The 228343-nt window shown below is 33.4% G+C and overlaps 13 protein-coding genes and 2 non-coding genes across 21 annotated transcripts; 9 read left to right on the top strand and 6 right to left on the bottom strand.

The window, feature by feature from the left end:
- Positions 1 to 26501: 26501 nt before the first annotated feature.
- Positions 26502 to 38464, top strand: LOC116772381 (myc proto-oncogene protein). 2 transcript variants are annotated; one of them, XM_032664551.2, is made up of 3 exons: positions 26502 to 26824; positions 28246 to 28897; positions 35094 to 38464. In XM_032664551.2, exons 2-3 carry the CDS (start codon positions 28354 to 28356, stop codon positions 35636 to 35638), a joined length of 1089 nt encoding a protein of 362 aa, XP_032520442.1. In that variant the 5' UTR covers positions 26502 to 26824; positions 28246 to 28353; the 3' UTR covers positions 35639 to 38464. The 2 variants fall into 2 exon arrangements, with proteins under 2 accessions (XP_032520442.1, XP_061378198.1); XM_061522214.1 differs by lacking the exon at positions 26502 to 26824 and adding an exon at positions 27982 to 28158.
- A 576-nt stretch (positions 38465 to 39040) lies between these two features.
- Positions 39041 to 130031, top strand: LOC116772334 (tRNA dimethylallyltransferase). The gene is made up of 7 exons (XM_032664485.2): positions 39041 to 39228; positions 78441 to 78578; positions 79860 to 80272; positions 116032 to 116155; positions 126935 to 127050; positions 129211 to 129421; positions 129644 to 130031. Exons 1-7 carry the CDS (start codon positions 39091 to 39093, stop codon positions 129956 to 129958), a joined length of 1455 nt encoding a protein of 484 aa, XP_032520376.2. The 5' UTR covers positions 39041 to 39090; the 3' UTR covers positions 129959 to 130031.
- On the top strand, positions 90519 to 90592 carry Trnat-agu (transfer RNA threonine (anticodon AGU)). The gene has a single exon. It is a non-coding gene; the product is annotated as a tRNA-Thr (tRNA).
- LOC116772335 (dimethyladenosine transferase 1, mitochondrial) lies at positions 130019 to 131090 on the bottom strand. Its single transcript, XM_032664487.2, has one exon. It carries the CDS (start codon positions 131088 to 131090, stop codon positions 130071 to 130073), a length of 1020 nt encoding a protein of 339 aa, XP_032520378.2. The 3' UTR covers positions 130019 to 130070.
- LOC116772336 (cytochrome c oxidase assembly factor 3, mitochondrial) lies at positions 131090 to 131344 on the bottom strand. The gene has a single exon (XM_032664488.2). It carries the CDS (start codon positions 131342 to 131344, stop codon positions 131090 to 131092), a length of 255 nt encoding a protein of 84 aa, XP_032520379.1.
- Positions 131345 to 132517: 1173 nt separating this feature from the next.
- Positions 132518 to 145581, top strand: LOC116772510 (F-box only protein 32). 2 transcript variants are annotated; one of them, XM_032664728.2, is made up of 9 exons: positions 132518 to 132713; positions 132855 to 132902; positions 140476 to 140560; positions 140945 to 141134; positions 141651 to 141832; positions 142794 to 142886; positions 143239 to 143396; positions 143585 to 143693; positions 143809 to 145581. In XM_032664728.2, the coding sequence occupies exons 1-9, from the start codon at positions 132613 to 132615 to the stop codon at positions 143902 to 143904; spliced, it is 1062 nt and encodes a 353-aa protein (XP_032520619.1). In that variant the 5' UTR covers positions 132518 to 132612; the 3' UTR covers positions 143905 to 145581. The 2 variants fall into 2 exon arrangements, with proteins under 2 accessions (XP_032520619.1, XP_032520620.1); XM_032664729.2 differs by lacking the exon at positions 132855 to 132902.
- Positions 145582 to 147370: 1789 nt separating this feature from the next.
- LOC116772493 (integrin-linked protein kinase) lies at positions 147371 to 154672 on the bottom strand. Its single transcript, XM_061522206.1, has 8 exons — positions 154406 to 154672; positions 153260 to 153425; positions 152559 to 152743; positions 151457 to 151626; positions 150974 to 151119; positions 150073 to 150294; positions 149506 to 149694; positions 147371 to 148446 (listed from the first exon to the last, which is right to left on the bottom strand). Exons 1-8 carry the CDS (start codon positions 154492 to 154494, stop codon positions 148258 to 148260), a joined length of 1356 nt encoding a protein of 451 aa, XP_061378190.1. The 5' UTR covers positions 154495 to 154672; the 3' UTR covers positions 147371 to 148257.
- Positions 154673 to 155031: 359 nt separating this feature from the next.
- LOC116772692 (U1 small nuclear ribonucleoprotein A) lies at positions 155032 to 156576 on the bottom strand. The gene is made up of 4 exons (XM_032664957.2): positions 156357 to 156576; positions 155959 to 156197; positions 155435 to 155700; positions 155032 to 155301 (listed from the first exon to the last, which is right to left on the bottom strand). Exons 1-4 carry the CDS (start codon positions 156358 to 156360, stop codon positions 155142 to 155144), a joined length of 669 nt encoding a protein of 222 aa, XP_032520848.1. The 5' UTR covers positions 156361 to 156576; the 3' UTR covers positions 155032 to 155141.
- Positions 156577 to 156779: 203 nt separating this feature from the next.
- On the top strand, positions 156780 to 162424 carry LOC116772520 (mini-chromosome maintenance complex-binding protein). Of its 2 annotated transcripts, XM_032664737.2 has the most exons (10): positions 156780 to 157052; positions 157139 to 157321; positions 157401 to 157754; positions 157944 to 158181; positions 159987 to 160104; positions 160261 to 160440; positions 160771 to 161014; positions 161350 to 161514; positions 161964 to 162213; positions 162300 to 162424. In XM_032664737.2, the coding sequence occupies exons 1-9, from the start codon at positions 156948 to 156950 to the stop codon at positions 162165 to 162167; spliced, it is 1791 nt and encodes a 596-aa protein (XP_032520628.2). In that variant the 5' UTR covers positions 156780 to 156947; the 3' UTR covers positions 162168 to 162213; positions 162300 to 162424. The 2 variants fall into 2 exon arrangements, with proteins under 2 accessions (XP_032520628.2, XP_061378338.1); XM_061522354.1 differs by having other exon boundaries at positions 161964 to 162424.
- Positions 162425 to 163267: 843 nt separating this feature from the next.
- On the top strand, positions 163268 to 164671 carry LOC116772537 (GEL complex subunit OPTI). Its single transcript, XM_032664758.2, has 4 exons — positions 163268 to 163475; positions 163550 to 163653; positions 163748 to 163877; positions 164037 to 164671. Exons 1-4 carry the CDS (start codon positions 163374 to 163376, stop codon positions 164085 to 164087), a joined length of 387 nt encoding a protein of 128 aa, XP_032520649.1. The 5' UTR covers positions 163268 to 163373; the 3' UTR covers positions 164088 to 164671.
- Positions 164672 to 164808: 137 nt separating this feature from the next.
- Positions 164809 to 167637, bottom strand: LOC116772536 (tRNA N6-adenosine threonylcarbamoyltransferase). The gene is made up of 6 exons (XM_032664757.2): positions 167406 to 167637; positions 166791 to 167012; positions 166134 to 166284; positions 165703 to 165809; positions 165441 to 165607; positions 164809 to 165141 (listed from the first exon to the last, which is right to left on the bottom strand). The coding sequence occupies exons 1-6, from the start codon at positions 167518 to 167520 to the stop codon at positions 164899 to 164901; spliced, it is 1005 nt and encodes a 334-aa protein (XP_032520648.2). The 5' UTR covers positions 167521 to 167637; the 3' UTR covers positions 164809 to 164898.
- A 328-nt stretch (positions 167638 to 167965) lies between these two features.
- On the top strand, positions 167966 to 171649 carry LOC116772459 (lipid droplet-regulating VLDL assembly factor AUP1-like). Of its 2 annotated transcripts, none has more exons than XM_032664659.2 (8): positions 167966 to 168178; positions 168260 to 168426; positions 168564 to 168676; positions 168947 to 169020; positions 169168 to 169301; positions 169648 to 169841; positions 170002 to 170146; positions 170618 to 171649. In XM_032664659.2, exons 1-8 carry the CDS (start codon positions 168141 to 168143, stop codon positions 170881 to 170883), a joined length of 1131 nt encoding a protein of 376 aa, XP_032520550.2. In that variant the 5' UTR covers positions 167966 to 168140; the 3' UTR covers positions 170884 to 171649. The 2 variants fall into 2 exon arrangements, with proteins under 2 accessions (XP_032520550.2, XP_061378284.1); XM_061522300.1 differs by having other exon boundaries at positions 167978 to 168178; positions 169180 to 169301.
- A 59-nt stretch (positions 171650 to 171708) lies between these two features.
- Positions 171709 to 218747, bottom strand: LOC116772458 (pre-mRNA-splicing factor ATP-dependent RNA helicase PRP16). 2 transcript variants are annotated; one of them, XM_032664658.2, is made up of 21 exons: positions 218265 to 218747; positions 217700 to 218005; positions 216993 to 217193; positions 216421 to 216515; positions 216024 to 216226; positions 215727 to 215825; positions 215523 to 215652; positions 215158 to 215247; positions 214743 to 214880; positions 214311 to 214463; positions 213547 to 213740; positions 180257 to 180436; positions 175808 to 175891; positions 175547 to 175697; positions 175353 to 175450; positions 174873 to 175100; positions 173832 to 174003; positions 173489 to 173630; positions 173138 to 173298; positions 172628 to 172868; positions 171709 to 172489 (listed from the first exon to the last, which is right to left on the bottom strand). In XM_032664658.2, exons 1-21 carry the CDS (start codon positions 218594 to 218596, stop codon positions 172303 to 172305), a joined length of 3585 nt encoding a protein of 1194 aa, XP_032520549.2. In that variant the 5' UTR covers positions 218597 to 218747; the 3' UTR covers positions 171709 to 172302. The 2 variants fall into 2 exon arrangements, with proteins under 2 accessions (XP_032520549.2, XP_061378283.1); XM_061522299.1 differs by lacking the exons at positions 213547 to 213740; positions 214311 to 214463; positions 214743 to 214880; ... (6 more) ...; positions 217700 to 218005; positions 218265 to 218747 and adding an exon at positions 212971 to 213458.
- On the top strand, positions 174600 to 174671 carry Trnap-ugg (transfer RNA proline (anticodon UGG)). The gene has a single exon. It is a non-coding gene; the product is annotated as a tRNA-Pro (tRNA).
- On the top strand, positions 206530 to 210455 carry LOC116772460 (uncharacterized). 2 transcript variants are annotated; one of them, XM_032664661.2, is made up of 5 exons: positions 206531 to 207054; positions 207355 to 207530; positions 208116 to 208223; positions 208645 to 208737; positions 209630 to 210455. In XM_032664661.2, the coding sequence occupies exons 1-4, from the start codon at positions 206718 to 206720 to the stop codon at positions 208687 to 208689; spliced, it is 666 nt and encodes a 221-aa protein (XP_032520552.1). In that variant the 5' UTR covers positions 206531 to 206717; the 3' UTR covers positions 208690 to 208737; positions 209630 to 210455. The 2 variants fall into 2 exon arrangements, with proteins under 2 accessions (XP_032520551.1, XP_032520552.1); XM_032664660.2 differs by lacking the exon at positions 208645 to 208737 and having other exon boundaries at positions 206530 to 207054.
- Positions 218748 to 228343: the final 9596 nt, after the last annotated feature.

Below are 228343 nucleotides of genomic sequence, written 5' to 3'. Positions count from 1 at the left end.
CGGCGATATTATAACGATCACCTGCCTTCAGCTCGCTGATCCAATTAATAATAATATGTGGAGCAAAAAGATCGCGACTCCTTGCGATTTTCGGTCCAAGTCGGACCAAATTCCTGCGCGGGCACAGGTTCGTTGAACTGTGAAACTGGTTCATAAAAGACCCTTCGCAGGGTTGACAGTTTTCTTGGAATTATTTTGATTATAAAATAATCAACTCTGTGACAGATCGTTTGAGGAATTGCAGCACCGTTTTGGAAACGTTCAATATTATAAGCTTTTACTTTGTTAAAATTAAAGTATCGTTTATATATATTACACTAGCAACTCAAGTATCTCGTCGGAAAATCTAGAATTTATTAATGTTTGCAAGTCTTTGACTTCATATAAGCGTTAGACGCTTGTTCACACTCGGTTTTATGTTAATGCAACCGTCAAAAACTCACGAGTATCAATTATGCAAGTATTATTGTATCTGGCGACTGCGGCGGTAGGTAGGAACAGTTAATAAATAATATTTTCTCGGAAAATTCACCAATACCATAAGATGATGGACGATCGGATCGCCCGCAGCGCCTCATTTGAACTGGAGCGCATGTTTTAATTTTTTACCAGCAACTTATCGCCGCCTCGGACCGTTTGAACAAAAATATCCAACCATGGAAGTGACCCGGGACAGTCGACTTGTCACTATACTACTTACCAATGAAACTTCATTCATATAGAATTCTTTTATATAATTTATGAACTAAAATCTTCATGATTTATTTTTATTTAATCATCCAACCATACGACGGTTGGTTGGACGACAAAATTAAACTTTAACTCTCAGAAGGAATAAGTAAACAAATTTCAAATACGTGACTGTAATTTTCTTACTACGAAGTTTCAAAGGCCTTATTTATAGTCGCGGGTAAAGTCAGGTGAGAGAACTGATCGATCCATTCCAGTTGCTTTGGATCTACGTCAGGTTGGACGCAAAATTTTTGTGAGAACGTAATTGCACCGCGGCCTGCACTTAAATTTTTCGCGTATAAGTTTCTTAAATAATAAGTAGGTAGGAACTGGTTCATCGGTAGATTTTATCAGATATTTCGCCGTACACTTGTTTAACCTTATATTATTTTAAATACGCCTCGCTCGTTTTATTAATGTTTTAATACACAGTTAACGCTCGATGGATCGATAAATTCGAACTGATTCCAATATGGCGATGTACGACAGTTGTCAAAAGCTAATATCATATATGAATAATTTTTACGTTTTCAAAATATTAATAATTCTGATGTTAGGGTTATTAGATATTTTTTATATGTATATAATAGGACTTGAAATATCTTTCATAAATAATTCTCAACTTCCCATATAAATACTCAATAATTCATATATAAAACCTCCTTAAATGTTTTTAAAAATAATATTCCGATAGTTTTTTGTTAAATTACAAGCTAACCGTCGTCCTAATTGCGGACTGTCAAGCATATGAACTTTCGTGAGCGCGCCAATTTATTATGAGTCGATTGAGTAATTTGGACATCAGTTTGGACATCAGTTTCAGTTTCATATACATATTTAAATTTGGTTAATGCATTAAATTGGTTAATGTAAGTGTTGTACAATTGACGCCTGTATCTCTTCTTATTTCTGTCGGAGGTTGAAAGGCAGAGTGGTTCGTATAATCATATTTATTTCTCCAAACCAACCAATTGTAGATTAAATATGAGATTATTAGTTGATATTTTTGGATGTTTATTGTCGATCTTAGTATTTAATAATATAGCAATTTTCATGTGACACTATTCACTTCCCTTTTTGAATCCAAGCTTTGAATTCTGAATTTTAATCGATTTATCAATACAATAGTTTTTGTCAACATTCTTAGGTCCCGTACAGGACTATATACGACCGGGCGGCAATCCTTAACAATTACGTGTAATAAAATTTTACAATCACTATTATCATTTCAACGAACACCAAATTCGGTGCCGTGTGGACATTACGTCATCGTTCTAAATTTAAAAATTGCGCCAAAAAGCATACGCCACAATTATATGTTTATTTTTGATTTTGCACTAAATGTACGAAATATGTTTAAGCTATTAGACCAAAAATGTGTTTGTAAGTAAATGTTATAAATTAAATAATTTATTGACAGATCGATGTGTGATGTGATTATTCCATTAATACACAGATAATAAATATATATATATGTCGATTGAAACGTCAAACGTGTCACGCGAGGATTGACCTAACATTGATTTTGACAGATTCAATAAGCAAATTTTGTTTTTGCCTCACATAGCTACTTTTTATCGACCGTCATCGTAATGTTCATGATCTAATGACGTTGACAGATTATCTTGAGTTTGAAGCGAAGCGTGACTCATATTACACGATCTATTCGACAGACGGACACGTCTCGCGTGTGTCTTATGTCAGTGGTGTAAAGATGAATTTCGTTTGAGAGGAATGTAAGTTCATTATCTAGAATGTACCAAGCCACTTTACTGAAAGCTTCAGGTGCGTTGCGCCCGTTGAAAGTTCCGGGTCAAGATACGCTGGGTGTAGATGTGAGTGATAATTTGCGCCCATCCCTAAATCGGTCGTTGCGTCTAATCATGTTGGTTTTGTTTTATGAACGGTCATGGACCGTTAAATGTTGGTAATAGCGGGGGCCTGGGAGAGCGTTACACTTTACTAAATACGTCACATCATCCAATACACAACATATATGTAAAGCCGGATCTCATCTATTTGCTTCTGATCGTTGCTTTGATAACATGTCATTGTAGATATCACTTGTTTTCAATATTAATGTGTAACTAATGGTTACAGTGGGTCTTTATTTTTCTATTATTACATAATGTTAATAAAATATTGGCTACCCTAAAAAATATTGGTAAGGTTTCAGACATAATCTAGTAGATCTAAAACAATCTAGGGCGTAGTTCAATTGACGGCGGATGATTGATGCCTCTCGCTTCCGCGGTCGGGAAACGAGCAAAATGAGGGACGGAAAAATTTGTACGAAACCCAAACTGTGCTATTCATTTCTTGGCTTTAATCTCCTAATTGTTTTGTTACTCCAACCAACCTACATTATCCTAAACCGAGTCTTTAAGCAGTGTAACACGAACTTGCTCTAAAATAGAACCCTTCTTCATAGAAAATTACGCTTTCTTCTCCTAATGTCTGAAATAAAAATGTTTTCCTATGACGACAGTTAAATCACATTAGAAGTCAAATTCGATCCGATCGTAAACAGCTCAGCTAACCTGCTTACGTTATTTATAAGATACAGTAAGTTGTATATGACAGACGATATTATAATAGCCAATACATAATACCGGTTTTCGGTAATAAATCGTGGAGTTATAATAGTCATTGTTATGTTAATATCTGTTGTTCGACTTGACTCTGATGATAGCTATGGATTCTTACTCATACTAATGGTCCAAGTCGACAAACAAACTTACGTATTGTTGGCCTTTTATATGTTCTCTATCACCATTAAGAGCTCTTCATACATTTTATATTGAAACTTTAACATAAAAATACTTATTGTATCAGATTTGAATCTATCATAGTCTGCAAAACTGCGGTCGGTTAATGTGAGTTAAATTAAAGTTTAAATCAAAATTAAATTATATTGTATGTAATGAGAAATTCATTGACAAAAGCGAGATTCGAGCCTGTGTCTTCCGGCGTATGGTGTCACTTACCAGTTAAGCCATCGTGAGATTTAAATAGTTGAAACACGAATACACTCATACTTCTATGTCAAAAATATAAATATAGTAATATTATTTATAAAATTTGTGTTTTATATATAAGGATAGAGGGATTTTGACTTCCAAGTTATTTATAGACATACGGCACCTATAATTATCTAACCATTGACTTTCTACAGTGGAGTCAAAGAACTGGCGGGAAAAAAATTGGCATTGGTTCGATTCTGCCTTATGGTGTATTATAAAAGAGAGATATATTTCTAGATGATTTTTCATTTTAAGACACGTCGATAAATATACATAGAGCTATATGTATACATAAATAATTATTTTCAATATATTGTTAATAGTATACAGATATAATAGTTGTGACATCCTAACCGATTATGAAAAAGAGGTAAAGAATAGAATAGTTATAGAATACACCTAATCTCTGCGGAACCCGATTTCTTTAGTTAAAATATAATTAGTATCATAGGAAAATCAATGTTATAATATTTTCATTTATGTTCATTACAATACGATTTCTGTCTGTGACAAAAAATATTACAATAAATTTTCTTACGAGGGTGCGAGCAGACAGACGGTCAGACAACTTCATAATAACTGGTTTACGGCTGAAGCGAGGGGCGTTACGGATGACTTGATTCGCGAATCTTTACTGAACCTATTATACGGTGTATCAGTAAGATGACTTCCCGTATAATAATACACCGATTTCGTATAGTATGATGAGCTAGAAAAAACACTATTTTAATTGAAAATATGATTTATTTAAAGCAGTTGACAGTCAGTTAAACAAAAATAGCAATTGTAAAAGCTTCACAGTTGTAATTTATAATTATTATCATTTATCCCACTTTGATATAGGTAGAGAGAGGAGCTTGGACGGAGGTGAGCGCTTAACGCGCGTTAGATAGGGCCCCTTAAACCTACACCTGGGTCGTAAGTCCCAGGCACTGTTGAAGCTCCTCTCCGTGCAACGATGGACCCGGCACCCGCACGGTGAATCCATTGAATGCTAAGAGGTTTCGTCTCATCATGCTTTACGCAATAATAGAAAATCTGGAGTGTTATTATAAATATTCTTATACATATGAATATAATTAGTTTGACAGTAATTTCCGTGGCAATTGAAAACATTGACAGCACGGAGTGAACTCGAGTCAGTTTTATATAAAACATAGCAATGGAAGTTCACACCAACCAATAAACAATTTGTAATCACAAGGTCTCCGTTATCAGGGGGAAATATAGCAATTTTTGGTAGCTATTTTTGAAACTTTAATTATTAATTAAATTACAAAGATAAAATCATCCAATTATCGTGAATATTGCGTTATAGTAACTGTTACTATGTTTAATGTTCTAGTTATTTATTTACATAAGAGTTTATTGTCTAAACAGTTATTGTATATTCTAGAAAGTTTATTGCCCGACCAAAGGGACCTAAATACCCAAATATTGTGAGCAGTTTCGATGGGTATTTTATTAACAGATTCGATTGCCAACACGCTACGTTTCTCCGTGAACGATTAATTCACACTTCGCATTGTAATTGTATTTTTGGGTGTGAAAGATTTAGATGGGTCAAGATCATAACAGAGACTTTCACTATTTTATACTACGATGTGGGTAACTCGAGAATTTTAGCTGACTTAAATAACATTTAAATATTTACACATGTTTAAATATTCTAAATTTTATATTAGATTAATTTTATAAGTAAACGTGGTGTGAGTGAAACATATTATATTAAGTCAGAATCCCCCGCGAGAGCCGCTAAACTGCCAACTGCATTAAGTCGTAGCGCGAATGCAAAACGCCATTCATTATATTGTGGCAGACGTTTTTTACTTTCAAGTGCTCAATGAGAAACGAAACAACATCCTGTCTTTGTAGCGACAGCATAATAACTACATAATAATTGTTACATCACATCTATCAATGCTGTGAACTTTACTTTTGTGATTGATTTATGACTTCTTCTTATTATAAATTTTAAAACGAAATCTGGACTAATGCAATTTCTTAAAAATAATTATTGATTTCTTAATTTGAATAGTAATTTAATGTTCAAGTGTCTTTTCAATTAAATAATAACGAATATGCATTGTTACATGTAAAGTTTGCTATCTCTACACGATCTGTGGGAAACTGCGCAGGCGTCACCGCTAATTTAGCGCAAATATGCATGTGCGTTTGTCCTTTGTTTTTTTTTTCGGGTCGCTCGTTTGTATTTTTATGTCTTTTTTCAAGCGTTTGCTTTTCGGTGGTGCAAGTGAAGCGCACGTGGTACAATGCTTTTTATTGCGATTACACTTCCTTCCCCCGCAAGTCTTACTACTGTATCATAATATTAATGTGAGCTTATTTGAAATGTATTCAAATCGTGTTCATATACATCTGACTTTATTTTTTCTACATTTAGCACTGACTATGGCAAATCGTTGACAAGAAAAATATTTATATTGTTTTTAATTAAAATCCTACTTCAGAGTTTAATTCGCATTAAATGCTCTAAAGATTTTCTTAATATATGTGAACGTTAAGCTTAGGCCACAGCACAATAAATTTGGAAACAAGCTGTATGTTGGTCTGTCAATTACCGCTGAATCCCTTACGAGGTTAACCAGGCAGAAGACGTTAATGCTTTAGGTAAACAATCATATTATAGCAACGTACTTACCTTGTGGAAAATTTATATTACTTGGAATAAGCATGAATCGACTCGCAGACTCCTAGCTCATATATAATCTTAATAAGGAAAAAAAATGACAAAGGATTTATAAGAGTACCTTGTTAGAGAGGTCTATGAAACAGTAGTAGGTTACGCTATTGTATTTTTGAGTAGTTTTTTTAATTACAATATTCTTAACGTCTATTTTTTTATCGTTCATAATATTAGCGCCGAGTTTTCTGAACTATTTTCTTCCTTACGCTCTTATAAAACACCTCTACAGTGTATTGGGTTTCCTATAGCTAATACAGGAATGTCTGAATTTTATACTTATCTGATATCTTATCACCAACAACAAAATCCCTTATTTTAAAGAACATAGGATTTTGTATAAAAAATGTTATCAAAAAAAATATCATTGTAAAAATTTCAAAAAAGAGAACACATTCAATAATATTCGTAATATTTCTTCCGTAATTTTTAAAATATTTTTTTATAGCCAAATATATTGTTAATGTTAATATAGTTTCAGCGGATGTTGAATGAAACAGACATGACCTACAGAAACCTTATACATTAAAGATAATGTGACAATTTACTCAAATTCACTTGAGATAAGTTTCAACGAAATAATCACTTTATCAGTTAATAAATTATGTTGGCAGCACGTGACCCGGCGACGCTTTTTATTATTTCAGTTATATCTCGCAAATGACTAATAAGTTTAATATATATATATTTTTTATAAAACATAGTAATTTTTATAATATGAATGTTATTTAGTTCAAATATGTTGTCTGTCTGTCTGCTTTTAATTTATGGATAAGCTGTGAGTTTAACGTGCTGAAAAATAAATACATATATACGTTATTATTAAACAACCGAATTAAATAATCGAATAAAAAAAAAACTATGTTTTTCATATATTTCGTTTCTAAATCTCTGAAGTTTTCCTTTTAACAAACTATCAACTAGTAGGACACTGATCTATCTTCTTTAAGATAAGTTTCGTCGACACCGACGTTTATCAATAATTCACGAACGCGTATAATTTTTGGCGCCAATATTTATCTTGATTAAGAACGCATGATATTTAAAAGGATTTGAATATCTGTGTTTTAGGTCTCAAACAATCATAAAGTTGGTGTAATCGGAGATTGGCGCTGTATTAAGCGCGATTAGCTGATTTTTAACACGATATTTATAATACATCACTTGCGAAGGTGACGAGTAAGGAAGTATATTTTGTTATCAGCTGTCGCAGCGATGTAAGTCAGATGATAAATACACTTTACCATATATATATATATGGTAGAATTTTTGTTTCATTTGTAAAGACTTATTTATTTCTACTAAAGTTTTGGTTCTTCAAGGAAAATTTAAGGATATAATTGGTTACACTGAGATACATTTACATTAAGCGTTGGCTAGTTCTTACAAATATAGAATGTTTGAATTTTCTTCCTCTTTTGTAATCACTGCTCATTACAAACCTTTTTTATTTTCTTAGTGTACATTTTAACTGGTTATCTTCACGATGATCTACTTTATCGCAGTCAGTTTAATCGTAATTTATCGAGATAAATATAAGATAAAATTATAATTATAATTTCATATACTAGCTTCTTATCATTCAAATTTAAAAGTCTTAAGTTTCGATCGAAATTATGGACTCACGTGTTAGTCGATTTGATAGTTTTTACTTTATAATGTTCTCAGGAGGCAGCTAGTCTCATAATATTTTCACAATATATTACACGTATGATTCAATTTTCTTCGTAGGCTTCTTTATTATTTTATATATAATTGTTCTGCTTATAACGTATTGGCATCATACAATGTAAGACGGGATGTACGATGTAATTACAAACGCTTCGCTCTCAACTCACCTGCCTATGAAGAATTCAAATATAAAATAATACCATTTGTGGATAGTAATTATTTTTGTTAGTCAGTTTTTTCTTGATAACAATTAAGTTAAAATAAAGATACTCTTACAAGAAAACATATAATAGTTATCCACAGTGTGGAAAGTGAAACAAGATTCTGAATATAAATGTAGAATGTGGAATTGAATTTTTTTATTGATTTCCAACAATGATAGAGATTCTCAATTGCGCCAATACTTAAAGTCTGTACTCCTAAAGTTTTAGTCAATAATTTAATCTGTAGAAAAACGCCTTTTTAATAAACAGTCAGGGTTATAGTTTCATCGCTTCAGTGCATCTCGGGGGGAGCTGAACGCCCCCGCTGTCAAAGTTAGTTCGCATTGATATTTAATGAAATTCTTTTAAGACGTTTATTTGACCCGGCGATTTAAAACAACTAACTGGCCACCCTTCTCAAAATTATTCGATAAAATGCGATCTTTTATAGAAAATTAAATTTTCTTCCATTCACGGGTCGAAGCGAGGTAATTCCTCGAGATTTTGCTTTTATTTTAAGTTGTATGTATGAGTGAGTGTGAGAGGCGCCTTGATGTGTCCTGATAGTGTATCAAGTAACAGTATACGCCTTATATATTCGATGTTCCTTATCAAGTTATCTTATCACAACGTGATTAACCCACTTTACAATGTGTGTATAAAACATTTGTTTTGAAATGTTTATTTGTTAAAGCATCACTCAGAACGGTTGGCTGTGTAAACTTGCTGTATTTCCTGTACACCGAAATTATGCAATATTTAACACTTTTCACTTGCTTAATTATTTTATATTAAATTTTTAGATTTTTTTTTACATTCCGATCCTTTAACGAAGTCATGATCTCGACTAGACAATTCTATTTCTTATTATATTAAGATCACGTATTACACATTATAACATTATATAATACATTTTACTCTAATAAATTACCCTAAAATTGTGCTTGCTATGAACGGTGGATAACCGTATCAGAAGGAGCTCCTAGCAACGTAAACGTGACCTATATTTGGTGATGATCATTCAATATGACCGTTCAGGATATTCAAAGCGATAATTTAGATTACACGTCGCTGGGCTTATTGTAACATTCTTTCGTTATCAGCGAGCGACTGGCGCCTTGTTCTCGTAGTAACACGTGTGCTATGATATATCAAACAAGGCGGTTTCTCGGATCTGACACAGGCTTTCAAATTGAATGAGGTCTATATGTATTGGATATGTATTGGGGACTTGTAGCCCGATATACGTGCTATAAGAGAATTTTATAAAAGTAATAACTTTATTATGAATTTCAGCTCTAGACCTAACATTAAGAATGTACTGATTGCAATTTTTTATTTCATTTCAACATAGCTTTGAAGTGATTTAAATATTAAGAAAATTACATCTGATAGTTTAAATACATTTCTTATCATTAATTCCTCCACACGGCCAACGCTCGTTATCACAATATACATAATATCATTATACGTTTTGGGTGTTTATATCAACTATTTATCTTAAAATGTGACTGCTACTTCCTTTGTGTGAAGTTTCTCGTATTTTTTTAAGTTTTATACCGTGAACTCGATATTTTCTTGTAGCAATGTGTATGGGATGTCAGCACTGAGATGCTGTCACTACGATACATAGATCTAAACTGTTTAAAAATAAAAATAAAAAACTAAAGTTCTCTAATACGTCTCAAAGCCCCAATTTTGTTTCATCCGAGATAAGAGTTTTGCTTGGCTTTAGATACTTCCTACTCGTCTACTCCCCATTAATCCGCCCGTCTCTATATGAAAGTATTAAAAAAATTATAGGCTAAAGTATAAATGGCTCCAAACTTCGCCTTACGTAACGGCAATCGTGAACGTGACAATTAATATAAAATCTTTATCCATATGGCGCCACAATAGCGTTTGCTGAAAGTGATATTACCAAAATAAAAATATTATTATCCTTATCATTATTAATATTTTGATATTTTATAACTTATCTTCATTCAAGGTTGTATATGTTAAAAATTAATATTTTTTTTTATAACACATGTTCTAGTAATTGTTCATGACTCGGTGGCGTTGGTCGATAAAGATGGCGGGAAGGGGATAAATTAATTGCAAATAAATGACTCGCTTAAATTACCTTCATAATATTTTTTAAATTATAATGGGATACAATTTTTCAAGAAAATAATGTAACGTCAATGTTTTTTTTCATCAATATATTCTAGTCCTATACGTAATCTTGATCCTTCTTAGGGCATTATGCCATATAGTATATACCATGTCTTTTGTAAACATTATAGATTCTAAGTGAATTTTTTCAAGAGAATTTTATCGCCATGATCTATTTAAGGTGTATCTAATTTCCCTGTAGTGTGGATAAAATCACTTCTATATATAAACACTCACAAATTTCTGTGAAAATATGATATCTGTATTTGTTCTGATAAAGATATGCATTTCACGAAAACATAAGCTCCACACATACTTTAAGTACTAAATTCCTAAAAGGACATTAATACTGAAATAGCTTACTTGTTAATAAACACTCTAAAAATTATGACATCAAGAAAAGTTTATAGGTGTCGGAGAATGACATCCCTTAGTTATTTCAAACCTTTTTCTGTAACGATAAAACGAAACAAGTATACTGGATAAAGTATTACTTGAAGATTGTTTGAGATAATATGATCACTTATAAAATAACGGACCTTAATTAAATCAGCAAACTCTAGAACAGAAACAGCTTAATCCAACAAATACTTTTTCAGCAACCATGATCACGTTTGCTGAAAAGTAACCGAAACGTGATGTACTACGTAAAACGTAAAGCGTATTGGTTTATTTATTATTTAAATGCCTAACGCAAGTCTTAGATCTCATTATCAGAGTTTAATTCACAAGAGAATATCAACCGGAAATTTTTTCAAGATATTTTTGATAGTCGTGATATACTACGTAGATTTTTACAAAGTTTTTCGGGAGTGAGTTTAAAACTAATAAGATGGAAACAAAACAAAATAAAAATAACATAATCGCTTTAGCTTTATAACATTGGAAAGTCCAAAAAAATACGGAAGAATCAATAATCCTATTGCTTTGGGGTTGAACGAAACACTCTCACGAAAACAAGAAGATTCATCTCAGTAGTTTATGTTGCACATGTGTTATTTTCGATTCATGAATCAAAGCGTAGACAGAATGCAATGCATTGAAAGGCTCGTAAAAATAAAAAAAACCGTCGTTTCCGGACGCTAAACAAATTTTGCGACAGCTACGTGATTTGAATTTTGAGTGTCTCGTGTGGACCATCGTTAGTACAAATTAAGCACTGAGACCGGCGGGGTGCGAACATTATATACATTTCCGTTCGGGCTCTCGGCGAAGTATATTTAAATTATATAATATAAATCTTATGTAACGTACATACCGTTCTATAGCTCATAACGTAACGTATTCACAGACTTACAATAAATATGTTTCTGATGTGTAATACATCCATAACACTAAACAAAATGGCGACGTTAGAAGCGATGTGTAGCGCATGTTATACCGAGAACAATACGCGATAAAATATTCATCAGAGATGTACGGATTTCCTCCGATCCTAGCGAGCGACGCGTCTGTTTACCAATTAGGATAAAAGATAACATTACAGAACAACCCGTCAAGAAACACATCGCGAATACTTTCACAAATGTTCACGTTTTTCTAAGTACATTACCACTTATTATTTGACGAGCAACAAAAATAAATAAAATTCATTGAATATATACAAAAAGTATGTATTTGTTGTATACTACATATCTAAACCAAAATGTATACAAGTACATAATAATACGGAGATTTTATATAAATGATTAATGTTAGGAGACAAAATTAAAAAGAATTTTATTGAGATTGTAGCTTTCCTTCGTTAAAGATGTCGCTCTGTCATTTGGCACAACAGAGCGTAACACAACAAGAGCTTGTCGCTTAAGGTAGTTTTAAAATTAGTTTTTAAATAATAAACATGACAAGCTACAATGTGTCCAGTATATTACCAGTCGGACACAAAATGGCGGCCGTAATAAAGGTATGCGCATATTCCTTTTACGGCTGGTTTCCGTTGCGCCTGCGTCGATTGTTTTCTTGCGACTCAATTATAAGCTTTTAAAGTTTAACAACTATTTTAAAATATCATTCCACTTGACAACAGTTCAGCTTTATCTCAGTTACTTGCAGATTACATTTAAGGACGTAGATTTGAAAAGAAAATATAGCTGGAAAACTGATTTAGCCGCTAAATATATATATATATATATATATATACATATATATATTTATTAATTATCCGCACCTTTATGTATTATCCTTATAGAACTTAACAAACACTTTTCGATTGATATTTAGCTCGTTTATTAAATTGATTCCCACAGTTTGTTGAACTCGCTATTCTGCATGCTAGTGCAAGCTTACTCCCGTCACACTTGAAATTCACTTGTAATATTTTTTTTACAATCCTTTGAAAGTAAATATATAACTTTTAAAATATTAATTTATACGGAGCTCCTTATTTATTTAGAAAATTTTCATAAATTTGTTAAAACACAATGTCTCCACAGACTAAACAAATATAGAAAATAAAAAGAATTACGAACGAAACTTTTGTTTATGGAACAAAATCTGAAGTCGTAAAATGTCGTCCCGTAATCGTGGGAAGTTCTTGATTAATATGTCATCGTTATTTCTGTTACAAATATTTATATTGTATACAAAATAACAATTCTGAACGGCCCGACTAAATTTACAGCCATAAAGAGGATGCGATTAAAATTTTTATTAATGTTTATGTGAAATTATATGCACAATTTAGACGGATGTCGCTAGCTACATACAATCTACATCATGCGTGTGCAAGAGGCTAATGACAGGGTGAGGCTCAGGACAGAGAGGTCAAGCATGGTGGTGCTGATGATTCTTTCTTCTACTATAAATGATATTTCCATAACTCATAATGAATAGACCCGTTTTATGCTGTATATAATTTCGTAATTTGTACAGCTTGCAGTAAATACAAACTGTTAAATTTGCGTGTTATATAATTTGCCATTATGTGCGAACATTTGCGTCACCGCTGACCTTAAAAAGTCCACGTTGAGCAAATAGAACTGTTTGTAATTGTTATTAATCATTATTTAAACAATAATCATCGCCGTCAAAATTATATATATTGTTCTTACAAAATTTTGTCACTATTTTTATATTCCATTACATTCCAATATATAAATATTAATGAGAATGAATGTAGATGGATCTTTGTGTCCGCAAACCGAACAATGAATAGTAACTTAGCTAATGAAACATAAATAATTATTATAAATAAATTTAATGGACACGTAATAAAATATCATTCAAAGAAATAATGTTTATTAATAACTTATTTAATTCCCACAGCTATTTCTCCAGACTTCCATGAGAAACAATCGGAGAACATTTTCGTTAGCGCACTGTACACTACCAATAGCATGCACAAAGAACTCTATTAAGGCGCTTACAAAATGGCTGGAAAATTAATATTACTCTCTCTTTTGTTACTTTTCCTTTTTTTGTTGTCGTTGAAGTCCTAAGTCTTTGAACACTCGGACAGGACAGATTTATTTTTATTGTATTGTTCTACGATCTCTTTGATTATTGTCTATCCAGTAGCGGTGGTCTTCTTCCTCAGTCTTTTCTTGGGAATGAATTAATCCGAGTCTTTGTTTTTACATAAGTAAGTATCCTTTCATACCTCTAGGACATGAACCACGAACAGCAACCATTACAACAAACAATGCGTACATTTGAAAGTGAAATAAAAGCTATGAACGTTTAGAGCAGCCCTTAGCTCGAATCTTTGTTACGAACGTAAATCATTATATTAATGTGGACAAAAACAATAGTTTTGTGAGATTCTCATGGCTGGATCCCACGGCCTCCATGTAAATTGGTGACATACTCTATCATTGCTTAATAGGTTAGGGTCAAAGTTGTCGAGAGGTGTTATCCTGCGGTGTGAAGTGGAAAAACGTTCCTTGATGACGATTTCACGTGTCCCGTAGCAATTTTGTTGACAACACTGCGCCCGCGCACTCAATTACACACTCGCGAAACACTTCTGATAGCAATCACCGCCCAAACGATTAAGGAGAGACGATTTCTTTTGTCCGCTTAAATAACTATATTTATCCAACATTTCATGACTTTCCCTTTGAGGTTTTGAAAAACCATGTTCAAAGAGTGAAAAGGTTTCAATTGAATTATCATGAAACATCATATTTTTGGTCATTTGTTACTTGAGTACATTTCAATGTTATTAATAACAATGTTAAAGTTTAAGTACTCTCAATGATAATACATAATACTAGTGTAGAAACTAGAATGATTGCTATAGCAATCACAGTTACCTGTCAACAGCGATTCGATGAAACAGTTAATGATTTCGTCAAGCTGTCCAAGGCCCTGGGGTGCTAACGTGCTGCTCAAACAAACGTAACAGAGCCCCGGCCGGAGGCCGTCACTGGGGTACACGTAGTGACACCGTGAAACTACTGAAGTTCTCTTTAAGTTTTATGAAATATATTGAAACAACGTTACGGAGAACGTGTGATACAATTTATTATTATATTTGTGAAGTAAGGCGACGCCGTCGGTTCGTCAAACGTCACAAGATGAACTTATCAGCATACATTTCGCTATAGTTACGTGCCCGGAATCGTTTTCATTGTTCAAGCGTCCCGCTTTGAAGATTGTTATGACGTAATTATTATATGTAGAGGTACCGTCGTCTTTGATGGAATAGGGTTGACAGTTTACAAAGAAATTTCAATATATCATTAATATTAAATAAGTTTCATGGTTCATGTACTGTACTGTTCACTTATAGGAAATTTTACGGTGGTAAAATGAGTAAAATGCTAAGCTACTTGCTTTAAAAACCATTTATTAAAATACAGAAATATTTAACCTTTATTTATACAGTGTGCCGCTCTAAAGAACCGTAAATGTACAGTCGTGAGTCGGGGGAAAGTAGTAGACGGGAACCTCGTTCTATCTTTTTTACATTATTTTTACATTACATTAAAATTATATAATGTATAATAATGTTGGGTGAGCCGCGACAGTCAGCCCTAGAACAGGAAGGTGTATCAAAATGTCGGTAGCGTCTGGGCGTCGTCTGCTGCGCGTCTTATGCGAGTCGCATCACATCCGGCGAGTGTCAACAAACTAAGGAATCGATTGAGGATCTGGATGAAGGTTCTAGAACTCATCAGGAAAGGAAGCATGTCTGGACCGCCACTCGGCCACCAGTTGGTGAGGCATGCGTGCTAGCGTGATGACCAAAGCAAAATTGATACCTGAATGTTGAGAATGATTCATAGAAGTTAATGGAAGATTTACGTCATAAGAAAACTGTTACAATAGTTAAAAATTCATTAAAAAAGTCTTTCATGAGCATCCTTCAAGTTTAAAGATTTCTAGGACTTTAAGGTGGCTAAAAATATTTTAGATATATTTATCGGATCTTGTTCAGTTGAGTGTCCTACACTTCCATCTCATCTTCCTGTGATCACGGTCACCACAAAGTTATCGTAACGCCGTCTAAAAAATAAAATGTAATAATTTTTATTCTATACAATACGGTATATTCTTATAACTTTGATACGTCAATGACCTGAAGTTATTTCTAAAATAAAACGTCACTCCTATCTAAGAACCTTAGTAAGAATATCCAACTGTTCAAACTAAGTACGAGTATCAAACACATCACATGAAGTCATTAAGTCCTTTGTTAGAAAATGTAGTTTTTATGACAGCCTTGGATTAATGTTACTGGTGCACGTGTCGATCTTTATTTACTTTGACTGTTCTGTAATAGAAACCTTTTGTAAGTACTCCGTCACCTGAATTCCTTTTTTATTTATTCTACCACTATTTAATAATTTTTTCAACTATACTTTAATTTAGTATTCGGTTATTTTCGTTTACGATACTATTGTAAGCAGTATCTTGTTCCAATACCAACAACAACCGGACTCGCCCGATCGCTCTTTGCTTTGCCAGATCTTATATCATTAAGGTGAAAATTCAGGAAGACATGATCCTGACTGACTGACTGATTCTGACTGACTGAAGACAGAGGACTGTTAACGTGTTCACTTTACTTTCAGGTCGTCGCTAGAGATTCAAGACAATTGTCACCCTTCTATCAATCAATAATGAGTATTCTGTTAGTTAAGCATAGTATGATTATATGTTCTGGTAATTAAAAAATTGAGAGACTTGTAACTAAAAGTTAAGGTTATGAATGAACTTAGGTATAATAGACAATCTGTTAACACACACCATGACTTACGTATGAACAGTATTGTAGTGATGAAATTGTTATTATATACGAGACGATGAACTCTGTAATAATAGCAAAAGTTTATGTTACAACACGAAAGAAGTGAAAACGCAACAATATTTCTATTTGACAAACATAATTGATGGAATCTGCTGATATTATTATATATTTTGCAACAACAAAGCCTATTGTTTAAAGATTTCTTAACGCGTAATATGATATACACTTGATATTGTATTTTTATTAAAAACAATCATTTAAAAAATGCATTAGTCTCGTTCGTGTGTTGTAATTGAGTACAGAAAACCTATATAACATACTAACTCTTCTTATATATTTAAATATTTATCATTGGTAATAAGAAGCCACATAATATTATTAATTTCTGTATCATTATATATAAAGAATATAATAAACAGGCGGTATGCTCAGTGGCATTGAAAGCTCAGTGGCCAGATGCGCCCGCGCACGCGATGCGCTCATATCGCAAAGTCAGGACGCCCTTTACAATAGTAATTTATATTGCTTTGATAACACTTTTTGCCATCGAACCTTTAATAACAAAAAACGTTATAGTAATTAATTGAGTTTATAATAGGAGCCGGCATCTAGAACTGTCGGTAATAATGCGAAGGACGTCCGACTTTCATATCTCTCAGTTCATTAAACGACTATTTTGTTATTTATAATAAAGTATTATCCGGATATAATATAAAAGTTTTCAGTCCACGGCTGCCCGGCTACTTCCTTGTAATATTACATATGTTATTATACTAATATTTTCTAATGTTTACAAAAACAGTCATTAATGTATAATAACAATTAGCATAATTGTTTTTACAGTAACAAATATTATAGTTTTCATAGTAATAGAATTAATTTTTAACGCCCCATTTCACACAGGAACAAGCGTGCATTGCACAATTAGTTTCAGACACAACAATGCCGGCATCATATTGTAAGACACATGCAGCGGAGATTTTCCACTACAGCTTTTACATCTCAGCGATACATTGCTGGGAATGATTGGGATATTGGAAATGGGAGTCAATGAAAACGACAATGTAGCTTCTTATATACGTTCTGGATGTTTGTTGTGTTTCGTACGTATTCAGTCAATGAGACATTATGGCCTAGTTGGCACACGGCGCCCGCGACGCGGATACTAACGACACCACGACGGAGAACAGAAATAAGGTTTAAATATTTCTATAACATTCTCTCATTTGCATGCGGGTTTTTTTCTCCACTGTTGCCATGCGACAGTTCCATAGGAACGAGTTTAAATATATTATACAATCATAAAATTAGTGGACGATCTCTCCAAGATCTGTTTAATATATACAACGACACAAGAGATATAGAAACTATGACATATATATCATAATACTGTTGATATGCTGATCAAACACATCGCACTTCACACGATCCGCAACAGTTTTCCAATTAAACTGCGGAACCCTGAAAACTTGCAACAACAGTCCTTCGGGCTCGAGCACAAGTTTAGGAGATAACTGGGAATGAGATAAAGTTAGACGTACGTTTGTACACGGAACAATACGAAAGGTCATATCGTCTGCGGCTCGCTAATACTCCTTACTCAGTAAGCAATTCGTTCCATATTCGCATGGCAATAATTAATTTCCCCCGACAATAACAGCGCTCAATAAACTGCATGATGAATCCCTAATGTTGAATTTTCATTTGCAAAATTATAAGTAATGAGCTGCACTAAACTACATAGTTTTACTCCGCCTGTTATTGCTTACGACCGCTTCGAACGTTCCATTTAAATATAGTTACAATAATGTATTGAAATAACTTAGAAATTAACATTCGAATACTTTATGAACACTGCCATGTACGTCCAGTTACACAAAACTAATTTATCAGACGTATAAACAGTAACGGAATGTCTTAAATATATATTACTGGGATCAAAAAAGTTAAGATAACTTTCTATCCTGAAATCTAACTGAATAATGGAAGTTTGACAAACCGAATTATATGTCGGAACCTTTAGTTCTTTGGAGATTCTCCCTTTGAATTTTAAATTCGTTTACGATGGGGTTCGTGATGCCCCTATCGATCGCAGCAGATGGGGGGCCGGAATACATCACAGAATTATGAAATCCAAACTGAGATATTACACTAGCCGACTGTCGCAGATAAGTGAGGCGAAACATTGACGCGACCCTTTACAGTCCACAACAACATATTTAATTACTGGTCTCCGTTGCCGATAAAGAGAGATCTTGTTATTTGGCGAGATCCTGTACATTCGGGCCTCATATGAAAAAACTACAATACGTTGCATAATATGTAACAATTACAGTATTCGATACACTGAGTGGACAAACGTTACAAAATCAATTAGAGAATTATTTGAGGAAATCCATAATGAACGACCCAGTTTACTTCGCTCGAGACAACTGTGGCAACATTTATATTATATCGCTGCGTGCCCCGACCCATACTCTGTTTGTACATACGAACGCACTTACCTAATATGTTGGTTATGGTATTGAAGTGGAACGAATCTCTAACGTATAATTATATCGTATGTTTACAAACAAATTGTTTCAAGTCCAGATAACAAAAGCATCTAACGTCCTATCTCTAACGTTCACGAGCACTTGAACGGTTTTCTTGCCTTTCGTTATGAACTGGGTCATTAATATCAATAAATTTAAATTCTTGAACAAGAACAAGTAGGAAACAATTAGAGCTTCGATTCGGCTGTAAGTGTGCACAAGTGTCACATATACGATGTTTCTTGCTGCAATACGTTATTGATAATACTGTTAACATAATGAAGTTATAAATATTTGACATTTACGAAGAAAAGATAACTTAATAATAGCGACATTATTAACGGTAACATTAAAAAGTAGTAAAAGTTATACAGAACAGCTCCCTTTGAACCACGCCTCGGTCATTTTCTCCGACGAAAGTTGTCAAGACCGGTGTGAATGGAAGTTGGATGTTGTATTAAATTGTCAGTTCCACAGACGGACGGGCCGTACGAATGTCGTATATATAATTATCCATCTTCAGGTCATCAATACAGCGCGGCTGTAACACCTCCATACAGCCCATGTTATAAATTACCTTGCCTCAGATGTGCATTCTTATACGACCTTAAAACGTCATTGAAATCCGTCACACTATCGTAATAAATGATACGAAAACTGTCACATGAAATATATATGTCAAAATCGTATTGAAAATCCCCTGCATTTCGATAATAAGAGATATAAAGATTTCAAGATATTATATAAAGGATTTAGGTGCGGCGATATGTTTCCTTGAATAACGCTATGTGACACGTAACTCGGTCCATACATTTTAACCCAATTACCTATAAATTATTAGCATTATAAATTTTTTATCGTATCGTAGATATGTTATCTTGTGTCTTAAGTTCATTTCGAATTAGGCCGGCCTGTTGTGTGTCTTGAACGTTTATAAATTTTACTGTTTATTTTATTGAATATACATGATTTAAAACCAGGAACTACATAGCCATTACAAATATGTCGAGGAATAATAACTTACTCCACTTCATATAGAACCAACAATCGTATAATAATAACACTACCGATTATTACATTATACTGTGAGAATATTTTGTTTACCACTAGCCTGTGCCGGCGGTTTCATTTGTGTAAATTGTTCGATTTTCAGCAGTACGTATAGTTTATTTTCACTCTGTCTTCTTGATTATCACATTGAACACTGTTAGTTGCTGTATATTATTGCGTGCTGTTATTAACGATAAGACAACATATGTTTTTAAGGGATTCGTTCTTTGAAAAAGATTTTAAATCTCTTCCAAAATCTTTTGTTCCTAAAACCATTTTGATCTTCACAAACAGAAAGACGGGTAAACGTAATTTTTATGTAAATTTGCTTGCTAGCTGGTATTACATAATACGCGACATGCATCTGAAGAAACTAGTGAATTTTATATCCACGTAAAGCAGTATTAGTTTATTATGAAAATACTAAAAGTTAATAAAATTTATTGCATATTTATTTATAATTCGTAACATATTATATATTTTACATACCTTATCTATCAACTGTAAAATTATACTATGGATTGTAAAATTTTTGGTGCATTTAGAAGCTTGGTATCTTAATTTCTTGTATGTTCTAATCATCCATTTAGTGAATGTGTTGTTATCATGATTTATTTCCAAGAAATATACTGAAAATAAAATTATGTACGAAGCCAATAAACATCGCAACATTTCTCTCCGCAGAGTTAACCTTTCCATGATTCATCAGTAAATTCATAAGGAGTAACAGAACTGCGGTACAACCAAATGCTATGTCCAACATTGTGTAGTATCTGTTAACATTGAGTTAGTTAAGTCTTACTCGTGTGTATTCTGACATGGTACTTTACGGTCCGTAGTGATGGTATGAATGAACTCTTTATCGGTCCACTAACCATTGAGTAGCGTTTGTTCAGGCGATAGGTAACTGATAAATCTGAACGGCCACTCCCCCCGTTTCCGGCTTCTTCAAATATTGTAACGTGTTATCGACACGGCTCTAGCGACAGTTTCAGCTATCCCCGCTTAATGTTAACCGCTGTTTTATTTCATGAAGGGAAAGTGCATACGGCGCATACTTCATGTCCTGGATCCATACAAAAGCGCTTGGATCGAGATCCGTGTCAAGCGTTATCTTTTTTCTTAATTTCTATTAGACTGGATAAGTTAAAAACATAATGTGACAAGTAAGGACTTTAAAAAATCCGATTTACAACCGGATGGAGTACTCTTATTATTTTAAGAAATCCGTATGAATTACAATCACGTAGATCGATTTATTTATCTTCAATATTAATTGAGTAGCGCTCTGTGATAAGAAATATTTCTCAATAACTTTCGACGATACATGTTGACGACTTCCATGAAATATTTGTTTTCTGATAAACATTTAAAAATTTGTTTTTTTAGATGACGTCAACGTTTCCTTTAATATACAAAGCGTCGAAGGCATAAACTTTTATATTATTTGGTTCATAAAGTATACTAAGATCTATTAGAGACATTTTTATCGTTCGGTTGGATGATTTAGATTACTATTACCTGGATAACATGTAACTTGATTTTGTATTTGATTGTTTTTTTGTTGGTGTGTGATAGTTATTAACGATCTGTGTTGTAATAGAAACGTAACAAATGAACCAAATCACATTAATATTTTAGATTACTATTGACCTTTGCTATGTTTTTTATAAATAAAAACGATTTATTTCTCAAATCATTTCAATATCTTATTGTAACAAACAAACGCGAGCTTATAATAACGGTATGTAGTAATATAACAACAAACACCGTGATCGTGTGTGTATGCCCGTGACGCCAGAATGCCGAAACTGTCGATAAGGGCGGACGATAGGAAGTTTGTCAGATAATACGACGCATGAAGGTCGCGGAGTGACTCGCACAGCTTCCTGGGACGACCCTGGATTGTGTTACATAATCTAGCTGAGGCTCCGATGAACGGAATGAAATTAAGCTTTATGAGTTGGTTGCTATGAACAAATTAAAAAAGAACTTTAACTTTAATGTATACAATCCCTAAAAGTACGAAACATCTCCACGGTGGTAAATAAGTAACTATTATATAGAAGGATCTTTAATGTACAGGATTTCGCTTATCACGCCATAAGTCTTTTTTCTCCGAACATCTATCTATTTGAAAGTTAAATTTCATCGAAATGGAAACAACAGAGTAATTTTCATATTTAATATTAGCACGTTTTGTTGTACGTATCATGTGCCAAGATAATCTTTGTTTGTTAAAAACGAGTTTTTGGAAGTTCCGTAACTGTTCCTGTTGTAAACTAATCTATTCATATTATATTTAAACAACGCGATACTTTTCTAAGAATGAAACAATGGAAATATTGTAAAGATAATGTTATTATTTCTAAGGGTGTTTCAAAGTTTGCTTCAATAGCGGCATTTAGGGCGAATTCCTATCTCAATACAATAAAGTATTTTAAAAATCGTAACTGACAATTCGCGGAAGATTTTTCGAAAGTCATAAAATTAAATCGCAAAACATTTTTTATAACAACAATAAAATAACTTAAAGATCATTAAATTGTAAAAAGTTTTATTCTGTTCTTTTGTTTTGAAATCGAAGAAAAAGAGGTAAAGATTTAGTTTACAACACATCGTGTAGATGTATGGTGTACGGTGAGAGATATAACAGACACTATGAGATTTTATTATATTATAGTATTCTACGTCAATAATTATCTAAGAAACCAAACCTGCCTTCCTCGTAACACGAGTATAATCCTTGTAATTAAATAAGACTAAGCTTAATCAAATCTCTGTATTAAAACCGCCTAATTTCTTGTTAGTTACAACCTGAAGCTATGTGTGTCTAATATAAAATATATATACATATATTATTGTTGCTAACGTAACCGAAATGCAGGTGCCAGGGATCGAAATCCGAGGTATGGTACGCCAACAAAGGACATGTCTATTGGCAATTGAATACTAAGAAAATTAGATATATACTGGAAGGCGTGGGAATACGTGCAAGGTGCTACAAATAGAGTTAGTAAGGAGTTAATAACACACGCCGGGTAACGAGCGATGGGACTGCAGGAGTATTGTAGTGCAGAAGTTATCGCGTACGAACGGAACACGGCTCACAAATACATTGGAATAATTTGGGGTTAGTTGGAGTAGGGTAAGTTTTTAGATAAACGCCAACATAACGGTATAGTTTTACATCGGAACAAGTAAATGAAATAGCGGAAGGGGTTATCCTAGATAATAATAGCGGGTTGAAAGTTGAGTTCATGTAAATTTTTTAAGGGGTGACAAAAAACGGATTACTGACTTTCTAACGCATAACGAGGATAATCCCTATAGTGTACTGACAAATTGGCAGCCGCCACCCCTCGCCTTGGACTGTATTTAAAAATATTAAGCAATGTTTATTTTACTTTATAGAATTTTATGAGAAATAGATAACGGGCTAGGAAGACGGACAAACTCACACATAAATCCAAAGAGACTCTTCGAAAATATAGAAACTGAACTAAGGGAGCCACTTATTTTATTTAAATTTAATTAGTTTTAACTTTTCTTTCTATTTGGTTACATTAAAATATGACCCTATTGTATATATCTAAACTATGAGGCGATTAGTTCCTAATAGATTTCAATGTAATTAAACGAGTCTTCAACAACAAATGTAATGTTTAGTTTGGTAAAACGTATCATTCATCATCATAATAGGTGTATCCAAATATATATCGCTCGTGCAAATTAGAATTAATTAGATTCGGTCATCAAATCTTTATTCTGGTCGTAACATCATATTATTCAAATACGTGCCGAATAAAAGATACAGAGACTGTCACGTTTAAAATTAATAAAATATTTAAAGCAATTATAATGTTATAATATATAATAAAACGTCTTATTTGTGAGACGATGTCCCTAGTTGTAGTTGGATTGACTGGTTCAGCGTCGCTTTACATGACAATAACTTAACAATAATGACTGTTGGAGATCCTTATTGTGACGGAGTAAGGTTGGAAGTCCTAAGCAGAACGCCGAAGCTCATTGTCTGCGAGCTCTAGTTACCGATGGAAGTGTTCTTCACTTCCTGTATATCTATTTTTTTGTGCGGGAAGAGGGTCGAATGAATGTGAAATTAATTGAAGGGCACTTTCACTGAAAGGGCTACGGTAACCGGCCCTTGATCTAATTTTTCTCCGACCGGTAATGGCGGCTCGCAGCCTCTCAACAGTTCTATCCCTTTCAAGTTTTTCGCAGTACACTTCTTCACCGCCGCTAATAGGATTTCATGTTGGAATTAAATAGTTTATGAAGTGTCACATCTTATAATGACATATATCTGTAAAGATTCTCCATTAATGTGATGTCGACACCGTCCTCGACTCACGGTCACCCAGCCGATATTATTAGTTTTTAATTTATTATAATTGAATACAGAATTCAGAATGTGTCGTCTGATAAAATCAACATTACGATATCATTTTAGACCAGTTTTTTAATATTTACGTAATTTTGTAACTTTTGCGTTAAGAAATCTGATCGACGACCCCCATGATGAATTTTTCAAAAATCGTATAAATTATTTCTTTATCTGTAGGTTGTCTTTTTTTTTTTAAAAAAAAAAATCTGCACAAACTAGGTACGTCTATAGCTGCTCAAGGAATATATCTTACTTTGTAGTTAGTATTATTTTAAAATACTATTATTAATAACAAGGAAAACTATAGCTACAAGATATAAGCTACTAGTCACTCAGTACACCGGCGCCAATAAACACTCATTATCATTATAGGTATATGTTTATACAGTGTTGGCGCTTGACGTGTTAACAGTGTTACCATTAATATGAAAGTTTAATATTTGTGACGATTAAACGGAAACTCTTGGTACGGCTGAGCAGATATGGATAAGATTTTAAAAACAATAAAATACCAGGGGAAAATAATTTTCGTATTGTTTAAAATACATATATATTTCACAGTGGTTATTAAAAATAATCACTGAAGTGTCTGTTCTAAATATAAATTTAGGAACAATATTGCGAGGTCTGTTAATTAGTATTATAATTAATGTTCTATTACTTGCCGTCTTAAATGCATAGTATAATATAAAATAATTATAATAAATATTTAATATCGTGTATGAAAAACATCACAAATTCATAATAGTTAGTTTTTCTGTTTCCGTCTTTTTTTAGTCTGTGTATTCAGGAGTGGACGTGCTTTTTTATTTTTGCAGCTCTGCAAGGAATGCAACCCGCGTTCATTGACCCCTATGGCGGGAAAGTATGGAGCACATAGCTTAAAATACAACCGACAATTTAGGGGAGACTTTTTTAAGTTTTTAAAATTATACATATTACATGTTTTTTAAGGTTTAATATAATGAATGGATGAATTCGACACTTCATTTAATTTCTAATTCAGCTGAAGGACTTAACTTTTATATTAATATTATCTACGGATTATTCAAAGATATTTCGTTACAGAATTAAGAGGATAATATAAATACGAAAATATGTTATATTTATTATTCAGTTATCATTATCTTTAACCAGGGTGTAAATTCTTCAGTTCGGTACTTTGGTATTTGTCGAGAGCGTTAAACACATTAAGCCTAATTGTTTGCAGACTTAGTCAAAGACAAATAATATAAAGGCAGCACTTCATCAGAACGGGCAGGTATTTCTGCTTCGCGCCATAAGCTGTCGTCTTAGGAATGCCGACTGACTGGCTATGATACCTAAAAAACGAAACGACGCACACCCGCTCTCTATGAGAGCCGGCGGCGGAGTGACTGAGTGAGCCCAGTGAGTCCATGCTACACCGTCGGCTAGTAGCCGGTACTCGGTACTCGGAAGCTACCTAGTACCCACCCACCGAGACCTCATCCACACTCAGTACGCTGACTACGAACTTCACACGCTATACGACCTCTTCTAAGATATTCTTCCTCGTACACCCTAATACCGGCGAAATGCCGAACAGTTTCATTCTCTGAAATAACTCTCCGAGGCTTCATATTTCTGAACATAGAGTGTGCCACGATGTCTTGTAGATTACAACTTACAAGTAATAATCTATACGCCGCGTATTTTCAGATATTCGTGAATGGCATCAAATTAGCCGGTCGGCTAGGGGAGTGGGCCGTACGGGGGGTGCGGGGTTCTAGTGTCAGAGCGGGAGGGGGTGGCGGCGGTGAGGAGGGGCGGAGGGGGCTGTACGCCGCATCAGCGCCGTCGCCGACCGGTCACCGAAGCGCTCTAGTCGCTACTCGCTCGCTAACTCGCGCGTCGCAAAGTAGTCGTGTTCACGGCGCCACACGAATAGCACGCGCGGCTCTTTTTAGAACCGGCCGGCACCCGAATAATGTTTCAGTGTTTAACAAGCTCAATCGGAGATCTCGGTCGAAGTACCGTATTTAATTTACACTGTATAACCAACCGCATATTCTCAGTGAGTGTTACGCAGTGTGTAAGAAAAAAACTTTGTCGAAGATACTGAAGAATTTTGTGTAAAATTGTGTAACTCGCCGGCAGAGACCGGTTAGCGTTTTGCACAAACTTTTCGGTGAGTGATATTACGATGTGTACTATAATCTTGAATGTTATGATGCACAGGACATGTTTTAGGATTGTATATTACTATTCCAACTATCGAATGAGTAAATACGGGTAGATACTTACACAGATATTCGTTCGTTCAAGACTGGCGGGGCGTTGCCGGCTGCGAACCGCGGCTTGGTAGACATTTCTGCGAATTGCCGGCATCCAAAATTTTAACAATATGTCCAAGTCCTTTATTTATTACTTTGGGTATTATTTAAATATTATTTTTAACGTTTCAGTTTGAGTGGGTACTTTTTAAGTAAATCTGTTAATGTTGTTGTATTTAAAAACTTATTATTATTATATTACATAATATTATGATTAGTTTTTCTTACCTGCTTTTTATTTCATAAGCGATTTGTTAGGTTGTGAAATGCTAAGTTGACTTCAGGATGGAATAGACGATTAGTTTAAGGTTTCAGAATAATTTTCAATGCTGATAATTACTTTTAATTGATATTAAAACGATTTCGTATTTAATATTCGACACATTTTTTTTACCGCGAAATCGTGAAAAAGTCTATTTTAAAATACTCGTATCAGCATTAACTTAAAGCGTAGTTTTAAATTAAATCATAGACATTAACACATTTTTTTTAATTATGAGTAACTTTACAATTTCGAAAAGATAAGTGTTTTAAAGATTTTTTTTCGTAAGCATATAAAAAAATTGAAAATAAATATGATGGATCTTTGTAAAATTGATAATTATGTCAATTATCTGGACGGGTCGCATACAATGTTGTTATAAATGTTAGTAATACAAGATATTATTTCACTATGTATGTATACACTTATATAATCTACTATAATAAATATTTATAACACTGCATCACTCGAGGAAAATACAAAATAGCGGAAAAACTTTACGTATTTGTTTATTAGTAAACACAAGTTTCGCGCCATTTGTCTGCATGTAAACAAAAGTATTATTCTTCCACTTTCTACCTGGCCTTTGAAAGCCTCCGTAATTTTGCTGAATATTGGAGTGCTTAGCGTCTCAGGTAAAATTTAAAAAAAAATCTGTCGGGACAATGACTAATAGTATGAACTGGGATAGGCCTCAAGGCCGATGTACTGTTTAAAATAGTTGGTATTTACATCCAGACTTCAGTATACTTTCGGGCTTCATACGATGCGGGTCGCTTGTAACGGTCACTAGGAGTATACTGCCGCAATACTTGTTTATAGATACGACGGTCAACACTAGTGTTTATATTTACGACAATATTTTATAAATATTTTTTTAAATTCTTACTTTAACATAGTACTTACTCTGGAGTTGTGCAATATTAGGTAGAGATATTTAGTATGAAGTTTTAGTTATAGTGTCTGAATTTTAATGAAGTCCTTATATTAACATTATTTTTCTTTTTGTTGCAGACGGTGTGCGTGGATACATCGCGCGCATCGTCCTTGTGATAAGAGGGCCCTGTGATATCGACGCGTTCGTCTTAGCTTTAACACTAGTTAGGTATTAGTTATACAAAAATGTCGCCCCCAATAGACGCCCACATACTGCATTTGGACGCTTGGGAGAATCTGGACCAAGAGTCCATGGAATTGACACACACTTCGGAATTCTGGACCCAGGTCCAGTACGAAACGGACAGGCTCGATCTGATACCGCCGTCTGACCTCAGCAACCTACTGACGGACAGCGAGAGCGACTGGCGGATAACTGAGACGCCGGAGGAACCCCACAAAGATAACATCGTGCACCACGACTGTATGTGGGCCGGTTCCTGTATAGACTCCGTACACCCCAGCAACACATTCGTCAAGTCGGAACTGATATCGCCATCGCCGGGCCAGAGTCTCCTGCGCCGGGACCAGTCCCCGCCGCGACCGGACACACCGCCCTCACTGGACGGCGACGAGCCCCCGCAGTTCCGGCACGCGGTGGACGTGGCCGGCACCGCCCTGAGGCTGCTGAGGGACTCCGCCGCCGTCGCAGCGGATCACTCCTACACCCTCGCGCGACAGCACTTCGATTGCCTCGGGGTTCAAACCCCTTCCGACTCCTGTGAATCAGGTTAGTAGATTACTCACCATCAGATTTATATAATAACAAAATATATTTGAAATATTGCCGTCGGTACAATAATCTAACGGAATGTGTAAATTATCTCCGCTTGAGTTTTACTACGAAGCGAGCTGACCACTATTCTACTATGTAGTCGTTATATTTAAATATCCAATAGTAAACCTATTTGTGAAGTTCGCCGTGAGCAAACACGCGAGTCCTCGAGTCGGCACTCGACATTTTATTTTAAATAATCATAAACTCGTCGAAGAGCAACGAATAATGTTTGTCAAGTTACACAAATAATACGAGAGATACTAAGTTCATAAATGAGTTTTGGGACTTATGGACGGGGTTTTAAAGAATACGACAAGATGGTAGCCGGGACGCTGACAGGACGCAGGCGTGCGGACGAGAGCGCGGGAAACTGCGTATCGACCGCCGACCCTCCCCCTCGCCCGCGCCCTGGCCCTCCACCTCCCCCGACCCTTTTCCATCGTCTAGACGCACTCGCTTCCGGCACCTTCGCCTTCGACCTTGAACGACAACCTTCCTTAATGTCAAGCCTCATCCTGAAACTGCCTCATGTAATTACTGCGAATCCCGGGGCTCTAGCCAGTTATCGGGACGGTCTCCCGGGGAGTCCAGAGGTCGCTGGGACGTCCTGACATTGAACACCCCGGGCTCGGTTAAGGTTAACATCCTCGCGTCCCGACCTCCGATAAAAATGAAGAACGCACTCCCGAAAGTTTCGAGTGGGGGGATAGAAAATGATGGATCATAACGACAGCTCGCCGAGGGATGGCTTCGATGGAACGTTCAAATAAAACCGAAAGGTTGCTCACGCTCGGCCGCATAGAAATAGAAGAATTAGTTTTCATTCGATATCACGAGTACATTAGATAAGAAATTCGATATTCCCACACCGGAACTTTAAGGGTCTCCTCGAAGTGACGTCAGCACGAGTGCTTTATTGTACATGCGAGACTATCACTATTACGAGTAATGCCGTGTATTTATATTGAGAGACGACATCACGGAGTTCGAACGATCGACAACCAGCTCGGCTCATTCGTAGTACTGTAAAGCTTGTAATTAATTAAGTTTATAGAGGATAGCATTCCTGGCGTGTCGGACGTCGTCTAGTCCGTTATTTGTAAAGAATGCAACGGAATGAAATGGAATCTCATTGAAGCGGTGAGCCGGCAGACCGGTTCTCGCTCACGACAACCCGGTACAGTGATCCACCGACCCCAGCAACCAGCAACCAGCAACCGAGCAACCGGACAACCGGAAAACTAACCGACCCAGCCGCGTCGACGCCCTCATATAGTGTACCGTAATTGATAGAACTACATCATTTTAATATTATCATAAAAAAAGACATCGATTATTGGCGCTCTCGGAAATATAAATATGGGGGTTTACTTCAGAGGAGGCGACTTGATTATTTAAATACGTAGTTGGTTATTTAGGAAAAGCGAAGTTTTGGTCATCTTTTGATAACTGTCGGTTTGATGCACACATGCCATGAAATGTTTATAAAAATGTATGACGGAGACATCGTTTGAAGTTATAACCTAATAAACCCAGCGATAAGCGCACGGCGCTAGGTGCTTTTGACCCGCAGTTATTATCTTGATAGATAGCGTGTCGCCGGCCGGCATCTAGGATATTTAAATTCTGTCTCTATTTAGATCGTTTAAGTAGGGCGACTCTGACTGAGTCGTGAGTGTATTGTGAGTTCCTTTAAGGCGATTCAGACCGAAAGATCCGGTTTTAGAGCCCTTGGCGGAATCGATGGGTCGGGCGCGTTGCTAATGATAGCGATATATAATAAAAATTTGTCATTCTATCAACAAAATCATCTTAAGCCGTCAACGTTGCCAGCTAACTGTGGGGCTGTCATAAATGAAGGATTTTATAAATTTGCAATGCGTGTTTAATGCCCTTGGACGCGTAGTTAAAGCAATTTGAACGGTTACATTAGGTATTTCTAGCGACCTAAATATTGTATTAGGTACTTGTCGTACGCAGTCACAGTCACCGAGAGCCGGCACTTTCATGTGTACATATGGCATTCATTAAGATAACATTACAAATTGCATTATAAGTCACACCGGCGAGTAAGTACATACCTATCTCGTATGGGAATAAATTATTGGGAGAAGGATTGTTCGATGAAATATTTAATTCGCCAGATTCCCTATGTATGTATAAAGTGGATGCGACCTTAAATTTATCACTGTATATTTGGAATTATCGCGTGGCAGATAAAGTTTCGCGTTCGAGATGACTGAAATACTAGGTCAGTATGCGATCGTAGACATTGCTTGTAGGAGGTTATAGAGTACGTCCGCGTGAAACGTACTAGCTGTGTATATATGTATTGATTGAAATAACTTAAAGTATAAAGTTGCGGGGGAACACACGATCGTATTAAAAATCAAACATTTGGTCACAGTCGTAGCAAAGCGTCGCCTTATTGGCCTCCGAACGGCCTTCACGATCAACTATCAATGGCGATAACAATATTGCAACGTGTCACACTAACATAAATTTGTATTGTCTTATCACGAAAAAGGTCTTAAGTATTCTCACGTCTGATAACACGCCACGGCAACTAGATAACCGCATTCACCTTGATCTCACCGATTTAAGATTCTTTTTAATGAATAAAATTAATTTAATATTTATACGTCTGTTAATTTTCCATACGTTCGTCCTCTGTAACACGAACTTTTGGACTGGTTTTTAAAAACGTTGAATAATTAATAGGATATTTTTTTACACTGTTTGTTCTATGGTAAATTTCGATTATAGTTAAGAAATATATAAATTTATTGAATAATTTGTAATAGGCGTGGTTCGCACTTACCTACAACGAGCAACTGGTTTAGACGAACCGGAAACAATAATACGACGAGACGAGATCGCTAGTTTAACAACATATGACATTTAGATAGGTCAATGCTAAGCTATTGTATTATAATTTATTTAACTTGGCCACAACTAATTAATACGATCGATTATTAAACGGATTCGACATCACAAACAGCACACCCTTACATTGTTTCGATGAAAACGTATGAACAGATATTTAAACCAGCTATTATCGGACGTGGGTCCGTCGTGAAGGCGGAATATTTTTCGAGGCACATACGTCCGTGAACTTCCGCGCCGGCTCCCAAGGTCGCGTCTATCCAATCGATCCGCCATAAATTACCACCGCCTATTACAGCAGGCACCCGGTCTCGAGTGCTCACAACAATCATGACCGAGTTTTCTATATTACGTAATGCGCCAGAAATATCAACCCGCATGTAGGCCGATACACTGTTCACTAGCGCTAATATGGGCGGAACCGGCGTTAAGGCCCTCGGATCCACGCCGATCGCCAAATAAAGAAGACGATTACTACAAAGATTCGTGCTATGTATGTCGTTTAATGAACGTATTCTCTAGAAAATAATGAAACTTTATAAAAGATGGTAAGTAACGGTCGAAGAAGTGGCACGGACTCTGCATAGTATAATTAGTATCGATCATACAATTGTTATAGCAGGTACATATACAGGCTGAGTCTGTGTTACATAGTCCGTCGATCGTTGCGATAACCGTTCGATTGACTGTGCCGTGAAAGATACGGAGGACAGACGAGGTATTTATCAAGTTCTCATCGTGTCTATTGTCAGTAGACATCCCTCACGGAAACGTTACGAAATATTTAAGTCTCGTTGTCAGTCGGTAATAAAGTTAGAAAGAATTCTAAAAATCGCCGAGTCATTTCCTCGCAACTCTCGGCAGAGTCCATTAAGCTGAGCTGTGTGCAGCTCTCGGATATATATATTTTTTTATGAATTCATCGGCGATATCAAACAACCTGTATAGGATGGCGTGAGCTGCGAGCGCGTCACGATATTTTTTAATTATCGCTCTCAAATGCCAGTGAACTTGGCCTCGGATCGTGGCCAACGGAGCGTGTGGCCTCCGACTTAACAGGTCACACCTGACGACATCACCGCGCACGCCTGCCGTTCAGGATAGCATCGCGACTACCCCTTATGGTATAAGGAGGGGTACACCATCGACCGCCGTAAACATTGTTAACTTTGAGTTATAAATCACTGCGTCATTATTTATTTGTTTCTCTTAAATTTGATACTTGTGGCACGTTTAAAAGCTTAATTACTTGTATAACGACAGGGAAATATTTAACTTTTCAGCAAATTTCGGTGATCAGAGACTTATCCAAACATTATTGTCAAGCTTTCGAGAAATAACGTCATTGATTAAGTTAACATCTATAGCAGGCTATGTCTGTAGTGTCTGGTTGTAAAATAAGCGTTTAATTGAGAGTCTATGAGTCATTGTGTTTCTCACGGTGATACAGACGCTGACTAGAAATTGTGATTAATCATATCGAGTGGGAGAACTCGTCGGAGACATTCAGCTATTGTGCATATCAAATTGTATTTATATAAAGATATATGTATTTATAGTTAGTGATGTGAAAGGTACGTACGTTGAATTCGCTAAATCTTTGACGAGGTGAAGAAAATTGAAACGGCGGTGGATCAGAGATGCGAGTCAAGCTATGTCGATTTATAATAGATATGCAGTAGACCGGAGACTGAGCGCACAATGAGGGGCGTATCGCTTACACGCAGTCTTGAAACAATACTCTCACATGTCCGTTAATCGCGTCGGCGCCACAGAATGAGAAAATAGTCACGTGAAAATCGACCCCCCCCCCCTCTCGCAATGGATCTTCCTCGCCTACATTTAGACGTCATGTGAGCCGTGTTTGACGACAGGCGCCTATAAGCAGGACGGAATTAGATCGACGCGCCACCGACATATATGTTCGAGAAACTATGCGGAAATCAAATAAAAGATTGCGTTGGTGTGAAAATTTATAGTAATTTCGACATATGCGTTTTTTCTTACTGCGTAGTTGAAAATTACGCGGACGTCCCTGAGTCTCGGCCGAGGCAGATTTGTAATCGAACAGCTGCCCACTCGACTTTTGTATATTTAGGATGTAGCCAGGTATGAAGACCGACCAATTTGTAATACTTCGCAAACTATGCCATCTCTGTCGGCCGACATCAAAACCAGCGCCGGACATTATTATTTGATAATAGCGCATTTCCAAACGATAGATATAGCGATATAGGAAACCTCCCAAAGAATAGTTTACACTGAACATGATTCCCTGAACTGCTTACCAATCATCCGTTCATAGAATTACGATGTCTTTTTTATGCCGCACTCGACAGTTTTCTGCATTACTATCATTGCAAAACTATGGAATTCAGGCCAAGTTTCCTTCAATATAGAGTTATACCTCCAATACTATTTATGATAAATATGCGCCGAGTGTTCGAAGCGTTATTGCCTAAGTGTTAAAAATTAAATGGCATTTTAAACATTCATTTATAGATAACAATATTTATTTTTTTCCTGCTCATTTGGGAGTTCTAGTCCAATGGCTTCTACTCTAGAAAAAGCAGGTATATTATATCAGGAGGACGCCCGTGTTGAGGCTGAAACTGTTGACGCCATCAACTCCGTACGTCTACCACATTAACAAAAACTATTACCCTTTGCCGAATGGTCGCTGTGTTATTATTAGAGCGATCTAAATATACGTCATCGGCGTCGCTAATATGGCTCGTTAGGAACGTGTCCACCGGTTGATATCCGGACGTCCATTGAGTGTGGACGCTGCGGCAGAAACCGCGCACGCGCTCTAGTTTTGGCGCGAATAACCGTGACGTCAGGCGTCTGGATCGATGTCGATAGACGCTGCGGTAGTACGACGACGGGGTCGACGCCCTCCCCCCTTCCCCCTCATACCCCCACCCTCTCACCCACCGCCCCCCGACTACTGCAATCGCATCCCACCACGGGTACACGAGGTCCGTTCGTCCCGCACACCTCCACGACTATACCTCCTATAGACAATCACCCGCTCTTTATGGTGATGTAAACGTAATGAACGCCATGAATGAAAATATGTTAGGAATGCAACGATTTATGCGGGCTCTATTAAAAAAATATTATTTTAATTATGCCTCGGTATCGTCGCGTAAATGGCTTCGAGGAATGCTTATTTTATTGATATATTTTTACGAGTCTTACACCAGTCCTATTGTTGTTTCTGTAACGAGTATGCTAAACGTTTTCTCCATTGTTGCAGAGGAGGAAATTGATGTGGTATCGTTGGGGACATCCCAGCAGCCGCTGGCCTCAACGTCGCCCGTGAGAGTCGACTCGCTGCCCCGAGCACCTTCCGTTCAGGAGCGTCACCACATACAGCGCACTGTGGAGAACGTTATAACGAGACCCCCAGCCAGGAAACGGCTGGTGCCACCTACCAGCATACCCACGGCCTCCGTGCCAAGGCGGAGGAGAGGTCCCGGCAGACGGGGGCGCTCCAACACAGACACGGACTCGGAGGCCGAGTCTCCGGAGATCGAACGCAGATCCATACACAATGATATGGAACGGTTGAGACGCATCGGCCTAAAGAACCTCTTCGACGAGCTCAAGAAGCAAATACCCGCAACCAGAGATAAGGAGCGAGCGCCGAAGGTCGTGATACTGCGGGAGGCGGCGGCCCTGTGCCGCAAGCTGCGAGAGGAGGACCTCGAGCGGGAGTACCTTAAAAAACAACAGAATAAATTGATGACCAAACTGAAAAAAATGCGTACGATGCTCGCGGCACGATACCGGCCGTATTGAGCGGCCCGTCGGACGTCGTGGTAAAGGTTATTGTAAGAGAGGCAGAGACTTTCGCGTCACACCGGACTCGGCACACGAGTCGTAGGAGCCGCGAATCATTTCCGGATCCATCCATCATCAACGGCCACGAGGACGCCGTCTCTAATCGACATGTCTTCGTGGCTTAGTTCATTGCGAGCGAAGTCTTCACTAACGTGTCATTAAAATATTGTTAAAGTACTATTTGTATCAGCTTTTACGGCTTACTCTGCTTCTCTGGGAATGCGCGCTGCTGCAGCCGCGGCGTGACCTGCGAGTTTGTTATGCTCAAACGACGTTCGCAGTGCCAAAGTGAGCCATAAAGCTGTCGTTCATGAACATAGGTCTTCAGTAAAATAATCTTAAATAGCTACAGACTGCTTAATGAACTCAGTAGACTGGTTTTACCTCTAAAAATATTTTTTAAATTTATCAAATAATTTAAAATTGACATTATCAGGTCGGTCGAATCGAATGACATTGTTTAATTAGTATTGGACGAGAAGATGTTTTTTACTGGACACAGCCCGTGCTATGTACATACAGACATGTAGAGTGACGGTAGTCTTGAATTTATTAAGTTAGGCTGGCGGATGTGTATTGCTGGCTTTACAGAGAGTTCTTGAGGCGCTGGCCATTATATATGTTTTAGGCCCGGTTCGGAGGAGTTTTGTTCGTCCCGCGTCGCGGCGCGGGGTAGTGATATCTATATTGTTTTAACTTGATATTATAATTGTACACTTAGATAAGTTCGCTTACGGTTTTTGTAGTGTTTTTTTTTTTGTTATTTTGTAAATTTTAACACTTTTAATGTTTATATATATTTCGACGCGCAATTAACTCCCGAGTCAAAGTGTCAGTGTAATATTTTGAATTTTTGGTCATGTTCAGCTAATTACTTTCGTATGCACCCATATAAATGCATTTTATAACACTTATCTAATAATATTACATGATATGATATGATATGATATGATTATTTTATAAAAGCGACTGATTTTTTTCGTATGATTCTGGTGATAAGAAAATTATTAGTACGCGCGATAAAGTTAAAAAAAATGCACTATCATGAATGTAAATGTATCATAGTTATTGTTTTGCTTTAGGGTTACACAGATTTTAATTTCAACCATCCTAAGTTAAATAGATATAGAATTGTTTGTTTTCGTTTATAGAGCTGAGATCGGTTCAGATCCTCCAGTGAAAATAATCTCAGTGACTAGCGTTAGATCACACTCGTTAACACAACAGACTGTGTTTTTTGATAACAACATCAGGACCTACGACCACAGATCGCCTGTTATTTGGGCTTTAACTTAAAAAATAACCACGAAATAGTTCCTCATAGTACCTACTAATAGAAAATTTTGCATTTTCTTTTATTATTATATTAATATTTTATTGCAGTAAGTTAGTGATGTACTCGCGATAGTTACGATAGAATTTTGAATAATATTAAGCCTGGCCGGAAGTCCTCACGGGGTATACATAGTTTTTACATATAACGGCGCCGTTTTTACTTTTCTCGTCAGGCTCACTGAAGGTTGATGTTTTATCAAGACATGGTCAGCAGAATTGTAAGTTTGAAGGCTTTAATTGTGTGCGGAATGTGCCTTGCTATGTACATATACCATATATAGATAATATAGGTTTATACTCGAATTAGTTGCAAGAAATATTTTTTTGTGAGAAATATTATCTTAGGTATATAGCATTGTTCTTATAAGTAGTGGTGCACGACGAGGTTAGAGGTATCGTGTTAAAGATTCGCAGTTTATCTTCCACTAGACGTAAAGTGTACATAATAGGGACTAGATCATAGTTATATGGCAACTTTTTTATAAACTAGTTTTTTTTCTTGTGTTTAATTTTTTTTTTCATAACTGGAGAGTTACGAATTCTCGAATGTTGTACCTGCATTTAATTTTTTTTGTTAAACTTGACATAAATAATAAAGATAATAATATTGATTTAGTCAAAGAGCAACATTGGCTTCATACGGTGTTCTGATGGAAAAAAATAGTTTTTACATAAAAGTCAGTAAGTTAATGGTTTATTGGTAAGAAATGACAGCTTTATATTGGATAGACAGATCGAGGTAATAAAGGCAAAAAGCAATGCACTTTATTTGTGACAAGGCACATTTCCACCACTGCCAAATGGAAAATATGAATAGAGAATTTTTTTACATAGCAACTTGGTTTGTATATTATATAAATAAGGTTGGGATGAATAAGTCATGTTATAGATTAATTTTTATTACTTTTTCTTTGCATAGTATCCGTTTGTAAGAAATAACATCTAACCGTCGTTCGGGCTGGGGGTCGTTCGATGTAATTTTTTTAATATAATATCGATGTATCGATATGACGGGAGTTGATGGGAGGCCCGTCACTCGAGCGACGGTTGCGTGTACGCCGCTACAGAGAATGCAGGATGCAAAATAGATTCCGCCTAACATTAATGTTGCACTTTGCAATCTTTGAAGCGGCGTTTAAAATTACGATAACATGTGCACTTACCACTGAGGTTTTTTTTGGATACTATTATTATGAGGAGAAAAGTTTTTGGTTTTTGTTCCTTAATTATGTGTATCGAAAACATTAAGATTATCAATAAATATGAAAATAAAGTATGAAGTCGGACTCTGCAGTGCTCGGAAACGGATTTAGATTGTGACTTTTATACTTTTGGTATATAACTTGGGAGGAGGCGACATTCGCTTCGGATTCTGTGATTTATTTGTACCTGTGTGGTACTCGTGGGATTCTGTTTTCCTCGCTCTGCTTAGTCCGGCTGGAAAAAATATATTATGATTTTCATTTTGATACCTTGCCCCCACCTTTAAATCCCTTATAATTATTTTTTATAATACGATCTTGTTACATATTAATAAGTATCCAGTGAGATACTAACGAAATTCGATATTTTATTAAGTAATTGAAATTGAGTAAAATACAATAAAATTGAATATAATCTAAGTTCGCAAAAGTTTCATTTTAATTACTTTCACTGTCTGAAATATTCTCTATATTTAAGATTGAGCTAATCTTGGTCTAATATAGTCTATAGAGCGATACGTATATTTAAATGAAAGTAGGTTAATCGTAGATTTCGTCTAAATATAAACAACACGTAGAAGTCTATCTTTACCGACGACGTAATACAAAACAATAAATTTACTCCGAGATCACTAACAAACAATTGAAAGTTAAAATTACTTTTATTACAAGAGTGCTCAGAATATATTACAATTACTATTTAACAAGAGCCAGCAAAACAAATAGATGCCACATGCAGGTCCACGTGAAACCCTATCATAAACACATCTGTGACGAACGACCTTTACTAAAAATGGAACGCGTTGCAGCATGAAGCTGTCAAAACAAACGTGAAGTTAGTTTAGGTGTGAAGTGCGTGCGTGTGTTTCTGTGATGGCTCTAAGATCTGTGATTTCTTCTAAAATTCCTATGGTGGTAATCCTAGGAGCCACCGGAACAGGCAAAACTAAGTTAGGTGTGGAGTTGGCTCAGAGATTTGGAACAGAAATAATAAGTGCCGACTCGATGCAGGCAAGTTGGACATAACCTCAAAGACACTTTGTTTTTGTAACATTGCGATAGCTCTGTGCTTATTTGTTGTTAAAGATTTTGAATTGCAACACATTTATAGTATAAAATGATTTAAAACTACTAAATTTGTCTAGAAAACTCATAGTTTAACCTTATATTTACCTTTACTAAATCTTAACCTCTTTCTCACCTGTTACTTCTATTTAGACCAGAACCTCAAAGTCAAAACTTTAGTAATGCTGCGACAATGAATAAAAAGAGAATCAATTTTATGATTTGAAATGAATAAGTGAAGTCAATATTTATAATTATTATTTGAATTGATAAACAGATCCATACCGTCCCACAGGAAAATATACATTTTATTCAAATAGTTAAATCTTACATACTCTCAACTTTTGACATCCTACAGTTTTATTATTTTCATTTTCTCCATAAGTTGTTTTTGTATAAAAAGTTTCATTCACTCAAACTTGTAGTTTTTTGGCAACAAACCCACTTAAAATCCATCTATAGTATACACTTAAAAGGTTTTACTTTAAAAAATAAATATTTTTAATTATTAAAGTCAGTGTACCTATTAAGCTCACTTTTGCATCACTGTGATGAAATAAACATCTAATACCACTCTGTAGTGAGTACTTGTGCAATACTTTGCAACATTCCAATGCATAACATTGTGCCCACTTTTGCTCTATCTGTTAGATTCATATCATTTGATAATACCTTGCACAGATAATACAATAGTAAGCGAGCGGTCATTCATTTGAAAATACTTATAAATGTTGATGTTCCCATTAACCTTTAATAAGTTGAGTAATTCTTGAGTTATTAAATCATTAATTCAATTAATTTCATATATTCTTCTATATTGGTAAATTATTTTAATGTCTGGGCGTATGATTTTACATGATGTATTTGTTTTGCACTTAATATAAACAATAAGACAGACAAACTAGCTGGTGAGGACATGTCACAATACAGTTTTAATTTTTAAAAATTCAATCAAAAGGAGAGTGGACTATCGAAATTTAAATTATATGAATCACTTTTTGGCGGAGAGAAAAAATACTTCAGGTTAAAAGATTTTTTTAATTGTATCTTTAGATATGGTTTTCTATGTGTATGTTAAGATTCCAGATTTGCTAATTTCATTAAATTTTTTTGTGCTTGTGATATGCTTAAACTTAATGTATATATAAATTTATTTTTTTTACCTTAAGACCGTGTGATGTTTTCATACTGGACATTCACTCAGTTCGAGAAGTCATATATTTTTTAATATATCAGTTCTATAAATGTAACATAATATTTAATTTTTTTGAGAGAGATTTCCATAGAACCTTTTTTTTTGGAATTGCCTAAATGTGCCATATGAATATAAAATTGGTTTTTCTAAGTTCACTATCAAGGTTGTCAGAGGGTTTTGCATTTTCTCTCAATATTCTGTTTCTCAACTTCAAAATAATCATATAAATGAACGTAATTTTGACGTCTATGTATAAAACACTGGATTTTTTTGAAATTTTTATTACTCTGTTGTGCCCCAGATCTCGTTTTTTAGAAGTTAATTAAAGCATTATTGAGATATTCTCAGTTCCATTATACTAATTTCAATATTAACAAAATAGACTCGTATAACGTTATGTAATGACAACTATGGTGTTTTTCGAAGTCAACTTTTCCTTAGCAATACATATATCTGATATAATTCCTAAGTGAACATTTTAATGCGGCCGTTCCAAACAGACAAAGTAGTCATATCTTACACCAAACAAATTATAGTATCATGCTCTAAAACGACGCTATTTTCCCCCCGAATTCCGCTGCAGAACTCATTAAGTCGTATTTTTACGATTTTCACTTTTATTCGCCGCACTCGTACTCGCATCTGCATTTCTTTTTTTTAATCCCAAAAACAAATGATGCAACATTAAGACCGTATCTCTTCGGTTTAAATTCATTCACAGACTTTGTGTCCGCCGCCTCCGAAATAATTTCAACCTGTTATTTGGACAGGATTACATTAAGAATTAAGTCGTACGTAGTCGTTAATTGGAATGTTAATTTTATTAAATATTTATATTTTATTATTATGGTGAAAGTTTTCATCATATCCCGGGAATCGGGATACAGTCCGTATCAGTCTGTTGACTGATGTTTCTCGTGTTCGAGTTTGTCTACATGTTATATAACGCGAGACGTCAGACGCCGCTCCACTCGCCGGCTCGGGCTAGCCTTCGACGGGTCTCTGTCGTCACAGAACAAGAAAACGCCACAGATAAAACACATCTCACTCCATAGCGTCTATACAATAACTTCATTTAATATAATTATATTTAGACTTCCCAATAAGAATAATACATAATAATCACTCTGAAGAAAAACCTTGGTGTTTTTGCTTTTTTCTTAAAATTCTTAAATAATTACACGTTATTTAATATTGTTATGTCATATTTTTTTATATACTTTATCCAAACCTATAACGTATTTATATTCTCATATATGTTGAGTCGTAAATTTTTATGAATCCTTATAAGTAATAATATTTGGGTTAACAGTTTTCTATATCGTATATCAGTCGTAACCCGCGTCTTGTCTTGGATGGCTCCGGACGAGATCGTCGTTGACTCGACTGTCAACCTTGTATTCATAGACGCGGAAACATTAAAACAGAATTGGTTAGAAATTATCTGATCGTTTTGCATGTATGGTATAATTTGGGCAAGTGGCAAGTCTTGTTTGCATTCCGAACTGAGTTCGTCGCCTCGTTCAAGGCCCCGCCAACCCGTCGTGCCTCTACCGAGTTGACTGTACTCTGACTCCAAGGTTGCGAGCTCTGTCTCCATACTTTTTGTTCACAGTTCCTTATTCACGTTCCCTAAATCCGTCTCGCTGGTTGGAACTCGTGCTCCACCTCCTCATCTCGGCGAATCCTCGCTCGTCACACTCGAGAGTCATATGATGTAACAACTATTTATATGGAGATTTTTCTGTTAAAGTCTATAAGAATTTTCGTAATATTGCCATAACGGGTTTGGACGACTGTTGCGTGTTCTACGCAGGCATATATTTTAATTTACTTTAAATATTAATTAATTTATAAAATCGGTGCGACGATTCAACTTCAAATTATTAACATTATTTTAAAGGTAAATAAGAGATATAATTTAAAAAAAAATACGAAATCCAGTAAACGTTATCCGAAATGCGAAATATTACAAAACCGATGTTGGATATTTCAATTTCAATAATTCACTGAGTCCTTAATATTTATATTATTAAATGAAACATTTTGAATGAAAATTTACCAATGAAATGGACGACGACAACTACACTAACAATGAAGTCGTAAAACGTCTTCAGAAACTAACGAAGTTGTGGCTTTAATTAATATTATTATTGATGAAGACGCCACTTCTGAGAAGAAACGGAGATTTTCCTCAACGGAAAATGATTTTGATATAATATATTATTTATATTAACGTATTACATGAGAATTGTAATAACAGAGTATGTTCTAGATTTATATTTTTTTTGCTATTTCACTAAACGAGAATTCCCCACTACTTAAAAGCCCAAAATTTAGTTGCGTTAAATTGAACTAATGTATAAAATAAATTCATACAAAGTCATAAAATATAGAATAATTGCAAAATAAATGTTTGTAATCTGTTAAATGAATCTAGTGTCTGTTATAATCTGTGACGCATACATTTGACTGATGATGTCATATCCACAACGGCCGGTGTCAGCTAGCTAGTGATGTATAACAAACGTTTTACTCGATTTGCAGATCACTTCATCGTATATACTAATTGATTATCAATTACACTAATTTTGGCCGCATTCAATTCTCGTCAGTACCTCATTAAAACTGCTGTTGTGACGACTCAATACAAACAAACTCGAGCCTTATAATTCGTAATTAATTTGATCGGGAAGCTATCGAAGCGCTTCAGATGTCCATAACTGGATTGGTCCATGATTCATAGTTTGTCACAAAAACAGGTGTTCGTGATATTGATTTTCATTTAAGCTATCGATGCGCTGTCCGCGATCGCGATATCTAACTAATTTAGTTAGAACATAACGTTTGAATTAATCACCATTATAATATACTTCATTAAAACATCTATATACATTAATTCAAATGAAAACTGGTTTGCTGATTTGATAAAATAGGTTTTTTTTTTGTCAATCAGGACACGACATCATTGTTTCAAACGTCAAATGGTTATTTAACACAAACTTTTTAACAAATTTATTAAGATAACTTCGTTCTGTCAAAAGTTAAGAGCGAAAATTAAATAAATGTAACATTTTTCGAGAGATCACCTTATTTATATACCAACAATAACAAAAATAAGTTAAAATTTTTATTAACTGCAATACTTTATAAACTTGACGATACTCATTTTAATGCTTCTTGGTATACAATATTTTTGTTTGGTTATTTGGCGCGTAAATAAATAATGCCAATGGTTTTGCCGTAGCGGGAGCAGGCGACACAAAACTGTCCATGAGAAAAACAAGGTTTTTCCAGACTAATGCCGCAAATACTCGAACACTGATCTGTCATTTACCTATGGTCGTTGCGAAATCAAACCGTAGAAATAGCTGTCGTTTACGTTGCGTTCTCACTACAATACCTAACGTTTTTTTCATGTTAAAATAATATTCAAACAGTCTAAACCTGAATGTAAATTCCATAGGAGCGCATTTTTTGTATATGTTGACAATTTAAGTCAATCGTTTGACAGCAAATTAAAAAAAAAATATTGTTTTAACGATTATCAGCGCAATGTTTTATACTTTTTTTAGCATGAAAGCCTTCCGTGGGCCTTAAGGAATATACAAAAAAATTTTTGCTGTATTGGTGGAGCCATTTTCAAGTTATGAGTTTAGTAACGTCCACTATTATTTATTTTTTATTAATATCATCACTAGTACTCTCGTGTAGGTTTCTGTTTGTTAAATATTATGAATGTGTAATATCTAGTTGAAAATTCATTAACGCTACATATTTAAGAACAATTTTTTAAAAAGACGTTTTTGTATTTGGATTTTAAAAGTAAAAATTTTTTTTGTCATACTCCTCTCGTCTCCCTCACATATTATCCCAAAAACTAGGATGCACACCAAAACCCAGATATATTTTTGGGTGTCCGCCATATTGGATTTAGTATCGACTGACTTAACTGTCAACTGTCATTCAAATCAATAGGAATATTTTCAACAGGCCAGTTCATAACTGTTCGAGAATTAATTGGCACCATTGAACCGGCGGAACAAAGTAAGACAAGTTAAAAGCCGGTTAAAATGTCACATTAGAGATAGTCTCAAGTCACATGATCTTAATGTTACATGGTTCAGACTTCAGACAAACGAGTGGTCGGTGCTAATTATACTCGCACGCGCCACGACCCACAGGTTACTGACACAACTCTAGTGCCAGATCTAGAGAAAAAAACTAACTTTTTCTCTATTAATTTTTTTTAAATATAACATGCTATTATCTCTCAGTGTGTATTGTTTTTGTTACCTTTTGGGTTAAAAATTAAATGTTTGTTAATTTGTTTGTGAAGGTCCCCTGTTTCATAATAAAACAAAGTTACTACTCACTATTATAAATGTATTTCTTTTAATTTAATTATTACTAAATTACATTTATCTTGTCAATAGCAAACATCTATCGCAAAAAAATACACATTGAGCGATTTACACGTATGTTCTAAATCTACGAGCGAACTTGAATGGTATGAAACTGTAGAAGGTGTTGAAACTTCTAACTTCTATTCCTCTGTTAAGTGACTCAATGGTCCGATGTCGTAGCGATTAACACGTTTTCGATCGTGTTTAATTGCCCTTCGAAATAAATTGAATAAATTGGACACGGTACCTCAATATACAACAGACAAACGAACCTAGTGGTTAAAAAAAAATATTTATCATTACATAGAATATTTCCAACAATATGATCGTAGATCCGACCAAGCTTTTACTGAGACCAGGGCACGAGCAAACAAAGGGTTACTTTGACTGTATTGAGTTCCCTTCATCCCCTGGTGTAGAAGAAAAGTCGACAAACAGTAACAAAATATAGCGATCGGTTGATTTTAACCTATAAAGTTGAAATACTAACCAATAATACTTAACTTCTAGATTTACATTTCTCCCCTGGATGTTCTTTTGTAGTAAAAACATCTATATAGGATGTATCTGACTCTAAACGATATTCCTCTACCAGGAAGTCCAAGTGCAAAAAAATAGTAACGCAAAAAGTAGTTCTCTAAAAAATATCCTAGTGTATCATTTAAAACACATTCTGCCCCTCGGGTTTGTGTACGTGAATCATAATTAATTAAGATGCAAGTTGATTGCTCCGGCTATGTTACTGGTCCCGATGGTATCTCACCTCCTATCAAATACTATATCATAGTTCATCCTCTGAATTTACTCGGCAATAAAAATTAATGGTGCGCAGTTTTAATTCATAAATTACGAAAGTGATAATTACGATGTAAGTTAATTACTGCTGAGGTTGTTTATTTGCTATTAAAATTCTAGTTCATGGGGTGGAAGTGCGGGTAATGAGACCTTAATTCAAAAACTATTATATTGCGGAGGATAAGAAAGTTCAGGAGGAGTGTTTTTTTATTTTAATAGTTATACGAGCGCAACCGCATGGGATTGCTGACGATGTTTCGGTGTAAATAATATTTAATTAAATAAGAATTAGAACGTTTCTTAACCATATAACGTAACAGAAACCCCGGCCTCGGCAGGTCGCTGGCATGTCTAGCTTGTGACGTCACACATCTAACACTAATCTAAAGGTTGACACTCGTAGATGCTCCATCCTTTTTATTTTGAAAAAAGACATATTCTACATTGCTTATGTTTATCGTATTTTGATTTAGTTCACTGAAGTTTAATTTTAAATTTCTTAAAATAATATTGGGCGTTCTTTTTTTATTTATTTTATTGGTCTCATAACAGAGCGCATTTTGATTAGACAGTATATGCAAATATATGATCTTGGTTTTATAATTTAAATTTACGACCGCGAATACGATGGATAGAGAAATACCTAGGGGCTAGGGTTGTCTCTTAATTTTACTTTCAAATATTTTTTAGTTAAAACTGGATTAAAATCAGATTGGTGGTGATTTTCGGCCAACCGTATTTAAGAAAACAAAATAGCGAAAACCCTGCAAATTCAGAATCTATTCGAATAGGATGACGCTAAATGGAATTTCACAATGTACATGCTAATAAGAGGAGCTGTGTCATAGACAAAGTCTAGCGGAGATTATTAACTTAAGGTGCAGTTGGTCTCACCGTACTATGTTATTGCAAAAGATGTAATGTTTATAACTAACGCAGAATCAGTATTAATGTTTTAAGTACAAATTTTAAATTTAGAAGTACGCATCATTAAAGAGTTTTTTTTTTTTTTTACTACAAAATGTCGTCAGTGTATTGTATAAAGGAATGGGTTCTAGGTTTCTTTGTATCCCTTATTCATTTACATCATCTACGTACAATTTATAAATTCTATTAAACCTTTTCATTTTGTTATAAATTTTTTTTTATTTGTTATATTTTTCTCTCGATATTCTTAATAACCGGATTAATTCGCGTACACACGTTCATGTTTAACGTATCGATTCATTGTTTCTTGTATATTGTACAGGCAGTGAAATGAACTGAGTCTTAACTTTGTAGGCTGACCACGCGTGCGACAAAGAATTTGGTGCGCAATTATGTTAATTTGACCGCGACAACGATTATATTGTTAATTAGTGTTCTACATTATTTGTATGGAGTCGAATAACACGTGAACATTAAACATTATTTAATTTTTATTTTTTATGGTCGCTGTTTATCAGATACATCTTAAATGCATGTAATCTGGTATGGCGTTTTATGGTATTTAACTGTAATATACATTAATATTTCTATATTGTATTGTTGTAAAATAACTGAGGAGAATAATTATACTAAAATCAATTTTCACAGTGGCGTAATATATTTTTAATATTTTATAGTATAAAAGTTGAAGGGTATTTAAAAAAAAAATCAACTAGCAAGGAAATAAAATTCGTCTGATCTCTTAATTTACAACAATAGGGAACTCCCTCCCTGTTTAACTAAACAATATATTGAATAAATATTTCGATGTAAGATATTTCTGTAAATAATTTTAAAATTTTTAATTCCAATTACAAATATATAATATAATGCATTTATGTAATATTTATTAGATATTATTAGTAAACTTTTCATTTTTATTTATTATAATATTTCTGAACGTATTATTTGTTCAGTAAAATTGGGTAATTTAATTATAAAGCCTGCGACGTTGCAAAGAAAATCAAAATTAAATAACATTTTTTATTTACCCCTAATCTGTCATGGCGGGGGTGCACCTGATGCTATGGGACTAACAAAATCCACTATAACAGTTATGGGATTGCACTATAAACTATAATGTCGCTGGGGTTGATATTACACCATATTGCCCTTAGACTTTATTGCGTTTGTTCAAATGTTTGGATAAATATTTGCTATTGGCCTGTTCTAACAAGATTGTGGTCTATATGGGTTTGTTTTTCGTGACAATATAACATTTGGACATCAAAGTAATTGTCATTATTATAAATTGAAGGCGATTAGAAATGGCAAACTTAAAGAAATAGTTGCTTATAGCCTTAAATTGTGAAAGATAAAATGAAAATTATTTCATTTTTTTATTTTTTATCTCAACTCTAACGCTTTTAACTGGTAAAAGACGGTTAAATTCAACAGAAACGGACATATTTACTAATTCAAATGTCCCCCTTTATGTCATCTTCGTGTCTGAAGCCCAACTTGACAAATATTTGTTATAAACAGCAAAATTCATACACTATTAAAAATAATATTACAAAGAACGTCTTGGCGACCTGCTATACACATCCAGTGAATTCCAGTAGCTTCGACCAAGTCGTGGATGCTCATTGTCTTGTACATCACAATCTGCAGAGGATCATAGAGTATAAAGAATCTCACTTAAATAGAGTGAACAAAGCTGGCGTAAAACGTAGTTAAGAAACGAATGAGAATCTAAACGGATAACTGCTGACAAAATCAGGTCGAAAGCGGGCGTGTCGTGGGCGCAGGAGACAGTGGGCAGCGTTCACGCTTCGAGACTTCGTACCCGCCGCTCTATGTATATCTTAAAATCTTTATGACATGTAACCATTAAATCTTCCAATAATAAATATCTGATAGTCATATATTATGTATTCTAATAAGATTTTTCATCTTTAAGCTCCGGCCTAAGTTTTGGTAAGTAATATTTTCTCCTAATACCCTGTCACTAGAACAAACACGGTGAACCTTTAACTGATAAAATAGTGTTATTTATTTAATTTCTACAATAATTTTCCTAGCATCCATCAGTTTCCGCTTTCAGCGATCGAACGGTAAGACAAAGCGGTTCGGTGGACGGCCTATACACGAGCGTTAGAAAGTGAATCTTTAACCCGCCATTGTGATCTGACCTGGCCTTGCTAGGTCAGGCATGGCACTTTTTAGATTCCCGTTTATATTATGTATTACGCGAAGTACCATATTATATAAATTAAACTTGGTAAATCTAACAATAGTTTTATCTTTCGAAATTACGAATATATGAGCCAAATAGAGGTCATCTTTTAAAGATAGGTTAAATAGTGCTTCTCTTCACACTTACGCACCGGAAGTCCTTCTTTTCCATAATTTGTCATATGTGTTTTAGTCTGCATAATATTATTTAATCTAATTTAGAAGAGATGGATCAAACCATAACCTTATATCTATGATTGCCGATTGCCCATGTGATAGAGTGATAAGTACAGTATTGTGATTAAAATTTAATGCACCTTCAAATGCATGTCTTCATTAGCAAATATGAAATTTATCTCACCAACCTTTAGGATAATATTTAATAATAACATTTTTCTAAATACCTGTGCCAATGAATCAAAGTAATCTAATGTTATAAGCCAATCAATAATTTCAAATGTGAATATCGATCGCTCCGCGGATAGTTTTCCACAAAAGTGTCAAAATACTTCCGCGAGGCTAAAATAAAGCCGTGACGCAGAAACGTGCCGAAGTTTGCATACTAGATGTGGAACACTGTCGCTAGCTACAGTGACGTAGCCTTAGGTTACGGCAACGACCCGCCAAGGCCAATATGTCCGTTTACGAGGCTATTACAAGTTTTATGAATTTGGCATGACGCTTACAATTTGAAGGTTGCTCGGATCCTGCGGTGCCATCAGGCTAGCTGATTTAAACATCTTTTGGCGTTCTATTCAGAAACTAGTTTGTCACCTGTTCCTTAATGAGTCGCGGTCTGTTGTCCTGTCTTAATTGTTTAACAGATCCTGTATCGAGATCCTTCACATAAACGGTTGAGAGCTTATCGATATTAATTTAAATGTGTCCAAACGTTTATAAATCTATATGAATGATGTATAATCAGAAGATATCATCATTCGTGGATGATTTTGTCATGACAATATGTCTGTATGTCGTTTCCCTCGGCGGCCTCATCGGCTCAGCAGAGCCTGTGCTATTTCGAGCGTTGGCCTACATCTGTACGGAAATAATCTGTTTATATGTTCAGGTGGAGGTAATCACACAACCAAACGTGTTTCATAGTTGCCAGGCACGAGAACCGAAACAATTAATATACATATATCGATTTGTAATAATGTCAATTTTATAATCAAATATTTAAAATCCTGATATTGTTATCAAATTTTCTTATGTTAATACAAACATGAAATTGGTTGTACCTTCTGGCATCCTACGTGCCATTTCATGTCCGGATGTGAAGTGCCCTTACCATAGAAAGGGTCCCATACCAATGATAATACTCGAACAACCCCATTAATTTTCCCCTGAAATAAAAAATTATGGCTGGGGCTGTTGTAGTCTCAGCACTATTTTCAATCGTATCACCGGTTTTTAGGGTTTAAAATATGTTTACATTATGAGCCATGGAGCACCGGTTTATCGGTTAGGTGCATATTAAAGAGTTTGAATGGGAAGGGCTGTTTAGATTATTCAGCACGTTTAAAACATTGATTAGTTTTATGTTCTATCGATAGATGACGGCTCTAGTAAAAACAATTAAATGATTAAGTAGTTCTTAAACTCAACTCAATGTATCATCTACGGTTTATTAATTATGATTATTAACGTCACTTAATCTTTTTAATATATATGTATATAAATATATATATATTGTTTTTCCACATCCCTAAGCTATTGTGTCGTTGATCACTGCCCACGCCGTAAAGCCTACTTGTGACAATGGCGCCAAATCGAATTAGTGTCAAATAGACTGAGGATAATGTGATTACAATCGAAATTTTTGAAAAGTTTTTCGTCTTCGAGTCAGTAGAGCTTCACGTTTTGTTTTATTATAATAATGTCTGTTGTGCCGAATCCATTAACAAAGTCTTCAGTCTGCCTCGATACCCTCGTAGTTTGAGGAAGTCGTGTTTTAGTTATAATTCCATATACATATTCATTTAACATTATGACACATTAAATAATGGAAAAATTTTATTTGATAGTGGGTCACGCCGGATTTGACTTTGTCGTAAATTAGCATACCATTAACTTTGATTCATTCGGACTCTCGCAATGTTTGTTACTTCAAATCGGATCGTAAGTTTTTAACTTGTCCATATTAAATCGTCGATGATATTATTATTTGATTTTGCTATACTATTATATTTAGAATCAAAGGAAACCGAATCAATTATACATAACACGGCCTCGTATACCCACGTGATGTTATTGCGCACTAGTCCGTGAAGTTTGGTCGTCCATATTGGTGATAAGATTTTCCACCGCGTCCGCGCCTTACCCGCGCCTTACTCGCGTCGACACACAGGCCTTACGTAAATCGCAAATTTAAACATCGACGTTTAAATTTACAGTATATCTGTTTTACATCTACATATAAGATACTGTCTGGTGGCATATTGAGGTGCGATTACAGTATGTTTTGTGTTGTATAACAATTAATATTTTGTATACTTGTTAATGTACGTTATACAAATAATGTTTATATTCTATTTAAGTATATTTTGTGTCGTTCGTAATGTTGTTATCAATTCATAATAGTATGGAGTCGTTTAAAATATGCGATTTTATTATTAGACAGAATTTCCTAAAGAATTATTCAAAGCTGTTACAAATAGCTCCTAAACATTGCATAAAAACCAGTGACGCAAGTGTTTGATAACGAACAACACAATTTACGTTATTGTGTTTGTGAACTTGATCTTGTACAGAATTCTTGCAACTAAGATTTGTTGAAGGTACAAAAACATGAATAAAGAGATACTTTCAAGGCTTCTACGGCGACACATTACTTGATATAATGTATGTACTATTATAATATGAAGTGATGACATCTAACAATAAGAGCGATCCAATTTTTCGCATCACCTCGGACGCTGACATCGGTAATGACGTTAAAATTAAATAAACATCTAAACAAACGGATCCCCTTTATTTGATTGGTCTTAAAGTGCATATTCTAATGTACAAACATCGTTTACAATAGTACAGCTGAGGGTCGAGGAGATAAGCCCGTGGTTCATTGTCAAAAAAACTCTGCGGTCGCTCCGGCAAACATTTACCGCCTTTTAAAAAACGTTTGATGTCTTCCTCCCCTTAATCTTAATTTAAAGTCATTGCTACCCCCTCAATTGTTCCCTCCAACCGACTCTTCTCATTTTCATTCTTTTCATTCCATTAAAAATAAAAAATAAATCAGAAACTTAATTCATCAATCACAAACAGCTCCTGCGTCGTTCCAAATCCAAATATCTGTCAGATTTATATTTTAAAAAGTTATTAAAACTATCAGGGCACAAAGTTTTATTCCTCATTATATTTTATCATAAAACTCATCTCATAAACTTCCACTTTATCGGACATTGTTAAAATTCCGCCTTCGACCGTCGCACGGAATCAACATTTCTCCATACAGCTATGCATATTGTTATAATGTGTCGAAACATTATCAGTTCATTGAGAATGTAAGGGAATCGTGCAGGCCGCTGTCTGAATCGAAATGTGTTGCCATGTGGTTTGCTCTGACTGCGATTAGAATGTCGACAACGCTTGACATTCGGTTTTCTTCGAATGATAACTAACATTCCAACGTCAAGTCATAGCACGGTGACATAATATAGCGACATACCAACCACCGTAGACACGAGCCCTGCCTGAGATGTTGCTTTCACTTGATCTCTTAATAATTATCATTGGGATAGATTTTATAACAGAATTTTAAGAAATTCGCCGTCAACAGATTCACTGTAAATTTGCGTATGTTTTTTTTTAAATTATCAAATATTTTGGAGAAACTTAATACGATTCACCGCAATCTACCGTCGTGAAATTGACTATTGGTGAAACGAGTTAGGGTTGTCAAGGGAGCTAATTGATAAAGGATTCTGTTATAATCCATTTAAATTCTTTGTTTTAATTCACATGAAGCCTTTTCACAGAGATTTTTAAGAAATAGATACAATGATCTAAAATACACGTGCAATGTTTTAGTAGTGATAAGCATTCTAAAAGTTTGCTGCGCTATCTTTTCCATTTAAATTCGGGCTTTCAGTATCTATAAAGATCTAAAGAAACAATAGAGTCGCAACGAGGAAAAGTAATTTTAGATTGGATTGCGATTCTAATTAATTATGTCAAAAAAAAACGGTTGAAATGAAACCGAACAGCGAAGACATTTACCGATCTTAAATTAATATTAAAATAAAGGAAAAAAGAATGCTCTACTTAGACGAAGGTAGTCTGTGAATAGCGTTGTCCTAATGTCATAGGCAACAAATGAATGAGAATATAATGTGCTACAAATTCGGAGTTCGAAAGCCTACCGTGGCATGGTGGCTATCGACTCCTTGAGGATGTTTGAGACGGAGACTATTCACCAAGAGACGGCGATTCCGAGAAACGTTCATAAAATTCGGCAATCGTGACGCGTACTTCGTATATATTACACTCGAGGTATGCTTACACGTACCATTCATTTTGATCATATTTTTTCATATTGTTATATTCTATCGAATTGAATTTCATATAAATGCTTTTAGATATACACGCCCGTGTATGTGTATGGCGCGCTGTAGGTGCAATGATTGGATTTAAAAAGATTAGATATACTCCTTTATAAAACTTGTTGTATACAACGATTTTATGTTTTTATGCCAATTCTTTCGGTCTGTTGCGTCTCTAAAGGCATTATATTTTTTTAAATAGTGAATATAAAATATAAATGTTTGATCCTCTTTGATTTATATGTATAATTGTATATAAAGTTAACGATAATCTAGCTAGTAATGTGGCTAGATTCATTCGAGGTAGGTGAATGCTCTACTCGGGTTGAAGGCCAAACATTTTTGCTGGACGTTTTTTATTTGTTAGTGCCCACTTGTTATTCGTACAATGGGCGACACGTAATGAACGGTGGCCGAAGTTCTTAGTCCATTCACATAGAGATCACATTATGTAAGGTATAGTTATTGACAATCTCGTCCGTTGTACTTGATAGGTTTTCGACCTGCCAAAAAAATATATAAAGGCTAACTGCGTCTTAAATGTTGGCAACGAAATGTAACATCGGAACGACGTGTGTGGAGACTTAACGTTAGGAGATTTTTCTTTACGGAACTTGTGGTTTCTTATAAACGAATGTTGCTTTTTCACTTAATGTACTTGCTCGTCTTCTATTACGATCAGTATATAATTAAATTATTTATAATTTATATATATTACGTCTGAAACGAGTCACATACTAACACAAGCGAGGTATCTTCTTGACGAGATCCATGAATATGTATAGCTAGCTAGGTGTGGAATACATCCGTGAGTGTGAAAACAGCCATAAACAGTCAAAGTATAAAAATTTTACTGGCATTATCTCTCATGTTTCATTGCTTAGTTTTGTAAGAACCTTAAAGTTTTACGGAAGGAATCAATTTATTTATAAAAAGCCACGGCGCTACTTTGAATGTAGTTATTATAAACACGGTTTACAATATTTTAAGCGATACTTGTGTTTTATATAAAAAATAGATAAGTAAATTTCGAATGGAATGTTTTGTTTAACTGAGGATATATCGCAAAAATTTGAAAAAAAAATCAAAACACCATTGCTGTTACGAACTGTGACGTGGAATCTCGACTCCCAACTCGTTTCACAAAATTTAGTATCAATGAAAATTGAAATATAATGAATGTATTTGCCTGTGACTTAGTATGCTATGTGAATACACTGTGGACGGTACATAACAGAGGACTGTTTTTGTATCACGAATAACAATTAGACATCGATTTAAATAAAATTATTCTTAATACGAGTAGAACTACTACGTGTGCTCTTATATACTCGTATACTTTACAATAATGTAGTACACATTTGAACCGCCTCCTTCGAAATAATGCGGACGAAGTGAAAAATGAATTGAAGATCTTAGAAATACCTGATTAATCTCAAATGTTTATAGCCAGCGATGCAAAAAACATATATCCTGTTGAAATCATCAATATTTTCGAAGTTGTCCTACTAGGGAAGCGCTGTGAGGAGCAAAACACCATCGAACTGATGGGCTTAATTCACATGGAAGTCTATCTCGGGGATATAAAGCCTATTATGCATTGACTATCACATTAGCTTAGGATTAGAAAACGCTACCATACAAGGCCTGACATAATCACGAGTCGTGTGAATTAGGCCTAATTGTAATCGATCAAGACGGTTAATATGGTTTTGGCGCCAGCCTTATACAGATTACGATTCCTTATAAAAATTGCTTGATTAACATCCTTACCAGTCATTGAATCTATTACACCTTTTAATTTGTTTAAACATATCGTGAATTAAATTCTTATGTTCTATAGACAGTAGTTTTATATATGAGTATATAAGAGGGCGCCTTTCTCAGTCACGATTAGTCGATGTGAATCTTTGCTGTACAGTGTATGTACTCTGTATATAGTGCTAATGTCCTTACCTCGGAAGCGTCTGCTAGCAGCGAGATGTTTAAATGTAATTAAAGTAAATAAACATACTCGTATTATTGTATCCTGAATATTGCAAGGGATCAATTTATTTATTCAACCTCTCTCAAGGCCTTTTTAATACTGCGTGTATTATGTTCTATGGATAATACAAGTTATAGTACAACCATTGTAGAATGGACAATTAAATTGGATTTTCAAGCTGTCTTAGGAATTGAAGCCCTCGATGTGCAAGTCTTTGCGGCCACGTTGTAACCACTGGACTATATTCATCAAATATTTTTAATTCGAGTACAAGTCTGTATATTTTTATATGACTATTGCATTTGTTTATATATAATTATAATTTAAATAACAGTCATTTTAATACATTTGTTGTTTTGAATAAAGCGAAGCCAATAATATGTTAACAAAGAATTTTCAATTTAAAAAAAATCTAGGGAGGCTTTTATAGTGTTGATGTTGATGATTAAACACGATGTGTTGATGTAAGAACCAAAAAAAAATTTCGTTAAAAATAAATTCCTAATAGTTCTTAAACTTTTTCAGACGAGGATTTTCTTTGTCTGACTAGAACATAAACTGCGTTATTAAAATTAGAATATATATTAAATAAAGGACTGTCTTTCGCTTTCGTATCTCTATATATTATTTCGTTATATATATCAACCAATATAAGTTACACTTACTTCTAATAATCTTATTAATAGCTTCATAAATTAATATTTGACGATTAATAAATAATTGAATAGTAATAAATAGTTCAATGTGTTTCTCACGTAATATTAACAAAGAGTTTGATTTAAAGACATCGAGTAATATCAGTACCACATATCAGTATGACGACGACCTGAACTTTCATTACTACCACAACTAAGGATCTAGATCCTTCGTTCCTTACAAGTCAACCAATAAAACCACGGCAGTGATTTGATAATTACCAAGAACATTCCCGAAATAGATTCGACGAAGATCTCGTCTATGAAACTTGTATTACAATGACAAAAAAATATCTCATAGTGTTACTGTACTCTCGTCAACTTAAATTACCGTTTTCTGACAGCACTTACGAATTAACGTAAGCAATGAGAAGCAATCGAAGAATTCTTTGAATTAATTGGAATATTATGTGTGAATAATAAACGAACTCTTCAAAGTACCGTTGCGTAAATAAAAACACCGATTTAATACGAGTTTTAAACGCATTGTAATATAATAATGATATGAATGTAAATATGTTGCTATCTTTATAAGGTGAGGTAGATGGCATATTCGCAGCGACGGACGGACGTCGAGTTTGAAGTTTTTTTTTATATGTAGGTATATTTTTTCAATCTATTTTGGCTGTGCTCTGTGATTTAACAATTAGAAGTGAAGCGATGATGACTGTTAAAGCAAATACCAGATTAAGGAATCGGAAGTAATAACTCACTGAACTTATATTGTCGGTCGTTAAAGTGTCTGACTTTATTACAATAAGTCATAATAATGAAGCAATGTTATATATGTCTATAGGACAATAATTTCAATGTTACGAGATAGTTAAAGATGTTATATTTAACATAGTAATTAAAAATCTACCAAAGGTTACATCTGAATACATTTGTCAGGGCCCAAGTCGAAGGGCAGGGTATGTTCACTGCTTCCTGTCACAATTGGACATCCTGCTGACGTCACCCAGACTCCGTGAATGAACTCCTGAATGGCCCGTCTTCTAGAGGATGTCGGTCTGTTGACCTTAGCTTTTATGATTATTTATTAGATGTGTCACTCGGGAATCGGATTCCTCAGTACGATAGCCGTCATTAGTACGTCGATTTGCCGATACCAATGCCCGATTTAATTAAATGCTTTAGAATTTTAATATTCATAGACAGTTCTGTGTTTTTTGTGTGAATTCTTTCTGAAGCAGCCTTATATAAGTGTAGATTTCGCCATATAAATACTATCATACAGACACCTACATGTTATATTGCATGATATCCGAAGAACAGCTGGTATATATCAAAATTCTTGGGGTCAAAACTTTGCTGTCTAATTGAAACCGGTAGACGAACAGCAATAAATCGTGCCGTTTTTGGGACCATGCACTTTTTCTGGACATGCAATTATCGACCTTGATACATTATAAGTTAAGTGTAATTTGCTGTAACTGATCTCCCTGGACTTGCACAGCTCGCATCGCACACAGAGGTAACGAAAAGCATTAAATTTCCATACAATAGTTTTCTTATTTATATAACTGAGTAAGTTGTGCGGAGATGTTTATTAAATGTATGTTATTTGTTAATACTTAAAATATCCAAGCGATAACTGTCCACATTTACTCGATTACAACGACTTCGATGGATGGCCTTTACATTTTCTATGATTATTAAAATCTATTTAGTTGTAAACTGTAATTGTCATCAGTTATAACAAATTCCTAAACCACCTTTAACAAAACAGCTGCTAGTCACAGCATATGCGAACATACATACATATAAACATGCACATACATGCACCCCAGTGTTCAGCTGTTATCCTTATATGTCGCAGCATGTTAATATATTGTATGGGATAGTGATGAATATAATACAAAAAGTATAAACTTCGCCATTTTTAGATAAAAATGTCTAATAAATCGTTATATTAAAAATTTAAGAACGTTCAAAATACGACAACTAGTTTGAGAGGAATGCGTCGACGAACATACGTAAATGTAAACATTAACGTAATATAATTACGTATTTTCATATTTTTTTCTCTATTTGTATGGAATTTTTTGTATATTAAATGGTATAACCTACGCAATTGATAAATTTATACTCTTTATTTATTGTTACTTCAATATAAATGTTATTATATTATGCTGTGTTTTTATATTGTATCTCGTGTGATGTAATTGCTCTGTGCTATTAGTTGAGGAGTTGCCATCTCTCGGAGAAAAGTTTTAGAAGAAAATAAAGTTTCCCCTCAACTGTACTTGATACCGTCTGATTGTTAAAAGTCACAATAATATATTAATGAGATACACAAAACTATTAAATTATTAACGATAAATATCACAAATTTATTTATAACGAAGCCTTGATTTTGGTTTACGGATATTTTGTACGTTATTCCGTAATGTAAGAGACAGGTGAACAATTCGGAGGAGACAGATTAAGACGAATTAATGATGCTGTGACCATCAGGCCCGCGAATAACCGGATAGTAATATAATAATTATATATATATATATTTATTGTGACTGTTATTTATAAGGGATGGGACGCGTGTTAATATTTTTAAAGTGTAAGATACTACAACAATATTATAGTCATTGAACGGTACTATAAGGAAACGTACTGGTTTAACTAATTCAATTACCACCTGCATTTTGTCACTGCATATCTAAAACAACGTGTGCAAGTAACGGACACACACACACACACGTACACGAATGATGTTAACTTTAACTCTTCGATGACTTCATTATATACAAAAAACTATTCGTCTCTGCTATTGTTTGAAATAATCTATAAATTTTATATAAATTAATATTTTTTTGTCCAACACTATAAATTAATATCTATTAATAATAATACATGTTATGATAGTAAAATTTATTCTATTTACTACTAAAAACGTTTCATTGTAAGTAGGCGTTCAGTCCGTAAACACCTGAGGACATGCGATCACTAATTATCCGAGATGCCGCTCGGTCATCGACTCCGCCTTGGCATTGCTTCCAATTACGTCATGTGTCAAAAGGGTGACGTTATGCATTCGTGATATTATGCGATGTTTACAGACTACCTTATTGTCATATATATATTATATATATTTTACAAGCGGACATATGATGCAATTATGACATGTACATTATATATTTTTATATGCAATTATAATTATACACTTTGATATTCTTGCATAACGCCGACCGATGCCAGAATTATGTACTATAATTACCACATTGATTTTCTATAATAGCTATTTGTTTGAAGACTATGATTGAAGTTATTTTATTTATTAAACGAGGTTCCGTGACCGCGAAAACTTTTCCTGGACGACATTTTAATTAATGTTCATCACGGTATAGAAATATTTCTGCGAAACATAATTTTCATTGAAAATAAACCAGTATGCTTACTATGAGGTTGCATCGTCACACTAGACACGTTGCGTTTACCGTTCGTTATTACTATATCTTATTGTGTCGTTATACCATATGTGGGAAGATTTATGAATGAGAAAGTGTTAACGCTACGTATATAGTATTACAATACAAACTGGTAGTAAGCATAGAGTAGTGAAGTTAGTTTCTTTGTATGGAACGGTCCCGACTTAAGTCTTGATCGTGACAAACAGTTGTACGTTGAATACTATAATTGTTCCTCTCCGCCCGCTGAAAGCAAACTCGTGAAGAAACCGACATGCCCTAGAAGAAATTCTAAATGTAACCCACTGACCCGCATTCAAGTGGCTTAGTGGGTAATGGCTACATTTCATACAAATGTTTCTGTGAACTAAAAAATATATCAGAGCATTTGCATTCGAGTTATACATATTAGGAACAAGATTGACGAACATTGTATATGTATATTTATATATTATTAAACGTTTAATATGTAATAAAAAAAATGATTTGTACTAATTTGTTTAAAAATAATTGATACTTATTATTTAGTATGTTAATTGCCAACTAATTTAATTAATAATATTAAGTATACAGATATTTTTTTATCATATATTATTTTTATTAATATGTTTTGTACGTATTTTATATATTTTTTTCCATTAAGATTACATTAAAAAATCACGTATTTATTTTATGTATGTCATACGCATTAAGTTTTTTGTATGTTAAGATATAATTATGATATTTTTTTTATTTATATTTTTATAAAATATTTTACTGGAACCAAATGATTTTAATAAAACTCTGTCTGTGAAAGTTATCTGTTTTTATTATAAATATTTCGAATTCTTCAAACCGCCGGCCTCGCCTGTATACTTCTTAAGGTTCCTCGTGTTTTCGTCGAGCCGAAAATTTGCATTCGTTAATATTTTTATATATATTTAATATTAATGCAATTTGTCGAAAATAATAAAAAAATTAATAATTTATGTATAGACGATCATTATTTATTTTATATTTATGTGTCTGTGGTATTAAAATAAGTATATAAAAGCTCGCATTATGTAAATATCGCAGTTTTTGTAATTTTTACGAGTTTAGTAAACCGATATTGATTCAGACATCTATTATATTATTATAGATCGCTTCGAAACGCAATCAAATGTTTGTACACTTAATATATATACATACCAGTTGTTGCCTTCGACTTCGTCAGTGTTAATTTCGGAATTGGACTCAGAGAGAAGTGTAAAAAGTCTTAAAAATAATTACGGCAATAAATTGACAGCGACATCTATCGTCTGCGACACAGGACTTTTTAATACCGTTCTTATTATGAGTGCATTGAGCGACTATTTAAACTGTCACCTTGTGCTTCGGTTCGTGCCTCGCCTCGCGACTCGTACGCGAATGTAAATCCCGAGTGAAAGTACTGCAAGGTATTCAGAGAAAAAATTAAAGACCATGATTTCATTTGACAATTAAACTACGACTCTGTAAAGTTTAATCAGAATTCGTTTAGTAGTTTCAAAAATAAAAAAACAGCAAACGTTTATATTGCCGAAGAGTTGCGCACCTACAATATTACTAGATTATAATAATGCATAGGTACATACAGAAGATATATTGAGGATATACGATAACATAGAAAACATTTAAGACAAAAACTGATTCCGTTTTACCTTATCTTCTGAATGGCCATCTGCAGTATGACATCAACAGTTGGACTAACCGCTAGGTTATCAAGCATTTTTTTACGATAACAAAGAACAACTTGCATATTAATTAATTTTGGCAATCGATTAAGGAAAAAAATGCTACAACGACCGAGAGAATAAACTCGAGCGAGGGTGTCACACGGGCGCGGGGTTCCGTATGGATTAATTTATTAAAAATATTACATTCTATGTTTTGTTGAACGTTTGTAATTTAAGTAACCTGTGATACGTAGTAGCATCATTCGTTATAATTAAACTAATAACAATAATAATTTAAAATTGCTAAACGACTTTGTAATAAAATATACATTTTGGGGGGTAGTGTTACATTTCACGTTGGATGTCCTGTATCGACTGCATTACGTATTAGAACCATGTGAAGTGTGGACACAAAGCTCGGTTTATCTAACCTTTAATGTCGACGGTACCCAACATAATGAGAACATCGGTACAAGTTGCCAACCGGATCCGATCTTGCTTCAACACAGGTCACTTGATCACAGAGGCGTTACAGTATTATAATAATATTAACAGCATACGATAAAGATATTGTAAAAAGTCTTAAGACGATACATTAAGTGTCCCACTGAGATAATTTTGTTGGAAATTTACACTGGAATCTTTGTCATGTGACTTTAATACAGAAACGACTGACAAATATTTGTAACCTGATTTACGTTTGAGAATTATGCTTCAATAAATTCCAATACAAAGTCTTTAGATATGTAAGTTGAGTAGGTTAATATTGGCTGTGATTTTTTTTCCATATTCTTAAAAATGTCGTCATTATTGTCCTGATTATGTTCTAGTCTAGATTCATTGTTTCATACATAATACAGACCGTTATCTGTATGAAAGCGAATCCCTTCAATCATCCGACACGACTTAACCGGTCAATACGTTTGTTAATTACCGCTTCCCTCTCTATCAGATAACACCATATCACGAATACTCTAATGTAGTGTTTAAAAGTTATTTGCAACGAAATCCACTAGATAACTGCAGACGATAAGAAACTTGTGACGTTTTAATAATTTTATAATTGATATGTACGTGAAGTTGACTAACAAAAACTAAGTGCAAAACTAATTCGTCACTACCCTCATTTACATTTATGTCAGGAATATATATGAAGGAAATATTGTTAATTTATGTTTTTAACATTAAAAGCAATGTTGAACTCATATTTAAATTAAAACTATTATTACGAAATATAACGCGAAAACTTCATCGATACGAGCAGGATCCAACCTGTAACCTCTGGAACATGGCAAGAAATTTTCATAGTATATTTTCTAATAAAAGCTAGAGTCGAGACTTTAATTCGATAAGCAGTTTATGATAGGAGCGCAGAGTAACAGAGTAGGGTAAGGATCAATTTAGAAAGTCCAAGATACGGATATATTAAAGTCTTATTCGGCAAGACGAGAATGCTAAATATAAGATCCATGCAGTGAGTTTAGAGATGCAGATCGAATGGTTAGATATAAGGGATTTTTCCATCACATTAGTTAGATTATTAGATGGCGCACTTTAATTTATGATTTGTTGCCCCCATTGCTAAAATTTTATCTCAATGCGTTCCAAAAGACTCTCCCACATAAGTGTAATTTAGTAAAGGGGGCAAAGGTACCAAAAAAACTTGCTATATCTGTGGAAAGCAGTTGAAACTGGTAAGCATTTGCTGGTGGGATGTAAGGCACTTCTGGATACCGGTCAATACTCGCGTCGTCACGATAGGATTCAGGAAATCATACGTGAAGCGGTTAGTCTTTCGTTAGCCAGAGCGCAAAGGGAAATAACCACAAACGAGCGATTAGTAGGTTTTGTGAGAGAAGGCACTAGGGCTAAAAAATCAAACGTTAAGTCTTACTCTATCCTTAAAACGGCTTGGGATTGGACTATAATGATGGATACGTATAAGAAACAATACAAAATCCCAAAGGATATTTGTACGGCGGCCTCCAGACCAAAAATATTTATGTATTCGCGAATTTTAAAGCGCTTTGTCATAATAGGACTTACGGTTCCTTGGGAAACCATTATCCCCGAAGATTTTACCATCAAGGTCAATAAATATTACGAGCTCACTAACAAACACACTAGTAATAGGTTCGTCGTGGTTGGTAGAAATGGGAGCGAGAGGTATAACGGCTAAATCTCTCTACAACCTACTAAAAGACTTGGACCTGTCCAGAACTAATATCCATTCATTCTTGGAACGTTTTCGAAGGCACCGCTAGTAGCTAGTAGTTCTTTTCAAATTTGGTTAGGTAGAGAGAGGAGCTTGGACGGTGGAGGCGAGCGTTTATCGCGTGTTAGATAGGGCCCCTTAAACCTACACCTGGGTCGCAAGTCTGTTGAGGGTCCTCTCCTTGCAACGCGATGGACCCGGCACCCGCACGGTAAATCCATTGAATGCTAAGAGGTTTCGTTTCTTTCATAAAGATTTTATAAAAGCGTAATATGTATAAAGTTACAGTCAAAATTCAGTTATATATAGATATTAATCATGTGTCACGAAAATAGTTGAACATTTAAATGACATTAAAACTGAACGAGAATGATCACTTGTCGGGGAATCCGGAAATAGTTTCATAGCTTGTTAGTATGTTGTAGTTGTGTATGGAGATAAAATTATCCCTCTTTGTTGCTTTTGTTCTGCTAATGGTCAATAGATATTACAAGTCTTAATCTGTCTAGGATCGGAGTAGCAAGAAGTCAAAAATATAATAACAATTTAAGCTTCACTTGGATCGATTGTTTTAGACGTAATATATTAAATATATCGTGTGAACTTCGGTCCTTGGAACCTCATCGTCCGGTTAACGAGATGTAATTATTGAAGTGTGACGCATCCCGCGCCAGCATCACGTCAGCGTGTCATATCACCGGCGCTACAATGGGTTACATCACAGTAAATAGACTTTAGTTTAATGCGTTCATTCGTTAATTTTAACTGAATCGCTTACAACTTTAACCGGCGCGGCGTTCCAAATAATAAAACGGTAGGAGGTCGTGGGTGTCGTGTCGGATCCGGACCGGATAGGCTTGTTAGTTGTGATTATGTTCATTGGACGAATGCAATACTATCACTAATACTATTAAGATCATTTTGATATTTCTATCAAACAAACTTTCCAGTCTGTGCTCTCGCAACTTGTTTCAGTGAATTATAATAAATTATAAACTCAGTATCTGAATCCAATTTCTCGTATTCCGATGAGAAATTCTCTATCAGAAGACCGAAATCGCGACGAAGGATCACATTTATAACACAACAAACGTAGGGCGAGAGTCCCGCGTGGGCTGGTACTTTGCGCAAACACAATACATCCCACGAAATATAAACTAATAAAGAGATTGACCCCTTTCATACTGGGTGATCGTTTAATTGAATGGAATTACATGAAGTAAATTTACTTGAACATGAATGCTATTACTTAATATAGTTTCAAATGTCACTAACCAAATGGCCCCCGCTAGCCGTCCGTGTGTTGGTATGCAGGGTGAATGCTGAGCTCTCCTCGCTCTTACCAATAACTAGTTTTTATCAATAATCGCCAAGTGATGGATCGATGGCACATACCGCATTCCTGTATTATATAGCTATAATTGATGTACAGTTAATTTTTGTAACTTGTAACCATTGTACGGTGTTTGTGGGACGTTTGACGATGTTGCTATTATACCTAATGGAATGTTGAGGAACATTCGTGGTATGAAATTAAACCTAATGCTCACGTTCATAATTTATGCGTTGTATGTCACAGAACGAATGCATTCAACGTACAATTAAATATATAACTTAAGATATTTATCCGTTAAGCAAAATTTATCGATAATTGTCCATATTAGCATATTAAAAACAATAGGGGAAGGCCGGTTCTACGAACGTCACGCTCGTATGCTAATACATAATTTACATTGACGTTAGGATGCTATGTTGAGACCTTATATACTTTACCTTATGTGCTATATATACACGAGGTGCCGGTTATAATGTTCCGGTTAAAATGTGACCTTAAAACAGTCGCAATATCACCTGACATGTTTACATCAGCGCTGAGTTCGTCAACCTGTAACGCGATCACTGTAATCCAATGTGCCGAAATCTCATTATTATAAGTTTCATTAACTAACTCTGTATAATAATATAGTCGAAGGTAGGCGTGATATCGAGGAATAAAATACTCGCCGTTTATATGTGGTGGTTAAATAAACTTTGGACTTAACGTAGAAAAAATAATAGGTACATTGTTGCCTCATATGTTGAATGTTTGAAGAGAACTTTTAATTTTATACATAAATATATATTTTTTTTATTTAAAGATCTGAGCTTTCGTCATTTCGTGCGGTTGACATGCATTATGCCATTGAAAATCTATACAAGCGTTTACTTCAAAAGGTCCTACAAATTTTTTCAGATTAAATTTTTTAGTGACTGAGTTTAAAATCAAAAAACCTAATTTCTACTTTAAGGACTCCCGGATTTCGTCAAACCCAGTACCACGCCAAGGACTCATGGGTGAAAAACACACATTTGGAACTGTCTGTTTAATTAAAATTAACTGATTATAATCAATGCCCTGAACATACTTAAGCGACCCATCACGTTGCATTAACTTGGTAGATACAAAATATTTCTCATATCCTCGGTAATTCGATTAATTCCGCGATCTTCAATCAAGTGTTCCGATCTCTTGGATACGTTACATTAAGTATATAATTTACACGCGCTTATATTAATTTAATTTTCCAATAATCTTCTCCGACGTTCAAATAACCACAAATATTCTCAAATGTCCTGAACCGTGGCATCATCGTAACGCGCGAGCTCGGCTACATTGTGTGTAGTTTATTCTTAAAATTTGCTTACATACAGCCTGATTTAGTCTGATGTCCGCTGATACCCGCTGATACCCGCCTGGCAGCCCAGGACGGCATTAGTAGCCGATGGCAGTTACAAGCTTGTTTATTTGACAGCATTTTAGTGGACGCCGCGTTATCTTAATGCGGCCGTAATACTAATGCCCTCTTGAGAGTTCCTTCATATAAAATTTTGTAATAATCAAAAGCAAAATTATATATTTTTGAATAAGTATCGAAATTTGATAAGGTATTTTTAATGTTTTTAATTAATTAGAAATATATTTCGGTGTCATATATCTTATATATGTCGAAGGTTTTGTCTGTTCACGTTTCGTTTCCTTTGTAATGTTAAAATAGGAGAGTATAATGAATCAAGATCTATTCAGTAGCGGATATATAATGACATGTTATCCGTCTGTCTGAGTCTGCGCTTCAGACCTCACATGGCGCTCCCTCAGGCTCGCGGTACTATGATTGCAGACGCTCGTCATAATGAAATTGTTCAGTTATCGCAATATTCTCATGACATTACCATCTTAGAGCTATAGTGCATCCTACATATCCAACATACTAGAAAGTTAAACAGAAAACTAATCATAATTAATAATATCACAAATAAAGCTTACATTTTTTCCGTTCTTCTTAACATATTTTCAAAAGTTTGTTATTTAAGTGTATTAGCCAACCGTTCGTTATTTCAGTATCGCACGCCATTAAAACTAATCGATACCAGAATGAGAATAGATCCCGTGTGCTAAAAACTCGTTCCGTAGAGATGTTCTCATGCTAATTAGAACATTAAATTTCCCATCATTACCCACTTGATCGTGTAACTGTGCGTTCGTCGGAAAAACGTCGGTGTACAGTAAGCGGAGCAAGAAAAATATATATAGCTAGCAAACAATTAAAACTCTTCGAATTTTTGATATAAATAAGTAATCTTTATTGTATTATTTTTAATGGAGTTCATTAATTTTTATATGCCGTACGGTAACACACGTGAGAAAATAGTAATTATGCCAGTAACCAAATATGTATCTGCAAAATGTATGTTGGAAACGACAGTTTTATTCTAGAATGTTTGTAAAAAGACCTCGAACTTACATTACAATGTTGCAGCGTGAAAGGCTTGAAATATTACGAATTAAAAAATAATAATAATTTCATATAACATTTATATTAACACAAAATTTTATAAATACAAATCGAAAACATCGAATTCCAAAATGCCGCCTCAACATTAAATTCCGTTCGCAAAATTCAAAACACTGTCACGATTGCATTTGAAATAACGATACTAGCGGTTGACTCACCGGCGTCGAATGCGCTACGTTTTCCCGCGTAAAGTCCTTATTCGCAAGTTTATGTTTGCATCTGCTGTTTATAAATCGGACTCTATTACTGAGGCTTAGGATATAGTTTCGTGATACAATCTGGAACTAGATGAAAAGCCACTTGTAGTCTGTATAAATAGTGCAACAGCTCGTTCCGCGAACCGGCTGCGTTCATTTTCCTCTTCGTAGGAATGTGACTTGACGTCACTGCTAACCTACCTATTTAAACACACCCGTCTTCCGTTACGAACCCTAAAGGTCGTGCTACGTTTCAATTTGTCGTGTTATCATCTCGTGGATAACCGGTGGAATTGAAATGTAATGACGCTGTTTAAAATTAACGTACCACCAGCCGGCCTCTTTAAACGGTCGGTTTGGTTCGAGTGTCTGCAGGATAACGGTACTGTTTTGAGCGTTGATAGGGAACGTTCTTATCTTATTTGCATTATATTTGTCGAGAATGAGCTATTTCATTGTTGTACCTAGAATTCACTCAAGGTGTGTAATTAAGTATTCCACGATACTAAGCCTTTAACGTAAGCGTCGTACGTAGAACTCATCTGTGATGTTATTTATATTAATAGTATGTCACAATGGGAATGTTTGAAGTCGTCGGTTGTTCATAATTTAAAAATAGAAAACAATATTTCTTAGTTGCGTAGAAAGCGATTCATTTATTGACAGCCGGCATTCTGTTGAACAATGTATGTGAAATGACAGAACGGGATTTTAGAAAATGACCAAATCATTTGTGCTGTAAGTGAGTGTCGTAAGACAACAACTGGCCAATAATTAGCCGGCATATCGGAGACAATTAGTTTTGAAACACGCCGTTCGTTATTCGAGCGAGTCTCGTCCATCCATTGTCGCATGCGACTTATGTCGACCGCTTCTAAAACAGTAATCTCGTCACACGGAATATATTTTCTCATTTTATACATCCGTTACGAAATGCATTATTCTTTTATGTTCTTTGTGCTATTTTAATGCAGACTATATTTTCGGATGTAGCTCGCGTATTTCGGTCTGCGCTTTGGATAATTTAAACCGACGTTTCTATTACGAAGACGTAAAATATGAAAGGATAAATGAGTTGTGTTTACGTGTGAAAATGTTACAAGGAAGGTTGGGAATTGTTTACAGATAAATTGATCTTTTAATCTCAATATAAGAATTATTTTATATATTTCAATTTATTTGAATAAGATGGCTGTAATGATTGAATAAATATATTATATTACGTAACGTTACAATCAGACTGAAGCTGGATACAGTTAGTGGGTCATTTTAAAAAATTGACTTCTTAAAGATCTAGTTACTTAAAAAAAATATGTTGTCTGCACTCCTACCACGGGTTTTATAGTCGAACTAAGTTTTAAGTTTCTAACACATATCCACATGATAGTATCAGCGTAGGTATATCATTGAAAACCTGGTCACTATCCGGATGTCGTTCATCTGTCACAACTTGTGATAAGAGTTTAGTTAACTGTTGTCTGTGTATAATACTTTTTAAAAATCCTATAATTATTTTTTATAGTATTACTAATAAATTTTTGACGAAACAAAACATGGTAATGGAAAACCTCTAAATATTATGTATTTTATTTTCTTTCCTATTATATTAGTGTAAGGTTCAAATTCGTTTATAGTGTAGAGTGTTATTAAAAAAAAAAACTTGAATTCATTTCTATTTCATCAAGCTTTTAGGTAATATTAAAAAATCCAAATGTACCATTAAAAATGGTCAAAATTATTTGCGTGTTACTATGAATGTATTGTTAAAGTAAATAAAAACTAATTACTTTTATATCTGCTTACTTCTTCGTCATATATAAACTGATATGACGTCCTCTGAGAAGCAAAGTTGTAAAAGTAATAATACAAATCTATTCGCAAAATCGTATAGATTTGTGTTAAAACTTATCCGGAATTAATAAGTAACTAAAAAAATAAATGTATAACGTGTTATATTTAATATTTAAGGTTTAAGTTTCTTTGGGTTAAATCATAGACTTTACTTCAACGGCAGTAAATTAATTATTTTGTTCGTTTTATCGTAATCGTAAAATACCAAGTTTAATTTTATTAAATATATCGTAAGATTCAAACGCATGGCTAATCGAATGTTCCGAAATAACTGACGTCGGAGGGCATAGTGCGGGTATAATATGAATTGTTACCATCAAAACCTGTTCAGCAATCGCGAAATGTGTGGGAACACGGAGCCGCGATAAAATAAACCATAAACAAAAGAATGCCATTTGCTTTCATTCATCGGATAGACGAGACTCCGTCATTCGGTACGCCTATACTTTATATTTCTCCTGATAGACCGCTTATTGATGCCATAAAATGCATGGAATTCAATTCGTTAGAAAACTATCGAACAAACATATTATTATGTATAATATATCCGGATCGCTCTGTTGTACATATGGGAGGTATTTAATAGATGCATATATGTATGTGTTTACTCGTGTTATAAACTCACAGAGACAGCATGAAATGATTTTCTTATTAAACATAACACTTCAAAGCGCATTTGTTATTACGCTGTAACGTTTAAGCGGGAGCGTACCTTTTTCTGTGAAGTATTTGTGTTTGCACATTCTGTGCATTTGTTAAAATGCACAAAAATGCGCGGGCGCATGAAATTATCAAGACAAGTGAGTCCGGTCATTCAACTCACGTTGTGTAATAACTTGTTACCTAAGCTGCTTTTTTTTCTCTTATCAATCTGAAACATCCTTATAAGGAAATCAGTATTTGTTTGTTATCTTTGAAGCTTTTCAGAATGTTATGAATTTTAATGAGACTGGCACGTTCTCTATTCTGATAGAAATATTAATTTATAAAATTATATAATATTTTGATAATAATATACAGTGTTAAGTAAGACGTAAAAATCATTGGTTTTTCCGGACGTAATCGTGCCAGTGTTACAGGAAGACTGCGGTCAATATCGACAAGCCTTCATGGTTTACATTTTGACTGATTACAGACCAATTACTCTTAATTAACGATGTGATCCATGTTTTTAAAATATTTTAATATTTATTTTGTAATAAATTATCCTGTTGTTACAAAATTCTGTTATATCGAGAGTATTTAAAGGATATGTTGTGTTCCTACTGCCGATGAAAATATCGTAATTAAGTGTTCTATTAAATTTATGTATTTTTATAGTATGCGAGCGTTTATTAAAACATTATATCATATTCTCACTGGTTATTACCCTTTGCGTTACCTGTAAATTCGGTCTTTGGCTAAGAATCGATCTCTTTTACTGTATGAGAAATCTGATGGGATATTTTCTGATATGATAATGAATATCCATAAAAATCAAGCAGTCTTCAAAGTTATCAAGTCTTTCAAAATGCAGAAAATTATTACAGGTTCATTACTTTGCTTCACTCTGCGATCACTGTCGCAAAATTTTATCACAATTATTGTAATTCGTAGGAGCCATTAAATATTATTTTATTAACATAAAAATGCCAGTATTATATTATGCGCTTAGCAAGCATTGTTTCACAACAGCGAAGCCTCCGCCCCTTGCTCGCCGGAACCCTACACCCAGCGTCATGTTTTGCTTCCTCAGCGAATTCCTCCATCGTCACAATTTTTACTTCGATCAATTTATATTCGCATCATATATACAACCAATCGATAAACAACTTTAGTTTTATTTCCATAAAGTTGATTTTATTTTATTTTTTTAAATAGACTTGTGGTATTAACTAAAGTTATACAAACATTTTGCTTAAATACTTAGTAATAGAATATTTTTTACTTCTTTTGCATGATACAGTAAAATAGCTTTGAAATGAACCCCGACATATTATTTAAACGGTCAATAAATAAATAATCAAATATATATATTCTATCTATAACGATATCGAAACTAATTCTGTCTGTTCGTTCACGTCAACCGCTAAACCTTGAGAGAATCTTAACGAAGGACGTTACTTACTTTTTGCTGTGATTACATAACATCCTTATAAAAACAGTTTAATATTTTGTATATTTTCCAAATATTTAACGATCACATCACACATGAGTACTGTATGCTTAGTCAAATTTGCATCGTCAAACTACTTACCAAAAGTTTGCCGTCTCTCTTTCAATTCAAAACATAGGTTACGTTAAAACTAATTAGCGAAGACAAATTGAAAACTGCTAACGCTCCGTATGCCGTGTCCCGATGAACTTGGAATAAGAGCGTACTGAATAATTTTATCAATCGTTTATTGGAAATAAAAATATCATACTATTTTAAGTATCTGGAAATTACGGAAACGACAGTGAATAAAAATAGCATTACAGTTAAAATTAATATTCTTAGTTAATCCGCATTCCGATTACAGGAAAAGTGAATTCTTTGAATTGTTCGCTCGTTGGAGTCTTAATGAATACGGAAAACCCCGGAAAATATCAACTCGCAGATAAATTAATATATAATATCATTATTATAATAATGTCATTTAGAAGCTCATTTTATCTTTCTGTTTCTTATCTCGAAGATTATTTAATAAAACATACTTTCAAACGTCGCACACGAGGTTAGTTATTTGATGTAACTACAGTACTGGCAGTAGAGACCCAACTCGCAGGCCGTTCAGTAATAACTACTTTAGCTTCAGACTCCGCATCACATCTAGCTGCCCTTGGCTGGTTCGTTGAATTATCCATCGTGGAAGGTGTGTCTTCCAAGAAACTAACTTCAAATATTAAATGTATATATGTTTAATTAATATTTACGTATTGCAAACTAAGAATACCATATTGATTTTGTTGATATTTTTTATTTTAGTGGAAAAATACGGGTATTTTCACTGAGAACAAATTTTTGAAGAAGATCTGATATTTTTTTTAATTTGACATAACATACGTCACTTAACACACTTCTTCTAATTTCACCCTCAATAATGAAATCCAAAATAAATAATAAAAAAACCTGAACTCCCACAATTTATCATTCGATAACAAAAGGCACAAGAGCGGATTCCGTCTGGAGGTCAGTGGAACTGGTTCGCGGTCCTTTATCCCTGACCTACCGTGAGTTATGGGGCCCCCACGGTTTCCGTGGTAATATATGGTTGCCGTTGTTATTCGCGCTTAAAAATATTTCTGTTTTGTCATCGAATCCTTCGAACAGAACCGTAGTATGACACGCGAGAGAAACTCACGGACGAATCTCGACTAGTCTCATGGGAATTCCGTTTTTTTTTACTAATTTAAGGACCTTGACATTTGCTATAAGTGTGTAGAATCTTGGGTAATCTGCATATGAAGATTGGTGTTCTTCATGGAGCGACACACATCCGTGTAATATTATCGTATATAAATAACAGGCACGTCGCACTTGTATCACGGTCTATGTAAAACGTGTGATTGTACTAAGTTTTTATTCCCATCGAGATAACGTCAGACATATTCGTCAGACGATAGTGTGATTCTCATAGCGGAGCAGAATCGAGCCAGCAGGAAGGTTGCGGTTCACTATCGGTTATACTTCCGACCGATAATTTAACCGTTTCACTAATTGCTCGGCCAATTACAATATACGGTTATTTTTTTGTGGAACAATGGAATTGAATGTTTTGCGTCATTATTAAACAACATAGTTGCTAATTGTAATTACATAGGTTACCCTTCAGTCCGGCGGGAGGGGAAGCGATAATGAGCTTTACGGGGACGGATTTAGAGCACAGTGCGGACGAACAGGAACGATTTCGATGAAGTTCAAACGGAATTATTGCACTGAATAAGTATGTTGGAAGTGTTTATGTTGTTTGTAGAAATCATAGCAAAAAATTGGAGCTCGGTCCTCATGTATGTACGTCAGGTGAGGTTTCTGAGTTTCGTCAACTCCGTGACTCTGTATAGATAAATTAATCTTAAGATGTTTGTAACATTATTTACTATGGAAATTTCTGTTTAAAACTACCCGTCTAAATATCGTTTCCATAATACATATATTATGATTATGCACAAGAAGTCCAAAGTTTGTTTACTGTTGTTTTTTTTTATTAATACATATTTAATGTCAAAAGCAGCTACAATGAGATGTAAAAAATGTTCGAGGTTTCGGAGACAATGATGTGGTACTTCACGAAGTTTTCAATAAACATAACTCATAAGTATAACTGTAGCATCAGGCGGTGGGCGTTCGTTTACGTCGATGACGTCGTTGGCCTACGTTTGCAATTTCTATCCACAGCCTACACACACAGAGAGAGCGGGGGCGGGAAGTGGAGCGTTTTAAATTAATCCGCCTCCGCTTCTGACAAGAGCCTTATCGTCTTATGATTAATGTGTAGGATTCAGTGCTCAGATATCTATATTGAATCAGACATCTATAGTTATCGCGTCAATCATAATAAATATATTACATAATATGTAATGAAACCGAGGCATATGGCTGGATTAACCAAAAAGTTTGAGCCCAATGTTGAACTAGAGTGAAGTACAGTGGCTACTCTCATTTAGATGGTTTATCTTCAGTAGGTATGCTCGCGACGTCGACGTGATTATGTAATAAATATTTAATTATATCAGTGAGTACTCTGATAGATTGAATAAAACCGCCCCGAGCTCTCAGTTGTGTTGAGAACGAAGTCGATGGATGGATTTAAAATATTTTATGCTATTTTGTTAACGAACGGTTCGCGATCGTCCGCCGCCTCGGGTTTCGAGACCGGAAATCGTTAAATTGCTGTTATTGTATTCCAGGAATTTGAAAAAAAAAATATGTTCCCTCGGCATTTATATTGAAAGACAAATTATTTCATAACATCGCCGGATTTATTAGTGCTCAATATTTTAAGGTTAGATGTTTAGTTTATATTAAACTGTGAGATATTTGGTCGCCGTTGTTAGAGGGCTTATTGCCATCTCATCGTGTAACATAATAGCTCTGTCTCCGAATGTGAGAATCGTTCAGAGTAGTTTTAGTGAATGACGCTATCACTGGAACCGAACCGGTCTTTAAGATTCGATAACAATTCTATAGTAGACTCGATTACAATGTTACACGAAAATAGACCTTAAACAGTTAAAATAGAGCGCTCTTAAGTTATAGCATACAATTGATACGTAGATACAACATGTATTTTATTACGCGGCGCGTTGTTATAGTATAAATTAAATGGGGGCGATAACTGGATGGCCTTGGCAGATATCTGTTATCTGCGAAATTTTAAACAAAAGGTATGGTCTCACTGTTGGCGGTCTATACGTAATTATGGTCTGACAATGGTGCTTTTAGTTTGAACCCATAATGAAATTAATTGTGTTTTTATGAAATGTTATTTTATTTATTTGTTATCTTAATGGCGAAATGTTTCTATAATCGTTTATCTCTAAAGTTCTTGTAATTTTTAAAACATAATAAAGTGAACTTTAAATTCATATTAGTAATATTTTTATTTTTAGTCAATCATTAACTGTGCTATTCTACGATTCCTTTTGAAAATAATATAAAATTAAAATCTACGATGTTCATTTGAAAGTGGATGAGACAACATCTTACTACACTCGTAAAGATAACAAAGTATTTATGGGCACAGGTCGAATTAAAAATCCTAAATTTTTACAATAGTTCTAATATGAAAATCATTTAAAATTATGAATTACAAAATAAATTCTGTAAAAACGTGACAAAATGTTATAATATGACGTAAAATAAATATTCCGCAAGCCGCTCCTTGACCCGCTGTCACTCGACTGCAACCTTATCTCATAGCAACAGATTTTCCGCTTACAATCATCAAAATGCGTACAATATTTTAACAAGACTGTCGAAAAATTTACACGTGATTGCAGGTTATCAATAGTTATTAAATATCACAAGAAAATTTTCAGTAAACGCGTATATACATAGTTATATAATCATTTTAAATATACAAACTTAGTAAGAATTGGTGTAATTACTGGTTCAACGTTAACTTTATTACAAGGGCCCGATGAAATATTTGTATTTCACAATACCGGGTGAATGTAGTCGAAGGTCAAGGCGGTGAGATACAAAGGGTAATTATTAGGTCAGTGGGAATGTTACCGAACATCCTTGAAGTATTTTAACCACCCATTCGCTCGTTTTCTGCCTCTGTGTTTGATCACCTTACTGTTTAGGCTCTAGATACCTGCTCCCAATCCGCTCAGCTTCACTCACGTTCATTGATTACTATTTAAATGTTACTCAATGTAGCGTTTTATTTCGTCATCCACTATTGAAATTTCATATAAAGCTAAGTTTTAAATATTATTTTAATACCTCGTAAGTCGTGAGGTGTAAATATACTTCGCTCAGAGTTATCATTGTTTTTTTAATTTAGATCAGATTAAACATACATTTGTATAATGTTGTCACTTGTCCCAATTTATAATTAAGAATTAAAAGCGAAATGATCATATGTTTACGAAGTGATCGATATCAGCTTATAAAAAAGCCGTCTCCTCTCACAAAAAACACACGGTCAGAGGTCAAGCGAGATGGTTGTTAGTTTCAATCGACCGAAATAAATATCGGTCGGCTTCGAGGAACAATATGAGCGAATGTCGTCTTTTTAATTTGTCAGTTTATAGATAAAATGCGTATCTTTTATGGGAGCAAAGTTCAGTTTAAAACGTCCGTCGGTCCTACCTCAATAGGTCCTCAATAACATTTAGGGGTGAAGTTTTTGCGCAACACAATATCAACGGAAAGATAGTTTTTGTTATAAACTAATTTATATAGTTTGAATTTTAAATGGGACTGTTTCTAGACATACACGTGTCGCACACGTACACGGAGTCGTCCACCGAAAGTAAATAATCGTTTCATCGATTACATTTATAAAATTAAATAATGATTTAACACACTTTAATATTCATTTGATTAATTATTATCAATTGATAAGAAAATTTAATGAATCGAAACCTTAAACAAAACAAGATCCCATCTAATCAATTAATCATAATACTTTATATCTATGTAATGTGAATTAGTTTATATGTTGTTATTATAAACGTAATACTAAATTGTATGTTAATATTGTACGATCCATAGCGAATTCTGGACCCCTGGCCTCACCACCGTACTGTCAATTGATATTCTAATTGCTTACAATGTAATTGTAATGATCAAAGGTGAAGTTATTGCACAACGTTTTATAAATGAAATATAAAATCATATATATATGTACAAGGTGAGGCAACGCTCGTGTACCTGAGCTGTAGTACTATTGAATACAGTCACAATCTCAGTGAGAGCTCTTCATTCATAAACTCTGAAATTCAAATATAAATAAGAATTGTATATTTCTGATTTAAATTAAAAAAAATAAATTCACTTATTATTATCATTAATAGCGTCTCTAGTGATATATTCTTATATTAATGTATAAACAATAAATCGCCAGGATCGCCATGTTGGCAAACACAATAAAAACGTGTATTTTTAATGGATATCCAAATATTCCGTTATCAATATTGAATAGTTTGGCCGGAACCTGTTCGCGACGGATCAAGGATTCTAGAACAGAGAATTGGATTGAATTCATTTAGCAATTCGGGCTTTGTGACGGACTCTCAGAATGTCACTTCGTCTTACTTTATTACATATCAATATTGAGTGATGTATCCATATATACATTCAATGTTTACGTCCCTGCAAATATTACTGACACCAAAGCTGGTATGGTATGGTCATAGTTGAATAAGATTTCGTATAGCAAATATAGAACGAAAAACTCATCGAATCGAGCTGGCTTCGAACCCGCAACCTCCTGTGAAGTTACTTTTAGTTTCATCGTTTTTTGTTTGAATCGTCGTTAGTCATATAACATTTTCCTTTCATGATACAATCGCTTATAACATCGGTTCAGTCGTACAAGGTGACACATTTGTTCTTCTCACTCGGAAGACTACTTCTTGTCACTTTTGACCCTAGATATTGTATCGCAACCTTTTTTTTTAAATTATTGAGTTCATTTACGTAAGTGATAAAGTTTTTTTTTTGCGAACCCAATCGACCGTATACAATGTTATAAAATTAGGCAATGCATCGATTTATTTCATTTTAATACGAATTGATTACGTAAAAAATGATATAATGGAATCGTTCAAGGATTGATCTTTGCAATATTATTTAAGATCTGTAAATATTTATTATGTAGGTAAAAGAAAATTTAAACAAACGTAAGGAAAATCACCGTGCATCGTGAACGAAGCGTATCAGGCACGTCTACAAATCTAGGACGAACATGTCCTAGATGTTCTCCAACCCTGAACAGATCTTCGTTAACCCAAATACATATTCGTTTGAAAAACGTCGTATTATCAATGGATCGATTGGAGGGAGACTGAAGCGTGCCTTCCAACATTCATCTTAATTGTCCAACACCGTACACACTTCAAAGGTCTAAATATTAATCCCTTCAGCCGATGAATATTTAAACTATGACGTCATTCAATCATAACCCCTTTCCCCTCTCCCCCTCCTCTCCTTACATACATTTCATACATTTTAAACCGATTAACATAATTATTGTAACAATCGTTTCAATAAAATCAAATTTTAACTAAGCGAATCTGTAAACGTATTGAACGTACGTGAGTAATTTGCATGTTAAAAAACTACAAACAGACGCCAGTTGACCGATACGCTAAAGTAAAATATATTTTTTTCTATTTGTTCTACATATATTTGTTAGTTGAAATGTTAATTCAAACGTATCATTTAAAATAGATGTTTGACAAAGATTTTAGTATGCGGCAGCTAAAAATAGAGTGCGTAACTTTAAATCGGATAATATCCACACGCTGACAGAAAAGATTTTATGAATAATAGCGTTCGTATTTTTGATACTTAACGATAAAATCCCTTGAAATATGTCTTAGAACAGATACATGTGACGCTTACAATAATTTTGAATTTAAGTCATAGTGCGATGTAGCAATCTTCTGAGAGACATTCGGTCTAATATTAAAGTCATTCAAAAACAAAAATAATTTGAATATACATACGAAAAATTAACCTCACCTATTCTTTTAAATTTCTAATTTCTTGTTTGTTATATTATTTCTATTACTCTACAGATATACAAAGGACTGGATATAGTGACCGCCAAGGCGTCTCCTCAAGAACGGGAGCTGGTCAAACATCATCTGCTGGACATTCTGGAACCGCACCAGAACTTCACGGTGGTGGACTTTAGAAACCGAGCCCTTAGTATTGTATCCTTTCATAAAATATCATAAGAAATAGCTGCTTAAAAAAGCTGTAATACTACGCAACCTTGTATACCCACGACGTTATTACCGCTGAAGCATTGAAAGAGATAAGTCATTCATTAGTATTAACTACGCATGACTCAATATCACAGTGCTACTGCCTAATATAAAACAATCGCTTATCGTATTTGAATAAGCGTTTCCGCGACCAATATAAAGTATAACGTGTTAAGTCACAAACGCCAGCAATCCAAATATAAAGGACGCTCCGCTCTCAAAGTGTTTAGGGGAGCTTTGATATTAATGCGAGGTAAGGACAGACAAAGTTGATAAAGAAGTTACATAAGACGAGGAAAGTCACGAGCGGGCTGGCGTTAATTTGTCAAACACGATTCGGTCTTTAGAATGTTTATTCAGCAGTACAGAAATACATCTCCAACGGAATGCGACACAGTCCCCTCGATAGAATTAATGCTACAGATATAAATTATAAAATACTTGTATATATGATTCTTTACACAAATGGCTGCGACAAAAGAACGGAAAATTTATGAAGCGGTTACTCAACCCGACCGTGTTTGGTGACGTCTTAAAAAAATATGCTTCACAGCATGTCTTATAACACGCAGTTAGTCCTTGTTCCTTGCACTGAAACACTCAGATTGGCGTAGAAAGTTATTTGCACTTGGGTGTAGAAGTGGTCCTCATTTAGGTGCATTAGTGTGATGTCGGTGACTCTGAATATTAAAATTATAATTATCACTAGTTTTATGAACACAAACTAGAATTATGATGTTTTTTTGTACATCAAAGTTTTTTATGCATTGTCTTGAATTTGAAGATTTTAATTGAAACCGTCCACGTTTGGACGTCTTTATCTACATTCATGTAAATTTAATTTGATACAAATGTAAATGGTGCATTGAACTCGGATTTTTTTTACCATTCTAGAACACCGAAGTAGACACAGAAAAAATATATACGTTTTGATTGCATTAATTCTGTTTTTGATGAAAAGAATTCCTCGCTTAATATTTTCGAATTTAAAATCTCAAAGTCAAACTAGTCGGTGATAATTTATAGAGATTCGATTATTTAACATAATGAAGCTAGGCGTCCGAGAGCGATGTGATCTTCGGTTTATAATGAAGGACATAAACTATAAACTAATTAAGCCTCGTTACTGAACCGCCACAAACATGCGGACGCCTCTTAACATATTTTTTATAGAAAGGGATACGTTCTCGTTACACAAATCCGACAGAACCTTAACTTGTATAACAGATAGGTAATTTAACCGAACAAGGTAAAATACCCATAGTTGTAGGAGGTACGAACTACTATATAGAATCCATCGTGTATAATATATTGGTCGAAGACATGAACGATCCGGAGGCGTTGCTGTGGGATAAAAGTAAAAGGAAAAGAAACTTCGCGGAGGACTTTGATGAAATGCCAATAAAAAAAGCTGCGCTTGATCCGAGCGACGGTGCTGGAGACAGTTTAGTACCAGAATCTGATGGGGAAGCCAATTCGGATGTGAAGACGAATAGCAATAGTATTGAAGTCAGTAAATTAAAAGAAGATGTCGACAATGAGAGGAAGTTCACTAATGAAGAGATTCATGAAAGATTAAAAGCCGTCGATCCGGTGATGGCTTCCAGGTTGCATCCGAATAATAGACGCAAAGTGTTAAGGTAAGCTGTACTTAAAACTATGTTTTTACTTCAATTCATATTAATATATTATTAAAAAATCGGTTAACTAAATAATCTTAATGAATGAAAAAAAATTTGCGTGAAACCAATTTCTTAACCAGTCTCCCGTGGGATTGCTATACCGAGAAAATCCCTTCGTAGTCGAAAAGTACCCTGGATGCTAAAACGATAACCATCAGAACGGTCCAAGTATCTAAATGTTGTGAAAGCGACAGAAACTACATACAAATTAATAATCACAAAATTCCCGTGAAGAGTTCCATGAATGACGACGAAATGATATGATGATACCATGATACCAGTTCATAGAGAGCTTCTCATACAAACTAAACTTTGTTCGTGAATAAAACGTGCCCGTTTCGATTTCTGTATCCCAGGAATCAGTTTCGGCGACGTGTTACGTAATGTTCTCAGCGAGCCCTCCATTTCCTGTTCACGTGTATGAGAAAATGTTTTATCATCACTCGGATATTTATTTGATAAAGTTTGATAAACTTCACTTAGCTTCATTTATCACGACACGGATCTCTGTCAGCGAACTGAATAAATACAGAGCGATTCCTTGAACTTGATGTGTAGGTGCAATACATGTCTACGTATACATATGTAAAGAGACAGAGCGATCGGCGAATCAATCGAGTAAAAGCCATAGGTCATAGTGCCGAATTACAGAAACTTTTAATACAATAAATTGTTCCGTAACGTAGTAACTTGTTCGACTGATTTACATAAACATCAAATTTGAAGGTCGTGTGACACGATGACATAAAACCGGCGACCAGTCACCGTGAGCCGCGTCTTTGGACGGCTGTTCGGTGTTAATGCTCGTGTAAGGCAATAAGGACGGTGGCGGCGGATCAAGTCGGGCTGGTCTAGGCACTTCCGCGGGTCGCCGACCGAAGCCAAGGATTTCGTAGTTGTCAGTGTGCGCCAACCTTGGCTTTACTATCGGACGGTAGGGTGACCCTCGTTCATATTTTATAAGGAATCGACCGTGTCTTAGAACGTCACCGAGCTTGGAACTTCATGTTGGAAATTCAGTTCGGAGCTTAGAAATTCAAAACCCAGTATTCTTTACGATATAAATAAAATAATAAATGTACATCGATTTCATATAAGTATCTTTATTGATCATATCTAGAACAGTTTTAATAACAATTTACACAATAATTATAAAATTATTATTTCCATTAAAAACTAATAAAACATAATATATATTTTTTTCTCGCATTTAATACATTAGACTGTGAAGACCGAGTCTCATTAATGACCACGCAACGGATGGTCACCATACATTATCGCTAACGCGGCCCCTTCGATAAACCCCGAATTATTTATCGTACTATTATAACTCAAACACAAATAAAACTTGTGTGTGTGTGTGTCTGTGTGCGTCTGTTTCCGTGTGTGAGTATACATCGTCAGCGAGTTTTCCGTAGGATTATTATAACTTGTTTGCAAAATAACTTACTTCTGTAAGAAGTCTACGATTTCGTCTCAGTGATATTCGAGTCTGCTTTTTTTTATAGTATTTAATATAAAATTTTGGAAATATTTAACATTAATTTAGGATAATTGTATGAGATTATAACTTTATCAGATGCCGGTAACTGAAATTTTAATTTGTTTTTTTAATAACAATTTATTTATTCAATGAAATAACCATTAATAATAATTATATGAAACAAGCATAATATGTTTATAGTATGTTTAATGTTATTTATGCACTTGTAGTTGTAGCAAGTGATAATTATTCGTGTGATAAGAAAATTTAATTTCAGTTTTGATTCACGTTTATTATGGATATAATACGAAACATTACACCATTTTTATGTACATTCGTTGTTGTGTACGCGAGCGGAGTGTTCCGTGGCCATTACCATACGAACATCATAATAAATAGCTAGTTAGCAGCCGTGGTGTTAGCGGATAAGGATAACACTACGCGTTCCATCAAATCAATCGCCTAGATTTCAAGAATAACTGGAATTACTATACTTCGTATTTTATTAACTGTCCATTATAATAAATTGTTTGATGGAACCGGTTCGATGTTTAAATGTTTCGCTTTAGTTTCTAGAATTGTGTTAAAAATCATAATCGCTTCCCGAATATAATCTATGATAGCAGATATTTTATATAAGATTTTTTTTCCATCCATAGCATATATGACGTGGCCATTATGTAATATTTATTTATATGGTAACAATACCCCTTGAACATTAATGGTATGTGTAATAAAATCTCCATTCGTATTTTTTTCTTATATCAACAGTTCTTATTTATATAAGCAATGAATAAATTATTTCACTACACCGCGTCTGTTACTGGGCTGGATATTGGCGAATGGTTGACACATGTTTTGTTGGACGTTGGCCCATCACGACATAAATTTATATTACTTTTTTATTTCGCACTTATCTATATTCACTATATAGAAAACAGAAAAAAAACCTTTTTTTTTTAAATAAATATAACTGATTCTAAAAGCAATGACGAGTTTGAAATATTGGTTATGCTATTGGTCGAATCGTGGGCCAAACGTTGGGCCAACCTGTTTCCCAAAATCTGAACTGACAAAGCTTGTTATTAAGTCACGGAGTCTGTTTCATCCCGCAGATTGTGAGATCTGGGTCAAGGACGCGGATGATGGCACTCTACATACAAAGGATATTTCATTATGACGATGGTTTTTATGAAGAACGAGTCGCTGTGTGTGTTAGTGTGTCCTAGTATGGGTTTAATACGAATCCGTACATTGAATTATTATTTAAGTACAAGTAAAGTTAAGCTAGGTTTTGGTTTTTTTTTCAAAATCATCTCACCGTGTAACATGTTATATATTATATAAGTTTCAGTATATTTCCCCGTTCGTTCGTTTTCATAGTATGTATTTATATATAATGTTAGTAATATTTTATTATTATTATTACATTATTGAATATCCAATACCCTTACCATGATTTCAAATTGGGTAAGAAACAGATAGTGTATAGTATAACATTCATGAATCCTCGTATATTATAATCTCAAAAAAGTCACATGAGTAATACTGCAAACCGTCTGTGTTCCGTTCGAGGATGAGAAATCGTGGTAAGGTACTGTACATGAAAGCGAGCCAAGAGCTGAACACTCCAAAAACACGAACGACCGTCACAAGGAGGCTTTTGATGTTTTGTAAGAAATCGTCAGGGGGAGCATTATCTCGGCCGCGTGACGTCATGCTCGGTTCATATTAAAATATTAAGAATTCACACTTCCCATATAGACGCCATCACTTATATCATGTATTAGTGAGGTTTCCGACGGCCGAGGCTCCTTTGAGCAGTCTCTGGGCCACTCGGGTTTAATATCATTCCTATCTGTAAGTCATCTCTGTGAAACTTGTCTTGTAGTCCGTATAACATAGTTACCGTCTCTTTCGCGCCTGACTCATAAATACGAAGCCGGAAACATCCCACAAACTTGTAAATTTGGGCAATTTCAAGTTCTCTTCAAAGGAATAATTAATTATCTGTAGTATTTTTTATTAATGAACCAATTTACATACCGACAGGGCGTCCTCCTCGCGGTATGATAATATTATTTTGGATACAACTTATCAATTGGAACAGAAAACTACGAGTTATATATTTTATATAACTTTATATATGTAAATACGTTCATTAAAGATTTGCATTATGGATATTTAGCTTTTCCATGAAAGTAGAAATATAGATTGGAAAGAGATACAAAACGTAGATGAGTCTTATTATTACCTGTTCTAAGCTCAACGTACTGCTAAATGTAAAATCTTATTTTTTTTATTTACAACTTCTATATATCACTGTTTAAACTTTAATAAAATAGACAAAGCTATCGAATGGTATCTTTAATTGGATGACAATCAATATTTAATAAAATATCAATAAAACAAAAATCTATATATATTTTTTCGGTCATTTTATTTAATTCGTTTTCCGTCTCAAACGATAGGGTAATAACAATAGACGACACGCATGCGACACGCATGCGACACGTCACCCCGACGACAGATCGTTTTATCGAATATGCTAAACAGTTTGAGAGCATAGACGATAAGAAATGAAAATAAATATTGAATAATGGCTCCCTCCCTTAGTAAATATGGTAAGCTGGAAGCAAATACTCGTCCGGCAAATAAAATCGAGACTATTGTTTTGATGGCGCGTATTTGATAGACGAAACATTAATTCTTATTGACTCACACATTGATAAAATTTTTCCTTAAAATATAAATGACCGTTAGATATATTAATTTTTTTTTATATTCTGAATCAAATAATGCTGCTTAAATTATTGTCGCTATATCTGGACTATAGTGGAAACAATGTATACGGTTTTTACTATACATATGATACGCATGTAAAAGTAAAACAGAAATAGCTTTAACACAAACGTAACGAAGCATAACACAGGAAATCTCATAGGAAGGTAGTTTGTAGATCGAATTTAATAGTAACCATAGACAATACAAATGAGGTACGAAAAATATGTTCCACAAATATTTAAAACATCATCAGATTCATTAGATATCATTATAATAATTAATTAGAAATTAATACATAATGTTCTGCGGAGAACTTCCTTCACTGAGAATTGGTAAAATAATTAAACATCATCCAACGATCTAAACTTACTGGATTAAATCTGCAAAGGTGACCTATAAAACAAAAATATTACAATCACGATATCTTTGTCGCACTAACAAAAAAAACTACGTAATTTTTTACAAACATACTGTTCTACAAAAGTCATTTGACTTTGGCATAATGTTGAAAACCATTTCAAATACAATAGAAAAACAAATCTTATATTCAACGAACATAACTCAGAAGCGTCGTCCGTGATATCATTAAATAATATAACGTAATAATAAACTTATTATATGCGATATGTACGTGTGTGTTGCATTTCGTAAGACGAGTGCATCGTACTTATAAAAACACGTCTCGTAAACAATGAGACTCCGAGGCGAGTTGGTTGACGCTTGTCATAGTGGAGGGTGCGTAAGCGCACTGACGCCTCGCCTGACGTCACTTCCACCATTCATACGACCCATTCATAACACCGGCGACTACAGTACAAACAAATAGACGCTCTGATGTGTGTATAATACGGTCGTATTCACATCGCGTTGGTTTCGCAATCAATTAACCTTTTTTCATATGAGAGAATCTTGAATAGTAATCGTGTAAATGGATACATCGTGTCCCTTGTAAGTCGCTGGATAAGTTTGTTAAAATTATTTTCGTATTTTGATAAATTATTGCTCTCACGTGATACGCATGCCATTATATTATATTGACTTTTAACCTGGATAAACGTGAATCGGAGGCCTTGATGGTTTAAATCAAATCATTTAGTATTAAATAATCAAAAACACTTCCTTTTGGAACAATTGTAACACATAAAGAAATAATCTTATTCAAAACAGTGTTCCTATAAGGAGACATGAAGCAATATTAAGTCTCCGCGTGTATCAAAATGGCGCCTAATTCAATATTATTTCGCAAGTGACAAGTCACATTGACCTTGCCGCCACTCACCGATATTCGGGTGTGATAAAGCGGTCAGGGGGTCACCGCAGATTAGCCTGACATAGATAGCGGTCGGGATTCTGTATAATTGGGACAAATTATATGGAAACAAACCGTATAACAAAATAACCAAAGGCATATAGAGAACGTTGTGATCGTGAAGCGCTTTAAGCGTATTAAATCGCTTTTATGCATACAGGATACAGAATTATAAACGTGGTTTTCCTTAGCTATTGTTCAAAGTTTATCTTCGTTCGCAAACAACTGAAATTATCGCTTTATCTTAACACTAAGAGCTATTCGATGTTCCCCTGAACGAGTATTCGTTTCGAGTCTCGACTAACATGTGATGCTGGGTTTTATATTTATTTTCAAGCCCCCAACACTAGGCTCAGCGTTCGGGTTCGTCCGACTGCTAGTCGAATTTTAATTCCGATATAAAAGATATCATTGTCTTGAACAGTTCTAGTCTGCGTTGTAGGATGCGTTTCTGAAATAAATAGAACCGTTATTTCACAGTTTAATACTGGTTGATTTCCACGGCGCCGCTTGAAAACTGATATATTATTACACTCGAACATAAACTACCGCATACGAATTCTCAGTGTCTGTAAATAACAGTTCCCATATACATACATACGATATGTTAAGTAATTGCTTTACAGTTATTTTGTATGAAATGCCTCCGAATATCTGTACATCAAATTAATTTAATCCAGGTAAGCGACGGCGATAGAAATAAACAAAATCTACATATTATTGTTCAGCGTTTTTTCCGAAACCAGTTTACAGATTTTCTTGTGTTACATTTTTGAGTTACGCGTAGTCTGATAAATTAAATTTTCCGTTAATCTTAAATATTTAAAACTGCTTAAAATATGAAGGAGTAGGTACTTATAAGTTCCCGCCGTTTTAATGTAAATGACTCGGCACGGAGTGTCCGATAGCTCTCGCAGATAATAACCGACTTAAAACATATTTTGGACATTCAAGAATAACATAACCTATTAATATCACTGATTTCATATTGTTAAAATATAATTTTTATTAGTTGAAAATTTCGAAATTTGAGCCAAGTAAGTGTAATTTGCGGGAAATATTAGTGCACTTCTTTAATTTAAAGAAATCTGTTTCTGAGGGGCATAGATTGCTTATGGAGAGGATGGTAAGCGAAACAAGTACTGGGGCTCTCTATCGATCACAATTGCTGAGATTGAGCCGAGCTCTGAAGGAAAAACGCCCTCAATAGTATTCTAGACATGAAAAAATTATTCTCCTGCATGACAATGCTCGTCCACATGTTGCGGCTGCCGTGAAAAAGTATTTGGAAACGCTTGATTGGGAAGTGCTATCCCACCCGCCCTATTCACCAGACATTGCACCGTCCGATTATCACCTGTTCCGGTTCATGGCACAGGCTGTCGGCGCAGCGGTTCACATCTTATGAGGATACCAAAAATTGGGCTGATTCGTGGATAGCCCCAAAAGACAAGGGTTCTTCAGACGTGGGATTTGAATGCTGCCTGAGAGGTGGGAAAACGTGGTTGCAAGTCATTGGCGATATTTTAAATAAATATATATTACCGTTCTTCTGTAATAAGTATTTAATTTTTGATAAAAAAACCGGCGGAAACTTACTTCTACTCCTAATAGTATTATTATTAACTATAAAATAATATAACAGAATGTTTTAATTGTCTAAATTCCGCTAACGCTAGTAATATTAGTTCTTCGCAATTTGCTAACGATTTCAGCATAACTTCGTCCTGAGAAATGACACTGCATACTATCTTATTTTATTCTAAGGGAGATTTGTTCTATAAAAGACTGAACACACGATAACGATTAAAAAACACACAGATTACAGTCAATTATTATAACATGTGTTTGAAACGAATTAGCCTCATTATTTATAATATTAAATACATATTGTTAGCTTTAAAACTGTTGCTATGTGAACGATGGCCGATAAGTTTGTAATAATAGCTCTTAACGCGTTCCAAATAAGTTATATAATCGTATAAGATATATATGTATGTTTTATTGTAACAGGTGGCGATAATTGTAGGAAATATATACATACATGGTTTTTTTAATACATTGTGTCATAAAATATACTTCAGCGTATATTTTTTTGTACGGACTATATTAATATTTGCTGTATTTTACTGTGTCGTGTAAATAATTGTCTTTTCATATAACAGTTTCATATTGTATTAATGTTTTTATTCTGTCTTCATGAATTCACTCTGAATGTTTTAATACATATAATTTTTTTAGTGCGTCCGTGTAGCGTGCTGAGACGTGCAGACGGATAGGTAATACTGTCTCATGATTCTGATAATATGCATATTTTCTATACCGACATTAGGAATTCTAAAAATGTGACACGGGTTATAAATAACAGTAGTACAATTAAAAGTTACGACTTGCGATCTAAGCGCCGCGCCTAGCTGCTAGATTGATGTATAAATGATAATAAAATTAATATTTCTTAATGTTATTTTAATAAAAATAGAAAATAATATTTTATTATATATTTAATTGTAAAATAATTCAAAAAGCTATTGGCTGAATACCTTAAGGATAATTTTATATGTTTTCTATGACATAACTATTTGATAAAAGTCATATAATCTGTGATGTAGCTATATATAAGTAGAGCTCGGTCTTGAGACAGACAGACATTTTTCTATTATATTATATGAAACGTAACTCAGTTCCGCTCTTGACAATAAGCAAATATTATATCGCGACTTATGTTATAGTACGAACGTTAAAACGTGATATTTATAATATGACCAGTTACAGTTCGCACACGTTGGAATTTCAAGTTAAATATTCTCTTCAAAAATGTCATGTTCTTTAATGTCTATGTGCTATCTTCGTCGCACTAAACACCTATAGTTTAAATGTATTCCATTCACAAAACCCCGCATATTATCGTGAGGGCGAAGATTTATGTATGAGGAACGTTATTAAAATTTATTACAAGTCAAAATTACTGAAGACACTCGTACTGGCTTCATGTAAACTTGGAATGCGGGCTCTGTGTGCACATACCGTTATAATTTTCACAAAAGATATTTTAGATGTTCCTAGCAATGCTACATCATCGTAAAATGACATAAACAACAAGCATTCAAATCATAACAAGGGATTGTCTTATGAACTGAATATATGAATATAATTTATTGTATACATTAAAATATACTATGTCGAAGGCTGCGTTAAAGCTTCACGTATCCGTCCGTCACACGTACGTAATTAATGTAACATGTTAATATACCATTGTTTGATCGTTTGTCGTAAATCGTGAAACAGGACGATTAGACGAGCGGCGTGTTCCCACGACACCCGGAGTAGGGACAGCATACACGCTATATTGTGGTATTATAGAAAATACAAGAATCGAAATATATGAGTCGTCCGCTTATATGCATTAATACATTATTGAATACATTAATAAACGGGAAGACGTTTGCTTTTGACGTTTCACGGGTGAGTGTTATTTAGAGCGCATATTATGATACGTAGATACATTTTGCGTTTAATTTTTTATTACAACGAGATTGTGAAATAAATACGTTCCCAAAGAAGTAGCCCGATATTATATATTTTTATGATCTGATGTGACCCCTTCATATATTTTTATTGAGACTTAATCGATATATCAGCAATGGACTCAACTTGCAAACTAATGTGTAGCTCATTCAAAGTAATATAATTTTTTTTTATTCATTAATCGTTTAATTTAATAATTCATAAAAAAAACATTAATGAATGAAAAAATGTATTTATACTTTTTTCTATGAATTATACATTAGCCTGCTGGCTCTACCTAATAATATTTACGTTCTAGTCAGTAACTAATACATCGGCTCGTCTCCTCGTGTCTCCACCTGATTGTTAACAACCTGATTCTCATTCAGCCGTCGTCACCCGTGACGATTACGAAAGCCTTCATTGAGGTTCATGTGTTATTATTTAAAAAAAATATTCCGCTGTCTGTCTGTCCGGATGGTGCTTTAATTTGGCATTAGATAACTTGGCGTATGTATTCAAAATCTATATTATCTTTTCATGATCTTTTGTCTACACTACTCGAGGACTGCTAAAAAATTTAAAACAATCAAATGTTTCAAAATTATTCAATCATTAGTACCGTGTTCGAGTTTACCAAAACTATTATGATAAAATATAGTTATTTGAAAGTTAATAACTGTGTGATACATTATTGCAATTTCCCCTAAATTATAAGACTGAAGTCGAAAGTGTGTGAAATTCGGTCAATATTACAAAAAACATTTACGATATAATTGTTCAAACATGTTTATTTTATTGCAAGAATTTAGGAAGAACCTGAAAAATATAAAAATCCAAGTTTGTGTTTTATTAGAAAAAAAATAATAATAAATTGTGTCGTTAAAATGTATGATTTATTTTACTTAAATTCTACGTTATAATATTATACATTAGGTAAAGTACTTTTGTATCGCTATTGAATAACTTTCGATTATTGATATTCTAATCTACGTTTATAGGAATATTTACTGTATATAGTATATATAAACCTGTTATATCATATGTATGTTACTAGGTCACAATTACTATGATAAGACATTGAGCCGTCACGTGAGTTGCGTTGTTTCGTTCGCTGCAGCACCGGCGCCGTGGCTTAGTTGGTTAAAGCGCCTGTCTAGTAAACAGGAGATCGCGAGTTCGAATCTCGCCGGGGCCTACAGTTGACTGTCATTTTTACTCTTACCACATTATGTATGGTTTCATTTTTTTTTATCGTTCCGGAAAATTTATTTTATTGACTATATAGAAATTGAAATTAGAGAATATTTTAGCATGTCTCAGCATTAAATGTGACAGTACCTATTTTTATAGGCATGTTGTATTGGTATATTGAAAGGTATAAGGTATAAGTATAGAGGTCGGTACTGTATATAATAACTGCCGGAGGCTGTGTAGGAGCCTGCCAATACAATTACATGCATAAAAAGCTTTGTTTCAAACTTCAATGGCTCGTCGATCACTGGTTAAGGATGCTAAGGTTTCTCAAAAGGTTATCAATAAACTCCAAAGGTTAAGCAATTCACTCAGTCGCAGTTAACTGTGGATTTGGTTTTCACATCAATCGACAAATATTGACTGAGCTGTTAACTAAACATGTCTGTTTGGATGTTTGAAAATCATAACTTATTTTGGTTTAAACTGATTACATAATTAAAAAATATATATAATTTTAAGATCAAATATGACGTCTTGTTTATGAGATTAAATTATATGTAGTTTTTTTTTTGTTAATATTGGACCTAAAACACTAACACCAGACTTAATAAAATTAATTTAAAAAAAAGTCCAACATCTTATTAATGGTTATCGTATATCCGTGGTAATATTCACGTAGCAATTTCTTAAAAGAAATCTTTTATAACGAGAAAAGAAACAAATATTAAATATCAGTGGTGCAACGGGAAAATCCCAAAAAATGTGACATTCCTCTCACGAAAGGCCTTAAATTGCTTCCTGTATTGAGAGACATTTCGATAAATAAGTTATTTATACAAACGTACATGTCTATATTACGACCTCAACCTGAACCTGCTCTTGTGTCGTGGAAATTTTTGACCACTTAAAAAAACCTTAAATAAATAATAACTGGTCAAGTTTAAAGAGCCGAATATATTTCTTAAAGTTATCCGCGTGACAGGAAAATGTGCGTAGCTCAAATATAATTTCTTGATGTTTTAGAAAAAATAACTTTATTGTTTTAATGTTATGACACATGTTATATCGATTCAGTGGAATTATTTTTACGGTTTCCGCATATATTATTTGGGTCTACGTGAAATTTTATTGACAATGATTGTAAGAAAAAAAATGTTTTTCGTTACCTTATGAAGAACGCGACGGAATCGTTTTGCTTCTGCAATGAATTCCCAAAATAAGAAGAGCCTAGATATCATTTCCTTATAGAACCTCTTTGAGGAGTTTCTAACACTAACAATGACTAGTTTCCGATACATACTTGTTTGTTTTACATTACATGTCACATTTAACTTCTGCTAGAGGTTGTTGATTCTCGGGTTGACACTCGGATGGATTAAGCAGACAGCAGTTCAGCTTCGAGATGGTCTCCATAATTAAAAGTGCTTAGTCTTAAGTGTTTATAAAAAAAAACAGGAGTTGAGGTTAGCTAACTAGTTAAAATGATAATTGAAATAAAACTAATATTTTCCGATTTAGTGTTCAGATACTTTACAGCAACCGTGATTACGTGCAGACGAGATGAGATTAGATTCTTAGATTAGACGAAAATCTTAGACTTCATTATGTATTATAATTTTTTTCGCAAATATTTTTTTTATTTGAATGTTATATATACAAATACATAAATATAGAGACATCTCAATAATTCTCTTATGTAAATATGCGAAGAATAAACATAACTTTACCCGTGCTATGAATTACAGACAAACATTTTGCTTATCAAATATCGAATTAAAATAAATAAGACAATATAATTATTCTGTTTATATAGATTGTAGAGCGGATCAACGATGGTCCTAATTAAATTTGAAAACGTATTCAAATTTTGTTAGTGTCAAGGAACCCCACGTTTTGTGGTAAATTTAACGTAAAACAGTTTATAAACATTTTAATATAATCTGTGAATAGAATCTAAAGCTCGCGTCTATGAGCACGAAATATCAAGGGCCGCTACTTACAGGCCGTGATTATTAACATAATTATTGTAATTCAGCCTAGTGTTATGCGCCGAGGGAGAGTTTTTATATTCTTCACACACGGTTGGTATTTATATGAATTTTAATGGACCGGATGTTGCTGTTTAATAATCAGAGCTTTATGTATACAGACTTGGGTATCATGAAGTTTTGTAAACAACGAGTTATAATATTAAAATATCTCTGTCTTCTTTAGATGCAAGTCACGTCACGCCATCCAATTAAACATAAAACAATAAATGCACTAATTGTATTTAAATTTGATTTAATCGTGTAATTATGGAATTGTTCTGTTTGCTTTAATTTCTTTTGATAGACAGGCCCGAAACGCGCCATTCACTTCCGACACCTAATTATACAACACACAATTGGCGACTGGTGATCATCGGCTGTTGACCACTAATTAACTTAAATTAACTATCGATTGATATTTTTTACTCGAGGAAAACTTATGAAAACTTCTATATTATAACTGAAACTGTCGCCTCTCGAATGTAAGCAGCTACACCGGGATTCACAACCTCTTTCGGGTTAGCAACTAAGCTAAGTAATAATTTGCAGTAAACACAAAAAAATATATATAATTCGCTCAAAATTAGTTCGTAAATCCCTCTTTGTGTTTATGTATATTCATAAAACATCCTGGATCTTTATTACCACATTTAATCTGATAAGTATATTTTTGCTTTCGGTAAACTTTAATAGCATCAATAAAAGACATCACACGACTTCCTTGACAGGGCAGGCGGCCGTGACAGGGTACCAATAAAGCAACAGGTTAGCTAATACCACCTAAGATTACTCAGTCGGTATATCTGATCGCCAGGGCAACGAGCGTGACTTTACCGATGCCCAAGACGTGAGAATCAACCAATTATGAGCCCTAATTTAATAATACGTGGTCATACAGCGGAAATATCTCGGAAGGTTGGTTTCATTCTCACTATTTGGTGCTGATCGTTTTAATCTGCTAAACATCAACTCACCTTATTCTTATTCCTCATAAGGTCTCGTTTACAACATCCACAGCATGTATGTATGTGTATGGAAAGCTTACATTTTATTACACACTGCTTTTCCTGCTGTTAGCAAGCGATGTCATAATTTACGAGTTGTCGCCGGGTAATGAGATCTCGGCCGTTAAATGGTGGCCAGTTGATGAAATTATTATAGACTTTATAATGTATGTAATCATTTATATTAAATGAGCCGTCCTTGAATCGGTTATCATATTTATAATTTAATTACTGTCTACAATAATTATGGTACCTAAAATTAATCTTACTAACCTATATTTATCGTTCGAAAATACTTCCTAGGATCTAGATGCCTTTCCGATCATGTGTGCTGTAATTTAATTGAAGTCTCAGACAAACATAATGCAGTATATATTAATTACGTTTTTGAATGTTAAATAGTATAGTATAATCGTCTGTAGTGATCTAGCAGCTAGAACCTTGGTATTGATGATTCTCAAGGCGATCTTCGTTTAAATTAATATTTGTATAGTCAGTACTACCTCACTGTTACGAGAGAATGGATGAATTTTATATAAACGGTTTACCTTTGAAAGTTAAAAACTATGTATGGCTAAAAGTTAAATACTCTATGAAACACAAAGTCGAGGAGAAACTCAAACTTTTATATGCTGATATTAATTATTGCTAGACTTGTTCCGTAAAACTTTTAATGATTAACTAAATAATAGTCATTTTTTATGTTAAATTGATACTGAAGTATTTTAAAATTTTGTCAAAAATGGCTGGAATCTAATTTGATACTTCGATTCGCCTCGTTTAAAACGACATTGTTTTGTATCCAACAACACAATCACAAAAGAACAGGGGCAGAGACATTCGCTCCTAAGACTGTAGTGTCCGTCTGACCGTTGTAAATATACGTGGGAGGTAGTCTTCAAAACAATTCCAATATAAACACGGGGTATAAGGAGGAAACACTGTAAAAACTATTTGTTATGACGTACCTGACCTACAAGGCGATGTGAATTATTGTTATCTTTTCGTCTTCCTAGACTCGTATTTATTTGACATGGATCTCGGAGCAATAAACGCACGATTTACAACTACCGACATGCCTCCGCAGTGTTGCCAGTTGCCACTATACTATTTCTTTTCCGTTACATCACTGAATGTTATTTTGGTATCAAGATGATTTCTCTGTTATATGACATTTGTAACACGATATAAGCTTCATATTTACATATATTCTTGCTAAATAATCCGTGGACTCGCCTTCAAACATCTCAATAATAATAATATTTTATTGTTGGAATTACGCAATATTTCTCTCCATAAAATTCAATCCACCAAATAATATTAACCCTGAATTTTGCAAATGGTTTTTTAGAATAAAAATTTCATTACACATCCTCAACTTTTTTCACGCGTCTATCGCATGTCGCCTTACAGCCACCCGATAGCATAAAAGTAAATTGTAATATTATAGAATTTATATTCTTACTCGTTCATTGATTCGTTTCCCATTTTTATCATTATTTTGTAACATACATATATATTAATTATTATAATAAAATATATAATTGGTTATACTGTCTACTATTATATTGCTCTCATTATTCCCATACTTTTGTTACATGTTGATGATTTAAAACACAATTTTTATAGATAAAAAATTAAATTATGATCCGAAAAACTTTACCTTTTGTCACTTTTATATATATCTCACTTATTAGTATGAAAAAAATACATGGATCACAAAAATAATAATTTAAATTAAATCACCAAATTTTTATGTACCTTGTTAAAAATGTACGTAAATATTATGTATAGCTTACTCGTAATTTCATAAAACGTAACTTTATATAAACGAAATATTTAATAATTAGTGGCTATTGCATTCAAACAAATCTATGATGAAATAGTTCCGCCCCACGCGTAAGCCGTCGCAAATATAAACCACATACGCGTTATAAAGTTGCGTTTCCAACATAATTAATATAATTCCTGACTAGATTCGTAAATTAATTTCACAGTCGTATCTGAATGTGTTAAAAAGCCAAAATCCGTAATTGAAGACGGAACAGAGAGCTCTTGTTACTTGGCCCCGATCCATGGGACTAACTGCGTACTCGGCGTCCGTTGATTTAAGTGAAAAGTGCAGATTTTTTTTGTCACTATTAAATTTGGAGAAACATTTTTTTGAAATTGAGCTCTTTGCTATTTTTAAAGAAAGTGCACCTTAAGTTGTAATATATTAGATAAGGAAAATTAATGTGTACACGTCGCTTTGCTGGTCACGAATATTCTACTTAAATATAACGTATTCCTTCCAGAGGATGAATATATTTTGAGTGATTATCAGCAAAATTAGGTGTCCTTATGAATATATGTATAAACATATATAATAAATATTTAAATAGAATACATACTACGTCAATGCAATACGAATGTCTAAAATCATTTGACATATAAAATGTTATAGTTGAACATAATAAAATGGTTGTCAGCACCAACATATAAGATAATCAAACAGATATACTGCCGACTCACTATGAAATTAACGGAAAAAAAATTGGCAACGAATATAGGTCGAACTTGGGTGGACGTCATGTTTTTGGGTACTGCATACAAAACGGATTAGTGAAAGTCACCGGTTCGATTCCTGTTCGTAATTTTTTATTCAATATCCATTTAAATTTCAAAAGCATGGTCCACGTGTCTATAGAATAATAGAAAAATATTTAATTCAGTCCCGAGCCGCGACCTCTTTTCAATTCTATACAAGGTTGGCAACAATTGATAAGGATTTCGAAAGAAGTTTCATATTGCTACCTGAGCTGATTTCCTAAGTAAGTGTCTCCAAGCTTTGGAGACATCAAGTTGTCGCCGACATGACCCGACAGCTTAGAAGATGGAGTGGCGGCGTTAACACATATTACATATATAAGACTTCTAACGTTATATACACATACAGACTTATTTAAAAAAAAAAAGTTTTTACTTTAGACCATTAATATATTTTTATAAGCACACATACTAAAAAACTATTGGAAATTTAGGACATCTTAAATTAAGAAAACATTAGAGTAATCGTAAAATAAAATTTGGGATTGAAATAAAAATTCAGAGGGACCTTCCCAAAAACGATTAACTTTACAAGAGTATGTCTAATTGATAATTTAATTCATATTTTATACGGAACCTTGATTCTGTATACCTTATCAGAGTTATCTTTGTTCCGCGTCTACTAGTTCAAGGGCAGACTGAAACATTATTTCATGGCCGCTGTAATTTCGCAATGTGGGCGTATACGTGATAATATTTATTTAAAACGCAAATGTAAATCTGGATAATATCTGGGTGAGCCGTTCGCTTTATTATAAACTATAAAGAATACGAGGACATTATGACAAAGGACCCATTACAAGGACATTTGTTTTATTATATTGACGTGCTTCTAAGAGTCTGGTGTACGATTTATAGTTTTAGAACGACATGGTCGAAGTATGAGGTGTTGAGATATCAAACAATAATGACATGGTTCGACTGTTGTATCCGTATTAGTAACACGGTTATGTTGATGAAGGGAACAGGGAAAACATTTTAATAGTAATTCAAAACATTTTAATAGTAACATTTAATTGGGTTAAGAATGATAAGAATTTCCGGCGTTGCGACGGCCTGCCCGCCTAGCAACAGTGACGTCACCAGCCCCACTCGTTTTTCGGCCTCCCTAGTCCATTGACTTGACCTTAAGACCGCCATTCGCAAGGAAACGTCATTAGAATACATTAGTTTTTCGCCTTTTATAGTCTTCACGGCCGATGTTCTCGAGGAAGTTTTGTTATTCCGTTAGTTTATATATATTTTTTAATATATATTTCTGGTGATTGCCTTTGTCGGAGCCTGGCGTCCATCTGCTACCGTACTATAAAGCTAATGTTGCGTATTAATAACTTCCGTCATTATTCTCCCTACATATACATATACATCTAGATTGGTAGGTTTAATGTATCTTGTATTAATGAGCAAGTAAATCCGTCTGTAACCGCTTGTTCATATCAAAGGCTTCGCTACAATAGTACAATATGTAAATATGGCCCTACGCGCCAAGAATGGTATATTGTGAGATCAGAGGCACAAGGACAACTTTTCAAATAGTGACTACTAAATAGATGTCACGGGATTCGATTCCTGGATGACGAAATAGTTTCGCTATAATGCCAAATGCTGATGGAATTTTAATATATTTGACTTTGTTCAGCGCGTGCAAAATTTTGAAATCTATCTTGGAATATTAATAGCACATTATGTTATGTAAAATTTTGATTACGTTCAAAAGAGGCGCCGGTGGGACTTGCGATGGTCGACGAATACTATTGAATTGAGACCATGAAGTCCTATTGCTGGGAAACAAACGGTTCAATCTGAAATGAGGCGTAAGAAGTTTTTTTAGAGACACCTAGTGCCGACACAGCATTCATTTTAGAAGCCGCTTTTTCCTGAAAGTGAAACATATTATTTTGGACAAGGTATTACATTCAATAAAAAAACCTATGTAGAAAAATACGTACAAAATTAAATAATCGGAGTAAATAGCGATTTGTATCTTTTTAAAACTGAACTACATGTGATATTCACCTGAACTTAGGTAAATAATTTTTAATGTATGAGAAATTATATATATTGCATAATTGTCTGTTTATCTACAAAAAATTTAAAAGATTCAACTGGACCGAGAGCGTGTAATCAGTTCATTCATAAATTCAAAGATGTTACCTTTATTCTTACGGCAATATTATAGTCTGACGTGCGGAATTTATAAAACTGATTTTAAGTATTTTTATGGTCATTTAGTATACATATGATATTAGCTCATTTACGTGGTACTCTGATATTGTTTTTTCTCATATTAAAGTAGTATCAGAAATTTTTTTCCCTATAGTAACAAATAAAGAATAAACTGATTTATTTTCCAAAAAAATTAAATTAATATTATATAAAATATAGTGAAAATGTTACCAGGAAGACATTGGAAACGTTCAGACGCAAATGACTGCTGATTTATTGAAATTATGCGTCCGTGGAAACGTGACATTCGATGTATTTTTACACACAACCTACACTGTGTCTCTCATCTACGAGATACTTATATTGATTTACTATACCATAGTATACTATACTTTACTGTGAGACATATATTATAAGGGTCTTATGTCATGAAGACGATAAAACAGGTTTATATAAATTTCCTGTTTACAAAAAATAATATATATATATAACAAAGTCATATTATACCGTGGATTTTAATCTAAACATTTATCCTTGTAATTTGACTACAGCGCATTAACATGTGGTCAAAATATTTTCATTTCCTCGAGGAACATCCTGGGAACGGATTATTAAATTTAATTAGAGTTAATATTCGTTAAGAATGAAGTTAAAAAAAAACACCAGCCGAGTATAACAGCGAGTGCTGGAAAACCGTTGTAGTGAAAATTTTACAGCTATAGAACATTAAACTTATATTCGTTAGTTATTGAGGGTATTTTCAGTAACTGTCGCTCCCGATGATTTGTCAACAATCCTCTCCATATTCACGTTTGTTAAATTCATACAATTTTTATTTCTTTATTGTAAGTTGTTAAAAAAAATATTTGAAAATAAATATATATTTGCATTTATTTTTATTATTCATTGTATTTTATAATATATTTAAAGTGTTTTTTTCTATTGATAATTAAATACGTCAATTAGTCTAGGGATCGCGCTAAATTCAAATATACCTTGTATCATTAAAGTTTTTGTGATATATGAGAATAAAAAACGATTTGGAATATAGTCAAGAATGAAATATAAAATAAAACACACTCAAGGGAACTATTATTTTGTAGCAGCAAAAACTGATAGAGGTATCGTATTTAAATAAGGTAGCTACCGAATTGGAAGAACGAAAACGTAAATTTTTGTCATAAATTAAAATTTATATATACGTTTTCCAAAGCAATAAGATGTTGTAATGAAACAGAACGTTCGTAGCAGAAGACACGTGACTTCAGCTGACCGTGTTGTTCATTGAAAAAAGTAATTCTTTATATATCAATACGCATTAAAAACATTAAAACTTTCCGCTGTGATATAACAACAGGGAAATACATTATATTCCTTCAGTCTATAAAATCTTACGTACATTTTTTTTCTATAATAAACCATTAATATTTCATGTTCTTGAATAAACATAATTAAATAACGTAATATGAAAATGAGATATTCATAGAATTTTATGCAAATTCGTTCATTAAAAATCGTCCAATGCATTAGAACTATTATTTTGGGGCTGAGTGTATGGCATCGAAGATAGAAATATTTTAGTACAATTTTTAAACCAGGCGAAGCTCTTGTAAAATATGATGCGACGTCTGTATTCTAGATTGTTGAGTCACCTAGATCAGGCACTAAGTCTGTGATGGATTTTTTATATTTATCTTGTTCGCGTTTAGCACATGTGACTCGGAGAAATTTATTGCATTTTCAAAGAAACATAGAAGCGGACTCGGTTACTTCTGACAAATTATGTGGTTGACATTACATTTGGGAGGTTGATCATAAAATAATTTAATACATTTTGCAATTCGTGTTTTGATTAATAAAAACTGAATAAAACTGACTGACTCTTGAAAGCGTCATACCTTTTAAATATATCAAAATTGTCTATTTAGACTTTAGTAGTACGAAAGTGGGTAGTTATGGTTTGAAAACTCCAATTCTGAACATTTGTTTATGGCACATGGTATAGTGTTTGCGAAGACAAAACTAAAACTAAAGGGATGAATATCTAACACGGCCTCTTTTAAGAAGAATAAGATGTTTACAGAGATTTAGAACAACCGTATTAAACGATCCGATCAACTGTAGAGCATTTCGAAGATAAAAAGCCTTAAACTTAATAAGATTAATGAGATATTCAGCAAAAACTAAAATTTTATACTTAACTTTATTTTAATCGCCTTCATTTTTTTAAAATACTTTTACGCATTCTTATCTCTTAAGTCAATATTGTGATTGTTTTGTTCTAAAAATATATTTATTACATTGCCCCAAATTTTTTTCGTCCCTCCTTTGCATGTCGCAACACGTCTGTACTCTCTAGCTATTATCCTAACATTTATATTTATCACGTATTCCGCTCTCTGTTCGCAATTTACTAGAAAAACTATAGTTGAATATCTTGTCTTCTATCTGTTTTCTAGTGTAATTATCATTTTCTAATTATGAAATTTTTAATTACACGACACGACTTTCAGTTGGGATATAAAATAGCATTACATGATCGTCACGTAAAAAGATATCACATTTTTTCATAATTTACAATGTCCTGTTTGAATATAACAATTTTAACGTTAGTTAATGGCATGAACAGCCTTCTACGATATTAATATTACCAGCAACGTTACTCCAATATACAAATGAATATCAAATGTTTATGTAAATGTTTTATTAGAAATTTATTGGAATGAATTTCGTGTCGTTATAAATCGTAAATTCTTTAATTTCATTTTAATTATTTACTTAATTTGAAAAACAGTATGTGCGAATGATACTTAAAAAAATTTATAATTCTAAAAATGTATAATTTTGTTATTGAACCTGACTGATTGCGTGTGATCGTATGCTTTGCAGAGCAGGTAACGTGTTTTTTAAATATATCATGTTAGATCAACGATTGAACTATTATATCATACAATAAAAATATCTTTAAATAAAAAATCTGGACCTATCACAAGTGTAAGTGTTACACAAGGCGGGCAGTGCTCCAAGCTATCATTTTATTTTAGACTCCAATAATCCTATGATTGCTCGATAAGACCAGCCCTCCTCTGGGACGAGAGCGACTTAAATTATAACTTCATTAATGAACACTAGAGGTCGCTCACACTATCGATAGAAAACGACAAATTTAATGCTAAATATATTATTAATATACTTTTCATTATTATATGTATTATATTACAACAATTTATAATGTTTATTATGATAGAAATTCTATTTTTTTGCTATCAATCCATACAAAGTTAGGTTAGTTTGTCAGTTTCAGAAGTTTCTTAAAACTTTTAATAATATTTAAGTACTACAATAATATTAGCAGAGTAATAAAAGTAATATTTACTTTTAGAAAGTATATAATTTTTTTTAATTTGGAAGATTCATATAATCTATAGCAATGATATATTAATGAAATGGTATATCATTCAGTGGTAAATACGCCTTATCCCAGTGAATGAGGCTCGAGGAATTTCCCCACGCAATGACATGACTTAAATAGAATGGCGGGCGCCGGAATTGTAACGATTAGAGCGTTAGTCACCACTCCAAATTAATACTATGCGGTAACAGACGACAGACATTTTATAATAATTAATTGTAAACTTGAATTTAAACTATTATTAATTTGGTTAGTAACATCATACGTTATATCTATTTCATTGATATAATTAAATATTTTTTTTAATTGCATATTTCCGTTGGCTTCGTTTATAATCACGCTGTATAATATAATTAGTCTCAATAGAATATATTGTTTATTTCTCACTTGCTAAGAAATTGCTACAATAAAGTTAATTGATACACATTTCACTCCAATTTTTATTGGGTTTGTATAAGGGATGTGTTCTTCACGGTCGTATATTTTATAATACTGAAAAAAAAAAATCTTACTAATGAATTATCGTTTTGTTCTGTTTTGAATATGTTTTTATAACCACGTCTCCCTGTAATTAATGTGAAGTATTTTTTTTAACCAACTTTGATAAAAAATTGTCATTTCAATGTGTCACTCGTAGACGCGGCCACAGTCGTTAAAATATTGTTATTCGTTTCCTTTCAAATGAGTACAATTTTTAATTTATTCAGACACTACTTAACATCATATAGAAATTTGTGCAAAAATTCAGAACGATTAACACTAGTCAGAGCATTGACGTTTAAGAACTCTTAGTTTGGGGCTGTTTGGGGTTCGTAACCAGCAGTAATTACTCACTGTGAGTGTTCTCCAGAGAACTAACGAACAGTTCAACCGTCCCCGTGTTCATAACACGTGTGACACAAGAAACTCGTATAATAGATTTCTCGTAAATTCAAATTCAAAGTAATCAAATAATAATATCATCCCTAACGATCTCCAAGTCTCGGAATATTTGCAATTTTAATAGTAAATGTGTTTAACACATTCGTTTGTTATATGTCTAATAAACATCTATTTCATGGCGTCCGTATTGTCTCACAGGATACTTATTATTGTCCCTTACTCCGCTTATGAACTACAATTATTTTTTTTACACTATACATGTACGATAAGTTAATTTTCTAAGCATTATACGTTCACTTTTAAGAAAACTTTGACTAAATCTATGTCTTTCAATTACTCACGCACAAAAATTACTATACTATTCCAAATACGATGCCATCAAGACATTTTTTTTTTTAATTTTTTTCTTTAAACATTCCCAAACAATAGACATTCCGTTTAGACACTCACGGAAACAGCTGCTATTTTATAATTCATTTTATATATTTAAAAACTGCGCAATAATTTAACAGATTTTATTGTCTCATAAAGATCACACTGACCTATCCACCGAAAGATACTGATATCGTTCTGTTGCTGAGCGCTATAATTAGTTTCCTTGTCATAAAAACACACCTGCGATTGAGACGAATAAAAACTACTAATTGATAGTAACGAAGTAGTCCCGTGAGGCTATTTGTCTATGATCCATATATTTTAATTGATAGACTATTTGTTTATAATTGTCGTGCGACAAATCTGTCTGTAGTCGACTGTCTTGTCTGTCGTCTACGCGACACTAATTCCGTCTTAAGACCGCGCCCACGTTTGCGTCACACCTAATCGCGTCGTTTGGCGACATGTGTTACTCCACGATACAATAACTTGAGTAGGAATTTTCTTTTTATTTTCCCTTTCTATGAAGCTCAGGTATCGTTTAAGCTTTTATAGTATCCTGTTTGTTTTACGCGATGGGAACATCATTGATTTCACATTGATCAATAACTTAACCGATTTCGTAATAAGCTAATTTGTTATTTTAATTCTACCCGTCCAGCTTTTTCAATGTCATCTTGGAAAAGGCTACATTAATTATGAAATGTTTTTCTGCTCCACTTAAATGTACATTTTAGTGTACAAGTAGTATTTCTTAGGGCACCGATCGGCTGAAATTAGCCGACTTTGATGAAACAGGTTATGTATTCGCAATTATATTTCTTAAGTCGCAATATTTTTAATCTATTGGTGAAGTTATCTCTCTAGAGTCATTTGACATCACATAACAGAGTTTTCGTCGCAGCTAAAGATAACATTACTTTATTATAAATTTTTTTCTATGATATTATTTCGTTGTTAATTAATATAATAAATGTATACTGGACATAATAGGTTCGTCCAAATTCATAAACTATAAAACGAAAAGAATCGCCTCAAACAACATTACAAAAATTCTTTATTTCACTCTAACATGTGGAAAACTGAAGGTTCGATTCAGTGTGAGTATTGTGTTATAAAAAATACGTATTATTTTTGTGCATAACATTGTTTGTTATATTAAGTTATGTGAGATACGTAATTGTACCTTTATAGTTAATTTTCTTGAATTGATAACGCGCCCTTGAAATCATTCGACATAGTCATAGAGGGATCACTAACAAAAGCCAGGGTATAAAACATATGAAATAGTATGTGCACCGTTGGACGTCGACCTCGTTATAAATTCCGCTCACACTCCGCAATATCGCTGTACCCTAAGGTCTTGTCCGCGGCCCCCTAATCTGAGACCCTTGAATTAAAGTTATTTTCGCGACATGTCGGGCTATTAAATACTAAACAATGTTATATTAACATATATAAAGAATGTTATGACGAACATTTTGATTTGTAACTTGATATCTATGTTATGGTTTTGGTTTTGCTAATAAAAAGTATAGTATTCAAAATAATCATATACTAACACAACTATAAAACATAAAAATTATTTTGGAATGTCCACAAATCTACGTTGTATTAATTGAAGAAGATTCACCGCTTGTCTCGTGGCCGCACAAACGATGAATTGATGTGAAATAAATCAGCCCTCTGGTGACACGTCCTGAATATTACAATAACTATTTCTTTCACTGAAAAATTGTCGAACATTTCGTTATTAAGATGTTTGTAAGCGACGCTTAAGACCCACAAAGCCATGATATATAGTAATCTGTCGTAAAGCTTGTAAGTTAACTTTATTTGCTACATCGATTTAACATAAATACGATTTACAATTTTAACGTAAGTAACATATACCGTTTTATTTGACGAGCGTTCGATTCCGATTCATACACTGTGTAAGCTGCTTTTGTATTGTGATATAAAAGATCGTGTTTTTACTCGTCGCTCGTGTTAAGGTATATCAAATGAAAAATAAATTTCATTGAAAATAATTTACAACAAACAAGTCATCGAAAGATTCAAAGCCAGTAGAAAAATGGCGCGTGTTAACGAAGTAATTAAAGTTTACATTATAAGTACTCGTTGAATTAATGTAAATAATACGCCGACAACAAAGAGTCTAGTTGTTTCAAATGATTTGAGGAAGAACAGGTGGGTTCGGTGACCGTCTGCGATTCCCTTGATAGTGTGTTGATGAAATTTCATTCTACCTCCACTGCGAATACAGTTAATAATCACTCGTTGACCCCATCGCCGGCTAAATTGACTTAAATCATACTTAGTATCGCGATAATTTTGCGAGTGTTTATTTCATGTAATAATGGTACACGGGGGTTTCGGTTTTAAAGCATTTTGCTTTAATATTGTTTATAAGATCGTATTACACGATTTTATATCTGAACACGTTCATATAATAATTACAGTTGGTCGAATTTAAACACTGTACTAATACTGTTTGAAATACGTTTATTAATATTTACATTTGATTAATACGTTTTATATCGTTTAAGATCTGTCACATAGAGTTTTACAGACGCAATAAGCTCGTAGACAGCAACTTGTCAAGAAAGGGTGACATTTCCCTCATCTTGGACGATTCTTCACGAGCTGAACTCGATCCAATATCCAAGAATACGATTTGTTATATGAAAGCAAATGTCCTCTCAATATCTCCGTCTCGCTAGTTGTCCGATGACATTCATTTCAATCGACTCTATATAAACTGACTTCTGACGCTGTGCGAGCGAGAGTGCGCCCGTACTGGATAGCCCAAAGAATAACCTATTCATACACTAGATAAAAATTATACCAGCGTTGAATGGGAATGCATCAATACGAATAAACACCAGTAGTAATGACAAAGCCGTTCGGATATCAAATATAATTTATAGCTATTAATAAAATAAATATTTCTTAAACAACAAGCCTTCCTTAACAGGACAAGTATTAAAATCTATATCGCAAATAGTTTGGTGAGTATGCTTCATCGGTGGGATGCAGATTATTACTGCTCGCGGCGAATTTAATACAGATCCCATGTCTGTATAATTATTCTTTGCAAAGGGCGTAGATCGCTCCCAGACGAGGGCGGCACAAAGGGCACGACCTCGTACGGCGATTGTATTGAAAGAACATCGGGACCTGTGAATATATTACGAAAAAAGTTATACATCCGACATATACTTTTATTTCATTTCAACAACATTTAATAATTATCGCTGTAATTGGACAATTACGAAAAAATATATTTGAGTTCTTGCCATTTTTTAATTTTTTTCTTGACCGTTTTATTAATTATTAATTAATGCCTCGGTTAGTGAATTATCTGTCTATTAATGAATCTTCGTAGTCGGTATTTTTAACGAGTATTGATAAGACCATATCTTTTATACATATGTATAACCAACTTACATATGTATTGTGATATATTTAAAATTGTCATTGTTTTTATTTTAACACGGAACTTATACAAAAATATATGATTCTTTATTCTCAAATCGTTTTGCATACTCTTTACAACCATTTCTATTATATTTGAATGTCTGTATGCGAATAAATTTTGTAACATGTATTAATTAAATAAAGTAAAAATTATTAAAACGAATGAAATAAATATCAAACGTTGTATATTGAAGGTGCGATGGTCAAAATGGAGACGCCGTGAGGTCTGTCTATCGGTACGTTTGAAACGACTTTTGTTACAACTCTCGGTATTAATTACCGATTTTATGTTTCATTGTGAATCTCCTTTCCCGCGGGTTTCGTTTACACATCGTACACTTCAGACAAGACTGTCGCGTATCACCTCTGTCCGGGTAACACCGTCACATTCAGCTTGTTGATGCATTGTATCGGAAACACGTATTATATTGATTTTAATATTCTGCTAAAGCGATGTGAACGATATTCGCTTTCATCCAGAAAAAGCGATTCCCCTCGAACAAGCAACATCGGAACAGGATTTGGCCTGTCGTAACGCATACGTGTTATTAAATATACATACACACAGACGGCTGAATATTCATGTGATTGTTGTTCCTTTGTCTGAAGTGTGAGTCGTTCTGTCTTATTGCGTTACATTTATATCACACGCACTACGACTAACCGGTGTGACGAATTTTCAATCATTGGTAATATCCGTTTTAATGAATGAAAAAATTATAATCTATATGATGTGCTAACGCGTCCCTGATACAAACACGATTCACTCAACAAACATCGATGTCTTACATGTTCAAGTTTGAATTATAGAACACATTCGTGAAACACATTAATTTTCCTATCAACGAACACGTCTTAAATAAAACGCTTGTTATACGCGTAATATATGTGTGTATTTATATTATTTGTGAGGCAATATTAAAAACCATAGAATATTTCCTACCCCCCCCCCCCACCCCTTCCACCCTCAATACGTTCCATACTTTATATTGTACGAATTCCAGCGAACCACTGATATTTATAATTTCACGACAATTCACAAAGCTGAACTATTAAAATTCACTTAGAAAAAAAAAAAAAACATCACGAATGACATTTAAATCGGCCGTAGCTGTTTGTTGTAGACGTAATTGTTTTCAATTATAACATTCAGGTGATTAATTAATAAATTACGTTCTTTTTATGAAGAATAATTAGATTAATAAGAATTTCAAACCTAACTCAAAACTAACACTCGGAATGTTATGTTCATAACACGAACGTAACTTTGTTGTTTGCGTTTATTTCGTTAAATTTGATTTGATTTAAGGTAGTTTTAAATTTTTAAATTTTATTTCTATTTACTTTAATATTTGGTCGCTCTATGAGAGTTCTTTATTTATTTTTGGACATTTTCATTCAGCATTTTAATCATGATTTTTGTTTTAAGTATAAACCCAAACCAAGCTGACGATTGATTCTTTCAATAACAATATATAATTTGGAACAGGACACGTATTTAAAACAATGATTGTTACACTTTGATCGGTCTCTTGGCACAATTCTCATATATTTAATATCAAGTGTAATAAAGAGTTTTATATATATATTATTTGAATATTCCTCGCAGATCCTCCCCCTCTCAAGACACTGCTCTGTCAACTCTTCAACCTGTGGTTACATCTGTTGCACGACATATGGCGTCTTTTTTTTTAACTCTACGATTTGTTTGTTCTCTTTCTCCTTATCTCCTGTAGATCTGTACATCATGTCATCCCTGTCCCTCTATGCCGCGGTTTTCCTTCAGTTGAATTGCATGCGGGCCGAGTGAAAGGCCCCGCGTCATAGATCATAATTTTTTATGCGGCATTTAACATTTCTATTTAATTTCTATGAGATTATGTTTTAATTGCTCGATAAATTTATTGTAAGATTTATTAAAGGATAAATATGTCGGTCAGTTATAAAAGCAGACGGGATGTTAAGCGTCCGAAACGAAAATCACAGACGAAGACGCCGGCCGGGACCGCAGTAGGAGTGTTGTTTATTTAATATGTCATTTGTAAGTCGATTGTTGTAGCATTCCCGGCTTTTCCCACCGGTCTTTATAAAAAGAGCGTAACCTATAAATCATGTCGACACACGCCCACTTCCCCATTGCTATGTATGATTGATTGCTTTAAAACGGCCGCGTAAAGTAATAAGATGTTTAACTTAAACGCTTACGTCAAACTGGCTCGTGGAGTAACGAGTTTATTAGCTACAAAGTCAACTGTGAGATCATCTATGGGATTGTGTTGTGCATGGCGTTCGGATCGTATAGCAACCTTTGTTATGTGATACCATCGCAGTTATACCGCTGTTTGTGTTGTATATGAAAAATAATTACACATTACTCGGAAGCTTCATATCATTACGGTGTGGATGCACTTAATATAGAATACAATATCAATTGAAACACTTTGGTTGCACGGGTTGTGGATATTCTGTTGGTTGCCAAGCTCGTAACTGGAATCAACACAACAAAGTATCTTTATGTTAGTCGTTATAAAATTAATCAACTGTAACAAAAGAACAAAAACTTCTAGACGACGAGCTTCAGATACAAATGTTTAAGTTTAAATAAACTACTAACCGTTATAATATATTAAGAATAACATAATAATAATAACGGCTTCGAACGTTGTCACTGTAAGCGTTCGTCGCTGTGAGATTGTTGACGTTTGATGAAATTGTTTGTTTGTTGTTGAATCATTATATATACTGAGGTAATTCATTGAAGAAAATAATGACGGCTGGTTCGGAATGTTGCGTAAGAGTCGTATAGTTAACGTTTGACAGGCTCTCGCTTTATTGAAGTTTGATTTCTTTAATTTCCTACATCATCAGGTTTTGATAACAAAGATCGTGAAGGCAATTTAAAGTCTCCTGAGCGGTTATTACTTTTTATTTTAAGCTAATCTTAATTATCTGTACAAATAACAACATTTGGTACTGCAGCACATATAACGAGACTATGAGCCTATCACATAACGTAATATTTAGCTAATTTAAGTGTACATAGACATGGAAAGTGTTCGAAGTAGACAATTGCAATTTTTATAAAATACAAGAAATTTTATTTGAGGTTTTAACGAAATGATATCGCCATGAAGTATAACTTTTAACCGTTAACAGAATAAGGTTATATAATATTATAATGATTTTGCATTAGCGAAGTTAACTCTGCTGGAATACAATTGACAAATAAATATTCATAACCATTAATGCTATGGAGAATAAACCATCAACTCACCTCACTAAATAAACAACATGCAAATCTTTTACTATGAGAAAAGTCAATACGAATGCGAGACAGAATGAAAGAATTTTATCATCCGTAGGACTAACTATAATCGTGTAAACCCGTAGAATCTAGTTCTACTAGACCAGTGGTGATCAATTTATTTTTTATACGTACCGTTCTGTAAAATACCCAAATTCGCATACTTACTTACCCTTACCCCTCCGGGTACCAATGATTGGGAACCCCTGTACCCGACAGATGAATCAGACCAAAACAAATGGTTTCGAAGTAGTTGGAAGGCTAAGCTTATAATGCAAATGAACATTATAGTAAGGAAATGAAAAATGAAAAAAAAGGACTTTATTAATTTGAAGTTAAAGGTTTTTTTTAAACAAAAGATCTGATTATACATACACACTAATGAACAAAAGCACTTACTATACTTTTATAAATTAGTTCAGTTATTAGGCCTCTCCAATCTTTAGCCAGACTTATTTAATAACCTTTATTCATTTTGCATATTACGAAGGCCTCTCGAGGAAGTTTGTATTCTATATATAATGTTTATGGCCCTCATGAGCGTCCAAATTACCATACGAAGTGTACGTCGCGAGGTACTGTGGAGAGCCCAAGGCTACTACCTCCGTACTAAACTGAGTATAAACCCGCGCTTCACTATACATTTATAATATTACCAATGTTCAGGAAATCGCGGGTATAATATAGCTTTAAAATATGTCAAAAATTTAGAAATCTAACCAAAGAAATTAATTAAAAATATAGAACAGGTCATATTGTTAATGCTAAGCAGCGTCTCACAGTGACTCGGTCCCAGTCAATCCACGGCTATGTATAACGACTCGATCCAGACACGGAATTAGCAAATTGAATGGGTATTTGTGATGTGATTATAACTTTATTAATGAGAGACCCATTCAGCGATGTAATTGTGTTAATTAGGGAGAGGCCGGCCGTGGGGTCCACTCATTATTTTAGAGTTTTGTCACCAATCTATACGTCTGTGCACATTGTACTTTTAACCTGATACGGTTTAATATTTATATTCGTTATAGAATAAATAAAATTTTAAAGAAAAATATTTGTATCCGAAACATCATCTGCTATCGAACAACAGCTTTCATTAGATAAAGCCGCATAACATGAATAAACATAATTACTTGAGATCGTAGGTATATTGTATGGGCCGTATTAAAATCGTCCGAGAGGAGCGAATGGCGTGCCGTTGTTCAATGGACTCGTGTATTATAAACGGAAGCACATGTGGCGACGTGGTGTGTGACAGCGCGCAGGTGGCCGCCACACTCTCTATCATGCGATAGGATTAGTCGGTCTGTTGGTCTGTCATTTCGGTAGAATGACCTATTTGGTGACGAGTTTACCGATTCCCTCGTAAAATACCTTCGCTGAGAATGAAACTGATATTGTAGTTATTAATGTGCTTGTCACTTATACACAATACGAGTTGGGTTGCCCGCGTTCTGTACATGGTTTCCCCTCATAATTTCTCAATGTGACGTGCAAAGTAGGTTAATAATATTCGAAGATTTGTTATCAGCAATTGACTGACGAAGAGGACTTACGAGAATGATACAAAAGCCTTTTGTAGCTTTAAACTAACTGACTTAAATTTTTCATTAAATTATAAGTTTTTTTTGCCTGTTTATATAATTATATACGCGTAGTCCTTATAAAAATTAGGGGTACTAATGAATTTAGTTTCTTTTAGTAGATAGCAACACGTATAATAAAAGTAAAACCTAAAAGGTCCTCTATTTATTCGATGTAATTATGACTACATATGAAGATTGAAAAATTCACACCTAACAACTTCGTGTTTAGTTTCTCGTCGCGAACTTCTAATAAGACTAGACTTCTAACTTACAACGATTTGGACCAACTCAAAGTCTATACAAAAGATAACAAGTACTTTCCTTAGTAATTTTGATTTAAATTCTAGCCGTATTTTTTACGAAATACTCGAGTAACTTGCCGTATGTAAGGAGCATTACAAATGCATATAAAATTACGCTTTTTACCGGAGAGTGCAGCGTTTTAAGAGGTTTATAATGTTGAAATATATTTTGTGAGTATAATATATTAAAGATATTGATATTATCACTTCAATTAAGATTTCTCGTATCAATCTATTAATTTTAATTTGGTAATATAGGATGTGGTGGAGCTGTTGAGTGTTACAGCTAAATTAATTCGCCCGAAACCGAGATAGCTATGATCCCTCTACACGAACATGGCAACCAAAACAAGATTGGCGAAACAGACTGACATATCCTAAATATAATAATATAGATAATCGAGCGGGCAAAATAACCGTAAAACATTCAAATACCTTTCCGGTCATTAGCGATGACATGAGCGGACGGGCGTAAAATCGATGCTGTAGTACAGGGTACAGCGCTGGTTACAATATATCGCTATCACAGAAAAACAAGTCCTATTCCAAATGTAATAAACGTTGAAGTGATATACGGACATATCTGTTGCATGATGTGTTTGTTTGTGCATCACTGTATAGAAAACAATACGTTTCAACTTTATAGGTTCGATATAAATTTAGTACATCACAATCGGAACTGTTTGTAATCGATTCAACAATCGATTCGTACCACGATTCGAATTGGTTTTTGTCCGACTCGATGCGATTTTTGCTTCGCTCTTAATAAACTGTCATTTTCAAAGTCTGTTAGCGATGAAGACATAAAGTGATTTTTTTTATGTTTAAATATTTTATGAAGTTGGTAACGTGAGTAAAAGTCATGTAATTTTTCTAATTATGAAGAAGTGTTCGTCGTTGTTTCATCCATTAGTTGTTTTGCTCTCTATAACTCCTAAACGTCTTGAACTGTCTTTACTTTTGCTGCTCAATACATTGTTGAAAAAATTTCATCAAATTCCCAAAATTAAGAATTATTAGTAATATCATTTCTTATAATATTAAATTCACTTCATAAGGACTATTTCAAATATGAACGTGAAACCTTCATTCTGTTGTATATATTAAATAAGATATGTCTAAATAATTTAATGATAAGAAATATTGTTTTAAATAATAATACGAACTATGAAAAAGCCCACCAAAACCAGTAACCATTTCTCATTACATACAAAACCGTCTTAAAAAATAAATAAAGAAACAATAAAGCTATCATTAACTTTAACAAGAGGTCAAAGGTCCCGTACGCTAGAAGCCAACAGTACTGTGTACATACGGAACCCCTCCACCTGCAGTAGGTGACACTGACGAATCATTAATTATCCCCCACCAAGACTTGACAACTCGTCACGAGACAGATCTCTCTTGGAAGTCGGATTTAAAACTGACTTTTAAAAGTCACTGTAATCTCGAACCTATCCCAACGAGATAAGGGTCACCTGTGAATTAATAGATTATAATATATGATTGCCACATCCAACCTATGATATATTTTTTTCAAGCATCACGGTAGGCCGATGTCGATGACCGCTCTTAAAGTTTTTGTTAAACTTAATGTGCGTTGTTCTGTAATTTTCAATAAGTACATATGTTTTTGTTTCATTATTAAAATGTAATCCTATAGGTTGTAAATGTAACGATAGATAAGTATTGAAATTAATCGAGCGCTAAAGTGTTATTTGAGTTTAATGTGGGAACAAATACTTGCCTCAGTAATCATATATAATTGGTTGTTTGTGTATATTTTTTCATTCTTCAACAGAATCACTTTGGAAAAACGTTAATGCGTTTAGATTCGTGGACCATCTTCTGATGACTTAGTCACGTAATTAGTCACTTACTGACAAATCGTGTACTGAGAGCTTGTCAGCATTCCTTTACTTTATGTAATTTAAAAGGAGCCAAGTCCCCTAAGAGATGAATCGTATGGAGTCTATAAAAAGGGATCGACGATAGGAACCTGCTAAGATTTTTTAGTTTTTACACGTCCCAGCTAAGTCTGACAAATTCAAAACAGGTACAAAACTATGGTGGCAGCAAATTGACGCCGATCGAACCATTGTCAACTTAATATCCTCTTGATAAGAGTGAAAGTGGCGGTGTTGAAAAAAAATAACATTGGTACATTCTTGGGCGTAAAAGGACCGTGCGCCCTTTCTTATTGACTTACAATTAATTTACCTTGAAATAGAAATTTGACCGTAAACGAATCCGAGCACCGTTCGTAACACAACAAATTCAAAGTTTTTCAAACCGATGATTTGATATGAGCACGCCTTCTGAGACCAAACCAGCAAAGCTTTCGTCTTAATTGTTTCACATGGACCGATGACATTGTTGGTAAAAACTAAATTGGTATTACAATTATACCCTTTTTGTCCCGAGTGCCTGTGATAGGAACACATGTCCCGGTCATTGATTAGTGCCGGAAACCGTCCATTAGACGGCGAATTCCTGCGACAATTGTATTGTGTCGCGTGATAACGGCCGCATTGCTAATTAATAAGATACATATACAATATGTTCGCGAGTTTAACTTGCTGAAGTCAGAAACGTCGAGTTCGAGTGAAACAGAATGTAAGTATTTCATGGCTTCACACGTCTCAATGGCGTCATTAAATTTCATTTTAAACCCCAACATGTCAGGCAAAGCGAAAGATAAACTTTTGTATAAGTAAATCAGTTAACTTAATAAACAAATACATGTGTTCAGAAGTTTGTAGACGTATTGTTACCATCAAGTTAGTTTAAATGGGGGCCATTAAGAGTTCTCAGAAGAGCAGTTGAAATTGCATTAATTTCCTTGGAACATTTCTGCTGTCGACAAATAATGAACTCGGTGACGTAACAAAGGGTAGCGCGGACGTTGTTATTATCAATTGACAAACTGAAATCTGAGAGAGAAATAATGCCGGATGGAGTTTATTGAAAATTTAACGGAAATCAATTTCATTTTATTCAAATAAATTTGTATATTTTTCTTTTGGAATCAAACTTGACAGACAAACGGTCGAGAATATATATTGCCGTAATCGAAGACTAATATTAATATGGGAATTCGTAGACCGAAACTTAGTCTGATATTTTATGCTATTTTTTTAAGAGCGTGATGTAAGTCGGGTTCAGTGACCTGAACCTGTTGCTTGTTTTTTTTATCACGTCTGAGTTTGGACACTCGTCTATTAAGCACTCAGTTTTTATTGCAACCTCTTAGTTATTGCCTATTGATTTATTGTCGCGCTAGCATGAAAAAGTATAAGTCAATGTATGTTCTGCTTCCGAATACAAGATCATATTCAGGAATTTTGAAAGGAATTTAATTGTTACATAATTTGTGTGTTTGTAAAACACTATATATTTCCTCTATCAGAGATCTCACAACTAACTAACGTACTCGTATATAGGTACAGGTAAGTGACCAAAGCATAGATCACCCTACTAAGCTATAGAACTTTAGAAATAAAATATTATAGCTATTACTCTTTTTCCATGTAAATCCCTATCACTTAAAACCACTACTTTGAAATAACAATTTAGTATTACAAACCAGAGACAACATGTTAATTTCGGGTTACACTCTTTCAAAACCATTCGTCTGTTTTTCTTATTCAGTTCTGAGAGGATTACACATAAATAATTTTTTTAGATAAGATATTGTAATAACTAGAAAAGACTCGCACTGAGTAGTCTAAACTATGCCGTATTAGTTGTGTCCCGCCCAATGGATAATGAATCGTATCGTGTTGTGATAAAATCAAAATTTCAATGACATATTATAATTTATTCCCCGTCTGCGGCGTTCTGTACAATAGCGAAAGATTTTGTAAAACATTGCCGCTCCTGAGCTTAATTCAAGTGCACTTTTACGACTTTTAAAGTGCCCATTACATGGGTAGGACCACGAATTTTAAGTCCGTCGCGAATAGATACACTTATAGCTACGACATATTCATTATTTCACCCCAAAAAAGTTTACCAAAAATGCATTTAAAGAGCCCAGGATTCACATAAATCCAAGTCACCCGGAGTATCGTAATTCTTTATAACGCGATATATATATATATATATATATTATATTATATATATATATATTCGTCTATAGACAAGCTAGGTAGTGCTTGACTTTTATTTTCCATGTAATGGTAGTTTCAAATAAATTCTTCGGTGCACTATCCCAGAATGGGTATAGATACTAATAAGTCTGCTTTTCCGTCGACAAAAATCGATTTTATATAATCTGATAACTTGATGCTGTCTATCTACAGATCAATAGAGGTATGGTTGAAGACAGGAAGACGTCATAGCGACATCCTAGAAGAACAGAAGACGAGTGAAGGAAGACTGAGAAGACCAGGGTCTACTATTGTACTGTGGCTGAAGTGTGACCAGGTTAGCGTCTTATCACTCTACATCTTTTCTGTCCGCTAGACCTGACCACAAGTTTTCTTTTCTAATATTTTTACTGTAAATTATTTAAAAAATCTCGTTAATTCTTTTTCCGGTAGTACTTACAATAGTTCAAACATTTTTAATTATTTAATTAAAACACAGTCAACTCTCCTTGTTTATATTAATAGATGCAATTTAATAGGCATAATAGAAATACCATTACACGTATTACCATATTAAAATGTGCATGTTCGGTCATTAGCTCCACTATTTACTTCTTGCATCTAGGTGTGTAAAAAACGTAAACAACGGGGTCACCTGCGCGCCGAGATTGGCAGGTGGTGCGCATGCGCATCTGCACTACGTTACGCATAAAAATACACTCTTTCACTATAAAAATAAAGTTCAATTCAGTCCGCGTACACGTCAGCAAAGGGTTGGGTTTTTTATTGCACATGCTAGTTTATTTTGACGTGAATCGTAGGGACCACCTCGGACGGTGTGTTGACCGACGATAGCGGAATTTACACGATGTGCTGATAATAAAGAGCGTGTTGAGTATTCGCATAGACAAAGTTTTCCAACATCTGTTTAGTAATTATCAATTTAAAACTTGACTCGATAAATTTGTTTATTTTTTTCAATTATCTTGTTTTTATTACAATTTTGTTGCTTATTCAAAGCGATTTCCATAAATTTGAGATAATATTACGTTTGCACTTTTGTTCATAGACTCGACGAGAGATCCATTAAAACTATATTTGTCTCGTGATATTCGTTCGCATATTTCTATTCAATAACGTGTATGACCGAAATTGAACATGAATCAAATTTTAAACAATGTTCTAGTATAATTTTCAATTAAAATGTATTATGGTTTTATAATGAGTCTGCGTCTTGTTCCAAGTAAGTACTACAACTCGTAGGCGGTCCCTGGACGCAACTGTAATATTCAATTAATATTGGCTGTTCATGAAAGTACTCGTAAGTCGTAGTACGAGTTGGTGTCATCAAACTGAACACTTGTAGTATCCAGGTTATCCTCTCATAAATCTTCGTAAATTATATTAAAGACTCAGATTAATTGAAGACAAACTTTAAAACTATAAGTGTTGGCTATGAAGATGCAAACTAGTTCTAAGGTAAACTTTTTCAATTATTATGGACTGTTATTTATCATGACTGTATTATAGCAAGATATTGTATCGCGCTCTAAATCCATTTAGGCTTAAACTCGGAGGAATAAAAAAAACGTTACAGATAGACAACTTTCATTTCATTTCTATGCTAAGAAAATTGTATTATTTAACCGATTTCAATATATAAATACTTGTAATTAAGGTATAGAATCGTTTAGCGATAATATAACAAAACCCTAATCTTAGTTAGTATTAAAATGTACATAAAAAAACCTATATTCCGATCATCGAGCAGGTGATGTGATAGATCGATGCTATGATAACCGAGTAATTTACTATGTGAAACATAACTTACACTCATTATTATAATTAATTTTACATAAAGTATGTAATTACCATATTCTTTTGCATGTTAAAAAATATATTTGAAGCTTATTCTGATTCTACGTTTTTTTTAAATTAGATTAGAATATTTTTTTGTTATCGCCGCTTTGTAAGGTGTTCATTAAAAATAATATTGCCAGTTAAAAAAACTGCTAGAATTTCTTGATATGTATCCTAGTGAACATCTGACAGCCTCCTGATAGCGTGTGCTGTAAATTAAGGATAATTATTATAGTAATTTAGAAAATCGGTAAAACCTTTTTAAGAGGCACGCGAGCATACACCTGTTGCAGACACTACACATACAGAACGTTCATTTTATAATTTTAATATAATTATTTATTAATGAATCTTTATGAAAATAATATTACACATCCTGTATCACGGATATGTCAACACCATTGATATATGTTGGAAATGACATAATAATCTAAACTTTCATTCGACACCAGATGAAGCCTTCGTTATTTAATGTTCAAAGTTAATAATCTTTTAATCCCCCCATTGAGAAGTTTAAAGACACTCTCATTAAATATATATTATTATAGATGATGCTAATTAAAAATTTAATTCGTTAAATTTAACGATCGCCCTGTATTTACAACACCTGCCTTTATTTCTATCTTCGTCCGTCATGATACGAGCATTACGATAGGTCATGCATACTCGTATGTAAGTACCTGGGTCTTGATATATATGTATAAGTTTGTTTTTTTCATTAAACTGAATGTACTGGAAGTATAAGAATTGGCTATTCTTTTATCTGAGAGTGAAATCATATAGAAAAGTATCGAAACTAAAATACATCAGGATTTTTTAAATTGATTGATATAGGTACTTCAGTGATTAATAAATATTACTGTCTGCCTGCATTTTCAAAACAACTTACTTTAATTCTGTTAATATTTTTCATTTCTTACAAATTTCGTTTTAATAATCGTAAATAATATTGTATGACAATAATGTTTCAAAAGTTGAAAAGTTATAAAAATCAATATTCAAATCTCTCAGCTTTTAGCTTGAATGTAGCGATGTCAAAGCTTTTATGCCTCTTTATTTGTCATAACAATTTGTGAAAGTTTTCCCTTCAAACATTCAAGCATGATTCAGAATTATATCAGAGTCATGAAATCAAACGATAGTTTCTAAATATGTATATAAAACCAGGGTATAATTAATTTTCATTTCTATTTATATTAAATAAAGTACGGGACTCACACAATACAGAACAGAATTATTGACATAGCTTCCAAGCCATCAGTTGCTCGTCTCGTCACACCATCATTAGGAATATTGACCGAAATCATTCTAAGTAGAGAAATTACCTTATAAATAACGCGTCATTTTCTCTTCACTATATGTAATTATGTATAACTAGTGTTTGAAGGGAAATGTTTTAGTATCTTGTATGTTCATTGCAGGTTTGTCAACATTTTTGTTTAGAATCTTAGATCTCAATTCTATAGAGTATAGCAGAAAATTTCAACTGATCGTTTTGCAATTTTGTGGGTATATTTAATTAACGTGACAATTCAAGTTCAGACGTATGACGTCATCCGGGATCCGATATGGCGGAAGAATTCTTCTTCATCGTCGCAAGAGTCTTTGCAGACTCGTCGTGGTCATCACGTATCAGGGACCCGCTTCACAAACCGCCGCCATTCCTCTCTGATTTCTGCCTTTTTGGCACATTGGTGCAAGTGAACGTCCGCAGCCGCTCTGATCTGATCAGTCCATCTCTTCGGTGTCCTTCCTCGTGGTCTGGTGTACTCTATTTGCCCCTGTACTACCAAGTGATCAATATTCCAGATTCCTATCTTTTGGGTAATTCGTAGTTTCATTGATCTTCCATTAGCAGTGTTTCTTCGGGCGCCTGGTTACCGACACCCTCATCACCGGTAGCACATTTCAAACCATACATCCCGGACCCAGAATAGCGCCTGCGCGGGTCACATGGGCATTTTTGTTTCCTTGATTCCGTGTACATGATGACTTTCTTGGGAAGATAGTTGCAGTGTATTCCCCTTGCCTTCTGCGCCAGCACTTTTGGGGCTATTTAGACCCCAAGGCTTGCTGTAGCCTCTTTCAGCCAGTTTCCCGGCTGGGCTTGTTACTATTATAATTATAAAATGACATTTCGATCGTAATACAATCATTGACATTTAAAAATAAACCTAATCTCGAACCCAGAGAACAAAATTATAGAGTAAAATAAATAAATAACTTTATTTCAAAAACAAGTCTGCGGAATCTAGACGGTATGATTAAAATTACTCTTGCAGAAGAAAATAAACATATCCACTAACTATTGTACAAGACTTAATGTTACAAGCACTCACACTATAACGCTTTGTGGGTATTAATACACACAATAATCGGAATATCTATTATGACTCTGTTCAGACCAGTGTTGTCAAAATTTATCGTGTTTAAATGGACTTGGTTACACGTGAAAGGAAATAAAATTTTGTAGCATCTGTATTTGTTATTCGTTTAATATATTTTACAAAGATATTTTCTGTATTACGCCTCTATATAGTGATCATATACCCTACTCCGTTCGCTTGATCCATATACAATAGTAATGTAGATTGTCAGTCGTATGTACCAGGTGTTTTTCTATCTATTCTCAATGAATTCCCTCGGTAAATATTCAACGCTGTGAATAGTTGAAATACCAATGTTGTAAAGAAAGGCTGTTTGTTTGTCAAACGTTTTTCAAATGTATAAATATCATGGTGTTCCTTGTCCTTGTTCCGTTACAAGACGTAAGCGAGGGCGTTTTAATTATTACTTCATTGATTTGGTTAAATCGTGATTTGTTTTTTTGAATTTATTGTGTTGAGGCAAAGGCTTGCATAAAAAATGAAATAAATTACATTATGTTTAACTTATATTTATAACAAACTCTTTATAGTAAACGACATGTACAATATATGCTGGGAATCGAGGGACCCAATCCTGCTCGTCGCCATAATTTATATCTTGTCATGCAGTGTACTTATTTCTTCGTTCAAGGACTTCTGATGTTAACGATATTCTAAGTACTTAAGCAAACACTACATTATACTTGAGAACTTGAGAAAAATTTTTTAACTTCAAATAACTTTCACAAAAAAAAAACAATCTACTATTGCAAATAGTTACCTACTAAAGTTGTAAATCTTACTATATGTGCTCCACATAATTTCTTGTCGTTACGCTACGTACGAAAGTAAAGTCAGAAGATTTTATTACAACGCGAGTTCTTATGTTTTAAACCGGCCCCCTCGGACGGTAGCGGGTAGCGGGTGAGGTGGCAGCGCCGCTCGTTTCACACCGGCCAAATTGTATAAGCCCATTTGCATAACCATTAAGGAGCATTGTTTATTTGGTTAAAATGACCCGACCGGTGGTTAGTATGTTTATTTTTTTTACGTGACCTATAGAGTTCGGTTTGATTTTATTTTCGTGTTGATTACTCCTTTGTTTTTGTTTGTTTATTAGCAGTGATGTGTCGGCGTTTTTTATTGTATTTGTTCGTTTGTAAAAAGCTGGGTTGGATTCAGCAACTAAAGTTATGTTATTTTCATTATGTTGAAATCCGTCGAATTCTATCGTACTACACTAAGTAACGTTTCAAATATTCCCTTAGTCAGGCTACTTTTTTTATTTAAGCACTATTTAACTAAACAAAAAAGCGACTTAACGAAAGACCATTGAACCTCGAAAATATTAAGCGTAAGAGATCAAGACATCAAAATGTGGGGTCATGTCGAGACTTGGGTAAATCATTTGAAGCTATTAATCACGACGCCGTTTGTAGTCGATTAGATCGTAAACTATTTATATTATAAAAGCGCTTTTTAAATATACATATATTATGTGAACTCAAAAATATACAAAGAATAAAATAATCATACCACAAATTACTTTATTAATAATCTGTAGTAATAATAAAAATTTACAATAAATAAAAAAACGGTGAATAGTATAGTGAAACGTGAGTTCGAAACGACTCCCACGACCTGTGCCAAGATATCACAAAAACTAAATAATTTTCTACGTACCGTCGTGTGCAAGCAATTAAAAGAAGTTTTGATGTTATTAAAATAAGTCGATGTGAGCAATCCGATAATTGAGAAAAAAACTACGAATAAGAAAAACTTTACTCTCTTTCAAGAAGGTTCAATAAAAAAAATACATTAATTTATAAATTCATACATATTATTAAGTTTAATAAACGTAATAACGTATAATTATTATTTAACCAAAACATCGTTTAAACTTACACAAGTAGGTAACGCCTTGTAATTACGCACAATAAATGTTTCCCATTTTACCATAATAATTAAACAGAGTTATTATTTCAACAATGCTTAGAAACCATAACTAAAATTATTATTTTTTTATGTGAGTGGTGGCAAACGAGCAGACGGCCTTCTTTATAGGCAGTAGTCACCGTAGACCATCGACATCCGCAACATCTCTGTTGCGGATGCAATGCCAACATTAGTCGTTGAGGTACGGGTGGGAATGAGGAAATGGCAGGAAAGGCTGGGAACAGGGAAAGGGCAACCGACTCTCTCACTCATCGGACGAAACGCAGTCATGAATGACTACTTCACGCTGATCTTCTGTGAGAGGGTGGAACTTCCCCGGTCGAGCCGATTTTGTTTGATGCCAACGCCTTCGGTTTTTGGCGCGAACTCGTGACGTTGCTTGTCTGTTTTTTTTTTTCAATCGTGATATTGAAAAAAATCAAAACAGTTCTGCCCATTGATAGTTGTTAATTGTTTTATGTTATAAAAAGTAATGGATCATGTCTCGGTGTGAGTTTGCTACGTGAGAATTGTATCTGAGTGATTGTTATTTGACCTTAATATTTATATTTAAATTCAATCGTGGAATTACAATTCATATAAGACACCGATGTTAGAAGAAATAATATAATATAATAAGTAATTAATTATTATTATTAGAGGCACGGATTAATCAGATCGTAACTTAAAATTCGAAAATCTGTTGTACTGTTAGTGGTTTAAACATGTTTGTTGATATTCCAATCAAATAATTTTATTTAAAACTCAGTATTATCATTAACGTGGTTATATAACACGTTTTTATAAAACGAGATGTTGAAATATAAGAAGACGTACATAACATAAATAAGCATTTAATTGTTTCTGGTTTTCCCTAACCGGTACATTAAAATAACCAAACGCCAATAGGTCACGAGGGAATATGGAAAAATATTATACATGTACATTATATGTATATATATTTTTTTGGTAATTAAAAAAACCAGTTTCTATATATAATTCCGTCTATGAATGAAATCATTGGTCATTTTACATTTGTTATGAGTTACACAGAAATTATTTTTGTAATATATGTATATCTGTAGAAAAAGATTGTGTTACAAAATAAATTGCGACGGAACAAAACTCGTAAGTATATAACACACGGAGAACGATATATTTATTTAAAAATTAAATATGTACTTTTAATATTGGCTTTCGATCGTTATTAATATTAAACAAGTGCTTAGTATTATGTATGTATCGTATTCTTCAGGTTTGTAGTAAATCTGAGTACAGAAATTCATTGGAAACGAACGAGTACTTGTAGCGTTTCAACTATGAGTAACAGCTTAAATCAGCGATTTTCATATGTTCAATAAATCGAGTATAAAAAATCAAAGGAAGACATCAGATGCTTTTACTTTTTCACATAAATATATATTGTATAAGTCGGAACGTTAGGTGTCAAGGCCGGTCAGCGAAGCCAGCAGCGGACAGTCGATTTATGACCGCGGCCGAGGACACAGCACGCTTTATACTTATAGATACGAGACAGGAAGCGACTCGCACGACGCGCCAAATTTAAATAACAAATATAATACCTATCATTATATAATATTGTTTGATCATATCTAATAAAATATCGCCAGTATTTTAAGTCAAAACTGTTTCTTTCATCTTAGAAATGAACGAGGATTGGTTTGGACGCAGTTAATTAAAGATGTCGCATTCGAAAACATAGAACGTCTTAGAAATGTTTTTCGTTACTTTCTTTTCTGTTACGAAACGATTGTGTAAAGTTTAGAGTGCATGTATCACTGCTGGCTGATGGCTGGAGACCCGACGCTACTTTGACAGCAGTTTGAAAATAGAACTAGTGGCCTCCATTAGAAAAAGACCGTTAAGTCGTTGACTCTGACTAAGAAATAAATATTTTTTGTTACGCTATGTATTTGAATTGATTTTATTTGTAGTATATATTTTTTTTAATTTAAATTTTTAGCAGACGTGAAATGAGACGCCCTTTATAGAGTAAACGCATTATAACGTTTTCGAGAGGCCTCAGGGTGTGTATGTCTATTGCCTAAGGCTGTTCAATTATACTAAAACGTTCTGCAGTCCTTTGAATAGGATCTGGGCTCGCTTGCAGTACTTTTGTCATTACGTAAACTGTTCTATTATTGCATTTTATGCCTTATCTCTTTAAACATAAGAAGTACAGACATACGTTTATTTCCAGATAACGTAAAGTTAAACTTCGCTCCTATTTTGTTCCATTCTATTTTCGTATTAGATTGATTAATAAAGTAAACTCAGTCTCTATGGCTGACGTTTATTTAAATTCAATTTGAATGCTTGGAATTCTTCGGTACGAGCTTATTACTAAGTACACAACCATAAACAATTATCGTTATGCTCACATGGAATAACGTCTACATTCATTCAGATCGATGATAATTTTTTTTACTAATTTACATATTATAATATTATTTAAACCTCGAATACAAGTCTTAATGAATGAGTACACCAACAGAGGATTGTTTTAAAAATTCCTAAACCGAAGTCAAGGTCGGACAAATCGTACGGTCCGAATTTTTTTAAGTTTCAGCTCGTATGTCGGGCGTTTAAAGCGATTTATAAAGCGTGACAGAATATATACGAGCACAGACTAAATATCAATTAAAAACGTCGGCGCACACGTAGGGTGCATTAAGACACGCCAGCGACGGCCGGACATTAAGTTTTCTGTTTTATTGACTGAATTTCGATCCTCGTGACATTAGTCTTAATGTAGGTGAATCTTTTATAACGTATATTTTTTATTGAGATGTAACTCGCCCGTACCGCTCTGATCAATAAAAACACGGAGATGATTATTAAATTTTATGGTATTATTATTGCTTTTTTTTTCATTCCCGTCTCGGATCTCATTTAGCATTTACGAACAACGATTCGCTTTAGCTCTTCGCTTGATATTTCCGTGCGCTATATTATATCTATAATTATTCTAGTCAGACCTTATGGGCCCATCCTGATGAAATCGGCCATTGATGTAACTTATCGCGAAAAGTAGTCAGTAGTTTAGTGGGCAACAAAAGTTTTATTACATTAACGTATTTGGCTATCACATTCGCCATTGGCAATGATTGCGATCTAGCCTTCGTGAAGATACGTGGCGCAGTACTCAGTGCCCGTATATTATTGGGACACAAACTATACTTAAATGGAACAGATCATAAAGATAATTAAATATTTTGCATAACCAACGTCAGTGGACACGTAATAAGACAATGTCGAATAGGAAACACTACCCCCTGAACTAGTTTGTATTATCAAACTAAGCGTCGCTAGTTTAATGATTTTCATTCATAAGTCTTCACATTTTACTAAGGATATCCTAAACTTTCGAAACTACCCTCGTATTCAAGCGCGTGTTGTTATCTAGTTACGTTTTCAATATTAAAACTATAACTTATACGATAATTTGAAATTCATTTGTCTGTAAACCTAATGATTAATACAAACATTTCAGCTAACTTGTATGAAGGCTGTATCTATAAATGTCGAAGATAATGCGAGGAAGCTATAATAATAATTACTGTACAAGTTTATGATGAACTGTGTTATTGGAAGGTTAGGTTGCTCCATACAAAATATAAAGAGGATTTAATATACGTAAAGAGTTATGAAGTCGGTCGTGTTGTACAAAAAGTCAAGAAAGTAGTATTGAAAAACCCATACAAATAGTGCAGTGACGAAGCGTTTTAGATTCAATAGAGATTAATGACTAGATAATAATTGAGTCCGAATCTAGAATTTTAATCAGTCTAGAGTTTAATGATCCTGACTGAGACAATTCCATGAGTTTTTGTATGCACTTCGAGTACAGTGACGTCAAGTTCATTGCCGAAACAACGCGCTCTTTAAATATTAATTGATATCTACAACATATTTATATAAAGGATAAACATATATATAACGTACATACATCACATTTTTAACAATGATTCCATATAAATTATATGTATGAGATACATGTTTGGAAAAACTGACATATAACTACAATTTTATATTTTAAATAGTTCATGCTAGCTATCATCTTTGATACGGGATTTAAAACCTATACGTTTCGTAGGATTGGTAACAAAAAAGTAAGGAATATTTAAATAAAAATAGGCTCTTATTTATATATCAATGTTAAAGACACTTTATATTATTTAACGTTTAATGTACATAGCAATAAATCGCTACGATTACACCGGCCACGACTTCATATGACAGCAGTGTTACACGCGTTACTTGACGACTGAAACCGTGGGCGATTTAAAATATATTTACTTGTGACCCGCGGGGTTTCATTGTCGATGAAACTTTGATGGAGAGATTCCCGACTATCACATGAAAAATAATTCATATGCAATGTTACACGCGAAATTATCATGATAGTTTGGGATTAAGATATACGAATTACTGATTACTTTGCTTTGAAATATTTACATTTCAAAATAAAAATATTGTATCTCAAGTATAATATATACATAAAATACAACAATAAAACCATAGAATATACATTCGGATGTAATAATTCCAACATTTTCCGACGTGGTCATCAAGTCACGACACGGACGTTCACAACAGATATACAAAGAAATCAATGGAAATATTATAAATACTTATATTTTTAACTTCATTAAAGGGAAATAACTAGCGGAATCTGTTCTATGAATCATTTGTCTCATCAGATACTGAAAGAATGAACACCAACGTGTTTCAATGATTTCTTCAAATATCTTAATTAATTTGAATCTTTTGTTTATAAGATTTTTTTAATAACAACAGTTATTCTATAACGACAGGATTCCGATATCCGAGATTGGCTTTTATATTGGCTGTTATTTTAATTTCCTGTCCTATGATAACCTAGCATATATTCTTTTATTTCCTTATTCACGATACATATTATTGTTTTGCAGGAAATTCACGACGTTCGTTTGAACTCCAGAGTCGACTCCATGCTAAAGGATGGCTTGATAGATGAACTGCTCGACTTCCACGACAGGCACAACAAACAGAGAATCAAAGATGGCAAGTGAGTGCTACGGATAATAAGACAGACAAACTCCGTGAACACAAAATATTCAATATTATGTTTTTATTACATTCAATGTATCGCAAACGAAGAGTAGAATTTCGAATTTAGTGTTACCTTATCTTAATAAATATAACTTTTTAATTTAAACTATATTCAGTACCTAATTAATTTACGCTTAATATTTATAAAATAATAATGCAACCGACAAAACAAAATGGCGTCCCGGACTGTTGGATTGTTGGCGGGCAACGGCCGCGTCACTACTCACTGACAGATGCTATAGAGTTGCGACGCTCATGTTACTTGTCTATTGACGGAAGAATAGGTGTCTTTGGTACTTTCATTATTTTTTAATATTGAAAAAATCTATTATTATTACATTGCATAATACTTCGTAAGTTTCTTTGTTTAATAAACAAATAACAGCATAAGATTAGCCTGAAAAAACTTCATGTTTCGAAGTATAAAAATTTCAATCAATTTCATTGGATAAAACTGTTTTTTTTTTTTAATAGAAATATATATAATTTCATCAAGTATCAAGACTATAGATCGGATATCAGTAAACAAGCCAGTAGCAACCGCAGACCGCTCTAGCAATGACATCGCTGGTAAAAACTTAAAATTTAAAGTCACCTGGATGTGACATTAAATAGTAAATCATTCTTAAATCACCAATAGAACAAAAATAAAGTAAATACGGTATCTGTATCAGGATAAGTGGAAAAATGTAATGACGTATTGATAGTGTGGAATGTAAAATGGTCTTAATTAATATGTGATTAAAAATAGTCTTTTATGATAAAGAAGATCACGTAAAATATTAAATTTATAATCTAATTTATAAAGAATGCTTCAATCTCAATTAATATACTAATAATGTGTATATTTAATTTCAGTGGACATGTTTGTTATAATGAGTCCCATCCAGTAAATGTATTGATATTTGTACGCCTTCCCTATTCCCTCTCGAGCGATTTGTCCATTAAAGCAAGATCCCCGTGTTTACTTTCCATTCCTTGACCCCGATGAGAGTATTAGAGCTCACCGTATTAGTGCTCACAGAAGCCCTAACTACGAACAGACCGGGAAATAAACCAGTTTCCACACAACGGCTGGATGGTGCGAGCTCATCTTAAACTTGTCTTCAATCATTTTATGGCTGGCATCATACACACTAAAAACTTTAATCTGAGTCAAGTTATTTTAAATACGGTTCGTTTATCGTTGTATCAATATTTGTATTTTTTCATACGACGGTCCCAGGTTCAACTCACGATACCTCCTACGACCTGCCTTCTTCTTATTTAATATGAATATCCTGATATGATGAAAATATTTTTACTATGTTCATTTCATAACGGAAATATTTGAAGTCAGCTGTTCAATGACATCGGGTCAATTTAATTACATAACAATAAATGAAGTACATGGGCAGAGACATGCTGATGGAGGGGTATATGTCAACTACATAAACAAACTACACTCGATATAAGGCGTTTTGTGAGCCAACCCATCACATACATATAGTGAACAAAAACTACGGTTTTTAAGGAGTTGGTGTTGCCATCATATACGTTAAATTATATTTTGTTAATACCCTGCTTATGCAACAGCTACTTGACAGTAGTAAAATCGAGTAGTTCAATCGATATTTTTTTAATCATTACGAAATATTTCTTTTTTTAATAAGATACAAAATTATCTGACGTCACGCACACACAGTACAGTTCCTTTCTTATGTCGAACGTAATTAGTAGTCTAGATGTTTTATTAATTACAATAAAAAACTGAATCTGAAAAAAAAAACACTCGGATATAAAACCGTCAATTACGGCAAAGTTGTAGTTCCTAACGTTAAAACGGAAAAAAGCGAAGTAAAGTATCCGATTAGGTGGAAACGCTAATAAACAGTCATTTAAAAAGCGGTTTTAGCGAAACGTTAAGGAAACTCATAAAAGTAGTATTTTTTTTTTAATTTTCTTTCGACTTTTACTTATTAAACTTAATAACAGATCATTCAAGTACATAAACTATATCAATGGAAAAGTCTGAATTTATTTAAATTATATTTTATCTATTGATTGAAACTATATATAGTTTTAATGTTATAAATTTTCGATAATATCATGTTAGATATGTATGTCTTATTTTTAGACCACCAGATTATACGAAAGGCGTCTTTCAGACACTAGGCCTTAAAGAGTTTCACGAGTATCTCATGTTGCCCCCGGAGAAAAAAGAACAGGAAGAAGGAAAGAAACTTCTAGAAGTTAGCATAGACAATATGAAAATGGGAACTAGAAGATACGCGAGGAGACAAAACAAGATGGTGAAAGGAAGATTTCTAGAACATCCTAATAGAGAGGTAATATAATATTCATTTAAATATGATCTTCAATTTTGCAATTAAATCCTTTCAATTTCGATAAAATTATATTAATATAAAATTATTGACCACGCCATCTTTAGACCAATACTAGCATATCGAAGATTCTCTTCTAACGCCATCTATTATCGGATAGCAGTCAAAATCATTTAATAATATGCAATCATAAAAAAGAGATGTCTCTAATCATAATATTTTTAGGTTCCACCAATTTTCACACTAGACACAACAGACCTTAGTAAATGGGATGATGAAGTTAAAAACAAGGCAATAGTCATAATAGAAAGCTTCATCAATGGTTCTCCGTGTGAGTATAAATCATTGACATCAAGTACTCCTGAAGATATAAAAAAATTAAATCGACATTCATCCAACTATTGCGAAATTTGTGAAAGACTTATTATAGGAGACAAGGAATTCGCAATACACTTAAATTCGAACAGACACAAAAAAGTATTGAAAATCAAGAATAGCTTAATGGTGAATACTCAAAAGGCGAAAACTGTGAGTGAATAACGTTTGATAGAAGTGACAGTAAAGAGTAAGGAAAGTCATATGCAAAATAATAAAACATAATAAACTAAACAAATCTTTTTTATTTTAGCTACTATTTACAACTATATATATCCTATGGTGTTGTTGCCTCTCCTGCAGATTTAATTTTCTTGGCCGCTCTATAGTCGTAGTTTTCAAATTCAGGATATTTTGTAATAATTTCTTTGTATGCTTCACAGAGTCTACCAAATTCCCCGTTAGCAATTTGAAACGGTCTCGTTACTGGATCTATTTCTGCCATTTTATACATTGTCAAAGCCATTTCCTCTCTTACTTCTTCAGGAAACAGGGTTTGTGCTCCACGGATTGAATACTTCTGCCTCATAGAAAATATTTGACGGACTACTTTCTCAATAAGTTTGAATGGTAACTTGATTATGGGTTGCTTGAGAGGCGTTAATGTGACTACTCCCACATCTACTTCTGGTTTAGGGAGGAAAGCCGACCCCGGTATATCAAACTTATAGTTCACAATGCACCAGTTCTGTGTCATAACTGATAATCGACACCTTTGTTTCTCAGTAATGCGGGCGGCCATCCTTTCTGCAACCTCTTTTTGAAATGTTAAAGTCATTCTTGTACGACCAAAAGCCCAAGGCCCATCTTTCTTTGAAATCATTTCTAACCATCTTATCATCAATATAGTTGATACACTGAATGGTAAGTTACCGATCAGATTCACTGGTGGAGGTGGATCAGTCCACTCACACTTGACATCTTTAGGAATAAAGTGTGCAATATCAGTTTTCAAAATATCTCCTGTTATTATATCAACATCAACTACATCTTTGCATGCATCTGCTAACAGTTCCAATGACGGAGTGAAACGGGGATCTTTCTCTATTAGAATTAATTTTCTAGGTCCTTGTTTAACAATAGATCGAGTGATGCCTCCAGGACCAGGGCCCACTTCGCAGACAACATGGTTTTCGATATGACCAGCAGCACGGACTATTTTATCTAATAATCGTGGTTCCATCAAAAAATTCTGAGAGAGTTCTCTGAGAGCTCGAAGTTTATATAATTTAATAACATCTTTAATACTAGGCAGAGGTGGCAACCTAACTTGAAAAGCTTTTTTAACTGCAGCCATTATTGTTGCACCTTAGCTGGTTCTTCGAAGTCGTCGAGGAACGTTTCCTGCTTCACCGCGAGGATGGAATACATATAAATACCAAACACTCCGGCACCAATACCCAAACCCGTCAATCTATTTCTTCGAGTAATTCTTTGTAGTTTTTCAACACGTTCGCGATTCTTTTGTTCAATTATTTTTATATAATCTAGCTCTGCCTGCTTAAGAACTGGATCTTGTTTTCCAGCCTTAATATTTGGTGAATCTCCCATTACGAAGATACTAAACACTTCTAACCTCAAACAACAAGGAACGATTTACGATATAGATAACAATGAAAGAAGCACAGATTAAACATTAATTATAAAATCAATAACATTCAATGCAGCACAGTATCAGAATATAGAATATAGAGTGCAAATGTAGAGTAAAAACTGTCACAGAATAAAAAAAGATTTCAATACAGTTTTTTGGCAAACCATAGTGAGTGAATGGAAGTGAATGATGTTAAACTGTGCTTTTAAACACAAACTTTTGAATTTGGTCAAATAAAATAAATTTCAAACTTTGTGTCTATTATTTTAATTATTACCGACCAACAATGTGTAAAATTATAAATTTAAGGTATAAGATATTATATCTTTTGAGTTATTTAATTAATAAAGTAGTCATTCCTTATTAATTGAATATATAAAAAGTTTTAATCAAGTTTTTGAGTCGGTGTATATAAAACAGAGGGAACTGTGCTTTAATAAGAATAAAATCAATTAATCACTCTTCTACTTAAAAAATTAAGGATCTAAGGAATAGTCGTTTTCTTTTACATCTTATTACAAACTGTAATCTCATCTTGTCCCTTCAGATAACTTCCCCCGTATATGCTACGGATACGACAACGGGATGTATATATAAATAAATATCCCGTTCCTGACCAATTTAAATTTATATTTTAGGAAAACAAGTCTAGAATATCCGACCGATTATCTTTCTTAGGCAAGATTAGACCTACATAATTATGATTGTAGTTGTATTTTTTTTTGTATTTCCTGCCTGTTTTCCGTATGTATAATATTTTAAGACAAAGATGAAATTTTTTTAATTATTTCCGGTTAACTAAAATCGGTCATGCTGACTTATGGTGATTTATTTCACTTTTTGTAATAATAAAGCTTGTGTTTTAATTTTACATTATAATTATTTTTTTTCATTAAATTAAATGTCTTACAATATTTACGAATTGTAGCTTATTACAACAATCTTTATAACTCTCAAGGCAGTAAGTAATACTTAAAAAAATATCTAATATTTATTACACATTATTCAATGTAAATATAAACACAGCAAAAACAGCTGTTTGTGACGTTTCAGTGCATAACAAAACGAGCCATGCGCAGCAGTCGTCCCTTTCTAAACAAAAGCTCTCTTTCTAGCCTGTTACTTTTTGATATTCTTCGCAAACGCCAATTCCCGTCTCGCGTCGTATGCAATCGGTCGTACAGCTGTTCCTTTGTGGTGTCGTAAGTTGTGATTTGTGATTACAATGCCTTTTATATCAAAGGACTGGCGTTCCCCCGGCGAGGTGTGGGTTAAGACTCAGGAAGGCTGGGAAAAGAAGAAAGTCCTCGAGTGCACGGCCCAGAGGTGAGCGTTTGCAGAACAGAACTATCCTTTGTTCACATTTCACCTTACAACGCCAATCATGAACTATCCCCGTAATAACTAACGTAATACGCTTTATTTTTATTACTGAATGCATCAGCTTGTTTATATTTTGTATTGCAGATATGCAGCTATCTCTAACTATAGTAACAAAGATAATCAGCAAAATTGGTGAGTGTTTGTTTTTAAGCGTGTTATCTAACTACTAAGAATCAGCTGTTTGTGTTATTTTGTTATTGATTTATAGACGCGCAGTTCCGCTTCATGTATTGATATAAAATGGAAATAGACCAACGCAATATTAAATAACTTTCTGTAATAATATACCGACAATACGTACTGTTTAAAAGCATGAATTTATATAAAAATAACATTAAATATTATATACACCCTGAGAAATCAATCCAAGTTAAAATCCTATTCAATACAATTTATATAAGTTTACATAGGTATATAGAATACATATGTATTATAATAATTATTTACATTGATTTAATAATGAATGTTTGGAATAAAATTAATTTCAATCAGCCCTAGAATGTAGGCCACTCTGAATAGATTTCTATTCATTCCTCGGAAAATCTTAATCACAAAACATCTCTCGGCTTAGATTTGTTTATTACTTTTGAAACAATGAGGACGTAACAGAACTTTGATATTTTAAACTGTCTTAGTTATTATTTAATTCCTGCTTATTGCTACTCCTTTATGATCCATATAGTCCATGAAAAAAGAGCAAGTAGCCTAATCTTTGAGCCAAGAATCGTTTGGGATCGGAAGAAAAATCTTGGTTAATACTAGTTAAATATTTATATTAAAAAAATATATATATCTGACTAATTATGATCTCTGGCTATTTATATAAAAATACCGTATTTTATTTGTACACAGTTATTTAATTTGTGTTCTAATGACATTCTAACCTCACTAAATATAAAGAAACATTAGCTTAACATTATAAATCTTTACAACTTAGGTGTATTTTTTAATTTACTTTAAGATTCAAGGTCCTAAATTGATATAAATTGCACTTTTAGAACCCACGACACCATATCGGATGATATCTTAATTACGATCATATATTAACGTTTTTAAATTATCGATTCCGTTCGAAAACCGGTAATTATATACTTAAAGGGAAAAAAGGTTCGAGTCGAAAGATCATTTTTATTTTTAAACGTTTATTTAAGTGTCCCCTTCGTATGACAGGAATAGAAATATAAATATATTTAAAGAGCTGCATTATTAATAGGGTGAAATAGTACAGCGCTTTAATGCTGAAGATTTTATATTAATTTCATTAAAACATGTTAGAAAATGATTTTAAATAGTTTCCCTCGTCAATTGAGATGATAGAAAGTTTCTAAGGTATAATTTTCCGTGTGGTCGGTGGAAATTTAATAGCCGGTATTAAAAGTAATATGTATCATTGCATCACTTTCTATAACTTACAGAGAGGAATTTAATTACATAATAGATGAAACGTCTTATTTACCAAATAATTATTACCTAAATTAAATTATTTACATTGATATTTTTTAATCTGTGGCTTCGTATGTCAAAAATATATATTTTTTAAATATAATTCAGGAGTTGATTTTGACAAACAGCCCTGAATACCAATTTATTTTTATGGCATCAATTATCTAAGCTATAGTCCACACCCACCCTGGAATTGACTGCGCCCTCGCCAAAGGTTAACCTTATTTAACGGTTTGTTTGAACATAAAAGGCTTTTATGCACGTTACTTTGACATGAGGATCATTTACATTAAGTTGGTAGAACTTACATTTGAATATATTTTAATTTTGCGCTTGAGGTTAAGGGTTATATTAATAAATATTTAATAATTTAACATCAATGAATAAGTTACAGACGCTTCGTTATATTTTCAACATATAATAATTAATTTTGTTTCCGTAAAATGTTAACTCAAGTAAAAACACCATTAGTGTATATTATATGAATGAGCAAAAAATATCAATAAATTTTTAAATCAATTAAATAGTATGAATAGGCAAAAAACAGTTACTTAATGAACGCTATACTGAGTGATTTTTACGCGCTCTCGGAACTGGTATAATAAATAATTATCCAATTTCAGGTAAGGCTAGACATTTAAAGGACTCATGGATGCATTTCCGTTTCCCACAGAAAATACTTGAATTTCCTACCTCAATTTTACCGAGCACCGGTTAGTTACGGACTGAGTGGCTACTTTTTTAATTAATATTAATCCGAACGAGTTTTTCCAACTTTATAGTTTTTTTTTATTACTAGATAATGTTATTTACTTTATACAGTTTAATAAAATCTCTTTTTTATTCTCTTTATTTACCAAAAAATAAAAGTTTCCATTTAAACTTATTTCGTTAAAATGTTAACATCAAATATTTATATTATAAATAAAGCAGTCTTAGTTTCTCTCAAACAAATTTATTTCTTATATTAAAAATTGAAATTCAAATCATTGGTAATAATGAATTAAAAATATCATGAAAACGTATGAATTTTTTTGTTTACAGAACCATAGAATTTATTAATAAATAGTTTAAAAAATATCTCAAGCTTTTCTCGAAGTAAATAATAAAAAACTTCATAAGTTGTTTAATAGCCTTTTAATAATTAATAAAATCGTAATTATCTGCCGCTATCGTAATTGTTTCGGTTTTTTCATTCTGTGTCCCAGTAAACTAGTTTTAAATGGGTCAAGGTTGGTAAGATAGGGGCAAGGGAAGGAAACGTAGGTATTGCGTATTGCGGAAACTTGTTATTGATTGACAACATTTAAAATATATTTCTATGTATCCATAGACAATCACTGTTTTTATACAATAATAAAAAGGCAGTCAAGATTATAATTCTTCCAATAAATGAAAACGTTGACTTCGGCAGAATATTCCACGATTTCAGTGCGAATGAAGCCGTAGCATTAAAAAAATATATATATAAAGATGTCATAAAATTTTTGGCAATATTATAAAAATATCCGATATAAATATAAAATTATAAAGTACTTCGTTCAAACTAGCGTTCAAACGCTTCTGAATACGACTGAGTTGAAAGTAAAAGCGAAGGAAAGCGAAAGTGCGGAGTCATACAACACTAAGCATGGCTAAACTGAGATTACGGATAAATTTAACGTTAATCATATTGCAATAACGTAACAGTCATTCTTGCAATGATCGTGTCCATTGTATTCGCAGTTTTATATAATAAAGTATAATTCGAATCATAGTGTTGTAAAAACCGTGCAATTCGAAAGTAATAAAGAAATTTTGACTAATCTTAATCCATTATCCAATTAGCGATGAAAAACAATAGAAGTGCGTGATTCCATCATAATTATTGTCTTTAAGGTTCGTTTCCACTGAAACATAGTTTATAAGCGAATATTAGTCGTGAGTAATTCAATTCGCCACCGCTACGCTTCTGAAATTAGCGATTTGAAGTTAACTTTATATTAGCTTCGTATCTCGCTTCACTCTTTTAATGTAACCGCGCCTTTATTGCAGTTAAGTATGAACGAATTAAGATTATCTTTTGTGGTATTTTTATTAGTCAACAAGTATGAGATTATTTTTAAATAAAAAAAAATTAATATTCATTATTAACTCGACTTTTTTTATGGAATGTTTGTCTTTGTCGTTCTTGTAGTTTAGAAACGTTTGACTTTTGATTTATAGATTACTTTATATTTATAAGTAATTTAAATAAAACTTCTGTCTTTGTTCAAAACCAAAAAAAGTTAAGAAAGGATTGAAATAATATTTAAACTACGTAGTAGGATAACTGTTTATTACATTGTATGTTACTTTCCAAATTTCTTAAAAGCATTGTTTTTCATTAAAAATAATATTGATCTTATTTTATTATGGTAAAATGTATGTCATAGTGAGTCGATCCATATTTTATTGAGTTTTAAAGTAGGTATATGACAGTATGTAATCAAATATTATAGAGGCGTAATCTATTCCTTGTCTATAAATGGTAGAAAAAGACCTTTCACTAACTCACTTATAAAATATGCATAATTGTCTTATTTTTTATTTTATTTTATTGTAAGATAATAAGTTTGTATGTTTACTACCTTTGTAAGAATTAATAGATGAGTAGAGGCTGTAAAAGTACCTTTAATAAATCTATACAGGTTTAACGTACACATTACATGAATTAATTTTCATAATCTATTATTATAGGACGCGTTCTCCTAAACCTCGAAGGTACCAATGATATTAAGATATGTATATATCATGCCCTGTGTGATGATGGTAGTGATTTGGATTCCCTTGTAACATACATGACAAAGAATTTAATTAAAAAATGTCTATGTCCAGGATAATTACGCAGAAAATGAAAAATTCTTGCTCAGAATTTTATTTACCACCGTAACTAAAGTCAAAAGTATCTTTGACACCTGACTGACAGACAAGTGACAGAAAGCGAGAATTTATTATTTATAGATTTTTTATTTTTAATCTATGCTATGGCTTCGTCCACAACGAATTTCTTAAAAGGTTTAATTTATCTTAAATTTTCTTACATAGTTGTTTAATAATATTAAGGTGTAGTGTAACTGGCAAATTCATATTCTTAATGGACCGAGAACTTTAAGAAGTTCTATATTTGATGTAAATGGTTCAGAAGAAAGTCTCCTTGAAATGTCGTTATTAATTCTAAAACGGGAATAAGTAGGGATGTGGTCGATGGCCGAGCATTGGCAGAGAGCCAGGGTGATTCAGACGACTTGTTCAGGGAACTGCTCCAAATTCAAATTATTATGCAATAAAGCTAAAGTAAACAAAAGGAGGTCTTACAAGTGTTTACAAATAATATTTTTACAAGAGGTTTCGCTACACTAACACATTACATATGATGTGTTTATAGTTCTATATCGCCGAAAATTATGTTAGTTATTTACATAACCTTACATTAATTACTGTCATAGAAATATTTTCATATATACCAAATCTGATATTTCATAATCCTATTACGATCACAAAAGTTAGGTACTGTTAGATATTTTTAAGGAGAAAATACGAACCAAGAAAGTTGTTAAAAGTTTTCAAAAACCTTTGAACTTAATTGGTTCCAAAGAGTGACTTGAATCCTAAATTAATTAATTACAGGCTTACCGCTTTAACTCGTAATTAAAGACCTCCAGAGTCCAGAGCTTTAAATATAAACTACTGAACCGTTACGTTACATTGAAAATACAAACATTTTTTCAATACAAAATCTCATATTATCTAAATATAATATATTAAAATAATATTTGATATTAATCGAATAAAAAGAGGAAAAACTCATGTCTTGATTATTACTAAAATTATATTTAAACCAAATTAGATCACGAATTCTTAACGATTTTAATGTGTTGCAATGAATTAAGATAAAATGTATTAAAACACTGGGACATACCACAATCTGTATACAAAAAAAAAATCTCATATAATCTATACCAGGTCATATGTAATCTACACCCAAACGGAAGTATTCATGAATGAAATAAATTAAAAACTTAAAACACTTAGCCCTCGTTATTTCTTGAAGCTATCCTTCCAACAATCTATACTTCTGGTTTATAGCTTCAATCGAGTTTACCGAGACTTTTCCGTTACTACTATCCATTCATAATTGGAATATATAAATCAATGATACATATGTCATGAGTATAAACGGTTACATAATATGCATCAGTTAGCATTGGCATTGAGACGTCACATTGATACGCCCTCGTACTAACACCCAATGCAATTTTAATAAAACATTAAACGAAATTGCAGTCACTTTTATAAGTGTCTTGTCTATGGCCGCGTCGGTTACTTCATTCGTTCAATCGATTCATTCGCAAAAATGAAATTATTTAACCAAAATAAATGTTGGTAATTTAAAATATAGATAGTCTTGTGCATTTTTTTTAACTATTTACGTCAAACCATAACAAAAACTATTCAATTAAACTTGAATATTATTTTAACATATTATTATGGTGCTACCAACACATTCCCGGTCCCGGGGAAAATGTAAATGGAATCGCTCAAATGAAATTTAATAACAGTATTTAAATGATTTTTAGTTAAAATGCAATTAATATATTAAATAACTTTCAAGATAATTTATGTTTTTCAATACGAATATATTGTTAATTTAATAACGTAACTCATAAATGCGTTTTGCGTACGTATGAGCTTGCCATGTACGGTACTTTCATGGTTTTCTTGTGGATACACAAAAACATTGAGGTAGGTAATGGTAAGGTAAGTCTTGACACCGTTGTAGAAATTGAAACTTATCAATATTAGCAAATGTGGATGTACCAAAGTTGGTCGCGTCTGGGGGTAATTAAGTTACATGTTTAAATCCGATAAAAATCTTTTCCCCGGGTCTGAATGTATATGAACGGTAATTAATAAGATATTCGTGCAAACAAGACGTGTTTTATATAACGGCAACCTAACTCATCAAAGTCCAATTGACTGGTAACAAAAACACTTAGCTAACTATATGAAATCTGTTATTACTTATATCGGATCTAATAAACACTGAAACGCAGTTTACATTCTATATAAATATATTTTATATTCTATATAAACAGTCGTTTGAATTGAGTCAGGAATCAATCTTTTATAATGAGAATTTCCCACGTTGTGAGCATAGATTGGTCTTTAGACTACCAATTTTACGTTCGTCTTCCTTGTGAACTGCGACTTTTTTTTATCTAACTATATTATTCAAAACATTCTTAAAGATACTAATGATAGTGCGAGACAGTATTATATGATTTGCGTACACAGTTCATGTAATATTGGTCTTGTTGGAAAGGTTATTGACATCTGAAGATGTTTCGAGCGGATCCAACGGGCAGTAGATTATATCATTTTGATGAGTCAAGTAACTGGTGTAAATTTATTTAAAAAGTATTAAAGTATAAGTATTAACCTCTTTTTGTTCCAAATACCGCGACAAATGTTACTCTATGTTTCATTCTGATTGTCTAAGCTATATTACTGTAAAATGTCATGAAAATCTACTGTGTAGTTTTTGTGTGTAAGAGCTACAGACATTCATACATTCTCGCCAAGTTTTGCATTTATAAAATCGATAGGAATATGTAAAGTAATTTATAAAACAGTCTTAAAATGACAAAATATATTTACGGTTCTATAGTTGTTTTCTTTCTTAAAAAAGTATATATCTTTTTTACATGAATGTATACATTAATAATAATATCAATATCGTTTCATTACAATAATAAAGGTATAATAGTTCTCAAACTTAAATATTCTTATAAATCACGCGATCTTTATAAAATTTGACTTCTTTTTAAAACTTTTAAAATTAAGACTATATCAAACAGTGCATATAATAGATGATTTAAAACACATATATCTTATATGTTATTTAATCTCCTGCATTCGTACATTCGTGAACAGAAATATCTGACCTGAATCGAGACTCGCAAGCAGACAAATGCAATATATCAAGCACAATAAAACATGGACCGGACTTCAATGCAGTAGACATAGAAATTATAACTCATCTTATGATTGACAAGATATTTCATTACATTTTCAGACGGTCATAATGCAAGTATCCATATATTTTTTTAGTTAGCATTACTTTTTAATGCACCAATATTACTCACTGAACTCATAACACAAGTTATAAGTGAACTTGAAATAATTTTCTAAGTAATTTTTTTTATATTAAATGAATAATAAATATATGTTAAAATTCCAGGAACAGTGAAGATGGAGAGAATAAAACTGATGAGGTGGCCCGTGTTCCACCGCACTGTCACATAACGATAAAATGTACTAGAGAGGTAAGGGAATGTATGATATATACTTATACACGACACGACAACAAAGCATCCAACGAAAAAAAAATTAAAATTAGTACATATATCCATAGTACAAGTTTACATCATCACACTACACGAAGCGTTTCTCGTTTCTCATTAAATAAACTACGTCAATATTATAATATAACTTGTTAACGTTCGGTGTGTAGTGTGTAGCTGTGTGTCAATAGACTAGCTCGCTGAATACTACGAGATATTAAGATCAACATTAATTTCAACCTGATAAAATTATTTCCTGGAATCCATTTCCGAAGTTATTCATGGAATGATTTCACAACACTATCCAGAACAAAACATTTACAACCGAATCGACTTTAAGAGAGTTGCGATGTTTGTTTGTTACAGATCGCTGGTTTCAACGGTCTGTCAGAGGCTGTGCGTAGATTAGACTTCTCGTCGGCCGTGCGTGACGTCAGGCGATTCAACTATATCTGCGCACTCCTGGAACTGCTGCTGGGTGGCCAGAAGTTGACCAATTTGCCAGGAGCAGCCCAGAAATTGTTACTGTCGATGCTAGAACAGCTCGCTGTCCAAGGTCCGTGAAATTTACTTTTATTCCTAATTACTTTAGCATTATAATAGTTACTATATAGTATTAAGCGTAGTCTGAAACAGTTCTTTTCTATTTTTAAATCGACATAAGAATTAAATCGAACGATTTGTTGGTTTACGAAGAAATCAAAATATCCGAGGTTGATATTCTAGAATACATGAAATTAAAACTCCATAGAGTGAATTCAGTTTCATAGTAAATTAATATATTTAGCAAAAGGACTATTTGTGTACAAAATACATTAATATATTACTCCGATATAAATGTTACACAACTGTTGTCGGTCTCGCTCAGTGAGTAGTGTGGAAAATAATATCACAATATGTATTGCATGTAATGTTTCGAATATTAAAGCAATTTTGAGCTTTTACTAGAAGAAAAATTATAAAGAAAATGTAAAAAAAGTTATCATAGACACGAACAGGACTCGAACCAACTTCCAGAACATGTATAGACGAGCAATTGTAGCACAAGTTGCTATTATCTTGCCTCCCCCAGTGGCGCGGTCGAAGCAGAACCTTAACGCGCTGCGAGCGCTCCTGACGGCGCTGGCAGCGCTAAGGGAGGCTGAGCGGAGAGCTTGTTGGGGCAGACCGCTGGGTTCCCGCGCGCTGTGGGGTCACCACAGACACGCCATCGACCGTATCTACCACATCGCTGACGGCATTGCCATACAAGAGGTGATTTTAGAGTCCTATATATGTCGCTTTAGACTAACAGCTTACCGTCAGATGATTGGCTGCAAAATTTAAAACAATTAAATGGTATACAATATTTAGTTTATTGTTCCACATAATTATTCTATCCCCCTTTTTATAACTGAAAGTTTGTACGAAGGTAATATTGTATTGAGTGAGCTAAAGAAATCTTACGATATGTATATACATTAGGTTTGAATGGACCTAACACGTTGTTGGATGCACACGATACAGTTAATTAATGATTTACTGTTATACATAATAACTCACATATGAATTAAAACAGTCTCAATGGTAAAATAACTGATTAGTTGAGAAAAAGGTACCTACTGTATAGCAAAAATAATGAAAATGAGCACAACTACTTACTCTGTAGGTAAATGATTTCAAGGTCGCGTGACTTGTACATATACACTATGAACAATATAGGTATTATGTTCACATACAATGCATAATGCGGTGCAAAATATAAGTTACCGTACTTCATAGTGATACGAACGTAAAGCTTGGTTGCTATATAAATTTCAACCTTTTACAAAAACATTTCCTTGTTGGAAAACTCAGACAGAATTCTTCTGGCTGAGTTAAGGAAAGACCTAACACTAGAAACTCTGACGTCACAGCGGTTTCTTCAATATTATATATTATTATACATTATTCCACATCTTCTTTGTCAAATCAAACTTCTTTTTAAAATTTAATTAATTCGTTCTTTATAACAAGTCCTCTCTTTATAACAACTTTAAGGGTGAGTTTGAGTTATCATCCCATCTTCATTGTCTAAGTACTTAAAATACACCTAAAACATTTAAACTTCAACATATATACCTAACAATTTTTTTTAATTTTCTGTTTGTCATAAATTTTGTTGCTCAATATTATTAATATGCTATTTATACTAAACTGCTTTATCAAAGAAAATGTAATGATTATTTTCTATCAGCCGGGACCAGAAGTAGTTCCTAAGCTTCACGATTTGCCGGAGGAGTGCATCCGGGAGATATTGTTGAGAATATCTGATCACAGGGACTTAGAGGTGAGTACAACAACTGTTACATACAAGAGTCGCTAATTTTTATGCAATAAAAAACCGAAAATGAATAAAATTGCCCAAAAACATATTTTTTGTATCGATTACTTTTGATTTTTAAATACAGCTCCACATTTTTAAGGAATACAGTGAAAACTTACATAGGTCCCTTTACGAACAAGAGAGAATATTCTCATCACAAAACGTGGCTATCTCAAGAGTAAAATTAGGTTTGGTATACATCCTACCATACATAAAGTCACAATTGGTTATTGACTTACTCACAGCTTTTCTAGTCTAATGAAGATCTAAATTCTGTATGGGCCGTTAATTTATAACTCTTATTAAACTACCAAAGGCTGCATCATCAGCGTGGCCAGTGATGGCCTCGCTCTGTTCCGAACAGCAGTTATGGCGGGAGCTCGTCAACTTCCACTTCACCCAACAACAGATCGACTCGCTCAATAAGGACGAAAAGAATATCGACTGGAACAAAGTCTTTCATCAGCTCCGAAAGTAAGAAACCAACGTTGTAAATTATTGAACAAAAGATTCATGTCAAGAAAATAAGCTTGGAAAAATTAAAGATCTATAGTTTGAAGTAGAGGATTGTTGATAACTGCCTCTTTTGAAAAAGAATTAAGAATTATCCAACAAGAAGCTACTATGATCTCTTGACATGACTGTATTATGAAATGTTTTAGGTTGTATGGACTGAGAGAAGACGCCCAGTACGCAGAGACATTGTCTCTATGCAGACACTGCAAGTGTCTGTTTTGGCGGTCCTTGGGACATCCTTGTATTGCCGACCAGGTAAGACACCAACTGCAGAATTACAACAAAACAATTACAAAAATCTATTTAAAAAAAATTATATTAAAAAAAATACTTCCTAAGCTTCATGTTAATTGATTATGTTATTTTGTAGTGCCCTGAATACCGCGAACGTGTCCGCGAGGCCGGCGGACCTCTCCCCCCACACCCGGTGCCTCCAGCGGCATTCCTCAAGTTTTTCTCTCTATAATTAAATTTAAAAAAAAATCATCTTAATCCTGAACGGTCAGATCAGGACATTTCTGAACGCAACGCTGACTGACGCAACCGTTATAAATTGTTTGAGAAATGACAATTTTATTTTTCAAAACTTCTTATCTTAAGTTTTTGATAAAATTATAAGTACAGTTCACATAATGTTGATGCTATTTATAACTTCTGCTGCCATTTTCGGTAGATGACATACATTAATCAGTTTTCTGATTTTGTATTCTTTCTACTTAACATTTCTAACTTAGCAGCTTATTTTAGCTTTAATTGTTTAAGTGGAAACTTTTTTAGAAGAAGAAATCATATATGAATAGTTGATCTCATTTAAAAACCTAAAAAAAAGGATAAAAAATAATAAAATAGAGTAACCGAACTCCATTTTAAAAAATATTTTTACAAACTGCTTAATATGAATTTAGTCAAAAGTACCGCATCAGTATTTTAAAATTATGGAAAATCTACATAATAGTGTTGGTAACTAATATAAATGTTCATTGTCATCTTTGTTAATGTTTTAACTGCAAAATGCCCTCCTTTATATTTAACTTGAAGGACGGTCACTTAAACAACACCCATATCACAAGCAAGTTTAAAAAAAAAACAATATTTTTCAAAATTATATGAATTAGCATAAAATACAAATTGTATATAAAATACATTCAAATTGGATATATGTTGTTATAATGTATTAAAATCTAACAAAGTGTATATATCCCATTATTTAAGAAAAAGTATGTTACTCTTCTTGTTACAACTGTGCTTTTTTATTTATTTCTTGTAGCGGCTTGTATCTGCTGTCACTATTATGCTAGATTAAGGAGTACTGACAATGTTTGACCTATTTTATCGTATTAATAATATATTAATTACAATTTTATTTTCGGTCGGGAAATGGGCAATATATATGATTGATTTTGATTAAGACTTATAAATTATATGTGTGAAAAAAATTATTGTCCTTATTAGCCACTTAGTTATTAAATGGTACTAAGTTATGTCGAACTAAAACATCTTTCGTCCACTATACTATTGCTTCACTCGAGTCTGGAATGTTCTATGAAGAACATATATTTCTATACTGTCGTAAAATACAATATAATATTTTTGTATAATGTAAAACGTAAGCTGCCTGTTCAAATCGGCCCTAAACCTAAGATAAGCCACATCTAGTGTAAGTTATTAGTATACATACATTGTTATTGACTTCCAAATTTATTCGAGTAGATGTTATGTGATACTTAATTGTAACGTTAATGTTACTACTTTGCACTCCTGATATGTTATCGAAAACTGAACCTATCTGCTGCTATTTTAGCTTTTAAGAATTATTAAAACTCAAATTGAAATTAAAAAACAAAGGATATAGATAACAATGTTTTGAGTTTTGATTTCGATAGATTCAATAAGTTATTTTTTGTCTGTGGAAATGACATATTATAATACTTGTGTTGTTTCTCTTATATTCATAAAAATGCTTATTCTAACATAATTACTTTCTCTGATGAGAGACTATAGTGTCCTTAAATGTGTGACTTAGTAACCGGTTTGTAGATTGTAAGATTTTTTTTTTATTTAGTAATTTTTATTTATTCTGTGATGTGCTAAGGATATTTTCTTTGAATTCAATGATTCTTCAAAATAAAATTATTTTAGTGAATACAGTTTTACTTTATCCTAATAGGTTTAAATATTCATTTGTGTTTGACTAAAGTTCAGTTTTAAAGAATTGTTGGAAAAATAGGAATCATATAGTTTGCTTGAGATGAGTTCATAAATTATAATTATTAAACTAAAGATATTTTCAATAAATACAAACATATTTATGTTTTATAATTAGTAATAATTGACCTAGATGAATACTTTCTTTCTGGGACTTATTTATTTTGTAAAAATTTGTACGAACTCTGGACGATTCAATAATATAGAATTATCTTCCAGTTCTAACAAGACTAGCAAACTAATTTCATATTGTAAAAAAACCTCATTAACAAAATCACAAATATAAAATAATTTGATCAAAATATAGTTAAGTTAAAGTCTGCCATCAGTGTCTATTAACACTAAGTGTTACATTTTATATATTTTTATTATGAATTCTAAAAGCAAATTTAAACTTTTATCTCCTATGTTTATAGATATAATTTCCTAAACTTTACATGGAGACTTTCTTAAAAAAACAAAAATATAAACAATTTGTAGATCTAGATAGAACAGGGTTGAATATCTTCTGAAATTAACAAAAAATAAACTTATTTGACCATACATTTATTTATTATATGATAATACAAAACATAAACATCTTGTATAAATACATTAGAGGGCAGAATATAATATCTGATTATCATCGCAATATTTCTACTTCTCTGTTGTGTAAGCATCAACCGAGTTCATTTTTAACTTTATCACAATGTCGCACGAGATCTTTGAGTTTGTACACGAGGTCCTGTAACTGCTGGGTGCCACAAGTAAAGCGAACGTCTTTGCCATCGGTCTTCAACACAACTGTGTATAATAAGTTATCGGAACCAACGCCTGGCGTGTTTGTCATTACTTCTAATTTCCACTCGACATCCGAGATTTTGGGTAGAAAGTTACTGCTCGCATAGTTTGGTTCCATACCCAGTATTTTAAAATTGAATATATTTCTATAAAAATTAAATTATATATCGATTTAATGACCGTTCGAATTTTAGTGTAAACACTAAGTTTCCACACGTGAACAAATTATACGGCGAAATGAAGAATTGTAAACATTAGAAGTTATTTCTTTTTTATTATATTACGACTTCATCCGAGTTTATTAGTGTTTCCCAGTGAGGATAAAATCTAAAACCGTAAATGTCAAACGTGCCAAGTGCCAATGTCAAAATATGTAACGCTATATGACAAAAACATCAGTTCTGTAACTAAATATGAAACTTGACATTGGAGAATTATATAAATTTATAAGTTTAGATATAATTTTTTTTAACCATTACATTTTTTCGTTGCGAAGTGAAAGAGTTTTGTATGTGTATAATTTAGTTCTTGTATTTATTCATTTACTTAAGGCTGTAACGCAAGCGTATGTAATGTCTTTTATCATTAAAGCAACATAATTATCTAAGTGACAATACATAACACAAAGATTCTGTATATGATTTGAGTATATTTGTTTTGCAGAAATTCAGCATGTTGTTATTGGTCTTTGTTGAACATTTTAATAGTTTGCCAATTTTTTACCTAATTAACTAAATAGTTTAAAATAATTTTTACGAAGAGAAATTTTGGTCTTCCATAAGTATCATCAAGAACACATCACATTGCTGTGGTTCTTTAACTCTGTTAACCGGATAGTCTTGGAAATCTTAATAACATAATCATATCATAATTATTGCAAGTTTTTAGTAACAAATTGTTGAAACTAATAAAAATTAAAAAATGGCAGAAATAAAATAAAACACTGATTTATATTGTTACTTCATTACATTAATATTTTTTTGTTACATCATTACCATAAAAATATAACATTTTAATACAACTTTTAGTATATAAAATTCATTTGTAAAGACACTTAGGCACCTATTTAAATAATGTAAGGCACAACAGATGAGGACAAAGCTTTCATGTTGTTATTAGCTACAAGTACACTAATGTTACACTTTACAAGCTTTCCTTATACAATAAACATACATACAATGGATTGATTTTTAGATTAATTTTGTCCCTAAATAATATTTATTTGAATTATCATATACATAAGTCTGGTGGAAAATATATTGCAACACAAACAACCCGATAGGTGATTGGAGATTCATAGTACAATGTAACATTTATTTAATATAGAGAAACATTATTTATATTTTAGGGAGAAATATATATATTCTTTAATTAATATAAAATTTAATAAATTAGTTTTTCAAAATAAACTTATGAATTAAATTAATACAAGTCTAAATAAATGAAAATCTTCAAAAATACAACCTATTTCTAACAACATGGAGTGGCAGTAACTAAGCTTGTGTTTTGTGATTGTTTCCGTACAACTATCACTTTATTCCCTTCAAACTTATGCTCATTTCCTTTTTTTACAACATTTAAAAACTAAAATATTTGGTGGCAGGGTTTGAAGGGGTAATGGCACTGTCAACATTTTTTAACATTGAAGATAGTTTTAATATTTTATTGTCATATATATTTATGTTCTACAACAAAGAGAAAATTCAGGACAGCATCACTGAGATAAGAATTCTTTGTTATTACTTCATTGTTACAAAAAGTGATGGATACATTTGGATTTTAATATTCATATGTTAGCTAAAAGTACTTCACCGTCGTCATTTGATAAGATTTATCAGCGTTTCATCTTTTCTAGTATGGGAAGTATCATTTCGAAGGAGGGTCGTTTCCCAGGGTCCTCGTTCATGCAGATTTTGATGAGTTTGGAGATGTGAGGTGAGACGCCAGGGGGTATTGTAATTCTGAGCCCTTCCAGCGCTATCTTCATACCGCATTCCATTGGTGAGAGATCGGCGAATGGAATCTGGAATGAAAAGATCTCTTTTTATATTGTTAGAAATATTTTACATTGTCCCGACATTGGTTTGAAATTTTTTGTGTGCAAACTTTGATAACAAACTTTGTTAGCTGACATTTCCTCCTAATTAATATATAATATAAATTATAGATATATTTTATTATATATCCTTAAACAACTCCCATGTCTTTAAGATGTCGGTGTTACGATGGAAGGCAGCAGATTAAGTTGTCCCTTGAAATTTGGTCAATAGGATAATTTGTTTCAGTATGTGATTTAAATGTTATCTAGTGTAAATTCAACATGTGCTGGGTTTTTAAATTACCATTGTTTGTTTTTCTGTAACTGTACCAATTTACATTCTTAAATTTTATTTAAATATATACCAATATTTTAGCCACACTTGTAATCTCTGATACTAATTTATTAATATTCATATCATGTAAGTATTTCATACTGCTGGGAAATAAAACTGTCAACATTTTATACTTATATTGGCAGACATAACACAGGACGTAATGTAAAAAATTGAATGGAGCGAATAATTTTATCATGTGATCATGTGTGAGTTATATTGTGAGTCCCGACCGCCCACATATCATAAGAGATGGGCAGCACTAGTGTAAGCACTATATTAACACATAAATCGTTGAACAGAAACAAAATTATTCATTTTTATTCCAAATCCGATAAGTGAGCAAGGTTTGATCGTATTGAGACACAAAAATAACAGGAAACTAAATCTAAGTGTAGATATTTAGTCAACAAAATGAAAAAGGTTTTCAAAACTATATGCCTGTAATAACAGGCATACGTATCTTCATAGATGACAAGAAAAATCCTTGAGATACGCGTTGCTTAATTCATCTTTTTGCTAGTTCCGAAAATAATACACTTCAGGCTTCAAGTCTATTAATAATTTTGATCGACTATGAATTTTTTAAATCTAATATAGATACGTGTTGAAAAGAATTCGGTTTTGTTTTCTAGTATATTGTATAGTATACTAGATAATTTACAAATTAATTGTCACGTCTTTCAACCGCGTCACAAGTACCGCCGTACCTCTCTGGTGGCCAGTTCCCACAGTAACACGGCGAAGCTCCACATATCCGCTGCCTCCCAGTTTCTCTTGCTGCTAGGCTTCGTGAGCGCCTCCGGAGACATCCAAGCCGGTTGATAAACACGCGCGCGCTCTTGGAACGAAAACTTCGCGTCCGCCATATTGATGCGAGCTGTCAAGTCCTCATCGATCTGTCAATAGATTGTTGTAATTATTAATTATAAATAATGTTCTTATCCATGTCTTTGTACGGATGAAGGCCATATTATAATAAAATAAAAAAAAAATCATATCAACTTAAATGTCAAAAACCTTTGCAATTGTTTTTATGTTTAAAAATTAGAAGTATAACATATTTTAAGTTGTATTTTTTTATATCAGTTAACTAGCGTCATATATATAATACTGTAACTCACTCTAAGCTAAGTAAGGTGTGTAATACATTTTATTATATTTTATATATGAAACATTGGAAGGACAAACATTGAGTATCATAACCATCAGAAATTATTCGTAGCAATTTATATAAGTTACTTACACTTAACTCATTAATTAACTCAGTGACTCACCATTATATGTCTGCTGTTTAGATGGTACTGTGGTAGTACTCTGTCTCTTTGGAGCGAGTGTAAGTACGCCATGCCGGCGGCCACGTCCCGAGCCAGTCTGACCGCAGCCCCCGCGTCCACGAGCACTCGCCCCCCGCCGTCGTGCAACAGGGCGTGTAGAGAACCCCACGACATGTACTGAGAGATCACCACCAAAGATGGCGGTGACACGCAACAACCCACCTACAATTATAACAGTATACACCATGTACAAGAAAGCCTGGATGCATATCAAGTATGTATGTACTGCAAGCAAACAGAACAATTATCAGATAGCAAGTAGATGCACTTCTTCTTGGTCTTAATGATATTAATATCAACAAACATTTTTTAGGTTTCCGTGGTACCACAACTTATTAAAAAAATATTGAAAAAATCATGTGAAACTGGAAAGATAATAAAAGAATTCAACCACAAATAACAACACAGGGAAAAACGATATAGGGAGAAATCATTTTAAAGACGCAATGAACTCAGAATGCCAATAATCACAAAACTAACATTGGCCAAGAAACCAGATATATGATGGAAGAATAAATAAAGATTGATGAACAGCACACGGCTGCCGAAGATGAAGAGAACAACGAGGCGAGTGGGAATAATAATAAGGAATGCTAAGAAAATATATATATATTATTGAGGCCACACACAGAATTTTGCTAACATAAAGTATGATTGGATAGAAAAGGAAAACATTGCCAGGCCAATAAGGGCGTTAGGCAGGACGGAGCGAATAATATAAAGGCTACTTATTACAAACGTGTTTCAACATAGAATGGAGTAAAATTCCCAACAAAAACTCAAAGGAGCCGGAAGAGGTCAATGTCAAAGGACTTCCGGTTCGATTAAATTTTAAACTTACCACAGGCAGTATATTTGGATGTGAAAATATTCTCAACTTGGGGAATTCCTCGTTAAAATCTCTCTGTATTCTCGGTGTACACTCCCTAACTGCTATTATCTTGGCAACTATGTCATTCTTCTGCCATCTGCCGCGCCATGTCTCACCTGAAATTTTGATAAAATTACTATCAGTTGAATGTCATCTTTGGAATGGAAATTAAATGTTACAATATATATAGTACAATAATATTGTTTGTAGTAATTAAACTCCAAATCAGAGACGAAACCTCTGAGCATTCAATGGATTCATCGTGAGGGTGCCGGGTCCATCCTTGCAGGGAGAGGAGCTTCAACAGTGCCTGGGACTTGTGACCCAGGTGTTTAAGGGGCCGCTATCTAACGCGCGTTAAACGCTCACCTCGACCGCCCAAGCTCAATAATAATTGGAATAAAATCTCGAACGCAGTGCTTGGGAATTTTTTTCACATATATAATACGTTACCAGACGGTGTAACAGCGATCCTTGTATGTAGCGCAAGTTCACTGATGTTGATCCCCTTGTGTCTGGAGAGGGTTGCGTCACGGCTCCTCGTCTTGAGGCCGAGCCATGAGCGATCTATGAATTGGATCTTCTTCAAATCTTGCCCTTGATTCACCGCCAGCTCGTGGAGTCTAATATGGAAGATGATTAAAAGACTGAGTGTCATGAATGATATACAAATTAAAGATATGGAATGAAAGATTCATCAATGTGAGGATTTGCTCCTCCAGCTCCTGAATGTCTCTTCCGAGTTGCATCCTCAATTAATGATTTGTCATTTTATATTTTAGGTTATGGGGTTTAAAAAAAACAATGTGACAGATCGATAGATGGTATATACATACGTTTTATGAGAAAACTCTTTTTATTTTACTGTTTTCGTAATAATTCAAAAGTTATTTCTTATTAAAAATTATTTTTTCTTTCCAGTACCGAAGACATGCTGACAGCACCCGAACAATTCCCGATCACGAGTGACTTCATAATGTTAGTTTTCACTCATCGAGGTTGATAAGGAAGGAAAAAGTACAATGAGTACGGTTATTAAAGAGCTATAACATTATGACGTCACAAGTATGGTGACCCATTATGGCGTGTCTATAGACACGTGATATTTATTTAAATGTAAACATTATTTAATTGTTTCTAATTAATTTTTCATTATTGATGTGAAACTACTTATGCGACTTCCAACAAGGTTGGACATTAACAATTAACAAGGTTACACATTTTACCCTCCTTGTAATAAAGAGAGACAGAGATAGAGGGAACTAAATTACGATATTATTAATAATGGAATGCTAAAATATATAAAACAAACATTTATATTTTTTCAAAAACCTAATTGCACAAAAGAGTTACATATTATTAGTTTTATTTCATCTTCCAAGTTTTAAGGCCTGGTACACACCAGCATGATAACATAAGCGGGAAATTAGGAAGTAGAAACAAAGGTTACATTCTGTGCTGATAATAGGCTGAGTTCCCAAACAACACACAGGCCAGCATCACACAACCAAGTAACAATGACTTTACAAACTGATTTATATTAACTTGGACTAACCGTTGTACAAGTTGACCTCTTGTTTTATCCAAGGGTGTATCTCCATCCTTGTTGGCAAGTGAAACCAGTGCTCCAGATAGTACCAAGTCTTCGGCGATGGCACTGTAACCCCAGAAACACGCATAGTGCAGCGGAGAATTACCATGCTCATTGGTGAAGTTCACATCCACTCGGTTCTGGAGGAGCTGAAAAATAACAAAATATATGTTACCATTACTTGAATATTGGTGAATTTACTAATAATATTATTAAAATAACGTTTTTGCAATAAAAAAAAATTATTACTTTTTATCTAACAAGACATTTAGAACAATATAAAGTATAAACAAAAGACGTAATGAAGATATCAAAAAAATAAATTACCAACTGCCACTATATTGGAAAAGGATAAATAACTCACAAAGAGAAAATACTTACAATGTAATTTAATGTCTAAGGGATATTTTATTTAAATAATAACAATATCTGCTACATAAGCCAATTAATTACAAATATGATTTAAGGAATAATTAATCTTCTACAAATTATTGAGACACAATTAATCATTGATTTTAGTTGGTAGAGTCTTAAGTTGAACTGAATCTCAGACCTTATATATCTTTCACATTGAACGAGAAACATTTTAATATTTTTTCTGATATTATGGATGCTATGTTATATAAGTATTATTTAATTCTTCTGTTCCTGGTATAATAACTCACCAGCTGCACTATAGGTCTGTGACCGTGTGCCGCTGACAAATGTAATGGTGTGTCATCTCCCATATTAGTCACATTGATCCTAGCTCCTCTCTTGATCAACATCTCCACAATCTTCAAATGACCTTCCTTGCACGCCCAATGTAGAGGACTGAATCCATGATCATCTCTGAATTTATGTAATATTTTAGACTCTAATAAATAGTAACATTTAAACAATAAATTACTATTGTGTTGTTCTTACTGGAACACAGTATATATTTAAAACTTCAATTTTATTAAAATGATTTCAGTTTCCAAAAATATAGTTGTTGTTAAATAAAATATAAAATAATATAATAACTAGTTATATAAAACTTAAAAAAAAAAACTACATAATTCACTCACAATATGAATTACCTACAAAACAACAATAAAATCTATTTCTTCTGGACGGATAGAAATATTGATTACTTTATATGAGCCCATGTTGTTTTTTGATAATATAATAATAATAATAATATATAAATAATAATTGTTTTTTTTCCTTATATTACACATTGTTGCCTATTCCAGATGAGACTATGCAAACATACACTCCAACAAATTTTAAACAAGTTTTTATAATTTTGTAATTCATTTAAAGTGGCATTAAAACATTTATTGTACATTATACAATTTTCTTTATTCAATGCAATGTTTTACATTTACATTTTTTTAGTGCATACACAAATTTTTATTGCTGTTACATATATAAAATAACTGTCTGTTCTAAGTAAATGTCATGTATATTAATCTAATATATCCATATAGAAAATTACATGAAATAGATTCTGCTATGGAAGTCATAAGAGATACTGAATGTGCAATAACTTTTTTTAAAAAGATGTCTAGACACAAATAAAAGACTATGTAGCATGAATAATGTACATGCTTGATGTTGTAGGCATATATAAATTATAATACTTTAAGTTAAGTTTACTTAAAATCCCCAAGAATTTTGCTTAATAAAACCATGACTAATAACGTCTGTTTTGCTCTCATTCTGACATAATTTCATAGGCCTTGGTTATTGTGGGCGATATACTTAGATCAGATGCCATTTATGGCAGTAAGGGCTAACATATGGCTAACGTAAATATATTTTGTAGAACAAAATGTACATCTTACCCTTGATTCATATCATGTTCAGTATCATCTAACCAGACTCTCACTTGTAATGCATTTCCTTCTCTGCACCATTGAAATATATCTTCCATGATTTACGATTTCACTTCTTTCAGATTACAACTTAAATAACAGTATTCAAATATGTTTTATATACTTAACGAATTACAAATATCGTATAATAAAGCATTTAAAAAAGGTTAAAACAAAATAAAACAGAAATTAAGATAGAACTCGGTTCTTGGTAATTGACTTTGACAGTTTCGCAATCTCCAAAAATAAAGTATTATCCCACTGTTTTAAGATGAAAAGATGTCTCGCTGACTCTTTTTAACCAAATAAGATATGTATGTTGTTGTCTTGTTTTAACCAAAATGTTTCATAGTGATGTCATATGAAAAAATAATTTTGCGTAAGGTTGCCAGTTTCATTATTAAAAATCATGAAAGTACAAAATCGATTAATTACGATTTATGGCAATATTAATTATTCTTATTTCAAAAATTAAAAATTATATAAGGTAGTTGTTGAAATATGTCAAACGGTGTAATGAAGAATAACTTGCATTTTTATATGAAGTTGTCTCGAATTCTAGATACAGGATACGTATCAGAAAGAAATGAAAAACCTTTTGAAAACTTAAGGCTAATCACAGCCGGAGAGCTGTTTAGGCGTAGTGCAATGCTCAAAACAGTTCTCAATAAACTTAAATCTTTATTTATAAAGAAGTAACTTAAAACTATTTCTTTGCGAATGATATTTTCATAGCATGAGTGGGAGTGATCTTGAAGCCTTGGAGGGCTTCTTTAGCAGCCGCTGATTGCATTTCATTAGCAAACTCCACAAAGGCGATATCATGTCTGTTTGGCACCAGTCGAACTTCCTTAAAACCAGGGAACCTAAAATTCATTTGATTAGATTAATACTTCAATATTATTAAATATTTATATTACAAAATAAAGTTTTGATTGAATTACTTGAACAAATAAGTAATTTATATGGATATTAATGGTAAATTGATAGTATACTTACTGGTTAAACAACATAGATAACATCATTTCTGATGTTTCATCAGGAAGATTAGTAAGGAACAGTATTTGGTTTGGTGGCTGTTCAGCGTTAACATTGTTAAGAACACTTGGTTGTCCAAATCCAGGCACATTTGGTCTATTGGGATCTTTGTTCTTTTTCTTCTTCTCGTCGGAACCTTTTGGCAGTTTTGGTCTTTTAGGTCGTTCTTGGAAGGTTCCCTTCATCTTTGCTATAACATCACTATCAGTTTTACAATACTGTATTCTCTATAATAAAAGATAAAGTCATTATTAATTAAATGTTGATGATTTCGTTAAAAATAGAATACACTTTTACTCAGAAGAGAGTGCCTTTAGCTTTTATAAATGTTATATAAGGATTTAAAATATTAAAATATATATTAATAGCAAAGTTAACTTAGATACTATACTGTTATTTCCACACATTTTTAATCACAATGTTATAAATATCACACAGTTGCTACTTTCAATAATCTAAATAAACAGATTATTAAAATTATTTACCATAGGTTTGTCATAAAATGGGAATCCTTGCATACTCCTCAAAGCGACGGTTGCACTGGATATTTCTTTGAATATAACAAATGCTTGACCCCTCATCTTGAGTGTTTTCAGTGCAACGATTTCTAAAATCTGCCCAAATTGAGAAAATATAGCATAGAGGGACTTTTTAAGTTCCTCCTTCTTAATTTTTTCATTGAGATTGTTTATATATATTGTGTGGTTCGGCCGTATGTCCATAGCTGTAAATTTGAGTATTGAGGTTATGACAGACTTAATGATAAAACAAGATATAGCAAGCGTATACAATATGAGGTATTTCATGTGTTTATTTTAATTAAAATATAAAGTTTCCCAAACAGCGAAAGCGGTAATTTTATTACTAGATGTTAAATACTTACTCATTTTCAGATGATGGCACAATTATCAACTATTCACTATTCCGTATTCAGGGTAGGGCACGTAACAGGTACGTAGGTAAGTTGCAGATTCTGTGTCAGAACGTCGTAAATACTAAATAGTAATTAAAACCGCCTAAGTATTATCTTTACGTTGTAGTTTATTTTCGCCTAAACTGCTATTTGCCGTATAGACTGGGTTTAGCGTACACCAACGTTAAATGTTGCTAGTTATAATAATTAAAATAACATCAAAAACTTGTTGTATCAATAAAATTAATAATGATACCAAACTTCATCATAAACAAAAAATATTTGTAATTAAAGAAAGTATATTTTCAAACCCTTCACAAAATTTTTCTTAATGGTATTTTGATATGGTATCTTTCCTAAATTGTATTGACAATTAAGTTTTGACAATAAACCTTCATTTATAACATTGAATAATTGTGGTTTCGCGCGCTATTTTCATAAATAATTATACTAAATAAATAAAAACATTTAAGGGACACACTCTGCTTTCTCAATAGTTTTCTTATCGATGAATAATTTTTAATTTAGGTTTCATTGTTTCCACTTTTTTTAACAATAATAATGCATAATTTCTGCCAAGATTTTGAAACTGTTACTCCTGAGCTGTGGATGGCAAATGAGGAGTCATGGAAAGAAAAACTTTTAAAACTACCAAATTGGAATAAGGTAAAAGGATAATGAAATCCACCTACAAGAATTCTGGCTTGTTATAAACCTTTATCAGATTTTCTGACCTCTGCTTAACCTTTTAGATTCCATTGGTAAATTCAAATGCATCCCATAACTTATCAGACGGTAAGTTAGTCCGTTTCCGCGGAATGGTACAAGACATGCATAACACAGAATTCTATTTTGAGCACTTTGAAGTTCTAAATACAGTTACCAATGAGATAAAAATTAAAACTGGAAAATATACAGACACCGCACACATACAGGTAGTATTACACATTACAAGAACCAATTATAGTTTATAATCCAGACATGATTAGATTTAAACTTTAAAACTCTTATTAGGAAAATGAGAGAATAAACTACACAGAAAATCTTAAGAGTGGACAACGTCAGACCATGGTGATAATATCACTCCCCGGTTATAATGAATGGGCTCAGAAGCTTGAGGATGAGCAGAATCATCTTAAACATCTAGAGGATCAACCAAACACCTCCAGACGATTAGAGCCCACTAAACTTAAGAGAACCTACGACGAGACTGAAGAGAGTTCAGAAGTGATGGAAGTAGAAAATGAAGGGTCCAGTAAAGAAAGAAGGACCAAGGAGGATTTAAGTGAACCTTCTAATGTTGTATCCCGAGAGCATCTTCTAAATTTTCCTTTGCCTGATGTAGCCAGCAAATCCTGTATTGTGAAAGTGAGAGTATATTTTGTTGTAATTTTAATTATAAAACAAATTTTATATAAATATTATCAATGTTTGAGATGTTGGTTACAATATGATAAAAAAAATTATTCATATTAATTGTACTTATGAAATGGAATATGTTTTTTGACCCATCGCTTGTAAATTTATAATCAATGTGTTCCATTCCTCTTTCTAAAGATTTATGATGAAAACGACAATCTCAAGCTGAATGACATGATAGAGGTGATTGGGTTCCTGTCCGTGGATCCGGCTTTGTCTGGAGAGTTCCAAGAGAAGAATTCTTTGGAACCCGTTAGTGAGACCGAAGTGGAGATTATAACTCACAACCCTCCGCCCAGCTTAGTGCCGCGGTTACATGCTGTGTTTGTTAAAAAGCTGGAACATTGCAACCCATTAGTGAAGGAAGTCGATCAAGGTATAACTTAGTGTTTGTATTAATATCAATGACTTTATTTCTGACTTGATTTGGTAGTAATCACAGTTAAGTTATGTTCTGTTAAACTTTAATACATTCAAACAATTTCTTGCTCATGTCTTCAAAAACGATTTTTCAGGACAAAATTGTTGGTATGGGTTTATTAAACCTTTCTTTAAGAAATTAAATGAAACTAATATTTTTCGGATGAAATACGCGGATTTTTATTTTTAAAAAAACTACATAATCCCGACGTTTCGGTTACTTTGCAGCAACCGTGATCACGGGCAGACGAGGTGTGAATGTCTGTCAGTTGGTCCTTGTTATTTATCATCTACCGCCATCGATTTCTTAATTTTCTGGCGTACCGCTCTGGATGCCGGCAGAATGCGCTCACGGTGTCTTGAGGTCCTGCGGTGTGGTTACGGACATGGGATTTTATATTCTTAAGAACGGGGTCCCAGGTGTTTGATAGATTCCAGCCATCTTCTCTATTGAAATTGGGGTGTTTTTTAATTTCAATAGCCTCGCGGATTAACCCCGGTATATAATTGTCTTCACGAGCGAGGATTTGAGGTTTATCAAACTGAATGTAGTGGCCTAGTTTGTCCATTGTGTGTTCACACACTGCTGACTTCGACGCGCGCCTGTTTTTGATATCTGAGATGTGTTCTTTAACCCTTGTACCGATGCTCCTCTTTGTCTGTCCAATGTATGACAAGCCACAGTCACAATCGAGTTTGTACTGGAGTTTGACCTGGATAGGGTGGTGGTGTGGGTTACCAGTTAGCTACCGTTGGCAAACCTTTGTTACAGAGAGCCAAACACCTTTGTGATGCTGACCACTTAGAGGCCGAGCTGCAGCATGTAAAACATGCTCTCACCATCAACAACCTGCCCGTGCCCCGCCAGCATCGCAAGAACCACTTGAAGCCACCCACAGTTGAACGACAACCTGAGCTACTACCATATGTGAAGGGAGTTACTGACAGAATAGGCAACATTTTGAAGAAGGTTTCCATCAAAACTATTTACAAACCACATAAGAAAGTGAGCCAATTCTTGAGACCAATCAAGAGTAACATTCCTTTGCAACAAGTGGGTGTATACAAACTCGACTGTGACTGTGGCTTGTCATACATTGGACAGACGAAGAGGAGCATCGGTACTAGGGTTAAAGAACACATCTCAGACATCAAAAACAGGCGCGCGTCGAAGTCAGCAGTGTGTGAACACACAATGGACAAACCAGGCCACTACATTCAGTTTGATAAACCTCAAATCCTCGCTCGTGAAGACAATTATATACCGGGGTTAATCCGCGAGGCTATTGAAATTAAAAAACACCCCAATTTCAATAGAGAAGATGGCTGGAATCTATCAAACACCTGGGACCCCGTTCTTAAGAATATAAAATCCCATGTCCGTAACCACACCGCAGGACCTCGCGACACCGTGAGCGCATTCTGCCGGCATCCAGAGCGGTACGCCAGAAAATTAAGAAATCGATTGCGGTAGGTGATACATAACAAGGACCAACTGACAGACATTCACACCTCGTCTGCCCGTGATCACGGTTGCTGCAAAGTAACCGAAACGTCGGGATTATGTAGTTTTTTAAAAAATAAAAATCCGCGTAGTTCATCCGAAAAATATTAGTTTCAATTAAATGAATAAAACTCGCGAAAGTCTTAGATCTCTTTAAGAAATTAGTTTAACAATTTGGTTTATGAAGAAATGACAAATATAATAATGGCTTTATAATATTAATGTTATGTTTGATTTTTTTTTTTTTTTGGTTTCAGTGAAAATTCTCAATGAAGCAAACATAGCTCGTGAACATTTACTGAAAGCTCTCACGGAACTATTACTCGGTGATCAGCTGGCTGCCGAGTATCTTATTTGTCACTTGATATCAAGTGTGTAAGTATCAGATACAAGGTACAAGAGCGTTATGAAAAAAGTTTTCTTTTAGTTCTTATAACATGATAAGAGATACATGACATTTGTTTTGAACAACACTTAGACTGATATTGTTCCCAAGAGATTCAGAAAATAATTTTCTAAATTCATTTCCAGCTATCTCCGTCAGGACACCATAACCCTGGGCCAGTTCTGTCTGAACATATCCAACCTGCCGACCCAGAAATATCCAAACTATGCCAAACAGCTGTATGACATCATCAAACAGTTTGTCACTAAGAGCTACTACCTCCCGCTCACTGTGGACAATATGAACACCATGGCATTACTACCAAAGTTAGTGAAATTAATACTTATTTGCTTTAAATATTACCCTTCATATAGAGAACAGCTTACAGCTTAGTACATATGTCACACACTCGTTAACTTTAAGCCCAGGTAAAAGTATTGAATGTCCTATCTCTTTTACTGTCACATAAATTAGGTAACTTCAAATTCTTTTTTGTTTTTTTTCTATAGTTATATTTGTTTGTCCGTGACACTGCTCGTACTGTTTAAAATAATTTCGATATCCCGCAAGGTTTGTCAGTTCCAAAAATATTACTAGATACTTCATCCTAGTCGACGTAATTTTTTCTTTCCAAATAAAACGTGTACAAATCACAGGAAAGATTACGAGTGCAACCGACTGACCAGTGGAATCCTTCAGCTGAGTAAGGACACTCACCTGGTGCTCGACGAGACGCAGATGCAGCAAGGGAGACTGGACGCCGCGGGGGTCGGCAACATCACGGCGCTCGGCAGTTTGATCAAAACGCAAAAAGTCGAATATGACTTCAAATACTATAAAATGGAGTTCGATTCTGACATATCGGTGCTCATTCTGTCGGAGGGGAAGTCGTTACTGCCGGTGAGTCGCCGGACACGTCGGCACTTTTATACTATATTTACACTCTCGCCGTGTGCTGAGTCTCGGGTCACAGCTCGCAGCTCGCTTTTTATTTTAATGTCAAAGATTTATAAATTTTCCTCTGAATTAAAATAAAAATTGTCAGCATGAATTATTTTGAAACGTAATCTCAATATGATATTAAAATCGTATTGAGTAATGGCTGCTTGTAGCTCGCTCAGTATTTAATTAAATTATATAAAATATAACAAAAAATACAAAAAAAATACTTACTGAGTATTAAAAAATCTCAAAACTAAAGGAAACATCAGTAATAAAGCGCTGTTCGCTTGTAGAGTGACTATCATATATCACTCCGCCCGGAGAAGTCATCTCTGGAGATATTTGAAGCCATCGTGGAAGCGGCCACTTACTACTTGAAGGAAGACATCATGGCCACCATCAGGACATACATCACCAGTTTGAAGCTCGTCAAGTACTCTATAAGTGAGGACTTACAGGTAGCATATTTTTATTTACGAAGATATCATTATTTATATTGTATTGGTATTCTAGTATAATATTTTAGTAATAAAAATTTTGTTAAACTCATCCCAGAAGCTGATCTCGATTCATTAACTTATTATTTTCATAAACAATAAGGCCTACGAATATTATAAATACGAAAGTTTGTGAGCATACGATTTGTGTGCCTGCATCTGAAATATACTGAATTGATTTTAATGAAACTTTCAAATAATATAGTTTAGGAATTAGAATAACATTCTGGTAGGATTGCATATGAAGATATGACAATTGTATGTATTATGAAGATACATATCATAACGAAGACATTAGATGTAGCTGACGGTTGCCCGATTAACACGTAACTGATTTCTGATAACAAGACAAACTAAACAAGTGTTGTTTGGAAGTCACAACGTAATATTATTGTTCCCAACGATAACAGTTCGTGGAAGAAGATTTCATAGAGATGAGAAACGAAAGCGAAGATCCCGTGACGGCTGACGACCTTCACCGGCTGCTGGTGCTGGCCAGGCTTGTGAGTCTGTCGCGAGGACACGACACGCTCACCGAGGACTGCTGGCGCATCACCAAGACCATGGAGAACGACAGGCTGGCCCGCCTCAAGAGCAGACCGCCCACTTTGTAACACACTAGTATACGAAGGATCTGTATTGATTAAGTAGAATTAAATTGTACGTAATATATTTCTAATCGTATAAAGAAGCTAATCATTTTAGCCTGGAAATCGATGCTGGATTCATTTTTCATTTTGTTTAAGAACATTGAAGTGGCAACACTGGCTGACGTCTTGTCTCTAGGCTGAATTCCGGAGCGTCATTGCGTAATTTATATTTTGTGATAGATTTTTTAAAAATAAAATTAGCGTTTTTCTATTTAATTTTACATGTTGTTTTATTTCAATGTGCACCAAATTTTTTAGGTCGATTTATTTTTGTTTTATTAAAATTTATGCCACCTGAATTAATATGATGATGTATAATCACTTGTAGTTTTCGGATCGTCATCAAAAAAATTGATATATCTTGTGTCGTTAAGCGACTCCAAAACAAGACAAGTCGAAAAAATTATGTTAGTTTCTGTAACGTCTCGGAACTTTGCTGCTTACAAAATAGCAAAAATTGAAGTTGAATATACATAAATAGAAAATTAAACGATTCTCCATTAACAGCGAGGCTTAGCAATAGATGCATCACTTAAACAGGATAACTGTCTTGTTATATTAATTAGTCTTTTTCCTACCCGCTGTGAGTCTTCTACGCATAGAAATGTACAATACTTATTTCAATCTAGGTATTCAATACCCAGTCATTAAATCATAAATATAAAATTTTTATTGACTTGTTATGTACGAAACATCTAGCAATCAAAATATTTCTATAATACCCGAAAATCAATTAAGGGAAAAAAGTACCTTAGTATTTATAAAAAATATAAGAATTATTTATAGAGCATTTAGAATATTGTGTTTATTAATTTATGATTAAAGACCTAAAATTAAATAATTCCTGTAACGCATATTTCATAAAATCGAATGACTTCGAATATAATTTGAAATAAATGACTTATATAAAATATAAAGAATATTTACTTTTGAAATTTATTACATATATATAAATCATTTAATTTTGAAAACTATTTACTGAGAGTAAGAATAGTAGTCGGAAAACTTAAGACCATGATCAGTATCCTGTATTATCTGTTCAATATTCAGACTTCACTGACTTATTGACAGTGACGTGTAAGATTCTACAATATTCGGCTAATGGTTGTTTATTGATTGCAGTTTTAAATAAATTTTTATTAAATCAAGACAGAAACATAAGTTTTAATTATGACGACTAAAAACAGATCACTTGATGGTTCTAATAAAACTAAAACAAGCGAGTCGATTTGGAAGAAAGCATTATCCTCAGACAGTGAATGGCCAGACAAGGTTAGTTAAAATGTAATCACGAGACCGTTTTAATTTAATCAGTTAACTGTGAAACTAAATATTTTATTTTGTAGGACGAATTTTTGGATGTTATCTATTGGATGCGACAAGCGTTAGGCATAATATTAGGTCTGTGCTGGGGCATTCTGCCTTTGAAAGGACTTTTCGGTCTATTGCTGTAAGATTATAATTTATTTAAATCTTATTTTCTATGATATTGTCAATTATTCACGCAAAGTGATGAAACTAATTAATTTTCCATGTTCTTTTAGCTTTGTGGTTTTGAATGCTGCTGTTATTTACATCTACGTCAGCAACTTTCATAATGTTGATGAAGAGGAGTTTGGAGGAATGTGGGAAATAACCAAAGAGGGCTTTATGACCTCATTCGCTGGCTTCCTGGTAGATAGTTTGTTTCACTTATCAATACTTATTATATTAACTTTAAAATATGACTGAGATGTAACATGAAAGATTTAATGACATTAAGTTTATTTTGATTTAAATTTATTAAATGAATATTTAAGGTACATAAAATAAATAAAATTCTTTAATTTCTAGGTGACCTGGACTATAATGTATACCGGTTTACATGGAAATAGCAGCTTATGAAAAAAAAAATTTGCAGTAGAGCAATATAATTAAGATATTTACAGAGTTTAGTACAAAAACATGATGTACTCAAATGTTGATTTTCAATTGTACTATATCAGAAACACGCAATAATATGAAAATAGTTATAATAAAATATAATAATACACATCGGTTAATTTATTAATAATATAATTTTAGTTGACTTTTGTATGTTTGTTTAAAAAAATAATAATGCCGCTAAGAATTACTGGTTATTGTCTGATGTAATGCCAATGTTTTATTGTGAGATCATTTTGGAGTGTGAACAATGGCTTATTTTAGTTTTTCGGTATTGAAAGGTTGTGTTCGTTTATGTAAACAAACAAATATTTATTTTTTTCCTATTCAATGAACACATTATCTGCGTAGATTTATTATCTACTGTACATTTTAAGTGAATAATTAATTGTTAAGTTTTACATTGTCTTAATATGGGATATGTACATTTTATTTCATCACCATTGCTGTAGTGTTTCGTAATTTTTGTAAACGTACCTCCGGCATGATCGGACCCTGTACTTGTGAGTTTATTTTGAACAAATATTATAATGGTTGTTTTATTATGAAGTATATTTTATTTTTTGATAATTTATTGTCTTATATTAGATAAAGCCTTATGAAACAATTCATTTATTATAGGAACTCCTATCTAAGTATGAGTTCAGGTAACGGTTGCAAGTGTTATATTTAAAGTCATTAAAATGATGGCTATATTATATTCACATACCATTTTATGTTAGTTAAAAAACCCTTATGGGTTATTACTTAAGTATTATTACTTATAACATAATCAATCATCTCTCCAGGTCACTAAGACGTCATCAGTTCTATATCTCTGTGTTATGGTGGTGTCTTTGAATTCCATCCTGGCTCCGCTGCTGAATGCCAGTGATCCGGCGTACGCTATCATCACACCGTTGTCAATACAAAATCTTTCATCCGTAGCAAATATTTTTGCTTGTCTCTCTTTACACATAACTTCCATCATATCTTGAAGTCTTTGATTGCATCCCACTCCACCGACAAGAAGAACCTGAATTAAGGAACATTAATTTCTTGGTTATGATTATTTTCAAATATTCTACAGTACACTACTACTACACACTTATAAATAATAGATTATTTAAATATTTACCTAATGTTTATAATTTATTATGTGGTTTGTGGATTAAAATAAGTCTCATTACAAAAAGACTTAGTTAATGTTTCTTATATGAGAAGCTAGTATTTTGACTTAAATGAAATAACGAATTACATGCAAGTTAGTAGCAATGTCTTATGTTTCTGATGCTTCTGTGTCTTCAAAGTAATCAAATAAAACCAAACCATCACCTCTTCAGATCCACAGTGAGCCATCGCCCTCTCGGTTATTTCCACCAACATTGCGAATACAGTTTCTTGTAATGAGTAGCAAAGATCTTCGGGGGTGTATTCTTTTAACAAATCATCGATCTTATCCTCCATGTATGAAAGTATACCAGAGAAACTAACATCCATGCCTTGAATTCGAAAAATTACATGACAAAGTATACTGTAGTAAATATATACTAGTTAGTATACAGAGTAAATATCTCAATTGCATAATTTTTGATACCTTTCACACAGTATGGAAGGTGTAAGTATTTCTTTCCTTTCTTTGCTAGTTGTTCAATATTGTATCCAGGGCTCGGTGCGTTTGATAGTTTCAATACTCTAGCAAACCTGAGGTGCAAATTAAACATTGTTACAATTAACTAAAGTGGATCTTTTTTCGTTCTCAAGAACAACAAACAAAAAAGCTGAAATTTGAATACAATGGACATATAACTTATTGTTACGTGAATTGTACAATTTAATAGACTGATTACAAGAATTTTTTCTTATTGCAGAATTGTCCCGAGTTATAACTGCTCGGAATACAAAATTAAAATTCTTTAACTAGTTATCATGGCACAAATATAAAATTCACACATAAATTACAAGAAAGGGAATTGAGGCTCTTCAAAATGTTCTACATTTGATTACTAAATATAACACAGTAATTACCGATCTAAACAGTTTCCAACGGCTATATCAATAGTTTCACCAAATATCCTGTACCTCTGTCTTGAGTACGCTATGATTTGTGTGTTGCCTCCACTCACATATAAAACAGCAGGGTTGTGTGCTTTTGTTATCAGACGACCCATTTCTATATCTGATTTATAATAAGAAAATAATTGTATAGTGAATAGTCCCTTTATAGTATAGAATAGTGATGTGAATGTGGAGGGCACATATCCCTCCTTATCTTAGGCCGAAGTAGACCTACGAAAAGATGGATGGTTTGACTGAAGGATGACATAAGTAAGAAAGGGGTGACCCTTGAGATAATGGCTAAAAGGCGAGAATGGAAGAGAACATATTGTGCTGAACACACATACAGTGGAACCAGAGCAGGGAAAAGAAGAGAGTGAATAGTCCCAATGTCTTAACCGAAATTTAAGTTTCATAAAAAAATCATAACAAGTTAATTTAGAATGGCATCCAGAAACTTATGCAAGTACAAATAAAACAAAACAACTATGCAAAAGTATTTCATTTTTTTACATTTCAAGAGATGTTTTTGTTACTTTGCAAGTAACTGTGATCACACAAAGTAGATCTAAATAACAGATATATTTATAGCAATGCATATTACTAGATTAATGAAGAAAAGGATACGGCCTATGCAATGATTAACTCCAAGAATGGGTTTCTTCCACAGTTTAGCACAAGTTCTCGCAACTACAGCACAGACCATCAGTGGCGCACCCATACCTGGCCCCTTCGTGTAACAGACCACATCTATATCATCGGGAGTTATTCCGGAAGCTTCCAAAGCTTCTTTAAGTACTACATGAATATTTTCCTGATGATGTTCAGCTGTTTCCCTTGGTAGAAATCCTGCAATTAAGTTGTAAAGTAGAAATAACGAATGAAAAATAACAATATTAAGTGTAATATCGAAAGTTGAGATTTATGTCTTCTTTTAAAGTTTAAAGAAATATACTACTGATTAAAGTTATTGTTGTTGTTGACTAATTGACGCCAGGCTTTAATAACGGTTTTTAATAAATAAACTCAAAATGAAATTTCGGTTATCCTATTAATAGATATAAGAATTGAAACACATTAGCGATATTTTCGCGCTATTGATGGATAAGCATTATACGCCTGTTGTATATAATTTCCTTTCCGAAAATTCTTGATATTAAAGTTCCGTTGATAATATAGTTTAAATTAAAATATCCTTTAATTAATTGGATGAAATATTTCGTAGTTGTAACATAATTTCACCTTCTCCAGGCGGTGTAATGTAGGTTCGTCTCACGTTGGCAAGTATTTCACCATCTCTTACTATCCCTATTCCCAATTTATTGGCACTGCCTTCAAACCCTATGGCTACGACCATATTTAAATATGTGTAGAAAAATTTAATATAAGTTAATGTATTTTACAATTTAATAACCCTCCGTCCACACTCTTCGTTTCTGTTTTCAAAACATTGGTGAAAAATTGACACTTGTCAAATCAGAAGTTCTATATAAATTACTTCTCATTAAATTAAAATTGAAGGTCAAATTAATAACCACTTTTTAAAATATTATAAAAACACATTTACATAAGAAAATGAAAAAAAATTAAATTAATTTTGGATCTTTCTTTTTTGCTGTAATAAAACCTAATAAATTTGTAATTTGTCCTAGTAAATATAAAAAATTGGAATCTATAGAAGTCTTTTAATCATTAAACATTTTAAAATTTGAATATATGATTGAATATTAAATGAATGTTTACATTTGAAATCTACGTGACTTGTCACACAAAATCAAATACTTGACAATCTTGCAACACGAGTCTGTGACTGAAGGATAGATATAATTATCGTACTTTCATACTTTGTAATCTGTATTTGGTGTCGTATCAGTTTAATTCATAATATTTCATATTTTTCAAGAAAATTCTAAATAGATTAATCATTTATAAACATCTGCTTATGTAATTTATCAATATTTTAATATAAATAAGACCATGGCGTTAACAGTTGACAAACTTACTAATGATGAAAGGTATTATAAAATATTTTAATGGTTTTAGAGAAAGTGACTGGTGTAAGTTGTTTTTCAACTATATTTTTATACGTTTTGCAGGTTTAACGGTGACAATGTTCTTCAATTCTTATTATATTTACCACTCGGTGTGTTGCTTATGTGCATTAGAATAGTTTTGGCTTTAGTACTATGGATTGCATCGATTATAATGCACGATAAACCAGGAGCTAGACATGTTCTATCTACTCTAGCTTGTTGGACTTTTGGTTAGTGAAAATTCATAGACTCATTAAGTATATACATTCATCTGAAATTATTCAACGAATTCCAAGTTAAATGAGACAGAATCTGGTCAAAATAATTATAAACTTAAATAATTGGGAATGTGTTGATTTAATTTTAGGTGTTTATGTAAAAGTGAAAGGAGTCCGAGATCAGCGCTGTAGTATTCTGGTATCAAACTATGTATCCTGTATGGATTCATTGGCAGCAACACACAAGCTCGGATCAATAAGTGTTAGTATAAAAGTGTTATTTGAATTAAATTATAATAAAATTTTAATTAATTTAATATAAACAATGTTCATTAGTTTGCAATGTTTTAAAATAGTCTTTTAGTGTATGTACAACTAAATATGAGTTAAAAACCTATAAATAGTTTTAAATGAAATCTGTAACCTTCAATACAGCCTTGTGAAGTCAATAATGAACCATGACCTACACAAATGTCAAGTCGGTTGTCACAAAATCATACAATTAAAAATAAATTAGCATAAATGTTTTCAGCTAAGAAAATGGAAGGTGCCTCCATTTTTTGCATCCGCCTTGGGAATTAAAAGTGCTTCACAATTTGTAAGGAAGTAAGTGGTCAAGTTAAAACACATTAGATTGTCAGTAATTAATGTATATACGTGAATACAATATTTAATGTGGAATCATACTTCCATATTTAATTTGTCCCTTGACTATATTCATAACAGTACTGTTGTTGTATGTCTTACTTGTAGGCAGCATTTCAGTGAAACTCCGAGCAAGCCGGTTCTGCTTCAACCGGAAGGAGGGCCGACAAATAGCAGAGGCCTGCTGAAGTTCACAGACTGGCCGTTCCCTATAGGCAATAAAGTGCAACCTGTTGCCATTAGTAAGTTGAATACAATATTCCTTTACTTTAAAAATAATAAATCAAGTTTAGTAATACAGAAGATGTTTGCAAGTCCATATTTTAATAAAACCTTTTTTCGGGATTTACGGCTTTTTTTCTGTTGCACATTTTAGCTGATGTTACAACTGCTGTGTACTAAGCATGATCACAGCCTGATAAGATGAAACATTCTTTCTATTTGTTCCTGAAGAAGATTTAGATTCCAATATTTTAATAGATTAAACTGTGTTTTTTTATTGAAACCGCTACACAGTGAATGTTTTGTTACCTTGACCGCCAACACGACCAAGATAGACTATGTTACTAGTTTATAATTACCATTCAGGTGTGGAACGACCCTTCACTAATGTCACAGTTCACCGAGCTGTAGACAAAGCTGCCGTTTTTCCGTGGAGGGATGCGCTATGGTTTCTAATGACCCCATGTTCAGTATACACCATTCAGTTACTGCCATGCTTGGAGAGAACCGATGATGGTTTCGTGGATAACATTAGGACGACAATTGCTGAAGCTCTGAAGGTGATTTTGTTCAATAGTTATTTGACAACACTTTCATTAGTTGTAGAAGCTTTAACAAAATATATATTGTCAGTTATATATTGTTAGCTGCTGTCATTATGACAGTGATATTACAATCTAAGTTAAAAACTAATAATATTTTTTTACTTATAATATTCAGATAGAGGCAACAGAGTATACTTGGCAGCAACTCTGTGCTCGTAGAGGTCGTGTGACCCGTGTGACGTCACGTCCGCCTCCGGAAGCAGCCCGTGTTAAGGAAGTACTGCCAGCAGTGCCGCTTAGAGATATTATCAGGGAGCTTGGTGAGACATATATATATAACTAATTTTCGTCAATGAGTGATGTGTACTCAATATAATAGATATGTTAATCAATCGTTAGCGACATCTATCGTGTTTGAGACGCGGCAACAGGTACCGTACAATATACAGAGACAATGTGATCTCTTGCAGACTCCAAGGTATGATGGGGTCAATTATACTCTCATGCTAAACTACATTGTTGGAAAGTTTTGTTAAAAAATATCAGTATATTTTCCTTCAAAGAGCTATAAACATGGTCACAGACTATAGTATCTATAATATAGACTGAGTCCCGCCATTAATGTATATGTCATTATAAGTATTCATCCTTAATATTTAATGATTGAGAAATTTCACGAAAACGTATTTTTTTTTTCCGTCCTTATATAGGCATTACAAGTAGGAAAAATATTTATACTTTACCGATTTTAGAACATACCATTGAGAACTAAATTAAAATTTATTCTGCAGAGAAAACGAGAAGTGTGGATGTCACGATCACAAACTTCCTCGAAGGTCTCGTGCCTTACACTCCTGAAGCAGAGCCCGTCGTCGAACCTCAACCCAGCACGTCACAAGCACCAGCGAAGTATGTAACGCCGGCACCTACAGGAGTGTTCCCCAAGTCGGCGAAAGAGAGGCAAATGAGCTTCCAAGAAAGGAAAGCCCAGATGATAGCGGAGGCCAGGAACCGGTACATAGAGAAACACGGCCTGAACATCGCCATGAACTGTTGATACCCGGCTGCGACCCTCGCGCGAACACGTTTGTGGTGGACCAGGGTGCAGTGTTTGTGTGAAACTGTTTCTGTTTTGCGATGTTTGTGATGAATGGGTGAAGAATATATTTTTATAGCGGCCGCGTCCAGTAACCGGACTGTACAGGAATCGTTACAGTCGTGTCGTCACTGGACGTGTATTTTTTGTGAAATGTTATTTTTGCTAATCATTGTGGTACCAATTTCCAAATCAGTAACTTAGTCTAAGGCACCACGGACCCGCTTCGTCGTTGAACCACATCATAAGTAATTTCTTATCAGTAATTTAGATTTCTTTTTAGTTTACTATTTGAGGAGCCCAGTGTATGTTGGTATTGATTGAATTGGGCTTTGCAGAGATTTTTGTTTAGTGTTAAACTTATTTTCTTTAGTCATTAGATCTCATTTGTAGCAAATTTAATTAAACATCAAGGACATACGAAGGACACGGGCTTCAACGAAACAGCCTCAGCTAAACGTAACTGATAATAACATGAAAGTTAATGCGTGTAGTGTGATCGGATAATGTTTGTGGATAGTTCCAATGAAAAGCCAAATTTATAGAATACTAGTGTACAGTGTGTCCGCGCCGGCGGCACCGGGGCTGCGTGTAGTAGAGGTCAAACAAATTATTCCACTTGGTGATCAAACCTGTATTGTTCCGCTCCTTGCATCTCCTGCCTTTGGCTTCCACACTTGTTTAGGTTAAAATTAAATATAATAAATAAAATATTTGTTTCCAAAAATACTTATTTTATTTTTTTCAATCCATGTTGGGAACGAGGACTGGGAAATATAAAAAAGCTCTTAATCATTATTTAATCTGAAAATACTTCATCACCGATTACAAGTTAGTACCTTATTGATTTATCCGTAAAACATAGCTATCATCATCACACAGGCAGGTTTAGTCTTAGTTGTGTAACACGAGGGCCGGTCTCCTATTTACAATTCATAAATCGCACATGTGAGTATCAACGTAGGATTATGAGTGAAAAACTGGAAATTCTGCGTATTCTTTGGTACGCGAAATTATAAAAAGTTAACTGCGCCTAATTTCGAAAAACTGACACGAGGGTCTCTTGACTTATAAACAATGAATATGGTAATGTATTTGGCCTGATGATGCACTGGAAGTAGTTTTCGTCTCAAGAACATCGTTTATGTGGTTTGTGTGTGGATTTTACCATCAGTCCCATGGTTCTTAAGCTTGTTGATGTGAGCAACCTCAAGGAGACAATCGTATAGTTTCGAGCTTTTGTAACAAGGTATATTAATGTTAATGAACTACGGCCAACAAAGTTGACCAGGTCTAACCCTGTGGGCCGCCATGTTGGGCGCGTCACGTAGATGTCTATTCTTACGTTGGTTCCGGTGCTGTGTTATGACTACAACATGTCTACAAGCCGAGCGTATGCGGCGTCCGTCGCGGCGTGTTCAGGCCGGGCGTGGCCACTTCCTGTTTCACGGGAACCTCTTGATCCCTCTTCTTTTTCTCTTCTGCCATCTTCTGTTCCGCCATCTTCATCTCTTCTTCCATCCTCTGCAGATGGACCGCGGCTTCCTTGCGTTTGTCGCGATTGGACCTTGTACGTTTAAATTACAGTTAGGATTAAGATTTAGTGAGAACAAGTAATGCAACTATTATTTGCACGTGACCTTTGCTACATTTCAACTATAGTTTGATCCGTACAAAGCGTCTCTATAAACTATAAAGTACTCACTTGCCAGTTTCTTTAACCGAGAAGAACATGGGTCCCAACTCGGCGAGCCAGCGGCCGTCGACGGCGGTGACGCAGTGCATGTACTCCCGCGAGGTCATCATCAGCTCGTGGTACACCACGTAGTCCGGCGCGCTGCCCGCTCCGAACAGGGCGCTGGTAGGGTGCAGGTGACACGGCATACCCGTCCGACAGTTCACATACTCGCCGATGCCTTTCAGACGAGCGGCTTGTTGGAAGTACGCTGGGACACACGATATTATAAGGAAGGTTTCATATTGAGCCGTGTCGAGGTAATCCGGGAATTGAAATAGAGAACCTATAACAGACAGGCGTCCGAGCGGAGGCATGATAGATTAATTGGGAAAGCAATCGGAACGCGGTATTCTGAAGATCGCAGGTTCGAGTCGATTTTTTAAAATTGTCCATTTAAATTTTAAATGAAATATAATAAATCTTATACCTACCTGATATATATTAAACGCATCTCCCTCACACACAGCATTGGTTTACCTGAGCAGATACATTTCCGTACAGTGTCCCAGTCCGTGCCGCACGACAGCAGCGGCAGTCTCTGCTGCGTGAGGATGTCTCTCAGCTGCTGGCGGACCTCGCGGACCTTCCGCATCGCCTTCGCGTGGACGAAGTGTTCCGTACACCACGCGCTCGAATAACTTGGGGGAGGGGGAAATATTGAATATATTAACACAAATAGTCCCAGTTCGTTTCATCATTGCTTCTGTTATCTCGGCTTTTTGATTCATCCTCGTAAAGAATCGAAATTTAATTTAACGGAACTGAGAAAATAAAGAGTTTAAATTTAATGTTATAAGGTCAACGGCGACTGTTAGAGTGAGTAGTTACTTGTTGGATTTCCACTGGTTATATAAGTGGAGTAAGGTGAGGTGGTCCGATTCCGCCACTTGGAACTTCTCCTTGGCCGTGTCGGCGTCCTCCTCCCGACCCTGGGGCCTGTAGAACACGGACGGCACCGACAGCATCGACACTGACAACAACAGACAAACGGACGCTAGATACAACCTGCTTGATGTGTTACTACACCATGTAAGAGACGAATCTACCTTAGATCTTATCATGAAGTTGAAAATCATAATTTCAAACGGAAATGTTCACGTCGGAAGATTATTTCATGTTCAATATAATTTATTATAATCCGTTAAGTAACGTAAATCATTTGTGCTGTCACCTATGATGAGCATCTCAGCGCTGCAACCCATCTCAGCGGAGACTATGAGCATGTGACATTGCGGGGGGTCCAGGGGGAACTCCGCCATCTGTCTCCCGAGAGGCGTCAGGGCTCCCGTGCCGTCCAGCGCTCCCAGGATCCACAGTTGGTACATCGAGTTCAGGATTGTGTCCTGGACGACGGAATGTGAACACGGGATTTGAACGAAAAGTGTTTACAAGCGACGACTAAAGCTACGGTTAGTGAACCAGCTTATACGACACGGATCAATTCAAATTTCGCGTTATTTGAGGAGAAATGTTCAGTGATTATATAGAAATTAATGTTATTAAATATACGTAGAATGCTGTTTAAAGATTATGAAGCAAAATGTAAAGTTACATTCAAGTTAGAATTATCTTACAAATATTCTGTACGGCTTTACTCCTAACATTAAAATGACTACAACTAATTAACATACAGAACAATATTTTTCATTGTAAGGTAACAATGTGCGGTAACAATGAAATACGTCGAAATAACATTCGATTTAAGATTGAAGCACAAAAAATATGTATTTTAATTTTAACTTATAGCTGGTTATATTAAGTTGTAACGAGTGACTCCATGTGTTGTGGACACACTCAACAAACGGATTATACTCGTTCCACTTATTTGAACGGTTCTCATATTAATATTTAAACAAACAAATGTTGCATAATAAAATGTGTTTATCGAAATGTTATATTTCATATTTACACATCAGTCAATTCAAGCCTTCACTCGAGCGGCTCGTTGGTCTAGGGGTATGATTCTCGCTTTGGGTGCGAGAGGTCCCGGGTTCAAATCCCGGACGAGCCCAGATTCGATTTTTATTACTTCAATTTATTTTTTAAATGTTTTATATTAATTATCATTACAGAAGGTGAATAAATTACTGAAAACGATTATTAAAAATATTCTCATTTTTAATAAGAATAAAAAAGATAGTATTCATGTGATGATTACATGATGAGATCATTTTCCATACGATATTCTTTGGGAGTTAAGCCAGTACGTCACCTGCGGCGGCGGGTCCATGAAGTGGAAGGCGAGCAGGTCGTCGACCCCCAGCGACTTGAGCAGCAGCACGGTGTTGGCGAGGTTGGTGCGCTGGATCTCAGGCACGGTAGCCGGCAGCAGCTCCTGGCTGAACTGCCGCTCCGTGTACAGGCAGAACGCCCGCCCGGGACCGGTACGACCCGCTCGACCTGCGCGCTGGCGAGCGTTCGCCTGGCTCACCGGGTAGATCTGACGGAGTTTGAGAGTTTGAAACATCCTATAGAACTTTATTATATATTATATGAATGACATCCTCATTTGTTTTTGAGTTTTTTATCCTGGACCAACTTAGATCAGGCCAAGTTTTTGCCCAAAACATTAAATTGCAACAAAAATTGCATGAAAGGACGAATGACATGTTGTGTGAAGATATAGAGTTTAGAATATATACAGAAAGCTTTACGTATGTTTAGTGTATGATATATACTCCGTATTACTGACCTGTAGGGCGTCCATGCCTATCCGTGGATTGTAGACCTTCAGTTTACAATAACCACAGTCGATCACGTACATGATGCCATCCACAGTCAGAGACGTCTCTGGAGGAAAAATGTTTCACAAATACAACAAATATGAACACTTCAAATAGCAAACTCAGTCATTTTCCAAATACATCTTAAAGAATAAACGCTCACCAGCTATATTGGTAGCCACGATGCATTTCCTTTGCCCTGGAGGAGCACGCTGGAATATCTTCGCTTGCAGGTCAGCTGGAAGTTGAGAATATATCGGCAGTACGGTGAGTGGCGGCGCGTTATCCAGATCACCCAAACGTTCTGTTAGGACCTGGAACATTGTGATTCTTGAATATAACCACTGAGTGAGGAGTCATAGAATTGTTTATTCTTATTCTGGTAAGTTACTTTTGGGACGTTATGAGCTATAGAATGTCATACCTCGCAAGTGACTTCAATGTCTTCTTGACCTGGCATGAAAATCAAGATGTCTCCTTCATCCGGTTGTAAATGGATTTGTAGCGCCTGCGGAATAATTATTACTTATGACATTACTTTGTTGCTTCGGTCACTTGACTCAGGGGCACTCGACTTTATTAGAAATTAATTATTATTCCAGCATTACCCTGAAGTAAAGCGAGTAACATTCAGACATAAGGGGAATTGTTATGAAATGTATGCTTAGTAAATATTTGTGGAATGTGTAGTATTATCATGACAAATTACCCCGTTAGTGCTATAATCTAGAGTACAATGTAAAGTTTAGTCTCCACGGTGTATTAACGCAATAATCTCTATGTATGTCAAATATTTAACAGACAGTTTCAATATAAATCGTTTGACGTCAGTTCTGATAATGTGACAGAATAGTGTTTGTCGAATAGAAATGTTTGTATTAACCATAAACCAAAACTAATGTGGATTGCAATTTTTTACTTCATACAAAACAGTAGTCAGATATTGAGCTGAACGGAAGTGATACTACAGTTTGATCTAAACCAAAAGGTTCAGCGATCAATAAACTAAACAAGTCTGGTATATATTATTGATCAACTACGAAATTGACCAAATCTTATTAGTGTAACTCAAAACTTAGGCTCAAATTATAGCATATGACCAGTCATTAGCATTTCATTGTATGTTGCAAGTGTCTGTAGCGATAGTTGATACAGAAAAACAAGTTGCCTGTCTATATTAATGAGGCATAAGACAAAGAAATATTTAAATATTTTAGTTAGAAACCGTTTGAAAATAAACGAATACTATATTTATAATATATCAATGAGACGACACCTCTCAGCATTGCATGGATTCACCGTGCGGGTGCCGGGTTCACTGCGTTGCACGGAGAGGAGCTTCAACAGTGCCTGGGACTTGCGACCTAGGTGTAGGTTTAAGGGGAACCTATCTAACGCGCGTTAAACGCTCACATCCACTGTCCAAGATCGTCTCTCTAACTAAAAAAATTTGAAACGAACCTACTAGGGCTGCCTTCGACGCATGTAGCAAGAATAAATTGATGTTAGTTCTTGGCAGGCCCAAATCTTTTAGCAGGCTGTAGAGAGATTTGGCTGTTATACCCTCTCTCGCTCCTACTTCTACCGCGTAAAAATTTACAACGAACCAATTCTTAGTGAGTTCGCAAGTGAGCTCGTTAAATATAAATATATTAAATATATTAAGACCAATGCCATCAAGGTCAAGAAATATGTTGACCTTGATGGCATTGGTCTTTGGGGATGTCGTTTTCCCAAAGTACCGTGAGCTCTATTATCACAACGCGCTTTAAAAATCGTGAATAGAAAAATATGTCCGGTCTGGAGGCCGTCGCAGAAATATCCTCTGGGATCTTACATTGCTTCTCATACGTATCCATCATTATAGTCCAATCCGCTTTAATGATAGAGTAAATCTTGACGTTTGATTTTGTAGCCCTTGTGCCTTCTCTCACAAAACTCAAAATCCATTGATAACTGGTTTGTGGTTATTTATTTTTGCGCTCTTGCTACCGAAAGATTAACCGCTTTATGTATGATTTCTAAAACCCTATTATATATTGATAAGACAGACAGGGGTTAGGAACAATTTACATACATCTATCATTATAAACAGATCACTGATCCTGAATACGATTGGGAAAACAAATTGGGATTTAGTCTCGAATTTTATTTGACAAAAGAAACTTTTCTCGCACATTGACCCCAGAGAAGGATCAACACTGGCGGGTGCAATGACCTTTATAAATTTTGTTAACCTTTCATTGTCGATATAGACACAATCTACTCCAGTAACCTTTAACATGATGGACATCTTCATAGGAGGAGTAGCTGCTTACATAGACTTTGTTTATAGTGTTTTACAGCGATTACTAAGTATAAGTAGGTTTTAATTTTATAATTCCGATAATTATTAATGAACTTAAATTAGTTTGTTTCGTAAAGTCTGATAAGGGTCCTATTTAAAATTTAATATAAATAAATTTTATTTTAATATTCACATAATAAATAATTAATTTTTAGTAATAACTGTGTGTTTCTAGAGAAGTCGATAGTTTTTTCATTTAAACTTATTAATAACAGGCGCGAGGTGCGATTATTACAAAAATTATCGAAGCCAGGTAAGTTTCCAGTCCGCTCCATCCTTGAGAGCGAGTTACGTTACAAAAAAGAAACGATTTGTTTTAATTGTTTACATTAACAACGTTATTAATTTATTCATGTATGCATATGAATACAAAAATTTATCCGATAGTTAGCTAGGGCTGCACATCGTTACGTACCTAAGATACACTCGTGTTCATTAATCCAGTTTATAAACACCAGTTACAATAAAGTAACGCTGGGTGACATCATAACATTGTAATGCCTCGTTTTACTGTCCTTGATAAAAACAAGTGCACACGGACGTATCGACACTTCAAAATTATGTTTAATAGAATAAATGATTACATTTAAATATACATTTAGACAAAGTCAATTATATTTTAATATTGTGAACAGCTAAGCGCGTCGGTTTCGTTGTATTTTAAGCTGTCAAAATACTCATTCGTCCGAAGTATAGCGGCAGATATTTGTATCACATGTCACGTTGCGGATCCAGCAAGCGAGCGCCTAGAAAATTCTTTGGGGCCTTCGATCTGCTGTGTATTCTTAACTATTTATATGAACGAATATGAATAGAAGCTATTCGTTTATATGTTATCACTTATCTAGTATCAATGAGTTCGCTTTAAGTTGTAGGTTATGCTCAGCAAAAGATAGCGGGTTTACAAATTCAGGTCTCTATTTGAGCGGGGCCTGTAGAAGAATAATAAATATGTTATTCTTGCTGCATGGCTTATGTGGTATTATATGCATAGAATATTGTGAGTATAGGTAACGAGTAACCCGTTAGTACTAGTTTATTTGAGTGCACAGTCACACTAACTACGTACAGTGTTCATTTTTTTTGGTTAATATAACAAAGTTGATACTATCATGTCTGGACCTTTATGAATGAGAAAATGTCTGCCTTCGGTTCGACAGTGCAAACTCGTTATAAGGATAACGGTTTAAGAATGTTGGAATATAAGTGTTTATGTCGATGGCCAATGTACACTCGGACTAAGGACACAATTCAAATTTAAAGGACTACTTAGATAATTGGTCGAGTTACCAGAAAACCAGCTATCGAAGACATTATTTTTAATGTAACGTGTGTTTCATACAGCAGAAGTATAGTTAGCTACATTTAGACATCCATTAGTCGATCGATTCAATGTGTATAACCTGGGCGGGATATTAATCAACATAATGGACTAACCTGCTTTGGACTCAAAACAATAGGAAACCTGATAAATGTTAAAAATTGTATGAGATTGTATTACAACTGAAAACATATTGATTGGGAGATTTAAATAATTTAAATATCAATGGTTTTTTAAAATATTCAAAGGTTTTAATTCCCTATTGGGAAATATGAAAGTAAATTCTTGTATAAAATGTGAATCGGCGCTGTGTCAGTTCGTCGACCTCGGCTAGACTTGCAAATGCAGATAGTCATTTCCAAGCAATTACCGACTTTACTGTTATAGAAATAGACGAGTATATTAACTTAACAGATATAAGCTGTCCCATTATAGGTTTAGATTTAATTGCTCTTATATTTAGACAAAAACGCTCTCAGATGTTATTTGCCTTGGTTGGGATATATGATATCACACAGCTATCACACCACACCCATAGAGAGCCTTATTAGATTTATTGACCGCTCCTCGTATTTTACAAAACTTCAACTCGCTTTCCTAAATAATTGAACGTTGGAAAAGTATCGGTTTTCTAATATTATGAAATTTTATTCGTTAATATATAATAACAAAATCGAGACCGGAATAATTATTGAATTAAATAATCTAACCATTTAACGCTATTTTTTAAAATAGATTGTTATTCTGTTTTATAATTAATATAATGGAATTAGTTCGCCAAAAGGCATAAAAATATATAGACTTTAAAAATTATAACATATAATAAAAATTGTAACTTAAATTGAAAATCGAATTGCAAATTGGACACTGAAGAAAACTATTCAGCAGTTGTAGAAGGGTTTCACATACCTCTTCCGCTAGATAAGGATCATTATTTATGACCACACATGCATACGCACGCACACGCACACGCACACGAACACACACATAAATTACTGTAAAGATTATCGATTACGTAAATCGATTCGAATGATATAAAACATGATGGATTAAACTTAAGCCACAGTAACAAGATAGATAGATAGCTAGATAGATAGATTTATATAAGGCGTTAACTTCAGTTTAGAAAAGATAATAAAATGTAAGCTATTTGTTTTCACAGAAAAAGGAACGTTATTATAATACTGTTAGATGTAGTGACTCGCCTGTTTGACAGCACCGTCGACGTAGTCCTCGCAGACGTTCTTGGAGAAGAAAGTCTCGACGGGGAAGGTCCTCCCGGGGATGGTGAAGGTTGGCACGTTGCCGAAGAACGTGGAGAACTTGCTGGAGTCCATTGTCGCTGAGGTCACGATCAGCTTTAGATCCGAACGACGGGCTACCACCTGATGAAAAATGATCAGAATATTTTAGTCATAATAAAATACCAGCTATTTTGAGTCACTTTACGAAACAGACAAAGATCGATCTTATAAATAACGTAACACATTAAATAAACAAAGGTACATATTTAGTAAATAACGATTTTTATAGAAAGGGATTTCCACTTGCTACAGGTTTCATACATAGCATTAATAGATGTTGATCATAGTCTTCCAATATTTGTCTTAACATCAGTCATATTTGAACGATCCCAAATAATGTTGTTATCGAGAAAATTCCATGAAATAAAATGTGCGTTGTTGTGTGTGATGAGACTGCTATTGGGCCTGCTCAGTTTTACGAGCCGATTGGCTTAATACAATTTGCAACAATCTGTCGGATTAGAATGAGCTTTTGATTGGATTTCTCGGTTAAGGTTTTGCCACAATTGGATATTTATTTCACAGACGTTAAGGGAAATCTTTTAGCCCAAAAAAGACATTTACTAAAAGTCATAGTTGTTTTATCTTATGTCCGGACAATAAAAGTAAAAAGTGAGTTCGGTAGTGAACAATCTAAACTTTAGAAATAACACTTAAATTAGACAGCCTTTTAAGAAGTCAGACAATGGTATTTTTTAAAGTGGTGTTAATAAAAATCGTTTTTACCTTGTCCCGTGTTTTTTACATTTTACTTATTTCATTATCCTTGAAAAGTAATCGCTTCCGCATGAACAAATTTTTTCACTTCGATTGAAAATTAAAAACTATTTTTAGCAAGCTGAACTAAGATATCGTTGATCGGTCTTTTAAACGTTTTATGACACTTACATTTTTTATGACAGTGGTGTTATCTGAATGAAAAACTTAATATAACGGCAACAATTCCAAAGAACTTCGTGGCTAACAGCTTCAAGTAAAAATCAGCAAAATTGACTTCATAGACAGCAGAGGAACGGAGTTCAACACACATATAACATATACGAGGGACATTATTGTATTTTGACATGAGAAAACTTCAAAAGCAATATAATATAATACTATCTGTGAGTTGTGAGTGAGTGAAAGCTTGTAGAGATCGATGGATGAATGAAAGTTATGAATGATGTTGCTCTTTCATGTAAAAGCTACTTTACATATTTTTATGAAATTTTATTGTTATTATGGTTAGGCAGAGTGAGAGAGGACATTAGCGCGCGTTAAATAGGAGTCCCCTAAACCTACACCTGGGTCGTAAGTCCCAGGCGCTTTTTAAGCTCCTCTCCCTGCAACGCGATGGCCCCGGCACCCGCACGGTGAATCCATTGAATGCTGAGCTATTCATATCTTGTAGCTTAGACAGCAGAATCAGGTATAGCTTACAATTTATAAAAGGTTTCTATGTATTTCTCGTAAGGTCATTTCATAAGTCGCGTGAAACATTCCGTAGATGTCGCTTACGATTGCTATTCATTGTTTAAATTGGTTTCAAATATTTGTCTCTGAACCCAATTAATTCCGAATGCTACGTGGACGAATCCCTGGACAAAAACTAACAAACAAATCATGAAATAATAACGTTTTTTCAGCGGCATCAAATCAAATTAATACGAGAAGTAGGGCGCCCCTCACTCGTCACTCTACCAGTATTGTTCCAACAATTAAAACAGTTTTAATGTTCAACGTTGATTGAGTTTGCTGATATGTTACGAAAAACACGTTAACATACTTCATATTTTGAGATTTATATAAATATAACTGTTTGTTTGTTTGAGTTCATTGAAATATTTTGGGAATATGATGCTTATCCATCGGTTGCGTATTTTTATTTCCTGAAACCCTTATCTCATACTCGTCTTTTATCAAGTCGTTTGTGTATATGTATATATACATATAAATATATATCCTATATTCAATTATTACACATAAATACTAAACATTTACCACGTAATTTCACTGTAATGTGATATATTTTATCTAGACCAAGCCAGCTATATCGATAGTAATCCATCCGTACAAGTCACGCTACATTGTTCACAGCGAATTAAAATTGATGGTACAGAAAATTGGGTCACATTTTTCACGGCAATTTATTCTGATGTGTTCGTGTTATCGGAGTCTCCATGGGATTCAGGTTAACGAGCTTTGGTCTTTTGAAGTGATTGGTGGAACTTTTAAAGTACAGTTTGATAGTTATTGTTTAATCACAGCCTCATTAATATATTGAGTGTGTATCAGTTACAACTAATGACTTGCATTTAACTATAGTCTATGTAAAAAAAAAATAATAATAATAAATATTTTGTAAGTGTAAGTCAGTCAGTACGGGGATTATGATGTAATGAAGTTTATTTTAGGTTCAGCATCAATTTTATAATAATATGAAGTTCGAGATAGTAACGTGTGACGGACTAGTGTTATATTAAACAAAAATTTCGAATCGAGTAGCAGTTGGATCAGAAATAAATAATAAAACATCTATTGTTCAATTATATTTGGAGTTAGAATTCAGGATCGTCTAAGTCAGATACAGCAGATTAAATCATAAACAGTCTGTCTAGAGTCTAGAATCTAGACAAAGAAGAATATAGAGTTATTTTTTATTAAAATAATTAATAATTCTAATCAGTAATGTGTCACGTTGTGTACTTTAATACGAAGATATGTATTTTTAAACTTCTCTATAATGTCTACATCGCAGTGAGCTCTAAACACATATATCACGATGTGTGGGCGATCTTATACAGACTAAGTCAATATATTAAGTGTGGACACACCTCGCAGTCTATTAATGGCAGTCGAGCCCACGGACAATAGAATTAAAAATACTAGTACTATACATTTACACTAAGATATAAGGAGACAATGTATATTATTATAATAAGAGCGTCTTGTAAATTATTAACGACAGTTCAAACAATCCATTGTATTCAATTTATATTTTCTTGTTAAATCAATTACATCAGTACTCCTTCTATAAATATAAATATGCAAAAGTACTATTATAATTATTTGTTTAAAATTCAAAGTTTTCGATCGAAATCTATAGAAGTCTTTGGAATATTTTAATCGTACGAATGTTTGGAATAGTATAGATAAAATTAGAATGGGTTTCTATTAAAAAGAATTGATAAGAGAAATTTGAGATATAATGAATTGTTTTTAGTAGAATGGAAGAAAAAAAGCGAATTTTGCTTTGGACTCGACATTTATCCGTATGGTTTATAGTAATCATTAATTATCATTTATTATACATTATATATATATTATCAGTTATTGTAATAATTCAGGTCACTAGATGGTATAAGGGTTCACTAATCACGCTAGCATTTGCACTTCGATGAAACCTTTAAAGTAGAAAATTCTATGCCATTATATGTTCGCTCTCAGTATCTTGTAATTTTTATCGTTTTCAAAATTTTAAGACTTACATCATATTACTAATACATTATATTAATATTATAACTTATAAGTAAAAACTTTCTTCTTATTTTATTTTAATTTTTTGTTATCCTAAGCTGCGCTGAAAATAATACAATGTATAGAAAAAGCGATAATAAGTATCTCAAAAGTATTAAGAACAAAGGCAAAATAACTTCGGTACAGAATGATTAACTATAAAAAGAAAAATTGAGGATTATGTGAGCTAAGCTACTGTAATACAAAGTAATATAATAAAAGTTAATATAAATAAGAGTAACAATCTCCTGTAACACTACGGAATACTTGGAGTTTATTTACATAATTTTTAATATTGTTTTTATAACTTGTATTATTTACGGATACAAATAAATACATTTAAATAAAAATAAAAAAATATAAATTGTAATCAACAAAATGCCGATATAGACAAGGTTGCTAAGTGATATTTCGATTAATATTTTCAAATTATATTGAAAATTTGTGTAATGATCTGAAAAAGGTTGTTCCATTTCATCCCGGTCGTGACGTGTTCGATTGTTGAGCAAGGCTGTTGATTATCAAACTTTATAACCTTGACCTATTAAGAGGACAAAATGACGTGGAGAACGACCTCCAAAACTCAAACGGGTCAATAGCCCGCAGCCAATAGACGTGGAAAATAAAATGCGTCATAAATCCATACGTTGAATGGTATGTGTAACGAACAGTTAATGGTCTGAATGTGAGCTAAGATGGCATTACATTAGAGATCCCATTATATTAATATAACCTTGTTGACTACTTTGAATGGACAGGCGGGCTACACGAAGGCCGACGCTATATTGTAAGTGGAACAGAAAAACATCGAGAGAGAAAGTAGAAAAATATTAAGGGACATAAAAACTATGACATTGAAATATGTTAATGACTTATGAATATTTAAATAAATTAAGAAGATTTTGACCCACATGTAAGTGTTATCCAAATCACTGGTAATATGTTTTTTCCTTTGTGCCTTTTGATTTGGTTATTCCAGTTGATTTCAATCTTCCTGTTTCGGACCTCTTGGAAGATTCCAATGGGAAATATGTATTACAGTTATATTTTATACTGCCTTTATTATATTATCATCACGATGGCTTTTGTTAGCAAGAAAACTGTCCTTACGGATTGATTTTATTGACGATTTTAAGCAAACATTTCTTTGAATTTTCACGATATCAGAAACACAATATATCTCATAGAAATCCAATTTGTTATCCATTGTATAAATCCAATTACTATTTTTACATATCATGTCCGCTGATAAAGATCTGAAAGAGAGTCAGAGTTTGCTTCGGGATAATACAGATTTATATATAGCAAATATTTAAAATTATTTATATAAAAAAGGGGTTGTGACTTATACACATACAACTTATTTATTGACAAGTGGCTGATTTGTAAACTTTGTCATATGTTAATATTTGTATATTAAGAATTAACATAAGAGTTTAAGTATTATTTTGTATACATTTTCAGGTAACATTATATATTATCTGGTTTAAATATAATATTTACAAATTACTTATACGGTACAAAGCCATGATATGAATATAAGCCTAAAGCCACCCACTGAATAGAATTTCAAATGAGCCGGTGATTCAGTTGAGGTGCAGACAAAAAAGGAAGCGTCGGGCGCTCTGTTGGCGTCTCTGACTCACTGACTGAGTGCATACAACAGAACAGCTTCGATGAGGATAAAGAAATAAGATCATTATAACATTAAAGTTAAATAAAATTATTAAAAATCCTCTTCATGGTTTCTTTTAAGCAACTAAAATGTGAATTAGTTTAAAAAACTAATGATAATGAATCATCAATATATTAAATGTAGTATTTTTTCAGAGTTACCTCAGGGCAATACTATTTATTTCACATCTATGTACAATTAACAATGTTTTTCTGACGTCACATATGTTAACGTAATTTCTTGGAGATTTCATGTTTACTTTATCAGTAAGAAAGAAATGTTCAGATAATTTAGAGATAATGACAATTCACTTTGATATATCCTACTAATATTATAAGTGTGGATGTATGGGTGTTTGTGTAACTTATCCGTAAATCTCATGCCGTTTCCTTGGGGACCGCGGCATAAAAACTGTATTGTGTATGGAGTCACGTGACAAAAACTACAGAACTCACTGCCGGTCGGTTATTACATCTTTAGTTTTAGCATGCTTTACAGGTGTTTCTCTGAGCCAAAACACGATCCTTGTGGAAGTCCACGCGGACGAAATCGCAAAACTAGTCCATAACTAGTCCATGACAAAACTAGTCCATATAATCGATCAGTAGGAAATATTTTCACTGTTTATAAAAGAGAACTAAAGTTATACATGAAAAAGAGGTTAGAAGATATAATAAAATTAAAATGGAAACTACGAACATATACTATTAGGGAAGAGAAAAGTTTAATATAAGAGAAGTCCTCTTAGAAGTTATTCTGTTGCTATCTTGAACGTAATAAAATTCTTATGAGTCTTAGATACTTTATATAGATGCAGTCTAGACTCAGCGGTGATTGTGAGCGCAATACAATATAGAAGACAGTCGTTGCATTAACACAGACCATATTTAGAGCGATTCTGTATACTCCAATAGTACTTAAGCTTTAGAAAGTGGTGGGTTTCTGAATCTCGAGTGCTTGTGAAGCGGAAGTATGTTTGTCATCAAATGCGGTTAGAGATTTAAATTATCTTGAAAATCTATACCTATATTGTATCTCAGATATACCGTATATCAGTAATATCACATAACAACATTATACACAGATAAACCGCTAATAGCTTCGTTGTTAACATAATATTATAAACATGTATGCAGACGAAGTTGAGGACAGACTGGAAAACATAGGAAGAACCTTGTATGCGTATGAAAAATATATTTTTTTCTTCATATCATATGAGTCACTTAACGTACGACGTATCGAGGTCGTCGCGACGTGAATGGTATCTTATATTTCATCTTTAGATTAGTTCGTCTGATACTATTTGTTGCTACTGTATTAGGAATGTCGTCCGTGACTTAGCTCCACTTATAATCAATTTTTTTCTATGACAACTCATAATATGAAAAACAATTAAACTACTTGCACCCTGATAACTATATAACATTTAGTATGTTTTAACTAGATAAAAGAAATTGTTAAATCATATCTATAAAGTATAAAGATATATCTTTTATGATGTTTATCCCATTTTGAACGAATTTTTGATTACCACAACTGCCTCAAAAGCCGTAAAGTGAATAGTGATGTCATCTAACACACTATATTTTAAAAAACATAAATATCCCGTCAACGACACGTTATACCGTCCCATCCAACTAGTGTACAGATCCAATAAGAGTAAAGACGTGTACTATGTGAGGCTTGGAACGTTGCAATCAACCCCGCGTGTTGTACACAGATAGCCGATACATAGAACATTGGAATTGACAATCCGATATTTATTCTACTTTTTAAAGAAAGTCATCACTATAAATATTTCCTTACTATATTACAAATAATATATATCAACTTTATTAGACCACAATTATTGTCAATTATATATATATATATTTAAAAACATTCGGTATGTGAATAATGCTGTCTGATTGGTTTCCTATCCATTAAATCCTCTTCTGACATTCTTGCTTATAAGAAACGCATATAAAAACATATATGTACATTAATGTATGTTTATAGTATTCCGTTCTAGTATCATGATAACTCTCGTCTAGGAACTACTGACCTAAAATGATATAGTACTATTGTACATAAATTTAACACAACAAAATAACATTATGTGAAATGTCGTAAATAAATTACGTTAGTTATCTGTCTACCTACATACAGATATACATGTATAAATAGTGAGTATATCACAGATAAAACAAACAAACAAACACAAAGGTAAGGTCGAATTTTCTTTCCTTAGTTATTTCAAAAGTATCATAAATTTTCCGTCATTTTTTTTAAAAAAGGAATTCATAGACAATTTATAAATATTCTGTTATTTCTTTAAAACTTTGCTAGTTTTGTTGAATATACTTTAGTATGGACAAAGAAAACTTATCAAATTGGTATATAATTATGAATTATTATATTAGACCAATCAAGTCACCTTTCACATTTATCATATAACCAAATGCATCTCACAAAACTATTTAAAATTCTTTTAAATCTTAACTAATGTTTCAAATTGAATATGAACTTCAGGAAACTATATAATACACATATTTATGTATTTGTTATATAGGAAATAAGGTAATATAAGCTCAGGAGTCGTCTGCGTGGCGCCTTTTAGCTTCACCGATCCTGTACAGTACACATGACATATCCTGTTGTATACATAGACAAACAAACAAATATTTTTCACAAACGAGATGATTGCTAGCAATGAAACATTACTAAATATTTTTAAAAACTCTTCTCCTATTTTAGGAACTGTGAGTATAATTACTTCCGAGCGTCATTAGTTTATCGGGAATTAATTTACGTCAACAACTCCACGGATTACGTTCAAGTGGGAATGTTTTAGAATAGCAAGCAAGATTAACATGTGAAGAATGAGTGCAACTACTTCCTACGTGAGTGTTGTGATAGTTATTATGATTTTATAGAATAATTATATTGAATATAATGATGGAATAATGGAACTTGATAAACACGTTGTACAATAGGAATTCCTTTGAGATTATATGACGAAAACATAATATAAAAATAACTGCGAGAGATAGTACGTGTACTGTATAAAACATCGAAACGGTGTGTGTAAGATGATTAATAAATAGCTGACATATATATGAATTAAATATACGTATCTTAGTATGTATATATATTAATATTAATCTTTTTCTTAGATCACACATATTCCATACTTATCTATAATAAATATTTTGTGGTTCTTTCGTTTTACCTTGACAAAGTTTTTAACTCGTTTAACTACAGATTAAGGAAGACAAAGATGATTTTCAGAACATATAGTTAATAAACCATAAATCATTGATCCTGACCCTAAGCCTCTTATAATTTAACTTCCACAATAAGATTATTGATCCAAAATTAATATGAACCGGAATTCCCTAATGTTTATATAATGTACTCGTATCTTACATTCTTGGCTGGCAGAAGTAATTAAAACTTCAAAACATTGGCATCTAATGATAATCTGCGTTCCAATAAAACACACTCATTAATTTTTGTGTTTACAATTCAGAAATAAATTAACATTGTTATGTGTAACATACAGACACACACACATGATACATCAACTGACTCAACTTTGTAATATTGTTTTGACAACAAATATGTCTTTTGGTTGTTTAGTTGATAATTTTTTTTTAGTTTGTGACGACGTATCTTCTTGTCATTTAAAACATTGTTAATTTTTTTTGATATGTTAAATTCATATAGATATTTGTAAATGTAAATAATAATATTTTGAATGAAACATAATGTATATATAAAATATCTTGAAATATAAAAAAAATGAGACAGCTGTGACAGAAAACACTTAAACAATGAATATTGAGGGCTTTACATTAGTAGGTCTTGAAAATTGTTATACACATTGTTATTATACCCGCGGGGCAGACGGCGCAGCAGACTGTTTTGTTTTGGTAAATGGAGCGTGCTTTATTTATACGGTGCCTCTCCTACATAATGATATAAATGTACATAAACATATCGCTCGGACGGCTGGCTCCGAGTGCGAGCCTAATGTATTTATGTCCCTTTATGTTGAAGATAATAACGGGAGCTGTTCATTAAAGCAAACATTTAACAATACTCACTATGATTCCAATACGTTATTTAGAAGTATTATTACCTATGATCGGCTCTTCACATCTCAATCCATTTAGTAAGTATTACAGTGTATATCTTCTTGAGTCATTACGGTTTTCTCAACTTTTACTTTTTCCTTTTGATAATCAACATCAAAAGTATCATTCAAGTTTGTTAAAGTTAACTTTCAGTTAGACTAATTATATCTAATTATATTGTTCTTAGAATCAAACAATTCAACACTACGCGAGTAAGTGACTTAAAATTGGTACTTAGATTATTGAATATTGATCGAAAATTATGAATGTCAATTATCAGCGTTATACTATGTAATATAATAATCAATCTGTCGTTTTGTTGACAGACTGTGTTAGAAGGGTTTTAGAAGTTAAAAATGTTATCTATGCTATAATATATGTCAGCGCTCTTTATTCGGTAGTTTTAATGTTCAATGTATATCTATCCATATATGACCTGTGAGGTTGACCAGTGACCGGTGTGTTGACTTATATGGACAGCGTTCTTTACGTTAGCTGGCCACGGATAGTAAGATCTGGAAGATACCAGCTCAAACTGTACAGATCATAACAATACAGAGCATTAAACTCAAGTGTCACATGTATTTTACAGTAATTCTTAGAAAATACAGAATATTTTTTTATATGTTAAATATAACTAGCACCGTCTGTATTTCGCGTTCGTTCTCAGCTTATTGAAAACAATCAGTATTAGAAACATTCGTGGCTGCCAATTCTTAAATATTATGGATCTAAGCCAAACCAACTCGACCGTACTGCGACTGTCATTTGAAATTATTGACAAGCTACATATCTTATTTAACACTTACAAGGAATCAAAGTTTTTGAGTTTAAATTACAAACATAATGCTATACTCATATAACAAAAGCGAGTTCTTTAATTTTTCCCATTTACGCATTTATTCATTAAAAATTTACTTATTTATCTGACGAATGTCACTGCCATGTACAAACACATATTAATTAACATATTTCTGAACTAGCCTTAATATTATTAAAGTGTCACCTCTCCGAACAACACGTTCAATACATTCCCTTTCTAGAATGTTGTTTTTGACACGTACGAGTATACAGTCCACACGATACTGTAATACACACAACTCAGTTGACTGACAGCTCACAATCATTGTATATTATAACATAAAAAACAAAAGGCTGTTAAAAATGTAAATAAAACTAATTTCTATTTTTAAACACCGTCTGCTTAAGCAAATAGTACATTGATTATAAATATGCTGAGAAAATGTTTTCCATTCAAAATCACTTATAAAGATGAATATATTTCTTGGTCTACATCGCTCAGAGCGATGAGGACCAAAAAATTAAGGAACAAAAAACGTGAAAAAAAATTTTTAAATAAGTATTTATTTACAATAAAACGCAAGGTTAATGTACGTGTATAATGGATATATTATGTTGATATTCAAGGAGCGTAAGTATGCAAAGTGAATTAATCTTGGCAATTATCCACGGGTCCGGGCTACTTGGCGGCTGATGATAAATATAAATTTTTCTTTAGGATATACAACCTGTCTAAGACATACATATTTTTTAACGAAATACTGTAAAGCTTGTGATACATACATAATTTTTTATCACGTTATTACGCTTATTACTCAATTTTGTTAAAAAGCTTGTGAATTGAAGCTATTACATTTAAACTAGACTAGACTTAATATTCAGAAAAGATAATTCGAAAGGCCTAAAAAAAGGCTTTGCAATTGCAAAGAAAAGATGGATGACATAATATATTGCGCCAGCAAAGGCTAGGATCGGTTGAGCAAAACCAATATAAGCGGACGTTTAGCGAATATAAACATAATAAGTTACTGAATGGCTCGCTTGAGACCATTAAACATTAAAAATACCGATAGATCGAGGCAACTGCTTTTGTGTGACGTATTAGTTCCTGATAACTGAACATATATTTTGTTTCAATTAATATTTAGAACGTTATATAATAAGTGTTTCACGTATTTTATAGAGAACTCGATCGCCTGGATTCTGCGAACTGTTGATCTTAAAAAGGCATTAATAATTATTCCTATCAGTTGCAACCTTACACAACTTGTTTACTTTAACTGATATGATATTTATTAATAAGATGTAATATAATTGCAGTGTTACCTCTCATATTTTTTTATCATCAAGTAATTTGAGGACGGAATAACCTTTGGAAATAAAGTAAAAATATTTACTCAACCGATAGCGTAAGGCTGCATTCATATTATCCGATTTTAATATTCTTAAATAAAGTATTAAGAAGATCCCATAATAGAATAATTATATCTTAAATGTCACAATAACTAGGTATTATATGCTTAGTCTAAGTTTGCATCGTCACACTACGTTAATACCTTACGTTAATACTGTAATGTGCGAACATTTATGAATGAAAAACTATTAAAAGCGTGACGACGCAATACTTATACTAAGCGCATTGGCCTCCAATTTGACAAGGTGTAGTGTAGTGTATACCGAGCCTTTAACTTGTATACGAGATAACTCAATATTAATATGACATGAGGTCAATGACTTGTCAATTCATTAATTGGTTATGAGTCAAATTCTTATGTCAACAGTATGAGGAAGCCATTACAACGAAATGGCCTGATAATAATATTAATTGTAAATTACGTTTGTAATGATTTTAGGCCAATTATATTTTTCATTAAATTCGTGAAACTAAGTAACAAATAATTGTATACTAACGTGAATGTGGTAGAAAAAATATTTATTTAAGGTTATGAAAAGTTTAATACTTTCATTTAGAATTTAGATCATAATACTTTTTTACAGGGTTTCGTTAACAATAGTCTGCCTTAAATTTATATATCAACACATGTCGTCTATCTGGACTATACTACATGAGGGTTCGGCTTCTGCAGGCAGCTGTACTTCTATCCTATCTATATTAAACTTAACATTCTCCTTTCTGTCTTATCACGAACACATTTCATGACTTAAAGGAAGAACTTTTAGTACCACATGTATCACAGTTTAGAGTGTTGTTTATTTTCATCAGGCACTCGAAGCTGGTAGAGAGAGAGAGGAGATTGGACGGTGAATAGAAAGAGTTACTTATAATATGTAGTTAGTAATAATATTTTCAGAGAATAAAGCATTTTGTCAAGTATATTTGATTAAGAATGCAGAGACTTGATTATTATTTGAAGTGTTCAAATATTTTATTCATTTACGTCAATCGAAGCGTATCATATGAGATGACGAATTTAAATTATGATAAAACTCACGATAAAATCAATAAAGAGAGCAACTAGAACCTGTGAATTATTATAATATTAAATACATAGAATAAATCTTCGTAATACACACATTAATAAACATATCCCACCCGATACAGCTAAGATTAAACTTTCTAAGAGAACCAGTTGCTTTTGGTTATCGGTACTTAGTTCTGAGTTCCGTACGCCCTTGATACAAAGTGAAATTAGATATCTGATAATGTGAACATAGTTGACTGTTATCATTGTTAAGTTCGTTCACTTATAGTTGACAGAAGAAAGAAAATACATTTGAAACGAGGAACCCACTTTCGTTCTTCTTTCACAAGGATTTATATATATTTAAAAAAGCACATAACTTGTACTAATGCTATTGGATCAATTCAATTACTGTTTACACTTGTACATTTCCCTTAACTATAAAACGTTTCTACTAAGAATTTTAAAATAAATATAATTTTATTTCTTTGCATAACTGCAGTTTGGATTACATTGAGATTAAAAAAATATTGCATATTATACACAGTGAATTCAAAAAGAGAATCTGAAAGTTAGTATATTCTATATCATGAGTATTAAAATTGTTATATATTATATACTAATGAAGTTAAACATCTTAATATTCATACGATAAAGACGTCTCGACTGTATTCTTACAGCGAGCAATAGTTGTGCTAGAGAACCAAGTGTTGAAATAACACGTCATATATGAGAGTTTGTTTTACATTTATGATATTTTCAGCGTGAATATTAGTAACGAAATTTCGTTTCTCTTATGTCCAAACCAAAATATGCTTTACATAAATCATAATAAAATACATAATGCTTTAATGTGTTAATATATTTCAATCATTTCAATTGCAGATGACATAAAATGACATAAATTCAACTTGTATCTGATGACGTTCGTATTTACATCTCGGAAATGCGATCTCTTGTTTATGTACATCACTGTACGTGATGCTAATTAATAATAACGTTATATTTATATACCATAACACATCCTATTGCTATCCAGTTAAGTATTATAGTCGTGTGTAATATTTACTATAGAATGAGAACCGTTGAAATCGAGATGCTATCAGGAGCGACCCCACAGTGTCGTTTCTATAAATAGAAGTGAATCGAGAGTTACACAAACACACTCACGTTAAAATACTTTAATGCGTTGCGACAAATGAAACACTACACACTCTAGCTACATTGATATTATAAAATTGGATTTCTCATAGACAAATACATTTTCTAAATGACTATTTGAGGAATACTTTACTTTGAAACTTGAAGCCACTCAGCCACGTTGTAGGAAAAACCAGTAAAATTTCTGACATTAATATATTATATAATGGAACCTGTATTCATATTAACTGTTAATATGTGAGATCAAGCCATGCGTGTAAATAAAGAAATGTCACCAGTTTAAGACATAAAACAACATAACTTCATACAGGACAACAAAATTTCATGTTTATATTTCTCGTTTATGTTCAGTATGAATTTTCGTACAAATTGCAGCGCAATTTTTAGAGTGCTCTTCGGATGCTGAGTTAGTACCGGCGATATAAAAACAAGTCAACCCGCTCGCCGGTGAAACTTAAAGTAGGTTACAGCATTACTTCAGGCTGCTGCATTTCTAGTGCTTTACTGTTTCAAAGGTTCTGAGTTTTCAAAATTCATTTCGCTTGTTAAAATTAAGTTCGCTTCGGATGTCCTAATTCTAAAATGAAGTAACGAATTCGAGTTTAAATTTAACATTAAAATTATAAACTAATTATAAGTAACATTTTTCTTTTCATCCGGAAGTAATTCGAAATGTGATTGGAAGATTAAAAAATTACACAATAATATATTAAATAAATATTGAAATGTTCGGTCTGTCCCGATTTGCTGACGTGGAAGATCTTTGGACTATTATTAGAAAAATAAAATGCTAATATCATATAGGTGCATGAAACCGGAACACTCAGTTGGCACGCTACCGGCGACTGCACCTGAGGTCGCGGGTTCATAAAATGTTTTTGTACACACATTTAATTAACATTTTAAGAGACACTACACCTGGCAATGGTCGTTTAAATTTTTATATAGCTATTAGGTATGTATTTCATGTATATAATTCTATACACGTATATTTTCCGTAGACCTTCCCAAATAACCGACATAAATAATATACCAATACGTATACCAATACGCACATTAAGATGTTATCGGAATATACTTTAATATTCATATGAACACAATTTTTGAGTAAAGGCGAATGCAAACATGTTCTCCTATAACATCCTATATCTGATTTCATTTTGCACATACAAACACACGACACAATTGTATTCCTATAAAGATACATTGATATAAAACACAACAAATTCTCTGTTTTAACATACTTTTTTTAATTTGTACGAAAATATTCAATTTATTAACAAACTTGTATGTATTTAGATAAATTCACAAATACTTTTTGTACAAAGTTTTTGTGAATATGTAGAGCAAAACTTTAGATTTTTATTGTGAGAGCTATTTGAAATAGTTCCCTAATACCAATACACAGCTAGCGCTAATTTGAGAATCACTAGTACCAACATACGTCATATCATATTTTTTATATTTAATTTATTATAATAAAATAACATGTTTATATGTTTTCAGTTTCATAAACATCAAGTCTAATTATATCGAGTGCAAAGTCCTTGATGAAAAGTCATAATCTAGATAGCTGAGCGTGTTCTGTTAATAGACACGTTAAGATTTACGTAACGTATGACGGTGAACACACGTAAAGATCACACCTCCGTTACGGAGCGGGCTTAGGTCATGTATCTATATAGATTACAAGCGTCAGTAGACTAATAGTAATATAAAGACGAGTAAATAGTTAACTGAATATTCGTGAAGGATGTAGCTGAAACGTTAAACATCGTCACACACACACATACACCTACGTACGTTGCCCGTTGGTTAGTACCTAATCTTAACTTAAACAGATAAATTGATCTCCTGTGGGACTGTTCACGTAAGGCTGGACTGTCAACATTGAAATTAAACTGTATCAATTAAAATTACCTCATTCACCCGATAAAGCTCATTCAAATCATTAAATTAAAAAAAAAACATTGTCGGCAATAATTTTTTATATTCAGGAAGTCAATAAATACATGTCAATATTGACAGATTGATATATCAGTCCAAGGAATAGAGCGAGTGGCAAACAATAATAAAGACGATAATATAGTTATATATAGTTAATACACAGAGTACAGTAATAAATATATTGTGCACATACCACTGATAACCCTGAGGGCTCTCATTGATTATTGATGTTTTTAATGTGTAACTGTATTCGACGTATGTCTGTACCTTGTATGTTTCGACGAATTTTGAAGACGTCATTACGTAATACATGAAAGGTTTAAGGTCAGTTCTATTTAAAACTATCTTTGCGATTATTAAATAGGTGTCTATATATTCAGAATTTATGATGTCTTATATCTCTTATTACTAAACATTAAAACTAAATGTTATTATGATCTTTCCTACATACACAATAAAGTTTATAATTGATCATATTTTAGGTCCTGTATTGCCAAAGTAGTTGCCAAAGACCCTATACATCTGTGGGACCAGCAGTGAGCAGACTGTTTGAACTATGATGTACACAGTTATATAATAGTCTCGTGTGTACGCGTGTAGCCTTCACTAGAGATTATGAAAACAATCACAGAGACGTCTTTGAAAATAATATTCAGATGTACAACGTATAACGTTTCGGTGACCGTTGGGATAAAGTTGTTAAGAAAATATTGACAGTTCATTATGGGGCTGATATTAAGGAATTAATAATCTCAATTAGTTAGATTTTTTTTTCTAAGACAGAAGAGTTTAGCCGCTGTTTATTCCTTGTGTTAGGTCAGAGGTTATATTATAATGAATTATTGATGAAGTTTATAAATTCATGGTAAACGAGTGATAACGGCTGACATTATATTTCTTTATGTGAATTACCTAATTACAATAAATAAACGTGAACGGTTCCTTATCGATGCATTTTTATCTGTACTGCGACGTGATAATATTTATTACTCTGTGTCCTGAAATAAGCCCATGAACATATTTGCAACATTATAATTGAAATTTATTAGCTTTTATAATTTATAAATATGTAATGTCATAAAAACTGTAACAACGTACAGTTCGCTTAATATTTTTCCTTGACCCATTTAAGTAAGCCTTGTACCAGCTGAAGGTCGTTGACCGACGAGATAACGCCGGCTTAAGAAAAGCGAGGGAGGATGGTTGATTAAATTTTATAATGGTATTATAAAACGTGTAACATGAGGAAGTTTTTATTTATGTAAGAAGGCTTCAATGGCTCGTATAACGTTCGTTAACATAAAAATAATATACCTACTATTTTATTATCATATACGGTGGAAATCCGTTAAGAGCAATCACTACAAATTTAGCTATCAAATATTTTTTCCTAGACATAATAATCTTGTATGTTGTGATAAAATTTATCTTAAAAACAATGCGAAAAAACTAGGTCAGACGTAATGCGGACTGGGGCTCAGCTGACCCTCTTAAAGACGGCCTCAAATAAGAAGAAAATAATTCTATCATAGTAACACCAACGAACAAAGCTTTATTGATAATACTATAGGCATTTATAAGAAAATATTTACGTTTATTGATTGAAACGTAAGTTCCATTGAATTGATGACAAATATGAGTAAATGTAATCAGAGCGTGTGCATAAAAACAATCGAATTGTATGAAAGAGGGTCATCCCGTTAACACGAGGTCGCGACGGTCGCACACGCGGAACGTCACGTACTGCGTTATGTGAAACTGTAAATAGATTCGACGGTGTACACATCCACATTCTGATAATCGTTGATCAAAAATGTTACGTTAGGCTCAAGTAAGATGTCTGTCTATAAGGGATCTCTTCTGCAATTCCATTTCAAGTACGTGCTAAAACTAATAAAATGTGATTAATATTCACAATATAGTTAATTTTTTTACATATTAACTATCTTATTGTCGTTCATCTAAAAACACATTACGTATTTCCTTAATACGATAACTATATTTTTGTCAAGAACCAAACTAAATGTCAGAACAAATAGTCAAAATATAAAAATATGACTGTTTTATATGTAAATTTTTTATTAATTTTAAGTAATGAGAGAAACGAAGCACGTTGGTTTCTATTGAATAATATTATTTCCCTGTATGTAAAAAAATAAGGCACAGTTTAATGTTATTAATAATTTATATTCATTAAAATTAAAAAAAATAAATACGTCGTTATTATTTTTTCATTTAATTTTTGGGTTTTCTTGTAAAAAAGATCCTGTAGCAAATAATAACTTATCATCGGACACACAAACAGGACAGTTTAAGAGATTGTGTTCCCGGAATCTATTTCAATAAAACAAAAGGCTCGTCCTAATCTCATTTTAAAAAATCTTTTACAATTATATATTATTGTTTATTTACAAGTTAACGTTAAACGAATGAAACAATAGATCTCCACTTCTACCAAAACCTATAATAAGCCCAAATAGACTTTGACCCTTCAAATATAAGATCGGAAATCGCTGGTGCCGATAACGAAGGGATAGGAAGTAAGCTTACGTGACTGAGATCACGAAATGACATCAATTTAGTTTTAGATATACCATTCCTTATTGCATCGTACATAGAGGTGATATTAGCATAAAGCATATTTAAATCAATAGATAATACGGAAGAAACTTTGTATGTGCTAGCTAAGCCTTTAAATTTAAAGCACCTTGAAATCAAGTTTGTCTGATGGTGTTAAAGAATGACTCCATCAGTGTACCACATGCGATAAGAGCGGTTATTCTCCAACAAAAAGTGTAAGCGACCCCAAAGTATATAGATTTAATTTTTTTCTCTTTTCTAAATGTTATTGAATATCAGATAAAAATCGCCTCGATCCGTTTAGTATCAAAATGAATGGAAAAATTCAAAACGAAAGCAGAATATGACAAGATCACTTCGTAATTATCTGTTGGAATGAAATAAAAAAATCTTCTTTAACAATATGATAAGACATTTTATTTTAATTCGAAAGTGAAATATTACTTTTCGTTGACTACGAACAGATAGGATGATCGATCAAACTGATTGTATAACAAAGTGAGTCAAAACAACAACAAGTGGTGGGTTTGAAGATTCTAGAAACTGGAAGATGTATCAGCTGATAGCGACCAATGATAAAATTTAACTTCCATATGCAATTTTTTATGAACACATGTGAAATTTCTTGATTCACAATACTATCTGTTCTCAGAAGGAGACATTCATTACAACAGTCTGATACATTAATTCTGAAACATGTACAATAGAGTGTGGGCTATAGACCATCTATCATGATTATGACGAAAGGGACTTGACAAAATGAATCATGTACTGATGCAATTATTTTGTGTGATTTATTTTGTACGTATATTGCAAGAAAATTAATGAACAACACCTGAATCACATTTACAAGAGTGATTTTTATAAATAACTATAGTTTATTTAATGTTTAATGTTGCTCCTAATTTTTAATTAAAAAAAATTAGGAGCAACATAAAAAATATATATCACCAATGTATTGTGAAAGTATATTATTCACAAATTATTTATAATTGACTTGCAATATAATTTATCAAAATTGTGATATTTTTTCTTCAAAAAAATTTATTTTTATCTGTAATGATTGATTGCGGTGCTCTTCAAATTATCAACCGCATTATTGTCGTCAGTAACCGGTAATTTTCCTAAAACAAACTGTTCTCCACTAAGACTTTCCACAATATATGAAGTGTTCGTTCAAAATATTGAAATTTTACAATAAATGCAGACGATTTTGTTTATTTAGATAAGAATATTAGTACAAATTTCGTTTAAAGCCGTGTTTTGTTTACGTTAGCATGAGATAAGCTGTAACTAGATAGTGAGATGTGTTCACAGTGTGACAGGACTTTATCCGTTCTTAACAAATATCCAATATGGATGATTTTATTATTGACAATAGGTACAATTATTTTCATATACTTTATATTTTTAGAACGTTTTATGAACAGTATAAATTCCTCATTTTGTGTATGTTACATTTATATATTGTCATGTATAAAGCATTCGCTACTTCCTCGGCATTACGTTCTTTGTCATACACATATTATATATTTTAAATGCTTATTTTCCTGTTTATTCTTGCCTCAGATTAACGTTGAGATTATGAAACATGTTATAACAAAAAAACTTCTGAAGGGTGAGTAACTAGTAATTTGTATGAGGGTCAAACCCAACTCAAATGCCAGTTGCACACTCAAGTAAAAAAGGAGTTTTTTTTTGTTTGTAGCTTTTCTCCTAATACTGTGTCTATAAATGATCTATACTATATATTTACAAAAAAAGTTAGTTATAAGTGAATACACAGTTAGGTCTGTGTACATTTTTGGCTAAAAATAAAACAATTTTTTTTTTTTTATTCTAAAAATACGATAATGTTACGTAATATTTGTTTGTCACGTGTTAACAACATCGCTAACTCGTGTGTCATTAATGACTGCATTATATAAATACATCTTGTTTAAAATACATTTTTATTCCATTCAATGCATTTCATCAATTCCTTAATAATTATTTACATAATTAAGTCATTTACAAAACTATCACATAAGACGTTATGAAAGTTGATTTGAATTCATGAGTCCCAAAAGACATTTATACATATTAGTTAATTATATTTTTATTACGCAATAATCTCATCGTTAAATAAAATGTTATTAGTAATACTTGGCAGGATACAAAAATTAAAATACGCGGAGAAAGGTGAAACGCGTATTTTATAGATACGAAACTTCTCAGTATATAATTTAAAAAAATAACTCTAAACAGTACATATATATTAGTTTACAATGAAAATTAATCAGAGGAATTCCATCGGGTGTTACTCACTAATTAGTAACGTTATCACGGGGGTATTTAGTCTCTAGATTAAAATAAACCTTATAATAATATATGATATTGGAAATTTAATTAAGAACTATCGATATGTTGAGATCAATAACCTTTAGTTTGAGATAAATCTTGCACCGTTTAGACACGGCGTCTTATGCAATTGAGTTGTGTAACAAAAGTAACAGGTTCTATAGGCAAGAATAAATGATTAATACAATATTTATATCAAATATCACTGAAATGAGGGAAATTAGACTTGTCTTTGTCTCGCTTCGAGTTAGCAAGAATATTAAATTATTACACTCTATATAAGTCGATATATGAAGATTATATTATATTGCTAGTATAAAAGTTCTCGCACGTTTTGCCATCGTAAACCAGCGTTTGCTTTTATATCCATATAAAACATACCGCTATATATAATACCATAAATATTTTAAATGTGAGATAATTTGATAACATAAACATTTAATAATAAATTTGCTGTCGGGACGTTCGTTAATCCTGCATTAAGAAAATAATGAAGGAATTTTATAAGAGAAAAAAAGAATAAACAAAAACCTCTTTAGCCATAATATACCTACGAGCGCGAACAACACCGCTGCTAGAGATAAATGTTAAAAAAAAGAGAAATAAATGTCAATAAAAAATGGTAAGTTATCTGTTATCTATTTTATCAGGACGTGTTAACCCTCATGTCTTTATTAAATTAATAGATCTTGAAAAAATAGACGTGATTTTTTTATGCCCTTATCAATTCTCCCTTTATTTTAAAAAGAGGTGAAGTGTAACAAAGAAACAGACATACAAAGACATTAAAGTCTAGTGATATAACTCCGGCAATAAGAATGTAAGCACTGACTTTAAACAGACCCTTTCATCTCGTCCTGTCTTCAATACGGTTACAAGAGATAATAAATCGTCGAGTAACAAACCAAAATACATTTGAAGATATAAGTTATTTATAACTTACTATAATACTTCAATGGAAGTAATAATTGCGTTTATTCTGCTATATCTTCATTAACACTGAACAAGTTAAACCTGTACAGATATGTAGGGTTAAACTGTCCAGCCGCTGAACATCAATATCACCTGATAGACTTCCGCAGACAAAGGTGTCTAAACGACAAAAAGTTCTAATTTTTTTTATAATAATAAATTTAAAAACAAATTCCATTCTGACTGATAACTATTATCTAACGCAACGATGGATTATAAATGTCTTTAATACATATATCTCTAGAAAGCAGGATTTTTTAAGATTATGTATACTTAAAATGCTATCAATTTCGACTTAATAATTGGAATAAGATTGCGGTATAATTTAGCAAATATTTATATGAAGTTTGAAATCACTACTAAACCTAATAACCCAATGTTATTCAGAGCACAAAAACGTACATACACATAGTCTAATGATATACATTTTTCATAATCTCTTTAACTAAGACTTTCCCGAGTATTGATTTAAATAAAACTAATGTTTCCGGATTCCTCCCGACGTTTGGATTACTTTGGAGCAACCGTGACCACGGGCAGACGAGATGAAAATTCTCATAAAAATATTAGTTTTATTTAAATCTCTTCAGCTGTAAGCAACGTGTCCTGTTGATTATTTGTCTAACAAGGGGACGGCGCGACCTTGGGGAAACCGATTTGAATGAAATGTCGTCTAGTGGTAGTATACCATATGGGTACTACCACTGTAAAATATTTCCGTCCAATGCCCTGCAGGAGTTGAGAAAAACGCATACAAAGTTTAGCTCGCACTTTATGTGTTAGTTACATTAGTTGCTGTGCCGAGCATGCTGTGGCGTAAGCAGTGATGTTCTAGACTCGAAGTCTCGTCTGTGCGGATTCGAGTCCAACTAGATGACTTTTTTTTCCTATTTTTTATTTCCTTTTTCTTCTTTTTATTTTTTATTATATAATCTATATAAATAATTTATTTAACAAACTATATAAATTATTTATCATATAAATATTTATAAATTAAAAATTATAAGTCAGTACAAAATAAATTGCGTGTTCTGGTAAATCTTTTAAATTTATTACTACAATTATAAATACAATGTTCTATATTTAAAAACCATTTAAACAGTCAGATGTACAAGACCCTGAATAATAATTGTGATAAAAACATTCAAAACAAAAATTCTTTCTGCACCAAGAACAACAAGTAACTGCTGTTTTTTTACAATTACAATGTGTTTGCAAACGGTTTATGGAAAACAAGCTTCATATACATTTGAGATTTATTTTTGGTTTTTAAACTATATAAATTACTTATATGATATAATAAATAATTTATATAGTTTGTTAATAAATTATGTGTATAGTTTATATAATAAAAAAAAATAAAAAGAAAAATAGAAAAAAAGTCTCGAACCCGCGCAGACGGGGCTACAGGTCTAGAGCATTACCGCTTACGCCACAGCATGCTCGGCGCAGCGACTAATGTAACTAATACATAAAGTGCGAGCTAAACTTTGTATGCGTTTTTCTCAGCTCCTACGGGGCATTGGACGGAAATATTTTACAGTGGTAGTACCCATATGGTATACTACCACTACACGACATTTCATTCAAATCGGTTTCCCCAAGGTCGCGCCGTCCCCTTGTTAGTACACGTGATTACTAACCACGACTGCGGTTAAACTAGCCTCAGACTCCGGCGCCGCTGCATATTTGATGTACGGAATGATCGCTTATATTATTACGTTATTGGAATTAATGACAAACACGTAATAAATTTATCTTTTAGTAAAATATTATTGTAGATGTGAATCTATAATTACTATATATTTTACATATTATAATCACATAATTATTATTATTAAGGAAGTGTATATTTTATTTTGATATGATTAATTTCTTAAATATTAAAATATATACATGCAGATATTTATTTTATGTAAATTCATATAAAATATAGTTGTCATAACACAAGTATTTAAGTACGATTTCCTGATTAACTCAGATTTTCTATCGTATGATTAATCTAAGTTTGCACCGTCACGCTATACACGAAGCGTTTCCCGTTTTTCATATCATAATGAATAACCTACGTTAATATTATTATCTGTAAAGATTTATGATTGAGAAACTGTGAACTCTCCGTACGTAGTTTATCGATAAATTTGAGTTACGTATAAGTACTGTTAAAACTCAATTCAAAACTCTGAATAGTCTAAGTTCACTGTACGGAGACTTGCTTTGATTTGCTTTCTTCCAATTTGGGCAAAAATATTACTGGTAACACTGTCCGAATTATATGTATTTTATCTGAAATATCGGTCATTGGGCGGTTTTCTTGGATAACTTTAAAGAAAAATTCATGCAAACTTTTTTAAGACTTCATGATTTATGCATACTCGGTCTGACTGTGCTGCCAGGATACCAACGGTCAACGGGACTGTCTAACTTGGACATAAATCGTAAACGTTGTATTGTGTCCGAACACATTTTAATGAGCGATTGGTTGCGGACATTGTATAAAATTCATATGACATTGAAAAGATTCAGAAAATTGCAATCGAAGGTTTACAAATTTTATCCACAAACAGTGACTGCGCTTGTGTTAATGGGTATTATTCTATATGTACACTGTTATCTCGATAAGCTAGTGCTGTATTCTGGTTGTTTGACGTGGGATTAAGAAACTCAACATGATGCAGGGGATATATGATAGTATAATGTTTGAGTTAGTGTTAGTCCGACAGAGATTATTTCGCAATCTAGTTTATTGTTATAAAAATTAAATCACGGTTCTATTTGTTAAACATTCTAAACTAACACGTGGTAACGAAAAATATAAATACAATAAATCTTATTGTAATGTAATAATGTATGATTCATTCGGCGTATCTAATTATACATAATAGGTATGTGTTTCAAGAATACTAATTGATCACAATTAAATAATACCAAGTGCTTACTGATAACGATATCAGTAATTAAATTGAAATTATTGAATGGAAATGAAACAATGAGTATGTGAGTTCCGAAATCGGAATTATTATTTATTGGTAGTTATTCTGTTGTAATATAAGCGCGTCACATAATTCCAAACACCGGAGACCTTCACACAAACCAGTCGAGCTGGATGCAGACGGTTTTTGACCGCATTTTTATGACGCTCGTGTTGCAAACTATTCAACAATACTTTTGATCTGATCTCGCTTCTTTAGGAAGCTCTATATCAAAAACAAGTCGACCCTTACATTATAATTTTATATAAAACATATTGTTTGTTCCTTGAATGTTGATTCTGAGGTAATATTACTAATTGATACTAGAAGCTTCTTTGTAAAGTGGAACACAGATTATTTGGACGACGCGATAATTTTATACCGGCCAAAGTCCGTGGTATCATCATTATAAAACTAAAACAAATACTTACACATTAGGGTCTAAGAAAATACCGAATTAATTTTTATTCTATGTCACCCCTAGCGTAGTTGTAACCACAAAATAAATAAGATTTACACATCAGGTTAAATTGAAAAAGAATGGTATGTGTTACTGGATTCAGTTGACTCCTAAAATTGACGCTTACTAGTTACCTAAGTATTAAAAGTTAAAACTCTGTAATATCTTGAATAGCTAGTGGTTGGATTATATTATATTTTAAATATCTTTTTATAATCATTAATTTCTGTAGTTTTTCGATAACAGAGATTGAAAAAATAATGTTCATGTACCTATAGCATTAGGAATTAGATTCCTAAAAACATGCTGATATGACGGTCAGTTAAAAATACCGTTTATACACAGAATTAGAAAATATATTAGGCACATTTAAGTAAAGTAGTTTTATATAGTGCCAGTCGATGGCGTCACTGGCTGGACTATGTTTATATATTGTTTGTAGACACCTTCGTCTACTTATATAATGGTGATGTTTATAGTATGTAATCGGTGTAAAGGTTACAAACATAAAAAGTAAGATTAATTACGAGTTACGGTGTCTGTAGTGAGCTGTGAGGCCAACATACCTCAGTCACGGGGAGACGCCGACTCGGCGGGCGGGGGGGAATGACAACTGAGGTCGCTCGGTGCATTTCCCAGTGTGGGACCGCGTCGATAGATAAACTATCGATATATATATATATATGATATAGACTGGGATGGTAGAGACGTAGGGCTTATTTGGTTATCCTTGTTGTTTATATAGAGATAAAGAGAATTTTAGCATTTGTCATGTTCGTCTTAAATTAAATTATTTATTTTCCATAGGGATTATTACATTCAATATTTTTATTATTGTATAGATATAGGCCGAAAAGTTTAAAGATAGAGAAGTAATAAAGAAAATTTTGCAAAAACAGGACACCATAACACATTACTCATTATATTGATTAGAATTAAGTTAAAATACTTATTTCTGATATTGCTTTGATTATTTTGTAGCTTACATTTTACGACCCGGTTAAAACACTATTTTCAATTGTGATTATGAGTATATATCTTTTTTCATTTACATTGACTTCGCAACAACAGAGTTCAACGTGCTGTTTTTGATGTATATATTTCTAAGGTGTTAATCGATACATTATTAGTACGTTACTATTACGCGTCATGTCGTAGTGGCGGGGTTCTCTCCCTTCCCCTCTGCGTCTCCTCCGCCCCGCGTCCGTATAAAACACGGTAACAGCACGCGCCCCGCGTCTATCGTTTGGAAGCTGTACTATAGTTCTGTGTCCGTTCAGCCGCTGAGCCACGCGGACTGGATTGTGAAAGTGCGATTGCACACGATTTCTCAGTAGTGAGAGTGAGCCCGGTGCGCCCACGACACCTACGAAATTTACTGTGGTGTGAATTGTCTCGCGATTCCAAGAGAGAGTTCAATGGAAGCCAGGTTCGTGACCTGCCGGAGCTTCCAGCAGATCAAGCCGCCCGAGAAGACTCTAGCACCGCAACCGACGGTGAAAGGGCTGCTGTCTCGCTTCGGAAGTCAGGCTCAGGCTCTGTTCGCGCCTAAAAAACCGAGATTCGGATCGTCTGTGGCTATACACAAATTACGGGAGTCGAAGTGGTTCAAACACGATGAACAAAATATATTATGTGCTGTCCTCGAATCTGGATTCGTGCTGGAAGTCAAGGCCGAGGATCCATTGCCGCCGGACTCGACGATGTCACCAGATTATCATATGTACGCCATCGCCATGTGGAAGAAGGGTAAAGGTATGTAGTATATCAACATTGTGTCTACAATTGTACAATAATGTTGTTCGAAGTGTCTCGTGTGGGAATGTTACAAGCGAATACTGATTAACAAGTACATCGACGCGCGTCATTGCAGTGTACGTGCAACAAGGACTAACTAATGGCATTTATGATTATTCGTAGTTTATAACACTTAATATTAAAATGTCGTTGTTCCGGATATGCAATTGTTTATTATGAAAAAGCTATTGTAGTAACTATCATAATCGGCAACAGTTATTTCATAGTTCATTCAACCTGACGTAAATTATTTTCTAGAAAAAACAAAGAACCCGGAACAGATAGAGGTGTACACAGTACAGCAAAAAGGTGTGCGAAAACGTATTATAAAGACTACCTTGAGTGCCTTTTGGAAAAAGGACTCCGTCATTAGAATCAACAACGTCGACGACAAGCAAGAAACACCCAACAGCGAAAAAGACATCAGGGCAAAGGTAAATAACATACGTACAACAAAATGAGGCACACGTTTCCAATTCGCACCTAGTCCCTTATAGAGAGGAGTAGTTCGTCGTGATATATGTATAGCGTTACATCGAATGTTGCAATTGTAAATAGATTAGTTTATCAACGGCAAAGGTTTCAATAGTAAATTGCATAATACGGCCTTGTGACGTCTACATGTTTTGACACGCGACGTGCGTTTTGTGTGAGATTGCAATACCTTTAAACTCGTATTGTTTAAATTCGTAAAACATTGTTGACTTAGGTACACTCTGTTCGACCTCAATTTAAATGCAAATCTTACAATGTAAAAATTATGATAATAGGCAGTTTCTTTTATCAAATGTAGGTTATATTAAAATCTTTGGCCCGATATTAATTTCTGAGACCTCAAAGTCATTTCTACAATTGGTCTTATCTCTTTTCACCTTGAATGGTTTCTGTCCAATATCGAAATTCTTCCTGTCTAGGATAGACGTCAGAATTGGAAACCTCTCATTTCAGATAGCCTCAACGGGGCTTTCCTTAATTGGTGAACAGTGGAAAAGCTACTAAGGAGCTTCTACTGATTGCAGCTCGACATGGCAACTAAATCCAGATTTGAAAGAAACTGGCACAATACACTGCATTTCGTCCACTGGTGCCGATATGGGGAAACTCCACAGGAAGCTCGCATGAGACAGGTAATTTAGATTTCAAAGATCTATAGAATACATTGAGTGCTAGGAGTGTTTCAATGATAGAAATCTATCTGTGAATGTTTTATCATTTTTATGCTTTATTATTTCTTCGGTTTTAGAGTTTCTCTTTTGCATGTTCAACATCAATAGTATTAAAAAAACTGTCTTTACAATTCCTGATAAAATAATATATAAACATTGAACAGACTTCTCCTTGTTATGATTTTATTTTGGGAAAGCGATATAGTAACGACAGTTTTATACATCATAAAAAAATTGCTTACTTCATGCTTCTGTGAGACGAAATGTATGTGAAGTGTCAGCTTTCATTGGTCACCGAAGTCGGGCACATCCGGGTAACGTGCATGAACCAACAGGAGATGAGAGTATACAAGAAACGCACAAAGTAGACATTCTGTTACAGATCAGCTTAACGACGTCGAAAACCCCCATGATTATTATCTTTTGATGGTAATCTTTGAGGCGCTTCGGACTCTGCTGACGACTTACTATACCGGTGAGGGTTTTATTATTTAATGAACGACCGGAACTCAATGTGCCCCTGTGTTGTGTTAATACAGCTACATGTCTCGCTGTTTTCTTTACTTCTTTCTAACTTATTTGCGTTCTACTGCCATTTTGTATTATAGAATAGTTTGTTTGTTTCACGTTAGATAGGAAGCCATGTCAGTATCGTTAAATATGAACGGTAACTGAATGGAAGATGCATTGTAAATATATTACAAATTAAGTTGAAACTAAATGTTCGATAGCCATCTATAGAAGGAATCATTTTAATAGATAACGTCAATGAATTCATTAAACAGGTGCAGGTGTTTTTTCGTTGTTATGTAAGCGTACACAGATGGTATAAGTTTACTGTATAAACCGAGACGGTAAGTAACAAGGTGATTTGTAAAAACGAAAGAATTTCTGTAATTTAAATTAAATCAATTGTTCCTTGACGTGTTTTAATTATATAAGATGTCAGTGAATGTGGTCAGCGAGGGGTCAATCTCTGTATAATGTTAGTGCATTGTGTGTCTAATGGAAAGGGACACATGTTTTAACAATGACATCATTCAGCAGTTGTTACTCGGCGACATGTGTTCGGAACATGTTCAACTATATAGTATAGACACACTTTCCACAAGTTAATATCTTTGACTCAATAAACGCATTTTTTATTTTTGAGGGACAATGTTAAGAAACGTTAAATATTGTACATTGAACCTTGCGACACTGACTCCGTATCTAGGTCGGTTATGACTTCAAGGGGTCATGTTTTATTTTGATCGATAGCGGCACAAATTGAAACACGTTCGAGGTGACCTTTATAAATTTTAGTTATAAAATGTAGATGTCAGAGTTAAAACGTACGATGTAAGTGAGCGATTGGATTGTTACAGATTAGCGAATCGCTGAAATGGGGCAACATCGGCATGAACATGGGTGTAATGATGGTCAGTCAGAACAACGGGCGGGCCAAAGCCAAGTCGGTGTGAGTGTCGGCCGCCGGCAGCGCCGGCGTCTGCTACCCGTGCTTCTGGATACCGTCGCCCAGAGACCAATTCGTTTGAACGGACTCGTTCCGACTGGTTCCGGTTATGATTTCAACATTTGAATTTTAACATCGACCACGTCCCGGGCCGGGTATCATTTTGTTAAGAGAATCTCTCGCATTAGCTCAAGAGACCATGATATATTCCCATGAACACAAAAATTGTTTTCAGAATGTTCGATTTAATGAAAGTATTGGATTATCTGCTGTTCTATTTTCGAGACAATTTAATGTGAGGATTTAATTTGAAGCTTTAATTTTATTTAGAAATTGTTTAAATGCAACATTCCTTTATATGACAAGCGCCCCGCGACTTTTATTATGTATAACATTGTATTTCATTGAATTAATCGTATTTTTCATTGTATTCTTACACCTAAGAGAATAATGAACTCTGTTACTATCATAAGATATTTCGATTTAATGAGACTGTCCAAATTGTTAACATTTAATGAAATTTACCACGAAAAATATTAGACAGACGTTAACATTAATGGCGTTTGTACTTAACGTTAAATATAGTTCAGAAGTAGAAGCTATAAAGATGTTGTAGTTTATCGAGTATTGTTTAGGTATTCATATTAAAGGCCTATTAGATAAATGGTCTGCGACTGTTTGAGAATTAATGTTCTATTTATATGATATTTTTTAAATAAATAAAGAGTTCAAAATAATACATGGTTTAACTGATACAACTGTCATATCATTGTTGAAGAACATAAGAATATCTAGGTCGCAAAGGAGACACAAATAACACCGATAAAAAACGGTTAATTAACACAAGTAGCCACTTTGTATAATTGTCTCGTTCAATATACAAGGCCAAATCTCTTGTGCTCATAGTACGCATAGTATAAAGTCCGACAAATATAAAGTATATAGTCTGGCTAACCCGGACGACTTGTATTAATTTGGACTTTAACGTACTCATGAAATGATTATCGTATTAAGATATTTTAAATGAAAACAAATCAAAGTATATTGATGAATACAAACTGAATGTAGATACATTCAAAAGGAACTGCAAATAAGGTAAAGTCCGAGTTCGTTATGGCCATTCATGTTTGTTATCTGAACATAATACACAGGGGCGGATCTTGGATTTCTGGGGCCCTGGGTTAATACTGTTTAGGGGCCCTTCCTAATTACTTAACTAATTGCCATATTGACAAGAAACTGTTTTCTGTAGTGATATATGTCATGTAATGTGTTAAGTACAGGAAGAAAATAGAAAAATAAAATATTTTATTTATTTATTAAAATATTATTAATTGCAACACTTTTCGGAAATCAATTTTCTCATCATAATTTTCGCCGACACTATTAAGAATTTTCATAATGCCGTCATAATTACTTTTCAAAGCTCTGACAGCATCGAAGTGACAAGACCATCTGGTTTGGCTTAAACTTTAACTTTAACGTTTATTTTAGTTTTGTTTCACGATCCCATCTGTAGGTCGAAGCAGAGAAGAAGACGTATATTTTTTGCACTATTCCAAAAAAAAAAAATACCACTTCAGTTGCAACCTTTACGGAAACTTGACCAACTAGGTTAAGGGAATACGCAGCACATGGCTCGTAATCCGCGGATTTGTTTTTTTCTTTTAGTAGTGCTTGAACACCATTGTAGATTCCGGCCATATTAGCAGTGTTATCATATGACTGTCTGTCACAGCAGTAGTCCATTGGTTTCCAAAAAGGCTTGTAGTATATTAAATAAATATAAGCCAGTATGACTAATAATTTTAATAAAAGATACCCTCTTTCATACAGCTTTCCCCGAAAACAGTATCGTAATACAATAGCAAGTTGGTCATCGCGAGACAGATCCGGGGTTGAATCCATCATCACTGAATAATACTATTTACTTCGGTTATAATTTGTTTAATTATCTGTCTACCCATAATCTCAATAATTTCCTCAGACTGTTTTTGATAAGTATGATATTACAGGGTTCGGTCGCAACTCTCGTTGTTTAATATGTTCACGTATGAATGGGTCGAATTCTGCCAATAGCTCTAGAGCACCCATAAAATACGATTATGTGGAGAAAAAAATACTTCCTCGGAACCTCTAAGTGCTAAACCTCTTATAATCACAAATTTTAGCACTGCAATAACCCGTTTTAAGACAGTGTGATAGTATTCTGTTTCTTCATTTAATTGCTCCCGAAGCTGCTCGTCTAAAACAGACTTATTTCCTTTTCGTGTCAACCACACCAACATTGAATTCTTATGTTCATTAGAATTTTCGTGATTTTTTAAACAAAATCCTGTGTTTCCAATCAGAAAATCGGCTGTGTATTGAGAAGGTGTTTTAGAAAAAAGTTTGCAAGTCAAACAAAAAACAGTACTAATCCTTTTTGAATAACATAACCAAGATCTTTCCAGTAATTGGTCATTTTTATTTTTCTAGTGAAATACCTTTTTGAAAAAGATCTGTTTTGTTCTTTATATTGCTTCATTGATGCTGAATATACATATTATTCGGATATATTATTAGTATATTATTCGGATCTTTATTTTGAAAGTTAGTCATTTCATGTGAGAGGACGAAATTAATAAAATCGTTATTTAGCATATCTGGCCACACGCCCACGTCAACACATTTCTCAAACTCAAGTTTAATATTTTCAAAATTTCTTCCACCTCGGTATCGGTGTTACCTTCCTTTTGTTGAACACCAATTTTGTTTTCAGAGGAACCAAAGGGTTGCTGGAAGTCAAGATTATGCACATTTTCATAGTTGGTGTTTTTATTTGTGTTTTCAAAACCTTGCATATTTCATCACTTGTATTTTTTTCCAGGTTTTGCGATTTTTTGCTTCCTTCGTTTAGATTCTTCGCATAAAATGCCTTCCATTACGTTTTTTAATAGATTTATAGTTATTTCATTCGCGTTTATATGTTCCGATCTAAAAAAAGTTTCAATTTTTGTTTTGTTTCAATTTTTAAAACTGTAATTTTCTTTTTTCAGCTCTTATATTTTCTAGCAGACATATTGTAATATAAGATATTTTTCTGAAGATAAACAAAGAACTGGATAGAACTTCTAATTTTAATACGTACTTTCTAATGAGTGTAGCAATTCACAAATTATAACTATTAAATATCGAACGAATTTGATTCATTTAGTTTTGAAAACTGAAATAAAAATAAAAAAGTCACGTTTTAAAATTCTTTTTACTTACCTACTGCCTATTAAAAGCAGTTGTCGAGTTATGCTGAATACTTTCAATTTTTGTAAATTAAGAGAGGTCCGGTCCTTATAAGTTTTAAGTTATCTATCACTTAGAAAACTTGACACACTCACTTAACACACTTCTAACAATAAAAAAGTCAATACGTCAATATAGTCGGCGACAACAGAAGTGAAGAAAAATAACAAAAATTTCGTCGTGCGATTAGCGGAGGAAGTCCCCAGTAACAGCCAAACACGGAATACACCGACCGAAAACAAACGACAGGGAATTCCCCTTTCGTTTTTGACAAATGCGCACACGGGTTGATCGATCGTAGTGTTGCCAGCTTCATCATTGGATTTTTTTAATTCTAGATAATTTTTACTATTGACAATATCGTCTTTTGGTTTCAGTTAGGTTGAGGGCCCTCTGTATTAGCGGGGCCCTGGGCTGCAGCCCAAACAGCCTTTTAGTAGATCTGCCCCTGATAATACAGTAGTCTTACAGAACTGTTGTTGATACCCAAACAAAGCCAACAACATTTTGTATCTGGTCTTATTATACCTATCATTAAAGGTAACTTACCTCTCTCAAAAGTCCGAACAGCATGTCAGTGGAGAGAGACCTCTCGTGCGCCTCGTCCATGATGATGGCGCTGTACTGGTCGAGGTCGGGGTCCCGCAGACCCTCCCGCAGCAGGATCCCGTCCGTCATGTACTTGATGACCGTGGACGGGTTGGTGCAGTCCTCGAAACGTATCGCGTAACCAACTTCCTCACCTGACCGAATATTGATCGAATATTAATCGTCTTTAACAAGACTGCAAGTTTATTTTTAGTTGATCCGCAGTAACTGAGGGACAAACTCGTTAAACTATTTTTATAATATCACAAAAAGAGGAAATCGTATTTTTTTATTACGTGGCAAAGTAATAAATAAAGCCAACTACAATTCGTCTTTTCATATAATTGCGACTTGCTGTTTAACAGTTACAAGCATATTACAATAGGTAGACGGGATGAACAATCTCAGAAGCCTTAACTTAACCCTCCGGTTCCTTATTAACGCTCAGTTTTGTGGTACCTGGTCATTGACGATCAAACTACAAAGAGTAATCTCAATAGACAAATCCTAGAACCGGATTATGGATGACATTATTCGGAGTTACAGTTTTAGCTGGTCCTTCAAAACCTGGAGCTGATGATCAGTTTGATCCGACCGAGACTACCGAGATACTGTGTTTATATAAAGCTACGTTTGTTCTTAGCGTCCGCTGGGGAGTTACCTACGCCCTGTCTAGTTGTACTATAGTCATATACAGATATATATATGTAGTTAATATAACTGACCTAATTTAACTCCCATTTCATCAGCAACTCTCTTGGCCACGGACATGGCGGCCACGCGTCTGGGTTGCGTACAGCCGATGGCGCCCATCTTACTGTAACCGTCCTCGTGGAGGTATTGTGTCAGTTGGGTCGTCTTACCACTTCCGGTTTCACCTGGTTGGGACAGATGTATCGTGGAGTTCATTGCCTTTTTATTTATATGGAACTGTTAACTCGACAGCCAAAACTTAATCACTAAAACTGTTATGATATTTATTGAATGAAATTGTCTTGATGAATAAATCAATGAATTCATAATATCGATAGGAATGCACTCGCATAGTTGGGATGTTTTTGAATGGGAAAAATATAAGATGTTATCAAAAAAATAATTTGGAGCGACTTTAGGTCTTGCTGAATAATATACAAAGTAATGATAACATAAATACTGACCGACTATAATGATAACGTTGTTCTCCCTCACCACCTGCATGAGTTGTTCTCGGACAGCGAACACGGGCAAGAAACGTCTCTGCTCCGTTATAGACAACTTCTTGACGAAATCTGATTTGGACTCCGCTTCCTCGCCCGCTGGCAACACAAACAACACGTCAGAGAACATACACGAAACAAATATAATATAATTTCAATAAATCCCTACAATAACCCCTCACAAGCACACAGCAGAGCTGCTGCATGAAGTTAAACCTGAAGATGTAACATTATTCATATTATAACTGTGATCGCCGGTGAGGATATTTGGACGGTGGTTGCTGTTTCATGCAAACACTTGCAAACTGATTTTGATGAAACTTCCCCGCAGTGCAGTCGCGACATCAGAATTAGTGACGGCGCGTATAGTCTGTACCTTTATCCAAGTGCTCGGCGTATTTGTACGCCTGTTTCGTGGGTCCGTCTTCTATTTCTTCCTCTTGTTTCTGTATGCCCATTATGTTACCTGAAAGAGGAAGGAAGGTTATTTGTGTTAATTCCAATTTTTCCATATAATCCAATTTTAATCTGTTTGGACGTGGTTATGTAGGAGAATGTGGTGTTATATTAAAAATAATTTTGTTAATATAAAAAATAAAATAAACACATACAAACTATTAAAATTTTAATAGCAATTGTCTTAGAGGTTTTCGTAACTCCATATCAATGCATATATACAGTACATAGTACATATCCTATGAAAAGCCATTCTCATGTTAAGGAGGGTATGTATATACAAACCAATCTTCGTTCCCTCCAACTTCCAATGTTTCTTCTGTGCCCTTCTTCTTTCCTTCTGTTCTCTGAACGCCTTCACTAAAGCGGACCCTTTCCTAGCATTTATCGCCATGTCCGATGTCGGGTCTTTGACCTTTAAGAAGCGATATTAAAATTAACTCAACATTTAAACTGTGTAACACCTTTTATTATAAGTGTAGTACTCACCGGTATAACAGGCTCAGGTTGTTTAGTGAACACTATCCTGCCGTCGAGGAATGGCGGAACTATATTGTGTACTAGAAGATGTACTCGGTCTACGTTCTCCTATTGAAGGACAAAATATTTGGAGAATATTAATCATAGTGTCTGTACATACCACTAAAATGTAAATATTATCTATGTACAAAAAAAAAAGTGTTCGCTAAAAGTCTGAAATGGCTTGACTGATTTTGAGTGATCTCGGACCGTCAGTCGGTGTCATAGGGCGCAATTTCCAGTGAATAAATCAAGTCCCCTGCCTACCTCGTCGAGGTCGTTGTTGACGTTGATGGAGTGCACCACCCCGCTGGTGAGCATGCGGTTCCTCTCCCACAGCTCGTTGTCTCTGTCTATCTGCTGCCTCGCCGCTGACACCTTCCGGTTCCTTCTCTTCTCTATCTGCTCTTCTTTCTTCGCTATATACTCAGCGCTGGTGCCGGCGAACGGATCCGATTCGTCGGTTTCACCTGTAATTCATTTAGATGTTCTGCTAAGATAGTACATTAAACTTAAGATATTTAAAGATTTAGATCTCATGATGTTCGGATTTTAAATTATGCTCTCAATTGATGTTTTAAAATGATAAAATCTCAATAATATATATATGTCACTATATTCTATGTACATATTTAATGTATTCAAGCATTATTATCAAACCGACCCTCTCCCATGTTGTACCAGGCTCGATCTAATTTCTTCTCTGCTTCCTGCCACTCAGGGTCGTCTACATCCAGTCCTCGTCGTGAGCTCACCCATCTGATGAAACAAGCCATATAATATTTACATTAGATTACGGTGATATAACTACATCAATCTAGATTCTAGCATACGGTACTTACTATCTTAATATTGGTAAACTCAGTCACAAAAACAGAAAACATTGACCTTACTTACACATACACAGTATCTATTGAATGTTGAATTATTAAAGAAATAAATAATACGATAAAAATATTCATTGAAAATATAAATGATTGAAATGGTAACACATATTTTGTTGATTTGTTATGACACAAGTTAGAAAGGCTTGTGGAAAATGTATTTCACTACAATCACACTGAGAAAATATTAACTGGTATAGAACAATGTGACCAACTGTAAAATTCCATTGAAGATTGACATGACTTAAGATAAGAAAAAAACTATAGGTTTAAATAAAAGAAAAACGCATTATTGAGCCTATGAGGTAAGGAGAGTTAGTAAAAATAACTGAACTACGAATCCTATATGTACTTATGAGGTGTAGCTCTAACGGTATCTTCATATGCTCTTCCTTTATAGTCTCTGGTGGGTTTACGTTCACTCCGAGCTGATCTATCCGCCAAGTCTCTGGGCAGTGGTGTGGGGAAGTCCCAACTTGACTTCCTTACGGCCTTAGGGTCATCGTCATCATCATCCCAAGCTGTTTTGTCCGTTGGTTTGAGAGCTTTTATGCTGAAATGTTAATAACAAATATGAGCAATGAAAAAATGAAAACATATCTCTTACCTTCAATTAAAATTTAAATCGAAACATTTGAATAAAAATTCATAGACACAAGCAGAATAGGATTTGAAACTATTCGAAACTGCAGCTTCCAGAATATTGCAGTCTAGTTGCTTTATCAATTAAGCAGTTGTGGCAGAATAGCTTTACATATGAGAGGTAGAGATTAAGGATGTTCAATAATTCAACAAAATTTGTTTCAAAGCACATCATGCTATCAGGTTTGCACTTATTATTACAAAATATTATGCGATATATCTCTCAATTATATAAAGATGACAACTTTCTCACCAATAACTCATTCATGATCATTTTAAGTATACATATTATATATGACAGCATTTTATTTTAGGGGCAATATGTCTATTCGCAAGAATTAAATTCTATTTTGGGACTTGAATAACAAATCTGCTTTGCAATTATATCTGTGTCTAAATAAAAAACTCTATTGTCACCTTGGTGTTCTTGGTTCATCTTTAAACCTGGGTTCATAGTAACTCCGTCGTGAGCTATCTCTATCAGTGTCGCGGTCTCTTTCCCTCCTCTCTGAATCTCTCCTTCTATCCCTTTCGCTCTTATTCCTGTCATTCCGATCCCTATATCTGTCTCTGTCTCTTCTATCGTAGTCACGTCTTCTGTCCTTGTCACGATGCCCACGACCATAATGGTGAAATCGGCTGTTTTCTTCATCTTTGGAATGTGACTTTTTCTCTTCTTGTGTTGAATTATGCACACCTTTTTCTCTCGCTTTCTTTTCTTTCCTGTAAATATATATGTTTTTCTAATAAAACTCCTTGTTTTATGAGTTTAAAATATGCTTGGAAAGCATAATAAATGATGGCAATAATCAACAATACAAATAATACAGACTAACAAGGTTTACATTAACAAACTCATGATCATCTATTCATTTGAAATTCTATGCAAAAGTATGAGCCCATTTTGGTAAAGATATTTCAATACCAAGTGAAAATCATTTTATAAAATGTATTTATTGTTGATAAATATAAATTACATTACATTTCTAATCTTTCCAACATCCTTGCTCTTGCTTGTTCTGATAAGCCACCGGTGTACGTCGGGGTTTCTTCATTATGCTTCCTATATTTCCGCTCCCTTACACCACTGGAACCACTTTTATCCTCAATATCATCTCCATAGTTGTCTTCGTTTTGAAAAGAAATTAAGCGGTTCTGCATTCTTTTAGCAGCGGCCAACTTATCTAGACCTAACAAGGACGGTTTGGCAAATTGGAAATCAGGCGGTTTATCTTTTTTCTTGATAATAAGACCTCCAGGAGCATTGTTTGGAGTTCCCTCCAAACGATGCAGGTTTTCTTCACTATCCGACATGTTACAAATTCTTGAATATCACATGTAGGTACAATACCCTTGTTTTAATGTATTGGTCTGGATTTGATACACAGTTTGAGCAAGATTAATGTGGATCAGGTAATATTTTATATTTCACAACATGCAATATATAAATATTTAATGGTTAAAAGACAGCTGTCAAAGTGACATTTGGTTGTCTGTTATGTTGTTACTTTCTTAACTTTTAACTGTGCGTTCAATGCTAAAAAAATATTTACAATTATTATAGCATTTAGACCTAAAATTATGTATTTTTTGAAACACAATTAGAGCTAAGTGTTAAACCATTTTTTTATGACAGCCAAGTTACAAAATTACACTATTATAAAATTGTATATGTCGGCGCAACGACATTTAACAAACCATTATAAAGGGTAGTTGTTTCATATGTATAGTTGTTTCATATGTATTTCACTTTAGAGGGTAGATGTGACATAAACAATGTCAAGGCGTTAGTAATAACTTTAACAAAATTATTTGTTTTATAGATCGTCGTACGATTTGTATTGAAGGAAAGTAAATGGCAATTCGTATCGTGATTTGTAATATGTAAAGATAAGTTATTTTGTGAGTTTTAGTAAAACACAAACTTAAACAGTAACCATTTTGTAATCAATGTTATTCAATTATGATTTTTTTTAAATTTTAAATGGCAATATAAAGTTTAGTTGGTTTAATAATTGATTACGAAAACTTTTGTAATGATTACTGTTTAATTGAATTACTACGAATAATCTTTGTAAGTTATTATTTAAAATTAAGAGTAAATGTAATGACTCCACGAAAACCATTTATATTCGGAGACATCTGTGGCGAGGACACAGTGGTGTGAGAGCTATCCAGGAGAAATTACTAAGTGTTAGTTAAAGTGTTGAAAATAAAGTGGTGCGAGTAAGTGAGAGTGCTTTATTGGTGAAAATGGATAACCTGATAGGTGGAAATAGTGTTATGTAACGATAACATCGCTGACGTCACAGCTCCTAATAATCAACTTGGACATGGCTCTTCGACATATATTATTTTGATTTTAATTTTCATAATGTGTTATTCTAAATAATGATCTGATTAATTATTCGTTACATAAACAATAAAAACCTTATCACAGGTATTTAGTAAAGTTTACTTTACTTATGAGTATATTTAATTGATGAAAACTTAACCTTTACAAAAATTTGCATAAAAAAGTTGTTATACCTATTGTTCATTAAAAAAATTTCTATGTAAAATCTACAATAACTGCTATCAAGAACTCAACAAGATTATATAGGCTAAACATATGGATCACAAATAATGTGGCATAAAACTCTTGAAGTTTTCTATGTAACTAGTTATATTAAAACCAAAATCTCTTTTAAAATTTATTTTATATATAACAGCCAATGAACAGGTAATTTTGTGTGTAATTACAATACTACGAAAGAAGAACAAGTACCTGAAGTAATTTGAAAATAAATAAAATGGAAAGGTAAATCACGAATGATCATTTGTTTCAAAAATAAAATACGAGTGTACACGGATAAGGGTATACATATGTATATACCTATGGTACATACACCAAAATAGCATTTTTTATAATTTTTGTCTGTCTGTTTATTCCGGCTAATCTCTGAAATGGCTGGATTAATTTTTGTGCGACTTCTATTGGCAGCTATCTTTTGTAATAAGGAGTAACTTACCCTAATTGTTTCCCAATCTCGAAATTATGTGTTATAACGCGTGAGAGGGATTTTAAAAGTTTTTTCATTGTTTTTTGTTTTCCTTAACGTAAACGGAGTCGCGGGTAGCAGCTATTTTAAAATAAAAATCTTTAAAAATTTTTTGTACGTCCATAAGTGGTTTTATAGGTGGTAGAGCCTAGCTGTGGTCAAGTAACTACAGATCGAACATGGGCTGGCTCGACTGGGGAAGTACCAACTTCTCATAGAAGATCGGCGTGAAGTAGTCTTCAATGGCTGCGTTTCATCCGATTAGTGAGAGAGCCGGTTGCCCTTTCCCTGTCTTACCCTTTCTTGTCATTTCCTTATTACCACCCAGCCCTCTTCCTAAATAACCAAGGTTGACAACGCCCATGGACATCCGCAACATCTCTGTTGCGGATGTCCATGGGCGACGGTGCCTACTGCCCATCAAGTAGGCCGTCTGCTCGATTGCCAGCTTTTATATATATAAAAAAAATATGTTACGTTTTGACATATTATATTTTATTCTGAGCTCACAATCATTTAAATGTCCATATTTGACGTAGGTTAAGTTTTCAGCAAAACTCAAACCCGGACAGTGTTAGCGGCATTCGATTCTTATATATCAAAATATTGTATGTTTTTAATTGGAACAAGTACTAATATATTTATCAACATACTTTGGACATGCCTGAAAATAAAATAGTAATTGAAATAATTTGTAGGATGATTCTGAGACCCTTATAAATGATTAAATATAAAGGAATATTGACATTTTCTTGCCATAAATCCTTCGTACCTTCGTTTACGATTACAAATACTTTGAAATAATATTTAGCAATGTAAGCAGGTGAATAAACATTTGCTACGGTAAAACAAATATTTAGAAATGCAATAAGTCACAAGAGCTTTTCATCAATACGTAAATGCTAGGAACCCCTATGATTATAGTTTGGATAATTTTAAAAGTTCGGGTCGCGTTGATAGTAAAACAAATATATAAGTACATAAATTTAGTAGTAAGTGGGTAGGCACTATATTATTTATTTCTAGTGTAATCAAAACCAAATTTATAGTAAAGGTAGTAAGTACATTAGAAAAAATACAATTATCACAGTAAAAATAAGGAAAACCAGACAAACCTATATGTATACATACACTCTTAAAGATAATAATGGCACTTCCAGATCAGAGTAATTTAATAAGATGGGGTAAAGGTACCGAAAAAACTTGCTACATCTGCGGGAAGGCAGTTGGAACTGGTAAGCATTTACTGGTGGGATGAAGGTTACTCCTGCATAGCGGTCAATACTCGCGTCGTCCCGATAGGGTTTTAGAAATTATACATGAAACGGTTAGTCTTTCGGCAGAGCGTAAAAAAAAATAACTGCAAACACGCTATCATTAGCTTTTGTGAGAGAAGGCACTGAACTATAAAATCAAACGTCAAGCCTTACTCTATCATTGAATCAGCTTCGGAATGGATTATAATGATGGATACGTATGAAGAGAAGCAATATAAAATCCTAAAGGATATTTTTGCGTCGGAGTCCAGCCCAGATATATTTTTATATTCGCGAATTTTAAAGTGCGTGGTGCTAATAAAGCTCATGGTTCCTTAGAAAACCAGCATCCCCAAAGACCATGACATCAAGGTCAACAAGTATTTCGAGCTCACTAACTGTAGGTTCATTGTAATTTTGTACGATGTCGAAGTAGAAGCGAGAGGTATAATAGCCAAATCTCTCTACAACCTATTATAAGCCTTGGGCCTGTCCAGATCTAACATCAGTTCATTTTTGGAACGTGCGTCGAAGGCCTTAGTAGGTTAATTTTAAATTGGGTTAGGTAGAGAGAGGAACTTGGACGGTGGAGGTGAGCGCTTACCGCGCTTTAGATAGGGGCCCCTTAAACCTACATCTGGATCGCAACTCCCAGGCACTGTTGAAGCTCGTCTCTGCAACGCGATGGACTCGGCACCCACAAGGTGAAGTAATGGTATGCTGAGAGGCTTTTATCAGGTTTCCTTTTATTTTAAATATTTTTTTAACATTATAAGTTACTTTTGCTCAAAATGTGCTAATTATTTGAAATCTCTTCGAAAGGTCCATTGCGTTTCGAGCTATGACTAGGAAAATAAAAAAAATCTTAAGTCATCAAAAACCCTCTAAAAAATAATAGTCGTAGTGTTTATATCCATGAGTCTTAATTTCTTTAAGACTTCGTCGTTCTTGGGCTTAACTAAATAAATTACAGTTTAAACAATATTGCACTCTTGTTTTATACTTTCAATTAAGACGAATTATAAGGAATCTTCCTTAATGCAATTGATTTCACTTATTTTTTTCCAATATATATATATATATTTATATATATATCATATAATTCACAATACATATTTTTCTTAAATTTAGAATATATTCCTATTTTTCTAATATGATGTTAAACGAACTCTATGAGTATTGTTTTCTTTTTCAATTTGATATTGAGATATTCATGAATAATGCAAACAAATACGAGAGATATATATAAAAAGTCTGAATTAAAATAAAGATGAAACAAATGACATTGGTTTTTTTGATTTGAAAGTCTGTCATCCATTTTCTCGGTTGTCTAAATAAATAACTATCTTATATAAACGTTCATATGTCAAACGAAAATATTGCTATGATAATGGTTTTGTTGGATTGTAGAATAATTGACTAACATAGACGTAGCACTAAGCATGTGAAGTCTAAAATGACATATACTAATTCGTAGAATACTTTTCTAATAACCTGAGACACTAAATAAAATAAATAATAAACATTGGTCTGGAGGTAGAAGGCAAGAAGTACTGCAATAGACGTTAAATGTAATATCATAGTTAATATTTTTATCTTTACTTTATTTTAAAATAAATAAAATAAAATTATTCGTCATGTAACAAACTGTTACTCACTACATTCCTTTAGATCCTAATAATTACCGCTATATTATCATTAGATCCGCTAGTTTACACGAAAACATAGATACCTACTTCGTGAATGTACTCATAATCATTTATAGCATAAAACCTCACTGTCTTTATATGAATCATGCATCTTGTTTGTGTTTGGTTGATTCTGGTCGTAAATAATAAAGCCGGATTTAAATAAGCTGCAAATTTAACATCTTTATATATACCTTGTCTACGTCCTGTTTGAAGATTATATCCGGTATTTTGTGTTTTTGTTTTTTGCAGGATGCTTAAAACGAATCTTAATTTACATAAATCTAATATTAGCTACTGTCATTTCAATATTTAATTTAAATATTTTAATAAATATTTTACTACCCAGGGACATCTGAGAGATTGTGAGTTGTTACCTATATTAATTGTTTAATAATATCTTCGAAAAATCTTGTATTATCGGTGGAAAAAACCAAAATATACAATTAACACGAGTCAACATAGGTTCATTGGTGTTATTAATTCATTCTAGCCACTCGACTAAATGTTATGACTTATGTTGGCAATGATAATGAAATCATGGACTCAAAATGAATACAGGGACAAACATGATTGAGAATCCAAATGTATTTGAACGTGTAAATTGTTGAAATTAAATTTCTTTATTAAAATTAATCGCAGTTATTGTTTCAAAGTTTCAGTTTGAAAATGCATTTGATGCAACAAATAAACCTAATTTTCCTATAATTAATCCCTATCGGTTCCTACGAGGAATATTGAAAGTTTCTTAATGTGATATAAATAAAATAATTTACTTATGCATATTAACATTTTTGTCACAATAAAACGAAATTCGAAAATAGAACAGTTTGTGTCTGTCTTCCGCGGCACTGAGACGTACGCAGCGACGCGACGTTTTACAGAAGGAACTAGAATTGGCGCGAAAAAGTTACACAAGTGCATATTGATAAAAATAAATATTTATTTACAATTTGCAACAAGTTGAGTGCATATAATTTGATATTTAGTAGTTGTATATTTAGAGTTTCTTTACATAATTGTGGGAAGTGATGCGTGGGAAGGTCAATCTGGGGCCAATTTATAACCTGTGTCACTGAAATTTATGCGATTGGTTCAGGTCTTTTAATAGTGTGGTGTTTGTTATTAATAAGTTATAATGTGTGACATCGAACACAACGGAGAGAAAGATGTGCCAGGTATGGATGTATTATAATTACAATTATTATTATCGCAAACTTATGATCTTAAAATTATATATATGTACCGATTTGATTCTTGGCCTGTGAAACTATTAATATTTCTTTAATAAATGTACGACAGTAGGCGGAATTGATATCCAAAATTAATAATCGATAATTTTATATACCACTTCATATATCTATAACCTGTTACAATATTTTACTGACTATCTGTAAATGACGAAGCACCTATATAGTATAAATAATATAATTTAATTTTTATAAAACCATATAAACAATTTAACACTGGTAAAATTCCACACAACAATATATTTGTTAAAATTTAGAAGAAACTGAATATAAACATCTAATCAGTAGACGGTTTAAGTAACGGAAATAGTTAAAGTTAGACTCTACAACATTAGCTTTGTAAGAGGTTTTGTTCGCTGCTAGTTACATTTGTATGCTGCAAGACACTTCCTATTAATGTGTTTAAAATTGGAATTAATTGAAACTAAAAAATCAACCTTATCTGAAATGTACGTACAATTTGTTATATTTTTACACATGTGCAATAACATTCGTTCCCATGGTCTGCTATCACATTTAATACTGTTGTTTACTCAAGAAAGTATTTAGTAATAAATGAATGTATGTATATATAAGTATGTACATGATTTACAAACGGACTCGTATGTATCAAGACAATTAAAGCAATTAAAGTTATCAAAGTATCGCGTTAATTCATATTGTTATTGCAAATTCATTCTGATTGAAGTATTGTTTAAGATAACGAGGAATTATTAGTATTATTTAAGTGGTTGACAATGTGACGGATGCAGGCAATAGGGGACATAAATTTTTTTAACATGTAAAATTGTCGGGTATAGGTTCGTGTGAGCTCTTTGATGTCTATTGAGTTTACAATCAAAAAGTTCAAAGCTCTTTCAACTCTGTTACACGCTTTCGTCGGTTAGTCATATTGACGAACACCACCTGGAAATATTCACACAATATTGTAATTAACAGCATAATATATCGTAAAAGTACTTGTTTCCGACTTTGGCGAAGCGGGTTAAGTTAATCTTTAGGTAGGTTTGTACAATGTAATCTATATGCTGGCTTAAAATGTTTCTAACCGTCAAATACACAAATGGATTGGCAAATTGTCTATCGCTAGATTTGTTGTAGTCACGCAAGTGCCATTGGGTATGTCAAAAGACAAATAAATATCATTTTTGTCAATTCAGTGCTGAGAGTGGATTTATATACATTTTAATCATCTCATGAAATGGGCTGTCAAATGATGAATTTGAGAGCTCAATCGCCTAAAAAAGTTATTTTACATCAGACGAGGAAGTGTCTGGACAGTTTTGAAACAAAAAAACAATTCACAGGTAGTTTATACCTACCGTAATTCGGTCAAGAAATAAGAAAACTCAAGCTCAAATAGCAAATTCTAATTAGCGAAACTATTAATAGTAAATCTTATTAGCAATAGAAAAATTCAGAAAGTACCATTTTCTAAAATCCTCCTCACTGCGTACATAATATCTTCAAATTTTATACACCTTCCTTTATAAGAACTTTGTGTTCTGCTAAACACTTGTAGTCTCGACAATAGTCATTTGATATCTCTACAAACCTATTGAGTAATTTAGTCACATGTTACTTATATTATAATTTCTATACATTTATATCTTGGTATATCGGAATTTCTAAAATAAAGTCTGTTAGTAAACAGCTCCTGCTCGCAGCCATTAATGTTCTGTGAAATTGTTTTATGATGCGTTTTGTATTAGGATATTATTGTGAAGTCGAACGTTACGTGATATTATTAACTGTTGAAGAAAAACTCTGGTAATTCAACCGACGAAGGGTAAGAATACTTGAGCTTGTACATTTCAAAGGTTTTTTCGTCAGGACTTTTATCATAACCTAAAACAAGAAGAATACAGTGGGTATATTATTCGATAATTGAACCCAAACTTAAGTCTGCTGCAAAAATCTCGGTGTCCTTGCAAATATTTAGCAGTACTTGAAACTTGGACATCTTCTTTGTCTAATAAATCACAGTCTGGTTGCGTGTTTTATACTTTAATATTTCTATCCCTCTTGGGTACGCTGTGCCTAATCTAACCTCCATGCCGTGGACTCCGGACGAATTTAAAGGAATCACAACGAAGCGATACTCTTCCTCTTTCTAAACTAAAGCCTTTATTTCCACCTACCAACAAGTGGAAGGCAGTCAACTACTATTCAGTTGTTATTAAAAGAGAAGGTCGTATAGTAACAAGTACAATTTCAGTATAATCAATTTTAAATTGTAATTATACTAAAATACTTCTGTATAAAACAATTGGAAAATAGTTTAATGTAAGCAAAGTTTAAAAAATACTGTATTCATAAGTTTATACTGTTGCTCAATGCTGGTGTTAGATTTAAATTATCAAATGATGTCCCAGCTTCCTTAAGATCAAACACTTCTAATTCTAATTGAATCAAAGTAGACAATTATTTTTTATTGTTACAGAAATTAGATCAAGGGTCTGTTTCCTACAAAAACATGATATTTGAAATTCATATAGGTACTCGGTAGTTTGATGTTTGGTATCCATATACCTATTAACCTATACTTCAAACGAATAATTCTCTTCTAGTATTATATATTTTGTAGCTGTCAAATTATATAATGAAAATTTCCTGTACAAATATTGGTGGAATTTTTTTTTTCAATAATTCGTAAAAACCATATATCCTCATTGATTTATGCGCTACGTCTGTTTATGAGGTTTACGTGCAGGTGGCTCGGCGTACCGAATGTTTTGTTTGACTTCAGAGCGGGCCCGCATGTTCTTAGATAAAAGATACACGTTTGTTCTCATACATCATACAAGTGCTAAATCATAATTATTATAATTGAAAGTACTTCGTGTTTTTACTCGGATTTTATATTTGTATATTAGTAAATAAATCTGCAGAAATGGAATTAAAACTATACCCAGCCATTTATGCCTTTATACAATTACCCACTTGGGAAATTAAAAGTACTTCTTCATGAGTTTTTCATTTCATAGTAGCATTTAATGGAATCATCGTACGTAGTTGTAGCAAATTAAGTTTTCTTAATTTTAAGACGGCAATTAGAATATTTTTATCTGTATTATGGTTTATTCTGTAAACATTATATGCATATAACAGCTGCGTTTTTGTTAGTCACAATGCCACCAGCTCGTGGTCCAAATCATTAAATGCAACAAAAATGTTGACGTAAAGCTTTCAGCGCTACGGCAGTAAAATTCATCAAAAGGCATAACATGTTTGTATTCTATAAATTATAAGCTTTAATAAGACAAAAAAAAATCAGACGAAATAAGTATTACAATTTTTAAGATAGTTTTTAAGATTTTTACGTCTTTATCTCTGTCTTAAAATCACTTTGTCAAGTCTACATAAAAAAAGATACTGATGTAAGACTAACTGATTTTAGTTTTTTTTTAATGTAAAATAAAAACTATTTCTTCTATTTATAAACAAACAAATTGATAAGAATATAACCATGTTAACTGTTATCTATAAAGACACTTATATTTTTTTACGAACTAGGTATTCTTTTTTATCCCATTTGCATGTACCGGGGATAGTAAATTCAGGTCATATAACAGTATTTCATAAAAAAATAGTGTGTGTAGAAGACTAGCCTTTTCCCAAGTTACTGCTTGTGCATGCGGTGTATCTTTAACCTCCACACATCTCTGTATCTCGTCATCTTACCAATCAGAAGTCTTTCCCTCATCATATGCTCTCTAAAACTCTAATCATATTTTCTTTCGCCTACCTTTACCTTTTCATTTACCAATATCCAAACTTATAACTTTTTTAGACACGACCGTATCTCCTCTTTTATAATATCATC

The sequence above is a fragment of the Danaus plexippus genome, chromosome 12, assembly GCF_018135715.1.
Source record: "Danaus plexippus chromosome 12, MEX_DaPlex, whole genome shotgun sequence".
In the NCBI taxonomy this organism is placed as follows: Eukaryota; Metazoa; Arthropoda; class Insecta; order Lepidoptera; family Nymphalidae; genus Danaus; species Danaus plexippus.
The sequence above is the reverse complement of the archived record's forward strand: the minus strand, read 5'-3'. Positions and strand labels throughout refer to the sequence as shown.

Coding starts and splice junctions, on each gene's coding strand:
- LOC116772334 (XM_032664485.2), top strand. CDS start 39,091: ATGGCTCTAAGATCTGTGATTTCTTCTAAAATTCCTATGGTGGTAATC. Junction 80,273..116,031: donor AATAGACGCAAAGTGTTAAG/GTAAGCTGTACT, acceptor GTCTATCTACAG/ATCAATAGAGGTATGGTTGA. Junction 116,156..126,934: donor TGTGGCTGAAGTGTGACCAG/GTTAGCGTCTTA, acceptor ATTGTTTTGCAG/GAAATTCACGACGTTCGTTT.
- LOC116772381 (XM_032664551.2), top strand. CDS start 28,354: ATGTCGCCCCCAATAGACGCCCACATACTGCATTTGGACGCTTGGGAG. Junction 28,898..35,093: donor TTCCGACTCCTGTGAATCAG/GTTAGTAGATTA, acceptor CCATTGTTGCAG/AGGAGGAAATTGATGTGGTA.
- LOC116772692 (XM_032664957.2), bottom strand. Junction 155,701..155,958: donor CATTTTATGACAAACCTATG/GTAAATAATTTT, acceptor CTTTTATTATAG/AGAATACAGTATTGTAAAAC. Junction 155,302..155,434: donor TTATCTATGTTGTTTAACCA/GTAAGTATACTA, acceptor AATGAATTTTAG/GTTCCCTGGTTTTAAGGAAG.
- LOC116772536 (XM_032664757.2), bottom strand. CDS start 167,520: ATGGTCGTAGCCATAGGGTTTGAAGGCAGTGCCAATAAATTGGGAATA. Junction 165,810..166,133: donor GTTGGAAACTGTTTAGATCG/GTAATTACTGTG, acceptor TTTGCACCTCAG/GTTTGCTAGAGTATTGAAAC. Junction 165,142..165,440: donor CTCACTGTGGATCTGAAGAG/GTGATGGTTTGG, acceptor TCCTTAATTCAG/GTTCTTCTTGTCGGTGGAGT.
- LOC116772460 (XM_032664660.2), top strand. CDS start 206,718: ATGGAAGCCAGGTTCGTGACCTGCCGGAGCTTCCAGCAGATCAAGCCG. Junction 207,055..207,354: donor CATGTGGAAGAAGGGTAAAG/GTATGTAGTATA, acceptor ATTATTTTCTAG/AAAAAACAAAGAACCCGGAA. Junction 207,531..208,115: donor AAAAAGACATCAGGGCAAAG/GTAAATAACATA, acceptor TACTGATTGCAG/CTCGACATGGCAACTAAATC.
- LOC116772510 (XM_032664728.2), top strand. CDS start 132,613: ATGCCTTTTATATCAAAGGACTGGCGTTCCCCCGGCGAGGTGTGGGTT. Junction 132,714..132,854: donor CTCGAGTGCACGGCCCAGAG/GTGAGCGTTTGC, acceptor TTTGTATTGCAG/ATATGCAGCTATCTCTAACT. Junction 143,694..143,808: donor ATCCTTGTATTGCCGACCAG/GTAAGACACCAA, acceptor GTTATTTTGTAG/TGCCCTGAATACCGCGAACG.
- LOC116772335 (XM_032664487.2), bottom strand. CDS start 131,090: ATGGCTGCAGTTAAAAAAGCTTTTCAAGTTAGGTTGCCACCTCTGCCT.
- LOC116772336 (XM_032664488.2), bottom strand. CDS start 131,344: ATGGGAGATTCACCAAATATTAAGGCTGGAAAACAAGATCCAGTTCTT.
- LOC116772520 (XM_032664737.2), top strand. CDS start 156,948: ATGCATAATTTCTGCCAAGATTTTGAAACTGTTACTCCTGAGCTGTGG. Junction 160,105..160,260: donor TGTCACTTGATATCAAGTGT/GTAAGTATCAGA, acceptor ATTCATTTCCAG/CTATCTCCGTCAGGACACCA. Junction 160,441..160,770: donor ACCATGGCATTACTACCAAA/GTTAGTGAAATT, acceptor TACAAATCACAG/GAAAGATTACGAGTGCAACC.
- LOC116772459 (XM_032664659.2), top strand. CDS start 168,141: ATGGCGTTAACAGTTGACAAACTTACTAATGATGAAAG. Junction 168,179..168,259: donor AAACTTACTAATGATGAAAG/GTATTATAAAAT, acceptor TACGTTTTGCAG/GTTTAACGGTGACAATGTTC. Junction 170,147..170,617: donor AGATATTATCAGGGAGCTTG/GTGAGACATATA, acceptor TTTATTCTGCAG/AGAAAACGAGAAGTGTGGAT.
- LOC116772493 (XM_061522206.1), bottom strand. CDS start 154,494: ATGGAAGATATATTTCAATGGTGCAGAGAAGGAAATGCATTACAAGTG. Junction 151,120..151,456: donor GATCGCTGTTACACCGTCTG/GTAACGTATTAT, acceptor TCAAAATTTCAG/GTGAGACATGGCGCGGCAGA. Junction 148,447..149,505: donor GGGAACTGGCCACCAGAGAG/GTACGGCGGTAC, acceptor TTTTCATTCCAG/ATTCCATTCGCCGATCTCTC.
- LOC116772537 (XM_032664758.2), top strand. CDS start 163,374: ATGACGACTAAAAACAGATCACTTGATGGTTCTAATAAAACTAAAACA. Junction 163,476..163,549: donor ACAGTGAATGGCCAGACAAG/GTTAGTTAAAAT, acceptor TTTATTTTGTAG/GACGAATTTTTGGATGTTAT. Junction 163,654..163,747: donor GGACTTTTCGGTCTATTGCT/GTAAGATTATAA, acceptor ATGTTCTTTTAG/CTTTGTGGTTTTGAATGCTG.
- LOC116772458 (XM_032664658.2), bottom strand. CDS start 218,596: ATGTCGGATAGTGAAGAAAACCTGCATCGTTTGGAGGGAACTCCAAAC. Junction 175,698..175,807: donor ACATTGAAGTCACTTGCGAG/GTATGACATTCT, acceptor ACAATGTTCCAG/GTCCTAACAGAACGTTTGGG. Junction 175,101..175,352: donor TAGGCATGGACGCCCTACAG/GTCAGTAATACG, acceptor AAACTCCGTCAG/ATCTACCCGGTGAGCCAGGC.